Source organism: Phyllobates terribilis, unplaced genomic scaffold (assembly GCF_046119375.1).
Source record: "Phyllobates terribilis strain yellow unplaced genomic scaffold, ASM4611937v1 Scaffold_3__8_contigs__length_932513732, whole genome shotgun sequence".
In the NCBI taxonomy this organism is placed as follows: Eukaryota; Metazoa; Chordata; class Amphibia; order Anura; family Dendrobatidae; genus Phyllobates; species Phyllobates terribilis.
Window position 1 is genome coordinate 41,879,577 of NW_027362763.1, and position 288,358 is coordinate 42,167,934.

Consider the following 288,358-nt stretch of genomic DNA (forward strand, 5'->3'; position numbering starts at 1 on the left):
AGATTAATCGCAGACAGCTACCGTGACAAATCAGTGAGATGTGCGGCAAAATTAAACGCCGCTCTGCTAATTGGTCGCAGCCGGCCACCGCGACCAATCAGCGAGATGGCCGGAAAATTTAAAACCCGCTCTGCTGATTGGTCGCGGACGGCTACAGCGACCAATCAGTGAGATGGGCGGCAAATTTAAACGCCGCTCTGCTGATTGGTCGCGGTCGGCCTCCGCGACCAATCAGAGAGATGGGCGGCAAATTTAAACTCTGCTCTGCTGATTGGTCGCTGTGGCCGGCCGCGACCAATCAGCGAGAAGGACGGCAAATTTAAACGCCGCTATACTGATTAATCGCGACCGGCCACCGCGACCAATCAGCGAGATGGGCGGCAAATTTAAACGCCGCTCTGTTGATTAATCGCGGCCGACCACCGAGACCAATCAGCGAGATGGGCGGCAAACTTAAATGCCGCTGTGCTGATTGGTCGCGGTGGCCGGCCGCAACCAATCAGCGAGATGGGCGGCAAATTTAAACGCCACTCTGCTGATTGGTAACGGCCGGCCACCGTGACCAATCAGCAGAGTGGCGTTTAAATTTGCCGCCCACCTCGCTGATTGGTCGCGGTAGCCGGCCGCGACCAATCAGTATAGCGGCGTTTAAATTTGCCGTCTATCTCGCTGATTGGTCGCGGTAGCCGGCCGCGACCAATCAGTATAGCGGCATTGAAATTTGCCGGCCATCTCACTGATTGGTCACGGCCGGCTACCGCGACCAATCAGTGAGATGGCCGGCAAATTTAAACGCCGCTATACTGATTGGTCGCGGCCGGCTACCGCGACCAATCAGCGAGATGGACAGCAAATTTAAACGCCGCTATACAGATTGGTCGCGGTCGGCTACCGCGACCAATCAGCGAGGTGGGCGGCAAATTTAAACGCCGCTCTGCTGATTGGTCGCGGTGGCCGGTCGCGACCAATCTGCGAGATGGGCGGCAAATTTAAACGCCGCTCTGCTGATAAATCGCGGCCGACCACCGAGACCAATCAGCGAGATGGGCGGCAAACTTAAACGCCGCTGTGCTGATTGGTCGCGGTGGCCGGCCGCGACCAATCAGCGAGATGGGCGGCAAATTTAAACGCCGCTCTGCTGATTGGTGTCGGCCGGCCACCGCGACCAATCAGCGAGATGGGCAGCAAATTTAAACGCCGCTCTGCTGATTGGTCGCGGTGGCCGGCCGCGACCAATCAGCGTGAATGGCGGCAAATTTAAACGCCGCTCTGCTGATTGGTCGCTGTGGCCGGCCGCGACCAATCAGCGATATGGGCGGCAAATTTAAACGCCGCTCTACTGATTGGTCGCGGATGGCCACCGCGACCAATCAGCGATATTAGAGGCAAATTTAATCGCCGCCCTGCTGATTAATCGCGGCCGGCCACCGCGACCAATCAGCGAGATTGGCGCAAAATTTTAACACCACTGTGCTGATTGGTCGCGTCCGGCCACCTCGACCAATCAGCGAGATGGGCGGCAAATTTAAACGCCGCTCTGCTGATTGGTCGCGGACGGCTACCGCGACCAATCAGCGAGATGGGCGGCAAATTTAAATGCCGCTCTGCTGATTGGTCGCAGCCGGCCTCCGCGACCAATGAGCGAGATGGGCGGCAAATTTAAACGCCGCTCTGCTGACTAATCGCGGCCGGCCACCGAGACCAATCAGAGAGATGGACGGCAAATTTAAATGCCGCTCTGCTTATTGGTCGCGGTGGCCGGCCGCGACCAATCAGCGAGATGGCCGGGAAATTTAAACGCCGCTGTGCTGATTGGTGGCGGCCGGCCACAGCGACCAATCAGCGAGATAGGAAGCAAATTTAAACGCCGCTCTGCTGATTGGTCGCGGACGGCTACCGCGACGAATGAGCGAGATGGACGGCAAATTTAAACGCCGCTCTGCTGATTGGTCGCTGTGGATGGACGAGAACAATCAGCGAGATGGCCGGCAAATTTAAACGCCGCTCTGCTGATTGGTCGCGGTGTCCGGCCGCGACCAATGAGCGTGATGGGCGGCAAATTTAAACGCCGCTCTGCTGATTGGTCGCAGCCGGCTACCGCGACCAATCAGCGAGATGGGGGGCAAATTTAAACGCCGCTCTGCTGATTGGTCGCCGCCGGCCACCGCGACCAAGCAGCGAGATGGGTGGCAAATTTAAACGCCGCTATGCTGATTAATTGCGGCCGGCAACCGCGACCAATCAGTTAAATGGGCGGCAAATTTAAACGCCACAGTGCTGATTGGTCGCGGTGGCTGGCCGCGACCGATCAGCGAGATGGGCGGCAAATTTAAACGCCTTTTTGCTGAATGGTCGCGGTGGCCGGCTGCGACCAATCAGCGAGATAGCTGGCAAATTTAAACGCCGCTATGCTGATTAATTGCGGCCGGCAACCGCGATCAATCAGTTAAATGGGCGGCAAATTTAAACGCCACAGTGCTGATTGGTCGCGGTGGCCGGCCGCGACCGATCAGCGAGATGGGCGGCAAATTTAAACGCCGGTTTGCTGAATGGTCGCGGTGGCCGGCTGCAACCAACCAGCAGAGCGGCGTTTAAATTTTGCCGCCCATGTCGCTGATTGGTGGCGGTGGCCGTCCGCGACCAATCAGCGAGATGGGCGGCAAATTTAAACGCCGCTCTGCTGATTGGTCGCGGACGGCTACCGTGACGAATGAGCGAGATGGGCGGCAAATTTAAACGCCGCTCTGCTGATTGCTCGCTGTGGATGGACGAGACCAATCAGCGAGATGGGTGGCAAATTTAAACGCCGCTCTGCTGATTGGTCGCGGACGGCTACCGCGACCAATCAGCGAGATGGGCGGCAAATTTAAATGCCGCTCTGCTGATTGGTCGCAGCCGGCCATCGCGACCAATCAGCGAGATGGGCGGCAAATTTAAACGCCGCTCTGCTGATTAATCGCGGCCGACCACCACGACCAATGAGCTAGATGGGCGGCAAATTTAAACGCCGCTATGCTGATTGGTCGCAGCCGGCCTCCGCGACCAATCAGCGAGATGGCCGGAAAATTTAAATGACATTCTGCTGATTGGTCGCGGTGGCCAGCCGCGACCAATGAGCGAGATGGGCGGCAAATTTAAACGCCGCTCTGCTGATTAATCGCGGCCGGCCACCGAGACCAATCAGCGAGATGGGCGGCAAACTTAAACGCCGCTGTGCTGATTGGTCGCGGTGGCCGGTCGCGACCAATCTGCGATATGGGCGGCAAATTTAAACGCCTCTCTGCTGATAAATCGCGGCCGACCACCGAGACCAATCAGCGAGATGGGCGGCAAACTTAAACGCCGCTGTGCTGATTGGTCGCGGTGGCCGGTCGCGACCAATCTGCGAGATGGGCGGCAAATTTAAACGCCTCTCTGCTGATTAATCGCGGCAGGCCACCGCGACCAATCAGCGAGATTGGCGCAAAATTTTAACACCGCTGTGCTGATTGGTCGAGGTGGCCGGACGTGACCAATCAGCGAGATGGGCATAAAATTTAAACGCCGCTCTGCTGATTGGTCGCTGTGGCTGTCCGAGACCAATCAGCGAGATGGGCGGCAAATTTAAATGCCGCTCTGCTGATTGGTCGCAGCCGGCCTCCGCGACCAATGAGCGAGATGGGCGGCAAATTTAAACGCCGCTCTGCTGATTAATCGCGGCCGGCCACCGAGACCAATCAGCGAGATGGGCGGCAAATTTAAATGCCGCTCTGCTTATTGGTCGAGGTGGCCGGCCGCGACCAATCAGCGAGATGGCCGGCAAATTTAAATGCCGCTCTGCTGATTAATCGCGGCCGGCCACCGAGACCAATCAGCGAGATGGGCGGCAAATTTAAACGCCGCTCTGCTGATTAATCGCGACCAGCCACCGCGACCAATCAGCGAGATGGCCGGCAAATTTTAATGCCGCTCTGCTGATTGGTCGCGTTGGCCGGCCGCGACCAATCAGCGAGATGGGCGGCAAATTTAAACGCCGCTCTGCTGATTAATCGCGACCAGCCACCGCGACCAATCAGCGAGATGGGCGGCAAATTTAAACGCCGATCTGTTGATTATTCGCGGCCGCCAACCGAGACCAATCAGCGAGATGGGCGGGAAACTTAAACGTCGCTGTGCTGATTGGTCGCGGTGGCCGGCCGCGACCAATCAGTGAGATGGCCGGCAAATTTAAACGCCGCTGTGCTGATTGGTGGCGTCCGGCCACCGCGACCAATCAGCGAGGTGGGCGGCAAACTTAAACGCCGCTCTGCTGATAAATCGCGGTCGACCACCGAGACCAATCAGCGAGATGGGCGGCAAATTTAAATGCCGCTCTGCTTATTGGTCGCGGTGGCCGGCCGCGACCAATCAGCGAGATGGCCGGCAAATTTAAACGCCGCTGTGCTGATTGGTGGCGGCCGGCCACAGCGACCAATCAGCGAGATGGGAAGCAAATTTAAACGCCGCTCTGCTAATTGGTCGCGGATGGCTACCGCGACCAATGAGCGAGATGGGCGGCAAATTTAAACGCCACTCTGCTGATTGGTCGCAGCCGGCCATCGCGACAAATCAGCGAGATGGGCGGCAAATTTAAACGCCGCTCTGCTGATTAATCGCGGACGGCCACCGCGACCAAGCAGCAAGATGAGCGGCAAATTTAAACGCCGCTATGCTGATTAATTGCGGCCGGCAACCGCCACCAATCAGTTAAATGGGCGGCAAATTTAAACGCCACAGTGCTGATTGGTCGCGGTGGCCGGCCGCGACCGATCAGCAAGATGGGCGGCAAATTTAAACGCCGGTTTGCTGAATGGTCGCGGTGGCCGGCTGCGACCAATCAGCGAGATAGGTGGCAAATTTAAACACCGCTCTGCTGATTGGTCGCGGTGGCCGGCCGCAAACAATCAGCGAGATGGGCGGCAAATATAAACGCCACTATGCTGATTGGTCGCGGTGGCCGGCCGCTACCAATCAGCGAGATGGCCGGCAAATTTAAACGCCGCTATGCTGATTGGTCGCGGTGGCCGGTCGCGACCAATGAGCGAGATGGGCGGCAAATTGAAACGCCGCTCTGCTGATTAATCGCCGCCGGCCACCGCCACCAATCAGCGAGATGGGCGGCAAAATTTAAACGCCGCTCTGCTGGTTGGTCGCAGCCGGCCACCGCGACCAATCAGCGAGATGGCCGGCAAATTTAAACGCCGCTCTGCTGATTGGTCGCGGTGGCCGGCCGCGACCAATGAGCGAGATGGGTGGCAAATTTAAACGCCGCTCTGCTGATTGGTCGCAGCCGGCTACCGCGACCAATCAGCGAGATGGGCGGCAAATTTAAACGCCGCTCTGCTGATTGGTCGCGGTAGCCGTCCGCGACCCATCAGCAGAGCGGCGTTTAAATTTGCCGCCCATCTCGCTGATTGGTCGCAGCCGGCCACCGCGACCAATCAGCGAGATGGCCGGCAAATTTTAACGCCGCTCTGCTGGTTGGTCACGGTGGCCGGCAGCGACCAATTAGCGAGATGGGCGGCAAATTTAAACACCGCTCTGCTGATTGGTGGCGGCCGTCTACCGCGACCATTCAGCGAAATGGGCGGCAAATTTAAACGCCGCTCAGCTGATTGGTCGCGGATGGCTACCGTGACCAATGAGCGAGATGGGAGGCAAATTTAAACGCCGCTCTGCTCATTAGTCGCGGTCGGCCACCGCGACCAATCAGCGAGATGGGCGGCAAATTTAAACCCCGCTCTGCTGATTGGTCGCTGTGGCTGGCCGAGACCTATCAGCGAGACGGGCGGCAAATTTAAACGCCGCTCTGCTGATTGGTCGCGGAGGCCGGCTGCGACCAATCAGCGAGATGGCCGGCAAATTTAAATGCCGTTCTGCTGATTGGTCGCGGTGGCCGGTCGCGACCAATGAGCGAGATGGGCGGCAAATTTAAACGCCGCTCTGCTGATTAATCGCGGCCGGCCACCGCCACCAATCAGCGAGTTGGGCAGCAAAATATAAACGCAGCTCTGCTGGTTGGTCGCAGCCGGTCACCGAGACCAATCAGCGAGATGGGCGGCAAATTTAAACGCCGCTCTGTTGATTGGTCGCGGTAGCCGGCTGCGACCAATCAGCAGAGCGGCGTTCAAATTTGCCGCCCATCTCGCTCATTGGTCGCGGTAGCCGGCTGCGACCAATCAGCGAGATGGGCGGCAAATTTAAACGCCGCTCTGCTGATTGGTCGTAGCCGGCCACCGCGACCAATCAGCGAGATTCTCGGCAAATTTAAACGCCGCTCTGCTGATTAATCGCGCCCGGCCACCGAGACCAATCAGCGAGATGAGCGGCAAATTTAAATGCCGTTCTGCTGATTGGTCGCGGTGGCCGGCCGCGACCAATGAGCGAGATGGGCGGCAAATTTAAACACCGCTCTGCTGATTAATCGCGGCTGGCCACCGAGACCAATCAGCGAGATGGGCAGCAAATTTAAATGCCGCTCTGCTTATTGGTCGCCGTGGCCGGCCGCGACAAATCAGCGAGATGGCCGGCAAATTTAAACGCCGCTGTGCTGATTGGTGGCGGCCGGCCACCGCGACCAATCAGCGAGGTGGGCAGCAAATTTAAACGCCGCTCTGCTGATTGGTCGCTGTGGCCGGCCGCAACCAATCAGCGTGATGGGCGGCAAATTTAAATGCCGCTCTGCTGATTGGTCACTGTGGCCGGCCGCGACCAATCAGCGAGATGGGCAGCACATTTAAACGCCGCTCTACTGATTGGTCGCGGACGGCCACCGCGACCATTCAGCGATATCAGCGGTAAATTTTAACGCCGCCCTGCTGATTAATCGCGTCCGGCCACCGCGACCAATCAGCGAGATGGGCGGCAAATTTAAACGCCGCTCTGCTGATTGGTCGCAGTCTCCGGCCTCGACCAATCAACGATATAGGCTGTAAATTTAAAATCCGCTCTGCTGAGTCGTCGCGGTGCCAACCACGACCAATCAGTGAAATTGTCGCAAAATTTAAACACCGCTGTGCTGATTGGTTGCGGTGGCCGGCCGTGACCAATCAGCTAGATTGGCGGAAAAATTAAACGCCGCTCTGCTGATTGGTCGCGGTGGCCGGTCGCGACCAATGAGCGAGATGGGCGGCAAATTTAAACGCCGCTCTGCTGATTAATCGCGGCCGGCCACCGCCACCAATCAGCGAGTTGGGCAGCAAAATTTAAACGCCGCTCTGCTGGTTGGTCGCAGCCGGTCACCGAGACCAATCAGCGAGATGGCCGGCAAATTTAAACGCCGCTCTGCTGATTGGTCGTAGCCGGCCACCGCGACCAATCAGCGAGATTCTGGGCAAATTTAAACGCCGCTCTGCTGATTAATCGCGGCCGGCCACCGAGACCAATCAGCGAGATGAGCGGCAAATTAAATGCCGTTCTGCTGATTGGTCGCGGCCGGCCACCGCGACCAATGAGCGAGATGGGTGGCAAATTTAAACGCCGCTCTGCTGATTAATCGCGGCCGGCCACCGAGACCAATCAGCGAGATGGGCGGCAAATTTAAATGCCGCTCTGCTTATTGGTCGCCGTGGCCGGCCGCGACCAATCAGCGAGATGGCCGGCAAATTTAAACGCCGCTGTGCTGATTGGTGGCGGCCGGCCACCGCGACCAATCAGCGAGGTGGGCAGCAAATTTAAACGCCGCTCTGCTGATTGGTCGCTGTGGCCGGCCGCGACCAATCAGCGTGATGGGCGGCAAATTTAAATGCCGCTCTGCTGATTGGTCACTGTGGCCGGCCGCGACCAATCAGCGAGATGGGCGGCACATTTAAACGCCGCTCTACTGATTGGTCGCGGACGTCCACCGCGACCATTCAGCGATATCAGCTGCAAATTTTAACGCCGCCCTGCTGATTAATCGCGTCCGGCCACCGCGACCAATCAGCAAGATGGGCGGCAAATTTAAACGCCGCTCTGCTGATTGGTCGCAGTCTCCGGCCTCGACCAATCAGCGATATAGGCTGTAAATTTAAAAGCCGCTCTGCTGAGTCGTCGCGGTGCCAACCGCGACCAATCAGTGAAATTGTCGCAAAATTTAAACACCGCTGTGCTAATTGGTTGCGGTGGCCGGCCGCGACCAATCAGCTAGATTGGCGGAAAAATTAAACGCCGCTCTGCTGATTGGTCGCGGTGGCCGGCCGCGACCAATGAGCTAGATGGGCGGAAAATATAAACGCCGCTCTGCTGATTAATCGCGGCCGGCCACCGCGACCAATCAGCGAGATGGGCGGCAAATTTAAAGGCCGCTCTGCTGATTGGTCGCAGACGGCTACCGCGTCCAATCAGCGAGATGGGCGGCAAATTTAAACGCCGCGCTGCTGATTAATCGCGGCCGGCCACCGCGAGCAATCAGTGAGTTGGGCAGCAAATTTAAACGCCGCTATGCTGATTGGTGGCGGCTGGCTACCGCGACCATTCAGCGAGATGGGCGGCAAATTTAAACGCCGCTCTGCTGATTGGTCGCTGTGGCCGGCCGCGACCAATCAGCAAGATGGACGGCAAATTCAAACGCCGCTATACTGATTGGTCGCGGCCGGCTACCGCGACCAATCAGTGAGATGGGTGGCAAATTTATATGCCGCTCTGCTGATTGGTCGCAGCCGGCCATCGCGACCAATCAGCTTGATTGGCGGCAAATTTAAACGGCGCTCTGCTGATTAATCGCGGCCGGCCACCGCGACCAATCAGCGAGGTGGGCGGCAAATTTAAACGCCGCTCTACTGATTAATTGTGGCCGGCCACCGCGACCAATCAGTTAAATGGGCGGCAAATTTAAACGCCACTGTGCTGATTGGTCGCCGTGGCCGGCCGCGACCGATCAGCCAGATGGGCGGAAAATTTAAACGCCGGTTTGCTGAATGGTCGCGGTGGCCGACGGCGACCAATCAGCGAGATAGACGACAAATTTAAACGCCGCTCTGCTGATTGGTCGCGGCCGGCCACCGCGACCAATGAGCGAGATGGGCAGCAAATTTAAACGCCGCTCTGCTGATTGGTCGCGGTGGCCGGCTGCAAACAATCAGCGAGATGGGCGGCAAATTTAAACGCCGCTATGCTGATTGGTTGCGGTGGCCGGCCGCTACCAATCAGCGAGATGGGCGGCAAATTTAAACGCAGCTCTGCTGATTGGTCGCGGCCGGCCACCGCAACCAATCAGCGAGATGGCCGGCAAATTTAAACGCCGCTCTGTTGATTGGTCGCGATGGCCGGCCGCGACCAATGAGCGAGATGGGCGGCAAATTTAAACGCCGCTCTGCTGATTAATCGCGGCCGGCCACCGAGACCAATCAGCGAGATGGGCGGCAAATTTAAATGCCGCTCTGCTTATTGGTCGCAGTCTCCGGCCGCGACCAATCAGCGATATAGGCTGTAAATTTAAAAGCCGCTCTGCTGAGTCGTCGCCGTGGCCAACCGCGACCAATCAGTGAAATTGTCGCAAAATTTAAACACCTCTGTGCTGATTGGTCGCGGTGGCCGGCCGTGACCAATGAGCGAGATGGGCAGCAAATTTAAACGCCGCTCTGATGATTGGTCGCGGTAGCCGGCTGCGACCAATCAGCAGAGCGGCGTTCAAATTTGCCGCCCATCTCGCTCATTGGTCGCGGTAGCCGGCTGCGACCAAACAGCGAGATGGGCGGCAAATTTAAACGCCGCTCTGCTGATTGGTCGTAGCCGGCCACCGCGACCAATCAGCGAGATTCTGGGCAAATTTAAACGCCGCTCTGCTGATTAATCGCGGCCGGCCACCGAGACCAATCAGCGAGATGAGCGGCAAATTTAAATGCCGTTCTGCTGATTGGTCACGGCCGGCCACCGCGACCAATGAGCGAGATGGGCGGCAAATTTAAATGCAGCTCTGCTGATTAATCGCGGCCGGCCACCGAGACCAATCAGCGAGATGGGCGGCAAATTTAAATGCCGCTCTGCTTATTGGTCGCCGTGGCCGGCCGCGACCAATCAGCGAGATGGCCGGCAAATTTAAACGCCGCTGTGCTGATTGGTGGCGGCCGGCCACCGCGACCAATCAGCGAGGTGGGCAGCAAATTTAAACGCCGCTCTGCTGATTGGTCGCTGTGGCCGGCCGCGACCAATCAGCGTGATGTGCGGCAAATTTAAATGCCGCTCTGCTGATTGGTCACTTTGGCCGGCCGCGAAGAATCAGCGAGATGGGCGGCACATTTAAACGCCGCTCTACTGATTGGTCGCGGACGGCCACCGCGACCATTCAGCGATATCAGCTGCAAATTTTAACGCCGCCCTGCTGATTAATCGCGTCCGGCCACCGCGACCAATCAGCGAGATGGGCGGCAAATTTAAACGCCGCTCTGCTGATTGGTCGCAGTCTCCGGCCTCGACCAATCAGCGATATAGGCTGTAAATTTAAAAGCCGCTCTGCTGAGTCGTCGCGGTGCCAACCGCGACCAATCAGTGAAATTGTCGCAAAATTTAAACACCGCTGTGCTGATTGGTTGCGGTGGCCGGCCGCGACCAATCAGCTAGATTGGCGGAAAAATTAAACGCCGCTCTGCTGATTGGTCGCGGTGGCCGGCCGCGACCAATGAGCTAGATGGGCGGCAAATTTAAACGCCGCTCTGCTGATTAATCGCGGCCGGCCACCGCGACCAATCAGCGAGATGGGCAGCAAATTTAAAGATCGCTCTGCTGATTGGTCGCGGACGGCTACCGCGTCCAATCAACGAGATGGGCGGCAAATTTAAACGCCGCGCTGCTGATTAATCGCGGCCGGCCACCGCGAGCAATCAGTGAGTTGAGCAGCAAATTTAAACGCCGCTATGCTGATTGGTGGCGGCTGGCTACCGCGACCATTCAGCGAGATGGACGGCAAATTTAAACGCCGCTATACTGATTGGTCGCGGCCGGCTACCGCGACCAATCAGCGAGATGGGTGGCAAATTTAAATGCCGCTCTGCTGATTGGTCGCAGCCGGCCATCGCGACCAATCAGCGAGATTGGCGGCAATTTTAAACGGCGCTCTGCTGATTAATCGCGGCCGGCCACCGCGACCAATCAGCGAGGTGGGCGGCAAATTTAAACGCCGCTCTGCTGATTAATTGCGGCCGGCCACCGCGACCAATCAGTTAAATGGGCGGCAAATTTAAACGCCACTGTGCTGATTGGTCGCCGTGGCCGGCCGCGACCGATCAGCGAGATGGGCGGCAAATTTAAACGCCGGTTTGCTGAATGGTCGCGGTGGCCGACGGCGACCAATCAGCGAGATAGTCGGCAAATTTAAACGCCGCTCTGCTGATTGGTCGCGGCCGGCCACCGCGACCAATGAGCGAGATGGGCGGCAAATTTAAACGCCGCTCTGCTGATTGGTCGCGGTGGCCGGCTGCAAACAATCAGCGAGATGGGCGGCAAATTTAAACGCCGCTATGCTGATTGGTTGCGGTGGCCGGCCGCTACCAATCAGCGAGATGGGCGGCAAATTTAAACGCCGCTCTGCTGATTAATCGCGGCCGGCCACCGAGACCAATCAGCGAGATGGCCGGCAAATTTAAATGACGTTCTGCTGATTGGTCGCGGTGTCCGGCCGCGACCAATGAGCGAGATGGGCGGCAAATTTAAATGCCGCTCTGCTGATTGGTCGCAGCCGGCCATCGCGACCAAGCAGCGAGATGGGCGGCAAATTTAAACGGCGCTCTGCTGATTAATTGCGGCCGGTCACCGCGACCAATCAGTTAAATGGGCGGCAAATTTAAACGCCACTGTGCTGATTAGTCGCGGTGGCCGGCCGCGACCGATCAGCTAGATGGGCGGCAAATTTAAACGACTGTTTCCTGAATGGTCGCGGTGGCCGGCGGCGACCAATCAGCGAGATAGGCGGCAAATTTAAACGCCGCTCTGCTGATTGGTAGCGGCCGGCCACCGCGACCAATCAGCGAGATGGGTGGCAAATTTAAACGCCGCTCTGCTGATTGGTCGCAGTGGCCGGTCGCGACCAATGAGCGAGATGGGCGGAAATTTTAACGCCGCTCTGCTGATTAATCGCGGCCGGCCACCGTCACCAATCAGCGAGATGGGCGGCAAAATTTAAACGCCGCTCTGCTGGTTGGTCGCAGCCGGCCACCGCGACCAATCAGCGAGATGGCCGGCAAATTTAAACGCCGCTCTGCTGATTGGTCGCGTTGGCCGGCCGCGACCAATGAGCGAGATGGGCGGCAAATTTAAACGCCGCTCTGCGGATTGGTCGCGGACGGCTACCACGACCAAACAGTGAGATGGGCGGCAAATGTAAACGCCGCTCTGCTGATTGGTCGTAGCCGGCCACCGCGACCAATCAGCGAGATAGCCGGCAAATTTAAACTCCGCTCTGCTGATTGGTCGCGGTGGCCGGCAGCGACCAATTAGCGAGATGGGCGGCAAATTTAAACACCGCTCTGCTGATTGGTGGCGGCCGGCTGCCGCGACCATTCAGCGAGATGGGCGGCAAATTTAAACGCCGCTCAGCTGATTGGTCGTGGATGGCTACCGTGACCAATGAGCGAGATGGGAGGCAAATTTAAACGCCGCTCTGCTGAATGGTCGCTGTGGCTGGCCGAGACCAATTAGCGAGACGGACGGCAAATTTAAACGCCGCTCTGCTGATTAATCGCGGCCGGCCACCGAGACCAATCAGTGAGATGGCCGGCAAATTTAAACGCCGCTGTGCTGATTGTTGGCGGCCGGCCACCGCGACCAATCAGCGAGATGGGCAGCAAATTTAAACGCCGCTCTGCTGATTGGTCACTGTGGCCGACCGCGACCATTCAGCGATATCAGCGGCAAATTTTAACGCCGCCCTGCTGATTAATCGCGTCCGGCCACCGCGACCCATCAGCGAGATGGGCGGCAAATTTAAACACCGCTGTGCTGATTGGTCGCGGTGGCCGGCCGCGACCAATGAGCGAGATGGGCGGCAAATTTAAACGCCACTCTGCTGATTAATCGCGGACGGCCACCGCGACCAATCAGCGAGATGGGCTGCAAATTTAAACGCCACTCTGCTGATTGGTGGCGGCTGGCTACCGCGACCATTCAGCGAGATGGGCGGCAAATTTAAACGCCGCTATACTGATTGGTCGCGGCCGGCTACCGCGAGCAATCAGCGAGATGGGCGGCAAATTTAAACGCCGCTCTGCTGGTTAATCGCGACCGGCCACCACGACCAATCAGCGAGATGGGCGGCAAATTTAAATGCAGCTGTGCTGACTGGTCTCGGTGGCCGGCCGCGACCAATGAGCGAGACGGGCGGCAAATTTTAACGCCGCTCTGCTGATTAATCGCGGTTGGCCCCCGTGACCAATCAGCGAGATGGGCAGCAAATTTAAACGCCGCTCTGCTGATTGGTCACTGTGGCCGACCGCGACCATTCAGCGATATCAGCGGCAAATTTTAACGCCGCCCTGCTGATTAATCGCGTCCGGCCACCGCGACCCATCAGCGAGATGGGCGGCAAATTTAAACACCGCTGTGCTGATTGGTCGCGGTGGCCGGCCGCGACCAATGAGCGAGATGGGCGGCAAATTTAAACGCCACTCTGCTGATTAATCGCGGACGGCCACCGCGACCAATCAGCGAGATGGGCTGCAAATTTAAACGCCACTCTGCTGATTGGTGGCGGCTGGCTACCGCGACCATTCAGCGAGATGGGCGGCAAATTTAAACGCCGCTATACTGATTGGTCGCGGCCGGCTACCGCGAGCAATCAGCGAGATGGGCGGCAAATTTAAACGCCGCTCTGCTGGTTAATCGCGACCGGCCACCACGACCAATCAGCGAGATGGGCGGCAAATTTAAACGCCCCTCTGCTGATTAATCGCGGCCGGCCACCGCGACCAATGAGCGAGATGGGGGGCAAATTTAATCGCCGCTCTGCTGATTAATCGCGGCCGGCCACCGCGACCAATCAGCGAGATGGGCGGCAAATTTAAATGCAGCTGTGCTGACTGGTCTCGGTGGCCGGCCGCGACCAATGAGCGAGACGGGCGGCAAATTTTAACGCCGCTCTGCTGATTAATCGCGGTTGGCCCCCGTGACCAATCAGCGAGATGGGCGGCAAATTTAAACGCCTCTCTGCTGATTGGTCGCGGTGGCCGGCCTCGACCAAACAGCGATATAGGCTGCAAATTTAAACACCGCTCTGCTGATTGGTCGCGGTGGCCGACCGCGACCAATCGGCGAGATTGGCGCAAAATTTAAACACCACTGTGCTGATTGGTCGCGGTGGCCGGCCGCGACCGATGAGCGAGATGGGCGGCAAATTTAAACGCCGCTCTGCTGATTAATCGCGGCCGGCCACCGCGACCAATCAGCGAGATGGGCGGCAAATTTAAACGCCGCTCTGCTGATTGGTCGCGGTAGCCGGCTGCGACCAATGAGCGAGATGGGCGGCAAATTTAATCGCCGCTCTGCTGATTAATCGCGGCCGGCCACCGCGACCAATCAGCGAGATGGGCGGCAAATTTAAACGCCGCTGTGCTGATTGGTCGCGGTGGCCGGCCGCGACCAATGAGCGAGATGGGCGGCAAATTTAAAAACCGCTCTGCTCATTGGTCCCGGCCGCCGGCCGGCCGAGACCAATCAGCAAGATTGCCGCCAAATTTAAACAACGCTCTGCTGATTGGTCAATTTTATTGCCAAATTTAAACAAGCTCTCCGGTCCTCACTAACACAGTTCGCTGATTGGTCACGGCCGCCACCCGTGACCAATCATCGATATTGCCGCCAAATTTAAAAACCGTTTTGCTGATTAGTCGCGGTTGCCGGCGGCGACCAATCAGTGATTTTGGCGCCAAAATTAAACAACGTTCTGCTGATTTCGCCCGGTCGGCCGCATACATATTCTAGAATACCCGATGCATTAGAATCGGGCCACCATCTAGTAAACATATAAACACTAGAGATGAGCGAGCACTGAAATGCGCGGGTACTCATTACTCGGGTCGAGTAAATCGGAATGCTCGGGTGCTCAACCCAGTAATGAGTACAATGTAAGTCAATGGGAAACTCGAGCATCTTTCCGGTGCCTTTTCCCCCCCGAGGACTGGAGGGGTTTTAAAAATTGGTCAAATAGATGGAAACAGTGCTGAAATGACATGGAAACAGCATAGTGAAGACCCCTGTAATGGTGAACATTGGACATAATTTCAAAAAACATCACAGGAAAAGAAAATGCCTTACCAATAGTGTTGAACAAATTTGTTCGGCATTTCAAATTCGTGTTCGTGTTCGCGGTTCCGACTTGTTTGTGCCAAAAAATCGGCTCCGCCCACAAACATCCCTGATTTGCATCCCCAGTATTTTGCACATGTGCTGGCCCCGCCTTTATCATGGAGGCTTGCTGCATCCTGCAGTACATTGGTAATCTGATCTGGTGTTGGTAAGGCATTATCTTTTACTGTGATGTTTTTTGAAGACCCCTGGAAGCATCGCTAAATCGCAGGTCATTGCTGTGAACAATGTTGTCAGAGAATTACACCATTTTTACGGACTGAAAATAAAACATACAAAAACTAAGCTAAAATGGATTTTCCAGGAAAAAAATGTAAGAAAAATTATTTTCAGGGTAATGATTTATATATAAGACAAAATAAATAACAAAAAAAACAAAAATGCTTCTCCACATCTTGGGCTATGTTCACACGTAGTGTTTTGGCTGCTTTTTTGCACTTTTGCATTGCTTTCAATGGTGAAAAATACACTCACCAGTAGAGATGAGCGTTGTTCGACTCGAACTGTTCGCCAATCTCAAATTCGAGCTGTTTTGGGCGGTGTTCGAGCAGTTCGGCGAACTAGAACAATTTGAAAAAAATTTGGCTGTTCGAGGTTATGTTCGATAACTGTTCATGCACCAAAATCATAACTGGATTTTTTCTCAGTAATGATGAAAATTAATGTTAATACGCAGTTTGAGTGTACAGCGGGGCTGGGGGAGGGGCAGGGGATGGATCTCTGCAGGAATAATGAAGATCTCCATTTTTTTTTTCTCTTTCCCGCATTTACAGTGGGGAGGTGCAATCTGTCAGCCTATCAGCAGAGCACACACAGAGCGAACTGCTTTTTTTCACACAAGCAAGGGCATGTGTCATTGGCAGTGTATGTCACATGTCCTTGCCCTATAATACCCAGCCATTTTCCCCGTCGCCACCATTTTCTCACTGCTGCAGCTGCGTGTTAGACAGCACCGCTGTTGCTGTGTGCGCTATACCTTGTTAATTCAAGCCAATTTTCGCACAAATCTACAGATATCTTGGGAGTAGGGAATAGTTGTGATTGCAGTCCTTTTAAGGACTAGGTTACAGAATTTCCTACGACTATATCAGGCAGGTCTGTGCTCTTAAATAGATAGGTTGGGAGTAAAGACTAATTGTAATTGCAGTCCTTTTCAGGACTAAGTTACATCAGTTCCTATCAGTTTTTGCCAGGCAGGTCTGTGCCAGTGCTGTGTAACTTTTTTTCACAGCATTTGGCTAAATCTAGCAAAGCTAATCCTTTTTGGCCTATTGCAGAGTGTCTTAGTCAGTGGAGTAGAATATCTGTGTTGCAAGCTACACCACCTGTGTATAGAATACCAATTTTTTTACTGCACCTAGTGAAGTAAAACCTTTTGGGCATAGCATCATTCTATTAGTCCATCTATACTGACCTCCATAAGGTAGCAAATTAAAAATAATTTTTAGCTGCATCTAGCTCTGAAAAAATATTTGGGCTTCTAGCAGTGTGTGGGACTTGTTCTATTAGTCCATCTATACTGACCTCCATCAGGTTGCAAATTGAATATAATTTTTTCTGCATCTAGCTCTGAAAAAATATTTGGGCTTCTATTAGTCCATCTGTACTGACCTCCATCAGGTAGCAAATTAAAAATAATTTTTATCTGAATCTAGCTCTGAAAAAATATTTGGGCTTCTAGCAGTGTTAGGGACTTGTTCTATTAGTCCATCTATACTGACCTCCATCAGGTTGCAAATTGAATATTATTTTTTTCTGCCTCTAGCTCTGAAAAAATATTTGGGCGTCTAGCAGTGTGTGGGACTTGTTCTATTAGTCCATCTATACTGACCTCCATCAGGTTGCAAATTGAATATCATTTTTTTCTGCATCTAGCTCTGAAAAAATATTTGGCCTTCTAGCAGTGTGTGGGACTTGGTCTATTAGTCCATCTATACTGACCTCCATCAGGTTGCAAATTAAAAATAATTTTTATCTGCATCTAGCTCTGAAAAAATATTTGGGCTTCTAGCAGTGTGTGGGACTTGGTCTATTAGTCCATCTATACTGACCTCCATCAGGTTGCAAATTGAATATAATTTTTTTCTGCATCTAGCTCTGAAAAAATATTTGGGCTTCTAGCAGTGTGTGGGACTCTGTCTATTAGTCCATCTATACTGACCTCCATCAGGTTGCAAATTGAATCTAATTTTTATCCGCATCTAGCTCTGAAAAAATATTTGGGCTTCTAGCATTGTGTGGGACTTGGTCTATTAGTCCATCTATACTGACCTCGATCAGGTTGCAAATTGAATATAATTTTTTTCTGCATCTATCATAGACAATAGTTTTGGCCTAATACCACAGTTTGGCCTCTCAGCTCTGCTGGGTTCCCATCCATTGTTTTTTTGTGCAAACAACTCCAGAGTTGTGAATTAGTTAACCACTAAAATGAGTGGAAAAAGGCCTGCTGCTGGTGGAAAGGGGAATAGGCTTGTTGGGAAGGGGAAAAAAGGTTGTGTCCGTGGGGTAAGTGTTAAAGCAACAGTAACATCTGCAAAAGAAAGACCATCTTCCAGCCAAACTAAAATGTCTACTTCTTTTAGCGGACAATGTGATAAGATCCCTTTCTTACGGCCACGCCAATCGCTACAAATTCCAGATGAGGCACCAAAACAGCAGGTGCTTCAACGGATATTAAGTGTTCCTTTAAGTGGGCTCTCCTCCACATCAACTTCAACATCACAAATACTCCAGTACTCAGAGGTGTCACCCCAATCGCACTTGCTTCCTCACAGCTCCCAATTCTCCAGCTGCCCGTCTGAGTATGAGGTAGAACAGATGGTTGCGTCTGCTGAGCAGCTTACTCATACTATAGCCTGGGAATCAGAGGTCAGCTCCAGCGCTTCTGTGAATCCAGACGAGGAAATGATCTGCACTGATGCCCAGAATCTTTATGAGTTGGATCCAGGACCAGACGCAGAAGGTTCTGAGCATAATGTAGACTCTCATTCCCAAACTGTAACTCCTGTTGGTGGAGACAATGAGGAAGACGATGATGAGACTCAAATACCTGATTGGAGCGACAACTTTAGTTTTTTTTCAGGGCAGGAACAGGTTGGCTCTGAGGACGACGGGTGTGATAACACACAGGGTTATGATGATGAGGTTGGAGACACCACTTACTGTCAACCCACAGTCAGCCAAGAGATGAGGTCAGCAGAGGAGGTGGAGGAGAATGCTAGTGACGACGAGGTCAGGTTGCGCCTTCCTGGACAGAGACGTAGTACTGGAAGCACGTCAACAACTGCATCCTCAAACACAACTCTGCCTCTCACCACAAGTCGTGGTGGCTCTTCAGGTCGCATGGGTGCTAAGCCTTGCATAGCCAGGGCATTTTTTCAGATCGATAAAGATGACCCAACTCGTGTTATCTGTAACATTTGTCAGCAAAAGCTAAGTAGAGGCCAAAAAATACATTGTTTGAGTACTTCATGCATGAACCGGCACATGGACATGAAGCATAAGCTGCAGTGGGAAGCTCACTGTGCTACAATGCTGCCTAGCCGGCCGGGCCAACCGCCGTCTGCCACATCTTGTGCATCCGCGGCCTCTTCATCCTTTGTGACTGGGGGGACAGCAGTCACACCTGTTTTGGGATGCAGACCTGCCACCTCTTTACCCGTAACAGCCAGGGTGATTGGCAGGTCATCATTTTCTTTGGAGGTGGTAACACCAGCTGGTGTTGAGCGCTGTCCGACATCGATAGCACCACCTTTGGATCAAGGCAACCTAACATGTCCGCCTGCATCTTCCTCACAGACCGGCAGTTTGCCAGGGGCACCCTTATCAACCCCATCTAAGCACAACAGCCAGCCCTCGGTCCCTCAGATGTGGACAAGTAAAAGACCATTTCCTCCTAGCCATGAGAAAGCTAAGAGGTTGAATTTCACCATCTGCAAGCTCTTGGCTACAGAAATGCTGCCTTTCCGCCTGGTGGACACAGATGATTTTCGAGACCTTATGTCCGTCGCAGTGACCCTGTACAAGATGCCCAGTCGGCAAAGAAAGGTGTGCCTGCGCTCCACCAGCATGTCGCACACAACATCACTGCTTCTTTGAGAAACTCAGTGTGTGACAGGGTGCATTTCACCACAGACACTTGGACGAGTAGGCATGGACAGGGGCGTTACATGTCGCTGACTGGGCACTGGGTAACTATGGTGACAGCAGGACAAGGGGCTGCTGTCCAAGTCTTGCCGTCCCCACGAGTTGTGCGTCAATCCTCTTTATCTCAAAGTTCCTCCAATGCTTCTGTCTCCTCAACCTCCTCTCGGTCCTCCACCTGCAACCAAAGCCTGTCTGGTCATGCCACAAGCTTTCTAACTGTGCAGAAGGGATCCTGCACATCTCCTTACTATGCTGGCAGTAGGGCTCAATGTCATCAGGCGGTTTTTACTTTGAAATGTCTGGGAAATGTGAGTCACACAGCTGAGGAGTTGTGGTCAGCTCTGGAGAACCAATTTCATGAATGGTTGTCTCCACTGGACCTGAAAGCAGGGAAGGCCATGTGCGACAATGCTGAAAACCTGGGTGCGGCCCTTCGCCGGGGCAATGTCACACACGTGCCTTGTATGGCTCACGTGTTGAACCTGGTTGTCCAGCAATTGTTAGCCCGCTATCCCGGACTAGATGGCCTTCTGCAGAGGGCACGGTCCCTGTGTGCTCACTTACGCCGTTCGCATCCCACAGCTCAGCGACTTACATCTCTACAGAAGTCGTTGGGCCTGCCACTTCACCGGCTAAAATGCGATGTGCCTACCCAGTGGAATTCAACTCTGCACATGTTGCAACGACTGTGGCAGCACCGACAAGCCCTGGTTCAATACATTCTGACGTATAGCCTGGGCCAACGAGATCCAGAGGTGGGGCAAATCACGCTGGAGGAGTGGTCTCAGATCAGGGACCTATGCACCCTTTTGCACAGTTTTGAAATGGCGACGAAGATGTTTAGTGCTGACGATGCCATTATCAGCATGACTATTCCGGTGATTTACATGCTGGAGCACATGTTAAACAAAATTCGGAGTCAGGTGGTGTCACAAGAGGAGGTGGAAGAAGTAGAGGAGGAGGAGTTGTATGCGGAAGGGCTAACATCTGCAAGGACCAGATGGTCGGCAGCACCAAGGCGGCAGGCATGTGAGGGTGGGGGAGATGGTTTTACCAGGGCGCATGGTAGCAGCCAAACTAGTGAGGAAGGTGCAGGAGCCCAGGAAGAAGTGGAGGACGAACTGATGGAAGACTCATCAGATGAGGGAGACCTTGATCACATTTCTGTTGTGCGAGGTTGGGGGGAGAGGACAGAGGAAGGAAGCATGATTTTTACCTTGCCACCAACACAACAGGGACTTGGTGCTCCTGGATGCACAAGACACATGAGTGCCTTCTTGCTGCACTACCTGCAACATGACCCTCGAATTGTGAGAATTAGAAATAATCCTGACTACTGGGTTGCCACACTGTTAGATCCCCGGTACAAAAGTAAATTTGCAGAAATTATTCCTGCCATAGAAAGGGATGCACACATGCAGGAGTATCAGCAGAGACTGTTGCAGAATCTTACATGTGCTTTTCCACAAAACACCAGTGGTGCACGTAGTGAATCTGACAGTTCCAACTTGCCAACCGTGGGACCGTCGAGTGTTCAGCACTCAAACCATAACAGAAACACAGTATCTGCTGGTAACATCAATTTTGCGGAATAATTTCACCACTTTTTTAGCCCATCCTTTGCAAGGCCACAGGAGACAAGAAGTCTGACACATAGTCAACGCCTAGAGACGATGGTACAGGAGTATCTCCAAGTAAACATTGAAGCCATGACTGTGTCACCAGACCCTTGCTCTTTTTGGGCTTCCAATCTAGATAAATGGCCGGAGCTAGCCACTTACGCCTTGGAGATCTTGTCATGCCCCGCAGCCAGCGTTCTGTCTGAACGTGTGTTCAGCGCTGCTGGTGGTGTGCTGACAGATAAGCGCACGCGGCTCTCCACTGATAATGTAGACAGACTCACGTTCATAAAGATGAACAAATCATGGATCCGAAACAACTTTTCTACCCCTGTGTCATCCTGGGGAGAGTAAAAGCTTGATGATTGGTAAAATCACCTCACGAACCGTTTTAAGCTTTCAAATTACTAATCAAGTTTATCTGTATCTTGGCTGGAAAATAATTTAGGCTTTGTAGCAGTGTGCAGTACTGATTCCATTAGGCCATCTATACTAAGCTCCACCAGATTTAAAATTACTAATCATGTTTATCTGTATCTTGGCTGGAAAATAATTTGGGCTTTGTAGCAGTGTGCAGTACTAATTCTATTAGGCCATCTATACTAAGCTCCACCAGATTTAAAATTACTAATCATGTTTATCTGAATCTTGGCTGGAAAATAATTTGGGCTTTGTAGCAGTGTGCAGCACTGATTCTATTAGGCCATCTATACTAAGCTCCACCAGATTTAAAATTACTAATCATGTTTATCTGTATCTTGGCTGGAAAATAATTTGGGCTTTGTAGCAGTGTGCAGTACTGATTCTATTAGGCCATCTATACTAAGCTCCACCAGATTTAAAATTAATAATAATTTTTAGCTGCATCTAGCCCGGAAAATAATTTTGGGGCTCCGAGATGCGCAAGACACATAAGTGCCTTCTTGCTGCACTACGTGCAACATGACCCTCAGATTGTCAGAATTCGAAGTAATCCTGACTACTGGGTTGCCAGACTCTTAGATCCCCCACACTCTTCGATCAACCTTTTCATTTTAATAAAGACCAAAAAAATGGTCATTTTTGAAATTCTAAGCATTAGCAGGTTATTAGAAACTGAAATCAAACAGTTTTCAACTCAAAACTTTATTCTAGGTGATGTTACATTTGCACATAGGACCACTTGTTCGAAAGGAGCTTCTGAACTCTCTCGTCCATTGAATTTGTCAGGTTTTGGATGGTTTCTGCTTCAATTGTGAACTGCCTCCCGCCATCATAGACACTCCTTTTGATGATGCTCCAGAGGTTCTGAATGGGGTAGAGGTCAGGGGAGCATGGGGGTCACACCATAAGTTTGTCCCCTTTTATGCCCATATCAGCCAGAGATGCAGATGTGTTATGTGCAGCATGAGACAGTGCATTATCATGCATGAAAATGATCTTGCTGTGGAATACACGGTTCTTCTTCTTGAACCATGGCAGGAAGTGCTGTTTGAGAAACTCGACATACATTATGGAGTTCATCTTTACCCCTTCAGGGATACTAAAGGGGCCGACAATCTCTCTCCCCATGATTCCAGCCCAAAACATTACTCCACCTCCTCCTTGTTGGCGCTGTAGCCGTGTTTGCGTGAGGTGTCCATCAACCAGCCATCCTCCACTCCATCCATCTGGACCATCGAGCGTTGCACGGCACTCATCCGTGAAAAAAACAGTTTTGAAATCAGTCTTCATGTAATGTTTGGCCCACTGGAGCCGTTTCTGCTTGTGTGAAGTGGATAGAGGAGGTCGACAGGATGGCGTATGCACAGCTGAAAACCTCTGAAAGACCCTGCATCTTGTTGTTCGGGGGACGTTGGAGGCACCAGCAGCTTCAAAATCTTGTCTGCTGCTATGACAAGGCTTTTTTGCCGCTGCTCTTTTAACCTGACATAGTTGCCAGTAGGAAAGATTCCTCAATTTTCCTTTATCAGCACGCACACGTGTGTACTGTGAATCAGCTACATACTTCTTAATTGTGTGATGATCAGGATGAAGTGTCTTGGCAATGTTGATTGTAGTCTTGCCTTGACCTAAACACTCCACAATTTGTTGCTTCTCAGCAGCCGACACATCCTTTTTTTTCTCATTCTGGCAGAAAATGTAGGCTGCTTAATAATGTGGGACAGCCTTCTTAAGTAGTCATGCCTTTCATTGGACACACCTGCCAAACTAATTAGCACAGGTGTCTGCAATTGCTTACAGTGATATAAAGAGCCCTGACACACATCACCATCAATGAGTTTAACTGACAAACAAAAAAATTCTTCCCTTATCACTCCTATACACTTTTTGCGTAATAATTTGGAACACAGTGTACATGTGCTTTTCCACAAAACACCAGTGGTTCACGTAGTGAATCTTACAGTTCTAACTTGCCAACCGTGGTCTGTATGGAGTTGTTCAATAAAGGGCCCAAAATTAAGATAACATAGACATGAGAGGTCTCTATGAATAGGAATTCCTAAGTATTTGATACCTTGTGAGGGCCAGGCAACGGGAGAGTTGGACTGGATGGAATCCTGTATGGATTTGGGGAGGGAGACATCGAGGGCCTCAGACTTCGCTGCATTGATTTTAAAAGTTGACCATGTAACAAAGTGATCTATTTCAGCCATAACAGCAGGGATGGATATATGTGATTGAGTGATATATACTAGGACATCATCAGCAAATGCAGAGCACTTGTACTCGGTGCCTCCCACCTCAATCCACCTAATATTGGGGTTATGGCGAATTGATGAAAGCAGGTGCTCCGTCACTAGGATGTATAAGAGAGGGGACAGAGGACATCCCTGCCTTGTCCCATTGGTGATTATGAAAGGTGATGAAAATGTTCCATTTATCTTCAGCCTAGGTGACGTATTGCGATACAGGGCTGTGATTTTGCCTATAAAAGGGTCCCCTAGACCCCTAGCCCAAGCTTTTTAAAGGAATAATATATGGCGTGCCAGGAGACTCTATTCAGTGCTTTCTCAGCATCCAACGAGAGTATCTAATTACAAATTTTTAACTGCATCTAGCCCAGGAAATACTTTGTGCCTAGTAGCAGTGTCTGCTAGTCAGCGGATTATCCCAGCTGTTAAGCAAGCTACACCACCTGTAGTTTGGACACTTAATCTTTTCAAAGGAAATGGTTCGGGACCCCGGGATACTCAGTGAAGAGTTTCGGGGAGGCACCCCAAGGCATAGGGGCTGGGACTGGAGGTAGGACGCCTTGCGGTGGACAGCCGAGCTCGATCCTTATAAAAGCTTTTTAACTGCAGCAGCTTTAGTGGACGCTACTGGAGCTGGAATTATGCGGCTGCTGGAATGAGACTTGCCCTCCAATAGATCCTTGCAAAAGGATTTAACGTGTATTCATTCAAATTAGAGAGACAATTTAAATTAAAAAGCTTAGACCTGCCTCCACCTCAGGGGGGCTCGCTCGACCCACCAGCGGACAGGCACCAGTATTGGGAGAGGGGGGCTGGTTGTCAGGGTCCACCGCAGCTCTGGCACAAACCCGGCGACACGGAGGTCGCATGGGCAGGAACGGACTGGCCGTGTCGGCTTCGCACTTTTTTGGTTTTAGAAGGGCATGACATGCCTATACCTGTGTCTCCCCCTCCTTTTACTCCTCCACCTCTTTTCTTTTCACATGACTATATGTACTTATCACTTTTTCATGTGTTGGTTGTGTCTTCTGAGCAGTTTGTCAGCTTTTGGACACCTTTGAAGGTGTTTTCTATGTGTTTCTATGTGTTTTTGTTTGCCTGCCATTGGTTTTAATGGTGTTCGAAGGTGTTCGACGAACAGTTCGACGAACAGTTTGGTGAACATACGGGTGTTCGACGAACCGAACCGAACTCGAACACTATGGGAGTGGCTCAACACTACAGACGATATGACTGTGTGGATAGTACTGTGTGTAGTGCAGGAAAACAGCTCCTCTTCCTCCTCCTCTTCCTCCTTCTCCTCATTATCACCCAATCCACATTGAGATGAGATGAGGCTGTGCTGGGTGTATAGTTGCTTGATCCATCTTATCATGCTCTACCCGCAATGCCTCATCTTTAATTGTGAGCAGCAAGCGTTTAAGGAGACAGTGAAGTGGGATGGTGACACTGTTTATGGTGTCATCGCCGCTCACCATCTTGGTGGAATCCTCAACATTTTGAAGGATGGCACAGATGTCAGACATCCATGCCCACTCATCAGCTGTTATGTGCGGACACTGACCTGAATACTGATGGGCGTGTTGAAGCTGGTTCTCAAAAACTGCCCTCTACTGCTCACAAATCCTTCCCAACATATGCAGCATTGCATTCCAATGCGTGGTGACATCGCACACCAGTCGGTGAGCTGGAAGCTGCCAACGCTGCTGAATCACGGCGGTTAGGTTTTGAGAAACTGCTGAACCACTAGGTTGAGCACATGGGCCAGACCTGGTACGCGTACGAGGTTGCCAAGCCTCAGAGCGGCCATCATGTTTCTACCATTGTCACACACGACCATACCTGGCTATAGGTTCAGAGGTGACAGCCACAGATCTGTCTGCTCTGACAAAGCTGTCAAAACTCTGCAACGGTGTGCATTTTGTCACCTAAGCACATTAGCTTCAGCACGTCTTTTTGCCGCTTGGCCAAGACAGTGCTGCAGTCCTTACAGCTTCTGACTAATGTGGTCATTTCGAATATGGAGGATGAAGAGGAGGAGGAGGTGCAGGAGATGTAGAATGTGGGGGCAACCCTGATTGATCCAGGGCCTGCAATCCTCGGCATCGGGAGGACATGTTCCATCCCTGGGTCCAACTGGGTCCCAGCTTCAACTATATTAAGCAGTGTGCCATCAGTGAGAAGTACCTTACCTACCACAAGCACTTATCCACAGCATTTGAGAAATGTGACTGTTTAGTATTGTGGTCTGTCGGTGGATTTGTATTTGGGCTTGATTTAAAAGGACTGGGGTAGGGACAACTGAATGCTGCACTGGGATAAAGGCATGGATGTAGTTGCTGATGGTGGTGGATGCAAGTGTGCAATGACAGGTGCAGGGCAGGAGACATCTTCACCTGCGCCATGGACAGGGAATTGGCGTGCACGCACAACAGCGGAAAAGGCAGTGGCGTCACATGCAAACACTGTTTCTGGACCCTGGCATTCGGCCCAATTAGTTGGGTGCTTTGCTGTCATGTGACTGAGCTTGCTGATGGTGTTCAGTCTGGTAATTTTGCTGCCTCTGTTGATGCTGGCATGGCAGATGTTTCAAATGGCCTTTGTAGGGTTAACTGGACAGTCTTTAAAAAACGGACAAACTTGGGAAGACTTAACAGTTTGGCAACTTCCCTCGTGTTGGTGTTCTGGGGAGCAGTTGTCCACCTTGTTTCTGTGGCCACCCCACTGCTGGTTCCTGCCTGTTGTGGTGCTACACCTCCCTCCCCCTCTGTACTGCTGTTCTTGTAAAGCACGTCACCTTGCCAGATTGGGTCATTGACTTCAACGTCCACCATCTCGTCTTCCACGTACACACCCTGGGCCTCCTCCTGATTTGCTGGCAATTGTGTCTCATCATCATCATCATCCACCTCTTGCAACAGTAATTACACTTTCCAACCATCACCTTCTTGTGACAGTGGCTGCTCAAATATTTGGCCATGCTACATGAGATCTCCTCTTGCCCCGCTTTAAGCGAGCAAGATGAGAGTCCCGAATCTATAAATGGAAAAGTGAACAGCTCTTCGGAGTGTCCAAGTGTGGGATCAGTTGTCTCCGGACACTCAGTATGGTGGGAGGAAGGAGGATCAAGGTGAGGAATATGTGGTTTAGACTCACAGCTACGGAGACTGTACCGTGTGGAAGACAGGGTGGTGGTGGTGGTGGTCGCAAACTCACTGGAAGCATTATCTGCTATCCAACCAACCACCTTTTCACACTGGTCTGGTTTCAATTTTGGTGTGCTGCAGTCCCCTAGTAATTGAGACAGGAAGGTATTTCGACATGATGTGGGTGTTTGTTGTGCTCCCTTAGCAGGCACAGTTTCATGTTATGCACGGCCTCGGCCTCTGTGTGCACCATCACCATCACGTCCACTTCCCAGTCCCTTGTCACACGCCTTGCCTATTTTAAATAGAGTATAATATTTGGCACCCTCCAAAAAATGCCACAATTATTACCATAGTAATATCGGATCACTTCTGATGACCACGGTTTTAGGCAGTGGCCTATTAGTATGATATTGGTCAGCGACAAAGTGTGAATAATTTGAACAACACACAACTGGCAGACTTTAAATGGAGAATAATATTTGGCACGCTCCAAAAAATGTCACAATTATAACCGCAGTAATATCGGATCACCGGAGATGATGGACAAGTTTCTTTGCTTCCACAATACAGCAATGCAAACAAAATCAAATAAATCTGGCTGTATGCTGCTAACAAGCAAATGGAGCAGTAAAAATGTTGTATTATATAGCTTTCCAAGCAAATAATCAGGAATAAGAGGAAAAAAAATATTAGCCCTGATAACTAGGGCTGTGGATTTCTGTAACATTAGCAGAGCAGACAGAACATGCAATGGACCCTATTCTGCTCATACACTCTCCACAAGCTTTGCCTGTCTAACTCCTGCTATCACCAGGATTAATATGCATCTGGATTAATCCTTAGAAGGACTGTTAGTTGAAATGTATATTGCTCTAGAACACCTAACTAAATAAACCGCCAATTCTCTCTCTAGCTCAGTAGCACCTCTCCCCACTCTGCCTGTCTGAAGGGTAGACTGTGACAAGTATAGGGTCACCGGGTCTGATATAGACACAATGATGCTATTCGGCCAGTCAATCACTGTAATACTACAACCATGGCTGTGGCATTATAGTGAGTTGCAGGTAATCCCCACAGGCAGTCTCTGCCAAACATGCGGAGCGGCGACTCAAGGTCCTACCCGAGCATCCAGAAAGTACTCGGCGAGTGAGATGCTCGGCAAGTACCGAGCAGTTGTGATTACCCTTGCTCATCGCTAGCAATAAAGTGAAGCCTTGACATGTGATAATGTGATCACCAGGTCTCTGGGAGCATAGCATAGCTGCTAGGTCCTAGAAGATCAAGATCAAATCTACCAGTGACGCCTGGTACAATAAGCTGTTAGGTCCTAGCAGATCAAGATCACATCTACCAGTGACGCCTGGTACAATAAGCCATTTTCCCCTGTAATTGGAGCTTTTTTGATTGCTACAGCAATTGGGGGACAGCTAAAAAAATAATTCCTAAGAGAACTTTTATGATCTCTTTGGGGATGTATTATAGCATGCGTTAACAGATTTGTAAGAAAATTTTGGAATGGCAAAATGGGAATAGTTACATAAGTGAGGTGAGGAGATAGGCCAAAGTGTGTTTTTCGGATATACTTAAAACTGTGGGTATTGGGGATTAATTCGAATTGTCCTGGGTAGTGCATTCCAGAGAATTCACAATATATTAGAAGACACCAGCAAAAAAATCTAAGAAAGGTAATAAAATAGTCTCCACAACAACAAAAAAAGATGTTTTTTGTATGAAATACATTTTATTGAATACATTAAAAAACAAAACAAAAAAAAATAATACTGTGTGCACAATTATTAGACAATTTGTATTTTTGACAATTCATTTTATTATTGAACATCTCCAATGGTGTAGATCAATTCAAAAGGGTAATGAACCTGAAACCGGAATATTTTATGAGAACCTGTCAGCACAGTGTTGTAATGAAAAGGAAATACATGACTGTAATGACGCTGCAATACTGATTGCATTGATACCTTTGATGAAGAAACCCATTTTATTGTTCTAATTTAATCACCATTTGAAGTATTCTGCTAATAAGATATTGGTCTATAAATAGATAGATAAATAGATAAAGGATTCCCTTGATAAAGCCGTGTATGCTCTACGCGAAATGCGCGTCGGGAAGCGGTACATATTTATCTGTCATCTTGGGCGTTGTGCTCACTCAGGGTAAGCCATGCAGTTTCTATTTTTCTTGTTTGGACTTCCATGCTCTGATAGGTACACCAACATCAGGTCTTGTTTTTGTACTGCAATTATGGCAATTTAACTTTAAGGACATTGTTCCATACTGCCTATATACCACTTGGTCTTGTTAGCCTTTTATGATGCCTGAGTTCGGTGTTCCACCCAGTCCCTAAACTATGTGATTTGGCATGGTCCCCTGTGTGTTTTACACCCGTGCTGCTACCCCCTATATCCCTCCTACACATGTCTTTTGTATAATCATATGTATTTGACTAATTTGTATGTGCTAATAAAGTTATATTTATCTTTATATATGACCTATAAAACTTTGTGTTTTTGCTCTGTTTATTCCATGTTCTCTGGAGTGGCTTGTTCGCAGTGGCACACACCCGTTTTGGACTTGTGTATGTGTCCACAAGCAATATGTTTATGGGATATTTTGTTATAGCCAACATAACAACCCTGAAAAATTAATAGACACCACATAGTGTGGTGCTAGTAGTGTTGTAGCTGTTTTTATACTGACCCAAAGTCAGAAATTCTAGAGCACCAGTGAGGGTGAATTAAGAGATTAGGCCCTCTAATTTAACAAGTTCTTGGAGAAAGGACTGTGCACAGGTTGTGAGCAAATCAAGTTCTGTTTATTCACACAAAGAATACTATCTCTTATACCATTTACAAGCAATGCAACTCAATGAGACTGGATAATTCTAAACAAAGTATAGAACAGAGAGCAGAAAAGAATGTGCAGAATGTAGAGAAATATAGAGCCGAGAGGATGAAACATTAACCCTTCTATATCAGTAGCAAGTAAGACCACCTAAAATAAATACTAATAGTGCATATAAAATGTCAGATGTTCAGCACTAAGTATCATAGTAACAATAATATTTAAGTGAAAACCAATGAAAAAAATAACACTAGTCATTGCATTAAATATTAAATTTGTAAGTTTTGCTAGAATTTTACCAGAGTGATGCAGAGCAGATATCGCTTATAAATAATTAAATGGACAAATAATTTACAGTATAAAATCCGGTTGCATTTAACAAAAGTGCAAGTGCTTAGAGTTATAGGGTTCATATGGAGACAATGAAAGAATAAACAATAAAATGTATAATGTGTTGCTGGTAATACATGAAGACCACCTTAACACAAACACAGATGGCACATATAGTATAACTTTTTAAGTACCTAGTAGTGAATATCATACTAATCATAATTTTCATGTGAAAAACAACGAAAATATATCACTAGCCATAGTACTGTATATCAAGTTAGTAAGTTTTACCAAGGTTTGCCAGAGCAGTGCAGAAAGGACACCCCTGACGCATGTTTCGCTTAGGCTTCTTCAAAAGTGGTCTAGCGTGACATAGGAGAGGCAGGTATTAAACAGGGTCATCAATCAAACCAAGAAATTACTAAAAAAGTGCAAAGGCAATGTGACATGGTACGCTGATTTCAGGGATGCGGGTGGTCGGGCGCCATTGGAAAAAGGCTTATTTCAGCCGCTGCACTTTTTTTAGTAATTTATTGATTTGATTGATGACCCTGTTTATTACCCCCCTCTCCTATGTCACACTAAACCCCTTTTGAAGAAGCCCACATGAAACATGCGTCAGGGGTGTCCTTTATGCACTCTGGCAAACCTATGGTAGAACTTACTATCCTCATATACAATACTGAGACTTGTATTATTTTTTCAATGTTTTTCACATGAAAATTATGATTAGTATGATAGTCACTAGTAGGTACTTTTACAATTCTATGTGCCATCTGTATTTGTTTTAAAATGGTCTTCATGTATTACCGGCACCACATTATTAGGTTTGCTGCTTATACTTTCATTGTCTCCATATGAACCCAATAACTCTAAGAACTTGCGACAATATCATTATTTATAAGAAATATCCGCTCTACAAATTCTACAAATGGCAAAACCTACAAATTTAATATTTAATGCTGTGGCTAGTGTTCTTTTGTTCACTGCTTTTTACTTGAAAACTATTGTTACTATGATACTGAGTGCTGAATACCTGACATTTTATATGCACTATTAGTATTTGTTTTTAGTTGGTCTTACTTAGTACTAGTACCACACTATGTGATGTATTTTTCATTTTTTCAGGGTTGTTATGTGGACTGTATCATTTTCAGCACTTGCATTTGTTTATATAAATACATTGTTTGGTCATATTGATTATAGAATCATACATATTGTATCTGTACAATGGGACTTTTTCCTTCCTGCAAAACTTATCCCCTGTATTCTAGATCTTTTTTATCATGTTGATTTTGATAGAATAATGATTACCGCATTTTTCAGACACACAATTTTTATCCAAAATTTGGGAGGAAAATGGTGTGTATCTTATAGTCCGAATGACTCTTACCATGGGGGTAGTGGCGGTGGAGTGGGGGTCACAGGAGGCATGGTCACTGCTGCAGGAAGCTGGCAACCCTGATGAGCCGAGATCTCAATGTGCGCATGCGCCACCTTCGATGCCATTTTCCTAAAGTCCACGCCGAGAGATCAAAGTGCACAGCGGGGACTCTGCTCCTGCCTCACACCGCTGATATTTTCCAGAAGCCCACCACCAGGAGATCAATGGTTCCTGTCTCACACCGCCGGGACTCCCCCTCCTCCCATCCCAGGACCCGCAGCATCGCCCCACTCCTGCCGCTAGCTTCCTGCAGCAGTGACTCTGCTCCTGGCAAATTTGAATTTCAAATTTTTGCTCATCTGTAATATCCAACATCCTCCATAATCCGAACCTCCCACTTCTGTAAACAACACTTTTCCTGTGCTGCACCAGTTATCTGGAACGCACTACCCCAGCAAATCTGCTTAATTCCCTAAAGTCCCCAAAACACACCTTTTTTAGTGGGCCTATTACATCATCTCACTTATCCAACTTTTCTCCGTTCTCCCTTACTACATCTTTCCTCAGTATCTAGTTCCTTCTTTCATCAGTTTCCATGCACCCAGTAGCACTTTGTATCTGAGCATATACAGATATGAACCACTGGCTGATGAAGGGTTTATGTGGCTTTATATGAATTCCAATGTTTATTGTAAAGACGGTGGGACCAGTAGCAGACTAAGCATTTATTATTATTATTATTATTATTATTATTTATATACTGCCATTGATCCCATGGCGCTGTACATGAGAAGGGGTTACATACAAAATACAGATAACTCAGTAAAAAAACTAACAATGATAGACTGGTACAGAGGGAAAAGGACCCAGCCCTTACGTGCTTACATTCTACAGGGTGGTGGGGAAGGAGACAGTAGGTTGGGGGTTGCAGTAGCTCCAGTGGTGTTGAGGTGGCAGCAAGGTCATGGCAGGCTGTAAGCTTTCTTGAAAAGATTGGTTTTCAGGTTCCGTCTGAAGGATCTGAATGTGGTGGCTAATCGGACGTGTTGAGGCACAGAATTCCATAGGATGGGGGATATTCGGGAGAAGTCTTGGAGGTGATTGGGTGAGGAACGAATAAGTGTGGAGGAGAGAAGGAGGACCAGAGCTTATGTAAGGGAATATATCGGGAGATTAGTTCAGAGATGTACGGAGGAGAAAGGTTATGGATGGCTTTGTAGGTCATTATTAGTAGTTTGAACTGGATACGCTGGGCAATTGCGAGACCGTGAAAGGATTTGCAAAGGGGGGCAGCAGAGGAGTAGCGAGGTGAGAGATAAACTATTCGCGCAGCTGAGTTAAGGATGTATTGGAGAGGTGAAAGAGTGCTAGCAGGTAGGCCACGGAGGAGGATGTTGCAGTAGTCGAAGCAGAAGATGATAAGGGCATGCACAAGCAGTTAAGAAGATTGCAGATTGAGGAAAGGACGGATTCTGGAAATATTTTTGAGCTGGAGGTGACAGGAGGTGGCGAGAGCTTGGATGTGTGGTTTGAAAGACAGGGCAGAGTAAAGGGTTACTCCAAGGCAGCAGATTGCCGATACAGGGGAAAGCGTGATCTCATTTATTGTGATAGAAAGATCAGGAAGGAAAGATACGGGAGATGGAGAAAAGATGATGAATTCAGTTTTGTCCACATTGAGCTTGAGGAAGAGAAAGGAGATGAAGGAGGATATGGCTGATTGACATGCTGGGATTCTGGACAGCAGAGAGTTGACATCTGGGTCAGAGAGGTAGATCTGACTGTCATCAGCGTACAGATGGTACTGGAAGCCATGGGACTTTATGAGCTGTCCCAAGCAAAGGGTACAGATTGAGAAGAGAAAGGGCCCTAGGATGGAGCCCGGAGAGACTCCAACAGAGAAAGGTCAGGATGAGGAGGTAGTGTGGGCGTGGGAGACACTAAATGTGCATTTGGAAAGGTATGAGGAGATCCAGGATAGTGCAAGGTTTTTGACGCCAAAAAATCTCTTTGTCTTATCTTATCCTGATGAAGAAGTTGGGCAAAACTTCGAAACACGTTGATTTTAACTTGTAATGGAAAATAATTAAATAAAAAGAAATCTATAATCCTTTCTCGGAACCAATAGGTAAATTTTTTCCACGTGGACAGCCGGCAGCGCAGTGAAAACCGTTTGTACTCCACGTCATATAGGATCTGTAGTAGCAGGCAGTGGTCAACTGTGTCAAAGGCAGAGGACAGGTCAAGAAGGAGGCGTATAGAGAATTTTCTGTTAGCTTTGGCTGTAAGTGCGTCATTAGCAATTTTGGTAAGGGTAGTTTTGATGAAATGGTGGGGGCTGAAGTCAAATTGTCGGTTGTCAAAAAGAGATTTAGATGAGAAGTGAGAGGAAAATTTAGCGTGAACGGGTTGTTCAAAGAGTTTGGAGGCAAATTTGAGCAGCGATATGGGGAGGTAGCTAGACAAAGCAGTTGGGTCAAAGGATGGCTTTTTGAGGATCGGCGTGATTGTGGCATGTTTGAAGACAGAGGGGAAGGTACTAGAAGTTAGTGATAGGTTGAGAAGATTGGTTAGGGATGGGATGAGTATGAGGGTGAGGTTGGAGAAGAGGTGGGATGGGATGGGGTCCAGTGCACAAGTGGTGAGGTGTGATTTGGAGAGGAGACGAGTAAGGTCTCCTTCAGTGATGTTGGAAAGGAAAGTTATGGGGGAAGGGCAATGGTCTGGAAAACAAATGGGTTGTGGTGGTCGGACAGTAAAGACTTGTCTTGTTTGTTTAATCTTGTTTTGCAGCCGTAGAGATGATTAAGAGGTAAGGGGGCAAACTTTCACTTCCAAATCAGGTATATTTGTCCATGATGATGAGGTATTGGACTATCAGACTACGTTACCACGATGAGCTTTGGTTCCTTTTTTACTATGCATATTTTTGCTAGTTCAAAACATTACATTTTACAATTCCAGGAAAGTGGATGTCACTGATAAAAATCTGCCATTGTGCTATTTTTGTAGGACCCTCATTCATCTATTTGAATTATATGTCACTTTGTAATGTCTGATTTATGTGTCCTCTACTGTGAAACACTTTGGTGCTGTATAAAGAACTATTCTTGTTATTATTATTTACATTTTTATTCTTTTATTGCTATTGTGTGAAACAGTCAGTATTCCCTTTACTTATCACAGATTAGTACCATCTGTAAACAAAGACATTTTCCTCTCTCCCTCCCAACTAACCACATCAACCTTAATGCATCCAAATCTGATCCAAAAGATTTAGTTATTTGTAAATTAGTGACCAAATCTCATGCAAAGTATAAAACAAATGCTTGAATTAAGTCACCGGTAGCAACATTGACTGTAGACAGATTTATCTTCACATAGGAGCTGAAGGTTCATGATGAGTTCATGACTCCTGGTCATCAAACATGACTACGGAATATTTTGAAATTATTGCTGGATTTTTCTTAATTGCAATTATTTGCATTATGATTGCCTTGGGAATTCTTGTAAATATATTTATTGTTACGACAAATCTAAATTGCTGGAAAAAATCTCAACCTCTTAAGGCTATTGATATGATCATCACCAGCTTGGCCATGGCGAGGATTATACTTCTATCTTCCTATGTTCTGTTTATTATAGACAATCTGCACTATCAGTCAGTGACCACCATGACCGCATTTCCGGAGTATACAATAACTTTTACTCTATCTGTAGAGTTCTGCAGTCTCTGGTGGGGCTCGATGCTTTGTGTCTTCTACTGCGTGAAGATCACAAATGACAACAACAGATTCTTCATTAGAGTCAAGGTGAACATCTCCAAGATGGTCCCCTGGATGCTTCTCCTCTCTGTGGTTCCATCATTGCTGTCCAGCTTGCCTTTTAAGTGGTTTGTGTTTTCTTTTCAGTCTTATAATGGTACAGACGGTCTAATTGGGGTCATCAAAGAAAACTGGTTAAATTACTTTATGATCTGCTTTGCAGGGTCTTTTATGCCATTTCTCATATTCTGTTTTTTCATTGGACTTTTGATTGTGTCACTCCTTAGACACTCCAGAATCATGAGCAGTAGAAGTTCTGGTTTTACTGATGCGCAACGTGACATTCACTTCAGAGTCATTTGGAACATGATCTCTTTCCTCTTGTTTTATGTTCTATATTTTTTAGGTTCTAACTTATGCCCCTTCAGCATAATTTTCAACAAACGACTACTTACTCTTCTTTGCTTTATTCTTTATGTCGCCCTCCCAAGTCTACACTCAATTTCTTTGATTGTTGGCAAATGAGAGCTAAAAACCACCATACTTAATATTCTATGCCGATAATGGATAAGGGATAAAATTCTTAGCGGATGTAATATGAATTTATAATAAAATTAACCAGCAGAATGAATGTTAGACATTTAAAAAAAAGACATAAATACTAATTTAGCTTTACTTAGCTTTTCTTTTGAAGTTGGAGTCTTAGATTTCCATGGAACTATTTGGGGATACATAAAGGTAGCTTAATTGTACCCCAAAGTATTGATTTTTATTGTTATAACTTAAGTTGTTAAGTTATTATTTTTCTTATTGTTATGCTTATCAAAAAAACTAAATTATCAGTGTGATATGGGGCATCATGGCAATTAATAACTATAATTTATTTGCAAAAATAAAATGTATCTGGATAATTGTTGTTTGGCTCCTATATTTTTTACAATTTTCTGTATAATTTTAAAACCTTATTGAGGATTATAGGTGAATCAAATTAAATCAGATCCTTAAATTTTAAAAAAATGATCAAAATCTGATATTTTTAATATTACTTTTGGGAAAAAAAAGGAAAATAGCACATATTACTGGTCTATAGAAGGCTACAAGGTTAAAAATATGCAGTTTTGACAAAAAATCATACCTAGAAGTATTATTTCAGAACTTTACACATCTTTATTGTCACCTAGAATCTGTACAAATCCATTGAGAAATAAACTGAAATCATTTTGATGGAGAAATTAAAAATAACCGAACTAAATAATGTAGCTATGTAAGTCTGAACACCCTCTTATAATTGAGTATTTAGTTGTGTTCAGAATTAACCAATTACAATTACAAGTCAGAAGCCTTTTCCTTACAAATGAGAGCATCCACATTTGTTTATGTTTTGCCAAAACCTCCATCAAGTTGCGCAAAACACATATAGGGGGCATGTTATGTCTGATGAGATCAAGAGAGAACTTTTTGGCCATAATTCCAAAATGTATGTTTTGCACAAAGCCAACACTGTGAATCACTGAAAGAACAACATACCCACAGTGAGGCATAGTGGCGGAAGCTTTGTGCTTTGGGGCTGTTTTTCAACAGCTGTAACTGAGGCTTTAGTAGACATGGAGAGAATTGTGAACAGTACCAAAGAACAGTTCATTTTTCATCAAAACATTCAGGCCTCTGCTATAAATCTGACGATGGAATTTAACTTTTCAGTACATAGCAATCCTAAGCATTTCTCAAAATCAACAAAAGAAATTTGATCGCCTGAAAAAAAATCTAAGATTTGGAATTGCCATCTAGAGTCCAGACTCTAGCCCATAAAGACTGAATATTGTCAGAAATTCAAAAAGTACTTCAATAAAATATTAGTTTAAGGGTGTGCAGACTTATGCAACCACGTTATTTTAGTTATTTATTTTTATTTTCCATCTGCAAAGGTTCTAAACTTATTCATCAAACACTCTGTAATGCACACGCCCGGACTGACTGGCGTGTGCGTGATGAATGATTCGACTGTGCCATGAACCGGAGAGTGCCTGGAGGGGCGTAACTAAGTATCTGCCCGATCCGACCAAGATCGCACAACGGCATATGACGCCACTGCACCAGGGAGGAACCGAGCAGAGGGACCAGGTGCCACTCCAGGTCAGACCCCAGACACGGCTGTTGACCCACACCGGGGAATACAGGAACAGGCAGGCTAGAGTGCAGGCTGGGTAGGGTCCAGTACAGACTGGGAGACGGGTTCAGAGCCGCAGATGCGGTAATCAAGCAGAGCAAAGCAAAACCGCAGACGCGGTAGACAAGGCCGAGCAGAGCGAAACCGCAGACGCGGTAGACAAGGCCGAGCAGAGCGAAACCGCAGACGCGGTAGACAAGGCCGAGCAGAGCAAAAACCGCAGACATGGTGGACAAGGCTGAGCAGAGCAAAACTGCAGACGCGGTGGACAGAGCTGAGCAGAGCAAAACCGCAGACGCGGTAGACAAGGCTGAGCAGAGCGAAACCGCAGACGCGGTATACAAGACTGAGCAGAGCGAAACCGCAGATGCGGTAGACAAGGCTGAACACAGCGAAACCGCAGACGCGGTAGACAAGGCTGAGCAGAGCGAAACCGCAGACGCGGTAGACAATGCTGAGCAGAGCGAAACCGCAGACGCGGTAGACAAGGCTGAGCAGAGCGAAACAACAGATGCGGTAGACAAGGCCGAGCAGAGCAAAAACCGCAGACACGGTAGACAAGGCTGAGTGGAGCAAAACCGCAGACGCGGTGGACAGGGCTGAGCAGAGCAAAACCGCAGACACGGTAGACAAGGCTGAGCAGAGCGAAACCGCAGACGCGGTAGACAAGGATGAGCAGGGCGAAACCGCAGACGCTGTAGACAAGGCTGAGCAGAGCGAAACCGCAGATGCGGTAGACAAGGCTGAGCAGAGCGAAACCGCAGACGCGGTAGACAAGGCTGAGCAGAGCGAAACCGCAGATGCGGCAGACAAGGCTGAGCAGAGCGAAACTGCATACGCGGTAGACAAGGCTGAGCAGAGCGAAACCGCAGACGCGGTAGACAAGGCTGAGCAGAGTGAAACCACAGACGCGGTAGACAAGGCTGAGCAGAGCGAACCGCAGACACGGTAGACAAGGCTGAGCAGAGCGAAACCGCAGAAGCGGCAGACAAGGCTGAGCAGAGCGAAACCGCAGATGCGGTAGACAGGGCTGAGCAGAGCGAAACCGCAGACGCGGTGGACAAGGCCGAGCAGAGCAAAACCGCAGATGCGGTGGACAAGGCCGAGCAGAGCAAAACCGCAGATGCGGTGGACAAGGCTGAGCAGAGCGAAACCGCAGACGCGGTAGACAATGCTGAGCAGAGCGAAACCGCAGACGCGGTAGACAAGGCTGAGCAGAGCGAAACAACAGATGCGGTAGACAAGGCCGAGCAGAGCAAAAACCGCAGACACGGTAGACAAGGCTGAGTGGAGCAAAACCGCAGACGCGGTGGACAGGGCTGAGCAGAGCAAAACCGCAGACACGGTAGACAAGGCTGAGCAGAGCGAAACCGCAGACGCGGTAGACAAGGATGAGCAGGGCGAAACCGCAGACGCTGTAGACAAGGCTGAGCAGAGCGAAACCGCAGATGCGGTAGACAAGGCTGAGCAGAGCGAAACCGCAGACGCGGTAGACAAGGCTGAGCAGAGCGAAACCGCAGATGCGGCAGACAAGGCTGAGCAGAGCGAAACTGCATACGCGGTAGACAAGGCTGAGCAGAGCGAAACCGCAGACGCGGTAGACAAGGCTGAGCAGAGTGAAACCACAGACGCGGTAGACAAGGCTGAGCAGAGCGAACCGCAGACACGGTAGACAAGGCTGAGCAGAGCGAAACCGCAGAAGCGGCAGACAAGGCTGAGCAGAGCGAAACCGCAGATGCGGTAGACAGGGCTGAGCAGAGCGAAACCGTAGACGCGGTGGACAAGGCCGAGCAGAGCAAAACCGCAGATGCGGTGGACAAGGCCGAGCAGAGCAAAACCGCAGACGTGGTGGACAAGGACGAGCAGAGCAAAACCACAGACGTGGTGGACAGGGCTGAGCAGAACAAAACCGCAGACGCGGTGGACAGGGCTGAGCAGAGCAAAACCGCAAGTGCGGTGGACAAGGCTGAGCGGGCAGGAACCGCCAAAGCCGTAAGTAAGACAGGACAGAGATAAATCGCCGAAGCGGTAAACAAAGACAAAGCAAAGGGGACAGGGCTCTGTTCACATGGAACAGACTGGAAAAGAAAGGCAGAACCAGATACACACAAGGTACTTGCAAAGAAGTAGGAAAAGGACTCCAACTCACAAACAGAAGTACAATAACAACGAGTAGAAGTTAGGTGCAGGTTCAGATTCTACAGAAAAAGGGAGCAAACGAACATAAAGACAAAACAGGTAAGAAGCTAGGAGTGTAGCGCCGGCGTCCCTGCCCTCTGCTAGGCAGGGACGCTGTTCCCCTCACCTCTCTGCTCCGTGCCCGGCGTCCTCCTCCCGCTCTGCTGGCAGTGCGCGCTCCTTCCCGGCCACTGTGCTTAGGGCGCGCGTGCGCGCTCTCCCTCCCTCTTAAAGGGGCCGCGCGCGCCGTCCTAAGGAGTCCCCGGCCAATGGCCGGAGGACTTCACCATATATAAGGCACCTCCTCCAAAATGGAGGTGCCCGAGCAATGTTGTTGCACTGTTCACTACTCTGCTTCAGCCCTCAGGTCCCGTTGCCAGTTATCTGCCAGATACCTGCCAGATTCCTGCCAGATTCCTGCCTGATTATCTGCTACCTGCCTGCTAGTCTGAGGTCCGACGGTCTGCCTTACTACTCCTGTCAGTCTGTCTAAGGACCAGCCTGCCCGCTCACCTGGGAGCGCACATCAGCCACCTGCCTGCTTGCCTGAGGTCCGACGGTCTGCCTTCCAACTCCTGTCAGTCTGTCTATGGACCAGCTTGCCCGCTCACCTGGGAGCACACATCTGCTACCTGTCTGCTAGCCTACCTGGAGGCTCCGCCGTCACGTGCTGTGACCACCTGCCTGTCCAGTGACTCCTGCCCGCTCACCTGGGAGCGCTCATCCGCTGCCTGTCTGCTAGCCTACCTGGAGGCTCTGCCGTCACGTGCTGTGACCACCCGCCTGTCCAGAGACTTCTGCCCGCTCACCTGGGAGCGCTCATCTGCCGCCTGTCTGTTGGTCTTCCTGGAGGCTCCGCCGTCACATGCTGTGACCACCCGTTCATCCAGAGACTCTCGCCTGCTCACCTGGGAGCTCACGTCTATCATCAGCCGCCACAGGTCGTACCAACCCTTTACCTAGAGACTGCCCTGGTCACTTGCCGTGACCATCTGCCCGTTCATCCAGAGACTGCCCCGGCCACTTGCCGTGACCATCTTCCCGTTCATTCAGAGACTGCCCCGGTCACTTGCCGTGACCATCAGCCCGTTCATCCAGAGACTGCCCCGGTCACTTGCCGTGACCTCCAGCCCGTTCACTCAGAGACTGTCCCGGTCACCTGCTGTGACTTCCTGCCCGTCTTCCCTGGTCGCCACCCGCTCCCTTACAAGGACCGCCCCCTTGTATAGTAGCTCAGAGGTTCCGCCTCCCAGACCCGTTACAGTTTGCTCGGGCCATGGAACCCGGTGGCACCCAAGCTCCCTCGCTCTCGGACCTGTGTCATGAACTGTCCCGTCAAAGGTCCCAACAGGAGTCCATCCTGGGTCACCTGCGGAATGTCAATACTCGCCTGGACACTCTGACTGCTCCACCAGCAACCTCCGCCAGTGCCATGTCTCGCAATCCGGCAGCTCCGCTGCCCACTAATACCATGTTATCTTACCCCGGACCCCGGCTTTCTGCAACTCCTCGCTTCGGAGGCGACTCCGCCCAGGCTCGGGGCTTCATAAATCAGTGCACCTTGCACTTTGAACTATTGTCTCACCAGTTTAACTCCGACCGGGCCAAAATTGCATTCATCATGTCCCATCTCACCGGAGAGGCCCTGGCCTGGTTAAATCCTCTATGGGAGAGAGGAGACCCCCTGGTATCCAACTTGCCTGCTTTTCTCACGGCTTTCCGGAAAGTCTTCGATGAACCCGGACGGAAGACCTCATCCGCATCATCACTGCTACGCCTCCGTCAGGGAAGTCTCACCGTGGGCCAATATGCCATACGGTTCCGTACCCTTGCCTCGGAGCTGGCCTGGGATAACGACGCTCTGGTATCCGTCTTCTGGGAGGGTCTGTCCGGCCGTATTAAAGATGAACTTGCGGGCGGGACATTCCTACCACTCTCGATGACCTAATAACTCTTGCCACCCGGATTGACCTACGGTTCCAGGAGCGTGCCAAAGAGGTCATCCGTGAGAGGAGGTTACCACGTCTAGCTCCTACTTTTCAGAAACCCGTCACTCCTTCCGTCTCTACCCAGGTACACTCTCCTGAGCCTATGCAGGTCGACCAGACCAAGATGCTCAAAACCCGTCAGGACTTACGCCGTGCCGAGGGGAGCTGCTTCTACTGTGGCAGTAAGGAGCACCGGATCCGTGCCTGCCCGGAGAGGTCGGGAAATGCCTGTGTCTAGGTTCGCTCAGAAAGGTCGACCTAGACAAGAATAAATCCTCTCCATCTCTGCTGTTGTCAGTCTCAATCGTCTGCGGGGAGAACCGTTATTTCGAACTAGCCCAACTTGACTCTGGAGCAGCCGGGAATCTTATTTCACAGTCCCTGGTAGAGAAATACCGCATCCCCACCAAACCTCTGGCTGTACCCTTGTCTGTTGCTGCCGTGGATGGGGGTCTCTTACCACGCCCCATCCAACTCATCATCGAATCCATTACTCTGCAGGTGGGAATGCTGCATTATGAGAGTATCTCCTTTCATGTTCTGCCTGGACTCTCTCTCGCCCTCTTGCTAGGCCTACCTTGGCTCCAGAGACATGCACCCGTGCTTGACTGGCAGACCGGAGAAGTCCTTCGCTGGGGTCAGGACTGCCATAAGACCTGTCTGGTTCCCGTCCATCCCGTCCGTCCTTCTCCTACCCCAGCTAATCTACCTGGACTTCCGATTCCTTATTGGTCTTATGCTGATGTCTTTAATAAAAAGGAGGCAGAGACACTACCCCCTCATAGACCATACGACTGCCCTATCGACCTGTTACCTGGTACTACTCCTCCCCGTGGGCGTATTTATCCATTATCCGCTGCTGAGACCCGGTCGATGTCCGAATATATTGAGGAGAATCTGGCCAGGGGATTCATCCGGAAATCTACCTCCCCGGCGGGAGCAGGCTTCTTTTTCGTCAAAAAGAAGGACGGCTCTCTCCGTCCTTGTATAGACTCTAGAGGCCTTAACCAGATCACGGTGAAGAATAAGTACCCCCTTCCGCTCATTCCGGAGTTATTTGATCGTCTGAGGGGGGCTAGAATCTTCACCAAACTGGACCTCCGTGGGGCGTACAACCTGGTTCGTATCCGTCAGGGGGATGAATGGAAGACGGCATTCAACACCCGGGACGGCCACTATGAATATCTGGTAATGCCCTTTGGTCTCTGTAACGCTCCTGCCGTCTTTCAATAGTTGGTCAATGACATCTTCCGGGACCTTCTCTACTCCTGCGTAGTGGTGTACCTGGACGACATCTTGGTCTTCTCTCCGGATCTCCAGACTCACCGGAGGGACGTTCGTCAGGTCCTGCTCAGGCTCAGGCAGAATCACCTCTTCGCTAAATACGAGAAGTGCCTCTTTGAGCAGACCTCGCTTCCGTTTTTGGGCTACATTATTTCCCAGACCGGCCTACGAATGGATTCAGAGAAACTGTCTGCCATCGAGAAATGGCCTCGACCGGAGGGGTTGAAGGCCATTCAGCGATTCCTGGGCTTCGCCAACTACTACCGCCTCTTCATACCACACTTCTCTTCCCGGACTGCCCCAATTTCCGCACTCACCCGTAAGGGTACTAATCCCAAAGAGTGGCCGCCCGAAGCAGAGGAGGCCTTTCTTTCCCTAAAACAGGCCTTCTCTTCCGCCCCGGTGCTGCATCGCCCAGATGGCAACAAGCAGTTCTTCCTGGAAGTTGACGCCTCCTCCTCTGGAGCCGGAGCGGTACTTACTCAAAAATCATCTTCCGGGAGAATGGTAACTTGTGGCTTCTTCTCCAAACTCTTCTCCTCTTCTGAGCGCAACTATTCCATAGGAGACCGAGAGTTATTGGCCATCAAGCTGGCATTGGAGGAGTGGCGTTACCTACTCGAGGGGGCTCTTCACCCGGTAATAATTTACACTGACCACAAGAACTTGGCTTACCTCCAGCATGCTCAGAGACTTAACCCGCGCCAAGCCCGGTGGTCCTTGTTTTTTGCTCGCTTTGATTTTGTTCTTCATTTTCGCCCGGCTGACAAAAACGTCAAAGCAGACGCCTTGTCCCGATCCTTTCTGGTGTCCGATCTCGAGGAAGAACCTAAACATATCATCGATCCCGCCAGAGTAATGCAGGTGGCTCCCGTGAGTCTAAATCATCTCCCTCCCGGTAAGACGTTTGTTTCAGTACCTGATCGGGAGAAGATCCTACACTGGGGCCATTCGTCAAAACTAGCTGGCCACGCCGGTCAGAAAAAGACCCTCCAGCTTATTGCCCGGCACTACTGGTGGCCTACCCTGCACAAGGACGTAATAGACTTTGTTTCTACCTGTGTGTCCTGCGCCCGCAACAAAGTCCCGACACACCTGCCAGCCGGTCTCCTCCTTCCGCTTCCTGTGCCTGCTGCCCCCTGGCAGCATATTGCTATGGACTTCATAACTGATCTCCCCGTCTCTGCCGGTTGTACGGTCATTTGGGTGGTCGCTGACCGCTTTTCCAAGATGGCTCACTTTATTCCCCTGCCAGGCCTCCCGTCTGCACCCGAGCTGGCTAAAGACTTTATCCGCCACATCTTCCGTCTTCATGGCCTGCCCCTCCACATCGTGTCGGATCGTGGGGTACAGTTCACCTCACGTTTCTGGAGAGCTACTTGTAAACTGCTAGATGTCACCCTGGACTTCTCTTCCGCTTACCACCCACAGTCCAATGGTCAAGTGGAGCGGATCAATCAGAACCTGACCAGTTACCTCCGGCACTTCGTTAATGCCCATCATTCAGACTGGGTGGATCTCCTACCATGGGCCGAGTTCTCTTATAATAATCACCAGAGCGAATCCTCCTCCAAATCCCCGTTTTTTGTAGTCTTCGGTCAGCATCCTCGGATTCCTTTTCCTGTCTCCACCTCTGTGGACAACCCGGCTGCGGAATCTCTCGTTAGCAAATTTTCCTCCATTTGGGAGCGTACCCGATCCGCACTCCTTCAGTCGTCCGAACGGATGAAAAGACACGCTGACAAAAAACGCCTGGATCCTCCACAATTTCGTCCTGGAGATAAAGTCTGGCTCTCATCTAAATATGTCCGACTCAAGATACCTTCTTACAAGTTAGGGCCTCGGTTCATCGGTCCTCTGGAGGTCATCAGTCAGATCAACCCGGTGGCCTATAAATTGAAACTCCCGGCCAACTTACGGATTCCTAACTCCTTCCATGTATCTCTCCTCAAACCTGTGGTTCTTAACTCTTTTTCCAAGTCTACAGGTACACCTCCTGCTCCGGTTTCTGCTGAGGACGAGTTTGAGGTAGAGAACATTCTTGCCACCAAAAGGGTAAGAGGAAAGACCTTTTTTCTAGTAGATTGGAAGGGGTTTGGTCCTGAGGAGAGAACGTGGGAGCCCCGGGAGAACATCCATGCCCCTCTTATCCTTGCTAAATTTCTGTCTGGCCTAAAAAAGGGGGGGCCTAAAGGGGGGGGTACTGTAGCGCCGGCGTCCCTGCCCTCTGCTAGGCAGGGACGCTGTTCCCCTCACCTCTCTGCTCCGTGCCCGGCGTCCTCCTCCCGCTCTGCTGGCAGCGCGCGCTCCTTCCCGGCCACTGTGCTTAGGGCGCGCGCGCGCGCTCTCCCTCCGTCTTAAATGGGCCGCGCGCGCCGTCCTAAGGAGTCCCCGGCCGGAGGACTTCACCATATATAAGGCACCTCCTCCAAAATGGAGGTGCCCGAGCAATGTTGTTGCACTGTTCACTACTCTGCTTCAGCCCTCAGGTCCCGTTGCCAGTTACCTGCCAGATACCTGCCAGATTCCTGCCAGATTCCTGCCTGATTATCTGCTACCTGCCTGCTAGTCTGAGGTCCGACGGTCTGCCTTACTACTCCTGTCAGTCTGTCTAAGGACCAGCCTGCCCGCTCACCTGGGAGCGCACATCAGCCACCTGCCTGCTTGCCTGAGGTCCGACGGTCTGCCTTCCAACTCCTGTCAGTCTGTCTATGGACCAGCTTGCCCGCTCACCTGGGAGCACACATCTGCTACCTGTCTGCTAGCCTACCTGGAGGCTCTGCCGTCACGTGCTGTGACCACCCGCCTGTCCAGAGACTTCTGCCCGCTCACCTGGGAGCGCTCATCTGCCGCCTGTCTGTTGGTCTTCATCCAGAGACTGCCCCGGCCACTTGCCGTGACCATCTGCCCGTTCATTCAGAGACTGCCCCGGTCACTTGCCGTGACCATCAGCCCGTTCATCCAGAGACTGCCCCGGTCACTTGCCGTGACCTCCAGCCCGTTCACTCAGAGACTGTCCTGGTCACCTGCTGTGACTTCCTGCCCGTCTTCCCTGGTCGCCACCCACTCCCTTACAAGGACCGCCCCCTTGTATAGTAGCTCAGAGGTTCCGCCTCCCAGACCCGTTACAAGGAGACATTTCAGACAAGAACAGTTACTGCAACAAAATGCAGGAACGAGCCTAGTTAAAGCCAAGTGCTGGTTCAGACACTGCAGAAAAAGGGAGCAAACGGCATAAAGACAAAACAGGTAGGAAGCTAGGAGACAGTTCAGACAGGAACTGTACTAGAACAAATACAGGAGCGAGTCAGGGTATGCGGCCCCAAGAGGGCGAGACGAACAGGCAAAGAGCGTGTTCACACGAGCCTGGAAATACAGCCTCCAGGAAAGGCAGAAAGACAGCTGGCTAGAGTACACAGACAGGACACAGTTCAGACACGGGAACTGATACCGCAAGGCAGGAAACATAGACAGGACCTGGCACATCAGTGACAAGAAGCCAACTGACAGAACAAGATGCTCAGGCAAGGATTCCAAGGAGAAGCTGGTTTAAATACCAGGTGACAGACAGCAATAGGCTGAGGACACATTAGGGGTGTGACTGCAGCAGCTACAAGAAACAGGAAGTTCAGTGGGCGTCGCCCTAAGCAGCCAGAGCAGAGCAAAGCAGACAGTATGGAAAGAAACCAGAGTGGCAGTCTGGACTGGAAATCAAGTGCGCGCTCTTGCACAGTGGGAGATGGACCACTATGCAAGGACGCCGCCAGGTATGTTACACACTCCATCATTACTCCATTATTAAAAAAGCCCTCTCTTGACCCTTCCTGCACAAACAACTACAGACCAGTCTCCAATCTTCCCTTCATCTCTAAACTCTTGGAGCGCCTGGTCCACTCCCGCCTTACCAGTTACCTCTCCACTCACTCTCTTCTAGACCCATCACAGTCCGGCTTCCGCCTCCTACATTCTACAGAAACTGCACTCATCAAAGTAATCAATGACCTTCCAACAGCAAAACATAATGGCGATCACTCTCTGCTCATTTTTCTTGACCTCTCTGCAGCCTTCGACACCGTTGATTACCACATCCTACTCTCTATTCTCCACTCAATCGGCATAAAAGACACTGCTCTCTCCTGGTTCTCTTCCTACCTATCTGACCGCTCTTTTAGTGTATCATTTGCTGGCTCCACTTCTTCCCCTCTTCCTCTCACTATTGGTGTTACTCAGGGTTCAGTCCTTGGCCCTCTTCTCTTCTCTCTCTACACAGCCCCAATTGGACAGACCATCAGCAAATTTGGCTTTCAGTACCATCTTTATGCTGATGACGCACAACTATACACCTCTTTTCTCTGACTTTACCCCCCACTGTACTACAGAACACCAGTGACTGTGTGGCTGCAGTTTCTAACATCATGTCCGCTCTCTACCTGAAACTCAACCTTTCCAAAACTGAACTTCTTCTACTCCCGCCATCTACTCACCTCTCTAAATCTGACCTCTCTCTCTGTGTGTGGCACCACAATAATGCAGAGCCAGCAGGCGCATTGTCTGGGCGTTGTGTTTGATACCAATCTCTCATTCACCTTCCACATACAATCTCTTGCCCGCTCTTGTCGCTTGCACCTGAAGAACATCTCTAGAATCCACCCCTTTCTCACCTTGGAAACAACAAAAACCCTCTCTTTTGCCCTGATCCACTTCCGCCTTGACTACTGTAACTCTCTATTAATTGGCCTCCCCCTCACTCAACTTTCCCCCCTCCAGTCCATCCTTAATGCTGCAGCCAGGGTCATCTATTTGGCTAACCGTTACTCAGACTCCTCCGCTCTGTGCCAGTCATTGCACTGGCTGCCCATGAATTATAGGATCCAATTTAAATTGCTTGTTCTCAGCCACAAAGCCCTCCACAGTGTGGCACCCCCCTACATCTCTTCCCTCATTTCTGTTTATCGGCCTACCCGTTCTCTACGCTCCGCAAGTGACTTTCGACTAACATCCGCACTAATCCGTACCTCCCACTCCCGGCTCCAAGTCTTCTCCCGAGCTGCACCTATTCTTTGGAATGCTCTACCCCAAGAAATTAGGATGAACCACAACTTACACAGTTTTAGGCGCTCCCTAAAAACACACCTGTTTAAAGCAGCCTATCACCTTCCCTAATCGAAGTCCTTTTATATTCTTATAGCCCATCCCTTATTTCTCCAAACATAAGTCTCCACCGAACCCAATAGCACTACAGATACTGGCTGGTGATGAGCTCAAGCAGCCTTTATCTATCCCTCATCCCCTCAAGATGGCTGGACCATCCTTGTAAATAAGCCATTGTCCGTTGTGTCACCCCCACCTCATTGTAGATTGTAAGCTCTTACGAGCAGGGTTGTCATTATTTTTGCTGTAATTATTGTATTATCTTTAGCTATGTTACTTATGACTGTTGTATATGAACCTGTGAATTGTTAAGCGATGCGAAATATGTTGACGCTATATAAATAAAGACTATTATTATTATTATTATTATTCTTTGATTTCTTTGACAAAAACCTTACATTTTATCAGGGGTATGTGAACTTTTTCTATTCATATGATATGTGTATTCAACCAAACCTCTTCACTCTCTCTCATTATTCTGGCATTTGGTATATATTAAAAATTATGGTATTCCTAATTGACCTAAAACAGGAAAGGTTTATTCTGATTTAATTTCAGATATTGAGAAAAACATACATATGTGTCTTTTTATATAGTGTATGGAAACTTCTAGTTTCAACTATAGCTTACCGGGGAGTTGCAGTGGTGGAGCAGGATCATAGGAAGCAGGGTCTTCCATTCCCTCCATCAGAAACCCGGCAGTGGCAGCAGAAGAGGTGAGATGCTGCGGAGCAAGTGTCTGGCTGTTGGCGGTGATGCAGAGCTGCGTGCTCAGCTTTTCTGGTGGCTGCGGCCATGTTCCTGAAATGATGATTTACAGGAAAATGGCCGCTCAAGCCAGCGCATGAGCAGACATGGAGCTTGGCAGCCATTTTCCTGAGGCCCATGGCTTCAGGAAGACCAGCGCATGCCGCTCTGCCTTACTGCCAACAGCCAGACACCGGCCCTGTAGCATCTCAACTCTGCTGCTGCCGCCGGGTTCCTCAGGGAGGGAACGGAGGGCCCTGATTCCTACCATCTTGCTGCACCACCACCGCAACTCCCACTGCTGGAGCACCCCGGGTCCGCAGCATTCCTCCACTTCCGCTGGCTTCCTGAGGGACCCTGTCTCCTGTGACCACTGCTCCATCGCCCGCCATGTAAGATACCTATTCAGACTATAAGATGGACTCCAAACTATATTTTTCATATTTTCCACCCCACAATTTGGGGTGCGTCTTATGGTCCGGTGCGTCTTATAGTCCAAAAAATACGATAATAATTTTTTATCCCTATTAAGGGTTTCCCTTCACTGTAATATGTTAACCTCTTTCTCTATGCTATTATGCATGAAAAACTGCTACATAGTAATACATCAATCAATTTTATCCTTTCTTAGGAAGTTTGACAATGCTTCAAGCCCTTTCTTGAAAGCCACAATTATGTTTGCCAGTATCTCCTCTTGTGATAAGGCATTTCATAGTTTACTGTAACTGTAAAGAACCCTTTCCCATGTTAACAATTAAATCTCCATTCATCTGTAACTGCACTGGTGGGCATAGCAGCAAGGACATTGCTATGGAGATCCTTGAATTGGAGTGTGTGTGAAAGAAAGGACTTTAAGATTGCTACTTCTTATAGGTGGCACTAGAGTTCTAATTCTTTTCCTTTCTGAAGAAACAATTTGGAAAGAAAGGAGTGATGTGAAAGCAATAAAGCACTGGACTCATGAACTAATTGATATCGCTTCTGAAGAACAAAACTGTGACTGTAACTTTGGAACTTTGATAAAGAATGTTGCTTTTCTGATGAAATTACATTATTTTGTTATAAGGGCACACCTGAGAAACTGGAGGCACATGTTACAGTAGATAACGTGCAATGTGCATAAAAACTGATTTGTGTGACTTGCATCCAAAAATGTATACCTGTGGAGAAGACAGCGCATCCTGTTGTGAAGTTTATCAAAGGCCATCAGCTCAAAAAGATTACCCTGTACAGACTTGGTGCTAGCTACTCCATCTAGCAGTTCCCAGAGGAAGTCCGGTCTTCACCTTTTAACGCCTATTCAAAAATTTATAACACTAAACAACCACAGCCCTCTTGGTGTATGAGTGGATGTCGATCAACATTTTGCATCTGTTCCATCTCACATGGGCCTGCGTCCGGAAGTAAGTTTTTAAGTGAATAGATTTTAAGATTTCATGTAGAGACTTGCAAGGAACGATAACATGGATTGCGAGCTTGTGCATTTTGGCCAACATATCATCTAATACCTAATGTATTGTTTGATCTTTACAAGATGTAGCCAGGCCCAGTAGTGTGGGTAGGGGTTTATGGGTTGCCTGTCTTTTGTGGTGCACTTATATATTGCAGAATAGCCCGCCTCATCTAATAGTATTGGCATCATGATTAGGCTGTAGACAGGATCAGCACTGCCATGGACTAATCAGGGAAAGCAGGGTATTTCTAGAAAATAAGATGTTTCTTTTACTGGAGAGGAGATCATGTGAACAGTGGTTCGAATCGTATGAGCATGGGGAGCATGAGATTATCTTCCCTGAGACTGTAGATGACAGGAGAAGGTCTATTGATGACTAGAACGGCCTGCAATGAGAGACTGGGCCTAGGCTTGTGGCGTACATAATTGGTGGACTCCTGCTGAGGTCATGGTATGCCAACTGCCACTTGGAGTTGGGGCGTCTTACAGAAACCCTGCAGTTTTAAGGAGGGTACTTTTAGGAAACAGGTCACCGTGTCGTTATAACCACATGATATTGTGCATTAACTCAGTTATTCATGGAAGCATATATATTGTATTTGCTTTATGTTAAAACGACTATTTCAACTTAGTATCATATTGATTGCATATCCTATAGTGAGGCGGATGGTCAATCGAGCTAGTTGAGTAGCCCAAAGTTCAGTTTGTAAAAGAGTCAGTGGCTACATGTCTAAGGTTCAGACAGGGCCAGTAAGTTGACAAGCTTTTAAGTGCAGGAGCTCTGGGTATATTGTTTTTAGGGCAGCACTTAGGGAAACAGGGCCATGTCTAAAGGCCCCGTCACACTAAGCGGTATCGCTAGCGAGATCGCTGCTGTGTCACGGTTTTGGTGACTCACCAGCGACCTCACCAGCGATGTCGCTATGTGTGACACTTTGCAGCGATCAGGCCCCTGCTGTGAGGTCGCTGATCGTTGCAAAGTGTCCTGGACCATTTTTTGGTCGTTGCCCTCCCGCTGGTCAGCACGCATCGCTGTGTGTGACCAGCGGGACCAACGATCTGGCTGGTAACCATGGTAAATATCGGGTTACTAGGGGCACACGCGCACCGTAGCAGAGTGGTATCCATGGTAAACAGTGGGTTACTAGGGGCACACGCGCTCTTAGTAACCCGATGTTTACCATAGTTACCAGCCTGCTCCTGCTTAAGCAGCAGGCTGGTAACGGGAGCAGGACATCGTGGAACGATTCTTTCCACAATGTCACTGCTCCCCTCATCGCTGGTGAGCCTGCCTGTTTGACAGCTCACCAGCGATGTATTAGCGATGAAGCAACGATCCCTGACAGGTCGTATCGTTGTCGGGATCGCTGCTGCATCGCTTAGTGTGACGGGGCCTTAAGGCAGGACTTGTTGTAGCTGTTTTGATTCTGACCAAATAGTCAGATATGCCGGATCACAACTGAAGCCGAAGTAAGAGATTAGGCCCTCCAATATAACGGGCGCTCGGAGAAAAAGACTGCACATGGATCGTGATCAAAGCAGTTTCTGTTTATTCACACAAAGGGTACTATCTCTTATACCATTTACAAATTTACAAGCAATGCAACTCAATGCAGCCAGCGTAGCACCCCCCTCCCTTTGTCTAGGTCATGATGACTTTATTCAACTTGTCCCCATAACATGGTTTTAGCAGAATTAGAAGAATGTTGTATATGAGATAAGAAGCATAAGATCCTTGAGCAGAGACTATGAGGCTGGATAATTCTAAACAAAGTATAAGATAGAGAAAAGACAGGAATTTAGAGAATATAGAGAAATGTAGAGCAGAGAGGAAAAACATTAACCCTTCTATATTAACTGTTAGCCACTGGATCGAGAGAGATAAGTGATAAGGCCAAATGGCATGAACGGTTGTGAATGAAAAAGTTGTTATCTTCAGGTATTTTTATTTGTCTTGTCAAATGTGTAAATAAATAATAACCTGCTCTTTTATAATCATTGAGTTTGTGTCCTCTGTGCCACTGCATCTTTATACCTTTCTAAATCACAATTAGAAGATGTGGCGGTAGAGATAGAAGCAGAGTGCGGGTGCTGAGCTCACCTCTCCCACAGCATCTATCACAATGGATCCAGGATATCTTCAGAGGGTGGTGATGATAGAAATTGTAGTATACAACTGCAGAAAAGTGAGTGCAGCCCCTGTGACTATCAGTTTAAAACTCCTCTCAAACGAAACGTCAAAGGAAGTGTGAAGCAAAAAAAACAAAACTTATTTAGGGATTAGCTAAATAAGGAAAAATGTAGGGAATTTTATAACAAAGCTAATTACGAAAGTGATTAAGGCGTAAAGTTTGATATTTAGTAAGGACATTTTAGATACTGAACTAACCCTTTAAGGTGTCTTATTTCTGAGCTGAAGAAAGCCAATATTTTTACTCTCTTGTGTCTTCCATTTAATTTAATAATCTATGTAATTATCTTTGAACCCTTTCTAGCTCTCCTATCTAGATATTATGGCCTGAAACACAACACAAAACTATATAACTTTTGAATGTTTTTGGAATAACTGGTTTTTAGCAAAACACAGCCCTAAACTAAAACCCATATTTGAGATATATCCCAAACATAGAAAAAGTCCAACAATGCAGAGATGATCCGATAACACATAAGGCTCCACTCCACAGTTTTTTACTTTATTACACCACTGGGTTGGTTCTTTAAATGTAAATCACCTGCCCCGTCTCATACTCACCTGCCACCACCTTCATCCTTTTCCTGCGTTGCTCCTGTCAGTCTCTGGCGAAAATTTACCTGCCAGGAGCTTCGGTGTTTCATGAAGCGTGCCGGAGGTCACTTTTCAATACAGCTCTATGAGAGCCTTGTTATGGCTCTCATAGACTTGCATTGAGCTCTTTGTGATGTAACTGCTGACTTCCAGCCAGTCAGTAGTTACTGGACTGGAGCAGCATCGATAAGCAATGAAGCCGCCGGAAGGTGAGCTTAAGAACGAGGCTTACGTGTAAAGCGCCATTCCAGCATTGAAAAAAAACAAAACACTGGAGTGGTGCTTTAACTTTTCCTCTATCGTGGTTAATATAGTGTATCAAATAATACAGAAGCCCATGAACTGGACAAAAAGTTTCTATACTTTTTCATACCTTTTCTCCAGATATTAGATCTTGGTGTATTGAGCAGACTCAAGAGATGATCCCGCTCCATACACAGCAGGTGCAGTATCATACAGCTGACACTATCCTATAATAGTTACAGTACATTCACGTGGCCGTTTATTCAGTCCTAATGCTGTACGTGAAAAAACAGAAAGCTCATGGACAGCACTCATACTGAAGTTATTCAATGAGGCAGTGCAGATGAGCAATTTTTATTTATTGACTGAATCTGCACGTGAAAAAAATCAAAGCGTGCACTAGTATCTTCCATGTGTTGAATGAAACTTGCCCATTCAAGTCTATGGGTGCACAAATAAAATCAGATTCCAAAATGATCCACCATATAGCATCTGATTTCTAAGGATACATTGCAATTCTTTAACATAGGAAACTGTAAATGATCTTATAAACCTTTGATAACTGCTGCTGTATAAAAATGGATTTCACATGGATTGCATACAGATAACAATTGAGATGAAAATCATCCGAGTTTTCTTGAAGAAAGTAAGATGATGGTGATAGTAATTCCCCATTGAAAACACATTAATGCTCGTCTGGGGTGAGTGTGGATGATTGTGGTAGATTTGGAACATCTACCTGTTGAGTGTTCGACCAACAGTTATCTATGATGTGTAAATACTTTAAAGAGAGTTAAAAAGGAGCTGTTGCTTGCTCAAAAAATTGAGTCAAATACCTTGTAAAAATCTCTGGGCTCCCATGATTCTAACACTCTTTTCCTTTTTACACTGCATAACTAAATTGCAGAGACATTAACATTTGAGTATTCTGGAGTGCAGTATGTGAAATCTCTGCTTGTAGTCCACTTGGGTGTGTTTTTAGAGTTTTATCAGGTGGGGTGCATTTTTACCCCTTCTTCCCAGATGATGCCAATTGCAGCTGCAATTGATGCCATCTGGCAAAATGGGGATCTCTCTGGAGGCTGCACTATTTACTTGAGAACTTTATGGTACCTGTGCCCTATTTTTCATGGATCTCTCTGGTGGCTGCACTCTGTATGGGGTCACTCATTAGCAGGGCTCTGATCAGTGTAACAGATGGTTAATTCGGTAAAGGGCTGCTAATAATCATAAGTTACTCTCAGGTTATAGTAAAATGTCTCCTAGCAAGATGAGAAATTTTGCACAAACAAGGAGAATTGGAGATACTAACACAGGAAAAGAAATATGATGTCATTGGCATCACTGAAACTTGGTGGGATGATACACATGAAAACAAGGCTAGAAGGATACAACTTATTTGCAAAAAACAGACTTAATAAATGAGGAGGAGGTGTCACATTGTATATTAGAAAAGTGTATATCTCCACAGAGATTGAAGCTTCAGAGACTGGGAGTTCTGTGGAAATTGATTGGGTAAGAATACAAGGAGAGAACAACGGAAAGGACACCATTGTAGGCATTTACTACAGGCCACCTGGGCAAGCTGAAGATAAGGATGAACTCTTATGCATCAGATGGCCAAGTTATCAAACAAATATAACATAGTGATCATAGGAGATTTCAACAATCCAAATATTTGTTGGGAATCTCTCTCAGGTGAAAGTGACAGATCCAGCAAATTCTTATTCTCTCTTGCTGATAACTTTATCTTCCAACAGGTAGAAGAGAGAACAAGGGGATCTGCTACCTTGGATCTAATCCTCATAAACATGGAGGAAATGGTTGAGGAGGTAAGGGTGGGAACCTGAAACAACATATCCATGGGGCCAGGTGACTTCATCATCCCAATCTGGTTTCCCCAAATGTATCCATGGGCTCTCTGATGGTCAATGGAGCAGATCTGTATCTTTCCAGTCAGGGCCATATACTCTTAGGCTAGAATCATGTAGAATCTAAATTTCTGTCTCTTTGGTTAAAGCCATGCTTCCAAGCTGATGGTCTGAGAGAGTCTCATCTTTGATCCTTGTAAAGTCTCTTTCAATGTTCTTTGCAGCAGGATTGAAAACCCCTTTTTTTATATTTACATATGTGGCTAAGGTCATCAGTAACAGGTCAGAGGTAAAGGTGCAGGGCTCACTCAGGTCTCATTGTTTGAGCTAATGAATTTACATAGTTGGTATAGCAGCTGGCTCTTTAAATCAACATTCAGCTGAATATTAAAAATAGTGGGCACAACTAGTCATCTTTTTAGGGTCCCCCCATTTTAATAACCAGTAAAGGCTAAGCAGACAGCTGTGAGCTGATATTAATAGGCTGGGAAGGTCCATGGTTATTGTCACCTTTCCAGACTAATAAGACCAGCTCACAGCTGTCTGCTTTCACTTAGCTGGTTATTAAAATAAGGAGGCACCACACCATTTGTAAAAGTACAGGAATGTACTTATGCAAAGCACTGATTATATATATCACTAACATATTTCTATCTATCTATTCTATTCTGGTTCAGGCCATGAATTTACTGTGCTTGGCTGATGAAATGTCGAGTTTCCTTTGAGCTGTGTGCATAAAAATTTCTCGCACCCATTAACTTGGCATTGAGGAGTGCGATCTAATTCTCTCAGACAATCGGAACATGCAGCGATTTTTTTTTCTGCCCGATCCGAGCTGAGAAAAAACTCACAGATGAGTACTGGATCATTTAGACTAACAAAACGCCACTATCACATATCTCTGTAGGGTGCAAACCTCCGCAAATAGGAAAGGGTGCAATAGGCTATAGTAGGGACAGAGCACCCTTTTATCACCTTATATATATAGTATTGGATTATGCACTGGTTAATTTTTTTGTATATGCTGTTTATTTACATACTCTCGGATTCGGACTGAACAATTTTAATACACATGTAATTAAGGTTATATTTTAAACAGGGGTTCTTGTATGCTAGTCTGGTCTTTTACTTTTTTTTTGTAAAATCAATATTTAGTAAACTGCACCATCTCATTTAACATTGGTCAGTGTGTAATGTGATATTTTCTCGCATTGTACTCGTCCAATTTATACGCCCGTGTGAGCGAGTCTTTACCTGCATTCTGAAGATGAAGATAGCTGTAATAAGACATTGACAAGGTTGCCAACTTGACTTTTCTTTCTGGACAGCTTATCAAAAAATTGCAGACAGGCAAAATTTTTTAAGGACAAATTAGAAAACCACCCTAAATCATTCTGATTATAAGTGACCCGTTTCTACAGCTCATAGCTATGATCTGAAGACATCATCTGCATTCACTATAAACTGTAAAATTATGATAATTACAGAAAGAAGTAATTTCTATAAGCTTCTTTAGCTTAAAAAAAATTCATGTACTCCTCAGTTTTTTTTACCGCCTGGAAAATTTACCCTGCAATTTCTGGACGGTTGGCAACCTTGGACTCCGGGCGGGGGAGGGTCGACGCATGGTGCAGCCCATGGGCCACTGTTTTCAGTCCTTTGGCTGCTTCAGTCCACGAGCCAATAAGGAACAGCAAGAGAGATGTGGCCGCACTTTGCCCAGATCTGATGTATGTATGTTGTAGAACCATCTACGTACTATAGATTTGAGTTACTGCACAACTTCAGGATTTTTAAAGGCTACTGTGAGGAGAAGGGAGTGATGTTCCTTGTGTGGGGCTGCTTTCTGGAGTCCTGTGCAAGGAAAGAGGTGATGCTGCATAAAGCAGCATGCTAGGGGGCTGCACATGGAGAGTAGTGATGTCACTCATGTGGTGCTGCATGCTGGGTGTCTGTGCGGTGTATGTGTAATGTCACTCATGAGGGACTGCATGTTGGGGCTGTGATGGAAGGGGGTGACGTGACTAATATGCTATTTTCTTTCATCGTCACTTATCTTCAATGTGACTTAATTCTACGTAATGGTTTGTAAAGTTCATTGTAATATATTTGATTTCATAGAATCATAAAACGTTATAGTTGGAAAGGACCTCCAGGGTCATCGAATGCAACTCCCTGCTCAATGCAGGATTCACTAAAGTATCTCAGACATATGTCTGTCCAGTCTCTATTTGAAGACTTCCCTTGAAGGACAACTCACCACCTCTCTTGGCAGCTTGTTCCACTCTCAGCGACTAATCACTCTTCTTAGAATTCACTGGAGATATTCAACTTACCTTCCTCGAGCTTCAAGTTTTGCTTTGCAGTGATGAGCGAACGTGCTCGCCACTACTCGGTACTCGCCCAAGAATCACATTGCTCGGAGCTCGGCGAGTATTTACGGTTTGCTCGGGCAGGAGCTCGGGTCCCCGCCCTGCATGTTTGGCGCTCTTTAGAGATCCAATGAACATGCAGGGATCGCTTGCCACGTACTGTAATGCCGTAGCCATGTTGGTAGTGGGCATTACAGTGATTGGCTGGCCGCACAGCATTATCAGGTCTATATAAGACCTGGCGACGCCATGCTCGTCACAGTCTACCCCGGAAACAGGCAGAGTAGGGAGAGGTGCTGCTGAGTCAGGGAGATATTTGCTTGTTTATAGTTAGTATAGGTATTCCACAACATATATATACAGTGCCTACAAGTAGTATTCAACCCCCTGCAGATTTTGCTGGTTGACACATGCAGAATTAACTTGGCATTGTGACATTTGTACTGTAGATCAGCCTGGAAGTGGGAAATGCACTGCAGCAAATATTGTTTTTGGGTTTTTTTTTTGTTTTTTTTTTAAACGTTAAAAGTTAATTCAGAGTGTCATTTATTATTCAACCCCTCAAACCACAAGAATTCTGTTTGGTCCCCCTAAAGTATTAAGAAGTAGTTCAGGCACCAAGAATAATGAGCTTCACATGTGTGGATTAAAGATCTCTTTTGCCAGCCTTTTCTGACTATTTAAGACCATCCCCAAACTTGTGAACAGCACTCAGACATGGTCAACATGGGAAAGACAAAGGAGCATTCCAAGGCCATCAGAGACAAGATCGTGGAGGGTCACAAGGCTGGCAAGGGGTACAAAACCCTTTCCAAGGAGTTGGGCCTACCTGTCTCCACTGTTGGGAGCATCATCTGTAAGTGGAAGGCTTATGGAACTACTGTTAGCCTTCCACGGCCTGGACAGCCTTTGAAAGTGTCCTCCCGTGCCGAGGCCAGGCTTGTCCGAAGATTCAAGGCTAACCCAAGGACAACAAGGAAGGAGCTCCGGGAAGATCTCATGGCAGTGGGGACATTGGTTTCAGTCAATACCATAAGTAACGTACTCCACCGCAATGGTCTCCGTTCCAGACGAGCCCGTAAGGTACCTTTACTTTCAAAGCGTCATGTCAAGGCTCGTCTACAGTTTGTTCATGATCACTTGGAGGACTCTGAGACAGACTGGTTCAAGGTTCTATGGTCTGATGAGACCAAGATCGAGATCTTTGGTGCCAACCACACACGTGACGTTTGGAGACTGGATGGCACTGCATACGACCCCAAGAATACCATCCCTACAGTCAAGCATGGTGGTGGCAGCATCATGCTGTGGGGCTGTTTCTCAGCCAAGGGGCCTGGCCATCTGGTCCGCATCCATGGGAAGATGGATAGCACGGCCTACCTGGAGATTTTGGCCAAGAACCTCCGCTCCTCCATCAAGGATCTTAAGATGGGTTGTAATTTCATCTTCCAACAAGACAACGACCCAAAGCACACAGCCAAGAAAACCAAGGCCTGGTTCAAGAGGGAAAAAGTCAAGGTGTTGGAGTGGCCTAGTCAGTCTCCTGACCTTAACCCAATTGAAAACTTGTGGAAGGAGCTCAAGAATAAAGTCCACATGAGACACCCAAAGAACCTAGAAAACTTGGAGAAGATCTGCATGGAGGAGTGGGCCAAGATAACTCCTCAGACCTGTGCCGGCCTGATCAGGTCTTATAAAAGACGATTATTAGCTGTAATTGCAAACAAGGGTTATTCCACAAAATATTAAACACAGGGGTTGTATAATAATTGACTCACACTTTTATGTTTAAAATTTATTAAAATTCAACTGAGCAACATAACTTTTTGGTTTGTAAGATTTATGCTTCTGTTCATAAATCCTACTCTCGTTTGCAGTTTGAAGGCTCTAACTTATTTGCATCTTATCAAACCAGCTAATTCTGCAGGGGGTTGAATACTGCTTGTAGGCACTGTATATATATATATATCCAACTGAACTAACAGTCCTTCTGAGGACTAATCCAGCTGCATATATTCAGTGGTGAAAGCAGGAGTTAGGCAGGCAGGCAGTGTATGTGGCAGACTGCAGTGTATATAGCGCAAGAGGGTCCATTGAACGTCCTGTCTGCTGCTGCTGTAATAATTACAGATATTTGTAGACATAGCCCCAGATAACAGGGGCCAGAGCTTTTTTTTTATCTTAATCCTGGTTATTTGCTTAAAAAGAAAAGCAGGCATGGTATATGACAGACTGCAGTGCATGATACAGCACAAGAGGGTCAATTGCATGTTCAACTTCTGACTGATACCGCTGTGACAAACATTTGTAGACATAGCTGCAGGTATCAAGGGCCAGGGCTAATTTTTTTTTTTTATCTTAATCCTGGTTATTTGCTTAAAAAGCAATCAAGAGTACACAATTTTTCTGCTCCATTTGCTTACTAGCACTGCAGAATACAGCCAGATCTTTTCCATATTACAACGATAAAAATCCCGAAATTTGTAGTGAACGTGGAAAATATTAGCCTCTATTTCCATTTTGTTGCAGTGTGTCGGCCAAGCTGTTCACATGAAGATCAAGCTATTCATATGAGGTCGCTGTGAAGAATAGTATTAGTAAACTACAGGCCCGCTTTTTAAAATAGTGATTCTCTGTCAGACGTATCACATATAACTGCGTTCCAAAATCAGCCATTTCTGGCCTCCATTTAAATTTTGTTACAGTGTGCAGTCGAGCTATTCACACGAGGTTGCTATGAAAAATAGTATTAGTAAACTACAGACCCACTTTTTAGAACCTTGGTTCTCTGTCAGACGTATGACATATAACAGTGTTCCAAAATCAGCCATTTATAGTTAATGTGGAAAATATTGTCCTCCATTTATAGTTTGTAGCAGTGTGACAGTGTAGACCATTTTACAGCTCCATTTGCTTGTTCGCAGAATACAGCCAGATTTTTTTAGTTTTATTCACATTACTGTATTGTGGAAGCAGAGGAACTTTTTTCAATGATCAGATGCACGTAATCCACATGACTGCTGTAGTAATACAAACATTTTGTGGAGCATGCCTAATGTTTCACTCCATTTATAGTCAGCCAGCTGTGTTTTATTGAACCAATTGACACTTGGTTGCTGACAGATACCATACAATTAGGCGGCTCCCTGAAACCGTGGCCATCAGACGTTATCCCATATGACTGCCCTAATAATCCAGCAATTTTTCTCAGTATGTCAAATATTACACTCCATTTAAAGTATTGCAGTTGTGGGTTCAAACCTATTCTCAGTTGGCCGCTGACAAATAGCATATCTGTGAACAATGTTGTCAGATTATTAGGCCACTTTTACAGACTGACAAAAAAACCATACAAAAAACAAGATAAAGTGTAAAAAAGGTAAGAAACATTCTTTCCAGGGTGACTGGTAAATAAGGCCAAAGAAATAAACAAAAATAAAGTTATGGACTGTGGAAGGCATTTTTTGTGTGACCAGAATGAACATTCATCTGTAGCTGGTGATGATATCACCTAGCAGCAGCACCTGTTCCTATTGTAAATGCATCTAACAGCATTATCAATAGAGAATAGAATAGATTTAAAAATATTTTGGGCAGCACCAGCAGCACGCAGTATAAGGCAATTATCCCTGGCTGGATCGGTGTAATACGCTATCCATACTGAGATACCTCACCCGTAAAAGAATTTCCAATAGGACAGTTAATATTCTAGAATATAGAATCTATTGTCCTTCCCATTATTAAGGATTGTGTATCCTATACGGTTATTGCATATGCAGCAATTTTAAGGGCTGACAAAGATTAGGACGAACTCCAATACACAATTGAAGAGACATAAAAAAAAACCACAGTAGGATTTTTCTTTAGTATAAAGACCAGACTCGCCAATGTAACCTCAATGTAATCACATTGTTCAGCTCCTGGACTTCCTCCTCCTCCTCTTGTTGGGCCTCCATCTCTGAAATGACCACATAAATCACAAGCTAGAAGCACTGCACCTCGGCCTTAGCCAAGCGTCAACAGGCTGTGCTGAAGATAATATGTGTAATGCACACGCCCGGACTGACTGGCGTGTTTGTGTTTAGTGGTTCCACTGTGCCATGAACCAGAGAGTGCCTGGAGGGGCGTAACTAAGTATCTGCTCGATCAGACCAAGGTCGCACGACAGCATACGACGCCAGTGCACCAGGGAGGAACCGAGCAGAGGGACCAAGGTCTACTCCAGGTCAGACTCCGGACACGGCTGTTGACCCACACCGGGGAATACAGGAACAGGCAGGCTAGAGCGCAGGCTGGGTAGGATCCAGTACAGACTGGGAGACGAGTTCAGAGCCACAGATGCGGTAATCAAACAGAGGAAAGTGAAACCGCAGATGCAGTAGACAAGGCTGAGCAGAGCGAAACCGCAGACGCGGTGGACAAGGCTGAGCAGAGCGAAACCACAGAAGCGGTGGACATGGCTGAGCAGAGCGAAACCGCAGACGCGGTGGACAAGGCCGAGCAGAGCAAAACCGCAGATGCGGTGGACAGGGCTGAGCAGAGCAAAACCGCAAGTGCGGTGGACAAGGCTGAGCAGGCAAGAACCACCGAAGTGGTAAGTAAGACAGGACAGAGATAAATCACCGAAGCGGTAAACAAAGACAAAGCAAAGGGGACAGAGCTCTGTTCACACAGAACAGACTGGAAAAGAAAGGCAGAACCAGATACACACAAGGTACTTGCAAAGAAGTAGCGAAAGGACTCCAACAAACAAACGGAAGTACAATGACAACGAGTAGAAGTTAGGTGCAGGTTCAGACTCTATAGAAAAAGGGAGCAAAGGGACATAAAGACAAAACAGGTAAGAAGCTAGGAGACAGTCCAGACAAAAACAGTTACTGCAACAAAATGCAGGAATGAGCCTAGGTAAAGCCAAGTGCTGGTTCAGACACTGCAGAAAAAAGGGAACAAACAGACATAAAGACAAAACAGGTAAGAAGCTAGGAGACAGTTCAAACAAGAACAGTTACTGCAACAAAATGCAAGAACGAGCCTAGGTAAAGCCAAGTGCTTGTTCAGACACTGCAGAAAAAGGGAACAAATGGACATAAAGACAAAACAGGTAGGAAGCTAGGAGACAGTTCAGACAGGAACTGTACTGCAAGAAATACAGGAACGAGTCTGGGTATGCGGCCCCCAGAGGGCGAGACGAACAGGCTAGGAGCGTGTTCAGACAGGCCTGGAAATACAACCTCCAGGAAGGCAGAGAGACAGCTGGCTAGAGTGCACAGACAGGACACAGATCAGACACGGGAACTGATACCGATAGGCAGGAAACATAGACAGGACCTGGCATGTCAGCGACCAGAAGCCAACTGACAGAACAAGATGCTCAGGCAAGGATTCCAAGGAGGAGCTGGGTTAAATACCAGATGACAGACAGCAATAGGCTGAGGACGCATTAGCGGTGTGTCAGCAGCAGCTACAAGAAACAGGAAGTTTGGCGGGCGTCGCCCTAAGCAGCCAGAGCAGAGCAAAGCAGACAGCATGGAAAGAAGCCAGGGTGGCAGTCTGGACTGGAAATCAAGTGCGCGCTCTTGCACAGTGGGAGATGGACCACTATGCAAGGACGCCGCCAGGTATGTTACAATCTGCTTAATGCTTAGGTGACAAATCGTTAGAGTTGTTGAAAGCTGTAACACAGCAGCTTGATCTGTGGCTCTCACCGCTGAACATACAGACATGCATGGTCGTGTGTGTGAGAATGGGCGGAACCTGGTGACAGAGAAATGACAGCCGGAGTAGATACAGTTTCCCTCTATGCCAGTCCTTTCACCAAGCTAAAGAATATGGTTGTGGTGAAATACAGCTCTCACCGAGAAACAGTGTCAGACTGAAGAACATTGGGCCCACCAGAAAATTTGATTCTGAGGGCCCACCTTTCTCCCACACTCTCGAGCCCCATAGCAGCTGCAAAGTTTGCGCTATTATGAACTCTCCTGATGGAGAAGCCAGGGCCCACTGGAGGTGTCTCCGGTTCTCCTATGGGCCAGTCCAACCCTGCCGAGAAGCAGCCCTGGCTAAGAAAAGTCTGTGGGAAGGTTCCTGGACCCTCTATGGCTGCTTTTTTACTGTGGACTTTCTCCAGCAATCTATAAGATTGCAATCTATAAGATGGATCCTTTCTCTGGCTCCCCATTGGCTGGAGGCTTCAGTACAAAACCATAACCATGACATTCAAAGCCATCCACAACCTGTCTCCTCCACATATCTGTGACCTAGTCTCCCGGTACATACCTGCACGCAACCTCCAATCCTCACAAGATCTCCTTCTCTACTCCCGTCTTATCTCCTTTTCCCACTATTGCATTCAAGATTTTTCCTGTGCATTTCTTCTACTCTTGAATTCTATACCCCAACATATCAGACTCTCGCCTACTGTTGAAACAAACAGTAGGAAGCTGAAGACCAACCTCTTCTGACAAGCCTACAACATGCAGTAATCCTCGCTCCACCATACCGCTGCACGACCAGCTGTATCCTCACCTACTATATCCTCACCCATCACTTATAGACTGTTTGTGCCCCCTCAAGGGCAGGGTACACTCTGCTCTTGTACCAGTCAGTGACCTCTTTTCACATGTAAAGTGCAATGGAATAAATGGTGCTATAATAATAAATAATATTAGTTATAGTGCTTGTATTCTGGGTGAATTGAAGGCACTTTCCTGGTGACTGCCTCTAAATTGATGTGTTTTGGCAGCTTGTGGTCCCGTTTGAAGGTGTTGTGTATGCATTTGGTTTTGGCACCTATTGAATCCAAAGGTGTTCGGCAATGTTCGGCGAATATTCGACAATTACATTGGCGAATATTGCAAAAATGGCGATTGTAATCCGAAACAAATATTGAAATATTCACTCGTCTCTAATCAGAAACACCTTTAAAAAATTATGTGGATGTTGCATCATGGTCACCCTGGTGATATGGTGGTGGTGGAAGATGAGGAGAAGGAGGAGGGCGACATAGAAAAAAACAATTCCTGAAGGGTATACCCATGTCTAGGTGTGAAGGGATGCATGGGAATAGACCCCCCCAAAAAAATAACCACGGGATTTGAGATTATGTTTGATGCTATCATTTGGTGGTATATCACCTACAAAGCACTATTATGGAGTCATAGAAAGATCCAAACCATCAATCATTATAGAAATAACCGTATTTATATTAAGCACAAGACATACATACATATCTATAAAAGAGCTGTGCTCATTAGCGACAGCACAAGAGAATAATTCCTCATCAGTAATAAAACATAGGTCCAGATATAGGCTCACAATCAATGCGACGCAAATCACATACGGAAAAGAGGACACAGATCAAGATCTATATATGCATGACTACATTCCAGGATCACAAATGGAGACTGAAACACTCCCATATGGGGTTGAGTATCAACCTAGGTATGTAAAAAAGTCACAGCATTAGAACTCCACCCATGAACCGGGGAGCGAGTGCTCAAATCACAAGTCCCACCTTAGAATACATGGGCCTTGATCATTTTATAAGAGTCAACCTGTCAGCATTTTCAGTTGACAGACGGATGCGCCTATCAGTTTTATCAGTTACTTTGCATTGGCATCCACTACTATCCATATGCCTTAAGGATATATGTAAACCACACTGCCCAGAATTTTTTACTGGAATTTTTTACTGGTGTTTTTATGGGTGAAGATGATATTTTATAAAAGCTTTTTGTGTGCTGTGTTTAATAAAGTATCTAAACTAATTTATATGATTACTCTATGTGATTTCTATAGACATAACGAAGGAAGATTTAATAGACGCTTCTGACTTACTTGGGTAACTCCTTGCATATAACTTATGGATCTATATATCCAATTTTTCCTAATTTATCAGTTATAATGCCCTCGGTGGCACTTAAAACTATCTCTGACAAAACAATAGCAGCCAGGACCTCCAAGGCATAGAAAGACAGTTCATGCCACGTGTCCAGATTTCATACCCAACAGTTGTAAGACACAGAGACAGAGAGGAATCATAGACGACGCTGGTATGGTCGCCAAGGTAGTCCTTCAGCATCTTCCAAAACTTTTATCTCCTTGTCAAAGTACCTCGTGTATCAGGGCCTGGGTGCTGGGAGGGTATGAGAAAACTGTCCCAGATCTTTGAAAGCGTTCTCCTGCCTCTGCTGAATCTGGTTTGTGTCTCCCTTGCTTGTACAACTTGGTTGTCAAATGAACTGTTTTACTATGACCTCTGCTGCCAGCGTTGTATGATGGGAATTTTTTTTTAGTTATAATTCTTCAACAAGAGCCTGAATCTATTATCTCCAAAAATGAACTCCTTCGGTTTCTTCCCTCTACTATCCTAACTATACCTGACTTTTCAATTTCCTTAAGGTGGTGCCACCATAACTCCCACTCGGCACGCCTGCTGTCTTGGAATCATATTTGAAACACAACTCTCCTTTATTCAACATGGAAAATAACTCTCTCGCTCATATCACTGCACCTTAAAAACATCTCCACAATTCGACCTTTTCTCATCTTTGATACTGCAAAAACTCTTACTGTCGCACTTATTCACTACTGCAACTCTCTTCTAATCGGTCTCCCTCTAAACAAACTGTCTCCTCTCCAATCCCTTCTGAATGCAGCAGCCAGGGTCATATTTCTATCAAGCCGCTTCACCGATGCCTCTACCCTGTGCCAGTAATTGCACTGGTTAGGTTAAACAATCACTACAGAATACAATACAAACTCATCTCTCTCACCCACCAAGCTATCCACAGTTCTGCAACGGCCTATATCTCATCCCTCATTTCTGTGTATCCTAACTAGAGATGAGCGTTGTTCTACTCGAACTGTTCGCCAATCTCAAATTCGAGCTGTTTTGGGCGGTGTTCGAGCCGGTCGGCGAACACGAACAATTTGAGAAAAATTCGGCTGTTCGAGGTTATGTTCGATAACTGTTCGTGCACCAAAATCATAAATGGATTTTTTCTCAGTAATGATGAAAATTTACGTTAATACGCAGTTTGAGTGTACAGCGGGGCGGGGGGAGGGGCAGGGGATGGATCTCTGCAGGAACAATGAAGATCTCCATTTTTTTTTCTCTTTTCGCATTTGCAGTGGGGAGGTGCAATCTGTCAGCCTATCAGCAGCACACACACGGAGCGAAGTGCTTTTTTTCACACAAGCAAGGGCATGTGTGATTGGCAGTGTATGTCACATGTCCTTGCCCTATAAGACCAAGCCATTTTCCCCGTCGCCACCATTTTCTCACTGCTGCAGCTGCGTGTTAGACGGCACCGCTGTTGCTGTGTGCGCTATACCTTGTTAATTTCAAGCCAATTTTCGCACAAATATACAGATAGCTTGGGAGTAGGGAATAATTGTGATTGCAGTCCTTTTAAGGACTAGGTTATAGCATTTCCTACGACTTTTATCAGGCAGGTCTGTGCTCTTAAATAGATAGATTGTGGGAGTAAAGACTAATTGTAATTGGAGTCCTTTTCAGGACTAGGTTACATCAGTTCCTATCAGTTTTTGCCAGGCAGGTCTGTGCCAGTGCTGTGCAAGTTTTTTTCACAGCATTTGGCTGAATCTAGCAAAGCTAATCCTTTTTGGCCTATTGCAGAGTGTGTTAGTCAGTGGAGTAGCCTATCTGTGTTGCAAGATATACCACCTGTGTATAGAATACCAATTTTTTTACTGCACCTAGTGAAGTAAAATCTTTTGGGCATAGCATCATTCTATTAGTTCATCTATACTGACCTCCATCAGGTTGCAAACTGAATATAATTTTTTTCTGCATCTAGCTCTGAAAAAATATTTGGGCTTCTAGCAGTGTGTGGGACTTGGTCTATTAGTCCATCTATACTGACCTCCATCAGGTTGCAAATTAAAAATAATTTTTTTCTTCATTTAGCTCTGAAAAAATATTTGGGCTTCTAGCAGTGTGTGGGACTTGTTCTATTAGTCCTTCTATACTGACCTCCAGCAGGTTGCAAATTGAATATAATTTTTTTCTGCATCTAGCTCTGAAAAAATATTTGGGCTTCTAGCGGTGTGTGGGACTTGGTCTATTAGTCCATCTATACTGACCTCCATCAGGTTGCAAATTAAAAATAATTTTTTTCTGCATCTAGCTCTGAAAAAATATTTGGGCTTCTAGCAGTGTGTGGGACTTGGTCTATTAGTCCATCTATACTGACCTCCATCAGGTTGCAAATTAAAAATAATTTTTTTCTTCATTTATCTCTGAAAAAATATTTGGGCTTCTAGCAGCGTGTGGGACTTGTTCTATTAGTCCATCTATACTGACCTCCATCAGGTTGCAAATTAAAAATAATTTTTTTCTGCATCTAGCTCTGAAAAAATATTTGGGCTTCTAGCAGTGTGTGGGACTTGGTCTATTAGTTCATCTATACTGACCTCCATCAGGTTGCAAATTAAAAATAATTTTTTTCTGCATCTAGCTCTGAAAAAATATTTGGGCTTCTAGCAGTGTGTGGGACTTGGTCTATTAGTCCATCTATACTGACCTCCATCAGGTTGCAAATTGAATAAAAAAATTTTCTGCATCTAGCTCTGAAAAAATATTTGGGCTTCTAGCGGTGTGTGGGACTTGGTCTATTAGTCCATCTATACTGACCTCCATCAGGTTGCAAATTAAAAATAATTTTTTTCTGCATCTAGCTCTGAAAAAATATTTGGGCTTCTAGCAGTGTGTGGGATTTGGTCTATTAGTCCATCTATACTGACCTCCATCAGGTTGCAAATTAAAAATAATTTTTTTCTTCATTTAGCTCTGAAAAAATATTTGGGCTTCTAGCAGTGTGTGGGACTTGTTCTATTAGTCCTTCTATACTGACGTCCAGCAGGTTGCAAATTGAATATAATTTTTTTCTGCATCTAGCTCTGAAAAAATATTTGGGCTTCTAGCGGTGTGTGGGACTTGGTCTATTAGTCCATCTATACTGACCTCCATCAGGTTGCAAATTAAAAATAATTTTTTTCTGCATCTAACCCAGCCAATAGTTTTGGCCTAATACCACAGTTTGGCCACTCAGCTCTGCTCGGTTACCATCCATTGTTTTTTTGTGCAAACAACTCCAGAGTTGTGAATTAGTTAACCACCAAAATGAGTGGAAAAAGGCCTGCTGCTGGTGGAAAGGGGAATAGGCATGTTGGGAAGGGGAAAAAAGGTTGTGTCCGTGGGGTAGGTGCAGAGGAAAGACCATCTTCCAGCCAAACTAAAATGTCTACTTCTTTTAGCGGACAATGTGATAAGATCCCTTTCTTACGGCCACGCCAATCGCTACAAATTCCAGATGAGGCACAAAAACAGCAGGTGCTTCAACGGATATCAAGTGCTCCTTTAAGTGGGCTCTCCTCCACATCAACTTCAACATCACAAATACTCCAGTCCTCAAAGGTGTCACCCAAATCGCACTTGCTTCCTCACAGCTCCCAAATCTCCAGCTGCCCGTCTGAGTATGAGGTAGAACAGATGGTTGAGTCTGCAGAGCTGTTTACTCATACTATAGCCTGGGAATCAGAGGTCGACTCCAGCGCTTCTGTGAATCCAGACGAGGAAATGATCTGCACTGATGCCCAGAATCTTTATGAGTCGGATCCAGGACCAGACGCAGAAGGTTCTGACCATAATGTAGACCCTCATTCCCAAACTGTAACTCCTGTTGGTGGAGACAATGAGGAAGACGATGATAAGACTCAAATACCTGATTGGAGCGACAACTTTAGTTTTTTGTCAGGGCAGGAACAGGTTGGCTCTGAGGACGACGGGTCTGATAACGCACAGGGTGATGATGATGAGGTCGGAGATCCCACTTACTGTCAACCCACAGTCAGCCAAGAGATGAGGTCAGCAGAGGAGGTGGAGGAAGATGCTAGTGACGACGAGGTCAGGTTGCGCCTTCCTGGACAGAGACGTAGTACTGGAAGCACGTCAACAACTGCATCCTCAAACACAACTCTGCCTCTCACCACAAGTCGTGGTGGCTCTTCAGGTCGCATGGGTGCTAAGCCTTGCATAGCCTGGGCATTTTTTCAGATCGATAAAGATGACCCAACTCGTGTTATCTGTAACATTTGTCAGCAAAAGCTAAGTAGAGGCCAAAAAATACATAGTTTGAGTACTTCATGCATGAACCGGCACATGGACATGAAGCATAAGTTGCAGTGGGAAGCTCAGTGTGCTACAATGCGGTCTAGCCGGCCGGGCCAACCACCGTCTGCCATATCTTGTGCATCCGCGGCCTCTTCATCCTCTGTGACTGGGGGGACAGCAGTCACACCTGTTTTGGGGCGCAGACCTGCCACCTCTTTACCCGCAACAGCCAGCGTGATTGGCAGGTCATCATTTTCTTTGGAGGTGGTAACACCAGCTGGTCTTGAGCGCTGTCCGACATCGATAGCACCACCTTTGGATCAAGGCAACCTAACATGTCCGCCTGCATCTTCCTCACAGACCGGCAATTTGCCGGGGACACCCTTATCAACCCCGTCTAAGCACAATAGCCAGCCCTCGGTCCCTCAGATGTGGACAAGTAAAAGACCATTTCCTCCTAGCCATGAGAAAGCTAAGAGGTTGAATTTCACCATCTGCAAGCTCTTGGCTACAGAAATGCTGCCTTTCCGCCTGGTGGACACAGAGGATTTTCGAGACCTTATGTCCGTCGCAGTGCCCCAGTACCAGATGCCCAGTCGGCACTACTTCTCAAAGAAAGGTGTGCCTGCGCTCCACCAGCATGTCGCACACAACATCACCGCTTCTTTGAGAAACTCTGTGTGTGACAGGGTGCATTTCACCACAGACACTTGGACGAGTAGGCATGGACAGGGGCGTTACATGTCGCTGACTGGGCACTGGGTAACTATGGTGACAGCAGGACAAGGGGCTGCTGTCCAAGTCTTGCCGTCCCCACGAGTTGTGCGTCAATCCTCTTTATGTAATTTTTCCTCCACTGCTTCTGCCTCCTCAACCTCCTCTCGGTCTTCCACCTGCACCCAAAGCCTGTCTGGTCATGCCACAAGCTTTCTAACTGCGCAGAAGGGATCCTGCACACCTCCTTACTATGCTGGCAGTAGGGCTCAACGTCATCAGGCGGTTTTTACATTGAAATGTCTGGGAAATGTGAGTCACACAGCTGAGGAGTTGTGGTCAGCTCTGGAGAACCAATTTCATGAATGGTTGTCTCCACTGGACCTGAAACCAGGGAAGGCCGTGTGCGACAATGCTGCAAACCTGGGTGCGGCCCTTCGCCGGGGCAATGTCACACACGTGCCTTGTATGGCTCACGTGTTGATCCTGGTTGTCCAGCAATTTTTAGCCCACTATCCCAGACTAGATGGCCTTCTGCAGAGGGCACGGTCGCTGTGTGCTCACTTCCGCCGTTCGCATCCCGCAGCTCAGCGACTTACATCTCTACAGAAGTCGTTGGGCCTGCCACTTCACCGGCTAAAATGCGATGTGCCTACCCGGTGGAATTCAACTCTGCACATGTTGCAGCGACTGTGGCAGCACCGACAAGCCCTGGTGCAATACGTTCTGACGTATAGCCTGGGCCAACGAGATTCAGAGGTGGGGCAAATCACGCTGGAGGAGTGGTCTCAGATCAGGGACCTATGCACCCTTCTGCACAGTTTTGAAATGGCGACGAAGATGTTTAGTGCTGACGATGCCATTATCAGCATGACTATTCCGGTGATTTACATGCTGGAGCACATGTTAAACAGAATTCGGAGTCAGGTGGTGGCACAAGAGGAGGTGGAGGAAGTAGAGGAGGAGGAGTTGTATGCGGAAGGGCTAACATCTGCAAGGTCCAGACGGTCGGCAGCACCAGGGCGGCAGGCATGTGAGGGTGGGGGAGATGATTTTACCAGGGCGCATGGTAGCAGCCAAACTAGTGAGGAAGGTGCAGGAGCCCAGGAAGAAGTGGAGGACGAACTGATGGAAGACTCATCAGATGAGGGAGACCTTGATCACATTTCTGTTGTGCGAGGTTGGGGGGAGAGGACAGAGGAAGGAAGCATGATTGTTACCTCGCCACCAACACAACAGGGACTTGGTGCTCCTGGATGCGCAACACACATGAGTGCCTTCTTGCTGCACTACCTGCAACATGACCCTCGAATTGTGAGAATTAGAAATAATCCTGACTACTGGGTTGCCACACTGTTAGATCCCCGGTACAAAAGTAAATTTGCAGAAATTATTCCTGCCATAGAAAGGGATGCACGCATGCAGGAGTATCAGCAGAGACTGTTGCAGAATCTTACATGTGCTTTTCCACAAAATACCAGTGGTGCACGTAGTGAATCTCACAGTTCCAACTTGCCAACCGTGGGACCGTCAAGTGTTCAGCACTCAAACCGTAACAGAACCACAGTATCTGCTGGTAACATCAATTTTGCGGAATCATTTCACCACTTTTTTAGCCCATCCTTTGCAAGGCCACAGGAGACAAGAAGTCTGACACATAGTCAACGCCTAGAGACGATGGTACAGGAGTATCTCCAAGTAAACATTGAAGCCACGACTGTGTCACTGGACCCTTGCTCTTTTTGGGCTTCCAATCTGGATAAATGGCCGGAGCTAGCCACTTACGCCTTGGAGATCTTGTCATGCCCCGCAGCCAGCGTTCTGTCTGAACGTGTGTTCAGCGCTGCTGGTGGTGTGCTGACAGATAAGCGCACGCGGCTCTCCACTGATAATGTAGACAGACTCACGTTCATAAAGATGAACAAATCATGGATCCGAAACGACTTTTCTACCCCTGTGTCATCCTGGGGAGAGTAAAAGCTTGATGATTGGTTAAAATCACCCTACCAACCGTTTTAAGCTTTCAAATTACTAATCATGTTTATCTGTATCTTGACTGGAAAATAATTTGGGCTTTGTAGCAGTGTGCAGCACTGATCCTATTAGGCCATCTATAATAAGCTTCACCAGATTTAAAATTAAAAATAATTTTTAGCTGCATCTAGCCCGGAAAATAATTTTGGGGCTCCGAGATGCGCAAGACACATAAGTGCCTTCTTGCTGCACTACCTGCAGCATGACCCTCATATTGTCAGAATTCGAAGTAATCATGACTACTGGGTTGCCACACTCTTAGATCCCCCAAACTTTTCGATCAACCTTTTCATTTTAATAAAGACCAAAAAAATGGTCATTTTTGAAATTATAAGCATTAGCAGGTTGTTAGAAACTGAAATCAAACAGTTTTCAACTCAAAACTTTATTCTAGGTGATGTTACATTTTCACATAGGACCCCTTGTTCGAAAGGAGCTTCTGAACTCTCTCGTCCATTGAATTTGTCAGGTTTTGGATGGTTTCTGCTTCAATTGTTTTGCATGAGGACAGAATACCCTCCCAGAGCTGTTGCTTAGATGTGAACTGCCTCCCGCCATCATAGACACTCCTTTTAATGATGCTCCAAAGGTTCTGAATGGGGTAGAGGTCAGGGGAGCATGGGGGTCACACCATAAGTTTGTCCCCTTTTATGCCCATATCAGCCAGAGATGCAGATGTTTTATGTGCAGCATGAGATGGTGCATTATCATGCAGAAAAATGATCTTGCTGTGAAATACACGGTTCTTCTTCTTGAACCATGGCAGGAAGTGCTGTTTGAGAAAATCCACATACATTATGGAGTTCATCTTTAGCGCCTTCAGGGATCCTAAAGGGGCCGACAATCTCTCTCCCCATGATTCCAGCCCAAAACATTACTCCACCTCCTCCTTGTTGGCGCTGTAGCCGTGTTTGCGTGGGGTGTCCATCAACCAGCCATCCTTCACTCCATTCATCTGGACCATCGAGCGCTGCACGGCACTCATCCGTGAACAAAACAGTTTTGAAATCAGTCTTCATTAGTGTTGAGCCACCCCCGTAGTGTTCGAGTTCGGTTCGGTTCGTCGAACACCCGTGTGTTCGCCGAACTGTTCGTCGAACTGTTCGTCGAACACCTTCGAACACCGTTAAAACCAATGGCAGGCAAACAAAAACACATAGAAACACATAGAAAACACCTTCAAAGGTGTCCAAAAGCTGACAAACTGCTCAGAAGAAATAGCTAACACATGGAAAAGTGACAAGTACATATAGTCATGCGAAAAGAAAAGAGGTGGAGGAGTAAAAGGAGGGGGAGACACAGATATAGGCATGTCATGCCCTTCTAAAATCCAAAAAGTGAGAAGCCGAGACGGCCAGTCCGCTCCTGCCCGTGCCACCTCCGTGTCGCCGGGTTTGTGCCAGAGCCGCGGTGAACCCTGACGGCCAGCCCCCCTCTCCCAATACTGGTGCCTGTCCGCTGGTGGGTCGAGAGAGCCCCCCTGTGGTGGAGGCAGCTCTAAGCTTTTTAATTTAAATTGTCCCTCTAATTTGAATGAATACACTTTAAATCCATTTACAAGGATCTATTGGAGGGCAAGTCTCATGCCAGCAGCCGCGTAATTCCAGCTCCAGTAGCGTCCACTAAAGCTGTTGCAGTTAAAAAGCTTTTATAAGGATCGAGCTCGGCTGTCCACCGCAAGGCATCCTAGTGCCAGTCCCAGCCCCTATGCCTTGGGGTGCCTCCTGATGCTCTTCACTAAGTATCCCGTGGTCCCGAAGCATTTCCTTTGAAAAAATGAAGTGTCCAAACTACAGGTGGTGTAGCTTGCTTAACAGCCGGGATAATCCGCTGACTAGCAGACACTGCTACTAGGCACAAAGTATTTCATGGGCTAGATGCAGTTAAAAATTTGTAAGTAGATACTCTCGTTGGATGCTGAGAAAGCATTCCATAGAGTCTCCTGGCACGCCATATATGATTCTCTTAAAAAGCTTGGGGTAGGGGTCTAGGGGACCCTTTTATAGCCAAAATCACGGCCCTGTATCACAATACGTCACCTAGGCTGAAGATAAATGGAACTGTAGCACCGAGGGCTCGGTTGCTACAGACGTATTGCACCTCACCCAGAGGTGTGATATCTCACTCTCAGATAAGGATGGAGTGTGGATCAGGACCCGACACCTGCATGCATTACACCACATTGCCGTGGGGCAGGGCGACCAATATGCCCCTGAGATGGGCACGACAGTCCCTGTCCCTGGCTGGAGTGGGGGGAGGGAACACTGAGGAAGGGGAACCCTGCAGTGCAGGAGCAGGGAGGAAGCAGTTCCTGGGTGCATTGAGAAGGGAGTATAAAAGGTTTGCACCATCTTAGTTCAGTGCAGAGAAGTCTGAGCAGAAGTGGCAGGGAGCAGGGGCTCTGCATGAGCTCTGCTCCGGAGGCGGGCCTAGTAACAGAGGCCCAGGCCTGCAAGAGGGAGAAGGAAGGAAGAGGAGCGGAGAAGGCTCCAGGAACGAGGAATGAAGGGATCCCAGGGGTGCGGACGGGCGAGTCACCACCGCACGCCCGAATCCACCTGCGTGGAGGGGTCAGGCCAAAGGGGGAGACCGGTCCCCGAACTAGTGGAGGCAGGAAACGACCCTCAGCTAGAAACCGGAGGCTCTGACATTTTATGTGCCGCAGCCCCTTGCTCCACCCGCTAGGAAGGCACCACATAGGGTCAGGGAAACTGGCGCCAAGTTTACCAAGAGGAGGCCCGAGGCAGCCGGACAGAAGTGTTGGTAAGAAAGGCCAGACAAAGGACACACAAAGGGGGTCCTGTGAAGCGCTCCAAAGTTATCTGGGAGTTGTCTGAGCCCCTCACCTGGTGAGCACAGTACGACGTGGGCAGCCGTTACCTGCAGACGTGGTCTGGATAATAAGAACTGTGAGTAAAGGCCCTGAACTGCATCACTGACTCCGTGTCGTTACTGCTGCTGCCCTGCACCATCACCCCCATCCTCCGCATACACTGCCCTGAGGCTATACTCCTCCCGTGGGGAGTTATGCTACGCTCTGCTGCACCCACAACACCAGCCTTAGCGGTCTGCCCTGTAGCGGCGGTTCACTCTGACCGCAATCCACGGGTGGCATAGTCGGACATTTAAACATCAAAACCACATAAATAGTTCCGCCACTGGTTTGACCGCCCTGAGCCACGGAACCGGATAGCCGCCACGAAGACTACAACCACCAGCATCCACCAAAAAGGGTCCAGCTCCGGGTGTCCCAAGGCCCAGGGGGTGCGTCAGAACATTTTCATCACCTTTCACAATCACCAATGGGACAAGGCAGGGATGTCCTCTGTCCCCTCTCTTATACATCCTAGTGACGGAGCACCTGCTCTCATCAATTCGCCATAACCCCAATATTAGGTGGATTGAGGTGGGAGGCACCGAGTACAAGTGCTCTCTATTTGCTGATGATGTCCTAGTATATATCACTCAATCACATATATCCATCCCTGCTGTTATGGCTGAAATAGATCACTTTGTTACATGGTAAAATTTTAAAATCAATGCAGCGAAGTCTGAGGCCCTCGATGTCTCCCTCCCTAAATCCATATAGGATTCCATCCAGTCCAACTTTCCCTTTGCCTGGCCCTCACAGGGTATCAAATACTTAGGAATTCCTATTCATAGAGACCTCTCCCATCTATGTTATCTTAATTTTGGGCCCTTTATTGAACAATTCCATACAGACCACGGTTGGCAAGTTAGAACTGTAAGATTCACTACGTGAACCACTGGTGTTTTGTGGAAAAGCACATGTACACCGCGTTCCAAATTATTATGCAAAAAGTGTTTAGGAGTGATAAGGGAATAATTTGTTTGTTTGTCAGTTAAACTCATTGATGGTGATGTGTGTCAGGGATCTTTATATCACTGTAAGCAATTGCAGACACCTGTGCTAATTAGTTTGGCAGGTGTGTCCAATGAAAGGCAAGACTACTTAAGAAGGCTCTCTCACATTATTAAGCAGCCTACATTTTCTGCCAAAATGGGAAAGAAAAAGGATGTGTCGGCTGCTGAGAAGCAACAAATTGTGGAGTGTTTAGGTCAAGGCATGACTACAATCAACATTGTGCGATGATCAGGATGAAGTGTCTTGGCAATCAAGAAGTATGTAGCTGATTCACAGTACACACGTGTGCGTGCTGATAAGGGCAAATTGAGGACTCTTTCCTACAGGCAATTACGTCAGGTTGAAAGAGCAGCGGCAAAAAAGCCTTGTCATAGCAGCAGACAAGTTTTTGAAGCTGCTTGTGCCTCCAACGTCCCCCGAACAACAAGATGCAGGGTCCTTCAGAGGTTTGCAGCTGTGCATAAGCCATCCTGTCGACCTCCTCTATCCACTTCACACAAGCAGAAACGGCTCCAGTGGGCCAAACATTACATGAAGACTGATTTCAAAACTGTTTTGTTCACGGATGAGTGCCGTGCAGCGCTCGATGGTCCAGATGAATGGAGTGGAGGATGGCTGGTTGATGGACACCCCACGCAAACACGGCTACAGCGCCAACAAGGAGGAGGTGGAGTAATGTTTTGGGCTGGAATCATGGGGAGAGAGATTGTCGGCCCCTTTAGGATCCCTGAAGGCGCTAAAGATGAACTCCATAATGTATGTGGATTTTCTCAAACAGCACTTCCTGCCATGGTTCAAGAAGAAGAACCGTGTATTTCACAGCAAGATCATTTTTCTGCATGATAATGCACCATCTCATGCTGCACATAAAACATCTGCATCTCTGGCTGATATGGGCATAAAAGGGGACAAACTTATGGTGTGACCCCCATGCTCCCCTGACCTCTACCCCATTCAGAACCTTTGGAGCATCATTAAAAGGAGTGTCTATGATGGCGGGAGGCGGTTCACATCTAAGCAACAGCTCTGGGAGGGTATTCTGTCCTCATGCAAAACAATTCAAGCAGAAACCATCCAAAACCTGACAAATTCAATGGACGAGAGAGTTCAGAAGCTCCTTTCGAACAAGGGGTCCTATGTGAAAATGTAACATCACCTAGAATAAAGTTTTGAGTTGAAAACTGTTTGATTTCAGTTTCTAACAACCTGCTAATGCTTATAATTTCAAAAATGACCATTTTTTTGGTCTTTATTAAAATGAAAAGGTTGATCGAAAAGTTTGGGGGATCTAAGAGTGTGGCAACCCAGTAGTCATGATTACTTCGAATTCTGACAATATGAGGGTCATGCTGCAGGTAGTGCAGCAAGAAGGCACTTATGTGTCTTGCGCATCTCGGAGCCCCAAAATTATTTTCCGGGCTAGATGCAGCTAAAAATTATTTTTAATTTTAAATCTGGTGAAGCTTATTATAGATGGCCTAATAGGATCAGTGCTGCACACTGCTACAAAGCCCAAATTATTTTCCAGTCAAGATACAGATAAACATGATTAGTAATTTGAAAGCTTAAAACGGTTGGTAGGGTGATTTTAACCAATCATCAAGCTTTTACTCTCCCCAGGATGACACAGGGGTAGAAAAGTCGTTTCGGATCCATGATTTGTTCATCTTTATGAACGTGAGTCTGTCTACATTATCAGTGGAGAGCCGCGTGCGCTTATCTGTCAGCACACCACCAGCAGCGCTGAACACACGTTCAGACAGAACGCTGGCTGCGGGGCATGACAAGATCTCCAAGGCGTAAGTGGCTAGCTCCGGCCATTTATCCAGATTGGAAGCCCAAAAAGAGCAAGGGTCCAGTGACACAGTCGTGGCTTCAATGTTTACTTGGAGATACTCCTGTACCATCGTCTCTAGGCGTTGACTATGTGTCAGACTTCTTGTCTCCTGTGGCCTTGCAAAGGATGGGCTAAAAAAGTGGTGAAATGATTCCGCAAAATTGATGTTACCAGCAGATACTGTGGTTCTGTTACGGTTTGAGTGCTGAACACTTGACGGTCCCACGGTTGGCAAGTTGGAACTGTGAGATTCACTACGTGCACCACTGGTATTTTGTGGAAAAGCACATGTAAGATTCTGCAACAGTCTCTGCTGATACTCCTGCATGCGTGCATCCCTTTCTATGGCAGGAATAATTTCTGCAAATTTACTTTTGTACCGGGGATCTAACAGTGTGGCAACCCAGTAGTCAGGATTATTTCTAATTCTCACAATTCGAGGGTCATGTTGCAGGTAGTGCAGCAAGAAGGCACTCATGTGTGTTGCGCATCCAGGAGCACCAAGTCCCTGTTGTGTTGGTGGCGAGGTAACAATCATGCTTCCTTCCTCTGTCCTCTCCCCCCAACCTCGCACAACAGAAATGTGATCAAGGTCTCCCTCATCTGATGAGTCTTCCATCAGTTCGTCCTCCACTTCTTCCTGGGCTCCTGCACCTTCCTCACTAGTTTGGCTGCTACCATGCGCCCTGGTAAAATCATCTCCCCCACCCTCACATGCCTGCCGCCCTGGTGCTGCCGACCGTCTGGACCTTGCAGATGTTAGCCCTTCCGCATACAACTCCTCCTCCTCTACTTCCTCCACCTCCTCTTGTGCCACCACCTGACTCCGAATTCTGTTTAACATGTGCTCCAGCATGTAAATCACCGGAATAGTCATGCTGATAATGGCATCGTCAGCACTAAACATCTTCGTCGCCATTTCAAAACTGTGCAGAAGGGTGCATAGGTCCCTGATCTGAGACCACTCCTCCAGCGTGATTTGCCCCACCTCTGAATCTCGTTGGCCCAGGCTATACGTCAGAACGTATTGCACCAGGGCTTGTCGGTGCTGCCACAGTCGCTGCAACATGTGCAGAGTTGAATTCCACCTGGTAGGCACATCGCATTTTAGCCGGTGAAGTGGCAGGCCCAACGACTTCTGTAGAGATGTAAGTCGCTGAGCTGCGGGATGCGAACGGCGGAAGTGAGCACACAGCGACCGTGCCCTCTGCAGAAGGCCATCTAGTCTGGGATAGTGGGCTAAAAATTGCTGGACAACCAGGTTCAACACGTGAGCCATACAAGGCACGTGTGTGACATTGCCCCGGCGAAGGGCCGCACCCAGGTTTGCAGCATTGTCGCACACGGCCTTCCCTGGTTTCAGGTCCAGTGGAGACAACCATTCATGAAATTGGTTCTCCAGAGCTGACCACAACTCCTCAGCTGTGTGACTCACATTTCCCAGACATTTCAATGTAAAAACCGCCTGATGACGTTGAGCCCTACTGCCAGCATAGTAAGGAGGTGTGCAGGATCCCTTCTGCGCAGTTAGAAAGCTTGTGGCATGACCAGACAGGCTTTGGGTGCAGGTGGAAGACTGAGAGGAGGTTGAGGAGGCAGAAGCAGTGGAGGAAAAATGACATAAAGAGGATTGACGCACAACTCGTGGGGACGGCAAGACTTGGACAGCAGCCCCTTGTCCTGCTGTCACCATAGTTACCCAGTGCCCAGTCAGCGACATGTAACGCCCCTGTCCATGCCTACTCGTCCAAGTGTCTGTGGTGAAATGCACCCTGTCACACACAGAGTTTCTCAAAGAAGCGGTGATGTTGTGTGCGACATGCTGGTGGAGCGCAGGCACACCTTTCTTTGAGAAGTAGTGCCGACTGGGCATCTGGTACTGGGGCACTGCGACGGACATAAGGTCTCGAAAATCCTCTGTGTCCACCAGGCGGAAAGGCAGCATTTCTGTAGCCAAGAGCTTGCAGATGGTGAAATTCAACCTCTTAGCTTTCTCATGGCTAGGAGGAAATGATCTTTTACTTGTCCACATCTGAGGGACCGAGGGCTGGCTATTGTGCTTAGACGGGGTTGATAAGGGTGTCCCCGGCAAACTGCCGGTCTGTGAGGAAGATGCAGGCGGACATGTTAGGTTGCCTTGATCCAAAGGTGGTGCTATCGATGTCGGACAGCGCTCAAGACCAGCTGGTGTTACCACCTCCAAAGAAAATGATGACCTGCCAATCACGCTGGCTGTTGCGGGTAAAGAGGTGGCAGGTCTGCGCCCCAAAACAGGTGTGACTGCTGTCCCCCCAGTCACAGAGGATGAAGAGGCCGCGGATGCACAAGATATGGCAGACGGTGGTTGGCCCGGCCGGCTAGACCGCATTGTAGCACACTGAGCTTCCCACTGCAACTTATGCTTCATGTCCATGTGCCGGTTCATGCATGAAGTACTCAAACTATGTATTTTTTGGCCTCTACTTAGCTTTTGCTGACAAATGTTACAGATAACACGAGTTGGGTCATCTTTATCGATCTGAAAAAATGCCCAGGCTATGCAAGGCTTAGCACCCATGCGACCTGAAGAGCCACCACGACTTGTGGTGAGAGGCAGAGTAGTGTTTGAGGATGCAGTTGTTGACGTGCTTCCAGTACTACGTCTCTGTCCAGGAAGGCGCAACCTGACCTCGTCGTCACTAGCATCTTCCTCCACCTCCTCTGCTGACCTCATCTCTTGGCTGACTGTGGGTTGACAGTAAGTGGGATCTCCGACCTCATCATCATCACCCTGTGCGTTATCAGACCCGTCGTCCTCAGAGCCAACCTGTTCCTGCCCTGACAAAAAACTAAAGTTGTCGCTCCAATCAGGTATTTGAGTCTTATCATCGTCTTCCTCATTGTCTCCACCAACAGGAGTTACAGTTTGGGAATGAGGGTCTACATTATGGTCAGAACCTTCTGCGTCTGGTCCTGGATCCGACTCATAAAGATTCTGGGCATCAGTGCAGATCATTTCCTCGTCTGGATTCACAGAAGCGCTGGAGTCGACCTCTGATCCCCAGGCTATAGTATGAGTAAACAGCTCTGCAGACTCAACCATCTGTTCTACCTCATACTCAGACGGGCAGCTGGAGATTTGGGAGCTGTGAGGAAGCAAGTGCGATTTGGGTGACACCTTTGAGGACTGGAGTATTTGTGATGTTGAAGTTGATGTGGAGGAGAGCCCACTTAAAGGAGCACTTGATATCCGTTGAAGCACCTGCTGTTTTTGTGCCTCATCTGGAATTTGTAGCGATTGGCGTGGCCGTAAGAAAGGGATCTTATCACATTGTCCGCTAAAAGAAGTAGACATTTTAGTTTGGCTGGAAGATGGTCTTTCTTCTGCACCTACCCCACGGACACAACCTTTTTTCCCCTTCCCAACACGCCTATTCCCCTTTCCACCAGCAGCAGGCCTTTTTCCACTCATTTTGGTGGTTAACTAATTCACAACTCTGGAGTTGTTTGCACAAAAAAACAATGGATGGTAACCGAGCAGAGCTGAGTGGCCAAACTGTGGTATTAGGCCAAAACTATTGGCTGGGTTAGATGCAGAAAAAAATTATTTTTAATTTGCAACCTGATGGAGGTCAGTATAGATGGACTAATAGACCAAGTCCCACACACCGCTAGAAGCCCAAATATTTTTTCAGAGCTAGATGCAGAAAAAAATTATATTCAATTTGCAACCTGCTGGACGTCAGTATAGAAGGACTAATAGAACAAGTCCCACACACTGCTAGAAGCCCAAATATTTTTTCAGAGCTAAATGAAGAAAAAAATTATTTTTAATTTGCAACCTGATGGAGGTCAGTATAGATGGACTAATAGACCAAGTCCCACACACTGCTAGAAGCCCAAATATTTTTTCAGAGCTAGATGCAGAAAAAAATTATTTTTAATTTGCAACCTGATGGAGGTCAGTATAGATGGACTAATAGACCAAGTCCCACACACCGCTAGAAGCCCAAATATTTTTTCAGAGCTAGATGCAGAAAATTTTTTTATTCAATTTGCAACCTGATGGAGGTCAGTATAGATGGACTAATAGACCAAGTCCCACACACTGCTAGAAGCCCAAATATTTTTTCAGAGCTAGATGCAGAAAAAAATTATTTTTAATTTGCAACCTGATGGAGGTCAGTATAGATGGACTAATAGACCAAGTCCCACACACTGCTAGAAGCCCAAATATTTTTTCAGAGCTAGATGCAGAAAAAAATTATTTTTAATTTGCAACCTGATGGAGGTCAGTATAGATGGACTAATAGACCAAGTCCCATACACTGCTAGAAGCCCAAATATTTTTTCAGAGCTAGATGCAGAAAAAAATTATATTCAATTTGCAACCTGCTGGAGGTCAGTATAGAAGGACTAATAGAACAAGTCCCACACACTGCTAGAAGCCCAAATATTTTTTCAGAGCTAAATGAAGAAAAAAATTATTTTTAATTTGCAACCTGATGGAGGTCAGTATAGATGGACTAATAGACCAAGTCCCACACACTGCTAGAAGCCCAAATATTTTTTCAGAGCTAGATGCAGAAAAAAATTATTTTTAATTTGCAACCTGATGGAGGTCAGTATAGATGGACTAATAGACCAAGTCCCACACACCACTAGAAGCCCAAATATTTTTTCAGAGCTAGATGCAGAAAAAAATTATATTCAATTTGCAACCTGCTGGAGGTCAGTATAGAAGGACTAATAGAACAAGTCCCACACACTGCTAGAAGCCCAAATATTTTTTCAGAGCTAAATGAAGAAAAAAATTATTTTTAATTTGCAACCTGATGGAGGTCAGTATAGATGGACTAATAGAACAAGTCCCACACGCTGCTAGAAGCCCAAATATTTTTTCAGAGATAAATGAAGAAAAAAATTATTTTTAATTTGCAACCTGATGGAGGTCAGTATAGATGGACTAATAGACCAAGTCCCACACACTGCTAGAAGCCCAAATATTTTTTCAGAGCTAGATGCAGAAAAAAATTATTTTTAATTTGCAACCTGATGGAGGTCAGTATAGATGGACTAATAGACCAAGTCCCACACACCGCTAGAAGCCCAAATATTTTTTCAGAGCTAGATGCAGAAAAAAATTATATTCAATTTGCAACCTGCTGGAGGTCAGTATAGAAGGACTAATAGAACAAGTCCCACACACTGCTAGAAGCCCAAATATTTTTTCAGAGCTAAATGAAGAAAAAAATTATTTTTAATTTGCAACCTGATGGAGGTCAGTATAGATGGACTAATAGACCAAGTCCCACACACTGCTAGAAGCCCAAATATTTTTTCGGAGCTAGATGCAGAAAAAAATTATATTCAGTTTGCAACCTGATGGAGGTCAGTATAGATGGACTAATAGAATGATGCTATGCCCAAAAGATTTTACTTCACTAGGTGCAGTAAAAAAATTGGTATTCTATACACAGGTGGTATATCTTGCAACACAGATAGGCTACTCCACTGACTAACACACTCTGCAATAGGCCAAAAAGGATTAGCTTTGCTAGATTCAGCCAAATGCTGTGAAAAAAACTTGCACAGCACTGGCACAGACCTGCCTGGCAAAAACTGATAGGAACTGATGTAACCTAGTCCTGAAAAGGACTCCAATTACAATTAGTCTTTACTCCCACAATCTATCTATTTAAGAGCACAGACCTGCCTGATAAAAGTCGTAGGAAATGCTGTAACCTAGTCCTTAAAAGGACTGCAATCACAACTATTCCCTACTCCCAAGCTATCTGTATATTTGTGCGAAAATTGGCTTGAAATTAACAAGGTATAGCGCACACAGCAACAGCGGTGCCGTCTAACACGCAGCTGCAGCAGTGAGAAAATGGTGGCGACGGGGAAAATGGCTTGGTCTTATAGGACAAGGACATGTGACATACACTGCCAATCACACATGCCCTTGCTTGTGTGAAAAAAAGCACTTCGCTCCGTGTGTGCGCTGCTGATAGGCTGACAGATTGCACCTCCCCACTGCAAATGCGGGAAAGAGAAAAAAAAATGGAGATCTTCATTGTTCCTGCAGAGATCCATCCCCTGCCCCTCCCCCCGCCCCGCTGTACACTCAAACTGCGTATTAACATTAATTTTCATCACTACTGAGAAAAAATCCAGTTATGATTTTGGTGCACGAACAGTTATCGAACATAACCTCGAACAGCCGAATTTTTCTCAAATTGTTCGTGTTCGCCGACCGGCTCGAACACCGCCCAAAACAGCTCGAATTTGAGATTGGCGAACAGTTCGAGTAGAACAACGCTCATCTCTAGTCTTCATGTAATGTTTGGCCCACTGGAGCCGTTTCTGCTTGTGTGAAGTGGATAGAGGAGGTCGACAGGATGGCTTATGCACAGCTGCAAACCTCTGAAGGACCCTGCATCTTGTTGTTCGGGGGACGTTGGAGGCACAAGCAGCTTCAAAAACTTGTCTGCTGCTATGACAAGGCTTTTTTGCCGCTGCTCTTTCAACCTGACGTAATTGCCTGTAGGAAAGAGTCCTCAATTTGCCCTTATCAGCACGCACACGTGTGTACTGTGAATCAGCTACATACTTCTTGATTGCCAAGACACTTCATCCTGATCATCGCACAATGTTGATTGTAGTCATGCCTTGACCTAAACACTCCACAATTTGTTGCTTCTCAGCAGCCGACACATCCTTTTTCTTTCCCATTTTGGCAGAAAATGTAGGCTGCTTAATAATGTGAGAGAGCCTTCTTAAGTAGTCTTGCCTTTCATTGGACACACCTGCCAAACTAATTAGCACAGGTGTCTGCAATTGCTTACAGTGATATAAAGAGCCCTGACACACATCACCATCAATGAGTTTAACTGACAAACAAACAAATTCTTCCCTTATCACTCCTAAACACTTTTTGCATAATAATTTGGAACGCGGTGTACATGTGCTTTTCCACAAAACACCAGTGGTTCACGTAGTGAATCTTACAGTTCTAACTTGCCAACCGTGGTCTGTATGGAATTGTTCAATAAAGGGCCCAAAATTAAGATAACATAGATGGGAGAGGTCTCTATGAATAGGAATTCCTAAGTATTTGATACCCTGTGAGGGCCAGGCAAAGGGAAAGTTGGACTGGATGGAATCCTATATGGATTTAGGGAGGGAGACATCGAGGGCCTCAGACTTCACTGCATTGATTTTAAAATTTTACCATGTAACAAAGTGATCTATTTCAGCCATAACAGCAGGGATGGATATATGTGATTGAGTGATATATACTAGGACATCATCAGCAAATAGAGAGCACTTGTACTCGGTGCCTCCCACCTCAATCCACCTAATATTGGGGTTATGGCGAATTGATGAGAGCAGGTGCTCCGTCACTAGGATGTATAAGAGAGGGGACAGAAGACATCCCTGCCTTGTCCCATTGGTGATTGTGAAAGGTGATGAAAATGTTCTGACGCACCCCCTGGGCCTTGGGACACCCGGAGCCGGACCCTTTTTGGTGGATGCTGGTGGTTGTAGTCTTCGTGGCGGCGATCCGGTTCCGTGGCTCAGGGCGGTCAAACCAGTGGCGGAACTATTTATGTGGTTTTGATGTTTAAATGTCCGACTACGCCACCCGTGGATTGCGGTCAGAGTGAACCGCCGCTACAGGGCAGACGGCTAAGGCTGGTGTTGTGGGTGCAGCAGAGCGTAGCATAACTCCCCACGGGAGGAGTATAGCCTCAGGGCAGTGTATGCGGAGGATGGGGGTGATGGTGCAGGGCAGCAGCAGTAACGACACGGAGTCAGTGATGCAGTTCAGGGCCTTTACTCACAGTTCTTATTATCCAGACCACGTCTGCAGGTAACGGCTGCCCACGTCGTACTGTGCTCACCAGGTGAGGGGCTCAGACAACTCCCAGATAACTTTGGAGCGCTTCACAGGACCCCCTTTGTGTGTCCTTTGTCTGGCCTTTCTTACCAACACTTCTGTCCGGCTGCCTCGGGCCTCCTCTTGGTAAACTTGGCGCCAGTTTCCCTGACCCTATGTGGTGCCTTCCTAGCGGGTGGAGCAAGGGGCTGCGCCACATAAAATGTCAGAGCCTCCGGTTTCTAGCTGAGGGTCGTTTCCTGCCTCCACTAGTTCGGTGACCGGTCTCCCCCTTTGGCCTGACACCTCCACGCAGGTGGATTCGGGCGTGCGGTGGCGACTCGCCCGTCCGCACCCCTGGGATCCCTTCATTCCTCGTTCCTGGAGCCTTCTCCGCTACTCTTCCTTCCTTCTCCCTCTTGCAGGCCTGGGCCTCTGTTACTAGGCCCGCCTCCGGAGCAGAGCTCATGCAGAGCCCCTGCTCCCTGCCACTTCTGCTCAGACTTCTCTGCACTGAACTAAGATGGTGCCCACCTTTTATACTCCCTTCTCAATGCACCCAGGAACTGCTTCCTCCCTGCTCCTGCACTGCAGGGTTCCCCTTCCTCAGTGTTCCCTCCCCCCACTCCAGCCAGGGACAGGGACTGTCGTGCCCATCTCAGGGGCATATTGGTCGCCCTGCCCCACGGCAATGTGGTGTAATGCATGCAGGTGTCGGGTCCTGATCCACACTCCATCCTTATCTGAGAGTGAGATATCACACCTCTGGGTGAGGTGCAATACGTCTGTAGCAACCGAGCCCTCGGTGCTACAGTTCCATTTATCTTCAGCCTAGGTGACGTATTGTGATACAGGGCCGTGATTTTGGCTATAAAAGGGTCCCCTAGACCCCTACCCCAAGCTTTTTAAGAGAATCATATATGGCGTGCCAGGAGACTCTATGGAATGCTTTCTCAGCATCCAACGAGAGTATCTACTTACAAATTTTTAACTGCATCTAGCCCAGGAAATACTTTGTGCCTAGTAGCAGTGTCTGCTAGTCAGCGGATTATCCCGGCTGTTAAGCAAGCTACACCACCTGTAGTTTGGACACTTCATTTTTTCAAAGGAAATGCTTCGGGACCACGGGATACTTAGTGAAGAGCATCAGGAGGCACCCCAAGGCAAAGGGGCTGGGACTGGCACTAGGATGCCTTGCGGTGGACAGCCGAGCTCGATCCTTATAAAAGCTTTTTAACTGCAGCAGCTTTAGTGGACGCTACTGGAGCTGGAATTACGCGGCTGCTGGCATGAGACTTGCCCTCCAATAGATCCTTGTAAATGGATTTAAAGTGTATTCATTCAAATTAGAGGGACAATTTAAATTAAAAAGCTTAGAGCTGCCTCCACCACAGGGGGGCTCTCTCGACCCACCAGCGGACAGGCACCAGTATTGGGAGAGGGGGGCTGGCCGTCAGGGTTCACCGCGGCTCTGGCACAAACCCGGCGACACGGAGGTGGCACGGGCAGGAGCGGACTGGCCGTCTCGGCTTCTCACTTTTTGGATTTTAGAAGGGCATGACATGCCTATATCTGTGTCTCCCCCTCCTTTTACTCCTCCACCTCTTTTCTTTTCGCATGACTATATGTACTTGTCACTTTTCCATGTGTTAGTTGTGTCTTCTGAGCAGTTTGTCAGCTTTTGGACACCTTTGAAGGTGTTTTCTATGTGTTTCTATGTGTTTTTGTTTGCCTGCCATTGGTTTTAACGGTGTTCGAAGGTGTTCGACGAACAGTTCGGCGAACACACGGGTGTTCGACGAACCGAACCGAACTCGAACACTACGGGGGTGGCTCAACACTAATCCTAACCCCTCCCATGCCCTCTGTTCTGCAACTGATCTAAGACTGACATTCTCCTTTATCAGAAACTCACACCTCTGTCTACGAGAATTCTCTCGTGCCATGCCAGTTTTCTGTAATGCCCAAAATGCGTACAAAGCGATTGATCGTCACGGTAAAGGCAGCGGAACATAATGTCGGCCTTGTGTGCCAGACTGCCAACAACCTACACTGTGTGCAGAATTATTAGGCAAGTTGTATTTTAGAGGATTATTTTTATTATTGATCAACAACTATGTTCTCAATCAGCCCAAAAGATGCATAAATATCCAAGCTTAATGTTTTTGGAAGTTGGAGTTGTTGTTTTTTTAGATTTGGCTATCTTAGGAGGATATCTGTTTGTGCAGGTAACGATTACTGTGAAGAATTATTAGGCAACTTAATAAAAACCAAATATAATCCCATCTCACTTGTCTATTTTCACCAGGTAAACCAATATCAGTGCACAAAATTTAGAAATAAACATTTCTGACATGCAAAAACAAAAAACAAAGAAATTAGTGATCAATATAGCCAACTTTCTTTATGATGACACTCAACAGCCTTTCATCCATAGATTCTGTCAGTTGCTTGATCTGTTTTCGATCAACATTGCGTGCAGCAGCCACTACAGCATCCCAGACACTGTTCCGAGAGGTGTACTGTTTTCCCTCCCTGTAGATCTCACATTTTATGATGGACCACAGGTTCTCTATGGGGTTCAGATCAGGTGAACAAGGGGGCCATGTCATTATTTTTTCTTCTTTTAGACCTTTACTGGCCAGCCATACTGTGGAGTAGTTGGATGCATGTGATGGAGCATTGTCCTGCATGAAAATCATGTTTTTCTTGAACGATACCGACTTCTTCCTGTACCACTGCTTGAAGAAGTTGTCTTCCAGGAACTGGCAGTAGGTCTGGGAGTTGAGCTTCACTCCATCCTCAACCCGAAAAGGTCCCACAAGTTCATCTTTGATGACACCAGCCCATACCAGTACCCCACCTCCACCTTGCTGGCGTCTGAGTCGGAGTGGAGCTCTCTGCCCTTTACTGATCTAGCCTCTGGCCCATCCATCTGGCCCATCAAGAGTCACTCTCATTTCATCAGTCCATAAAACCTTTGAAAAATCAGTCTTAAGATATTTCTTGGCCCATTCTTGACATTTTATCTTATGTTTCTTGTTCAAAGGTGTTCTTTTTACTGCCTTCCTTACCTTGGCCATGTCCCTGAGTATCGCACACCTTGTGCTTTTTGATACTCCAGTAACGTTGCAGCTCTGAAATATGGCAATACTGGTGGCGAATGGCATCTTGGCAGCTTCACGCTTGATTTTCCTCAATTCATGGGCAGTTATTTTGCGCCTTTTTTGGCCAACACGCTTCTTGCGACCCTGTTGGCTATTTGCCATGAAACGCTTGATTGTTCGGTGATCACGCTTCAAAAGTTTGGAAATTTCAAGACTGCTGCATCCCTCTGCAAAACATCTCACAGTTTTGGACTTTTCAGAGCCCGTCAAATCTCTCTTCTGACCCATTTTGCCAAAGGAAAGGAAGTTGCCTAATAATTAAGCACACCTTATATAGGGTGTTGATGTCATTAGTCAACACCCCTCCCCATTACAGAGATGCACATCACCAGATTAACTTAATTGTTAGTTGGCTCTCAAGCCTATGCAGCTTGGAGTAGGACAACATGTATAAAAAGTATCATGTGATCAAAATACTCATTTGCTTAATAATTCTGCACACAGTGTAGACTTCCCTGTTCTCACCAAGAGTACGACTGTCTATGTTCTCTTCCTCCTCGGCCTCCTCATTTTCACCCAATCCGCGTTGAGATGAGATGAGGCTGGGCTGGGTATCATCACCCTCTATAGTTCCATGCTCCGCCTGCTATGCCTCCTCTTTAATTGTGAGCTGCGACCGTTTTAGTAGACAGAGAAATGGGATGGTGACATCAATTATGGCGTCATCGCCGCTCACCATCTTGGAGGAGTCCTCAAAGTTTTGGAGGATGGCACAGATGTCAGACATCCATGCCCACTCATCAGATCTTATGTGCGGAGGCTGACCTGAATGCCGACGGACGTGTTGAAGCTGGTACTCAAAAACTGCCCTCTGCTGCTCAAAATCATTCCAAACATCTGCAATGTTTATTTCCAATGAGTAGTCAGATCACACACCAGTCGGTGAGCTGGAAGCTGCAAATGCAGCTGAAGCCCTGCTAGGGCGGCGGAAGCAATAGCTGACTTTCTGAAATGGGCACACACACGTCGTACTTTCACAAACTGCTCTGACAGATCTGGGTAGATTTTAAGAAACTGCAGAACCACTAAGTTGAGCAAATGGGCCAGGTATGATACGTGTGCGAGCTTGCCAGCTTCAGAGCCGCCACCAGGTTCTCTGATACAGCTTTCAACAACTCTGCAATGGTGTGCGGTTTGTCATCTAAGCATACAGTCCTGCTTATTGTTATTGCCACACACAAATTTTAAGTAAATAATATGGAATATGTCCTGAAAAATGAATCCAGTGATGGAAATGGAGGCTGTAGAATGTAAGGGCAACCCTGATTGACCTAGGGCCCCCAATCCTCTGCGTCGGGAGGGCGTGTTCCATCCCAGGGTCCCACTGGGTCCCGTCCTCCACAATATTAACCCAGTGGAATGAGACAGTGAGATCAACCGTCCATGTCCACACCACATTCACTTGTCCACGTGTTTGTGATTAGGCGGTCCTTACCACTTAAGTGCACTGCGGAGAGCTCGGGTAATGTTCTTGGACCCGCGCTTGTGGAAAGCAGAGATGATACTGGGAGAAATAGTGGCGGCTGGGGACCGAGTATGGACACCCTGCCGCCACGGCAATGAGGCTGTGGAAAGTTTCCACCTCCATGAGCTTAAAAGGCAACATTTCAAGTGCAAGTAGTCCAGAAGTGTATCAGTTTAGTATTGCGGCCTGTTTGTGGGTGGCTGGCTGCATACTTGTGCTTGCATTCCAAGTAACAAAAAGCTAAGGAGATGGATGCCCTCATCATGAATAATTTGCTCGTTGTCTAGGAGACCGAGCACAATATTAACCCAGTGATACGTCAGTGAGATGTACCGTCCCTGGCCACATTCACTTGTCCACGTGTCTGTGATTAGGCGGTCCTTCCAACTTTAGTGCACTGGGGAGGGCAGAGGTAATGTACTGGAACCCATGCGTGCAGAAGGCGGAGACGACACCGAGAGAAATAGTGGCGGCTGGGTACAACCGGTCGTCGCTGCCATGAGGTTGTGCTTCCGCCTTCACGACTCTAAAAGGCAGCATTTCAAGTGCAAACAGTCCAGAAATGTGAGAGCTTAGTATTGCGGCCCGTGAGTGGGTGGCTGGCTGCATACTTGCGCTTGCATTCCAAGGACTGTGATAGGGACAACTGAACGCTGCGAAGGGACAAGGATGTGGATGGTGATGGTTGCAAGTTTGCAACAACAGATGAAGGGCAGGAGGCATGTTTGCATACGCCAAGGACAGGGGATTGGCATGTATGCACAACAGCGGAAGAGACAATGGTGTCACCCGCAGAAACTGTTTCTGGCCCTTGGTGTTTGGCCCAGCTAGTCGGGTGCTTTGCTGTCGTGTGCCTGATCATGCTGGTGGTGGTCAGGCTGGTAGTTTTGGTGCTCTTACTGAAGCTGGCCTGGCAGATTTTGCAAATGACCTTTTTTTGGTTATCTGAATAGTCTTTAAAAAAGAACTATACTCGGGGAGGCTTAACAGTTGTACTGGCAACATCCGTCTTGTTGGTGTCCCGGGGGAGCAATTGCCCACCTAGTGTCTGTGCCCATCCCACTGCTTGTTCTTGCCTGTTGTGGTGCTATGCCTCCCTCCTTCTGTGTGCTGCTGTCCTTGCTCTGTATGTCCCCTTGCCAGGTTGGGTCAGTGACTTTATCGTCCACCGCTTCGTCTTCCACTTCCGCACCCTGGTCCTCCTCCTGACTTTCTGTCCATTGTGTCTCATCATTATCCACCTCTTGCGACAGTAATTGCACTTTCCCACTGTTACCTTTGGGTGACCATGGCTGCTCAAATCGCTACATGCAATCTTCTGTTGCCCTGCTCGAAGCTGGCCAGAGTAGAGGCCCAAATCTGTCGATGGAAAAGTGAACAGCTCTTGGGATAACCCTGGACTTTAATCTCTCCTTCAAACCACATATCCAAGCTCTTTCCACTTCCAAGCGGACTGAGGGAGAGGCCAGAATCTATAAATGGAAGGATGAACAAACCAGCTCTTCGGAGTGTCCAAGTGTAGTATCAGTTGTCTCAGGGCACTCGGAATGGTGGGAGGAAGGAGGATCAGGGTGAGGAAGATGCAGACTCCAAGTAAAAAAAATCTCCCGGATCCACACATTTCTCAAACACGAATCTAAAAAAACACAAGTGCACTCCCTCATCATCTTCCACCTTGATGACTGCAACCTCCTGCTCTGTGGCCTCCCTTCTAACACTCACGCATTCCTCTAATCTATCCTAAACTCTGTTGCTCGACTAATCCACCTGTAACCTTGCTATTCCCTGGCCTCTGCTCTTTGTCAATCCCTCTCCCCATTGCCCCGAGACTCCAGTTCAAAACCCTAACCTTGGCATGCAAAGCCATCCACAACCTGTCTCCTCCATACATCTGTGACCTAGTCTTCCGGTACTTACCTGCACAAAACCTCCGATCCTCACAAGATCTCCTTCTCTACTCCCCTTTTATCTCCTCTTCCCACAATCGCATACAAGATTTCTCCCGTGCATTTCTCTGGAACTCTCTACCCCAACATTTCTGACTCTCGCGTACAATTGAAACCTTCAAAAAGCACCTAAAGATCCACCTCTTCCGACATGCATAATACTTGCAGTAACCCTCGCTCCACCATACCACTACATGACCAGCTCTATCCACACCTACTGTATGCTCACCAATCCCTTGTAGACTATGAGCCCTCGCGGGCAGGGTCTTCTCCTCTCCTCACCTGTACCAGTGGCTGTCACATTTTTGTTCAAGATTATTGTAATTGTTTTTGCGATGTATACCCCTTTTTCACATGTAAAGCGCCATGGAATAAATGGCGATAAAGTAATAATAATAATGTGGTCCAGACTCACATCTACTGAGACTGGACCCTGTGGAACACAGGGTCATGTTAGCAAACTGACTGGAAGCTTTATCTGCTATCCAACCAACAACCTTTTCACACTGATCTGGCTTCAATAGTGGTGTTCTGCGGCCCCCTAGAAATTGGGACAGGAAGGTAGTTCGACATGATGTGGGTGTTTGTTGTGCTCCCTCAGCAGGCACAGTTTCATCTTGCCCACGGCCTTTGCGAGCACTATCACCACCACCATAATGTCCACTTCCCTGTACCTTGACACACACCTTGCTCATTTTAAATGGAGTTTAATATTTGTCATGTTGCCAAAAATGTCTGTATTATTACCGCAGTAATATAGGATCACATCTGATTAGATGACCACAGTTTTAGGCAGTGACCTGGAAGTCAGAGATGCTTCCAGGTGTCTTCTTCATGCTGTCTTTTCAGCACTGTATGAAGAAATCTGATTGTGTCTCACACACCACATGGTCAGAAAAGGTAGAAAATGTTAATATTACATTTTCCGGTGAATGCATTTTTCACCATTGAAAGCAATGCAAAAGTGCAAAAATGCATCAAAAACGCTACGTTTGAACATAGCCCAAGGTGTGAGGAGCATTTTTGTTTTTGTATATTTATTTTGCCTTATATACAAGTCATTACCCTGGGAATGATGTTCTTTAACATTTTTCCCAGAAACCATTTTGGTTTCCTTTTTGTATGCTTGATTGTGAGTCCGTAAATGTGGCGTAATACTCTGACAACCTTGTTCACAGCAGTGACCTGAGAGTCAGAAATGCTTCCAGGGGTCTTCCCCATGCTGTTTCCATGTTATTTGAGCACTGTTCCCATCGATGTGAGCAATTTTTAGGCCCTCTGCAGATGGGGGGGCACGGTAAAAATGCTGGAGTTTCCCATAGACTTACATTGGGCTCGTTGCTTGGACCGAGCACCCGAGTATTCCAATTTGCTCGACCCGAGCAACGAGTACCCGAACATTTTAGTGCTTGCTCATCATTACTGGTTTGACAATTGCCTTCAAACAGCTTGATTCAACTACACCCAAAGATCTTCAGACTCGCGGCGACTCTTTACTCTTCCCAGGAAGCACCGAAAATATGCACAGTACCTTTTTCAAGCTTCAATTCCTGGTTTGACGGTTTCCTTCAAGCAGCTCGATCCAACTAGATCCAAAGATCTTCAGACTTGTGGCGACTCTTTACTTTCCCCAGAATGCATCGGAAATTTGCAAATTACCTTTCTCAAGCTTCAATTCCTGTTTTTTTACTTATTTGATTTTACTTGTTTGATTGTTTTAAATCAATTTTCAGAATATAGAACGTAATGGACAACCTCTTTAATGTAATGGGGTCAGATTCATCATTGCTTTTGCACTTACTTTTGACTAGTTGTTGTGATTGTCTGATTCATCATTTGCAACTTTTTGAATAGTACAGCACAAAATACCTCTAAAAAATGTCAAGAAAATAACTTGGTTAAGATAAAATATCTCCTTCTAATTGCCAATCAAATTTCATAGTGCAGCCCAAAATACTTCTCCAAAACCACTACATGCCTCAATGCAGTACAAAATATTTCTCCAGAAGCACTCAAACCACAGTGAAAAACAACATATCACCTAGAAGCACTGGCATACTGTCAATGGACCCCACACCCACACGGCACGGCCGCCCGCCTGCACAGATTGCTGGGGGTGGAGGCGCCTGCTGACGCTCCCTCCCCCATCATCATTGCTCACGATGATGTTTGGAGGGGATGCCAAGTGCGAGCAATGATGATGGAGGAGGGAGCATCTACTGATGCCTCCACCCCCATCATTCTTCCTCGAAGTCTGACTTGTCAGGGCATCGGGCACGATGACATCACTACAGGGAGCATGCTGCTCTGAGATGTCCGGCGTTTGTTTTTATTTTTTTTAATCAGTGACCGCATTAAATCATTGAGTGAATTATATTGTATGGAGGACCATGGGGGTTCATTATATTGTATGGAGGATCATGGGGGCGAATTATAATGTGTGGAGGAAAATGGGGGTGCATTATCCTGTATGGAGGATCATGGGGGGTGCATTATAATTTGTGGAGGACCATGGGGGTGCATTATACTGTATGAAGCATCATGGTGGGCACATTATATTGTGTGGAAGACCATGGGGTGCATTATATTGTATGGAGAATCATGGACAGCGCATTTTATTGTGTGGAGGACCATGGGGTGTGCATTTTATTGTATGCAAAACCATAGAGTGTGCATTATATTGTATGAAGGACCAAAGAGAGAGCATTTTTTGGACCATGGAGGGTGCATTATACTATATGGAGGTTTATAGGGACACATTATGCTGTATGAAAGGCTATGTGGGGCCATTATGATATCTAAGCAATTATTGAGTGTGAAGGTTTGTGTGGGGTCCTTCATACTGTGTGAAGGCCGTTATATTGTTTGGAGGGCTTGTGCGGGCCATTATACTGGCCATTATACTGTACATAGGCCCATTAATGTGCATGGAGAGCTGTGTCAGGGTAACAGTTGGGGGATCATACTGTGTTGGGGTCACTATGCTTTGCCTTGGGAGTTGAGGTGGGGTACAGTAGGGTCATCATACTGTGCATGTGGAGGAATTCACCATGGGGGTATCATACTGTGTTTGACGAGCAGTTTTGTTTGCATAATACATTATGGTGGTAATAAAAAAGGAATCTGGGACTTCAGCAGGAGGAAAATTCCTATATAAAGGCTGGAAAGTTGTGAGATCTGCTCTTCTATGACCCCGACAAATAAATATTTTTTTTTTTTTTTTTTGTGGGGTGGCAATTAGAACTTCTGCTATGTTTCTCCTCATACCACAGTGCAGCACAACAGACTTCCCCATGTGTGCTAGGTATATATCTCAATTTAGGAAAACTTAATATCTAGAAGCACCAAACAAATATCAAAGTGCCGTACAACATAACTCCCAACAGTGCAAAATATCATAATGCCGCATAAAACACTGTAACATCCAAAAAGCATCAAATAAATGCCACAGTGATGCTCAAACTACCTCCCCACAAGTGCCAAACAAATACCGCAGAGCAGCTCAAAATACCTTAGGAAAGAAGCCGAAAAAGATGAAACTATAGATCCAACGCACAGGTATAAAATAAATCCATGGCTAAGAAAGTGAGAGTCGCTATCAGCAACTGTAGAAGAACCAGCAATGGAGATGATCAAGTGTTTTAAAATTATAATTTACAAAGGTTCAACAATTTTTTAATACAAATCTGCAGCAAATCACAATACTACACAGCCTCCAATTCTCCTAAAAAGACAAGTGTAACATTCTCAGGTCTCCTACGACTGTTTAACACCTTTTAGTCTCTATAACACAAGCACCACCTTAGTCCTTTTAAGGTGAACTCATTATTGTAATGGATGTTTAGCCAATAGTAACCAGTAGTCTATTTAGTAACAGCACACTGACATTTTAAGTTTTATTGAATTTAAAAAATGATACAAAAATTGTCTCTTAGTCAATTGTGATCAAGCAAACCGCTCTGTGCAGAACACTTACTCAACCTGACAGTGTAGCTGTCAGAGGTAACATCATCCTGCTATGGCTGAGACAAGTGATGTGCAATGTATTCCATAATCCCTTTGGCTTCGTGCCCATTAATACATTTGCCAAATGCAATGGAGGCCAATTGTAACCTTCATTTATGCTTTTTTTTTTTACAGTACCCCATTCATTGCCATTTCCACTTTTTCTTCCACAATACATTTTGGACTACTAGATTTAACTTTTAACAAACTTTTCAAATTCAATTCTTCAATCAATTCAAGGAATACTAGCTTAGTAGGTACACGTCCAGAAAGCAAAATGTGACAACACACCGCAGTATAAATCTGACATGTACAGTTGTCAATTTGGACTAGTGAAACCATTGTGTAAAAACAGATATATAAAGTTAAAAGTCAAATTTTAAAAGCCAGCTCCTACAACAAGGCATTGAATAGGTGTAGTGATTTCAGATGTAGAGGTAGACAATCATAGTCTGCAATAAAAGGTTTCATTTTAGGGATTTTTCATTTATGTTTTTAAAAAAACTTAATTCCCCCTTAACAAAAGGATCGCTGAAGAAATACCAAAACTCACTACAGTTGCTTGTAACAAGCAAGCACACCATTTCTTATTGACAAATTTCAGATCTTTTCTTTTGTAAAAAAATATTGTGCTGGCTTGCTTCTGCTTTCTGTTGCATTAAAAAGTTTGAAAAGTGTGTAATGTAATTCAAATGCAGCAGGACACATTCCAACTACAGCATGTCACTGATCAACCACTTTGACTCTAGCACTGGTGCTGGTACCTCTTCTATCTCTCTCTCTCCCTTATCAATGCATCTCTGTATTAGTCCTAATCTACTATATTTATCTTCTTAAGTGCTGCGGCTGTGCAATACATTACTGTCTGGAGAAATTGTGCAATGATTTAAGGCTTGGACTTCCTAACTGTGTTGCTGAACTGTGAATTATGACTAGTGTTGAGCCACCCCCGTAGTGTTCGAGTTCGGTTCGGTTCGTCGAACACCCGTGTGTTCGCCGAACTGTTCGTCGAACTGTTCGTCGAACACCTTCGAACACCGTTAAAAACAATGGCAGGCAAACAAAAACACATAGAAACACATAGAAAACACCTTCAAAGGTGTCCAAAAGCTGACAAACTGCTCAGAAGACATAACTAACACATGGAAAAGTGACAAGTACATATAGTCATGCGAAAATAAAAGAGGTGGAGGAGTAAAAGGAGGGGGAGACACAGATATAGGCATGTCATGCCCTTCTAAAATCCAAAAAGTGAGAAGCCGACACGGCCAGTCCGCTCCTGCCCGTGCCACCTCCGTGTCGCCGGGTTTGTGCCAGAGCCGCGGTGAACCCTGACGGCCAGCCCCCCTCTCCCAATACTGGTGCCTGTCCGCTGGTGGGTCGAGCGAGCCCCCCTGTGGTGGAGGCAGCTCTAAGCTTTTTAATTTAAATTGTCTCTCTAATTTGAATGAATACACTTTAAATCCATTTACAAGGATCTATTGGAGGGCAAGTCTCATGCCAGCAGCCGCGTAATTCCAGCTCCAGTAGCGTCCACTAAAGCTGCTGCAGTTAAAAAGCTTTTATAAGGATCGAGCTCGGCTGTCCACCGCAAGGCATCCTAATGCCAGTCCCAGCCCCTATGCCTTGGGGTGCCTCCTGATGCTCTTCACTAAGTATCCCATGGTCCCGAATCATTTCCTTTGAAAAAATTAAGTGTCTAAACTACAGGTGGTGTAGCTTGCTTAACAGACGGGATAATCCGCTGACTAGCAGACACTGCTACTAGGCACAAAGTATTTCCTGGGCTAGATGCAGTTAAAAATTTGTAATTAGATACTCTCGTTGGATGCTGAGAAAGCATTCCATAGAGTCTCCTGGCACGCCATATATGATTCTCTTAAAAAGCTTGGGGTAGGGGTCTAGGGGACCCTTTTATAGCCAAAATCACGGCCCTGTATCGCAATACGTCACCTAGGCTGAAGATAAATGGAACTGTAGCACCCTGAGGGCTCGGTTGCTACAGACGTATTGCACCTCACCCAGAGGTGTGATATCTCACTCTCAGGTAAGGATGGAGTGTGGATCAGGACCCGACACCTGCATGCATTACACCACATTGCCGTGGGGCAGGGCGACCAATATGCACCTGAGATGGGCACGACAGTCCCTGTCCCTGGCTGGAGTGGGGGGAGGGAACACTGAGGAAGGGGAACCCTGTAGTGCAGGAGCAGGGAGGAAGCAGTTCCTGGGTGCATTGAGAAGGGAGTATAAAAGGTGGGCACCATCTTAGTTCAGTGCAGAGAAGTCTGAGCAGAAGTGGCAGGGAGCAGGGGCTCTGCATGAGCTCTGCTCCGGAGGTGGGCCTAGTAACAGAAGCCCAGGCCTGGAAGAGGGAGAAGGAAGGAAGAGGAGCGGAGAAGGCTCCAGGAACGAGGAATGAAGGGATCCCAGGGGTGCGGACGGGCGAGTCGCCACCGCACGCCCGAATCCACCTGCGTGGAGGGGTCAGGCCAAAGGGGGAGACCGGTCCCCGAACTAGTGGAGGCAGGAAACGACCCTCAGCTAGAAACCGGAGGCTCTGACATTTTATGTGGCGCAGCCCCTCGCTACACCCGCTAGGAAGGCACCACATAGGGTCAGGGAAACTGGCGCCAAGTTTACCAAGAGGAGGCCCGAGGCAGCCGGACAGAAGTGTTGGTAAGAAAGGCCAGACAAAGGACACACAAAGGGGGTCCTGTGAAGTGCTCCAAAGTTATCTGGGAGTTGTCTGAGCCCCTCACCTGGTGAGCACAGTACGACGTGGGCAGCCGGTACCTGCAGACGTGGTCTGGATAATAAGAACTGTGAGTAAAGGCCCTGGACTGCATCACTGACTCCGTGTCGTTACTGCTGCTGCCCTGCACCATCACCCCCATCCTCTGCATACACTGCCCTGAGGCTATACTCCTCATGTGGGGAGTTATGCTACGCTCTGCTGCACCCACAACACCAGCCTCAGCGGTCTGCCCTGGAGCGGCGGTTCACTCTGACCGCAATCCACGGGTGGCGTAGTCGGACATTTAAACATCAAAACCACATAAATAGTTCCGCCACTGGTTTGACCGCCCTGAGCCACGGAACCGGGTTGCCGCCACGGAGACTACAACCACCAGCATCCACCAAAAAGGGTCCGGCTCCGGGTGTCCCAAGGCCCAGGGGGCGCGTCAGAACATTTTCATCACCTTTCACAATCACCAATGGGACAAGGCAGGGATGTTCTCTGTCCCCTCTCTTATACATCCTAGTGACGGAGCACCTGCTCTCATCAATTCGCCATAACCCCAATATTAGGTGGATTGAGGTGGGAGGCACCGAGTACAAGTGCTCTCTATTTGCTGATGATGTCCTAGTATATATTACTCAATCACATATATCCATCCCTGCTGTTATGGCTGAAATAGATCACTTTGTTACATGGTCAAATTTTAAAATCAATGCAGCGAAGTCTGAGGCCCTCGATGTCTCCCTCCCCAAATCCATATAGGATTCCATCCAGTCCAACTTTCCCTTTGCCTGTCCCTCACAGGGTATCAAATACTTAGGAATTCCTATTCATAGAGACCTCTCCCATCTATGTTATCTTAATTTTGGGCCCTTTATTGAACAACTCCATACAGACCACGGTTGGCAAGTTAGAACTGTAAGATTCACTACGTGAACCGCTGGTGTTTTGTGGAAAAGCACATGTACACTGCGTTCCAAATTATTATGCAAAAAGTGTTTAGGAGTGATAAGGGAAGAATTTGTTTGTTTGTCAGTTAAACTCATTGATGGTGATGTGTGTCAGGGCTCTTTATATCACTGTAAGCAATTGCAGACACCTGTGCTAATTAGTTTGGCAGGTGTGTCCAATGAAAGGCAAGACTACTTAAGAAGGCTCTCTCACATTATTAAGCAGCCTACATTTTCTGCCAGAATGGGAAAGAAAAAGGATGTGTCGGCTGCTGAGAAGCAACAAATTGTGGAGTGTTTAGGTCAAGGCATGACTACAATCAACATTGTGCGATGATCAGGATGAAGTGTCTTGGCAATCAAGAAGTATGTAGCTGATTCACAGTACACACGTGTGCGTGCTGATAAGGGCAAATTGAGGACTCTTTCCTACAGGCAATTACGTCAGGTTGAAAGAGCAGCGGCCAAAAAGCCTTGTCATAGCAGCAGACAAGTTTTTGAAGCTGCTTGTGCCTCCAACGTCCCCCGAACAACAAGATGCAGGGTCCTTCAGAGGTTTGCAGCTGTGCATACGCCATCCTGTCGACCTCCTCTATCCACTTCACACAAGCAGAAACGGCTCCAGTGGGCCAAACATTACATGAAGACTGATTTCAAAACAGTTTTGTTCATGGATGAGTGCCGTGCAGCGCTCGATGGTCCAGATGGATGGAGTGGAGGATGGCTGGTTGATGGACACCCCACGCAAACACGGCTACAGCGCCAACAAGGAGGAGGTGGAGTAATGTTTTGGGCTGGAATCATGGGGAGAGAGATTGTCGGCCCCTTTAGGATCCCTGAAGGCGCTAAAGATGAACTCCATAATGTATGTGGATTTTCTCAAACAGCACTTCCTGCCATGGTTCAAGAAGAAGAACCGTGTATTTCACAGCAAGATCATTTTTCTGCATGATAATGCACCATCTCATGCTGCACATAAAACATCTGCATCTCTGGCTGATATGGGCATAAAAGGGGACAAACTTATGGTGTGACCCCCATGCTCCCCTGACCTCTACCCCATTCAGAACCTTTGGAGCATCATTAAAAGGAGTGTCTATGATGGCGGGAGGCAGTTCACATCTAAGCAACAGCTCTGGGAGGGTATTCTGTCCTCATGCAAAACAATTGAAGCAGAAACCATCCAAAACCTGACAAATTCAATGGACGAGAGAGTTCAGAAGCTCCTTTCGAACAAGGGGTCCTATGTGAAAATGCAACATCACCTAGAATAAAGTTTTGAGTTGAAAACTGTTTGATTTCAGTTTCTAACAACCTGCTAATGCTTATAATTTCAAAAATGACCATTTTTTTGGTCTTTATTAAAATGAAAAGGTTGATCGAAAAGTTTGGGGGATCTAAGAGTGTGGCAACCCAGTAGTCATGATTACTTCAAATTCTGACAATATGAGGGTCATGCTGCAGGTAGTGCAGCAAGAAGGCACTTATGTGTCTTGCGCATCTCGGAGCCCCAAAATTATTTTCCGGGCTAGATGCAGCTAAAAATTATTTTAAATTTTAAATCTGGTGAAGCTTTAGTATAGATGGCCTAATAGGATCAGTGCTGCACACTGCTACAAAGCCCAAATTATTTTCCAGTCAAGATACAGATAAACATGATTAGTAATTTGAAAGCTTAAAACGGTTGGTAGGGTGATTTTAACCAATCATCAAGCTTTTACTCTGCCCAGGATGACACAGGGGTAGAAAAGTCGTTTCGGATCCATGATTTGTTCATCTTTATGAACGTGAGTCTGTCTACATTATCAGTGGAGAGCCGCGTGCGCTTATCTGTCAGCACACCACCAGCAGCGCTGAACACACGTTCAGACAGAACGCTGGCTGCGGGGCATGACAAGATCTCCAAGGCGTAAGTGGCTAGCTCCGGCCATTTATCCAGATTGGAAGCCCAAAAAGAGCAAGGGTCCAATGACACAGTCGTGGCTTCAATGTTCACTTGGAGATACTCCTGTACCATCGTCTCTAGGCGTTGACTATGTGTCAGACTTCTTGTCTCCTGTGGCCTTGCAAATGATGGGCTAAAAAAGTGGTGAAATGATTCCGCAAAATTGATGTTACCAGCAGATACTGTGGTTCTGTTACGGTTTGAGTGCTGAACACTTGACGGTCCCACGGTTGGCAAGTTGGAACTGTGAGATTCACTACGTGCACCACTGGTATTTTGTGGAAAAGCACATGTAAGATTCTGCAACAGTCTCTGCTGATACTCCTGCATGCGTGCATCCCTTTCTATGGCAGGAATAATTTCTGCAAATTTACTTTTGTACCGGGGATCTAACAGTGAGGCAACCCAGTAGTCAGGATTATTTCTAATTCTCACAATTCGAGGGTCATGTTGCAGGTAGTGCAGCAAGAAGGCACTCATGTGTGTTGCGCATCCAGGAGCACCAAGTCCCTGTTGTGTTGGTGGCGAGGTAACAATCATGCTTCCTTCCTCTGTCCTCTCCCCCCAACCTCGCACAACAGAAATGTGATCAAGGTCTCCCTCATCTGATGAGTCTTCCATCAGTTCGTCCTCCACTTCTTCCTGGGCTCCTGCACCTTCCTCACTAGTTTGGCTGCTACCATGCGCCCTGGTAAAACCATCTCCCCCACCCTCACATGCCTGCCGCCTTGGTGCTGCCGACCGTCTGGACCTTGCAGATGTTAGCCCTTCCGCATACAACTCCTCCTCCTCTACTTCCTCCACCTCCTCTTGTGCCACCACCTGACTCCGAATTCTGTTTAACATGTGCTCCAGCATGTAAATCACCGGAATAGTCATGCTGATAATGGCATCGTTAGCACTAAGCATCTTCGTCGCCATTTCAAAACTGTGCAGAAGGGTGCATAGGTCCCTGATCTGAGACCACTCCTCCAGCGTGATTTGCCCCACCTCTGAATCTCGTTGGCCCAGGCTATACGTCAGAACGTATTGCACCAGGGCTTGTCGGTGCTGCCACAGTCGCTGCAACATGTGCAGAGTTGAATTCCACCGGGTAGGCACATCGCATTTTAGCCGGTGAAGTGGCAGGCCCAACGACTTCTGTAGAGATGTAAGTCGCTGAGCTGCGGGATGCGAACGGCGGAAGTGAGCACACAGCGACCGTGCCCTCTGCAGAAGGCCATCTAGTCTGGGATAGTGGGCTAAAAATTGCTGGACAACCAGGTTCAACACGTGAGCCATACAAGGCACGTGTGTGACATTGCCCCGGCGAAGGGCCGCACCCAGGTTTGCAGCATTGTCGCACACGGCCTTCCCTGGTTTCAGGTCCAGTGGAGACAACCATTCATGAAATTGGTTCTCCAGAGCTGACCACAACTCCTCAGCTGTGTGACTCACATTTCCCAGACATTTCAATGTAAATACCGCCTGATGACGTTGAGCCCTACTGCCAGCATAGTAAGGAGGTGTGCAGGATCCCTTCTGCGCAGTTAGAAAGCTTGTGGCATGACCAGACAGGCTTTGGGTGCAGGTGGAAGACCGAGAGGAGGTTGAGGAGGCAGAAGCAGTGGAGGAACTTTGACATAAAGAGGATTGACGCACAACTCGTGGGGGCGGCAAGACTTGGACAGCAGCCCCTTGTCCTGCTGTCACCATAGTTACCCAGTGCCCAGTCAGCGACATGTAACGCCCCTGTCCATGCCTACTCGTCCAAGTGTCTGTGGTGAAATGTACCCTGTCACACACAGAGTTTCTCAAAGAAGCGGTGATGTTGTGTGCGACATGCTGGTGGAGCGCAGGCACACCTTTCTTTGAGAAGTAGTGCCGACTGGGCATCTGGTACTGGGGCACTGCGACGGACATAAGGTCTCGAAAATCCTCTGTGTCCACCAGGCGGAAAGGCAGCATTTCTGTAGCCAAGAGCTTACAGATGGTGAAATTCAACCTCTTAGCTTTCTCATGGCTAGGAGGAAATGGTCTTTTACTTGTCCACATCTGAGGAACCGAGGGCTGGCTATTGTGCTTAGACGGGGTTGATAAGGGTGTCCCCGGCAAACTGCCGGTCTGTGAGGAAGATGCAGGCAGACATGTTAGGTTGCCTTGATCCAAAGGTGGTGCTATCGATGTCGGACAGCGCTCAACACCAGCTGGTGTTCCCACCTCCAAAGAAAATGATGACCTGCCAATCACGCTGGCTGTTGCGGGTAAAGAGGTGGCAGGTCTGCGCCCCAAAACAGGTGTGACTGCTGTCCCCCCAGTCACAGAGGATGAAGAGGCCGCGGATGCACAAGATATGGCAGACGGTGGTTGGCCCGGCCGGCTAGGCCGCATTGTAGCACACTGAGCTTCCCACTGCACCTTATGCTTCATGTCCATGTGCCGGTTCATGCATGAAGTACTCAAACTATGTATTTTTTGGCCTCTACTTAGCTTTTGCTGACAAATGTTACAGATAACACGAGTTGGGTCATCTTTATCGATCTGAAAAAATGCCCAGGCTATGCAAGGCTTAGCACCCATGCGACCTGAAGAGCCACCACGACTTGTGGTGAGAGGCAGAGTTGTGTTTGAGGATGCAGTTGTTGACGTGCATCCAGTACTACGCCTCTGTCCAGGAAGGCGCAACCTGACCTCGTCGTCACTAGCATCTTCCTCCACCTCCTCTGCTGACCTCATCTCTTGGCTGACTGTGGGTTGAAAGTAAGTGGGATCTCCAACCTCATCATCATCACCCTGTGTGTTATCACACCCGTCGTCCTCAGAGCCAACCTGTTCCTGCCCTGACAAAAAACTAAAGTTGTCGCTCCAATCAGGTATTTGAGTCTTATCATCGTCTTCCTCATTGTCTCCACAAACAGGAGTTACAGTTTGGGAATGAGGGTCTACATTATGGTCAGAACCTTCTGCGTCTGGTCCTGGATCCGACTCAGAAAGATTCTGAGCATCAGTGCAGATCATTTCCTCGTCTGGATTCACAGAAGCGCTGGAGTCGACCACTGATTCCCAGGCTATAGTATGAGTAAACAGCTCTGCAGACTCAACCATCTGTTCTACCTCATACTCAGACGGGCAGCTGGAGATTTGGGAGCTGTGAGGAAGCAAGTGCGATTTGGGTGACACCTTTGAGGACTGGAGTATTTGTGATGTTGAAGTTGATGTGGAGGAGAGCCCACTTAAAGGAGCACTTGATATCCATTAAAGCACCTGCTGTTTTTGTGCCTCATCTGGAATTTGTAGCGATTGGCATGGCCGTAAGAAAGGGATCTTATCACATTGTCCGCTAAAAGAAGTAGACATTTTAGTTTGGCTGGAAGATGGTCTTTCTTCTGCAGATGTTACTGTTGCTTTAACACCTACCCCACGGACACAACCTTTTTTCCCCTTCCCAACACGCCTATTCCCCTTTCCACCAGCAGCAGGCCTTTTTCCACTCATTTTGGTGGTTAACGAATTCACAACTCTGGAGTTGTTTGCACAAAAAAACAATGGATGGTAACCGAGCAGAGCTGAGTGGCCAAACTGTGGTATTAGGCCAAAACTATTGGCTGGGTTAGATGCAGAAAAAAATTATATTCAATTTGCAACCTGATGGAGGTCAGTATAGATGGACTAATACAACAAGTCCCACACACAGCTAGAAGCCCAATATTTTTTCAGAGCTAGATGCAGAAAAAAATTATATTCAGTTTGCAACCTGATGGAGGTCAGTATAGATGGATTAATAGAACAAGACCCACACACAGCTAGAAGCCCAATATTTTTTCAGAGCTAGATGCAGAAAAAAATTATATTCAGTTTGCAACCTGATGGAGGTAAGTATAGATGGATTAATAGAACAAGACCCACACACAGCTAGAAGCCCAATATTTTTTCAGAGGTAGATGCAGAAAAAAATATATTCAGTTTGCAACCTGATGGAGGTCAGTATAGATGGACTAATACAACAAGTCCCACACACAGCTAGAAGCCCAATATTTTTTCAGAGGTAGATGCAGAAAAAAATATATTCAGTTTGCAACCTGATGGAGGTCAGTATAGGTGGACTAATAGAACAAGTCCCACACACTGCTAGAAGGCCAAATATTTTTTCAGAGCTAGATGCAGAAAAAAATTATATTCAGTTTGCAACCTGATGGAGGTCAGTATAGATGGATTAATAGAACAAGACCCACACACAGCTAGAAGCCCAATATTTTTTCAGAGCTAGATGCAGAAAAAAATTATATTCAGTTTGCAACCTGATGGAGGTCAGTATAGATGGATTAATAGAACAAGACCCACACACAGCTAGAATCCCAATATTTTTTCAGAGCTAGATGCAGAAAAAAATTAGATTCAGTTTGCAACCTGATGGAGGTCAGTATAGATGGATTAATAGAATAAGACCCACACACAGCTAGAAGCCCAATATTTTTTCAGAGCTAGATGCAGAAAAAAATTATATTCAGTTTGCAACCTGATGGAGGTCAGTATAGATGGATTAATAGAACAAGACCCACACACAGCTAGAAGCCCAATATTTTTTCAGAGGTAGATGCAGAAAAAAATATATTCAGTTTGCAACCTGATGGAGGTCAGTATAGATGGACTAATACAACAAGTCCCACACACAGCTAGAAGCCCAATATTTTTTCAGAGGTAGATGCAGAAAAAAATATATTCAGTTTGCAACCTGATGGAGGTCAGTATAGGTGGACTAATAGAACAAGTCCCACACACTGCTAGAAGGCCAAATATTTTTTCAGAGCTAGATGCAGAAAAAAATTATATTCAGTTTGCAACCTGATGGAGGTCAGTATAGATGGATTAATAGAACAAGACCCACACACAGCTAGAAGCCCAATATTTTTTCAGAGCCAGATGCAGAAAAAAATTATATTCAGTTTGCAACCTGATGGAGGTCAGTATAGATGGATTAATAGAACAAGATCCACACACAGCTAGAAGCCCAATATTTTTTCAGAGCTAGATGCAGAAAAAAATTATATTCAGTTTGCAACCTGATGGAGGTCAGTATAGAAGGATTAATAGAACAAGACCCACACACTGCTAGAAGCCCAATATTTTTTCAGAGCTAGATGCAGAAAAAAATTAGATTCAGTTTGCAACCTGATGGAGGTCAGTATAGATGGACTAATAGAATGATGCTATGCCCAAAAGATTTTACTTCACTAGGTGCAGTAAAAAAATTGGCATTCTATACACAGGTGGTATATCTTGCAACACAGATAGGCTACTCCACTGACTAACACACTCTGCAATAGGCCAAAAAGGATTAGCTTTGCTAGATTCAGCCAAATGCTGTGAAAAAAACTTGCACAGCACTGGCACAGACCTGCCTGGCAAAAACTGATAGGAACTGATGTAATCTAGTCCTGAAAAGGACTCCAATTACAATTAGTCTTTACTCCCACAACCTATCTATTTAAGAGCACAGACCTGCCTGATAAAAGTCGTAGGAAATGCTGTAACCTAGTCCTTAAAAGGACTGCAATCACAACTATTCCCTACTCCCAAGCTATCTGTATATTTGTGCGAAAATTGGCTTGAAATTAACAAGGTATAGCGCACACAGCAACAGCGGTGCCGTCTAACACGCAGCTGCAGCAGTGAGAAAATGGTGGCGACGGGGAAAATGGCTTGGTCTTATAGGGCAAGGACATGTGACATACACTGCCAATGACACATGCCCTTGCTTGTGTGAAAAAAAGCACTTCGCTCCGTGTGTGCGCTGCTGATAGGCTGACAGATTGCACCTCCCCACTGTAAATGCGGGAAAGAGAAAAAAAAATGGAGATCTTCATTGTTCCTGCAGAGATCCATCCCCTGCCCCTCCCCCCACCCCGCTGTACACTCAAACTGCGTATTAACATTAATTTTCATCATTACTGAGAAAAAATCCAGTTATGATTTTGGTGCACGAACAGTTATCGAACATAACCTCGAACAGCCGAATTTTTCTCAAATTGTTCGTGTTCGCCGAACGGCTCGAACACCGCCCAAAACAGCTCGAATTTGAGATTGGCGAACAGTTCGAGTAGAACAACGCTCATCTCTAATTATGACATTCTCTCACTATTCTAAATAACTCTAAAATGGCTACTACATCCCTTTTCATTGTATTTTTTATATAGGCTATGATAGTCCTTTCTGATTATCTGTGCTATGCCGTGTGATACAACAACAAGGCATTATGGGTAAGCCCACAAAGTCACTCTTGAAGAAATGTGAGCTTTCTATGGCAGATGCACTGTTCTTCAAAGTGTAAATTTTAAGAGGTCTTTTTTTTTTCAGAAATTCACATAAATAAAATCACAAATTGTTTGAGTTCAACTGGACCTGCAAGTTTTATGCAATTCAGCAAGAGTTTGTTTGGCATCAAATCAATTAACTGATTTCTATCCACCATCATGAATACTGGTAAAAGCAGCAGCACTACCAAAACAGATCAAAATTGGCTTCCTCTGCCTCCACCAAGCATATTAGTGAGGAAAACTGGAGGGCATTATGTAATATATGGAACATCATTCATCTCTTTCACAGCAGAAAGATGTTACCTCTAACAGTGACACCATCAGTCTGAGTCAATGTTCTGCACATAACAGCCTGCATGAAAACAAATGAATAAGAGAGATAACATATGGATCATTTTTCATTCTAAAAACCATGAGAAGTATATCATTGCTCTTTGTTATTTAATGGGCTATTGATCACTACCAGTTTCTATCTGTTTCCATGGTAAGTTCACTTTGCCATTACCAAGGCTGTGTTTGTGTTTGTGTTAAAGAGCTTGAAAAGGGTTGGAACAGTCCAAGGAGCCCAAGAGTGGTACACATCTTTTCAGAGCAATTTGAGGTTTCACAGTATTGCAATTTGAGGCGAATCGATTATTCGTGACTAGTGTTGAGCGAGTATGCTCTGTTAACCCTTTCGCCGAGTACTCTCAGGCCGAGCTTCGGGTAGTTACAGCTGTTCGGTGTTATGTTTGAATCGTTCCCGTGTGCATGATTTGCCACTGTTTGACAGTTTTATTACATGGGAGGAATGTCTATTTCTTACACATTCCTCACATGTAATAAAGCTGTCAAACAGTTGCAAATCATGCACACGGGAGCGATTCAAACATATCAACGAGCAGCTTTAAATACTCGGAGCTCGGCCCAAGCATACTCGGACAGAACATACTCGCTCAACACTATTCGTGACTCATATTTTGAGGACATAATAAATTCATCGCAAATTTGAATTTCAAAAGATTTGATCATCTCTACAGAAAAGATATGAGCAGATCAGGCTCATATCTTTTTTTGAATTTGCCTATTCATGCATTTGCTCCTGGGAAATTTAATTTGTGGAGAAGTTATTCATCGTGAATTTAAAATTCCTTATTATGCACTGAAGTCTTGACAGATCCCAGAGCATAGTAAACATTATATGTAAAAAATTTAAAAAAAATTCTTATACTTACCTAACAGGTTATCTCTCCGGTTCCTCTGATTCCTACGTTATCTATCCGGTCACTGTCACATCTTAAGATCGCCACTGCCCATGCTGAAATCCCCAGGCCTCTCAAGCTGAGCCAGGCTTTGATGGAACCCAGGAGAATTTCATAAATACACATATAAGGTCACGCCGTGACATCATTGGGCCAAGATCTTTAGCTCGCTTCAGCAGAACCCTCCTGTCCCTCATTAAAGCCGGAAGTCCCAGCTTAGTGTGAGAGACACAAGGATTTTGTCAAAACTGGAGGCGATATGAAAATGCAGAGAGGATATGATGGATGACGTGGAGGGCCTGGAAAGATGAGCATAAGGGGGTTCAGAAAAATGGCAGCTAGCCGACACCATTTTGCTAAGTTAGTGCAGAAGAGAATGATAAAATATCCGCATATGAAGAATGTGGATTTTTGTAAAATTCAAGTAGAATTCAATTCCACTCAAATTTATTCACTCATCATTGCTAGAGACTATTCATTTCTATAAAACATGGCTTAGTTGAAATACATGATTTTTACATATTTACATAAGAAGCTGATAAAAAATACAAAAATTTATTTAGTATTAACAGAAACATTAGCAAAACAATCTCTATGAAGCATTCGAGAACAATCCATGACTTTTACCTTTTTTAACATAGGTAAACCATGTTAAAATGGTCGTCCACTTCAACTAAAATTGTGTGTACAACAGACTGTATTTGAAGCCAATGAAGCTGAAGAGGATGGAAGCATCAAGTGTTTAATTGTAAATGTTCTGTAATATCAAATGCATAAGTCAGATGATCCCAGGACTGGATGTTCTATGCTATGTCACCGCAGGTCAGAACAGGTGAGGGGAATGGAAAATGCTCATTAGTAAAATTTGAAAATTTGCATTTATTGCTCCAGCAGAGGAATAGATGTCACTGCCAGAGTAATTTACATCAGGAGAAATAAACCACAACAAGCAGAAATAAACCCCTCGCTTATCTATATCTGGTGTCTGATAACTGCTAAGTGCGGCTGATACATTATAGGGTTCAGTATCTACTATAAAGATGGTGTACTCAGATACAGTATCTCCTTAAGGGCTCACTCACAAAAGCATATGTGGAGATCGGAGGTTGTGGGTTGTAATAATCACCTAGGCAAGTTAACATTACAACTATTTTTTATTATGTGCATCCATGGTTTTACAACAACTCCAGGGAAATGGCCAAAATACACAGTTGCCAGTCCACAAGATCCCCTCCCTAGGGTGGTAGATTCACTGCCCTTCTACCAGGCGATACTCACTGTCTCCCAACTTTTGGTTGGCCCGCATGTTTCGCATTTCTAGTCAGTATAGTTTGCTGCCACATTCCACGATCCTCCAGATGACAGATAAAATGATAGAAGCACAGGTATCCAGTAGCAACAGTCCTTAAGAAAGTTCATCAAATCCAGACAACAATTCCCACAACTGTAGCACGTTTATCCAGCCCAGTAGGCAACCAATTTCTAAACTCCATAGGCCATCCATCCATGGGCTCCAGGACCTCAGCCTAGATCCTCTCCCTTTGACATCATTCCACCCACTCCATGACTAAAACATGTGGTTTCTTCCTCCCTCCCTGTTATCAGCCCCCTAAATGGGCAGAAGTGTTCACACCCCCCCTTTAAACATTTGCTTTTAGCTCAAAGAATGAAGAACATTCCAGAAGCCCATCACCTGGGATTGCATGTAAGACCCCTGTGGTGATGGCTCCCCTTGGTCCAAGTTCTCCAAAAAATATGACGTAGTGGTCATGGGAGATTTCAACTATCCAGACATTTGCTGGGAATCTCTCTCAAGTAAATCTAACAGGTCAAGCAAATTCTTATCCTCTCTTGCTGACAACTTTATCTTCCAAAAGGTAGGGGAGAAAACAAGGGGATCTGCTACTTTGGATCTAATCCTTATAAACAGGGAGGAAATGGTAGGGGAGGTAAAGGTGGCTGGGACCCTAGGAGGCAGCGATCATGCTATTATAGAATTTTGGATAACTAGAGGAGGAAGACATGTGAAGACTCAAACTTCAAGGTTAGATTTTAGAAAGGCAGATTTTAAGAGACTCAGAAAGAGAATAGGAGGGATCCAATGGCTGGATGTCCTTAAGGACAAAAATGTCCACGAAGGATGGGAAATTTTTAAAAATGAGATTCTCAAAGCACAATCGTTAACAATCCCGAAAAGTAGGAAGAATGGGAAGCATTTAAGGAAACCAGGATGGATGAACACAGAACTTAAACACATGCTAAAAAGAAAGAAAGAAATGTTTATTAAATGGAAAGAGGGAGGCATATCTAAAGAAGATTATAATGCAGTCTGCAGATCCTGCAGGGCACGTATCAGGTTAGCTAAAGCTGACAATGAATTAAGGCTTGCAAGAGATGTCAAAAGCAATAAAAAAGGATTTTGGGGGTATGTCAAAAGTAAAAGAAAAGTCAAAGATGCTATAGGATTTTTACAGGATTAAAATGGAGAAATGGTAAGAGAGGATGTTGAGAAGGCCGAACTTTTTAATTCCTATTTTGCATCTGTTTTCTCTCAGAAAGAAAATGTAACATCAACTGATCTTCACTGTCCTTTTAAAGGAATAGAGGAATCAAAGTTATCTGTAAACAGAAAGATTGTGAGGGAATATTTAGCTAACATAAATGAGTTCAAGTCTCCAGGTCCAGATGAATTACACCCCAGAGTACTGAAGGAGATCGTAGAAGAAATTTTAGAACCACTCTCCATAATCTTTGAAAATTCTTGGAGAACAGGAGAAGTCCCAGAATACTGGAGAAGAGCAAATGTTGTTCCTATCTTCAAAAAGGGGAAGAAGGTGGACCCAGGGAACTATAGGCCGGTGAGTCTGACTTCTATACCAGGAAAGATCTTTGAACAAATTATTAAACAACATGTATGCAAGTACATGGATAAGAATGAAGTGATTAACCAGAGTCAGCATGGGTTTGTAACTAACAAGTCATGTCAGACTAACTTAATTTCCTTCTATGACAGAATCACTGACTGGGTGGATCAGGGAAATGCTGTAGATATAGTATATCTTGACTTCAGCAAAGCATTTGACAAAGTATCTCACACCATCCTTATTGAAAAAATGACCAAGTATGCAATGGACCAGGCAACTGTTAGGTGGATTCATAACTGGCTTAGTGATCGGACTCAAAGGGTGGTTGTAAATGGCTTCACATCCAGCTGGATGAATGTCTCAAGTGGGGTACCACAGGGCTCCGTCCTGGGACCTGTATTGTTCAACATCTTTATCAATGATTTAGATGAAGGAATTGAGGGTAAACTGATTAAATTTGCTGATGACACAAAGCTAGTAGGGATAGCTAATACTAGAGAAGAGAGAGAGAGGATTCAAAAAGACCTAAATAAACTGGAGCAGTGGGCAGCAACCAACAGAATGGTTTTTAACAGGGAAAAATGCAAAGTACTACATCTGGGCAATAAAAATGAAAAAAGCATATACAGAATGGGAGGAATAGAGCTAAGCAACAGTACATGTGAAAAAGACTTAGGTATACTAATAGATCATAGACTAAACATGAGTCAACAGTGTGATGCAGCAGCAAAAAAGGCAAATACAATTCTGGGATGTATTAACAGAAGCATACAGTCTAGATCACGTGAAGTCATTATCGGTCTTTACTCCTCTTTGGTCAGACCTCATCTGGAATACTGTGTACAGTTTTGGGCACCACATTTTAAAAAAGACATAGACAAACTGGAGCAAGTTCAGAGAAGAGCGACCAGAATGGTGACTGGTCTGCAAACCATGTCCTATGAGGAACGGTTGCAGGATTTGGGAATGTTTAGCTTGCAAAAAAGAAGACTGAGAGGAGACTTAATAGCTGTCTACAAATATGTCAAGGGCTGTCACATTGTAGAAGGATCATCTTTATTCTCATTTGCAGAAGGAAAGACTAGAAGCAATGGGATGAAACTAAATGGGAGGAGACACAGATTAGATATTAGAAAAAACTTTTTGACAGTTAGGGTGATTAATGAGTGGAACAGGCTGCCACCAGAGGTGGTGAGTTCCCCTTCAATGGACGTCTTCAAGCAGAGGCTGGACAGACATCTGTCTGAGATGATCTAGTGAATCCTGCTTTGAGCAGGGGGTTGGACCAGATGACCCAGGAGGTCCCTTCCAACTCAACCATTCTATGATTCTATGATTCTATGATTCTACTAACCCCATCCACACAATGGGCTTTTTGGCTGGGAGAACAATGGCTTGAGGCCTCTTAGATACTGATCAGATTAATGGAATGATTTCTTTACATTTACCTTTAGCAATTTCCTGTCTGGCCTTATGCATGCATAAGATCCAGCCTGCACGTCATCCTCTGCTTACTGTCACTGAATGGAAACATTGATTCCTGAGGCTGAACTAACCAGCAAGTGAATGTTTAATAAAACACAGCAATAAGATTGAGGTAACCAGTGCTCCGTGCTAGAAAAAAAATCTGTATCCCTTAGAGCTGTGGATTCCACTCTACTTCCAAATAGTCTTAAGAAAAATGGCATCTACTCACACGGTATAACATGGCCAAGTGCTATGTGAAGTTTTATTGGATAGCACTCAGCCCAATGTTATACTATGGGACAGTGCAGATTTACGATTTTTTTTCTCATGAATATTCAGCATATGAAAAAGATTGCAGCATGCTGTAAGTGGCTGCGCAAATTGGACCACACGCACCCATTCAAGTCTATGGGTGCATGTAAAACATCTGACATCCATGGACACAATGAAAAATATGGAGAAATTAAGTAATGCGACTCTCTCAGCAGGGAGAATCGGATCACAATAAACTGATACTCAGCTCAAACTCTCGCAGAGTTTTAGCCGAGTGTCATTGCCATATTCGATATGATTCTCTCACATGAGAGAATCAACACTCATGTGACTCTGGCCTTAGTGTCGTGGCAATGAATGGAGAGGTAACGCTCATTCACGGCCAAGACTTGATTACAGCAATGTACTTCATAGTTCACAGTTGTATCAGCCACCATTTGATTTCAACAGGGCATTTCAGAGCATGAGATCTGAGAGAGTCCTAGAGGATGGATCCTACAAGTTCACTGTTATCATCAGCTTTCCTCTTTTGTTACGAGGGGCATTCATTAAAGATTTCCCCTGACCCACTTCTCTTTATCACAGGTTGCTGAAACTTCACATGTGTAATGATATAAGTCTCTATAGGTTACGTATTAATTTGCAACTCAGAACTGATAACGGTCTTGATTTTACAGGTGCTAAAGTGGTGTGAGGTTTGATAATGGACCAGTGGAATACAATGCAGTCAACAAGTTCCTTTACTTAAAAGGCTGCACACCAAAGGAGACTTTCAATGAGATGAAAGAGGTTTATGGTGATGATTCCCCATCATATAAAGTAGTCAGGAACTGGCATCGTCAATTGAAATGTGGTTGGATTTCGGTGCCAACAGCTTAAATTCCAGGTTGACCCCGCTCTGCTATTGATGAATACACCATCGAGCAAGTTGAGGTCGACATTTTGGAAAATCGCTACGTAACCATTCGCCACCTAGCCCAAAATGTCAAGATTAGTGTAGGGTCCGTGGAAAAAATTATCCAAGACCATCTTCACATGCATAGCGTATCTGCTCGCTGGGTTCCACCGCTGATCACATCTTTCCAGAAGCAGGAATAAGTTGAATGCTCACAAACTCTATTTACAATATGCCATGGAAACCAGGAGGACTTTTTCAACAGACTGATCACACAGGATTCAAGCTGGGTCCATCACTATGATCCTGAGACTAAAGTCCAGTCGATGCAATGGAAACATCATGACTCACCGCCTCAAAGAAAGCACGTGCCCAACCCTCGGCAGGCGAGGTCATGCTCACAGTATTTTGGGACTAGCACGGAGTAATATTGATGGCTTTTCTAGCAAAGGGTACCATGATCACTGGGGCATACTATGCTTCACTGCTGCGGAAATTGTGGGAGGCCATCAAAACCAAGAGATGTGGCATGCTCACCAAAGGTGTCCGCCTTCTGCAAGACAATGCACCAGTTCACAACTCACATGTTGCCAAAATGGAAGCATGCTCCTGTGGCTTTGAAATTCTACCGCATCCCCCTTATTCACCCGACCTCGCACCATCGGACTTCCACCTCTATCCAAAAATTACGTTATTTTTGAAGGGCAAGCATTTTACAGATGATGAGACTCTGATTTTCGAAGTCACAATATGGCTTTTGGAGCAACCTGTCAACTTCTACAAGCGAGGTGTTTAGAGTTGCTTAAAGAGATGGGAGAAGTGTGTGTCCCTAGTTGGCACCAAATTAGAGAAGGACTAATAACTGTGCAAGTTTCATTGCTCACAGTCCACAGGAAGTGGGTCAGGGGAAATCTTTAATGAATGCCCCTTGTAACTTGTAAAATATCATAATTAAATATCATGACTTTTCAACCATTATGAAAACCATCAGCTTTTAAAAGTATCATCTGTGGTTTTAACTTGAAAATAGTCCATCAAGAAAGTATCTCATATTATAGAATGTGATTTTCCGTTTTTACGTTTTTGGTTTTTTGCTCCTCTTCTTCCCAGAGCCATAACTTTTTTATTTTTTTCAGCTATATATTCATGTGAAGGCTTGTTTTTTGAAGGACGAGTTGTACTTTTTAATGACACCATTGATTTTACCATATAAAATACTGGAAAATGGGAAAAAATTTCCAAGTGCAATAAAATTGCAAAAAAAGTACAATTACCCAATTGTTTTTTGGGTTTTTTATTTACCATTTTCCTTAAATACTAAAAGTGACCTGCCAATATGATTCTCCAGGTCTTTACGAGTATGCAGATGCCAAACATGTATAGGTTATTTTTTATTTAATTGGTGAAAAAATACAAAGTTGGTAAGAAAAAAAAATGGCACTATTTTCCGAGACCCGTATCGTCTCCATTTTTCAGGATCTGGGCTGGGTGAGGGCTTATTTTTTGCACTCCTAGTTGATGTTTTTATTTATACCATTTCAGGGTATTTAAGATGTTTTGATTGCCCATTATTATATTGTGACAACCAAAAAAAAAAAATTCTGCTTTTTTGATTTTTTTTCTCGTTACGCTATTTACCGTTAGGATTAATTTATTTTATATTTTGATAGATCAGACATTTCTGAATGCAGAAATACCAAGTATGTGTATTTTTTATTGCTTTATTTTGAATGGGGCAAAAGGGAGGTGATTTGAGCTCCTATATTTTTGCATTTTTTTCCTTTATTTTACTTGCTTCAATAGTCCGCTTGGAAGAATTGAAGCTGCGATCTTCCAATCGCCTTTTTGCTACACAAAGCAGGGCTTCACCCTTGCAATGTGTAGCATAAATGCTGATCTCCTATGAAACCTCACAGGAGGTTCTCAATGACAGGCACAAGGGTCTTCTGCAGACCTCCGGCAATCATGACAATCCATTGGCGCCTCACAATCACGTAACAAGAGTGTGTCTTATGATGCGCTTCCAGGTATTGTAAGTTAAATGCTGCTGCCAGTGATTGACAGCGTCTTTTCACATGTTAACAGCAGTAGGTGGATTGTGATTCACCATGTACAGGGTAAGATGTGGGCTCAGCGCCAGAGCTCACATCAAAGGGATGGAGGTGACCTTGAATGTACCTATACGTCCAAGGTCATAAAGGTGTTAGAATTTTTTGAACAAATTTGCGAAACATTATTAAATATGCATATGCTAAATATGTGCCGAAATCATTGCAGATAGAAAAATGTAAGAAAGAAAAATGTTGCCTTTCCACAAAATTCAAGAACCAAGTGTGCCATTTTGATTAGTTTGACAAAAAATGAGAGAATAAGGATTATTTGCTGTAAGAGCTTTGAGATTATGAATTCTTTACAATACGAGCAGTGAGACTATGGAACTTTCTGCCATATGATGTTGTAATGGTTTATTCACTACAAAGTTCAAAAAGGGCCTGGATGCCTGGATTCTTGGTAAATATATTACAGGTTATGAGCATTAGATTCTGTGATGGCACGTTGATCCAGGGCACTAGTCTGATTGTCGTATGTGGAGACGGCAAGGAATATTTCCCCTAATATGGAGCTAATAATATCTACCCCATGGGGTTTTTACTTTCCCCTGAATAAACATGGTAGGCTAGAGGTTGTAGTTGATGGACGTATGTCAACCTTCAACCTAAAAACTGTGAAATTATGAATCATTTTTGTGTGCAAAAGCCATCTAATGCTACACAGCGTTTATTCTTAGTTATGCCAGACATATTATTCAGCATTAGTGATGAGCGAGCACTAAAATGCTCGGGTACTCGTTGCTCGGGTCGAGCACATTGGAATACTCGAGTGCTCGACCCGAGCAACGAGCCCAATGTAAGTCTATGGGAAACTCGAGCATTTTTCAGGCAGCACCCCCGGCGGTCTGCAGAAGGTCAAAAATTGCCCAAATCGATGGGAACAGTGCTCAAATGACATGGGAACAGCATGGACAAGGCCCCTGGAAGCATTTCTGACTCCCAGGTCACTGCTGTCAACAACGTTGTCAGAATATTACGCCACTTTTAAGGACTCACAATAAAACATACAAAAACAAAACCAAAATGGATTTTCCTGGGAAATATGTTAAGTAACATCCTTTCCAGGGTAATGACTGGTATATACAAGTCAAAATAAATAACCAAAATCAAAAATACTCCTCCACACCTTGGGCTATGTTCACACGTAGCGTTTTTGATGCGTTTTTGCACATTTGTATTGCTTTCAACCGTGACAAATGCATTCACTGGGAAATGTCATTTTAACAGTTTACAACCTTATCTGTCCATGTGGTGTGTGACACATCATCAGACACATCATGTTTCATAAAAACCAAGAGACTTGAACTGGAATGTAAATTGGTGTGCATGCAACATGTAAAAGCATGTTCACACATGGCCACTAAGCAGGAAAAAAACAAAGATAGAAATGCAATACACAAATACCCTGCAGTAAATAAATAAATTGCAATAGTGCATGAAAATAATAAAGGGTACTTAGTTAACATAATTTTGATCAAAATAATGCGAAAGCCATCCCGCTACTTCACGGCAACCCTTATGGGACAGTCCTAACTCTAATATTTAAAACCTTACCGTTTGTCAAGTGACGTGCACATGGATAAGGGCAGAGAGACTGAAACAAAACAGTGGACACAGAGACATGGGGAGCAAGATGAATAAGCTTTCCAGCTCAAAGAAAGGGTGGCCACACCCTTATCCTGTTTTATTTATGAAGGAAGGATTGTGAAAGTCATAAACACTATTTTTACAGCCTTACTATTCTTAAAGAGCCAGCAGTCGGCTATGCTTTGTTGTTCACATTATTAAAGAGTGGGTCACCTATACTGCTATTGCGTATGCAGTGACTGCAAGGGCTGCCAAAAATTTTGATGCTACCCAATACCCTTTTGAAGAGACATAGAGGAGCGTCTTAGTAAAAAAATTTTCCCATTATAAAGGAGTGGCTCTACTATAGTGGTAATGCCCATGCTGTGACTGTAAGAACCCCAATCACAATTTAAAGACACATAGAGGTGTGCCTCAGAAACGACATGTTCCCATTAGAAAGAAGAGGGTCTGCTATCCAGTTATAGGGTATGCAGTGAGTCCAACGGCTGCCAAAATTTAGGAAAAAGCCTATTAATAATTTAAAGACATATGGAGCTGGTCTACAGTAATGAGTACGACATGTTTACATTAAAAAGAAGTGTATCTCCTATACTGTTTGCCTATACAGTGAATGCAACTGCTGCCAAAATTTGGAGGCAATTAAATGCCGCTTATAAGAGACGTAGAGGTTGGAGGGCCTCCTGAAAACATTGTTTTCATTATTAGGAAGTGGGTCTCCCATACTGTTTGCCTAAGCAGTGAATGCAACAGCTGGCAAAAATTTGGAGGAACTTCAATGCCCCTTGCAAGAGATGTAGATATGGTGATATGGCAGATATGGTGGTGATATGGAGGAGGAAGTTGAGGATGAAGATGAGGAGAAGGAGGAGGACAAGAGCAAATAGACAAAATCAGGAAGCTTATACCTATGTCTGGGTGTGAAGACAGAGGTGCATGGGAATAGAGTTAGACCTCCTCCAAAAAAACCACTGTATTTGAGTTTATGTTACGCTGCTATCATTCGGTGGTGTCGAGAAGTCTGGCCCAATCCAGCCCTTGTTCATTTTTATAAGAGTCAGCCTGTCAGCATTTTCAGATGACAGGCAGATGCGCTTAGCAGTTATAATTCCACCAGCGGCACTAAAAACCCGCTTTGGCAAAACGCTAGCAGCAGGGCAGGCCAGCACCTTCAAGGCATGGAGAGCCAGTTCATTCCTCATGTCCAGCTTGGATACCCAATAATTAAAAGGCACAGAGGAATCACGGAGGACGTTTGTATGGTCGGCAAGGTACTCCCTCAGCATCATCCCAAACTTTTCCCTCCTTGTGAGAGTGCCCCGCGCCTCAGGGCCTGTGCGATGGGAGGGTCTGAGAAAACTGTACCAGAACTTTGACAGTGTTTCCTTGCATCTGCTGGATTGCATTTGTGTCTCTCTTGCCTGTACTCCTTGGTTGTCCAATGAACTGTGACCTCTGCCGCCAGCATTTTGAGATAGGATTTTTTTCAATAATTCCGCAACAATGGCCTTTTCAGACTACCCATTTTTATTAGGATTGTCTTGCTTGGGAATAAGAGACAGAAAGTTCTCCTTGTAGTGTGGGTCTAGAAGTGACACCAACCACTAATGACTGTCACCCAAAATATGGACAACGGGAGGGTTGCGGGAAAAGCAGCGTAACATAAACTCAGCCATGTGTGCCAGACTGCAAAGAGGCAAGACTTCCGTGTCCTCACCAAGAGGGTGACTGACCATGCTCTCCTCCTCATCCTCCTCCTCTTCCTCCTCCCCCCTGGCTTCAGGCCATCCACGCTGAACAGACGATAGGACAGTTGTGCATGTAGTACCATCTATAGCGCAGGAAACTAGCTCCTGTTCTTCCTCCTCTTCCTCTTCCTCATTGTCACCCAATCCACATTGGGATGAGATGAGGCTGGGCTGTGTAAAATCACCCTGCATGGTTCCTTGTGCCTTCTCTTCGTGGTCCGCCTGCAATGCACCCTCTTTAATTGTGAGAAGAGAGCATTTCATAAGAAAGAGAAGCGGATTGGTGATGCTAATTATGGCGTCATCGCCGCTCATCATCTTGATGGAGTCCTCAAAGTTTTGTACATATGTCTGACATCCATGTCCACTCTTGAGGTCTTATGTATGGAGTCTGAACTGAATTCCGATGGCCTTGTTGATGCTGGTACTCAACAACTGCCCTATTCTGCTCACAAATACTTCCCAACATCTGTGTTATGGTCTGCAACATAGGCTAAGGAAAGATGGGGAGAGCTGTCCCTACAGTAAGACTAAGCTGAGTCCCTACGTTGTAGCGGGCTACCTGTTCCTTGTTAACAGACCCGCCTTCATCCTCGGCTAGTCTGAATGGAGACCTATAGAGAAAGGGAGGGGTCCCTAAAGGAACTAAGGACTGGGACAAAAATGGGACACCTCCTAACAGAAGTTGTTGCAGAGCAAAAGATAAACTGACAAAAAGTACTAGAGGTCTCAGAGGACCAAGCAAATTAGAGAGAGATAGACACAAAAGCACCAAGCTAGAGAGACAGTCAAAACAACACTGAAATCCAGAAAAGCCAGAAGGACGGAGCTGGAATATATAGGCAGCTGGTCATGTGACCGCAAAACACAAGATAGCAAAAACTAACAGGAGGGTTCTAACAGTACCCACTCTTCTATGAGGATCCTCCGGATCCTCCAGGTCCAGGCCTATCAGGAAACCTCCTGTGGAAAGCTCTGACAAGTCTGGGGGCAGAGACATCCTCCGCCCTTACCCAGGAGTTATCCTCGGGACCAAAACCTTTCCAAGCGACGAGATACTGCAATCTCCCTCTATGCCCTCTGGAATTCAGGATACGAGAAATTTCATATTCGCCGTCTTCCACCACCGGAGGAACTGTGACAGTGGCATTCCTATCTGATACATCAGCCTTTTTCAACAAGGAGACATGAAACACAGGATTAATCTTCCAGGAGGTGGGGACCTCCAACCTAACAGCAGACTGGTTAACCACCTGAAGCACCTTAAATGGCCCCACAAACTTCGGACCCAATTTTTTAGAGGGAATCCTCAACCGCAGATTCTTTGAGGACAACCAAACCATGTTACCCACAGTAAACAAAACCTCTTTACGTTTCCTGTTAAAATACTTCTTGGACTTTTTGTTAACCTCTTGAAGGTTACAACGTACATTAGTCCAAACTCTCTCCAAATCACCGGAAAAATTCTCCTACTCCGGCACAGCCGACCCCAATTTGGAGAACGAGCCAAAAGACGGATGTCTCCCAGTACAACAAAAAAAAGGAGATCACCCAGCAGAGGAGGATGTATGGTTGTTAATAGAGATGAGCGGTGTTCGACTCGAACTGTTCGCCAATCTCAAATTCAAGCTGTTTTGGGTGGTGTTCGAGCCGTTCGGCGAACACGAACAATTTGAAAAAAATTTGGCTGTTCGCGGTTATGTTTGATAACTGCTCCTGCACCAAAATAATAACTGGATTTTTTCTCAGTAATGCTGAAAATTTATGTTAATATGCAGTTGGAGTGTACAGCGGGGCGGGGGGAGGGGCAGGGGATGGATCTCTGCAGGAATAATGAAGATCTCCATTTTTTTTCCTCTTTCCCGCATTTACAGTTGGGAGGTGCAATCTGTCAGCCTATCAGCAGCGCACACACGGAGTAAAGTGCTTTTTTTCACACAAGCAAGGGCATGTGTCATTGGCAGTGTATATCACATGTCCTTGCCCTATAAGACCCAGCCATTTTTCCAGTCGCCACCATTTTCTCACTGCTGCAGCTGCATGTTAGATGGCACCGCTGTTGCTGTGTGCGCTATACTTTTAGTGTTAATTTCAAGGCAAATTTCGCACAAATCTACAGATAGCTTGGGAGTAGGGAATAGTTGTGATTGCAGTCCTTTTGAGGACTAGGTTACGTCATTTAATACGACTTTTATCAGGCAGGTCTGTGCTCTTAAATAGATAGGTTGGGAGTAAAGGCTAATTGTAATTGCAGTCCTTTTGAGGGCTAGGTTACATCAGTTCCTATCAGTTTTTGCCAGGCAGGTCTGTGCCAGTGCTGTGCAAGTTTTTTTTCACAGCATTTGGCTAAATCTAGCAAAGCAAATCCTTTTTGGCCTATTGCAGAGTGTGTTAGTCAGTGGAGTAGCCTATCTGTGTTGCTAGCTACACCACCTGTGTATAGAATACACATTTTTTTACTGCACCTAGTGAAGTAAAACCTTTTGGGCATAGCATCATTCTATTTGTCCATATATACTAACCTCCACCAGGTGGCAAATTCAAAATAATTTTTATCTGCATCTAGCTCTGAAAAAATATTTTGGCTTCGGCTTGTAGCAGTGTGTGGGACTTGTTCTATTAGTCCATCTATTCTAACCTCCACCAGGTTGCAAATTAATAATAATTTTTAGCTGCATCTTGCCTGTAAACTAATTTTGGGCATATTAGCAGTGTGTGGTACTCTTTCTACTAGGCCATCTATACTAGACTCCACCAGCTTTCAAATTACTAATAATTTTTAGCTGCATCTTGCCTGGAAAATAATTTTGGGCATAGTAGCAGTGTGTGGTACTCATTGTATTAGGCCATCTATACCAAGCTCCACCAGCTTTGAAATTATTAATAATTTTTAGCTGCATCTAGCACGGAATTTTTTTTTTCTTCCCTATAGTGGTAGCAATAGAAATATGGGGCACGCTCCTGGCTAACAAAAATATACGCTTCATAACAAAAAACACCAGCCTAGCACACTGCATTAATAAGATGGTATCATCGTCTCTCCCGTCAACGCCGGCTAGCATTCCTGTGCCTAAAACACAATGCATGGGTCCGCGCTAGCCATGATGCTGAGGGGTTTAAAGCTGCTGCTAACACTTTATCACAATTCAATTGGCAGATTTTCACAGAGCTCCTCCCCAACGCCCACCCATCGGGCAACAGTTGCCCACCCTCCCTATGGGATCTAGTGGCGAATAGTTGATGCCATTAATCAGAGCGTCAGTTGCCCCGTCGATGTGGCAAGCATACGGTAAGGCATGGGAAGAGTGGACACGACTAGTAGCAGGCAGACGGGTTGACCAATGTGAACAAGCCAGATTACAAGTCACCATAGAATTTCTCCACCAGCTAATGATGAGGGGCATATCAGGGGCGTCAGCGCAGCGGTGTCTGACCAGAGTAGCATTTCACTTCCAACTACTGAATTGGGGAGATTTGACAAAGAGATTCATCATCAGACAATCCATAAAAGGGTGGAAAAGGGGTCAGCCAAGTCAGGAGTGTAGACGTCCCGTCCCGTGTCACTAAAACTGATTTCTCACATCATATCCCTAACACCATTAACATGACACTCACAATTTGAAGCAACACTACTGTCTACTGCATTTGCGATCGCCTTCTTCGGGGCGCTATGCAAAAGCGAATTAGTCCCTCAATCCAAAATTACCACCAGTGGAGGCTTATTACACCATGACGTAGTCATAGCCAATAATGCAATATGTCTACGCATACGCCAATCGAAAACGGTTCCAGCGGGCAGGGGCACTTGGGTACTTCTACAACCCACAAACGGTACACTGAGTCGTGTAACAATAGTAAAAACATATATAACCATCAAATCACAAACTAATTTCTTCCTATCACACATTGATGGAACACCATTATCAAGATACCAATTCCAAGCTATATTTAATAAATGCACAACATCGGCAGGGAACCACCCCAAAGATTACGGGACACACTCATTCCGCATAGGCGCGGCCACGGAAGCAGCAAGAGCAGGACTGTTCAGAGGATAGGGAGATGGCGATCCACGTGTTTGGCGAGATACATAAGACCGGACTTGTTATCCTAACGTGGTTTCTTTCTTTTACAGGTGACGCTAAGCCAACAGTGTGGGTGATAGGCCACTCGTATATATATTGGGCAGAAAAAAGTCTGCCCAGGCTGGAGGAAATTAGAGTTTCATAACACATATTTCAACTGGAGAGGTATTAGAGGCCTGCTATGGCCACAGGAACTAATGGAGGTAAGCAAGGTAGGGAGAGAGGCAAGAGGTCCGGTCATTTTAGTTATACAGGTCCGGGGAAACGACCTAGGTCATCACAAGAGCACATAACTAATGGCAATAATGAAACTAGACACTGAGCGCTTCAGAGAATCTTTCACAAAACTAACTATAGTATGGTCAGAGATTGGGCCGATAGCGGTATGGCAAGGTGCGCGAGACATCACGGCCATCAAACGGACAAGGCGGGTAATAAATATTCGGAGGGCAAAATTTAGAAGAGACAGAGGCGGTGTAGTGATACAACACCGAAAACTGGAAGGAGATAAAGCAGGCCTCATACGGCCCGACGGTGTTCACTTAATGGATATTGGACTGGACATATTCCTGTCAGGACTCCAGGATGGAGTGGAACAAGCGTTAAGAGTGATGGATGGGGGTCAGAGTCCTGCATGCGAGTACTCAGGGTCCTCAGTGGCCTGGAAATTGAAAGGACATGTTGGAGAGTTACACTTGTTGGCCAACTTGTCGGTGTAGAGACCCTGGGCATGCTGCAACAAGCTGAATTATTTTAGAAATAAAATGCCTTTCTAATGGAATGAGTATAAAGAGTTAATAAAGCTGTGACTGATCCTCACCCATCCAGTTGTAAGAGTTACATTATTGTATTGTCAAGGAAAGGGGGGCAGTAGAGGGGCTGAGCGTCTGGGTTTGGTTGGGGGTCCCCACAGTCTGCCTAGGCTAGATGCATTTAAAAATTCTTATTAGATACACAGGTGGTGCAGCTTGCTTCGCAGCTGGGCTTCTACGCCCAAAGTATTGCCGAGGCTAGATGCAGTTAAAAATTCTACGCTGACTAGCAGACACTGAAGCTTTGGAGCAGACCTTTCAGTAAACAGCTCTTCAGACGCAACCATCTGTGTTACCCCAAGCCATAGTGTATGTAGTTTCTTACAGTTAAAAGGTGGGGGAGCGACCCAACCCCCCTGGAATTGACGATGCCAACGTCACGTAAAACACAGCAAGGGGACTCCAAAAAGAGTCTCCATTTTTTCCAAAAATTGTGGCACAGACACCACTTAAGTGGCATCAATTGCCCCAGAGTTGCTTAAAATGGTTGGTGACGTGATTTTACCAAATCCTCAAGCTTTTAGTCTCCCCAGGATGACACAGGGGTAGAAAAGTCCTTGCGGATCCATGATTTGTTCATCTTTATGAACGTGAGTCTGTCTACATTCTCAGTGGACAGCCGCGTGCGCTTATCTGTCAGCACACCACCAGCAGCGCTGAACACACGTTCAGAGAGAATGCTGGCTGCAGGGCATGACAAGATCTCCAAGGCATGAGTGGCGAGCTCCGGCCATTTTTCCAGATTGGAAGCCCAAAATGAGCAAGGGTCCAGTGACACAGTCATAGCTTCGATGTTCACTTGGAGATACTCCTGTACCATCCTCTCTAGGCGTTGACTATGTATCAGACTTCTTGCCTCCTGTGGCCTTGCAAAGGATGGTCTAAAAAAGTGGTGAAACGATTCCACAAAATTGCTGTTACCAGCAGATACTGTGTTACTGTTACGGTTTGAGTGATGAAGACTCGACAGTCCCACGGTTTGCAAGTTAGAACTGTGAGATTCACTACGTGCACCACTGGTGTTTTGTGGAAAAGCACATGTAAGATTCTGCAACAGCCTCTGCTGATACTCCTGCATGCGTGAATCCATTTCTATGGCAGGAATTATTTTGGAAAATTTACTTTTGTACCGGGGATCTAATAGTGTGGCAACCCAGTAGTCGGGATTACTACGAATTCTAACAATCCGAGGGTCATGTTGCAGGTAGTGCAGCAAGAAAGCACTCATGTGTCTTGTGCATCCAGGAGCACCAAGTCCTTGTTGTGTTGGTAGCGAGGTAAGAATCATGCTTCCTTACTCTGCCCTCTCCCCCCAACCTCGCACAACAGAAATGTGATCAAGTTCTCCCTCATCTGATGAGTCTTACATGCCCATCGCCAGTTCGTCCTCCACTTCTTCCTCGGCTCCTGCACCTTCCTCAACAGTCTGGCTGCTACCATGCGCCCTGGTTAATCCCTTTCCCCCACACTCCCATGCCTGCCGCCTTGGTGCTGCCGACCGTCTGGACCTTGGAGATGTTATCCCTTCCGCATACGACTTCTCCTCTACTTCCTCCACCTCCTCTAGTCCCACCACCTGACTCTGAATTCTGTTCAACGTGTGCTCCAGCATGTAAATCACAAGAATAGTCATGCTGATAATGGCATTGTCTTCAGCACTAAACATCTTCGTCGCCATTTCAAAACTGTGCAGAAGGGTGTGTGGCGCCCCTGAGGGTTCAGTCGCCACAGAGATACTGCATCTCACCCAGAGGTGTGGTATCTCACCCTCAGGTAAGGAAGGAGTATGGCTCGGGACCCTAACACCTGCATCCAGCACATACCCGCACTGGGGGTAGGGCGAGATTGCTACTAAGGGAGAGCACAGTCCTAGGTCCCTAGCTGGTGGGAGGGTCCTATGCAGTGGGTGTGGGCGGAGAAAGCAGCTTAGGGGAACACATGACAGGGAGAGTATAAATAGGAAGCCATCTTAGAAAGAGCAAGCCAGTCAGAGGAGGAGAAGTGACAGGAGCAGATGGAGGCCCAGGACTGAAGGAGAGAAGAGAGGAGTGGGAGCAGGAAGGCTCCAGGAACCGAAGGGACCCTAGGGGTACGGGCCGTGCCGAAGGCCACCCGTACGCCCGCTGCTACCAGGAGGTAGAGGGGTCAGGCCAGATAAGGGGAACCGGTCCCTAGACTAGCGGAGAAACAGCAAGGCTCAACTAGAAACCGGAGGCTGCAGCATTTCATGTACTGCAGGCCAAAGTCCACACCAGTCTCACTAAGAAGGTAGCCACATAGGACACAGGGGACGGAATACATGTCGCCCGCCAAGGCTCAAGGATACCGGATAGAAGTGTCACTGGGTGTGAGGTGTAGGGAGAAGGCCAGAGAAAGGACACACAGAAGGGGGTCCTGCTAAGTACTCCGGAGCTATCTGGGGGTGGACTGAGCCCCTCACTGACTACGCACAGCACGACGGGGGAGATTGCTCTGGTACCTGCAATCTGGACTGCAACAACTGTGAGTAAAGATCTTGGGACTGCATCACACGGACTCTGTGTTCATTACTGACTCCCTGCACTACAACCACCATCATCCACCCACACTGCCCTGAAGCTACACTCTTCCTGTGGGGAGTAACAATACCATTGCAGCAAAACCACCAGCTTCAGAGGACTGTTCCGCAGCGGCGGCCCCTTTTGCCACACTCCACAGGTGGCGTAGTCGGACATTATAAAACCCATATATACAAATTACCCTTGGATTGACCGCCCTGGGTCACGGACCAGGTCGCCGCCACAGTGACTACAACCCCCAGCGTCTACAGGCCCGGCTCCGAGAACCCCACGGCCCAGGGGGCGCATCAACTTCATAAGTCCCTGATCTGAGACCATTCCTGCAGCGTGATTTGCCCCACCTCTGGATCTCGGTGGCCCAGGCTATACGTCAGAACGTATTGCACCAGGGCTTGCGGTGCTGCCACAGTCGCTGCAACATGTGCAGAGTTGAATTCCACCTTGTCGGCACATCGCATTTCAGCCGGTGAACTGGCAGGCCCAACGACTTCTATAGAGATGTAAGTCGTTGAGCTGCGGAATGCGAACGGCGGAAGTGAGCACACAGCGACCGTGCCCTCTGCAGAAGGCCATCTAGTCCGGGATAGTGGGCTAAAAATTTCTGGACAACCAGGTTCAACACGTGAGCCTTACAAGGCACGTGTGTGACATTGCCCCGGCGAAGGGCCGCACCCAGGTTTGCAGCATTGTCGCACATGGCCTTCCCTGGTTGCAGGTCCAGTGGAGACAACCATTCATGAAACTGGGTCTCCAGAGCTGACCACAACTTCTCAGCTGTGTGACTCACATTTCCCAGACATTTCAAAGTAAACACCGCCTGATGCCGTTGAGCACTGCTGCCAGCATACTAAGGAGGTGTGCAGGATTCCTTCTGCGCAGTTAGAAAGTGGGTGGCATTACCAGACAGGCTTTGGGTGCAGATGGAGGACCGAGAGGAGGTTGAGGAGGCAGAAGCAGTGGAGGAACTTCTAGATAAAGAGGATTGATGTACAACTCGTGGGGACGGCAAGACTTGGACAGCAGCCCCTTGTTCTGCTGTCACCATAGTTAGCCAGTGCCCAGTCAGCGACATGTAACGCCCCTGTCCATGCCTACTTGCTCAAGTGTCTGTGGTGAAATGCACCCTGTCACACACAGAGTTTCTCAAAGAAGCGGTGATGTTGTGTGCGACATGCTGGTGGAGCGCAGGCACACCTTTCTTTGAGAAGTAGTGCCGACTGGGCATCTGGTACTGGGGCACTGCGACGGACATAAGGTCTCGAAAATCCTCTGTGTACACCAGGCGGAAAGGCAGCATTTCTGTAGCCAACAGCTTGCAGATGGTGAAATTCAACCTCTTAGCTTTGTCATGGCTAGGAGGAAATGGTCTTTTACTTGTCCACATCTGAGGGACCGAGGGCTGGCTGTTGTGCTTAGACAGGGTTGAGTAGGGTGTCCCCGGAAAACTTGCCGGTCTGTGAGGAAGATGCAGGCAGAAAAGTTAGGTTGCCTTGATCCAAAGGTGGTGCTATCAATGTCGGAGAGCGCTCAACACCAGCTGGTGTTTCCACTTCCAAATGAAATGATGACCTGCCATTCACACTGGCTGTTGCGGGTAAAGAGGTTGCAGGTCTGCATCGAAAAACATGTGTGACTGCTGTCCCCCCAGTCACAGAGGATGAAGAGGCCGCGGATGCACAAGATGGGGCAGACGGTGGTTGGCACGGCCCGCTAGGCCGCATTGTAGCACAGTGAGCTTCCCACTGCAACTTATGCTACATATCCATGTGACGGTTCATGCATGAAGTACTCAAACTATGGATTTTTTGGCCTCTACTTAGCTTTTGGTGACAAATATTACAGATAACACGAGTTGGGTCATCCGTATCCATCTGAAAAAATACCCAGGCTATGCAAGGCTTAGAGCCCATGCGACCTGAAGAGCCACTACGACTTGTGGTCAGAGGCAGAGTTTTGGTTGAGGATGCAGTTGTTGACGTGCTTCCAGTACTCTGTCTCTGTCCAGGAAGGCGCAACCTAACCTCGTCGTCAATAGCATCTGTGACGCCCAGCTGCGCTTGGTATCACACATCCTAGAAGAGTGCATTGATGGAATCCTCCACAAGAGGCCCCCATAAACATTCACACATCTCCACCTTCCACCTCAGACCAGCTGAGGGAGCGCGTTAGGGATATAAATAGGGAAGGTGGAGCTAGGCAGTTCAGTTCCTCTGAAGAGTTCCTGCAGTAGAGTAGCCTAAGAGAGGTCAGTCTGCAGTGGAGCTCAGTCTAGTGCAGAGAACTCAGTTAATAGTTCAGCAGTGGAGCACGAGGCTCCTGTTAGCTAGATTCAGGGAGCCCAGTTAGAGGTTAAGGTGTGCCGGCGCCATAAGATCGGTGAAGCGCGGCAAGTTGCCGTTAGTGTGTATAGCCTAGTGAGGGCCCGAGTAGGCCGAAGGCGAGTGGAGAGTTAGTACATAGGGGGCAGAGGAGCATAACCAGCTCACCCCGAAGCATTTACCGGACACCGTATCCGAGCTTACCGGGATCTCTATGACTCAGTAAGGCATAACCGGAATCCCTGGAGAACTACAAGTCCAAGGATCGCTAAGGTGCTGATACATAACAGAGCCAGGAGATGCCTAGGCCCCGCATAATGGGAGCGTGAACTCCAAGACAAGACCCTACCACAAGGTCAGCCAGCTCAGGACAGAGACAAAGTTAGGCCCAGCTCCAGGCAGGTCAGAAACTTACTACGCAGAGGCAAGAAACAGGAGGCCCTACACCCACTCATTGGGGAGGATCCTCATATGCACCCTTCACCCTACAGTGCTCCGGGATGTGCCTGAATTTCCACCAGTAAAAGATATGGGAGTGACTACCGTGTCCGTTCCCGTTCTTGCTCTGACCCAGCTGGGTCTCGCCTGTCCTGCATTCCCCCTGCATACACTTTTCTGAGGCCTAGCTCGACCTGTGGGGAGCTATACCATCGAGCTGCCTTATCACCGGGCTCAGTGGACTACTGTAGCGCTGGTGCTTCTCACCAAATACCACAGGTGGTATCACAAACTCTTATAAAATTAACAATTATCCACCCTTATAAAGACTGACCCCAGGGTACGGGCCCGGGATCCGACCACCGCGACATCCCAAAGGCCAGGCAAAGGCCCGGGTACCGAGTCATCCCCATCCCCTGTGCTAGTCACATCCTCCTCCACCTCCTCTGCTGACCTCATCGACTGGCTGACTGTGGGTTGACAGTAAGTGGGATCTCCAACCTCGTCATCATCACCCTGTGTGTTCTCACACCCGTCGTCCTCAGAGAAAAACTCTTCCTGCCCTGACCGAAAAGTCAAGTTGTCACTCCAATCAGGTATTTGAGTCTCATCATTGTCTTCATCATTGTCTCCACCAACAGGAGTTACAGTTTGGGAACGAGGGTCTACATTATGCTCAGAACCTTCTTCATCTGGTCCTGGATCCGACTCATAAAGATTCTGGGCATCAGTGCAAATTATTTCCTCTTCTGGATTAACAGAAGCTCTGGAGCAGACCTCCGTTTCCCAGGCTATAGTATGAGTAAACAGCTGTGCAGACTCAACCATATGTGTTACCCCATACTCAGACGGGCAGCTGGAGACTTGGAAGCTGTGAGGAAGCAAGTGCGATTGGGGTGACACCTCTGAGGACTGGAGTATTTGTGATGTTGAAGTTGAGGTGGAGGATAGCCCACTTTAAGGAGCACTTGATATCCGTTGAAGCACCTGCTGTTTTTGTGCCTCATCTGGAATTTGTAGCAATGGGCATGTCCGTAAGAAAGGGATCGTATCACATTGTCCACGAAAAGAAGTAGACATCTTAGTTTGGCTGGAAGATGGTCTTCCTTCTGCAGATGTTACTCCCCCCCACCGCGGGGGGGGCTCGACCCACCAGCGGACAGGCACCAGTATTGAGAGAGGGGGGCTGTCCGTCAGGGTCCAGCGCAGCTCTGGCACAAACCAGGCAACACGGAGGTCGCACGGGCAGGAACGGACTGGCCGTGTCGGCTTCGCATTTTTTTGGTTTTAGAAGGGCATGACATGCCTATATCTGTGTCTCCCCCTCCTTTTACTCCTCCACCTCTTTTCTTTTCACATGACTATATGTACTTGTCACTTTTCCATGTGTTAGTTGTGTCTTCTGAGCAGTTTGTCAGCTTTTGGACACCTTTGAAGTGTTTTCTATGTGTTTTCTATGTGTTCCTATGTGTTTTTGTTTGCCTGCCATTGGTATTAACGGTGTTCGAAGGTGTTCAACGAACAGTTCGACGAACAGTTCGGCGAACATACGGGTGTTCGACGAACCGAACCGGACTCGAACACTATGGGGGTGGCTCAACACTAGTTGTTAAGAGCAAATTCTGCGAGTGGCAGAAACTCAGACCACCCCTCTTGATTGTCTGCCACAAAACAACGCAAAAACTGTTCAACATCCTGGTTCCTTCTTTCTGTCTGTCCATTAGACTCAGGATGATACCCAGACGAAAATGACGAATGGACTCCCAACCTGTCACAAAAAGCACGCCAAAAGCGAGTCACAAACTGAGGTCCCCTATCAGAAACAATGTCGGTGGGAACGCCATGGAGCCTGACAATTTCCTTAACAAATGCCTTAGCGAGTGTCTTAGCGCAGGGTAGCTTAATGAATGGAACCAAATGACACATCTTGCTAAAATGATCCACGACCACCCAGATGACCGTGAAACCCTCGGACACAGGAAGGTCAGTAATATAATCCATTGCCAGATGCGTCCAAGGCACACTAGGAACCTCCAGAGGGCAAAGCAACCCCGCAGCAGGGGTATGTGACGCCTTTGACCTAGCACACACCGTACATTGACGCACCCACTTGATGACTTCCTTCTGCCACCCAGGCCACCAAAAACTGCGACTGATAAGTCTCTTAGTCTCAAAAATTCCTGGATGACCTGCCAACCGAGACTCATGATACTCCACAAATAAATCTCTCCTAAAAGGTTCTAGGCACAAACAACCTCCCATGGGGAGTGTTAGAAGGGGCATCCTCTTGGGCTTTCAGAATCCCATCTTCCAAAACGGAGTCCAATGCTGCTACCACAACTCCTTCCTGTAAAAAGCTCTCCTCCTCCTCGGTACCAACCATGGGAGAAAAGCTGCGAGTTAAAGCATCGGCTTTAACATTCTTAGTACCAGGGATGTAAGTAACAGAAAAATTAAACCGAGAAAAAAAAAGTACCCACCTAGCTTGACGGGCATTCAAGCGCTTGGCAGCATCAAGATAGATCAGATTCTTATGATCTGTGAAAACCTGAATAGGAAATTTAGCACCTTCCAAGAAATGATGCCAATGTTCAAACGCGAGTTTAATAGCCAGCAATTCCCAATTACCAACATCTTAATTAAGTTCGGTTTCTGAAAATTTTATCGAAAAAAAAGCACAGGGATGTACTCCATCCTTGTTCTCCTGAGACAAAACTGCACTGACCCCCACCGAAGAAGCATCAACCTCGACCAAAAAAGGCTTGGTCTCATCAGGCTGCATAAGGATAGGGGCAGAACTGAACCTCTCCTTGAGATACACAAAAGCTTCAATGGCCTCAGTAGTCCATTGGGCCGTATTCGCTCCTTTCCTGGTGAGATCGGTCAGCGGCTTAACAACTATAGAAAAATTCTTAATTAATTTCCTGTAATAATTGGCGAAACCCAAAAATCTCTGTATCGATTTCAAACCAATAGGCCTAGGCCATTCCTGCACAGCCTGAACCTTCACAGGGTCCATCTCAAAGCCCTCACTGGAGATAATGTAGCCCAAAAAACTAATTCTCTGCACAGCGAACTCACATTTCTCCAGCTTAGCAAAAAGTGAATTATCACTCAATAACTGCAACACTTCACGTACACTCTGCCAATGGGACTCCAGATCTGGTGAATAAATCAGAAAGTCATCCAAATACACAACCACATTCTTTCCAATCAAAGGTCTCAGGATGTCATTAATAAGGTTCTGAAAAAACACGGGTGCATTGGTAAGATCAAAAGGCATCACCAGATTCTCAAAATGACCTAACGGAGTGTTAAAAGCAGTTTTCCATTCATCACCCTCCTTCATAAGTAACAAATTGTATGCCCCCCGGAGATCAATTTTAGAGAACCACTTGGCCCCCACTAACTGGTTAAACAAGTCAGGAATTAACGGCAATGGGCAAGAATTGCGTACGGTAATCTTATTAATTTCATGAAAGTCCAGACAAGGACGTAAACCCCCGTCCTTTTTTATAACAAAGAAAAATACAACAGCCACAGGAGACTTAGAAGGTCTAATGTGACCAGCAGCCAGGCTCGTCTGTATGTATTCCTCCAAGGCCTTTCTCTCAGGGATAGTCAGATTAAATAAGCGACTCTTGGGAAGAGTAGCTCCAGGAACAAACTCAGTGGTGCAATCATAGTCCCTATGAGGAGGTAAAACCTTCCAAAAATCCTGAATAGGAACAGGTAATTCCCCTTTTTCCACAGCTGCAATGCGACCATTACAACACTTATCATAGCACTTAGGACTCCAAGACTTAATCTCATTAGTAGACCAGTCCAGTAAAGGATTGTGCAGTTTTAACCAAGGCAAACCTAAAATGACTGGAGAGGGTAAATTATTTAATACCACCAAGTCCAAAATTTCTTGGTGAATACCATTGATAGTGAGGGGAAATGCCGCAACCTTGTGAGTAATACATTTCAAAGGAGTGTTATCAATTGCAATCACAGAAATAGGTGATGACAAAGGTTTGGATTCCAATTTAAGTTTTTCCAAAAACCCCTTATCAATCACATTAAGTGTTGAACCACAATCCACAAATACCTGAAATTCAATCAATTCTTCCTGCAATGAGGTACTCCCTGAAAGAAATACTCCCTTAGAGCTCAAACAAGCAATATGGGCGTAACTGACCTTTTTTTTTTCTTTACTTAAACGAAGCTCACAGTTCTTAATCAAATAGTCAGTTTTACCACAATAAAAACACAATCCCTTGGAAAACCTGCAGTCTCTTTCCTGAGAGCGGAGTGACATCGCCTCAACCTCCATCGGTTCTCCGCCATCCGAGCAGACCCTCTGGGGACTAGGAGCTGCCATTGCAGGAATTTTTTCATCATTAACCCTGGCACGCAGTCTCCTGTCCACACGTATAGCTAATTGCATGGCTTCCTGCAAGGTCTCAGGTGCTGGAAATGCAATCAGCTGATCCTTAACCCTTTCACTTAGACCAGCAAGAAAAAAACATTTTAACGCCGAATCATTCCATTTCACTTCTGAGGACCACCTTCTGAAGTGTGTACAATAATTTTCAACATCACCTGACCCCTGCTTCAAACATCTCAGTTCTGTCTCATACAATAGCCCCATAGCAGAAAAAAAATCCTCCACTGACCTAAAACACGGATCATTAGGTTGGAGAGAAAAGGCCCACCCCTATGGTTCCTTGCGCAAAAGTGACATGATAAACCCAATGCGATGTGATTCATTCCCAGAGGACCTCGGTCTCAAACAAAAATATAATAAACAAGCATTTTTAAAGGAAAAAAAATCTTGTTGTTTACCATAAAAAATATCAGGCAGTCCTACTTTGGTTCCACAAAATGCGCTCCAGAGCAGCCACTCACGTGTTGCCGGAGCTCGGACACCTCCAGAGACAATCCCTGCAGGCGTTGAGCCAAATCTTGAACAGAAACCATACTGATCCCCGGATTTCTTTACTTAAAGTTTTTGTTTGGGCTGGACTTACTGTTATGGTCTGCAACATAGGCTAAGAAAAGATGGGGAGAGCTGTCCCTACAGTAAGACTAAGCTGAGTCCCTACGTTGTAGCGGGCTACCTGTTCCTTGTGAACAGACCCGCCTTCATCCTCGGCTAGTCTGAACGGAGACCTATAGAGAAAGGGAGGGGTCCCTAAAGAAACTAAGGACTGGGACAAAAATGGGACACCTCCTAACAGAAGTTGTTGCACAGCAAAAGATAAACTGACAAAAAGTACTAGAGGTCCCAGAGGATCAAGCAAACTAGAGAGAGATAGGCACAAAAGCACCAGGCTAGAGAGACAGTCAAAAACAACACTGAAGTCCAGCAAAGCCAGAAGGGCGGAGCTGGAATATATAGGCAAAAGAATGGTCTATTCTCATCAGATCTATATCCACAGGTGTACACCACCAAAATAGTCATGTAAGATAGGGAAAGGGGATAGTAGGAAAAGTGTAGATATAAAATTTTTTAAAATGCATAAACTTTATTGATTAATTAAAATCCTATAGATGTAAAATTGCTCATGCATCTATAGATGCATATAAGGTAACCACGTACTGATTGAAAAAGTGGAACCCACTAATAGATCTGGCTGGATGTAGTGTAGGGCAAATTTTGGGACACCTCAGTCGAGTCCCTCTAATGTAGGACCGAGGTTATATATATATATATGTGATATCCCCATATATTGGAATAGCCTAAATATGAATGCCAGGTGGAACAATTAAAGTTGAGAAAAATAGTTGCTATAGTAGCAAAATGTACATATATAAGTCTGCCTTAGGGCATTACTATTCACCACCTGACGGACATATATATATATAGGCTTGCATAAATCCAGTTGTTTTAAGTATTGTAACAGTGGGAGATGTCAGACATCAGCACTCACCCTCTGCTCAATCACACAATTGCACAGTGTATGTATTTAGACTGCTTATTAATGAGCCGGCACTGTTCAAAATCATTAGCAGGAGGAGATCACACTGTCAAGTGATCGTCTCCTCTGTTACACTGAGGAGCCGTCCGCTGCCCGGAGCGACTCCTCACATATCAGAGGTTAATGATCACACTGTAATTCAGCCTGTCCAGCTGTACGGTTGATCGCCTGAGTGAGGAGTAGTCTATTATCCCCTGTCTCATTTCCTGCACACACGTGCTCGGCATGCCCAGCACAAACAGCTGATCGCTACAGTGTGGAGCAGTCCGCTGTCTCGTAGCTGCACATGTGTTTGATGTTTTTTTCCTTGCAAGCAAATTAAATGAAGATAATAATACCAAAGAATTTGTGATTGCAATCATTTTCAGGAAGAAACTGAGTATTATCTGACAGAATTGCAGGGGTGCCAATACTTTTGGCCACCACTGTAGGTTAATTGAACAATCTATGTTTGTTAGTTTGGTGAATGTGAAGTGACCGCGGGGAAGGCCGCGCATTGGTATCTATGATCTGGCCAAGCAAGATCCCCACACACAGACTCCATCTTGATAACCGTATCTTTACTCGTATACATTTTTAACACAGCAAAGAAAAAAAAACAATAAATGACAACCGTAAATATGCACAGTAATAACGTGTACTGATAAGCTGACCCTCACTGTCCCTACTCACACGTTACCAGTCCTTTACTCCAGAAGGATGTGTCCCCCGTCGCAGGCCTGTCTGTCTTTGCAGGAGGGCGTCCCAGCCGGAGAAAAAAAACAGGAACAACAAATTACGCTGAAAGGAGGGATACTTCGGCCTCTCGCCAGAGGACCCGCTTACAGTCTCTCTGATCCGGATAGCAGCTTTGGTGGATCCCTTATGTAGTCCACACTCCAGTAGCAGGGAGTGTAATAGCTGTATCCCTCAGCAGTGAAGAAGCTGGGGAAGGCCCCGAGGATATGGTGTCAGGTAAAAGAAATCCCGTTGAGAGTCTCTCCTGCGCCACGCACGAGGGCCTGCACACCGTCCTGGCTCTTTTCACAGCCCACAGCAAACTCTTTTCGCGCTTTTTTCTGCTTCCCACTTTGGTCACGTGACTCTCTAGGGCCGGACACAGGAGGCTCAGTCTTTTTCTCTGTCATCACACCCTGCGCAGGTGCAACCTCTGGCCACAAGGTGGCAACATCATCCTGTGTAATCACTTCTGTAACAGGCTCTATATCAATAATCACAGAACAGCCAGAGCCGGCCAGCTCACTACACGCCCCCCCACTCAAAGGTTGGCAGTCCCTGTCAACGACCGTCTCCAGGGCGGCGATGGCTGTGGATGTGACATGGGGCGGCTGGGAAGAGGGCCACACATATTGGTCTCTGTAGGACTGTCCTGGAGGTACCCCTGCAGTGGTCCTCGTTGTCCGCCTAACGGGTTGGATCCCCTCTCTCCTATCAGTCACCCCACTCTCTTTCCCAGTCAACATGTCAGTAGAGGAGGTAATTGGTTCAAGTGCGTCAGTCGGACGGACAGGGGTAGGCATGCGTTCAGTCTCTACATCCCCGGGGTCAGTGTCTCCGACAGTATTAGTGATATCCATCTCTCTAGGTATCACAGTAGGGGAGTCAGGCTGGGAACGGCAGGGGCGCAACATATTACGGTGCAAAGTTCGGATGCTGCCGCTGCCTTCGCCCTGGACTCGATAGACGGGGCCACCGGGGTACGGCTGTCCAATTACTCGATAGACTTCGGTCTCCCACTTGGGCCGGAGTTTCCCTTGCGGCTTCTTTATTTGGACTAGGACCAGTTGACCTACATTCAGTGGGTCTTCTTGTACCGGAAGTGGGTCAGCGTGCACTTGATCCTGAATTTGTCGGCCTACTAGCCGGTAGACAGTCTCCATTCTCTGGCGGTGTGTTTGTAGCCAGGAAGGATAGGTACCACAGGTATCTTCTTCGGAGCTAGACAGTTGCAACTCATGGATGTCTTTGCCTGGACGGCCAAAGAGAAGGGTGTATGGGGTGTATCCGGTGACGGAATGGACCTGATTATTATAGGCCCACAGCAGTTCCGGGAGGAATCGAGGCCAGTCGGGCTTTTGTCTTCAGCCAAAGTCCGGATCAGTTGTAAGAGGGTCCGGTTAAAGCGTTCACACGCGCCATTCCCTTGTGGATGGTAAGGGGTGGTCCTGGACTTCTTGATTCCATACATCCGTTGGAGTTCTTCAATGACTCGCCCTTCGAAACAAGCCCCCTGATCAGAGTGTAGCCGCTCCGGACACCCGTAGACCCGAATGAATTGCTGACAGATAGCCTGTGCAGCTGATTCAGCAGTCTGATCCCTGGTAGCAACAGCAACAGCGAATTTCGTGAAGTGGTCCACCATCACCAGACAATACTGGTAGCCACTATTCGCCGTTCCGATCAACAGATAGTCCACCATCAACAGCTCGAGGGGCCTCGACGTCTTAATAGTCTGGACGGGGGCACGCTGCTCTGCAGACTTGTGGAATTCACAGGTAAGGCATGCTTGACAGACATTTTCAACCAACTTACGGAGCCCCGGACAAAAAATGAACTGCTGGGTCCACCGGAGGGTCTTGTCTATGCCGAAGTGGCCGTTCCTCCTGTGAGCTTCGCCCACCATCTCATGGGCCAACTGCACCGGGACGACAATCTGCAAACACTCCTCCAGCATATGGGATAAAAGGGCCCTGCGACACAGGACTCCATCTTTCACAATCAGCCGATCCCACTGGGCAAGCAGAGCCAAGGCTCCGGTCGATAGTCGGGCTCGCACTTCGGAGGGCGGTTTCTCTTGTTTATTCACATACTGTTTCAGTAAGACGTGCTCGGGATCTCGATCTTGAAGCTTGGCCCATTCTTGCTGGGACAGGGGAGATCCCACTACGGCTTCAATCACTCCTACAGCATACTGGCGGTTATCTTCTATTTGCTTTGCGAGCCGGGCAAAGTCAGGCATCTCATCTTCCTCCAACTCTTCATCCCGGTCCCCCACTGGCGGGGATGATGTCACTCTAGACAGGCTGTCAGCATTCTGATTCTCGTTCCCCGCTCTGTATTTAATTTTGTACTGGAATCTAGAGAGCCTGGCCATCCAGCGCTGTTCCATTGCCCCTAGTTTGGCATTCTCTAGGTGGGCAAGAGGATTGTTGTCCGTCATGACCAGCACCTCCGCTCCTGTCAGATAGCTGGCAAATTTCTCCGTCATAGCCCAAGTCAGAGCCAAGAGTTCCAAGCGGAAGGAACTGTAGTTGACGGGATTCTTTTCGGTGTCACGGAGAGACCTACTGGCATAGGCTATCACGCGTTCTTTATTATCTTGAACTTGAGAGAGGACCGCCCCTAGACCTTGAAGGCTGGCGTCGGCGTGCAACTGAAACGGTAATGTGTAGTCTGCATATGCCAGAACAGGGGGTGATGTTAGAGCAGCCTTAAGTGCCTGAAAGGATTTTTCTCGGTCAGGCCCCCAACTGATGCGTCGTCCTCTGGGGCTGTTCGCGGTCCCTCGGAGAACCTCATGCAGTGGTTCAGCAAGCCAAGCAAAGTCCTTGACAAACCGACGGTAGTAGCCTGCTAGCCCCAGAAAAGCCCGGACTTCTTTGACGTTAGTTGGCTGCGGCCACTCTTGAACGGCTGCTATCTTCTCCGGAGAGGGCTGGACGCCTTCGGCCGAGATCCGGTGACCCAAGTAGTCGATTTCCTGCTGGAACAGACGGCACTTGCTGGGCTTCAACTTCAAGCCGTGTCGCCTCAAGCGCTGGAACACTTGGCCAAGCTTGTGAAGATGATCTTCAAAGGTGGCGGAGTATACCACGATGCCGTCAAGGTATATCAGCGTAAACTCAAAGTTGAAGTCCCCCAGACAGCGTTCCATTAGTCTGTGAAAGGTCCCCGGTGCGTTATTCAAGCCGAACGGCATCCGGTCGAACTCATACAGGCCCATGGGAAGGATGAAGGCGGTCTTTTCCCTGTCCTTCTCACTCATTGGAACCTGCCAATATCCACTGGCCAGGTCTAGGGACGAAAAATATTTGGCCTTCTTCAGGGCGGTCAGTGACTCTTCGATCCGAGGAAGTGGATATGAGTCCCGGATAGTGCAAGTGTTCAGCCTACGGTGGTCCACGCAAAACCTTAGGGAACCATCTTTCTTTTTGACTATCACCACGGGTGCAGCCCACGGGCTCTGGCTTTCACGTACCACTCCGGCGTGTAGCATAGATTCTAACAGGCTTTTCACCTCCTGGTATTGCTGAGGTGGTATCTGCCGGTACCTCTCGCGGATAGGGGGGCTATCGCCCGTGGGTATCTCGTGCTGGATACTGGTGGTACACCCAAAGTCTGTGTCATGCTTTGCAAAGGAGTCTTGGTGTTCCCGCAGAAGTTCCTCCACTTGAAACACTTCTTGTTCGGTGTACTGAGACGTGTCTAGCTGCACTTTTTCCCGTAGTTTTCGCCCAATGTCTTCATCGTCTACTTGAGCGTTTATGGCTGAGACGGTTACCGTCCAGTCGCCTTCTGTAGACGGGGTGAATTTTAGGGGTCCAATGGGATTCACTTCCGTGGGTAGAGCATAAACCCGGGCAAGTTGAGTGCCGGCTTCAAGGGCTAGGCCTACGTCTGCGGTGTTGTTTAGCCTGACAGGGACTCTCCCGTTCCGCACGACAGCTAGAGTGCGAGCAACTAGTGGGTTTAGCTTACCCCCACTTGGGGTCCTCGGCTCGATCAACACTTCAAGCCCCTCAAGTTGTCGGTGGGTTTTAAGGGGTAAGGAAATGACTGTCTCTTTTTCAGCGTGCAAAGTAATCCGGGTACGGCGTGGCACCGTAATGGCGGCTAGGGGTAGTTGTTCCTCTGCCATTTGTTGAAGTCCAACGGTCCGGATTACGCGCTGGAACGCCAGACGAGTCGGCTTATGTTTGGTGACTTTCTGCCAGTATTTGGGTCCTTTTCTTGTCAACAGCATAAGATCCAGGTCTTTCAAGATGTTCATTCCAACTATCACTGGGGTCTCGGAGCCGAAACCTTCCTTGACGATGACGATCCCTCGTTTCCCTAAGTCCTGTCCGCAGGCCTTTGTGTCCATCCAAGCAACTCCGGTCACTGGAATGGGTAGATTATTATCCACAATAATCTTAATGGTGGTGTCTGGGTCACGAGCAGTTCTTGGTTTGAGGTAATTTTCATAAAACTGTTCAGAGATCGTGGTCACTTGTGACCCGGTGTCCATCAGTCCCTGTACGGCAATTCCTTCCAGGACAACTTCAAGTGTCGGGCTATTCGAGGCAAGAGCACTCCGCCATCGGCTCTGTTTTTCCACACCCCTCTCCTTGGCCTCCCCTGCTGCGCGAGCCTCAGCTGCAGGGGTGTCTAGTTTAACGGCGGCCATTGTGGTGAGGCCCGGCGTGGTAGCTCTGCTTGTGGATATGGCTGGGGTTCAATTCGCTGGTCTGATCGAAATTCCCTTCGCTGGGGTGACTGAGGGTTTGTTCGTTGGTGCGACGGAGGTTGTTGCGGAGGGAAGTGTTGAGGACAACGATTTGCCCTATGGTGAGGATCACCGCATGACCAACACTGTCCCACGGGACGACTAGGCTGTCTTCGCTGGTCTCCCTGTCGGTCTAATGTTAACTGTAATATCTGTCTCTGTAAGTCTGCTACCATCTGTTTCAGGTCTTCCGTGTCACTGTTTGGATTTTTAATGTCAGATATGGATCTGCACGCAGCACCTTGAATCCCCACATCCATGACGGGTCCCCTTGAACGTTCTATGGCTTCCTGTTTGACTTCAGCAAAAGTAAGAGCCGGCATCATCCGGATCAAGTCCTGTAACGTGCGGTTAAGATACTGGTCTCTCAGTCCTATTACAAATTGGTCTCTCAGTACAAGGTCACGAGAAGCCATACCAGCTAGTTGCTCCCCTTTTCCACAGGTTTGTTCAAGGAGTACCTGAAGGGCGTTCGCATATTGGGGAATATCCTCCCATTCATGCTGCATCCGTCTAAAGAACATGTGTCGCAGTGTTCCCTGGTATGTGGTCGGCCCATAGGTGTTCTCCAGCACCCGCACCAAATCATCTACTGTACGCTGGCCCCTGACCGTCTCCAGTCTGACTGTCGTCCATGCCTCCCCCTCTAGCGTCAGTACCGCCATTTCTGCCAAGGTCTTAGGGTCAATATTATACATTTCCCCCAGTATCCAGACTTGTTCCGCCCACTCTGGTACAGGGTAGTTTCGTCCGCCAAATTTCCTGACCTGATTCACAATAGACACCGGCGGGGGTTTCTGACTGTACACATGGCCTGGGTGGGAATCTTGTTGGTCACAGATCCTGCCGACTACGCCAGATGAAGTGACCGCGGGGAAGGCCGCGCATTGGTATCTATGATCTGGCCAAGCAAGATCCCCACACACAGACTCCATCTTGATAACCGTATCTTTACTCGTATACATTTTTAACACAGCAAAGAAAAAAAAACAATAAATGACAACCGTAAATATGCACAGTAATAACGTGTAGTGATAAGCTGACCCTCACTGTCCCTACTCACACGTTACCAGTCCTTTACTCCAGAAGGATGTGTCCCCCGTCGCAGGCCTGTCTGTCTTTGCAGGAGGGCGTCCCAGCCGAAGAAAAAAAACAGGAACAACAAATTACGCTGAAAGGAGGGATACTTCGGCCTCTCGCCAGAGGACCCGCTTACAGTCTCTCTGATCCGGATAGCAGCTTTGGTGGATCCCTTATGTAGTCCACACTCCAGTAGCAGGGAGTGTAATAGCTGTATCCCTCAGCAGTGAAGAAGCTGGGGAAGGCCCCGAGGATATGGTGTCAGGTAAAAGAAATCCCATTGAGAGTCTCTCCTGCGCCACGCACGAGGGCCTGCACACCGTCCTGGCTCTTTTCACAGCCCACAGCAAACTCTTTTCGCGCTTTTTTCTGCTTCCCACTTTGGTCACGTGACTCTCTAGGGCCGGACACAGGAGGCTCAGTCTTTTTCTCTGTCATCACACCCTGCGCAGGTGCAACCTCTGGCCACAAGGTGGCAACATCATCCTGTGTAATCACTTCTGTAACAGGCTCTATATCAATAATCACAGAACAGCCAGAGCCGGCCAGCTCACTACAAATGCCTGCTGACTACATATTGTATCAGTCCTGGCAGCTTCTTGTTCGGCAAACATTGAAGGACAAAATTGTAGGCTAATTGAACACTCGAACAATGAGAGATGAATTCCTCCCACCTTCCCCCAAACCTGTGGAAAAATACCTGAATAAGAGCTGAGAACTATAAAAAGGGTATCAGCTTCTCTTTCCAGAGACTCTAGAGTACAGCAACCAAGGCACCATGGCTCCAACCAGAGGAATATAGATTTGATCCACTGCCCATCACTGAACCCAAGGAAACATATGGAGACCCCAGGTTGGGTCAATCAAGTCACCTGGCCACATACCTCAATGGATTCTGACAGTTTCCTCAGCTTGTTGTTACTTCCTCTGTGCGGGTGCCCACCAAAAGTGGGATGCCACTGGTGGGGGTAGTCGGCCCTAGAATTCCCAAAGTTGCACATGTTCTAATTTCCGGTGAGTCAGTGGAAGGATGAGACTCAGACATATTTCACCATCTTATGTACTTGATGGGACTGTACTTTATGTTATTGACTGTTGGTGGTTCAATAAAGTAACCCCCCACTGTGTTACCTTCACCCTGTGTTGTCTGAGTAGTGTTCTGCCCATGGGGAAAGAGTATGGGTGTTCAGTGGGATGAGCCCTGGTCCATGGCATCCTTCTAAAGGTAACCAGACCAGTGGAAGAGAGCACCGATTGACCCTTGTGTCTACACACGTCAATGTTTACCTTTTATACTGATGATCCCTCTCACTTATGTCCCACCCTGAGGAAGACACAGCAAGAAGAGGGCCCTGTGGAAGAACAGTACATGAGCCATTTGCAGCTCAATAGCTCATCATAATGCACAATTCCACCTTATTTAGGAAGCATGGATGAGTAAAGGTGGTCAAGGCTGAAGGGAGCTAGACTCCCAATGTATACTACAAAAAAAAAAAAAAAATGTCCCACATACCTGCTTTCCTCTCATAGCATATCTGTGCATCTGTACATTAATTTATTATTAAAGGTGTGCGGACTCTTTTTGGCTTGTGTTTTTCATCCTCTTGACTGTCAGGTCTCTCCTTATGAATGTGCATAGAGGATGACCTGTCAGTCAAGATGAACAGGGCAGGGAGGAGCCACCAGGGACCAATCTTGGACTAATTATCCAATGCCACAAAAAATTAGCTAATCAAACAATGGTACCAACTGTTTATGTGTCAATCCCAAATATAAAACCTAAAAGGGCATTATCATGCATGAAAATGATCTTGCTGCGGAATGCACGGTTCTTCTTCTTGAACCATGGCAGGAAGTGCTGTTTGACAAACTCAACATACATCATGGAGTTCATCTTTACCCCTTCAGGGATCCTAAAAGGGCCGACAATCTCTCTCCCCATGATTCCAGCCCCAAACATTACTCCACCTCCTCCTTGTTAGCGCCGTAGCCGTGTTTGCATGGGGTGTCCATCAACCAGCCATCCTCCACTCCATCCATCTGGACCATCGAGATCATTTCATGCATGATAATGCCCCGTCTCATGCTGCACATAACACATCTGCATCTCCGGCTGCTATGGGCATAAAAGGGGACAAACTTATGGTGTGGCACCATGCTCCCCTGACCTCAACCCCATTGAGAACCTCTGGAGCATCATCAAAAGGAGTGTCTATGAAGGCGGGAGGCAGTTCACATCTAAGCATCAGCTCTGGGAGGGTATTCTGTCCTCATGCAAAACAATTGAAGCAGAAACCATCCAAAACCTGACAAATTCAATGGACGAGAGAGTTCAGAAGCTCCTTTCGAACAAGCAGTTCTATGTGCAAATGTAACATCACCTAGAATAAAGTTTTGAGTTGAAAACTGTTTGATTTCAGTTTGTAATAACCTGCTAATGCTTATAATTGCAAAAATGACCATTTGTTTGTTCTTTATTAAAATTAAAAGGTTGAAAACTCTGCTGTGCATAATAATTTGGAACATGCATTTTGAGTGCAGTTTGAGTTTTTTATTTTTTTTTAAATATACTGTTATCATAGGCAGTTTGTACAAAAACCTTTCAATTGTACTCTAATAGTTATTTGACTGGAAAATTACAATGACTGCAATTCATATAGGTAATTTGGGAAAATTTGAGAAAATATTATTTGCATAATAATTTGGAACACAGTGTATGTGTACAGTCCTGACAGAGGCTATTAAATGCATGGTTGGTATGAACCTGAAGTTGAAGATTTTAATATGGGGGAAAACTGAGACGGACAGAGTGTGTTTATGCGATACGCCAGTCTAAAGAAATGTGTTTTTAGGGTTCGCTTGAAACTGTGGGTATTGGGAATTAATCGAACTGTCCTGCGTAGTGCATTCCAAAGAATTGGCGCAGCATTTACATTTATGCTTTTGCTACATTGTATACTCCCTTTTCTCCAGTTTTCATATATATTGGAGTGATTTTCTAAATGGGCCTCAGCGTTTAATCTTGGTGCTGTGGATCCATTATTATGATAAGGGTTTTGTGTATCTATTATGTGTAGAGTACAGACTCACAGGGCTATTAAGTGTATGGAGGGTATGTGAACAGATGCTATGAGGGTCCTGATTTTTAAGAAAAATTTGTATAGTCAAGACGGTGATAGTTACATAAGTGTGATGAAGCAATATGCCTGTATTAATAAATGCATTTTTAGGGCATGCCTAAAACATTGGGTATTGGGAATTAATCAAATTGTCCTGGGTAGTGCATTCCAAAGAATTGGTACAGCCCATGAGAAATCTTGGAGGCTGGAGTGGGAGGTTCGGATTATTGAGGATGTTAATCTGAGGTCATCAATGAAATTGAGGGCATGGGTAGGGTGGTAGACTGAGACGAGGGAGGAGATGTCGGGTGGTGATGAACTGTGGAAAGCATTGTGGGTGAGAGTGATACATTTATATTGAACTCTGTAGTGCATTAAAAACCAGTGCAATTGCTGGCACAGGGTGGAGACATCGGTGTAGCGGCTGGAAAGGAATGTGATCCCTGGCTGCTACATTCAGGACAGATTAGAGGCGAGAGCTTAGTAAGAGAGAGATGGATTTTGTAGAAAGTGGCAATAGTCCAGACAAGAATGAATAGGAGCTACAGTAAGAGTTTTTGCATAGTCAAATGTAAGAAAAGATTGAATTCTAAAGACGTTTTTGAGGTGTAGGTGACAAGAGCGGTGAGTCAAATATGACCCCAAGACAGTGGGCATGCTGATGTATAGTAATGGTAGAACAACACATGGAAATTACAATATTACACATAGGTAGGTTAGTGGAGGGAGGAAACACAAGGAGTTCAGTATTTGACAGATTTTATTTTAGATAGAGGAAGGGCATAATGTTAGAGTTAGATCTCAGGGAGAACAGGCAACAATGATATGAGCTGCACTCAGCACCGCGAGCCTGTCCGGCACTCAGCACTCTGGTATTCCACAGTCAAGCATTGGAGCTATCGAAAAACCCGGTGGCTTGAAGTCAGATAACCTTTCACCAGAGTTGAAAACTTACGAGTCTCCTTGCATCTGCAAGGCCCGGAAACCTGATGAGAAACTTTGAGGTACATTTAAAATGGTTCTCTGGTCAAAACCGATAAGTCTGCAGTCATTCTGCGTGACTGAAGTCTTATGAATCCCCCCAGTGAGTGCACTGTGAGCTGTGGAGATTCATCGGTTTCTGACCGGGGACCGGAGGGTAATTATGAGTTATACATACTGTACCTGTGGGCACAGCCTGGAGAGTGAGTAGCTGTAGTGCAGAACTGTTGAATGCTGGAGTGCTGAGTGCCGGACAGGCGCCTGGTGCTGATGTAACATAGGTACTTTAGATGCAGTGACACAGAAACACAGAGCAGCCAATCCGGGGTTAATGAACAGGGCGGGGGGTTTAAGACCAAGGTCAATCTCCACGCAGGGAGCAACAAGGAAAATATGGGGGGGAAAGCAAGGAAAATAGCAGGTGAAAGTCTATAACTAACAGTTCACAGTCTGACAAGATGTAGCAGAGCCGAACCGGTTGTAAACGTCAGTTTGTACACTTAGCTGACTCTGGCTCCTCACAAGGGAGTCGCCAGTGGATGCAGGTGATGATTTCTTCAGGCTTCCCCGCCCAAACAATGCTTCGGCTTCTGGCGGCAGCGGGCGGTCACCGGTTTAACCCTCTGAGCCACTAGTCCATAACACGGCACCTCACGTGCTTCGGCTCCACAGACCCTGTGTCCCTAGTCTCTATAGTCGGGCTTGACTCCTCCAGTCCACTGCACCCGACTCCTGCTCCCAGTACTCGATCCCAGAGCCTGGACCCTCTCACACTGTTCTCCTGCCCAGGACTCAGCTCTGATTTCCAGCGCAAAACATCCTCATCTCTTCCTCTCTCCAGTCACACCAGGAGTCCCTCGGTCACCTGACTTCCCAGCTCTGTCTCTGGACACACCCCCAACTTCCCAATCACATGACTCCTGTGCTCGCAGCCCCCTCCCCCCTGCAACAGGAGGTAGAGCCCCGGCAGTTCCGGATCCCTTGCTCTGAAAGCACTTACACCCCGGTCTTCCCCCTTACACTGAGTGCAGCTCATATCATTGCCGGCTGTTCTCCCTGAAATCAGCGCAACTAGTTGACAATGATGGGAGCTGTAGTCAGCACCCCAGTGTACATTATGTGTAAAATAAAGAATTAAATTAAAAAAATAGCTTGATCTCCCATCTATTATTCATAACCAGCAGAGGGAAAGACTCCCACTGGGGGCTGATATTACTGGCCAGGGAAAGGGTCCATTAGCCCAAAATGTTCCCCGGCTGTTAACAGCTCAAAGTTGTTTGATTAGCCTTTTTGGTTATTTTACAGGAGGGCCTCAGAAAAAAAAAAATGACATAGGGTCCCCCTGTAAATTATAACCAGCAAAAGATAGCCAGACAGCTGCTGGACTGATATTAATAGCCTTGAAAGGGGCCATTAGGCCCAAATGTTCCCAACTATTAATAAGAGCTCACAGCTGTTTGATTAGCGTTTCTGGTATTGGCAATACAAAGTGAAGATGACATGCAACAAAAACATCCTCTAGGGCCATGGTCAGCTCTGGAGCATATAATGCTGCATGTGCTGTTGGTGGAGAAAGCTCTACAGCACTTGAAAGGTCCAGCCACAGTGGTGGCAAGTCATACATATGGGCTTCTCATGTGTAGGAAATCTGTTCCATGCTGCCAGAAGGCCAATATATTGCATTGTGCAGGTTATGCTGTTGGAAAATAAGCCAGTTACATACTGGCATACATCTAATACTACATCACTTGAATTACTACATCACATGAATTGACATCACCTGTTCATGTGGAGAAATAAAACTGACCAACAAGATGAGTAAGACTCAAGCTGTCCTCCTTCCTCTCCTTGTGACCATCTTTCTAGTAACCAGTCTGTCCCCACAGTTAGTGTCTTATTGTTGTCATAAACCTCATTATCATCATCATTGCATCTTCAGTTCTCCTTTTGTGTGGCCAAGAAACTTGTGCTCAATTGTGTAATTACCATATTTTTCGGACCATAAGACGCACTTTTTCCCCTCAAATTTGGGAGGAAAATATGAGGTGCGTCTTATGGTCCTAACGTTGCGTACCTGCGGTGGTGGTGGAGCAGGATCTCCCTCCTTAAAGGTGGCGGTGGCAGCGGCGGCAGCAAAGGAGAAGGAGGTGAGATGCTGCAGCAGTCTGGCTGGGGGCTGTGGGTGTCTTGCTGGGGGCCAGCACGGGTTGGACTGGATGTGGGCTGTGTTTGGCTGCGGGCCAGGGCGATGAGTGGCTCAGGTTTCTGGTCTTCCTGATGCTGTGATACACAGAAAAATGGCCGCGCAAGGCGGCGCATGCGCTGACTTGTAGCTCGGGCGGCCATTTTCCTGTAGACCACAGCTTCAGGAAGATGGCCGCGCACACCGGAAACCTGCGCCGCTCACCGCCCCGGCTCGCAGGCAGACACTGCCCGCATGCAGTCCAACCCCAGCCAGACACCCGCGGCACCCAGCCAGACACTCGCAGCATCTCACTTCCCCCTCCTTTGCTGCTGCTGCAGCCGCCACCTCCGGTCCCAGTCACCAGGCAGGCCTCGATGACACGCAGCCAGTCCCTGGTCCCAGCCCTCAGGCAGGCACGCCCCTATCGCCAAATACTGGCTCCGGCCCCCAGCCAGGCTCCAGCCATGTACTGGGCCTCAGCCAGGCCTCGGCTTGCAGCCAGGCACCGTCCCCCAGCCAGGCCATCTTTTCTGCTGCAGCCGCCAGGTTCGCGAGGGAGGGAACGGAGGGCCCTGAAATTCTGCTCCACCGCAACTCCCCACTGCTGAAGCACTGGATTCCTGAAGGACCCTGCCTCCTGTGACCCTCGCTCCACCGCCACCCAGGTAAGATACTGTACCTATTAAGACTATAAGATGGACCCCCATCTTATAAAAATATATATTTTTTCTATATTCCACCCCAAAATTTGGGGTGCGTCTTATGGTCTGGTACGTCTTATAGTCCGAAAAATACGGTACATGGAAATCATACACCCATATGTCCAAGATTACCATAATTGAACAGTAGGAAAAAGCTGGCACTCGGAGGTAAGTTTGATGAAACAAAACATTTATTAATGTGGATGCAGTACTTGACATTTTGGTCTTACGTATACCTTTCTCAAACATACATTGTGGGAGTAACACAATAAGAGACAAAAACGTGAGGTCTTACGTTAAATAAAATGAAACAATTACAAGCAAAACACGATCAGGAAATGGTATAATAGAAATATGGGAACAACATAAAAAAGGTCGACAGAAGACTGAAATGTCATGTACTGTACACAGACACTGCCTTGTGGACCACAATAATACATACTTCATCTTGTTTCCACATACTTACCTCCAAGTGCCGTCTTTTTCTACTACTTAATTTATATGGGTTGGGACCCTATCTGAGCGCCGGTATCTACCAGGAGTACCATATTTCTACTATAGCATTGTTATCACCACAATTGATGTAAGACCACCTGTATTGTATTGCCTATTGCAAAAGAATCGTGTGCTCTCAGGCTTAATGGAAAATTCATAGCCGGCAATATTTATTTTACGAAAATGCTCTTCCTACCTGGTTTTGAGAACAAAATGCAACATTTTTTTAACTAAAATATATTTCTATTGAATCAATTTTTCAATACAAGAAAATCACCTTCTTTATAATTTAGGGTGAAATTAAATACTATTGTGGCTGCATCTAAGTTGAATTTTCTAGGCAGCACCCCGATTAGGATTTTTTCCAAATTCAGAAATGTTTGGGTCAGTGGAATTGGCATACTAGCAGGAAAATATATAATCGCTAAAGCATTTGGACAGTGCATGGTTGCCACCTGCATGTGTGATCAGGTCACTATTTCATGCTCCCGGCAGAGTCAATGCTTCTCTGTGTTCGACTCTTGCACAGGGCAGGTTAGTAAGGGAAAAATTATCATAAAGGGCCAAATTTTCTAAAATTCTCAAAAATGCTATTTTCTTTCACAAAATTAACAATTTTACAAATATAGCTGTGCCTCCTGAAAAGCCACATTCAGTCCTACCTAGACTGTGTCTTTTCTTAAGCTCAAGAGCTGTGATCCCATAGAATTCTGGGTAAACAAATTAGACCAAGAAATGAGAGAGGGTGTTCAGCATGGCTGGTGGATTTGTCACACCATGTTATCTGCTACAAAGGTAAAAACCTAATATTTTTAATAACCAGCCATGGATCAGTATAGACTTTCATGCACCATAATCTGTTGCCAATCATTAAATCAGCCGTACAATCTGACTGCCTGCCTGAATCTCCGTTGACTATCATCTACACCATACTTCCACTACCAGTGCTGGTAGACGACACTCTGCTGGGCATGTACTTCCTGGCCATCATGTCATTGAAACAGTAGTACTGCTTCGGTCTTGGTTGCCATTGTTGGTCCTAAACTGCCAAGTATTTTATGACCTGCCACATCCTAACACTATACCATGTGTCTCCGGCCACATCCATTTTACAGCTATGCCAGCCACAGACCTCCTAGCAGCTCACTATGTTTCATAGTGCTAGATTACATTGCTCACGGGTCTGCCACTGCTGACCCTGAACTGCCATGCATCTACCTGCCTTAACTGTCTACTATGCTGCTCCTGCCACAACCACGGCACAGCCACACCAGCCACGCAACTCCTGTCTCCCCACTGTGTTTTATAGTGCTAGACTGTACAACTAATGCTGGGAATTGTATTCTCATGTTTTTGTACCCTCAAGAAAGAGCTCTCTAGGACTTCTTCACGTTTCAAAACAGAGCAACTGTTTTGGCACCATATAAAAGGGGATCATTTTTGAACTGCTTGATAAAAAGCATTTCCAATAATTTTGCAATTACCAAACCAGTTGCAGACCTCAAAAAGAAATATTTTTTCTCAATTCTAGTTGAAAGGGCATTGCTTCTTCACACTCAAAACAGTACTGCATTCCTGTTTTATCTCTCTAATTAAAAGGATAATTTTTGGACAAGTTATCAAAAAGTTGTTGATTTTTCATTCAACACAGTGTAATTCTAATTATACCTCCGAACAAGGATAAATGGTGCACCCAAATGTGTGAAAATTCCACAGTTTCTTCTGTTTGCTCAACCTGTCTATAAACAACAGCAATGCATGCATCTGCACCCCAAATTAGATAATTTTTAGACTATTTATATAATTTAGGAAGCCTAAAAAGTTTGATACTGCACTATGTTGTGAAATTTGATGTTGGTTACCTCTAATTACTGTTTGTTTTTCCTAGCTAGCTAGATGATATTCATTTGAATATTAAAAAGTTTTTTCATTACAGAACCCAAACCATATTCAATAGATTCCAAAGGAGACTCACAATGTTCTACACATATTTTTCAGGCAATTGGTGGATGCTTAATTATGCAATTTGTGCAAATGTATTTGCCACAAATTAAATTTTAGGGAGAAATTTGGCAACACTGGTGAATTTTGATTTCAGAATGTCCACTCATCTCTATAGATAAGCCTTGGTTTGATTTTTCACACTGTGCATGAATCAGATTTGTTCAAGTACTATAGCTATATTATTGTGCAGATTATCCACATGAACATTTGCAATTGAAAACCAGCTGTGTATTTTCTCAAGAAATATAGCTAAAGAAAGGTGTCCAGTTTTTGAAGTTTACCACACAGCATCAACACCAAGTGAAAGGAGCTAAATACAGTAACTTACCTTCCTCATGTTTTTTGATTGTGAGCTGAGAGTAAAAAAGTGTCAGCCATTGCTGCTGTGATGGTGTCCTGTGGGGTGGTAAGGACGATAGCTATGAGGGCTTTGCCTTGCAGCATGAGTGCTGTGAGGCACCTGGTTACCCCCCCTGGTTATGCACTGCCACTTCAGCAGTAAGCATATCGAGCAGAAACTATTAGGTCAGGGACCTACTGAGGGGTTCACAGTGACGTGGTTAATATTAAACTAAGAACTTCATGTTAATTTTTGTACATTTTTGGTTAGCTGAAACATATCAATGTATGATTTTTGGATGTGCGGTCCTTGGATTTTTTCTACTGTTATAGCATACTAGCTATTGAGCCCGTTCTACGCCCGGGTGGCGAGCATTTTTATTGGTATATGGTCTCCCATCCTGGTATTTGTGCTGCCCCCATCCTGAAATTTGTGCTCCCCAATCCTTTTCCCACATCCTGGTAAGTGCTGCCCTCACCCCCAATCCTGGTATGCATGGCACCCCTCACCCCCAATCCTGGTATGCATGGCACCCCTCACCCTCAATCCTGGCATGTATGGTACCCCTCATCCTGGTATGCATGGTACCCCTCATCCCTATCCTGGAATGCATGGCACCCCATTCCTCATCCTGGTATGCATGGTACCCCTCATCCCTATCCTGATATGCATGGCACCCTTCATCCCCAATCCTGGTATGCATGGTACCCCTCATCCCCAATCCTGGTATGAATAGTACCCCTCATCCCCTTTCCTGGTATGCATGGCACCCCTCATCCCCAATCCTGGCATGCATGGCACCCCTCATCCCCAATGCTGGTGTGCATGGCACCCATCATCCTCATTCCTGGTATGCATGGCACCCCTCATCCCCAATCCTGGATTGCATGGCACTCCTCATTCCCAATCCTGGTTTGCATGGCACCCCTCATACCCAATCACGGTATGCATGGCACCCCTCATCCCCAATCCTGGTATGCATGGCACCCCTCATCCCCAATCCTGGTATGCATGGCACCCCTCATCCCCAATCCTGTTATGCATGGCACCCCTCATTTCAAATCTGGTATGCATGGCACCTCTCATCCCCAATGCTGGTATGCATGGCACCCCTCACCCCCTAATCCTGGTATGCATGGCACCTCTCATCCCCAATCCTGGTATGAATGGTCCCCTCACCCCAATCCTGGTATGCATGGTCCCCTCACCCCTCAATCCTGGTATGCATGGTAACCCCTCACCCCTCAATCCTGGTATGCATGGTAACCCCTCATCCCCCAATCCTGGTATGTGTGGCTCCCTCATCCCTGAATCCTGTTATGTGTGGTTCCCACATCCCCCAATCCTGGTATGTGTGGCACCCTCATCCCCAATCCTGGTATATCTGAACCCCCTCATCTCTTTTACGCTGCACACATACAAAAAAATAAACACTTATACTCACCTTTCTTCCTTGTGCTCCAGAGCTGTGGTGTACTGTTCTGCCGGAGGCCAGGTGAGGAGTGTGGCGCCGGAGTACACACGTGCCCATACCGCGCTGTCCGGCGCCATTTTGCTGAAGATTCACTGCAAATGTGTCTTTAGTAAAATGGCGCCGGATAGCGCTATGTGCATGCGTGATTCCGATGCCTTCACTCCTGCCCCGGTCTCCGGCGAGAAGAGAGGCACTGCGGCAATGTTCCTCCAGGTAAGGTTTGTATGTAAGTATGGTGCCGGAGATCGCAGTATGCATTCAGTACCTACGCATACCGCGATCTCCAGCGCCATTGACGCACCCCCTGGGCTGTGGGGTACTCGGTAGCCGGGCCGGTCGGTGCTGGGGGTGTCACAGTAGCAGTGACCAGGTCCGTGACCCATGGCGGTCAATTAAAAGGAAAGGTAGAAGGGGAATAAAGTTTCTATAGATAAAGTTCGTGACACCACGTGTGGTATGCGGCTATATGGGGCCGCCGCTGCAGTGCAGGTCCTCTGGAGCTGGTGGTGACGCTGCAGAGTTAGTTCAGCTCTCCACAGGTAGAGCTTAGCTCCAGGGCAGGATATAGTGATACTATAGTGTAGATGTTGTTGGTGCGGTGTAGTGCAGGTTATGGTGCAGATAATGACCAGTTCACAACTTAATGGCGGTTTCCGCTTATCTTTACTTGCGGTTGTTAAGCAGACTGGCGCACGGGTACTAGCTGGTAGTGGAGGTCCGGGTGGCCTGGAAGCATGTTGGGAATCCACCTCGCCAGGTGAAGTTGTAGGTATTCCCTCTGCGCTAATCTCTTTTGGCCCTGCTGCTGGTAGCTATGCTGCAGCCCTCGTCCCTGAGTAAAACGTCTGTTCCTCACCCGTATGGCAGGCAGCTCAGGCCTTCCTTATGTGTCGCTCCCACGTGGCGGTGCTGGGCCTATGTGCTGCTGAGCCTCCGGGCATCTGATGGGGCCAGGAGACCTGCAGTATCCTGCCCTCTGGTTTCTGCTGCTGGGCCTTCAGTGCCCCACAACCTCGGACTCCGGTGTCCGGTTCTTCTGCGATTCCCTCTGGGGTGAGCTGGCTTACAGCTCCACTCCACAGGTCTTTCCTCGTCGCTGTCCTGTCTTCAACATCTCTCAACTCACTCTAACTAACCCCGCCTCCAGATCCCAGTTGCTAAGGGGAGGAGCTCCCCTTTCTGGTCTGGAGCCAGGAAAGTGTTGTATGCTGGTATTCCTGATTAGGGGACCACTCCTATCTTCCAGGCATGGCATCACCCCCTGTGAGGGAGGCAATGCCACTGTGGCAATCGGACCCCTGGGGTGCCACACCATACACACTCCTCTTACCTGTAACGGCTCCATGCGTTCTTCTGTCTGGAGCCAGACTGCCCAGGCGTGTCGTGCTTGCGCAGTCTATAAAGGCTTTAGACAGAGGGATGCTTGTACGATTGAATTATAGATTGCACACTGATTGAGCAAATGAGAAATCTAAATCAAATATCAATATTTGGTGTGACCACCCTATTCTTTCAAACCTGCATGAATTCTTCTTAAAATCTTTGCCCAGGAGAGACTCTGTTGATGCATTATAACTACCCTGTGTCTTGTTGCATTTTATTAATTGATAATAATAAGCACTTCTATGTTTGAAAGCATTCTAACCATGCAATTAGAGAAAGAGAGATAGAGGTAGAGGTGACCTACTGGTGACTAGTGTTGAGCCACCCCCGTAGTGTTCGAGTTCGGTTCGGTTCGTCGAACACCCGTGTGTTCGCCGAACTGTTCGTCGAACTGTTCGTCGAACACCTTCGAACACCGTTAAAACCAATGGCAGGCAAACAAAAACACATAGAAACACATAGAAAACACCTTCAAAGGTGTCCAAAAGCTGACAAACTGCTCAGAAGACACAACTAACACATGGAAAAGTGACAAGTACATATAGTCATGCGAAAAGAAAAGAGGTGGAGGAGTAAAAGGAGGGGGAGACACAGATATAGGCATGTCATGCCCTTCTAAAATCCAAAAAGTGAGAAGCCGAGACGGCCAGTCCGCTCCTGCCCGTGCCACCTCCGTGTCGCCGGGTTTGTGCCAGAGCCGCGGTGAACCCTGATGGCCAGCCCCCCTCTCCCAATACTGGTGCCTGTCCGCTGGTGGGTCGAGAGAGCCCCCCTGTGGTGGAGGCAGCTCTAAGCTTTTTAATTTAAATTGTCCCTCTAATTTGAATGAATACACTTTAAATCCATTTACAAGGATCTATTGGAGGGCAAGTCTCATGCCAGCAGCCGCGTAATTCCAGCTCCAGTAGCGTCCACTAAAGCTGCTGCAGTTAAAAAGCTTTTATAAGGATCGAGCTCGGCTGTCCACCGCAAGGCATCCTAGAGCCAGTCCCAGCCCCTATGCCTTGGGGTGCCTCCTGATGCTCTTCACTGAGTATCCCGTGGTCCCGAAGCATTTCCTTTGAAAAAATTAAGTGTCCAAACTACAGGTGGTGTAGCTTGCTTAACAGCCGGGATAATCCGCTGACTAGCAGACACTGCTACTAGGCACAAAGTATTTCCTGGGCTAGATGCAGTTAAAATTTGTAAGTAGATACTCTCGTTGGATGCTGAGAAAGCATTCCATAGAGTCTCCTGGCACGCCATATATGATTCTCTTAAAAAGCTTGGGGTAGGGGTCTAGGGGACCCTTTTATAGCCAAAATCACGGCCCTGTATCACAATACGTCACCTAGGCTGAAGATAAATGGAACTGTAGCACCGAGGGCTCGGTTGCTACAGACGTATTGCACCTCACCCAGAGGTGTGATATCTCACTCTCAGATAAGGATGGAGTGTGGATCAGGACCCGACACCTGCATGCATTACACCACATTGCCGTGGGGCAGGGCGACCAATATGCCCCTGAGATGGGCACGACAGTCCCTGTCCCTGGCTGGAGTGGGGGGAGGGAACACTGAGGAAGGGGAACCCTGCAGTGCAGGAGCAGGGAGGAAGCAGTTCCTGGGTGCATTGAGAAGGGAGTATAAAAGGTGGGCACCATCTTAGTTCAGTGCAGAGAAGACTGAGCAGAAGTGGCAGGGAGCAGGGGCTCTGCATGAGCTCTGCTCCGGAGGCGGGCCTAGTAACAGAGGCCCAGGCCTGCAAGAGGGAGAAGGAAGGAAGAGGAGCGGAGAAGGCTCCAGGAACGAGGAATGAAGGGATCCCAGGGGTGCGGATGGGCGAGTCGCCACCGCACGCCCGAATCCACCTGCGTGGAGGGGTCAGGCCAAAGGGGGAGACCGGTCCCCGAACTAGTGGAGGCAGGAAACGACCCTCAGCTAGAAACCGGAGGCTCTGACATTTTATGTGGCGCAGCCCCTTGCTCCACCCGCTAGGAAGGCACCACATAGGGTCAGGGAAACTGGCGCCAAGTTTACCAAGAGGAGGCCCGAGGCAGCCGGACAGAAGTGTAGGTAAGAAAGGCCAGACAAAGGACACACAAAGGGGGTCCTGTGAAGCGCTCCAAAGTTATCTGGGAGTTGTCTGAGCCCCTCACCTGGTGAGCACAGTACGACGTGGGCAGCCGTTACCTGCAGACGTGGTCTGGATAATAAGAACTGTGAGTAAAGGCCCTGAACTGCATCACTGACTCCGTGTCGTTACTGCTGCTGCCCTGCACCAACACCCCCATCCTCCGCATACACTGCCTTGAGGCTATACTCCTCTCGTGGGGAGTTATGCTACGCTCTGCTGCACCCACAACACCAGCCTTAGCGGTCTGCCCTGTAGCGGCGGTTCACTCTGACCGCAATCCACGGGTGGCGTAGTCGGACATTTAAACATCAAAACCACATAAATAGTTCCGCCACTGGTTTGACCGCCCTGAGCCACGGAACCGGATCGCCGCCACGAAGACTACAACCACCAGCATCCACCAAAAAGGGTCCGGCTCCGGGTGTCCCAAGGCCCAGGGGGTGCCTCAGAACATTTTCATCACCTTTCACAATCACCAATGGGACAAGGCAGGGATGTCCTCTGTCCCCTCTCTTATACATCCTAGTGACGGAGCACCTGCACTCATCAATTCGCCATAACCCCAATATTAGGTGGATTGAGGTGGGAGGCACCGAGTACAAGTGCTCTCTATTTGCTGATGATGTCCTAGTATATATCACTCAATCACATATATCCATCCCTGCTGTTATGGCTGAAATAGATCACTTTGTTACATGGTAAAATTTTAAAATCAATGCAGCGAAGTCTGAGGCCCTCGATGTCTCCCTCCCTAAATCCATATAGGATTCCATCCAGTCCAACTTTCCCTTTGCCTGGCCCCCACAGGGTATCAAATACTTAGGAATTCCTATTCATAGAGACCTCTCCCATCTATGTTATCTTAATTTTGGGCCCTTTATTGAACAATTCCATACAGACCACGGTTGGCAAGTTAGAACTGTAAGATTCACTACGTGAACCACTGGTGTTTTGTGGAAAAGCACATGTACACCGCGTTCCAAATTATTATGCAAAAAGTGTTTAGGAGTGATAAGGGAAGAATTTGTTTGTTTGTCAGTTAAACTCATTGATGGTGATGTGTGTCAGGGCTCTTTATATCACTGTAAGCAATTGCAGACACCTGTGCTAATTAGTTTGGCAGGTGTGTCCAATGAAAGGCAAGACTACTTAAGAAGGCTCTCTCACATTATTAAGCAGCCTACATTTTCTGCCAAAATGGGAAAGAAAAAGGATGTGTCGGCTGCTGAGAAGCAACAAATTGTGGAGTGTTTAGGTCAAGGCATGACTACAATCAACATTGTGCGATGATCAGGATGAAGTGTCTTGGCAATCAAGAAGTATGTAGCTGATTCACAGTACACACGTGTGCGTGCTGATAAGGGCAAATTGAGGACTCTTTCCTACAGGCAATTACGTCAGGTTGAAAGAGCAGCGGTAAAAAAGCCTTGTCATAGCAGCAGACAAGTTTTTGAAGCTGCTTGTGCCTCCAACGTCCCCCAAACAACAAGATTCAGGGTCCTTCAGAGGTTTGCAGCTGTGCATACGCCATCCTGTCGACCTCCTCTATCCACTTCACACAAGCAGAAACGGCTCCAGTGGGCCAAACATTACATGAAGACTGATTTCAAAACTGTTTTGTTCACGGATGAGTGCCGTGCAGCGCTCGATGGTCCAGATGAATGGAGTGGAGGATGGCTGGTTGATGGACACCCCGCGCAAACACGGTTACAGCGCCAACAAGGAGGAGGTGGAGTAATGTTTTGGGCTGGAATCATGGGGAGAGAGATTGTCGGCCCCTTTAGGATCCCTGAAGGCGCTAAAGATGAACTCCATAATGTATGTGGATTTTCTCAAACAGCACTTCCTGCCATGGTTCAAGAAGAAGAACCGTGTATTTCACAGCAAGATCATTTTTCTGCATGATAATGCACCATCTCATGCTGCACATAAAACATCTGCATCTCTGGCTGATATGGGCATAAAAGGGGACAAACTTATGGTGTGACCCCCATGCTCCCCTGACCTCTACCCCATTCAGAACCTTTGGAGCATCATTAAAAGGAGTGTCTATGATGGCGGGAGGCAGTTCACATCTAAGCAACAGCTCTGGGAGGGTATTCTGTCCTCATGCAAAACAATTGAAGCAGAAACCATCCAAAACCTGACAAATTCAATGGACGAGAGAGTTCAGAAGCTCCTTTCGAACAAGGGGTCCTATGTGAAAATGTAACATCACCTAGAATAAAGTTTTGAGTTGAAAACTGTTTGATTTCAGTTTCTAACAACCTGCTAATGCTTATAATTTCAAAAATGACCATTTTTTTGGTCTTTATTAAAATGAAAAGGTTGATCGAAAAGTTTGGGGGATCTAAGAGTGTGGCAACCCAGTAGTCATGATTACTTCGAATTCTGACAATATGAGGGTCATGCTGCAGGTAGTGCAGCAAGAAGGCACTTATGTGTCTTGCGCATCTCGGAGCCCCAAAATTATTTTCCGGGCTAGATGCAGCTAAAAATTATTTTTAATTTTAAATCTGGTGAAGCTTATTATAGATGGCCTAATAGGATCAGTGCTGCACACTGCTACAAAGCCCAAATTATTTTCCAGTCAAGATACAGATAAACATGATTAGTAATTTGAAAGCTTAAAACGGTTGGTAAGGTGATTTTAACCAATCATCAAGCTTTTACTCTCCCCAGGATGACACAGGGGTAGAAAAGTCGTTTCGGATCCATGATTTGTTCATCTTTATGAACGTGAGTCTGTCTACATTATCAGTGGAGAGCCCCGTGCGCTTATCTGTCAGCACACCACCAGCAGCGCTGAACACACGTTCAGACAGAACGCTGGCTGCGGGGCATGACAAGATCTCCAAGGCGTAAGTGGCTAGCTCCGGCCATTTATCCAGATTGGAAGCCCAAAAAGAGCAAGGGTCCAGTGACACAGTCGTGGCTTCAATGTTTACTTGGAGATACTCCTGTACCATCGTCTCTAGGCGTTGACTATGTGTCAGACTTCTTGTCTCCTGTGGCCTTGCAAAGGATGGGCTAAAAAAGTGGTGAAATGATTCCACAAAATTGATGTTACCAGCAGATACTGTGGTTCTGTTACGGTTTGAGTGCTGAACACTTGACGGTCCCACGGTTGGCAAGTTGGAACTGTGAGATTCACTACGTGCACCACTGGTATTTTGTGGAAAAGCACATGTAAGATTCTGCAACAGTCTCTGCTGATACTCCTGCATGCGTGCATCCCTTTCTATGGCAGGAATAATTTCTGCAAATTTACTTTTGTACCGGAGATCTAACAGTGTGGCAACCCAGTAGTCAGGATTATTTCTAATTCTCACAATTCGAGGGTCATGTTGCAGGTAGTGCAGCAAGAAGGCACTCATGTGTGTTGCGCATCCAGGAGCACCAAGTCCCTGTTGTGTTGGTGGCGAGGTAACAATCATGCTTCCTTCCTCTGTCCTCTCCCCCCAACCTCGCACAACAGAAATGTGATCAAGGTCTCCCACATCTGATGAGTCTTCCATCAGTTCGTCCTCCACTTCTTCCTGGGCTCCTGCACCTTCCTCACTAGTTTGGCTGCTACCATGCGCCCTGGTAAAATCATCTCCCCCACCCTCACATGCCTGCCACCTTGGTGCTGCCGACCGTCTGGACCTTGCAGATGTTAGCCCTTCCGCATACAACTCCTCCTCCTCTACTTCCTCCACCTCCTCTTGTGCCACCACCTGACTCCGAATTCTGTTTAACATGTGCTCCAGCATGTAAATCACCGGAATAGTCATGCTGATAATGGCATCGTCAGCACTAAACATCTTCGTCGCCATTTCAAAACTGTGCAGAAGGGTGCATAGGTCCCTGATCTGAGACCACTCCTCCAGCGTGATTTGCCCCACCTCTGAATCTCGTTGGCCCAGGCTATACGTCAGAACGTATTGCACCAGGGCTTGTCGGTGCTGCCACAGTCGCTGCAACATGTGCAGAGTTGAATTCCACCGGGTAGGCACATCGCATTTTAGCCGGTGAAGTGGCAGGCCCAACGACTTCTGTAGAGATGTAAGTCGCTGAGCTGCGGGATGCGAACGGCGGAAGTGAGCACACAGCGACCGTGCCCTCTGCAGAAGGCCATCTAGTCTGGGATAGTGGGCTAAAAATTGCTGGACAACCAGGTTCAACACGTGAGCCATACAAGGCACGTGTGTGACATTGCCCCGGCGAAGGGCCGCACCCAGGTTTGCAGCATTGTCGCACACGGCCTTCCCTGGTTTCAGGTCCAGTGGAGACAACCATTCATGAAATTGGTTCTCCAGAGCTGACCACAACTCCTCAGCTGTGTGACTCACATTTCCCAGACATTTCAATGTAAAAACCGCCTGATGACGTTGAGCCCTACTGCCAGCATAGTAAGGAGGTGTGCAGGATCCCTTCTGCGCAGTTAGAAAGCTTGTGGCATGACCAGACAGGCTTTGGGTGCAGGTGGAAGACCGAGAGGAGGTTGAGGAGGCAGAAGCAGTGGAGGAACTTTGACATAAAGAGGATTGACGCACAACTCGTGGGGACGGCAAGACTTGGACAGCAGCCCCTTGTCCTGCTGTCACCATAGTTACCCAGTGCCCAGTCAGCGACATGTAACGCCCCTGTCCATGCCTACTCGTCCAAGTGTCTGTGGTGAAATGCACCCTGTCACACACAGAGTTTCTCAAAGAAGCGGTGATGTTGTGTGCGACATGCTGGTGGAGCGCAGGCACACCTTTCTTTGAGAAGTAGTGCCGACTGGGCATCTGGTACTGGGGCACTGCGACGGACATAAGGTCTCGAAAATCCTCTGTGTCCACCAGGCGGAAAGGCAGCATTTCTGTAGCCAAGAGCTTGCAGATGGTGAAATTCAACCTCTTAGCTTTCTCATGGCTAGGAGGAAATGGTCTTTTACTTGTCCACATCTGAGGGACCGAGGGCTGGCTATTGTGCTTAGACGGGGTTGATAAGGGTGTCCCCGGCAAACTGCCGGTCTGTGAGGAAGATGCAGGCGGACATGTTAGGTTGCCTTGATCCAAAGGTGGTGCTATCGATGTCGGACAGCGCTCAAGACCAGCTGGTGTTACCACCTCCAAAGAAAATGATGACCTGCCAATCACGCTGGCTGTTGCGGGTAAAGAGGTGGCAGGTCTGCGCCCCAAAACAGGTGTGACTGCTGTCCCCCCAGTCACAGAGGATGAAGAGGCCGCGGATGCACAAGATATGGCAGACGGTGGTTGGCCCGGCCGGCTAGGCCGCATTGTAGCACACTGAGCTTCCCACTGCAACTTATGCTTCATGTCCATGTGCCGGTTCATGCATGAAGTACTAAAACTATGTATTTTTTGGCCTCTACTTAGCTTTTGCTGACAAATGTTACAGATAACACGAGTTGGGTCATCTTTATCGATCTGAAAAAATGCCCAGGCTATGCAAGGCTTAGCACCCATGCGACCTGAAGAGCCACCACGACTTGTGGTGAGAGGCAGAGTTGTGTTTGAGGATGCAGTTGTTGACGTGCTTCCAGTACTACGTCTCTGTCCAGGAAGGCGCAACCTGACCACGTGTCACTAGCATCTTCCTCCACCTCCTCTGCTGACCTCATCTCTTGGCTGACTGTGGGTTGACAGTAAGTGGGATCTCCGACCTCATCATCATCACCCTGTGCGTTATCACACCCGTCGTCCTCAGAGCCAACCTGTTCCTGCCCTGACAAAAAACTAAAGTTGTCGCTCCAATCAGGTATTTGAGTCTTATCATCGTCTTCCTCATTGTCTCCACCAACAGGAGTTACAGTTTGGGAATGAAGGTCTACATTATGGTCAGAACCTTCTGCGTCTGGTCCTGGATCCGACTCATAAAGATTCTGGGCATCAGTGCAGATCTTTCCTCGTCTGGATTCACAGAAGCGCTGGAGTCGACCTCTGATTCCCAGGCTATAGTATGAGTAAACAACTCTGCAGACTCAACCATCTGTTCTACCTCATACTCAGACGGGCAGCTGGAGATTTGGGAGCTGTGAGGAAGCAAGTGCGATTTGGGTGACACCTTTGAGGACTGGAGTATTTGTGATGTTGAAGTTGATGTGGAGGAGAGCCCACTTAAAGGAGCACTTGATATCCGTTGAAGCACCTGCTGTTTTTGTGCCTCATCTGGAATTTGTAGCGATTGGCGTGGCCGTAAGAAAGGGATCTTATCACATTGTCCGCTAAAAGAAGTAGACATTTCAGTTTGGCTGGAAGATGGTCTTTCTTCTGCACCTACCCCACGGACACAACCTTTTTTCCCCTTCCCAACACGCCTATTCCCCTTTCCACCAGCAGCAGGCCTTTTTCCACTCATTTTTGTGGTTAACTAATTCACAACTCTGGAGTTGTTTGCACAAAAAAACAATGGATGGTAACCGAGCAGAGCTGAGTGGCCAAACTGTGGTATTAGGCCAAAACTATTGGCTGGGTTAGATGCAGAAAAAAATTATTTTTAATTTGCAACCTGATGGAGGTCAGTAAAGATGGACTAATAGACCAAGTCCCACACACCGCTAGAAGCCCAAATATTTTTTCAGAGCTAGATGCAGAAAAAAATTATTTTTAATTTGCAACCTGATGGAGGTCAGTATAGATGGACTAATAGACCAAGTCCCACACACCGCTAGAAGCCCAAATATTTTTTCAGAGCTAGATGGAGAAAATTTTTTTATTCAATTTGCAACCTGATGGAGGTCAGTATAGATGGACTAATAGACCAAGTTCCACACACTGCTAGAAGCCCAAATATTTTTTCAGAGCTAGATGCAGAAAAAAATTATTTTTAATTTGCAACCTGATGGAGGTCAGTATAGATGGACTAATAGACCAAGTCCCACACACTGCTAGAAGCCCAAATATTTTTTCAGAGCTAGATGCAGAAAATAATTATTTTTAATTTGCAACCTGATGGAGGTCAGTATAGATGGACTAATAGACCAAGTCCCACACACCGCTAGAAGCCCAAATATTTTTTCAGAGCTAGATGCAGAAAAAAATTATATTCAATTTGCAACCTGCTGGAGGTCAGTATAGAAGGACTAATAGAACAAGTCCCACACACTGCTAGAAGCCCAAATATTTTTTCAGAGCTAAATGAAGAAAAAAATTATTTTTAATTTGCAACCTGATGGAGGTCTGTATAGATGGACTAATAGACCAAGTCCCACACACTGCTAGAAGCCCAAATATTTTTTCAGAGCTAGATGCAGAAAAAAATTATTTTTAATTTGCAACCTGATGGAGGTCAGTATAGATGGACTAATAGAACAAGTCCCACACGCTGCTAGAAGCCCAAATATTTTTTCAGAGATAAATGAAGAAAAAAATTATTTTTAATTTGCAACCTGATGGAGGTCAGTATAGATGGACTAATAGACCAAGTCCCACACACTGCTAGAAGCCCAAATATTTTTTCAGAGCTAGATGCAGAAAAAAATTATTTTTAATTTGCAACCTGATGGAGGTCAGTATAGATGGACTAATAGACCAAGTCCCACACACCGCTAGAAGCCCAAATATTTTTTCAGAGCTAGATGCAGAAAAAAATTATATTCAATTTGCAACCTGCTGGAGGTCAGTATAGAAGGACTAATAGAACAAGTCCCACACACTGCTAGAAGCCCAAATATTTTTTCAGAGCTAAATGAAGAAAAAAATTATTTTTAATTTGCAACCTGATGGAGGTCAGTATAGATGGACTAATAGACCAAGTCCCACACACTGCTAGAAGCCCAAATATTTTTTCAGAGCTAGATGCAGAAAAAAATTATATTCAGTTTGCAACCTGATGGAGGTCAGTATAGATGGACTAATAGAATGATGCTATGCCCAAAAGATTTTACTTCACTAGGTGCAGTAAAAAAATTGGTATTCTATACACAGGTGGTATATCTTGCAACACAGATAGGCTACTCCACTGACTAACACACTCTGCAATAGGCCAAAAAGGATTAGCTTTGCTAGATTCAGCCAAATGCTGTGAAAAAAACTTGCACAGCACTGGCACAGACCTGCCTGGCAAAAACTGATAGGAACTGATGTAACCTAGTCCTGAAAAGGACTCCAATTACAATTAGTCTTTACTCCCACAATCTATCTATTTAAGAGCACAGACCTGCCTGATAAAAGTCGTAGGAAATGCTGTAACCTAGTCCTTAAAAGGACTGCAATCACAACTATTCCCTACTCCCAAGCTATCTGTATATTTGTGCGAAAATTGGCTTGAAATTAACAAGGTATAGCGCACACAGCAACAGCGGTGCCGTCTAACACGCAGCTGCAGCAGTGAGAAAATGGTGGCGACGGGGAAAATGGCTTGGTCTTATAGGGCAAGGACATGTGACATACACTGCCAATCACACATGCCCTTGCTTGTGTGAAAAAAAGCACTTCGCTCCGTGTGTGCGCTGCTGATAGGCTGACAGATTGCACCTCCCCACTGCAAATGCGGGAAAGAGAAAAAAAAATGGAGATCTTCATTGTTCCTGCAGAGATCCATCCCCTGCCCCTCCCCCCGCCCCGCTGTACACTCAAACTGCGTATTAACATTAATTTTCATCATTACTGAGAAAAAATCCAGTTATGATTTTGGTGCACGAACAGTTATCGAACATAACCTCGAACAGCCGAATTTTTCTCAAATTGTTCGTGTTCGCCGACCGGCTCGAACAGCGCCCAAAACAGCTCGAATTTGAGATTGGCGAACAGTTCGAGTAGAACAACGCTCATCTCTATTGACAATGTCATCTTTAGAACGAGATGGGAAGAAGCATGTAATGTGTGCTCAAGATCTTTGATTGAGCTACTTATTGGTTTGAACAAGAAAACCTTGGAGACTGTAGAATTAGAAGTAAAATCTAATGAAATTAAATTGAAGGAGTCTCTCCCCACCACTGAACTGGATCTGTTCAAAGTGGATAAACAATTCACGCTATGAGAGAAAGAGGTACAATACAACAAGATGAAAAAATTCCAACGTGATCTCAAATCTCATACTGTGTATCATTGGCGGCAAATCCCTAATGAAAGCTGTTCAGCCCAGACTATATCTTCACATCCCTCTATTACATCTACATACGATGAAATGGAATCCCGTGAAGGGAGGATGAGAAAGGGGAAGCGTAAGATGACTAGCCATCATAGAGTTTTTGATAGAAAAAGATTTACCAACAACTCGAATCCGGAGTCATCCAAACTACAGGTTTTAAATCTATAATATAAATATTTAAACATAATATACGTTTATCACAGGAACAGATTGAAATATTAAGCCTTGGATTGACATTCTCACCTGCTCCATCTTTTGACATCTTTTAAGCAATAAAAGATTTACATCTGTTGTCTCGAAAATTGGCGTTCATGAAAAACCTAGACACGATGGTACGTATATGGACAACAGATGAGTTATAGGCAATTAAGATTTTAGAAGATCTTCTGAAGGAACAAGAATCTACGGCTGAATATAATGAAAGTAAGTTTATCTTTCCCAAGGTTTAAAAATTTCCTCCACTGAACCTTTACCCTAATATAGAACTTTTTGTGAAATTGATCACTGAAGAACTGCTCAAAATCCCGTTTCGTATATGTCAGGATAACCTTCTCAAAGAAAAGCTTTCCAAAAATTAAAGAAACTAAAAGAGGTCATCATAAATCCGGCTGATAAAGGCTGGACCATTGTTGTGTGGCCTATAAACCTTTATGAGAAAGAAGCCTTTAGACAGCTAAGAGATGGATTATGTTATAAAAACTTACTTTTAATCCGACCTCTTCCTTTCAGGATGAACTATATGATCTTGTGGACATCGCCTACCAAGATGGGATTATATCTAAACATACAAAGGATGGTCTATTACCCGTAGCACCAAAATTGGCTTTGTCTTTATCTACTACCTAAGGTAAATAAAAATGCACTGAACCCCCTGGTCATCCTATGGTTTCAGGCAATGATAAGGCTATGTGAACAATTGTGTAAATATCTTGACCATCACTTGAGACCCATGGTGGTCAATTTGCCCTCGTACCAAAAAGATACAAATGACTTTCTGAATAAGATTGACAACATTTGCTTGGAAGATGATATGTGGCTAGTGACAATGGATGTAGAATCTCTCTTGAAATTTGCATTAACACATAATTTTTTCATTTTCAAAGACCATTTTTATGTACAGTTACAAGGAACCGCTATGGGGGCGGCCTTTGTGCCCTCATATGCAAACCTTTTTTTAGGCTTCTGAGAAAGGGAGATCTTCCTTACCAATCCTTCCTCATCAATAGAGGGAGTCCTACTATGGACCGCTTTATTGACGTTATATTCTTTATTTAGCAGGGCTCTGAAATGGAATTGAAGAGGTTCATTGGCTTCTTGTACAATAATCACAAAAATATAAATCTTTCCAGCACGTCCAGTCAGACCACCATTGATTTCCTGGACGTGAGGATTCACAAAGGAAATGGAGGTATTCAGGAAAGAGACAGCGGTCAATTCACTTCTGCATGCAACCTTATCTCATCCATCCCATCTCATAAGGGGAATACCTGTGGGGCAGTTTCTGCTTTTACGCAGAATCTGTTCATCTGAGGAACTTATGGACAGATTTCTTCAACGTGGGTATTCGAGAAAAAGTGTGAAAAATGGCTAGTACAGAGCTTTAAATTCGAAAATGTAGGATCTCCTTCGTCCTAAAAAGAAAAATCTATCTTCTAATAATGAGGTGAGATTCATTTCAACATTTAATAATAAGTGGTATGAAGTCAAACAAGCATTGTTTAAATTTTGGTCCATCCTGAAGATGGGATTTAACATATAGATTATACCAAGAAGTTTTGTGCTGAAGTAAACATATATACCCTCTAAAACCAATGCTTTTATTTTTAGATTATTTAAAACATACCTATGCCTGTGTATATAAAAACAGAATATTTCTATAATTGTCAGAGATTTAATAATGGCACATCTCCCTGAGGAGGATAATTGCTCCAAGATATAGCAAGGACTTATATAGCTCCAATATGCCTCTAAAATGATCCAGCCTGATGCGGAGGTTGCCACCCTAATAACGCTTTTTGGCGCCCCCACTCACCGGTGGCTGTCCCTACCTGTCCCTGTTACACCCTTCGGGGTGAGCTAAACAAGATATAGAAAGGTGACTGCCTAATCTAAACCATAGATATTCCTTGTATACAAATGATAAAAAAGACATAGATAGACAAAGGTCAATTGATAGACTTATCTTTCATTCAAAGCATGCCTCGACGCGTGTCCTCCATCATTAGGTTCATCAGGAGGCCGATACCGGGAATCTATGACACCATCAGCCTTCATGCAAGATACATCGTGCAGCTTCATCATTCCTTGACGGTATCGGCCTCCTGATGAACCTGGATGACAGATAAGTCTATCAATTGACCTTTGTCTATCTATGTATTTCTTATCATTTGTATACTAGGAATATATATGTTTTAGAGTAGGCAGTCACCTTTCTATATCATGTTTATACAGGGGCATAGGTGTGTTTTAAATAATATAAAAATAAAAGTGTTGGTTTTAGAGGGTATATATGTCTACTTCATCCTGAAGATGGACCAGACTCTGTCTGGATGTGTCAACAAATATCCTTCGATCACTTACAAATGGGCTCCTAGTTTAAAGGATCTTTTGGTACACAGCCTTCATAAAGGACCCAAGATTAAAAAAGCCATTGGATCGAAGGGTCCGAAATGTTTTTTTTTCCATGCAGGAATTGCATTGTGTGTCCAAACATGATAAAAAACTACTACATCCAATGATGGTAACAATCGATTCTGTATAACCCAACATATCACTTGTAACATCATTGATGTAATATATTATTGTCCTTGCAAGTTAATATATGTTGGTTTAACATCCAGACAACTCAAAACAAGAATTAGAGAACATGTCAGAGACATCAGCGCAGAAAAGATTGAAGACGCAACGCAACGTAAACCACTTGCTAGACACTTTAAACAGTGTCATAATTGTGACGCCTCTTTACTGAAAGCATTTGTCTTTGACTGCGTTCACATCAGTATACGCAGTGGGGATTAGAAGAAGACCTTGTCTCAGATTGGGACCAAAAGGATTATGAGGATAGGAAGTCTTCGTCCCAATGGACTCAATGAAGTTTTGAGTTTCGGCCCTTTTCTGTGAGTTTTTCTTTTAGATGTCTGTTTGTATTTTTATGTCTTTTTTTAATTCTTTCACTTTTTACCATAGGTCCTTTTGGTGAGGGTTTCTCAATGGAAGGTCATCGGGAGCTCGTGATCTGACGTGACTACATGAAATTGTCATCATCCTAACGACTTTTTATATGGACTCTAATATTCTTAGACTGGAGGAATTTCTGTGTATATATATATATATATGCTACATAGAGTTTATACTATTTTCGGTGCTTTACTATGTATGATGTATATGATCAATATAACATTGTACTGTCACTTTATATTTAGTAATTGCATACGTGGTGTATTGAAGTTATCCTTTATATTGTGGGTTTGGATGCTTTGTGCACTTTGGAGTGCACTGTGCCCTGGATTGTACAATACTTTGTCATAACTTTTATTTATTATTTATTGTTTATGATTTATTAATTGTCATTTATTTTATATTTTATTATTACTATTAGATTTTTTTCATCTTTACTTGGTGTATGATGAATATTAATTATAGTGCATGGTCACCTTTCAATGAATTTTTCATCTTGGGTTTTATGTATTTATATATTTATATTTTTATATGGAGAGAAAAAATATATATTCTTCATATGAGTATATGGATGGAATTATAACTTGATACATTCAATTTATTATTGGCACTGTCACTCTTTTTATACTGCTATAGTTGCAATATGCACTGTCACTTTTTTATCACGTCTGTATTTATTATTACCGTATATACTCGAGTATAAGCCGACCCGAGTATAAGCCGAGGTACCTAATTTTACCACAAAAAACTTGGAAAACTTATTGACTCGAGTATAAGCCTATGGTGGGAAATGCAGCAGCTACTGGTAAATATTCCCATCCTGGTAAGCATGGCCCCCTCATCTCCAATCTTGGTATAAGGGTCATGGAGTAGGTAAGCCAAACCTCTGACTCCTCAATTTCCATGACACCAACTCAGACTCCCTCATACATGGCTCATGTTTAAGTGATAAATTTACTGTAGCACAGATTCATCTCAGCTAAAAGTCTAGACCCTTAGATCAGGAATAGGACAGACATTTATAGGACATTTCATAACTAATTTTCCCAAATTCTTATGAAAAAAATATTCCCTACAAACTGCATTGAACTACTGTACCCAATTTATTATATATTTTAGGAGTTGGAGTCGGTCCATTTTATATCGACTCCACTAAAATGGACACTCCACTGCCCTCTTGGTATGTATGGCCTTCTCATCAACAATATCGGTTTGCATGGCCTCCCTCATCTCCAATCATGGTATGCATGGCCTCCTCATCTCCAATCCTGGTATGTATGTCCCCCTCAACCAAAATCCTGGTATGCATGGCCCCCCTCATCCCCAATCCTGGTATGCATGGCCCCCCTCATCCCTAATTCCGGAATGTATGGCCCCCTAATCTCCAATCCTGGTATGCATGGCCTCCTCATCCCCCAATCCTGGTATGCATGCCCCCCTTATCCCCAATCCTAGAATGTATGGCCCCCTCATCCCCAATCCTGGTAATTATGGCATCCCTCATACCCAGTCCTGGTATGTATTGCCTCCTCATCCCAAATCCTGGTATGTATAGCACCCCTCATCCCCCAATCCTGGTATGTATGGCCTCATCTCTGCACGTGTAAAAAATAAACACTTATACTCGCCCTCCTTTCTCACCTCTGCTCCAGCGCTGCTTCCTGTTTTGCTGCAGCAGCTCATCTTAGCATCTGAACAACGCATGGCGTCACTGCCATGCACTCTCAGACGCTGATGTGAGCTGCCGGCATATTAACTCCTCTCCATGCCGGGACTATGGGGGTGGAGAAGAGCGAATATGCATTCTCTTTAGTATCGGGCACTGTCAGCAGGAGCTGTGGCTCAGCGCTCCTCCGTGCCCGCTACTAAGAATGAATATTCATTCTTCTCCATGCCCATGGGAGTGGAGAAGAGTGAATATTCATTTCCCTTTAGCAGCGGACACATATGGTAGCTGCAGCAGCCGGCGGCTACTGCGTGTTCCCCGCTCCTCTACCGTCGCAACCCCCCCCCGCTATTCACCACCGGAATTTCTATATACTCGAGTATATAGAAAAAATGTGCTGAAAAACTCGGCTTATACTCGAGTATATACGGTAATTTAATTTGCCACTCGACACTTTATATCATTCACTTCTCTCAGCACTAATATATATTGCATTATCTTAAATCATTTTATTTTACTTATTTACATTTTCTCATTGATTCATTAATAAATTCATCAGTGTTTTTTTTTATCGCCTTATATCACGCTCTAATAAATATTTTATGTGTATCACTAGTCATTAGTGTTGAGCGAATTTGTTCGGCGAATGTTCGAAAGTTTCAAATTCGGCACGAATATGGCACATTCGGGCTTCATAATCACAAGGGCGAGCAAATTTTCTTAAAATCAGAAAAGTTTGACGAATTTGCGCGGGACAGCGAACACAGGGCAACCAAGGCGTTTTGAACAGTTTTATTGTAGCATCGGCGTCTCTGCCCCGTACTAGGCAGAGACGCCGTCCCTCTCACCTCCCCACTCCTGGCGCGGCGTCCTCCAGCGCTTCTCTCCCCGCTGCTTCCGGCACGCGCTCCTTCCCCGGTAGTGTGCTTAGGGCGCGCGCGCTCCCCCTCTCTTAAAAGGACCGCGCGCGCCGTCCTAAGGAGTCCCCGGCCAATTGCCGGAGGACCTCCCATATATAAGGCACCTCCTCCAAAATGGAGTTGCCCGAGCAATGTTGTTGCACTGTTCACTACTCTGCTTCAGCCCTCAGGTCCCGTTTCCAGTTTCCTGCCAGTTTGTTGTCTGATTCCTGCCTGTTATCCGCTTACCTGCTTGCTAGCCTGAGGTCCGACGGTCTGCCTTCCGACACCAGTCAGTCTGTCTATGGACCAACTTGCCCGCTCACCTGGGAGCGCTCATCTGCTACCTGCCTGTTAGCCTACCTGGAGGCTCCGCCGTCACGTGCCGTGACCACCTGCCAGTCCAGAGACTCTTGCCCGCTCACCTGGGAGCGCTCACCTGCTACCTGTCTGCTAGCCTACCTGGAGACTCCGCCGTCACGTGCTGTGACCACCTGCCACTCCAGAGACTCTCGCCTGCTCATCTGGGAGCACACATCTGCCATCTGCCTGCTAGCCTGCCTGGAGGCTCAGCCGTCACAGGTCGTACCTACCCTTTACCCAGAGACTGTCCCGGTCACTTGCCGTGACCTCCTGCCCGTTTACCCAGAGACTGTCCCGGTCACTTGCCGTGACCTCCTGCCCGTTCACCCAGAGACTGCCCCGGTCACTTGCTGTGACCTCCTGCCCATTTACCTAGAGACTGTCCCTGTCACTTGCCGTGACTACCTGCCCGTCTTCCCCGGGAGCCACCCGCTTCCTTACAAGGACCACCCCCTTGTATAGTAGCTCAGAGGTTCCACCTCCCAGACCCGTTACAGTTTGCTCGGGCCATGGAACCCGGTGGCCCCCAGATCTCCGATCTGCACCAGGAAGTCTTACGTCAGAAAACTCAGCAGGAGGTGGTATTGTCCTATCTACGGTCCGTTAACTCTCGTCTAGGCGCATTGTGTGACTTGTCTACGTCTTCCTCTGGTTCAGCCGTGCCCATTCCTGCGGTACCGCAATTCAGTCCCTTCATGGTACCCCGACTATGGACCTCGGCTTCTGGCACCTCCACGCTTTGCCGACGAACCCGTATTGAACTGCCGATCCGGTGAAGTACTCCGATGGGGTCCAGACTGCCATAGGACCTGCCTGGTTCCGGTCCGCCCAGCTCGCCCTCCGCCAACTCCAGCTAATTTTCCAGGTCTCCCGGCTCCTTACTGGCCCTATGCGGACGTCTTCGGTAAGAAGGAAGCAGAGACGTTGCCACCCCATAGGCCATATGACTGCCCGATCGACCTGGTACCTGGCACCACTCCTCCCCGTGGGCGTATCTACCCGTTGTCTGCAGCCGAGACCCGGGCCATGTCTGAGTACATTGAAGAGAATCTGGCTAGGGGATTTATCCAGAAATCTACTTCCCCGGCTGGAGCCGGATTCTTCTTTGTCAAAAAGAAAGACGGCTCGCTACGTCCCTGTATTGACTATAGAGGACTCAATCAGGTCACGGTTAAAAATAAATAACCCCTTCCGCTCATCTCTGAGTTATTTGATCGTCTTAGAGGCGCCAGGATCTTCTCCAAGCTGGATCTACGTGGAGCGTATAACCTAGTCCGTATCCGTCAGGGAGACGAGTGGAAAACAGCATTTAATACCCGGGACGGACACTATGAGTACCGAGTGATGCCCTTCGGCCTCTGCAATGCTCCCGCCGTCTTCCAGGAACTGGTCAACGACATCTTCCGTGACCTTCTTTACTCCTGCGTGGTGGTATACCTGGACGACATCTTGGTCTTCTCTCCGGATCTTCCCACACACCGGAGGAATGTTCGTCAGGTCCTGCTTAGGCTCAGGCAGAACCACCTCTATGCTAAATACGAGAAGTGCCTTTTTGAGCAGACCTCTCTTCTAGAGATGAGCGGTGTTCGACTAGAACTGTTCGCCAATCTCAAATTCGAGCTGTTTTGGGCGGTGTTCGAGTTGTTCGACGAACCCGAACGATTTGCAAAAAATTCGGCTGTTCGAGGTTATGTTCGATAACTGTTCGTGCACCAAAAGCGTGTCCTGCATGTCTGGCGCTATTTAGATCACCAATCATGCAGGGATTGTCTGCCACTCACTGTAATGCCACAGCCATGGTGGTTGTGGCATTACAGTGATTGCCCAAATCGATGGGAACAGTGCCAACAGTGAAACATGAAAAGCCGGCAATTCAGCAGCGGCATACACCGGTACCCGACAATTTAGAACCGAAAGAATAGAGCTTCACACATAGATTAGATAGATATAAACATGTCAGTCACACATATAAGAAGTACAGTGAAAGTGCTGCTTACTGTACTTGTCATTTAGTGTAAAGGATTTATCAAAAAAAATAATAGTGTTTTCATGCACCGTCTCTTTAAAAAAGCCGGCCGGCAATTCAGCAGCGGTACCCGACAATTTATAACAGACAGAATAGAGCTTCACACATAGATTAGATAGATAGAAACATGTCAGTCACATATATATGAAGTACAGTGACAGTGTTGATTACTGTACTTGTCATTTAGTGTAAAGGATTTATTTAAAAAAATAATAGTGTTTTCATGCACCGTCTCTTTAAAAAAGCCGGCCGGCAATTCAGCATCTGTACCCGACAATTTAGAATAGAAGGAATAGAGAATCACACATAGATTAGATAGATAGAAACATGTCAGTCACATATATATGAAGTACAGTGACAGTGTTGATTACTGTACTTGTCATTTAGTGTAAAGGATTTATTTAAAAAAATAATAGTGTTTTCATGCACTGTCTCTTTAAAAAAGCCGGCCGGCAATTCAGCATCTGTACCCGACAATTTATAACAGACAGAATAGAGCTTCACACATAGATTAGATAGATAGAAACATGTCAGTCACATTTATATGAAGTACAGTGATAGTGTTGGTTACTGTACTTGTCATTTAGTATTAAAATAAAGGATTTATTATTAAAAAAATTGGCGTGGGGTTCCCCTTAATTTTAGGCTCTAGCGGAGGTTAAGCAGACGACTGGGGCAGATGTTTGAAGCCTGGGAAGGGGGTAATACCCACGGAGCTTCCCAGGCTACTAATATCAGCCCCCAGCTGAATACATAGCCTTTACTAGCTATTAAAATGGGGGACCCCCCCCAAAAAATGATGTGGGGTCCCCCCTAATTTAATAGCTAGCAAAGGCTAGGCAGACAGCTGGGGGCTGATATTAATAGCCCAGGAAGGGAGCCATGAATATTGGCCCCCTCCCAGGCTAGAAACACCAGCCGTCAGCCGCCCCAGAAATGGCGCATTCATAGGATGCGCCAATTCTGGCACTTAGCCTCGCTCTTCCACGCTGCCCTGGTGCGGTGGCAGGGGGTAATAGGGTTGGGGTTGATGTCAGCTTATAATGCCAGCTGACATCAAGCCCAGGTTAGTAATGGAGAGGCGTCTATAAGACACCCCCATTACTAACCCCATAGTCAAAGTTAAAAAAAACACAAACACCCAGAATAAAGTCCTTTAATTGAAATAAAGACACATTCCTTTATTGTTCTAAATTAAACCATACTTACCATCACGCCCATTCCAGCTGAAGCCAACGATCTCCTGCAATAAAAGAAAAATAATAAAGCAACCTCATCCTTACCTTTCCATGGTTCCCACGACAGCTTCAGCTCTGCTACATCGAGATGACAGGCTGGACCGCAGCAGAACGCTGCCATCCAGCCTGTCATCCCGCAGACACTGAGAAGCGCAGGCATGCTTGCGCTCTGCAGTGTCTGGCTGTGACGGCATAAAGATGAGACGAGTTCATGTCCAATGAACTCGGCGCACCTCATGCACGTCACTGACAGCGTGGGAGAATTCTCCTGCACTCAGCACTTCAGCGTGAGAATTCTCCCACGCCAAGCTGGGTGATTGGTCGCGGCCGATATTTAAATTTGGCGCCCAAATCGGTGATTGGTCGCGGGCAGCGCCAGCGACCAATCAGCGATTTTTAACACAAATGTCCGGACCTTTGTAACACCATGCGGATACTGTGGAGAGATCAGCGGCTAGGGTGTGAAGGGAGGACCGGGGAGCGGCGCTGCGGGTCGAGATACTTCTGCTGCGAGTACCCGCTCATGTCCCGGGTTCTCGGAGCGGAAGTATCCAACCAGGCAGCGCCGCTGACATCCATGCGGCTAGGGTGTGAAGGGAGGACCGGGGAGCGGCGCTGACATCCAATTGGTCGCGGCCGCTATTTAAATGTGCCGCACAAATCGGTGATTGGTTGCCGTCTTGACCACGACCAATCACTGATCTTGCCGCCAAAGTTAAACACTACTGTGCTGATTGGTCGCGGACGCTGCCCGCGACCAATCACCGATTTGTGCGCCAAATTTAAATATCAGCCTCATGCACGTCACTGACAGCGTGGGAAAATTCTCCTGCACTCAGCGCGAGAATTCTCCCACGCTGTCAGTGACGTACATGAGGTGAGCCGAGTTCATTGTCGGCTCATCTGGATGCCGTCACAGCCTGACACTGAGGAGCGCAAGCATGCCTGCGCTTCTCAGTGTCTGCGGGATGACAGGCTGGATGGCAGCGTTCTGCTGCGGTCCAGCCTGTCATCTCGATGTAGCAGAGCTGAAGCTGTCGTGGGAACCATGGAAAGGTAAGGATGAGGTTGCTTTATTATTTTTCTTTTATTGCAGGAGATCGTTGGCTTCAGCTGGAATGGGCGTGATGGTAAGTATGGTTTAATTTAGAACAATAAAGAATTGTGTCTTTATTTCAATTAAAGGACTTTATTCTGGGTGTTTGTGTTTTCTTTTAACTTTGACTATGGGGTTAGTAATGGGGGTGTCTTATAGACGCCTCTCCATTACTAACCTGGGCTTGATGTCAGCTGGCATTATAAGCTGACATCAACCCCAGCCCTATTACCCCACTACCACCGCTACAGGGCAGTGGGAAGAGCGAGGCTAAGTGCCAGAATTGGCGCATCCTATGAATGCGCCATTTCTGGGGCGGCTGACGGCTGGTGTTTCTAGCCTGGGAGGAGGCCAATATTCATGGCTCCCTTCCTGGGCTATTAATATCAGCCCCCAGCTGTCTGCCTAGCCTTTGCTAGCTATTAAATAAGGGGGGACCCCACGTCATTTTTTTGGGGGGGGTCCCCCATTTTAATAGCTAGTAAAGGCTATGTATTCAGCTGGGGGCTGATATTAGTAGCCTGGGAAGCTCCGTGGGTATTACCCCCTTCCCAGGCTTCAAACATCTGCCCCAGCCGTCTGCTTAACCTCCGCTAGAGACTAAAATTAAGGGGAACCCCACGCCAATTTTTTTTAATAATAAATCCTTTATTTTAATACTAAATGACAAGTACAGTAAGCAACACTGTCACTGTACTTCATATATATGTGACTGACATGTTTCTATCTATCTAATCTATGTGTGAAGCTCTATTCTGTCTGTTATAAATTGTCGGGTACAGATGCTGAATTGCCGGCCGGCTTTTTTAAAGAGACAGTGCATGAAAACACTATTATTTTTTTTAATAAATCCTTTACACTAAATGACAAGTACAGTAAGCAACACTGTCACTGTACTTCATATATATGTGACTGACATGTTTCTATCTATCTAATCTATGTGTGAGGCTCTATTCCTTCTTGTCTAAATTGTCGGGTACCGGTGTATGCCGCTGCTGAATTGCCGGCCGGCTTTTTTAAAGAAAGCGTCTTCTGAGCAGTTTGTCAGCTTTTGGACACCTTTGAAGGTGTTTTCTATGTGTTTCTATGTGTTTTTGTTTGCCTGCCATTGGTTTTAACGGTGTTCGACGGTGTTCTAAGGTGTTCGACGAACAGTTCGACGAACAGTTCCTCGAACATCCCGGTGTTCGACGAACCGAACCCGAACACTACGGGGGTGGCTCAACACTACTCTCTTCCTTTCCTGGGCTATGTTATCTCCCAGACAGGCCTGCGAATGGATCCCGAGAAGCTCTCTGCTGTCCTTAAGTGGCCCCGTCCGGAGGGCTTGAAGGCGATACAGCGTTTCCTGGGCTTCGCTAATTACTATCGTCTCTTCATTCCTCACTTCTCGTCACGGACTGCGCCCATATCTGCACTCACCCGTAAGGGAGCAAATCCCAAGGTATGGTCATCCGAAGCTGAGGAGGCCTTCCTTTCCCTGAAACAAGCCTTCTCCTCTACCCCTGTGCTGCACCGTCCGGACTGCAACAAACAGTTCTACCTGGAGGTTGATGCCTCCTCCTCTGGAGCCGGAGCGGTGCTCACCCAGAAGTCTTCCTCGGGGAGAATGGTAACCTGCGGCTTTTTCTCTAAAATCTTCTCCTCCTCTGAGCGCAATTACTCCATAGGAGACCGAGAACTGCTTGCCGTTAAATTGGCGCTGGAGGACTGGCGTTACCTGCTTGAAGGGGCTCTATACCCGGTGATCATCTATACGGATCACAAGAACCTGGCATATCTCCAAAATGCCCAGAGACTTAATCCACGTCAGGCCCGGTGGTCTTTGTTCTTTGCCCGCTTCGATTTCATCCTTCATTTCCGCCCGGCGGACAAAAATGTCAAAGCTGATGCCTTGTCCCGATCCTTCCTGTCCTCCGACCAAGAGGAGGAGCCTATGCACATTATCGACCCCTCCAAGGTGATGAGTGAGGCCCCCTTAGATTTGACTCATCTTACACCCGGCAAGACGTTCATGGCGCCTCCAGACCGTGAGAGGGTTCTTCACTGGGGTCATTTTTCTAAACTAGCTGGCCATGCCGGTCAAAAGAAGACCTTCCTAATCATTTCCCGGCATTACTGGTGGTCTACCCTGCGTAAGGATGTGGTAGACTTCGTCTCTGCCTGTTCATCTTGTGGCCGCAACAAAATTCCCAGACACTTATCAGCTGGTCATCTCCTGCCGCTTCCCATACCTGTTGCCCCGTGGCAACACATCGCTATGGACTTCATTACCGATCTTCCTGTCTCTGCCGGGTGTACTGTCATTTGGGTGGTCGCGGACCGCTTCTCTAAAATGGCCCACTTCATTCCCCTGCCTGGTCTTCCGTCTGCACCTGAGCTGGCTAAGGACTTTATTCGCCATATCTTCTGTCTCCATGGCCTACCCCTCCACATCGTGTCGGATCGAGGGGTTCAGTTCACCTCACGCTTCTGGAGAGCCACATGTAAACTGCTGGACGTCAACCTGGACTTATCCGCTTACCACCCTCAGTCCAATGGTCAAGTGGAGCGGATCAATCAGATCCTTACCAGCTACCTCCGGCACTTTGTTAATGCCCACCATTCTGATTGGGTGGACCTCCTTCCTTGGGCCGAGTTCTCTTATAATAACCACGAGAGCGAATCCTCTTCCAAGTCCCCGTTCTTTATTGTCTATGGCCAGCACCCCCGGATTCCGCTTCCTGTCTCCGTTTCTGTGGACAACCCTGCTGCGGAGTCTCTTGTCAGCGAATTTTCTACTATTTGGGAGAGTACCAGGTCCGCTCTTCTTCTGTCCTCTGAGCGGATGAAGAGATATGCTGATAAGAGACGTCTGGATCCGCCTCAATTCCGTCCGGGAGACAAGGTTTGGCTCTCGTCCAAACATGTGCGGCTCAAAGTACCCTCCTTCAAGTTAGGTCCTCGCTTCATCGGTCCCTTCGAAGTCCTCAGGCAAATTAACCCTGTGGCCTACAAATTAAAACTCCCGGCCACCCTACGGATCCCCAACTCCTTCCACATATCTCTCCTCAAACCCGTTGTCTTTAACTGTTTTTCCAATAATCCAGGTGCCCCTCCTGCTCCGGTTTCCGCTGATGACGTCTTTGAGGTAGAGAGTATTCTGGCCTCCAAGAGGGTAAGAGGAAAGACCTTTTTTCTGGTAGATTGGAAGGGGTTTGGTCCTGAGGAGAGAACTTGGGAACCCAGGGAGAACATCAACGCCCTGCTTCTCCTTGAAAAATTTCTTTCTGGCCAAAAAAAGAGGGGGCCTAAAGGGGGGGGGTACTGTAGCATCGGCGTCTCTGCCCCGTACTAGGCAGAGACGCCGTCCCTCTCACCTCCCCGCTCCTGGCGCGGCGTCCTCCAGCGCTTCTCTCCCCTCGGCTTCCGGCACGTGCTCCTTCCCCGGCAGTGTGCTTAGGGCGCGCGCGCGCGCGCTCCCCCTCTCTTAAAGGGACCGCGCGCGCCATCCTAAGGAGTCCCCGGCCAATTGCCGGAGGACCTCCCATATATAAAGCACCTCCTCCAAAATGGAGGTGCCCGAGCAATGTTGTTGCACTGTTCACTACTCTGCTTCAGCCCTCAGGTCCCGTTTCCAGTTTCCTGCCAGTTTGCTGTCTGATTCCTGCCTGTTATCCGCTTACCTGCTTGCTAGCCTGAGGTCCGACGGTCTGCCTTCCGACACCAGTCAGTCTGTCTATGGACCAGCTTGCCCGCTCACCTGGGAGCGCTCATCTGCTACCTGCCTGTTAGCCTACCTGGAGGCTCCGCCGTCACGTGCTGTGACCACCTGCCAGTCCAGAGACTCTTGCCCGCTCACCTGGGAGCGCTCACCTGCTACCTGTCTGCTAGCCTACCTGGAGGCTCCGCCGTCACGTGCTGTGACCACCTGCCACTCCAGAGACTCTCGCCTGCTCATCTGGGAGCACACATCTGCCATCTGCCTGCTAGCCTGCCTGGAGGCTCAGCCGTCACAGGTCGTACCTACCCTTTACCCAGAGACTGTCCCGGTCACTTGCCGTGACCTCCTGCCCGTTTACCCAGAGACTGTCCCGGTCACTTGCCGTGACCTCCTGCCCGTTCACCCAGAGACTGCCCCGGTCACTTGCTGTGACCTCCTGCCCGTTTACCCAGAGACTGTCCCTGTCACTTGCCGTGACTACCTGCCCGTCTTCCCCGGGAGCCACCCGCTTCCTTACAAGGACCGCCCCCTTGTATAGTAGCTCAGAGGTTCCACCTCCCAGACCCGTTACATTTATTAGCATAGTGCAAGTGTATGATGAGGGGTAACATATGCCAGGTGAGTGTGGGGGCTCTGGAGAGCTTAGAACAGGTCAGATCAGCGGCGCACTGTTTTTTGTCTTTTTTCCTGTGGGCGGTAACTTTAACTGAGGAAAGCGCAGCCAGCCAATCATAGCGCAGGAAGCATCTACACTGTCCAGACATAAGGGCTTCTGCAATTGGCTGCAGAATTCACATGTCCTTTCAATATAAAAGGCGGCCATGTTCCCTCAGTGCCATTATATCCATGTCACTGTTGGAGACAGACGCAGCTTAGTGTTCTCCTGTGTAATGAGAGATATTAGCTAAATAGATGGGCGCTTGTGTGGTAGTCAGATAGTGTAGATAATTCCTGGCCTGCAACCGTTGGTGCAGCACATTTTTGGTGTTCTTGTGCAAGTACTGAGATTCTGACATAAACAGAGGGCCCATGCCATACAATAGTGCTGTGCACCGCTGGTATAGAGCTCTGACGCGCCCCCTGGGGCCTTGGGGTACTCGGTAGCTGGGCCGGTCCTTTTTGGGGTAGTCACTGTGGCAGTGACCAGGTCCGAGGCCCAGGGCGGTCAATCGAGTGAAAAGTCAATTGGGGAAATAAATTGTTTGGGGATAAAGTTTGTGACGCCACCCGTTTTATGAGGCTATGTGGGGCCGCCGCTGCGGTGTAGATCCACTGGGGCTGATGGTGACAAAGCAGAGATAGTGCAGCTCTCCACAGGCAGAGCTAAGCTCCAGGGCAGTATATTTTGATTGATGAGGTAGTTGATGCAGGAGTAGTGCAAGGCAGGTGACGGAGCAATTAGTCAAGGACACAGTGGGGTGCAGTCTTCAAGTATTTACTCACAGTTATGAAGATGCTCCAGGTTACAACCATCAAATTATAACCACCCACGTCATCCTGAGTCCTCTGGGGAAGTGATCCAGCCAACTCTCAGATAACTTGGGTGCACTTGAACGGGACCCCTTTCTGTGTACCTCTCCAGGTCGTCTCTCTCTCTGCTCTGTTTCTCGCCCTCCTGCCCTGCGCCTCACACACAGTGTCCCAAGCCAGTGGCCGCGGGCTTTGCTGGGTGACGTCTGGTCTGTCCCCTTTGTCCTACATGGCCACCTTTTCAGCAATTGTATGTGGACCGTGGCTATGGCACATGAAGATATCACAACCTCCGGTTTGCTAGCTGAGCCTTAAAGTACTCCACTAGTCTGGGGCCGGTCCCCTCCTGCGGCCTTGATCTCTCCATGTTCAGCGTGTATCCGAGCGCACGGGTGGCATCCCGCACTCGCCATGCCCCTAGGATCCCTTCTATCTGTGGAGCCCCTCTCACTGCTCCGGTGTTCTCTCCTCACTCTCCTACTAGTCCCCTTTTACTGAGCCCCTTCGCCATCAGGACCTTACTCCTCATGGTCCTCTGAACAACCAAACCCTTCTAGATGTTTCTACCCTTCTTTTATACCGTTCTGTCAGTGCTTCCCTAAACTACTTCCTCCACAAACCTCCTCTACTTAGTTCCCCCTTCCTAACAGGGACCAGGCCTGTGCTCTCCCTTAGGAGCTATCTCGCCCTTCTTTTATGAAGTGGTGTAGTGTTGGATGTGAGTGGGTGGGTCCCGGGTAGTGCTCCCTCCTTACCTGAGAGTGGGGTACCACATCTCTCACTGAGATGCAGTACCTCTGTGGCAACTGGTCCGGCAGGGGCACCACAGTAACATGTCTCAGTATACCTTGAATCTTTTTTTGCACTTGCTAATGTGATCAAGCAAGCGCAGTGCACCTTTTCATTTAGTGGAGTTGAAATTGTGCTCTGCACAGTCTGTAGAGCTTCTTATTGCAGAGCAGAAAATCTGTTTTTTTTTCTGCTGCTATTGTGATATTGAAAGCTGTGTGCACTAACGTTTTTTTTAGTGTCAGATACTATTTTAGTGGAGTTGAACTTCAGATGGTTTTAGAGTAAAAAAAAAAATTTTTTCTCTTGCTACGCCCAGTCCAAAAAATATTTTTTCCTGTGCTAAAAGTCATACAGTGCTATAAGTAGTGTTGAGCCACCCCCGTAGTGTTCGAGTTCGGTTCGGTTCGTCGAACACCCGTGTGTTCGTCGAACTGTTCGTCGAACTGTTCGTCGAACACCTTCGAACACCGTTAAAACCAATGGCAGGCAAACAAAAACACATAGAAACATATAGAAAACACCTTCAAAGGTGTCCAAAAGCTGACAAACTGCTCAGAAGACACAACTAACACATGGAAAAGTGACAAGTACATATAGTCATGTGAAAAGAAAAGAGGTGGAGGAGTAAAAGGAGGGGGAGACACAGATATAGGCATGTCATGGCCTTCTAAAATCCAAAAAGTGAGAAGCCGACGCGTTCAGTCCGCTCCTGCCCGTGCCACCTCCGCGTCGCCGGGTTTGTGCCAGAGCCGCGGTGAACCCTGACGGCCAGCCCCCCTCTCCCAATACTAGTGCCTGTCCGCTGGGGGGTCGAGCGAGCCCCCCTGTGGTGGAGGCAGCTCTAAGCTTTTTAATTTAAATTGTCTCTCTAATTTGAATGAATACACTTTAAATCCATTTACAAGGATCTATTGGAGGGCAAGTCTCATGCCAGCAGCCGCGTAATTCCAGCTCCAGTAGCGTCCACTAAAGCTGCTGCAGTTAAAAAGCTTTTATAAGGATCGAGCTCGGCTGTCCACCGCAAGGCATCCTACTGCCAGTCCCAGCCCCTATGCCTTGGGGTGCCTCCTGATGCTTTTCACTGAGTATCCCGTGGTCCCGAAGCATTTCCTTTGAAAAAATTAAGTGTCCAAACTACAGGTGGTGTAGCTTGCTTAACAGCCGGGATAATCCGCTGACTAGCAGACACTGCTACTAGGCACAAAGTATTTCCTGGGCTAGATGCAGTTAAAAATTTGTAATTAGATACTCTCGTTGGATGCTGAGAAAGCATTCCATAGAGTCTCCTGGCACGCCATATATGATTCTCTTAAAAAGCTTGGGGTAGGGGTCTAGGGGACCCTTTTATAGCCAAAATCACGGCCCTGTATCGCAATACGTCACCTAGGCTGAAGAGAAATGGAACTGTAGCACCCTGAGGGCTCGGTTGCTACAGAGGTATTGCACCTCACCCAGAGGTGTGATATCTCACTCTCAGGTAAGGATGTAGTGTGGATCAGGACCCGACACCTGCATGCATTACACCACATTGCCATGGGGCAGGGCGACCAATATGCCCCTGAGATGGGCACGACAGTCCCTGTCCCTGGCTGGAGTGGGGGGAGGGAACACTGAGGAAGGGGAACCCTGTAGTGCAGGAGCAGGGAGGAAGCAGTTCCTGGGTGCATTGAGAAGGGAGCATAAAAGGTGGGCACCATCTTAGTTCAGTGCAGAGAAGTCTGAGCAGAAGTGGCAGGGAGCAGGGGCTCTGCATGAGCTCTGCTCCGGAGGCAGGCCTAGTAACAGAGGCCCAGGCCTGGAAGAGGGAGAAGGAAGGAAGAGGAGCGGAGAAGGCTCCAGGAACGAGGAACGAAGGGATCCCAGGGATGCGGACGGGCGAGTCGCCACCGCACGCCCGAATCCACCTGTGTGGAGGGGTCAGGCCAAAGGGGGAGATCGGTCCCCGAAACTAGTGGAGGCAGGAAACGACCCTCAGCTAGAAACAGGAGGCTGTGACATTTTATGTGGCGCAGCCCCTCGCTACACCCACTAGGAAGGCACCACATAGGGTCAGGGAAACTGGCGCCAAGTTTACCAAGAGGAGGCCCGAGGCAGCCGGACAGAAGGGTTGGTAAGAAAGGCCAGACAAAGGACACACAAAGGGGGTCCTGTGAAGCGCTCCAAAGTTATCTGGGAGTTGTCTGAGCCCCTCACCTGGTGAGCACAGTACGACGTGGGCAGCCGTTACCTGCAGACGTGGTCTGGATAATAAGAACTGTGAGTAAAGGCCCTGGACTGCATCACTGACTCCGTGTCGTTACTGCTGCTGCCCTGCACCATCACCCCCATCCTCCGCATACACTGCCCTGAGGCTATACTCCTCCCGTGGGGAGTTATGCTACGCTCTGCTGCACCCACAACACCAGCCTCAGCGGTCTGCCCTGGAGCGGCGGTTCACTCTGACCGCAATCCACGGGTGGCGTAGTCGGACATTTAAACATCAAAACCACATAAATAGTTCCGCCACTGGTTTGACCGCCCTGAGCCACGGAACCGGGTCGCCGCCACAGAGACTACAACCACCAGCATCCACCAAAAAGGGTCCGGCTCCGGGTGTCCCAAGGCCCAGGGGGCGCGTCAGAACATTTTCATCACCTTTCACAATCACCATTGGGACAAGGCAGGGATGTTCTCTGTCCCCTCTCTTATACATCCTAGTGACGGAGCACCTGCTCTCATCAATTCGCCATAACCACAATATTAGGTGGATTGAGGTGGGAGGCACCGAGTACAAGTGCTCTCTATTAGCTGATGATGTCCTAGTATATATCACTCAATCACATATATCCATCCATGCTGTTATGGCTGAAATAGATCACTTTGTTACATGGTCAAATTTTAAAATCAGTGCAGCGAAGTCTGAGGCCCTCGATGTCTCCCTCCCCAAATCCATATAGGATTCCATCCAGTCCAACTTTCCCTTTGCCTGGCCCTCACAGGGTATCAAATACTTAGGAATTCCTATTCATAGAGACCTCTCCCATCTTTGTTATCTTAATTTTGGGCCCTTTATTGAACAACTCCATACAGACCACGGTTGGCAAGTTAGAACTGTAAGATTCACTACGTGAACCACTGGTGTTTTGTGGAAAAGCACATGTACACTGTGTTCCAAATTATTATGCAAAAAGTGTTTAGGAGTGATAAGGGAAGAATTTGTTTGTTTGTCAGTTAAACTCATTGATGGTGATGTGTGTCAGGGCTCTTTATATCACTGTAAGCAATTGCAGACACCTGTGCTAATTAGTTTGGCAGGTGTGTCCAATGAAAGGCAAGACTACTTAAGAAGGCTGTCTCACATTATTAAGCAGCCTACATTTTCTGCCAAAATGGGAAAGAAAAAGGATGTGTCGGCTGCTGAGAAGCAACAAATTGTGGAGTGTTTAGGTCAAGGCATGACTACAATCAACATTGTGCGATGATCAGGATGAAGTGTCTTGGCAATCAAGAAGTATGTAGCTGATTCACAGTACACACGTGTGCGTGCTGATAAGGGCAAATTGAGGACTCTTTCCTACAGGCAATTACGTCAGGTTGAAAGAGCAGCGGCAAAAAAGCCTTGTCATAGCAGCAGACAAGTTTTTGAAGGTGCTGGTGCCTCCAACGTCCCCCGAACAACAAGATGCAGGGTCCTTCAGAGGTTTGCAGCTGTGCATACGCCATCCTGTCGACCTCCTCTATCCACTTCACACAAGCAGAAACGGCTCCAGTGGGCCAAACATTACATGAAGACTGATTTCAAAACTGTTTTGTTCACGGATGAGTGCCGTGCAGCGCTCGATGGTCCAGATGGATGGAGTGGAGGATGGCTGGTTGATGGACACCCCACGCAAACACGGCTACAGCGCCAACAAGGAGGAGGTGGAGTAATGTTTTGGGCTGGAATCATGGGGAGAGAGATTGTCGGCCCCTTTAGGATCCCTAAAGGCGCTAAAGATGAACTCCATAATGTATGTGGATTTTCTCAAACAGCACTTCCTGCCATGGTTCAAGAAGAAGAACCGTGTATTTCACAGCAAGATCTTTTTTTTGCATGATAATGCACCATCTCATTCTGCACATAAAACATATGCATCTCTGGCTGATATGGGCATAAAAGGGGACAAACTTATGGTGTGACCCCCATGCTCCCCTGACCTCTACCCCATTCAGAACCTTTGGAGCATCATTAAAAGGAGTGTCTATGATGGCGGGAGGCAGTTCACATCTAAGCAACAGCTCTGGGAGGGTATTCTGTCCTCATGCAAAACAATTGAAGCAGAAACCATCCAAAACCTGACAAATTCAATGGACGAGAGAGTTCAGAAGCTCCTTTCGAACAAGGGGTCCTATGTGAAAATGTAACATCACCTAGAATAAAGTTTTGAGTTGAAAACTGTTTGATTTCAGTTTCTAACAACCTGCTAATGCTTATAATTTCAAAAATGACCATTTTTTTGGTCTTTATTAAAATGAAAAGGTTGATCGAAAAGTTTGGGGGATCTAAGAGTGTGGCAACCCAGTAGTCATGATTACTTCGAATTCTGACAATATGAGGGTCATGCTGCAGGTAGTGCAGCAAGAAGGCACTTATGTGTCTTGCGCATCTCGGAGCCCCAAAATTATTTTCCGGGCTAGATGCAGCTAAAAATTATTATTAATTTTAAATCTGGTGAAGCTTTAGTATAGATGGCCTAATAGGATCAGTGCTGCACACTGCTACAAAGCCCAAATTATTTTCCAGTCAAGATACAGATAAACATGATTAGTAATTTTAAATCTGGTGGAGCTTATTATAGATGGCCTAATAGAATCAGTGCTGCACACTGCTACAAAGCCCAAATTATTTTCCAGCCAAGATACAGATAAACATGATTAGTAATTTGAAAGCTTAAAACGGTTGGTAGGGTGATTTTAACCAATCATCAAGCTTTTACTCTCCCCAGGATGACACAGGGGTAGAAAAGTCGTTTCGGATCCATGATTTGTTCATCTTTATGAACGTGAGTCTGTCTACATTATCAGTGGAGAGCCGCGTGCGCTTATTTGTCAGCACACCACCAGCAGCGCTGAACACACGTTCAGACAGAACGCTGGCTGCGGGGCATGACAAGATTTCCAAGGCGTAAGTGGCTAGCTCCGGCCATTTATCCAGATTGGAAGCCCAAAAAGAGCAAGGGTCCAGTGACACAGTCATGGCTTCAATGTTTACTTGGAGATACTCCTGTACCATCGTCTCTAGGCGTTGACTATGTGTCAGACTTCTTGTCTTCTGTGGCCTTGCAAAGGATGGGCTAAAAAAGTGGTGAAATGATTCCGCAAAATTGATGTTACCAGCAGATACTGTGGTTCTGTTACGGTTTGAGTGCTGAACACTTGACGGTCCCACGGTTGGCAAGTTGGAACTGTGAGATTCACTACGTGCACCACTGGTATTTTGTGGAAAAGCACATGTAAGATTCTGCAACAGTCTCTGCTGATACTCCTGCATGCGTGCATCCCTTTCTATGGCAGGAATAATTTCTGCAAATTTACTTTTGTACCGGGGATCTAACAGTGTGGCAACCCAGTAGTCAGGATTATTTCTAATTCTCACAATTCGAGGGTCATGTTGCAGGTAGTGCAGCAAGAAGGCACTCATGTGTGTTGCGCATCCAGGAGCACCAAGTCCCTGTTGTGTTGGTGGCGAGGTAACAAACATGCTTCCTTCCTCTGTCCTCTCCCCCCAACCTCGCACAATAGAAATGTGATCAAGGTCTCCCTCATCTGATGAGTCTTCCATCAGTTCGTCCTCCACTTCTTCCTGGGCTCCTGCACCTTCCTCACTAGTTTGGCTGCTACCATGCGCCCTGGTAAAACCATCTCCCCCACCCTCACATGCCTGCCGCCTTGGTGCTGCCGACCGTCTGGACCTTGCAGATGTTAGCCCTTCCGCATACAACTCCTCCTCCTCTACTTCCTCCACCTCCTCTTGTGCCACCACCTGACTCCGAATTCTGTTTAACATGTGCTCCAGCATGTAAATCACCGGAATAGTCATGCTGATAATGGCATCGTCAGCACTAAACATCTTCGTCGCCATTTCAAAACTGTGCAGAAGGGTGCATAGGTCCCTGATCTGAGACCACTCCTCCAGCGTGATTTGCCCCACCTCTGGATCTCGTTGGCCCAGGCTATACGTCAGAACTAATTGCACCAGGGCTTGTCGGTGCTGCCACAGTCGCTGCAACATGTGCAGAGTTGAATTCCACCGGGTAGGCACATCGCATTTTAGCCGGTGAAGTGGCAGGCCCAACGACTTCTGTAGAGATGTAAGTCGCAGAGCTGCGGGATGCGAACGGCGGAAGTGAGCACACAGCGGCCGTGCCCACTGCAGAAGGCCATCTAGTCTGGGATAGTGGGCTAAAAATTGCTGGACAACCAGGTTCAACACGTGAGCCATACAAGGCACGTGTGTGACATTGCCCCAGCGAAGGGCTGCACCCAGGTTTGCAGCATTGTCGCACACGGCCTTCCCTGGTTTCAGGTCCAGTGGAGACAACCATTCATGAAATTGGTTCTCCAGAGCTGACCACAACTCCTCAGCTGTGTGACTCACATTTCCCAGACATTTCAATGTAAAAACTGCCTGATGACGTTGAGCCCTACTGCCAGCATAGTAAGGAGGTGTGCAGGATCCCTTCTGCGCAGTTAGAAAGCTTGTGGCATGACCAGACAGGCTTTGGGTGCAGGTGGAAGAACGAGAGGAGGTTGAGGAGGCAGAAGCAGTGGAGGAACTTTGACATAAAGAGGATTGACGCACAACTCGTGGGGACGGCAAGACTTGGACAGCGGCCCCTAGTCCTGCTGTCACCATAGTTACCCAGTGCCCAGTCAGCGACATGTAACGCCCCTGTGCATGCCTACTCGTCCAAGTGTCTGTGGTGAAATGCACCCTGTCACACACAGAGTTTCTCAAAGAAGCGGTGATGTTGTGTGCGACATGCTGGTGGAGCGCAGGCACACCTTTCTTTGAGAAGTAGTGCCGACTGGGCATCTGGTACTGGGGCACTGCGACGGACATAAGGTCTCGAAAATCCTCTGTGTCCACCAGGCGGAAAGGCAGCATTTCTGTAGCCAAGAGCTTGCAGATGGTGAAATTCAACCTCTTAGCTTTCTCATGGCTAGGAGGAAATGGTCTTTTACTTGTCCACATCTGAGGGACCGAGGGCTGGCTATTGTGCTTAGACGGGGTTGATAAGGGTGTCCCCGGCAAACTGCCGGTCTGTGAGGAAGATGCAGGCGGACATGTTAGGTTGCCTTGATCCAAAGGTGGTGCTATCGATGTCGGACAGCGCTCAACACCAGCTGGTGTTACCACCTCCAAAGAAAATGATGACCTGCCAATCACGCTGGCTGTTGCCGGTAAAGAGGTGGCAGGTCTGCGCCCCAAAACAGGTGTGACTGCTGTCCCCCCAGTTACAGAGGATAAAGAGGCCGCGGATGCACAAGATATGGCAGACGGTGGTTGGCCCGGCCGGCTAGGCCGCATTTTAGCACACTGAGCTTCCCACTGCAACTTATGCTTCATGTCCATGTGCCGGTTCATGCATGAAGTACTCAAACTATGTATTTTTTGGCCTCTACTTAGCTTTTGCTGACAAATGTTACAGATAACACGAGTTGGGTCATCTTTATCGATCTGAAAAAATGCCCAGGCTATGCAAGGCTTAGCACCCATGCGACCTGAAGAGCCACCACGACTTGTGGTGAGAGGCAGAGTTGTGTTTGAGGATGCAGTTGTTGACGTGCTTCCAGTACTACGTCTCTGTCCAGGAAGGCGCAAGCTGACCTCATCGTCACTAGCATCTTCCTCCACCTCCTCTGCTGACCTCATCTCTTGGCTGACTGTGGGTTGACAGTAAGTGGGATCTCTAACCTCATCATCATCACCCTGTGCGTTATCACACCCGTCGTCCTCAGAGCCAACCTGTTCCTGCCCTGACAAAAAACTAAAGTTGTCGCTCCAATCAGGTATTTGAGTCTTATCATCGTCTTCCTCATTGTCTCCACCAACAGGAGTTACAGTTTGGGAATGAGGGTCTACATTATGGTCAGAACCTTCTGCGTCTGGTCCTGGATCCGACTCATAAAGATTCTGGGCATCAGTGCAGATCATTTCCTCATCTGGATTCACAGAAGCGCTGGAGTCGACCTCTGATTCCCAGGCTATAGTATGAGTAAACAGCTCTGCAGACTCAACCATTTGTTCTACCTCATACTCAGACGGGCAGCTGGAGATTTGGGAGCTGTGAGGAAGCAAGTGCGATTGGGGAGACACCTTTGAGGACTGGAGTATTTGTGATGTTGAAGTTGATGTGGAGGAGAGCCCACTTAAAGGAGCACTTGATATCCGTTGAAGCACCTGCTGTTTTTGTGCCTCATCTGGAATTTGTAGCGATTGGCGTGGCCGTAAGAAAGGGATCTTATCACATTGTCCGCTAAAAGAAGTAGACATTTTAGTTTGGCTGGAAGATGGTCTTTCTTCTGCAGATGTTACTGTTGCTTTAACACCTACCCCACGGACACAAACTTTTTTCCCCTTCACAACATGCCTATTCCCCTTTCCACCAGCAGCAGGCCTTTTTCCACTCATTTTGGTGGTTAACTATTTCACAACTCTGGAGTTGTTTGCACAAAAAAACAATGGATGGGAACCGAGCAGAGCTGAGTGGCCAAACTGTGGTATTAGGCCAAAACTATTGGCTGGGTTAGATGCAGAAAAAAATTATATTCAATTTGCAACCTGATGGAGGTCAGTATAGATGGACTAATAGAACAAGTCCCACACACAGCTAGAAGCCCAAATATTTTTTCAGAGGTAGATGCAGAAAATTTTTTTATTCAGTTTGCAACCTGATGGAGGTCTGTATAGATGGATTAATAGAACAAGTCCCACACACAGCTACAAGCCCAATATTTTTTCAGAGGTAGATGCAGAAAAAAAATATATTCAGTTTGCAACCTGATGGAGGTCAGTATAGATGGACTAATAGAGAAAGTCCCACACACTGCTAGAAGGCCAAATATTTTTTCAGAGCTAGATGCAGACAAAAAATTATTTTGAATTTGCAACCTGATGGAGGTCAGTATAGGTGGACTAATAGAACAAGTCCCACACACTGCTAGAAGGCCAAATATTTTTTCAGAGTAGATGCAGAAAAAAATTATATTCAGTTTGCAACCTGATGGAGGTCTGTATAGATGGATTAATAGAACAAGTCCCACACACAGCGAGAAGCCCAAATATTTTTTCAGAGGTAGATGCAGATAAAAATTATTTTTAATTTGCAACCTGATGGAGGTCAGTATAGATGGACAAACAGAGAAAGTCCCACACACTGCTAGAAGGCCAAATATTTTTTCAGAGCTAGATGCAGATAAAAATTATTTTTAATTTGCAACCTGATGGAGGTCAGTATAGATGGACTAATAGAACAAGTCCCATACACAGCTAGAAGCCCAAATATTTTTTCAGAGGTACTGTAGATGCAGATAAAAATTATTTTTAATTTGCAACCTGATGTAGGTCAGTATAGATGGACAAATAGAGAAAGTCCCACACACTGCTAGAAGGCCAAATATTTTTTCAGAGCTAGATGCAGATAAAAATTATTTTTAATTTGCAACCTGATGGAGGTCAGTATAGATGGACTAATACAACAAGTCCCACACACAGCTAGAAGCCCAATATTTTTTCAGAGGTAGATGCAGAAAAAAATATATTCAGTTTGCAACCTGATGGAGGTCAGTATAGATGGACTAATAGAGAAAATCCCACACACTGCTAGAAGGCCAAATATTTTTTAGAGCTAGATGCAGATAAAAATTATATTCAATTTGCATCCTGATGGAGGTCAGTATAGATGGACTAATAGAGAAAGTCCCACACACAGCTAGAAGCCCAAATATTTTTTCAGAGGTACTGTAGATGCAGATAAAAATTATTTTTAATTTGCAACCTGATGGAGGTCAGTATAGATGGACTAATAGAGAAAGTCCCACACACTGCTAGAAGGCCAAATATTTTTTCAGAGCTAGATGCAGAAAAAAATTATATTCAGTTTGCAACCTGATGGAGGTCAGTATAGATGGACTAATAGAGAATGTCCCACACACTGCTAGAAGGCCACATATTTTTTCAGAGGTAGATGCAGAAAAAAATATATTCAGTTTGCAACCTGATGGAGGTCTGTATAGATGGATTAATAGAACAAGTCCCACACACAGCTAGAAGCCCAATATTTTTTCAGAGGTAGATGCAGAAAAAAATATATTCAGTTTGCAACCTGATGGAGGTCAGTATAGATGGACTAATACAACAAGTCCCACACACAGCTAGAAGCCCAATATTTTTTCAGAGGTAGATGCAGAAAAAGATATATTCAGTTTGCAACCTGATGGAGGTCTGTATAGATGGATTAATAGAACAAGTCCCACACACAGCTAGAAGCCCAATATTTTTTCAGAGGTAGATGCAGAAAAAAATATATTCAGTTTGCAACCTGATGGAGGTCAGTATAGATGGACTAATACAACAAGTCCCATACACAGCTAGAAGCCCAATATTTTTTCAGAGGTAGATGCAGAAAAAAATATATTCAGTTTGCAACCTGATGGAGGTCTGTATAGATGGATTAATAGAACAAGTCCCACACACAGCTAGAAGCCCAATATTTTTTCAGAGGTAGATGCAGAAAAAAATATATTCAGTTTGCAACCTGATGGAGGTCAGTATAGATGGACTAATACAACAAGTCCCACACACAGCTAGAAGCCCAATATTTTTTCAGAGCTAGATGCAGAAAAAAATTATATTCAATTTGCAACCTGATGGAGGTCAGTATAGATGGACTAATAGAATGATGCTATGCCCAAAAGATTTTACTTCACTAGGTGCAGTAAAAAATTTGGTATTCTATACAGAGGTGGTATATCTTGCAACACAGATAGGCTACTCCACTGACTAACACACTCTGCAATAGGCCAAAAAGGATTAGCTTTGCTAGATTTAGCCAAATGCAGTGAAAAAACTTGCACAGCACTGGCACAGACCTGCCTGGCAAAAACTGATAGGAACTGATGTAACCTAGTCCTGAAAAGGACTCCAGTTACAATTAGTCTTTACTCCCACAATCTATCTATTTAAGAGCACAGACCTGCCTGATAAAAGTCGTAGGAAATGCTGTAACCTAGTCCTTAAAAGGACTGCAATCACAACTATTCCCTACTCCCAAGCTATCTGTAGATTTGTGCGAAAATTGGCTTGAAATTAACAAGGTATATCGCACACAGCAACAGCGGTGCCGTCTAACACGCAGCTGCAGCAGTGTGAAAATGGTGGCGACGGGGAAAATGGCTTGGTCTTATAGGGCAAGGACATGTGACATACACTGCCAATGACACATGCCCTTGCTTGTGTGAAAAAAAGCACTTCGCTCCGTGTGTGCGCTGCTGATAGGCTGACAGATTGCACCTCCCCACTGTAAATGCGGGAAAGAGAAAAAAAAAATGGAGATCTTCATTGTTCCTGCAGAGATCCATCCCCTGCCCCTCCCCCCACCCCGCTGTACACTCAAACTGCGTATTAACATTAATTTTCATCATTACTGAAAAAAAATCCAGTTATGATTTTGGTGCACGAACAGTTATCGAACATAACCTCGAACAGCCGAATTTTTCTCAAATTGTTCGTGTTCGCCGAACGGCTCGAACACCGCCCAAAACAGCTCGAATTTGAGATTGGCGAACAGTTCGAGTAGAACAACGCTCATCTCTAGCTATAAGCCAGCTACTACGATAGTGGCGGTCAAATTCAGCTTGTATTCACAGTCAAACCTATACATATATTATATATTTTTGGTTGGCAGGCAGAGTTCACCAAAGGTTTTTTCTTGTGGCAAAGTTGATCCAGTCTACTAAAAGGCAGATCCTATTTTAGTGGCGTTGAACTTGTCCTGGTTTCACAGTAAAAAAAAAACTTTCTCTTTCTAGGCCCAGTCTAAAAAATATTTTTTCCTGTGCCAAAAGTCATACAGTGCAATAAGCCAGCTACTACGTCAGTGGCGGTCAAAGTCAGCTGCACGCAGAGCTTATGCAGAGTAACCCAAAAATATTTTTTGCTCTGAGTAAAGTGATACAGCTGGCTAGATCTGAGTTTGAAATATTTTGGAGCATATATTCTATGTCATACTGGCCTCATCTACATTAAAAAAAAAAAATTCTTCTGTTCCTAAAGTAATACAGCAGGGGACATCACAGTTTGAAATTATTTGGAGAATATCTTGTAGGTTTTATCAGCCTCATGCACACTAACAAATTTCTTTTGTATGTTAGAAACGTTATACGGCAGACCATATCTTACCTTGTCATTTAGTGTCGCTGAAATTCAGGTGTGTGCTGAGCTATTGCACAGGAAAAAACATATTTTTCTTTAGTTAATTGCATGCTCCTACCACTGTATCTGACCAACATGAATGGGAAAGAGAGAGGGCTTGGTGGAAGGGGGAATAGGCTTGGTGTTCAAGGTGTACGTGGGGTACATGGTAATGTTAGTGAAAGCACTAGTGAACCAACACAAATAGGTCCTATCCAAAGACAACTGACAACTTATGTTAGTGGACGGCCTACTCCACTCCCTTCCTTTGGCAGCTCCACAGCGATATGCCTTGTTGATAAGGCTCAGAAAGAGCAGGTGCTCCAGTGGATAGCAAGTGCTGCTTCAAGTGTCCTCTCCTCTTCTTCCTCCACCTCAACATCACATGCAGTACAGTCGACAGAGGTGGTACCCCAATTACCCATGCTTCCCCCCGCGTCACAACAGTCCAACTGCCCAACTGAATGTAGAGAACCACAGATGGGCGAGTCTGTAGAACTCTTCACCCATTCTACACCATGGGCATCAGAAGTGTACTCCAAACAGTCACAGAGTTAAGGGGAGGAAAGCATCTGACCGATGCCCAAATTTTTTTTAGGTTGGATTCGAGGCAGGACGAAGTAGGGTGCAAGCAGGTTCCTAACCCTTGTCACCAGACCTTAACCGCAGGAAAGGGAGGTGATCCCGATGAGATTCAAATGCCTGAGGCTCATGTGAACTCTACTGTGCTGTCAGGGCAACAAGAGGAGAAGGGTCACTGTGAGGGCGAGGAATGGGATAACACATTGGATGATGATGAGGTTGAAGATCCTGCTTGATATGAGCCCAGAGTCATGCAGCCGAGTAGCTCATCTGAGGAGGTGGAGGAGGAAGACGAGGAGGTTACATTTCACCCTACAGCACAGACACGGAGTAATGCAAGCACGAGGAGCACTAAATCCTTAGCCACAACAGTGGCTGTGGACAGCAGTGATCACGGGTCTGCAGCTCGCAGAGGCAGCAAGAGTTGCCTAGCATGGGCCTTTTTTGTCACTGCAAAGGATGAGCCAACTCACGTTATCTGCAAACTTTGCGATAAAAAACTCAGTAGAGGGAAAAACTGCAATAATTTGACTACTATATGCATGAACGTTCACATGCTCAAACAATGTTCTTTACGCTGGGAATCTTACCGTGCTAAAATGCGGACCAGCGCACCTCAACAACCAGCAGCTTTCCCAGCAAATGCATTCACTGCTTCTTCCTCCTGCTCTGTTACCATGCCAAGTATTGTAAAGCAAGTTTCCCGTCGCAGAAACTCCGGCTCTTTACCCACTCCAGTCAGGCTGAGTGACAGCTCTTCAGCTGTAATGGAAGTGGACACGCCTTCTGTGTTTGTTTTTCTGAGAACACTGCATGTTTCTCAATCCACCGTAACATCTGCACCTCACTCACGCTCCACCAGTTTTTCCGGTTCACCATACTATGCCCTCTCTCAGCACCTTAGCCAGCCCTCATTAGTGAAGATGCAAGAGCCGAGGAATTAATGGAGGAGGAAGAGGTGATGGGCGAGCAGCTGTCAGAGGATGAAGAGGATAATCAGCCCCTCTCATTTGAACGTGGTTGGCAGGAGGGGACGCAGCCCAAAATGCAGCCTGGCTTTGGACCTCCTGGAAGAGCCCGACATATGAGTGCCTTTTTGATGCACTATCTGTAACATGATCCCCGTATAGCTAGGAATCGAAATAATGCTGACTACTCGGTTGCCACTCTGTTAGATCCACGTTATTAGAGTCAATTTTGCCAGATGCAACCCGCCCTGGAAAGGAACCCGCTTTTGTTGGAGTATCGAAACAAGCTTTTAGGCAACCTTAATGCAGGTTTTCCTCAAAATAACAGTGAGGAACACAGTGCGCATCGCAGCTGTAGTCTTTCAACCTCCGGCATGTCAGTTCGTCAATGCCAAGACATTAGCAGCAGCAGCAGTGTAAGTGGCCAGAAGCAATTTCTGGGAGTCAATTCACACATGTTTTGCAGCAGCTCGTGCACCAGCACAGCAGAGTACAAGTCTGACATGTGTTGAACAGCTGGAGAGGATGGTGGAGGAGTATCTAGAGCTTAATATGAATTCCATCAGGGAGGATTTTGACCCTTTTACATTTTGGTCTTCAAAAATGGATGAATGGCCTGAGCTCGCCTCTCATGCCTTGGAGGTTTTATCATGCCCGGCAGCCAGTGTTCTCTCTGAACGTGTCTCCAGTGTTGCTGGTGGTGTCTTGACGGATAAGCGCACCCGGCTGTCCCCTGAAAGTGTAGACCACCTAACTTTCAGCAAGATGAACAAGTCATGCATCTCCAAGGACTTTTGCACCCCAATTGCAGACTGTACAGAGTAGGCGATGTTGTCGGTTTGAGTGTGCTGCATTGATCCCTTGAAATTGCAGTCTGTGATATGGCTTCTGTGTCTGCTCTTGCTGCTGCTGCAGGTTTTAGGCCCTAATTTTGGGAAATTTGGAGAATTCTGATTGTGTCTCCATCCATTGTGTTGGCTGCAGTGGGACACCTTTGGGTCTGCGTTAAACTACTTGTAGTCTGATGACATTGATGCCACTTCGGTGGTGTTCGGCTCTCATTTAGGGCAATGTTAACACTCCTGGTTAGGTCTCCATCTCCTGGGTTGGCTGTACTGGAAGAGGTGTGGGTATTATTTACACTATTTTTATGGTAGTGAAATTGATGCCACTTTGCTGACGTCTGCCACTATTTTTTTTAAATGTGGGGAGTTCTGATTGGGTCTCCATCTATTAGGTTGGCTTTAGTGGAACCTTCCTGCTCTGCAGTTTAAGTTGTGTAAGATTGCGCACCAGTCCTTTCTGCACTCCTGATACAGACTCTGCCTGCTGCACTCTAATATAGACTCTGCCTGCTGCAATCTGATACAGACTCTGCCTGCTGCACTCTGACACAGACTGTGCCTGCTGCACTCCTGATACAGACTCTGCCTGCTGCACTCTGATACAGACTCTGCTTGCTGAACTCCTGATTCAGACTCTATGTGCTGCAATCCTGATACGGACAGTGCCTGCTGCACTCCTGATACGGACAGTGCCTGCTGCACTCCTGATACAGACTCTGCCTGCTGCACTCCTGATACAGACTCTGCCTGCCGCATTCCTGATACAGACTCTGCCTGCTGCACTCCTGATAGACTCTGACTGCTGCACTCCTGATACAGACTCTGCCTGCTGCACTCTGACCGATGCCTACAATTTTTTCAGGTTGGATTCGAGGAAGGACGAAGTAGGGTGCAAGCAGGTTCCTAACCCTTGTCACCAGACCTTAACCGCAGGAAAGGGAGGTGATCCCGATGAGATTCAGATGCCTGAGGCTCATGTGGACTGTACTGTGCTGTCAGGGCAACAAGAGGAGAAGGGTCACTGTGAGGGCGAGGAATGGGATAACACATTGGATGATGATGAGGTTGAAGATCCTGCTTGATATGAACCCAGAGTCATGCAGCCGAGTAGCTCATCTGAGGAGGTGGAGGAGGAAGACGAGGAGGTTACATTTCACCCTACAGCACAGACACGGAGTAATGCAAGCACGAGGAGCACTAAATCCTTAGCCACATCAGTGGCTGTGGACAGCAGTGATCACGGGTCTGCAGCTCGCAGAGGCAGCAAGAGTTGCCTAGCATGGGCCTTTTTTGTCACTGAAAAGGATGAGCCAACTCACGTTATCTGCAAACTTTGCGATAAAAAACTCAGTAGAGGGAAAAACTGCAATAATTTGGCTACTATATGCATGAACGTTCACATGCTCAAACAATGTTCTTTACGCTGGGAATCTTACCGAGCTAAAATGCGGACCAGCGCACCTCAACAACCAGCAGCTTTCCCAGCAAACGCATTCACTGCTTCTTCCTCCTGCTCTGTTACCATGCCAAGTATTGTAAAGCAAGTTTCCCATCGCAGAAACTCCGGCTCTTAACCCACTCCAGTCAGGCTGAGTGACAGCTCTTCAGCTGTAACGGAAGTGGACAAGCCTTCTGTGTTTGTTTTTCTGAGAACACTGCATGTTTCTCAATCCACCGTAACATCTGTACCTCACTCACGCTCCACCAGTTTTTCCGGTTCACCATAGTATGCTCTCTCTCAGCACCTTAGCCAGCTCTCGTTAGTGAAGATGCAAGAGCCGAGGAACTAATGGAGGAGGAAGAGGTGATGGGCGAGCAGCTGTCAGAGGATGAAGAGGATAATCAGCCCCTCTCATTTGAACGTGGTTGGCAGGAGGGGACGCAGCCCAAAATGCAGCCTGGCTTTGGACCTCCTGGAAGAGCCCGACATATGAGTGCCTTTTTGATGCACTATCTGTAACATGATTCCCGTATAGCTAGGAATCGAAATAATGCTGACTACTCGGTTGCCACTCTGTTAGATCCACGTTATTAGAGTCAATTTTGCCAGATGCAACCCGCCCTGGAAAGGAACCCACTTTTGCTGGAGTATCGAAACAAGCTTTTAGGCAACCTTAATGGAGGTTTTCCTCAAAATAACAGTGAGGAACACAGTGCGCATCGCAGCTGTAGTCTTTCAACCTCCGGCACGTCAGTTCGTCAATGCTAAGACATTAGCAGCAGCAGCAGTGTAAGTGGCAGAAGCAATTTCTGGGAGTCAATTCACACATGTTTTGCAGCAGCTCGTGCACCAGCACAGCAGAGTACAAGTCTGACATGTGGTGAACAACTGGAGAGGATGGTGGAGGAGTATCTAGAGCTTAATATGAATTCCATCAGGGAGGATTTTGACCCTTTTACATTTTGGTCTTCAAAAATGGATGAATGGCCTGAGCTCGCCTCTCACGCCTTGGAGGTTTTATCATGCCCGGCAGCCAGTGTTCTCTCTGAACGTGTCTCCAGTGTTGCTGTTGGTGTCTTGACGGATAAGCGCACCCGGCTGTCCCCTGAAAGTGTAGACCACCTAACTTTCAGCAAGATGAACAAGTCATGCATCTCCAAGGACTTTTGCACCCCAATTGCAGACTGTACAGAGTAGGCGATGTTGTCGGTTTGAGTGTGCTGCATTGATCTCTTGAAATTGCAGTCTGTGATATGGCTTCTGTGTCTGCTCTTGCTGCTGCTGCAGGTTTTAGGCCCTAATTTTGGGAAATTTGGAGAATTCTGATTGTGTCTCCATCCATTGTGTTAGCTGCAGTGGGACAGCTTTGGGTCTGCGTTAAGCTACTTGTAGTTTGATGACATTGATGCCACTTCGGTGGTGTTAGGCTCTCATTTAGGGCAATGTTAACACTCCTGGTGAGGTCTCCATCTCCTGGGTTGGCTGTACTGGAAGAGGTGTGGGTATTATTTACACTATTTTTATGGTAGTGAAATTGATGCCACTTTGCTGACGTCTGCCACTATTTTTTTTAAATGTGGGGAGTTCTGATTGGGTCTCCATCTATTGGGTTGGCTTTAGTGGAACCTTCCTGCTCTGCAGTTTAAGTTGTGTAAGATTGCGCACCAGTCCTTTCTGCACTCCTGATACAGACTCTGCCTGCTGCACTCTGATACAGACTCTGCCTGCTGCACTCTGACACAGACTCTGCCTGCTGCACTCCTGATACAGACTCTGCCTGCTGCACTCTGATACAGACTCTGCTTGCTGCACTCCTGATTCAGACTCTATGTGCTGCACTCCTGATATGGACAGTGCCTGCTGCACTCCTGATACAGACTCTGCCTGCCGCTTTCCTGATACAGACTCTGCCTGCTGCACTCCTGATAGACTCTTGACTGCTGCACTCCTGATACAGACTCTGCCTGCTGCACTCTGACCGATGCCCAAATTTTTTGTAGGTTGGATTCGAGGCAGGACGAAGTAGGGTGCAAGCAGGTTCCTAACCCTTGTCACCAGACCTTAACCGCAGGAAAGGGAGGTGATCCCGATGAGATTCAGATGCCTGAGGCTCATGTGGACTGTACTGTGCTGTCAGGGCAACAAGAGGAGATGGGTCACTGTGAGGGCGAGGAATGGGATAACACATTGGATGATGATGAGGTTGAAGATCCTGCTTGATATGAACCCAGAGTCATGCAGCCGAGTAGCTCATCTGAGGAGGTGGAGGAGGAAGACAAGGAGGTTACATTTCACCCTACAGCACAGACACGGAGTAATGCAAGCACGAGGAGCACTAAATCCTTAGCCACATCAGTGGCTGTGGACAGCAGTGATCACGGGTCTGCAGCTCGCAGAGGCAGCAAGAGTTGCCTAGCATGGGCCTTTTATGTCACTGAAAAGGATGAGCCAACTCACGTTATCTGCAAACTTTGCCATAAAAAACTCAGTAGAGGGAAAAACTGCAATAATTTGACTACTATATGCATGAACGTTCACATGCTCAAACAATGTTCTTTACGCTGGGAATCTTACCGTGCTAAAATGCGGACCAGCGCACCTCAACAACCAGCAGCTTTCCCAGCAAACGCATTCACTGCTTCTTCCTCCTGCTCTGTTACCATGCCCAGTATTGTAAAGCAAGTTTCCCATCGCAGAAACTCCGGCTCTTAACCCACTCCAGTCAGGCTGAGTGACAGCTCTTCAGCTGTAACGTAAGTGGACACGCCTTCTGTGTTTGTTTTTCTGAGAACACTGCATGTTTCTCAATCCACCGTAACATCTGCACCTCACTCACTCTCCACCAGTTTTTCCGGTTCACCATACTATGCCCTCTCTCAGCACCTTAGCCAGCCCTCGTTAGTGAAGATGCAAGAGCCGAGGAACTAGTGGAGGAGGAAGAGGTGATGGGCGAGCAGCTGTCAGAGGATGAAGAGGATAATCAGCCCTTCTCATTTGAACGTGGTTGGCAGGAGGGGACGCAGCCCAAAATGCAGCCTGGCTTTGGACCTCCTGGAAGAGCCCGACATATGAGTGCCTTTTTGATGCACTATCTGTAACATGATCCCCGTATAGCTAGGAATCGAAATAATGCTGACTACTTGGTTGCCACTCTGTTAGATCCACGTTATTAGAGTCAATTTTGCCAGATGCAACCCGCCCTGGAAAGGAACCCGCTTTTGTTGGAGTATCGAAACAAGCTTTTTGGCAACCTTAATGGAGGTTTTCCTCAAAATAACAGTGAGGAACACAGTGCGCATCGCAGCTGTAGTCTTTCAACCTCCGGCACGTCAGTTCGTCAATGCCAAGACATTAGCAGCAGCAGCAGTGTAAGTGGCAGAAGCAATTTCTGGGAGTCAATTCACACATGTTTTGCAGCAGCTCGTGCACCAGCACAGAAGAGTACAAGTCTGACATGTGGTGAACAACTGGAGAGGATGGTGGAAGAGTATCTAGAGCTTAATATGAATTCCATCAGGGAGGATTTTGACCCTTTTACATTTTGGTCTTCAAAAATGGATGAATGGCCTGAGCTCGCCTCTCATGCCTTGGAGGTTTTATCATGCCCGGCAGCCAGTGTTCTCTCTGAACGTGTCTCCAGTGTTGCTGTTGGTGTCTTGACGGATAAGCGCACCCGGCTGTCCCCTGAAAGTGTAGACCACCTAACTTTCAGCAAGATGAACAAGTCATGCATCTCCAAGGACTTTTGCACCCCAATTGCAGACTGTACAGAGTAGGCGATGTTGTCGGTTTGAGTGTGCTGCATTGATCTCTTGAAATTGCAGTCTGTGATATGGCTTCTGTGTCTGCTCTTGCTGCTGCTGCAGGTTTTAGGCCCTAATTTTGGGAAATTTGGAGAATTCTGATTGTGTCTCCATCCATTGTGTTGGCTGCAGTGGGACAGCTTTGGGTCGGCGTTAAGCTACTTGTAGTCTGATGACATTGATGCCACTTCGGTGGTGTTCGGCTCTCATTTAGGGCAATGTTAACACTCCTGGTTAGGTCTCCATCTCCTGGGTTGGCTGTACTGGAAGAGGTGTGGGTATTATTTACACTATTTTTATGGTAGTGAAATTGATGCCACTTTGCTGACGTCTGCCACTATTTTTTTTAAATTTGGGGAGTTCTGATTGGGTCTCCATCTATTGGGTTGGCTTTAGTGGAACCTTCCTGCTCTGCAGTTTAAGTTGTGTAAGATTGCGCACGAGTCCTTTCTGCACTCCTGATACAGACTCTGCCTGCTGCACTCTAATATAGACTCTGCCTGCTGCACTCTTGTGACACCCCAGGGGTCTGGTTGCCACAGTGATAGAGATATTACGTCTGAGATCAGGTGGGAGGTCTCTTGGTCAGGAATCCTATGCATGCCACACCTCCTGCCCAGTCCTGGGAGGGGAAGAACTTCCCCTATATAAACCTAGGGCTGAAGCAGGGTTAGTGAGTAGAGAAGAAGTAGAGACAGAGAAAAGAAGCAAATATAGGAACAGAACATCAGGAGCTCTGTGGGAGCAGTGTTACAAGGAGTCAGGGGCTGGCAGCTGCAGAGCTCGCCCTGACTGAGAAGATTTCTTACCGGACCCGGAGTCCGAGGCTGTGGGGACTAATCTCTACCCAGCAGCAGAAACCGACCGGCAGGGGATTGCAGGTCCTCTGGCCCAGAAACCCGAAGGCACGGTCACACGCGTGGGACCAGCACCGCCATCGTGGAGCGGAAGCCATTAGAAGGCCCCGAGTCACCGGCCATACGGGTGAGCACCACACGGTACACTCAGGGACGTGGGCTACTTTTACCCGCCTCTAGCAAGGTAGCCAGAAGAGTACAGTTAGTTGGGAAGGCCTACAACTCCGCCTGGCCAGGGGAGATCCCATCTGCTCAAGGACTGACCAGGCCCCGATTGCTAGCAAGTACTCCGGGAGGGTCTATCTTTGTCACCAGTAAAGACCCTGAACTACACCGCATCGTCTCTGAGTGGTTCCTGCTACCCCCATCATCCACGTCGGCTGCCCTGAGGCCATACCCCTCCCGTTGGGGGTTATACCATCCACGCTGCACCATCCTTCCACCGGCCTCAGCGGTCTGCCCTGCAGCGGCAGCTCCATAGCTGCATTCAACGGGTGGCGTAGTCATCCACCATCTACTGCTAATAGACTGCCACTTAGTCTGACTCCCTGGGCACGGACCGGGTCATCGCCACGAGACTACTACCCCCATCTGACCCGGCTCCGGGTAGGCTCCCGCGTGCGCAACGCAGCGCGACTCAGGCCCAGGGGCGCGTCAACTTTTGGCGTAGTCGGCAGGATTTCGTGCCCGCAACCACCGGGTACTGCGTGCCTGAAAAAGAGACTTTTAAAACTTACCATCTGTGAAGTTTTCCCGCCATCCGGCGCCATCTTCAGCCTTCTTCCCGCCATCCGTGAAGATTCCCGCCGTCCGGCGCCATCTTCAGCCTTCTTCCCGCCATCCGTGAGGTTTTCCCGCCATCCGGCGCCATCTTCAGCCTTCTTCCCGCCATCCGTGGAGTTTTCCCGCCGTTGGCCGCCATCTTGAAGACGCCGCGCGGGAAGAAGAGGGGCGTGGACTCCGAAAGCGCGCGAGAACTGAAGCCCCGCCTCACGTCCGGACGTTGCGTAAGGTCCTGGAAGGAGCCCAGCAGACGCCGACGTCACAGGAGCGCGACGGAAGGTCCTCAACCCTGACGATCCACTGCGGAGCCGCGGCCTACGGAATAGGATCATCGCAAGGTAGGCCACGGTCCACTAGGGGGGAGAAGGATGTCGGATACGGAGGAGAGCTTCACCGCTCCAACCCCCGCCAGCGCCACCGCTGTTGCGGTCATGCCTTTCACCATGCCCTATATCCCGGGGGCAGCCTGGCTACCCCAGTACTCAGGGGAGTCACATACCATGCAGGACTTTAGAGAAAAACTGGATAGCCTCTTCCAGGTGTACCCCCTCACAGAAGAGCAAAAAGTAAGCATCCTGGTGGCCCAATTAACCGGGGCAGCCCAAAGGGAGGTAAAGTCCTGGCCACCTGGGGGGAGGACTGTCGCAGGGATACTAACCCGGCTGAGGGACACCTTTGATACCCGCACCTCAGCCGAGATCAAGCTCAGATTCTACGGGTGCAAACAGCGGTCACATGAGAGTATAAGGGACTATGCATTAAATCTACAAGAAGCCCTGAGAGCCATTAAGCAGACCGACCCTGACGGCGTGGGAGACGAGGACAGGCTGTTAACTGAACAATTTACAGAGGGTTTATATTGCAATGCCCACCGAACCCAGTTGCGGGCAATGGCCTTACAGGACCCTCATCTGGGATTTGCACAGTTCAAGGACAGAGCCATCCGGGTGCTCCGAGAACCGGCACCAGGTGGCGTTGTGACCCACAGACGCCCCACTACCACTTACCACCAGGAGGCGGCGCCCTTGTCGGCAGGGCCTGTGGGAGCTGATGCGCAGGCTTTGAACAATGACTCGGCTCCAGACCTGCACCATCAGGTCCAAGAGCTAGCTAAAAGCGTTGCTGCGCTAACCCGAACTGTGCAGTCTTTACAGGTTTCCACTCCAGGGAAGCTCCAGCTGGCATCCGGACCGGAGGACATCCCGTGGCGTCGACCAAGGAGGACCCCACCGGCCAGAGGAAGACCCAGCGACCGATACAACGAGGACGGATGACCCATCTGCCGCCGCTGTAATCAACCCGGACATATGGCAAGGTACTGTCCTTTAAACTGGCACAACCTAGGGTAGAGGGCCAACCCCTAGGAAAAAGATCATCAGGCCCATCGAACTGGCGTGACAAATATGTGGGAGGACGTCCAGTCTTGCCTGTGGTACTGGATGGCATTCCTATGAGTGCCCTACTGGACACCGGGTCACAGGTCACCACCATCCCGTACGTGCTCTTCAAGCAGTACTGGAATGACTCGGATATTACCCGCTACCCTGACGACGACTTGAGTATCATCGCCAGCAATGGTCAGCCCGTGCCACAGATCGGATTTAAAGAGGTGACCATTAAAATTGGTAGAGTTGAACTGGCAGCACAGGGACTGATCATTGTAGACATTGACAAACACGAGAGTCACCCAAAGATAACTCTAGGAACTAATGTAATTGAAAATTGTCTTGCAGAGGTGATTTTCCTTTTACAGCAGGTTGCCAAGACCGCCAGCTCCGGCGAGCAGCGAGTGCTCCAAAAAGAGATCCGGGCACTGATGCGACGGCAACAGGTGGAACTCTCCGGCGGTGAGATTGGTAGCGTGAGAATGTGTGACCCTTTCCCTATTGCCATGCCCCCAAAAAGTGAAATGATGATTTGGTGCCGGGCAGCTATTGGTCTGAGAGGTAGAGATTACCAGGCAATGGTAGAACCAGTTTACTCAGACAGTAGGCCCACCATCTTGACAGCACGGGGGTGGTTAATGTACCTGCCCCGGTATGCCACGCTAGCCAAATTATATACCATTAACCAAAATGCTATACAATCTGTGGAACCCTTGCCTCCATCTCACCCGGAGGAAGGTAACGGCTCTAAGAAAACAATGGAGAACTGGTGTCAGCAACTACATTTGGGTACTGACTCCACTCCCTCACACCAGAAACAGGGAGTCTATCGGGTGGTTCAAGAGTACGAGAGAGTGTTTAGTAAACACCCGTTAGACTTCGGGCGAGTCAAGGGGGTAGAACACCACATCCCCACGGGAGACCATCCTCCCATAAAAGAGAGGTATTGACCCGTACCCCCTGCACACTACCAACACGCCAAGGGGATGCTTAGAGACATGAAGGAGGCTGGGGTGATCAGGGATAGCTGTAGCCCCTGGGCAGCTCCACTAGTCTTAGTCAAAAAGAAAGACAACACCATGAGGATGTGTGTAGATTACCGGAAAATCAATCGTATCACACACAAGGATGCGTACCCCTTACCAAGGATAGAGGAGTCTTTGGCTGCTTTAAGATCTGCTAACTTCTTCTCTATCTTGGATCTCACTAGTGGGTACTGGCAGGTTCCTGTAGCAGAGGCGGACCGGGAGAAGACCGCATTCACCACCCCGATGGGACTTAGCGAGTTTACCTGTATGCCGTTCGGACTCTGCAACGCACCGGGAACCTTCCAACGATTAATGGAGTGCTGTCTGGGCCACAGAAACTTCGAGACGGTCCTGTTGTACCTGGACGATGTCATCGTATATTCTAAGACTTATGAGGACCACCTGAAACACCTGGCGGAAGTGTTCGAAGCTCTGGCAAGCTACGGCCTAAAGGTGAAACCCTCCAAGTGTCACCTCCTGAAACCAAAGGTGCAGTACCTGGGACACGTGGTGAGCGCTGACGGAGTGGCTCCCGACCCTGATAAGATCACCGCAATTAAGGAATGGCCAAGTCCCTCCACTGTAAAGGAAGTGCGGCAGTTCCTCGGGTTGGTAGGCTACTACCGCAGGTTCATCCCCGGTTTCACCAAAAAGGCAGCTCCTATGCAAGACCTCCTGATAGGCCAGTCCCGGAAGGCCAAGAACCAGAAGCCGCCCTTCAAATGGGAGAAGTTGGAAGAAGAGTCCTTCCGCCAGCTGAAGATGGCCCTCACGGGGGATGAAATACTGGCGTACCTGGATTACAGCCAGCCCTTTATCCTCTACACCGACGCAAGTAACATCGGGCTAGGAGCCGTGCTGTCCCAGATCCAGCAGGGGAAAGAGCGAGTAATCGCTTACGCCAGCCGAAAACTGCGACCCACCGAAAGAAACCCTGAGAATTACAGCTCATTTAAGCTAGAGTTCCTGGCAGTGGTGTGGGCAGTTACCGAACGCTTTAAGCACTACCTCGCTTCTTCCCGGTTCGTCGTGTACACGGATAACAACCCGTTGACACACCTGGACACGGCAAGACTCGGTGCCCTAGAGCAGAGATGGATGGCCCGCCTGTCCAACTACGAGTTCACCATCAAATACCGGGCAGGACGCTCCAATACCAACGCGGACGCCCTGTCCAGGATGCCAAACCTACCGGACATAGGAGAAGATCCAGAGGGACTGGAAGAAGTCGAACTCCCCGCATTTCACCGTCATGGGACTATTGTCACGGGTGTGTTGCCACGAAGATCGTCACGAGTACACAGCCTGACTTCTCGCAGCTGACTTGTTGGTGCTTTGTGTTTTTTCGGCAGTGAAGGAGTTAATTCTCTCTCTCTGGGCTAGCTGAGGTCCAGCCTCGCCCAGCTGCAATCAATGCTTCTTTAGTGAGACTCCTTCATATTCCTGCAGGTCTGTTTGGGAGGTGTCGGTGAAAGCTTTTCATTCAGACTTACAGAGCGGATCGTGGTGTTTGGAGTTGCTGAGATAAGTGTATTTGGAAGTGTTTTTTCCCTTTCCTCGCTTTATCATTTATCTCCTTTCCCGTTGGTGTTCCCTCTGTTGTAGTTGTGTAGAAGTTGTATGCAAGGTGGTTTTGGTTTTTCCCTTGTACTGTCTCGTTCGTCTAAATACTGTGTGTGGGCATATTATTTCTGGTTCCCAATTGTTGTGATCGGGGTCCTTCTCAGGACTAGATTACTGAGGTGCAGGGATCCTCAGGAGGTAGGGGTTACGCTGGCGGCCTGGACCTCTGTACCTTTAACAGTACCTCCAGGTTGAGGGATTAGTCAGGGCCCCAGCTTAGGGTCAGCTTAGGCCCCCTACCTCCAGTATTCTGTGACAGTGTGACATTTTCACCGACCAACTTAGTTTTTCTCCAGCTACCATGGATCCAGTAGCCGGTCTAGCTCGGCAGTTGCAGAGTTTGTCCATGGGGCTGGCGGACGTTAGGTCCAAGGTTTTGCATCCTCTGGAGCAAGCCGGACCAGAACCTAGAGTAGCTCTCCCTGACAGGTTCACTGGGGGGCGGGACAAGTTTTTTGTTTTCCGGGAGGCATGCAAATTGTACTTTCGGCTGCGGCCTCGGTTATCGGGCAGCGAAGAACAAAGGGTGGGAATTGTCATCTCGCTCCTACAAGGGGACCCACAATCTTGGGCGTTCTCTCTTCCCCCAAGCTCCCCGGTTCTCCAGTCAGTGGATAGGTTTTTCGCTGCTCTGGGACTCGTATATGATGACCCAGATCGGATCTCCCTTGCTGAGTCTAAGTTACGTAGGATTCAGCAGGGAGATCGTCCGGCGGAGGAATTCTGTTCGGAGTTCCGTAGGTGGGCCACGGACACCCAGTGGAATGACCCGGCTCTTAGGAGCCAGTTTTGTCATGGTTTATCCGACAAATTACAGGATGTGTTGGCACAGTATGACTCTCCCGCGTCACTGGAAGCCGCTATGGCCCTTGCCATTCGCGTTGACAGACGGCTTCGGGAGAGGTGCGGGATAACTCTACCCCCTGTAATGTCTCCACCTCCTACAAGGTCCCCTCATATGGTGGTTCCCCTGGTCAGTCCGGAGGAGCCTATTCAATTAGGAGGGACATCATTTCGGGGAAGGGGACCGGTGGAGCGCCATAAGACAGGAAGGTGTTTCCTCTGCGGGAAAAAGGGACATTTTATTGGGGGGTGTCCATCCCGTCCCTTGCAGAGTAAAGAGTCGTCGAAAAAACTGTTGATCCCAGGTTGTGTGGTGGACGGCAATCTGGGAGTAGGTATTTCGTCCCTAGGTTCGTCTCAGTTTCTCGTACCGGCGGAGGTGGTGGTGGGTGCGAGAACTGAGAGGATATCTGTTCTTCTGGATAGTGGGGCCGGGGCTAATCTGGTTGATGCTCGGTTTGCCCGGGTTCAAGGTATGCGATTGAGTGAGTTGGCTAAACCCATCCCCATATTCTCGATCGATGCCAGGCCTCTCGGTCAGGGAAGTTTTTTGCAAGCTGTGCATGGCGTAAAACTTCAAGTGGGGGCAATACATAAAGAACTGTTGTCTTGCTACGTGTTGGAGGGTCTTCCCACTCCTATAGTGTTGGGCCTTCCTTGGTTAGCTAAGCATAACCCGGTTATTAATTGGCAAACCAGAGAGATAAGCCAATGGAGTAAATTCTGTAATAAAAACTGCATGAACACGGTCATCGGTGCGGTTACTCCTTGGGTCTTACCTCCATTTCTGGCGGACTTTGAGGATGTATTCTCGGAGAATGGGTGTCAGGAACTACCTCCTCATCGCGAGTATGACTGTTCTGTAAAACTGCTCCCTGAGGCCAAGTTACCTAAAGCTAGGTTGTATAACCTTTCTGGTCCTGAGAGGCAGGCCATGAAGGATTATATTTCTGAAAGTCTGGCTAAGGGGCATATTAGACCTTCATCTTCACCGGTGGCCGCGGGGTTCTTCTTTGTTAAGAAGAAAGATGGAGGCCTACGCCCTTGCCTGGATTTCCGTGAACTTAATCGGATTACGGTCCGAGATCCGTATCCGCTCCCACTTATTCCCGATCTCTTTAATCAGATCGTGGGCGCCAAATGGTTCTCTAAGTTGGATCTCAGGGGGGCGTACAATCTGATTAGGATGAAGGAGGGGGATGAGTGGAAGACGGCTTTTAACACTCCGAAGGGGCATTATGAGAACCTTGTCATGCCATTCGGTCTGACTAATGCCCCGGCGGTGTTTCAACACTTTGTTAATGATATTTTTCGCCACCTGGTGGGACAGTTTGTTGTCATATATCTGGATGATATCTTAATTTACTCGCCGGATCTGGTGTCTCATCAGGAGCACGTTAGACAGGTGTTACAGATCTTGCGGGATAATAAACTGTATGCCAAGTGGGAAAAGTGTGTGTTCGCCGTACAGGAACTCCAGTTTTTAGGCTTCCTGGTTTCAGCGTCCGGTTTTCGTATGGACCCTGGGAAAGTGCGGGCAGTTCTTGAGTGGGATCGGCCGGAGAATCTTAAGGCACTACAACGTTTCCTGGGGTTTGCTAACTATTACCGGAAGTTCATTCGTAATTTCTCGTCCATGGTTAAGCCTCTCACAGACATGACTAAAAAGGGGACGGATTTTTCTAGGTGGTCTGACAAGGCTTGTCAAGCATTCTCCTCCTTGAAAAAATGTTTTGCCTCGGCACCCATACTCATTCAACCTGATGCGTCTCAGCCATTCTTTGTAGAGGTAGACGCTTCCGAGGTAGGGGTGGGAGCAGTATTGTCACAGGGTTCGTCCCCTGGTAAGTGGCATCCGTGCGCCTTTTTCTCTAAAAAATTGTCGTCCGCTGAGAGGAATTACGATGTCGGCAATAGGGAACTCTTGGCCATTAAGTTAGCTTTTGAGGAGTGGCGCCATTTTTTGGAGGGGGCAGTTCATCCGGTCACCGTCATCACCGATCACAAGAACCTGCTATATCTGGAGTCCGCTAAACGTCTGAATCCCAGACAAGCTAGGTGGTCATTGTTTTTTACCAGGTTTAATTTCGTCGTTACATATCGTCCTGGGTCTAAAAATGTAAAGGCGGATGCCTTATCTCGTAGTTTCCCTGGGGCCGGGAATACGGACGACCCGATTCCTATTCTTCAGGAGGGGGTGGTGGTTTCGGCAGTATGCTCTGAGCTGGAGGAGGAGATATTGGAGGCTCAGGGGGACGCCCCTGTTGGACCTCCGGGGAGACTGTTCGTTCCAGATCAGTTGCGACAAAAGGTGATCGAGGCACACCATAACTCAGTTTTTGCAGGACACCCGGGGAGTAAAGCAACTGTGGATCTCCTCTCGCGTCGGTTTTGGTGGCCTAACTTGCATAAAGAGGTGGTAACTTTTGTCGCGTCCTGTGGGGTTTGTGCGCGCTCTAAGACCTCACATACCCGTCCGTCTGGGGCCCTTTTACCTTTGAAGATCCCGGAGCGTCCTTGGACTCATCTGTCTATGGACTTTATTACGGACCTCCCTCCGTCTTCGGGTAAAACGGTCATACTCGTTGTAGTGGACAGGTTCAGCAAGATGGCACATTTTATCGCTCTTCCGGCTCTCCCTAATGCTAAAACTCTTGCGCAGGTGTTCATTGGGGAGATTGTGAGGCTTCACGGGGTACCCTCCGAGGTGGTGTCTGATCGGGGGTCTCAGTTTGTGTCCAAGTTCTGGAAGGCGTTTTGTGCACGGCGGGGGATGCATTTGTCATTCTCGTCGGCTTTTCATCCTCAGACCAATGGTCAGACGGAACGTATGAACCAGAGCTTGGAGACATATCTTCGGTGTTTTGTGTCAGAGAACCAGGAGGACTGGGCTTCTTTCCTACCTCTGGCAGAGTTTGCTCTCAATAATAGGCGGAGCGAGTCCACTGGTAAGTCCCCGTTTTTTGGGGCATATGGTTTTCACCCCCAGTTTTGTACTTTCAGTAGGGGGGGCTCTTCGGGGGTTCCGGAGGAGGAACGATTTTCCTCATCTCTCGCTTCAGTATGGAGAGGGGTGCTGAAGAATCTGAATACTATGGGGAACCGATACAAACGTATGGCTGATAGGAGGAGAGTGTCTGGTCCGGACCTAAGTGTGAACGATCAGGTATGGTTGTCTACCAGGAATATTAAACTTAAGGTTCCCTCCTGGAAACTGGGTCCCAGGTTCATCGGGCCGTACAGAATCAGTTCTATTATTAATCCGGTGGCATTCCGTCTTGACCTCCCCCCTACGTTTAAAATTCACAACGTGTTTCACAGATCATTGCTTAAGAGGTATGTGGCGCCGGTGGTACCGTCACTTTTACCTCCCCCTCCTGTGGTTGTCAATGGTAACTTGGAGTTCCAGGTATCGAGGGTCATTGATTCACGCTTTAATCGCCGGTCCCTTCAGTACTTGGTTCATTGGAAGGGGTATGGTCCTGAGGAGAGGATGTGGGTTCCTGCGTCGGATATTAACGCAGACCGATTAGTTCGGGCCTTCCACACGACTCACCCGAATAAACCTGGCCCTGAGGGTCCGGAGGCCCCTCGTAGAAGGGGGGGTACTGTCACGGGTGTGTTGCCACGAAGATCGTCACGAGTACACAGCCTGACTTCTCGCAGCTGACTTGTTGGTGCTTTGTGTTTTTTCGGCAGTGAAGGAGTTAATTCTCTCTCTCTGGGCTAGCTGAGGTCCAGCCTCGCCCAGCTGCAATCAATGCTTCTTTAGTGAGACTCCTTCATATTCCTGCAGGTCTGTTTGGGAGGTGTCGGTGAAAGCTTTTCATTCAGACTTACAGAGCGGATCGTGGTGTTTGGAGTTGCTGAGATAAGTGTATTTGGAAGTGTTTTTTCCCTTTCCTCGCTTTATCATTTATCTCCTTTCCCGTTGGTGTTCCCTCTGTTGTAGTTGTGTAGAAGTTGTATGCAAGGTGGTTTTGGTTTTTCCCTTGTACTGTCTCGTTCGTCTAAATACTGTGTGTGGGCATATTATTTCTGGTTCCCAATTGTTGTGATCGGGGTCCTTCTCAGGACTAGATTACTGAGGTGCAGGGATCCTCAGGAGGTAGGGGTTACGCTGGCGGCCTGGACCTCTGTACCTTTAACAGTACCTCCAGGTTGAGAGATTAGTCAGGGCCCCAGCTTAGGGTCAGCTTAGGCCCCCTACCTCCAGTATTCTGTGACAGTGTGACAACTATCCAGTATTCCCATCGGGTAAGGAGTAAGCAAGGCGCTACGCTTAACCCCTTACCTCACTACAACTGGGCGGAAACGCAGGACAGTGACCCTGCCGTCCGGCTGGTGAAGGAGATGCTGACTCGGCCAGAGGCTCGCCTTGACCCAGACGCTCCGGAGGAAGCCAAGCAACTGTGGGCAGAAAAGAGTAGACTGTTCCTTTACAAGGGGAAGTTGTGCCGCAGAATGGTTAACTCCCGGACGCATGAACTAATCTGGCAAGTAGTGGTGCCACGAAGAGATGCAGCCATGGTGATGGAGGCATACCACGACGGGGCTGGACACTTCGGATGGAAGAAGCTGGAGTTCCTGCTGCGCGAGCGGTTCCACTGGGTAGGCATGAGGGGAACCATCGAGAGGTGGTGCAGAGACTGTGGCCCTTGCAACCTAAGAAGGAAGGACCGTGCCAGCCAGAAGACTCCCCTGCAGTCCATCGTCACCCGGCAGCCGTTGGAACTGGTAGCCTTGGATCATGTAAAACTGACCCCAAGCAGAAGTGGCTACGTCTACGCACTAACCATCGTGGATCACTACTCCCGGTTCTTGGTTGTCGTCCCCGTCAAGGACTTAACAGCTCGAACAGCAGCTAGAGCCTTCCAGCAGCATTTCTGCCGTCCACACGGGTACCCGGACCAAGTGTTGACAGACCAGGGACCTGCCTTTGAAGCGGAGGTCTTCCAAGAATTCTGCACTCTGTATGGCTGCCGGAAGATAAGGACGACACCCTATCATCCGCAAACTAATGGACTTTGTGAGAAAATGAACCAGGTGGTAATGGATCTTCTAAAAACGTTGCCCCTGGAAGAACGCGGTCTGTGGCCTGAGAAGCTGCCCGATCTGGTGGACCTATACAACCACATTCCGGTAGGTTCCACCAACTGTACCCCGGCTTACCTAATGAGGGCGAGACCTGGTAAGTTACCTGTTGACCTGGAAATGGGAGTCCTGACTAGAGATGAGCGGTGTTCGACTAGAACTGTTCGCCAATCTCAAATTCAAGCTGTTTTGGGCGGTGTTCGAGTTGTTCGACGAACCCGAACGATTTGCAAAAAATTCGGCTGTTCGAGGTTATGTTCGATAACTGTTCGTGCACCAAAAGCGTGTCCTGCATGTCTGGCGCTATTTAGAGCACCAATCATGCAGGGATTGTCTGCCACTCACTGTAATGCCACAGCCATGGTGGTTGTGGCATTACAGTGATTGCCCAAATCGATGGGAACAGTGCCAACAGTGAAACATGAAAAGCCGGCAATTCAGCAGCGGCATACACCTGTACCCGACAATTTAGAACCGAAAGAATAGAGCTTCACACATAGATTAGATAGATATAAACATGTCAGCCACATATATACGAAGTACAGTGAAAGTGCTGCTTACTGTACTTGTCATTTAGCGTAAAGGATTTATCAAAAAAAATAATAGTGTTTTCATGCACCGTCTCTTTAAAAAAGCCGGCCGGCAATTCAGCAGCGGTACCCGACAATTTATAACAGACAGAATAGAGCTTCACACATAGATTAGATAGAGAGAAACATGTCAGCCACATATATACGAAGTACAGTGACAGTGTTGCTTACTGTACTTGTCATTTAGCGTAAAGGATTTATCAAAAAAAATAATAGTGTTTTCATGCACCGTCTCTTTAAAAAAGCCGGCCGGCAATTCAGCATCTGTACCCGACAATTTATAACAGACAGAATAGAGCTTCACACATAGATTAGATAGATAGAAACATGTCAGTCACATATATATGAAGTACAGTGATAGTGTTGGTTACTGTACTTGTCATTTAGTATTAAAATAAAGGATTTATTATTAAAAAAATTGGCGTGGGGTTCCCCTTAATTTTAGGCTCTAGCGGAGGTTAAGCAGACGGCTGGGGCAGATGTTTGAAGCCTGGGAAGGGGGTAATACCCACGGAGCTTCCCAGGCTACTAATATCAGCCCCCAGCTGAATACATAGCCTTTACTAGCTATTAAAATGGGGGACCCCCCAAAAAAAATGACGTGGGGTCCCCCCTAATTTAATAGCTAGCAAAGGCTAGGCAGACAGCTGGGGGCTGATATTAATAGCCCAGGAAGGGAGCCATGAATATTGGCCCCCTCCCAGGCTAGAAACACCAGCCGTCAGCCGCCCCAGAAATGGCGCATTCATAGGATGCGCCAATTCTGGCACTTAGACTCGCTCTTCCACGCTGCCCTGGTGCGGTGGCAGGGGGTAATAGGGTTGGGGTTGATGTCAGCTTATAATGCCAGCTGACATCAAGCCCAGGTTAGTAATGGAGAGGCGTCTATAAGACACCCCCATTACTAACCCCATAGTCAAAGTTAAAAAAAACACAAACACCCAGAATAAAGTCCTTTAATTGAAATAAAGACACAATCCTTTATTGTTCTAAATTAAACCATACTTACCGTCACGCCCATTCCAGCTGAAGCCAACGATCTCCTGCAATAAAAGAAAAATAATAAAGCAACCTCATCCTTACCTTTCCATGGTTCCCACGACAGCTTCAGCTCTGCTACATCGAGATGACAGGCTGGACCGCAGCAGAACGCTGCCATCCAGCCTCTCATCCCGCAGACACTGAGAAGCGCAGGCTTGCTTGCGCTGCTCAGCGTCTCTCTGTGACGACATCCAGATGAGCCGAGTTCATGTCCAATGAACTCGGCTCACCTCATGCACGTCACTGACAGCGTGGGAAAATTCTCACGCTGAAGGGGTGAGTGCAGGAGAATTCTCCCACGCTGTCAGTGACGTGCATAAGGTGAGCTCATGTCCAATGAACTCAGCTCACCTCCTGCACGTCACTGACAGCGTGGGAGAATTCTCCTGCACTCAGCGCTTCAGCGTGAGAATTCTCCCGCTGAAGCGCTGAGTGCAGGAGAATTTTCCCACGCTGTCAGTGACGTGCATAAGGTGAGCTCATGTCCAATGAACTCAGCTCACCTCCTGCACGTCACTGACAGCGTGGGAGAATTCTACTGCACTCAGCGCTTCAGTGTGAGAATTCTCCCACGCTGAAGCGCTGAGTGCAGGAGAATTTTCCCACGCTGTCAGTGACGTGCATGAGGTGAGCCGAGTTCATTGGACATTAACTCGGCTCATCTGGATGCCCTCACAGAGAGACACTGTGGAGCGCAAGCAAGCCTGCGCTTCTCAGTGTCTGCGGGATGACAGGCTGGATGGCAGCGTTCTGCTGCGGTCCAGCCTGTCATCTCGATGTAGCAGAGCTGAAGCTGTCATGGGAACCATGGAAAGGTAAGGATGATGTTGCTTTATTATTTTTCTTTTATTGCAGGAGATCGTTGGCTTCCAGCCTGTCATCCCGCAGACACTGAGAAGCGCAGGCTTGCTTGCGCTGCTCAGCGTCTCTCTGTGACAACATCCAGATGAGCCGAGTTCATGTCCAATGAACTCGGCTCACCTCATGCACGTCACTGACAGCGTGGGAAAATTCTCACGCTGAAGTGCTGAGTGCAGGAGAATTCTCCCACGCTGTCAGTGACGTGCATGAGGTGAGCCGAGTTCATTGGACATGAACTCGGCTCATCTGGATGTCGTCACAGAGAGACGCTGAGCAGCGCAAGCAAGCCTGCGCTTCTCAGTGTCTGCGGGATGACAGGCTGGATGGCAGCGTTCTGCTGCGGTCCAGCCTGTCATCTCGATGTAGCAGAGCTGAAGCTGTCGTGGGAACCATGGAAAGGTAAGGATGAGGTTGCTTTATTATTTTTCTTTTATTGCAGGAGATCGTTGGCTTCAGCTGGAATGGGCGTGATGGTAAGTATGGTTTAATTTAGAACAATAAAGGATTGTGTCTTTATTTCAATTAAAGGACTTTATTCTGGGTGTTTGTGTTTTTTTTAACTTTGACTATGGGGTTAGTAATGGGGGTGTCTTATAGACGCCTCTCCATTACTAACCTGGGCTTGATGTCAGCTGGCATTATAAGCTGACATCAACCCCAACCCTATTACCCCCTGCCACCGCACCAGGGCAGCGTGGAAGAGCGAGGCTAAGTGCCAGAATTGGCGCATCCTATGAATGCGCCATTTCTGGGGCGGCTGACGGCTGGTGTTTCTAGCCTGGGAGGGGGCCAATATTCATGGCTCCCTTCCTGGGCTATTAATATCAGCCCCCAGCTGTCTGCCTAGCCTTTGCTAGCTATTAAATTAGGGGGGACCCCACGTCATTTTTTTGGGGGGGTCCCCCATTTTAATAGCTAGTAAAGGCTATGTATTCAGCTGGGGGCTGATATTAGTAGCCTGGGAAGCTCCGTGGGTATTACCCCCTTCCCAGGCTTCAAACATCTGCCCCAGCCGTCTGCTTAACCTCCGCTAGAGCCTAAAATTAAGGGGACCCCCACGCCAATTTTTTTAATAATAAATCCTTTATTTTAATACTAAATGACAAGTACAGTAACCAACACTATCACTGTACTTCATATATATGTGACTGACATGTTTCTATCTATCTAATCTATGTGTGATGCTCTATCTTTCTGTTCTAAATTGTCGGGTACCGCTGCTGAATTGCCGGCCGGCTTTTTTAAAGAGACAGTGCATGAAAACACTATTATTTTTTTAAATAAATCCTTTACACTAAATGACAAGTACAGTAAGCAACACTATCACTGTACTTATTATATATGTGACTGACATGTTTCTATCTATCTAATCTATGTGTGAAGCTCTATTCTTTCTGTTCTAAATTGTCGGGTACAGATGCTGAATTGCCGGCCGGCTTTTTTAAAGAGACGGTGCATGAAAACACTAATATTTTTTTTAATAAATCCTTTACACTAAATGACAAGTGCAGTAACCAACACTGTCACTGTGCTTCTTATATGTGTGACTGACATGTTTCTATCTATCTAATCTATGTGTGATGCTCTATTCCTTCTTGTCTAAATTGTCGGGTACCGGTGTATGCCGCTGCTGAATTTGCCGGCCGGCTTTTTTAAAGAGAGTGTCTTCTGAGCAGTTTGTCAGCTTTTGGACACCTTTGCAGGTGTTTTCTATGTGTTTCTATGTGTTTTTGTTTGCCTGCCATTGGTTTTAACGGTGTTCGACGGTGTTCTAAGGTGTTCGACGAACAGTTCGACAAACAGTTCCTCGAACATCCCGGTGTTCGACGAACCGAACCGAACCCGAACACTACGGGGGTGGCTCAACACTAGTCCTGACACCCGAGGACACTTCACCAGAAGCAGACTGGGACACAGAGAGGCAGCAGCAGTACCGGAGAGTACAGGAGAGCGTGGAGCGAAGTCTCTGTCAGGCTAGGGAAAGACAAGAGAAAACTTACAACCAGTATGCTCCCGCTGTTCCCCTGGTACCCGGAGAGCAGGTCTTGAAGAGAAAAAGACGGCTCCACAAGTTGGACGACCAGTGGGAGAAGGACCCGTACACCGTACTGCCCTCAAGCCACGACAACCCAAAGGTCTGTACCATCAGTAAAGACGGAGGTGAAACCACAACCATTGTATCCCGGGATCACCTGAAGAAGTGTCCCGAACAACTACGGAACCCTGAAGAGGAACAAGAAGACCCTCGACCCGTAGAGGAAAGGGAAGACATGGTTAGTACTGTGCTCGGAGACTTCCCTCGGTCTTGGACTCAAGTCAATGGCGCAGTTGTGGTACCCGTACTCACCTTCCTCCGACCAGCATCCCAAGCACCTACGGAGCGACAGGTAGAGCTGGAAGAGCAGCCGGTCCAGGAGGCAGAAGACTCCACACAAGCAGAACAGGAGGATCAACCCTCTGCTTATAGTGAGCCTGCCGTACCCCTAGTGAGCCAAGGAGCCGGTAGACAGCTGCCCAGTTTACCCTTGACAGCTCCTACACCCTGTAGTTCAGGGCTAGACAGTCAGCTCCGTAGGTCCACTAGGGCCACTAGAGGCCAGTTACCCGCACGTTGGAGGATTTGAAATGTATAAATTGTTTTATTTGTGGTTACCTGTTTTTCTTGTTGCTTGTGTATAATTATGTGTTTCTAGTTGTTTATAGGAGTCTTTGGTGGATTTACCGGGAATCCTTTGTACATAGTTGGAGCGTAACCCAGGACGGACTAAAGACTGTTAAGGACTCGGGGCAGGACAGACCCCTACCTGGTTACGTCTCCCTGTTTTGGTGAAATGGACACCTTGCTTTCTTCAAAGACTGCACCCGGTTACGGACATGCCGTGACCACCTTTATGTGTTTCTTTATTGTATTGTTATTGTTATATCTTGTTATGTTTTTCTAAAATATGTTTAGTCCCGGAGTACTAAATTTCACTAGGGGGGAATGTGACACCCCAGGGGTCTGGTTGCCACAGTGATAGAGATATTACATCTGAGAGCAGGTGGGAGGTCTCTTGGTCAGGAATCCTATGCATGCCACACCTCCTGCCCAGTCCTGGGAGGGGAAGAACTTCCCCTATATAAACCTAGGGCTGAAGCAGGGTTAGTGAGTAGAGAAGAAGTAGAGACAGAGAAAAGAAGCAAATATAGGAACAGAACATCAGGAGCTCTGTGGGAGCAGTGTTACAAGGAGTCAGGGGCTGGCAGCTGCAGAGCTCGCCCTGACTGAGAAGATTTCTTACCGGACCCGGAGTCCGAGGCTGTGGGGACTAATCTCTACCCAGCAGCAGAAACCGACCGGCAGGGGATTGCAGGTCCTCTGGCCCAGAAACCCGAAGGCATGGTCACACGCGTGGGACCAGCACCGCCATCGTGGAGCGGAAGCCATTAGAAGGCCCCGAGTCACCGGCCATACGGGTGAGCACCACACGGTACACTCAGGGACGTGGGCTACTTTTACCCGCCTCTAGCAAGGTAGCCAGAAGAGTACAGTTAGTTGGGAAGGCCTACAACTCCGCCTGGCCAGGGGAGATCCCATCTGCTCAAGGACTGACCAGGCCCCGATTGCTAGCAAGTACTCCGGGAGGGTCTATCTTTGTCACCAGTAAAGACCCTGAACTACACCGCATCGTCTCTGAGTGGTTCCTGCTACCCCCATCATCCACGTCGGCTGCCCTGAGGCCATACCCCTCCCGTTGGGGGTTATACCATCCACGCTGCACCATCCTTCCACCGGCCTCAGCGGTCTGCCCTGCAGCGGCAGCTCCATAGCTGCATTCAACGGGTGGCGTAGTCATCCACCATCTACTGCTAATAGACTGCCACTTAGTCTGACTCCCTGGGCACGGACCGGGTCATCGCCACGAGACTACTACCCCCATCTGACCCGGCTCCGGGTAGGCTCCCGCGTGCACAACGCAGCACGACTCAGGCCCAGGGGCGCGTCACTCTGATACAGACTCTGCCTGCTGCACTCCTGACACAGACTCTGCCTGCTGCACTCCTGATACAGACTCTGCCTGCTGCACTCTGATACAGACTCTGCCTGCTGCACTCCTGATTCAGACTCTATGTGCTGCACTCCTGATACGGACAGTGCCTGCTGCACTCCTGATACAGACTCTGCCTGCCGCATTCCTGATACAGACTCTGCCTGCTGCACTCTGATATAGACTCTGCCTGCTGCACTCTGATACAGACTCTGATACAGACTCTGCCTGCTGCACTCCTGATAGACTCTGACTGCTGCACTCCTGATACAGACTCTGCCTGCTGCACTCTGATACAGATGACGCGCCCCCTGGGCTGTGGGGTAGTCGGCGCCGGGCTGGTCGTTACTAGGGGAGATGTCACAGTGGCGGTGACCTGGTCCTTGACCCAGGGCGGTCAATCAAAAGGGGGATATTTACAGGGGATTTATAGTTTTTATATATACAGTTCGTGACTCCATCTGTGGCATGCGGCTAAAGGGAGCCGCCGCTGTGGAGCAGGTCCTCTGGAGCTGCTGTAAATGCAGCAGAGTTGGTTTAGCTCTCCACAGGTAAAGCTTAGCTCCAGGGCAGTGTAGATGTTGCTACTATGGTGTAGTGCAGAGGATGGCACAGATAATAATCACAGAGACAGTAAGGTGCAGTCCTCAGGATTTACTCACGGTTTCTTAGACTTTGTTATCAGTACTAGAGTAACTTCCCATGGCGTCCTGTGCTTACTCAGGGATGGGTTCAGCAAACTCCCAGGTCTCTCCGGAGTACATAACGGGACCCCCTTCTGTGTGTTCATTCTGGCCGTCTCCCTGCACCTCACACCCAGTGTCTCAGGCCAGTGGCCGCGGACCTTGCCGGGCGACGTCTTCTCTGTCCCCTGGGTCCTCTATGGCCACCTTTCTGGTGACTAGATGTGGCTTGTGGCTGCAGTACCTGAAATACTGCAGCCTTGGGTTTTCTAGTTGAGGCTTAAAGAACTCTCCTAGTTTAGGGACAGGTCCCCTCTGTGCGACCTGACCCCTCCACCTCCTGGTAGATTCTTGCATACGGGTGGCCTCCAGCACTTCCCGTACCCCTGGGGTCCCTTTCACGTTCCTGGTGCCTTTCTCCTGCTCCTCTCCTCCTCACTCTGTCCTGGGCCTCTCGCTAGGCCCTCCTCCTGAGAAGAGCTCCTAAAGAGCTCCTCCTCCCTCCACTTCTCCGCTGAGCCTGCTCTCATTGGACTCTACCTAGAATGTTCCACCCTCTTTTTATATCACTTCTTCCAATGCTCCCCTGATTTACTTCCGCCACCCACACCCACTACATGGTTCCCCCTACTTTGGTTCCCCCCACTCCAACCAGGGACAGGGCTCAGCAGGAAGCAATGCATCTTGCCCCCCCTGCTGGTCTGGTGTAGTGTAGTGTTGGATGCAGGTGTAAGGGTCCCGGGCAGTACTCCTTCCTTACCTGAAAGTGAGATACCACACCTCTGGGTGAGATGCAGTACCTCTGCGATGACTGAACCCGCAGGGGCGCCACACAGACTCTGCCTGCTGCGCTCCTGATACAGACTCTGCCTGCAGCACTCCTGATACAGACTCTGCCTGCTGCACTCTGATACAGACTCTGCCTGCTGCACTCTGATACATACTCTGCCTACTGCACTTCTGATACAGTCTCTGCTTGCTGCACTCCTGATACAGACACTGCCTGCTGCACTCCTGATACAGACTCTGCCTGCTGAACTCCTGATACAGACTCTGCCTGCTGGACTCTGATACAGTCTCTGCTTGTTGCACTCCTGATACAGACTCAGCCTGCCGCACTCCTGATACAGACTCTGCCTGCTGGACTCTGATACAGACTCTGCCTGCTGCACTCTGATACAGACTCTGCCTGCTGCACTCCAGATACAGATTCTGCCTGCTGCACTGTGATACAGACTCTGCCTGCTGCACTCCTGATACAGACTCTGCTTGCTGCACTCTGATACAGACTCTGCTTGCTGCACTCTGATACAGACTCTGCCTGCTGCACTCTGATACAGACTCTACCTGCTGCACTCTGATACAGACTCTGCCAGCTGCACTCAGATACAGACTCTACCTGATGCACTCCTGATTCAGACTCTGCCTGCTGCACTCTGATACAGACTCTGCCTGCTGCACTCCTGAAACAGACTCTGCCTGCAGCACTCCTGATACAGACTCTGTCTGATTCACTCCTGATACAGACTCCACCTGCTGCACTGTGATACAGACTCTGCCTGCTGCACTCTGATACAGACTCTGCCTGCTGCACTCTGATACAGACTCTGCCTGCAGCACTCCTGATACAGACTCTGTCTGATTCACTCCTGATACAGACTCCACCTTATACACTCCTGATACAGACTCCACCTGCTGCACACCTGATACAGATTCTGCTTGCTGCACTCTGATACAGACTCTGTTTGCTGCACTCTGATACAGACTCTGCCTGCTGCGCCATCTAGTCTGTACTACTGGGTCCAGCTGCTGCGTGTCCATTGGTCTGTCCTAGGGTGGCACCTGGCGTTCATCGGAAGACATGTCTAACCTCATGATCAGAGGCTTTAGTGAACAGTCCGGTGCTCTCTTAGTCACGCCTCTCCAGACTCTGCCTGCTGCACTTCTGTTACAGACTCTACCTGCTGCACTCCTGATACAGACTCTGCCTGCTGCAGTCAGATACAGACTCTGCCTGCTGCACTCCTGATACAGACTCTGCCTGCTGCACTCCTGATGCAGACTCTGCCTGCTGCACTCTGATACAGGCTTTGCCTGCTGCACTCCTGATACAGACTCTGTCTGCTGCACTCAGATACAGACTCTGCCTGCTGCACTTTGATACAGACTCTGCCTGCTGCACTTTGATACAGACTCTGCTTGCTGTGCCATCTAGTCTGTCCTACTGGGTCTAGCTGCTGCGTGTCCGTTGACTGTCCTGGAGTGGCACCTGGCATTCATCGGGAGCCACGTCTAACCTCACCATCACAGGCTCTAGTGAACAGTCTGGTGCTCTCTTAGTCAAGCTCCTCCACGCTCTCCAGGGTCCATGGCACAATGGATCCACAAACCATGTCTGTGACAGTGCGCCCTCGCAGGCAGGGTCCTCTCTCCTATTGTACCATTTGGTGACCCCTTTTGACTGGTAAAGCGCAACTGAATAATTGTCGCTGTCGCAGTAAGAATAATTATAGTACTTGTACTCTGGATCAATTGATGGCTCTTCCCTGGTGTCTACACCTAATTTGATGTGTTTTGGCAGCTTTTGGTCTCGTTTCTAGGTGTTCTCTATGCATTTTTTTGGTCCCCCCATTGACTCTTATGGGATTCAACTTCCTGCTTCTGGCCGGTTGTCCCGGACGATGCGTCCTTGTGCCTCGCCTACGCCATTCTCCATCATGATGCGTCTGATGGATTTGGGCGGATGTGACGTCGGACGCCGGCTCCCGATACTTCCGGTCAGCGGCGTGGTCATTACGAGCACCGCTTCAAGCCGCCGCATTGTGGGACCTATATGTATTCCAGGTTCCGACATCTCCAGTATTACCCCTTCGAGGAAGCGCGCGTCAGGGGTTTTCCAGAGGCAGCCTAAACTGGTTATATATTTGCTACAGCATACCTTTATTTGATATTTGTTCCCAGATTTTCTCCATGCTTTATTTGTCTTTGTGCTTATGAACTCTGTGTATCCATCTTTTCATCATTCTGGGGCACATTTTATATATCCCAGTGGTCATACCTTTTTTTGTAGGATTAGTCCACAGTTTTTCTTGGTTGACTTACATTGGTACATATGATGTGGATATATACATAGAGTATATGTTTTTTCTTCAATGGTCGCATACTGATGATTGATCACATGGATTGGAATAACTAGTGAAGAATACTTGTAGGGCTGTCTTATGTCTGTAATTCTCCTTTTAAATTTTAATTTTATGTTAGCACATTTTAACTATAATAAAGAATAAAAATTGATATTTTTTACTATCTTGGAGTTATTGCTTCAATCTTTATATAGGTTGCCTATAATTGGTCGGACTATATACAGTGGGGAAAATAAGTATTTAGTCAGTTCTCCCATTTAAAAAGATGAGGTCGGACTGTAATTGAGACCTGTAACATACCTGGCGGCGTCCTTGCATAGTGGTCCATCTCCCACTGTGCAAGAGCGCGCACTTGATCTCCAGTCCAGACTGTCACTCTGGCTTCCCTCCATGCTGTCTGTTTGCCTCTGTTTCTGCTGCTTAAGGGCGGCGCCCGTTCACTTCTTGATTCTTGTACCTGCTGCAAACACGCCCCTGATGCGTCCTCAGCCTATTGCTGTCTGTCACCTGGTATTTAACCCAGCTCCTCCCAGGAAACCCTGCCTGAGCATTGTGTTCTGTCAGTTGGCTTCTTGTCACTGATGTGCCAGGTCCAGTCTATGTTTCCTGCCTTGCGGTATCAGTTCCCGTGTCTGAACTGTGTCCTGTCTGAACTATCTTCTTGCCTGTTGTCTTCTGCCTATCCTGGAGGCTGTATTTCCAGGCCAGTGTGAACACGCTCCTAGCCTGTTCTTTCCGCCTTCTAGGGGCCGCATACCTAGACCCTTTCCTGCATCTTGCCTGTTCCTGTCTGAACACGCTTCTAGCCTGTTCGTTCCGCCTTTTGGGGCCGCATACCAAGACCCGCTCCTGTATCTTGCTGCTGTGTCTGATCTTGTCTGAATACTCTCCTAGCCTGTTTCCTGTTTTTCTCTATGTCCGTACCTTCCCTTTTTCTGCAGAATCTGAACTCGTACCTAACTACTGCTTATTGTCACTGTAATTCCGTTTGTGAGTTTGTGGTCCACTCGCTACTTCACTGCAAGTACCCTGTGGGTATCTGGTTCTGCCTTTCCCTTCCTGTCTGTTCCGTGTGAACAGAGCCCTGTCCCCCCTGCTCTGCCTTGTTCACCGCTCCGGTGGTTCTAGCCCGCTCTGACCCTTTGCTCACTGCTCTGGCAGTCTCGCTCTGCTCTGACCCCTTGCTCACTGCTCCGGCAGTCTCGCTCCGCTCTGACCCTTTGCTCTCTGCTCCGGCAGTCTCGCTCCGCTCTGACCCTTTGCTCACTGCTTCGGCAGTCTCGCTCCGCTCTGACCCTTTGCTTACTGCTCCGGCAATCTCGCTCCGCTCTGACCTTTGCTTACTGCTCCGGCAGTCTCGCTCCACTCTGACCCTTTGCTTACTGCTCCGGCAGTCTCGCTCCGCTCTGACCCTTTGCTCACTGCTTCAGCAGTCTCGCTCCGCTCTGACTCCTTGCTCACTTCTCCAGCAGTCTCGCTCCGCTCTGGCTCCTTGCTCACTGCTCCGGCAGTCTCGCTCTGCTCTGACTCCTTGCTCACTGCTCCGGCAGTCTCGCTCTGCTCTGACTCCTTGCTCACTGCTCCGGCAGTCTCGCTCTGCTCTGACTCCTTGCTCACTGCTCCGGCAGTCTCGCTCTGCTCTGACTCCTTGCTCACTGTTCCTGCAGTCTCGCTCTGCTCTGACTCCTTGCTCACTGCTCCGGCAGTCTCGCTCTGCTCTGACTCCTTGCTCACTGTTCCTGCAGTCTCGCTCTGCTCTGACTCCTTGCTCACTGTTCCTGCAGTCTCGCTCTGCTCTGACTCCTTGCTCACTGCTCCGGCAGTCTCGCTCTGCTATGACTCCTTGCTCACTGCTCCGGCAGTCTCGCTCTGCTCTGACTCCTTGCACACTGCTCTGTCAGTCTCGCTCTGCTCTGACTCCTTGCTCATTGCTCCGGCAGTCTCGCTCTGCTCTGACTCCTTGCTCACTGCTCTGTCAGTCTCGCTCTGCTCTAACCCTTTGCTCACTGCTCCAGGCGGCCTTGTCCTGCTTTACTCTCGCTCACCGCTACTGGCTGTCTCATCTTGCTCTGCTCTTGCTCGCCGCTCCGGGCGGTCTCACTCTGCTGTGTTTGTCCACCGCATCTGTGGTTCTGTTCCTGAGTCCCAGTCTGAACTGGGTCCTATCCACTCTGTGCTCCAGCCTGTCGTACCAGCCAGTACCTCCCTGCCTGCATACCAGTCGAGCTCGCCAGCATCCACCCGTCTGCATTCCAGCCATGTCTGCCTATACCCACCAGTCTGTGTGCCAGCCTAAACTGCCTGTACCAGTATTCCCCTGTGTGGGTCAACAGCCGTGTCCGGGGTCTGACCTGGAGTATCACCTGGTCCCTCTGCCCGGTTCCTCCCTGGTGCACTGGCGTTGTATGCCGTCGTGCGACCTTGGTCGGATTGGGCAGATACTTAGTTACGCCCCTCCAGGCACTCTCCGGTTCATGGCACAGTGGAATCACTAAACACGCACACGCCAGTCAGTCCGGGCGTGTGCATTACAACACCATAGGTCGACCTCAACTATGAGAGACAAAACGAGAAACCAAATCCTTAAAATCACATTGTCTGATTTGGAAAGAATTTTTTTTCCTTGTACATGAAAGAATGAATGGGGCCATGTATCATGAGATTTTGAGTGCAAACCTCCTTCCATCAGCAAGGGCATTGATGATGAAACATGGCTGGGTCTTTAAGCATTACAATGATCCCAAGCACACCGCCAGAGCAACGAAGGAGTCATTGCCAACAATGGATATATAACAAAGTATTGAGATGAACTTTTGTAGGTGACCAAATACTTATTTTCCACCAAAATTTGAAAAAAAAAATTACTTTCAAATCAGACAATGTGATCTTCAGGATTTGTTTTCTTGTTTTGTCTCTCATAGTTGAGGTCTACCTATGATGTCCATTACAGGCCTCTCTCATCTTTTTAAGTGGGAGAACTTGAGCAATTGGTGGCTGACTAAATTCTTTTTTTCCCCACTGTAGGTATAAGATGGGAGTGGACCAGGTGTTCCAGGAGTTTAGAGATGAAGGGAGTAGGGAATATTAGAGACAGTTTTGTAGCTAGCAGCACAGTTCTGGTGGTCAAGGGATGTTTTTTTAAGTAATGTGTGTATGCTGGAGTGTTCAAATTAGGAAGAAAAGATACAAAATGAGAGGGAGATATTATATATTTTAGTTAGGCGAGTGGTGACAGCCGGGGAACGGGACTGAAGGAGATGTGAGGGAATAAGGTCACTGCTACAGGTAGTAGGGTGAGAAGATTCATGGAGACTGGTCACTTCTTCTTCTTCTTATGTGACCAATTCAAACACAGAAAGTGAGCTACATAAAGGGCAGAGAAGGGAAGAGAATGCACGATATTACGGGATTAAATTTCCTGTTGGATAAGGTGAATTTTTTTCTTTGAAATAATTAGTCATATTGTCAGTGCTGAGGTCGGTGGTCAGGCCTGCATTTTTGGAATGAGGAAAGAATGAACAGTGTCATAGAGTCGTTTTGGGTTTTTGGGTAGTGCGGTGATGAGGGTGTTGAAGTAAGTTTTTTTGGAGAGATGAAGGGCAGAGTTGTATGTTTTAAGCATAGACTTATAATGGATGAAATCTTTAGCCAGATTGGATTCTGATTTTGCAGGCTTATGGCCTTCACTGGTCCCATAATGATTTACCAAGTTACATTTGGTACATAAGTAAGAAGTAGAGGAAAGATAGAAGGCAATTTAATGGCAGGATTAGACTATGCAGGGTTTGTACCATGTATTAACAGATACAAACGGGGCTGTAGAGCTGTAGACACTTAAACAAAAGGATATTGCATTAAGTCAATAGTGACTATATCCATACCTATCCCTATCACTAGGCCTGGGATCCCCTTATCTCCAATCCAACTAGTGCTAAGGTCGCCATGACTGGGGAGGTGTTACTCTCTCCATTCACTGTTATGAAAGTCCCAGATAGATTTGCAAGTCCCCGGTGGTTATGATATAAATGTATCTTTTTGGAACAACCTCCTTAACATCCTTTCAAAGGGATGCATTGATTTCTGGTTTGTAGTAATAATAATTGACACAGTAATATTGAGATTGTATTTCTCCTTTAATGAATATGAATTTATTTAACTATAAAAAGGCTCAAATGAAATCTTTAATTCTTTCTACTCATATCACATACAGGAGCAATAATTACCATCATTCAAAAAGTAGGTAATACAAATATACATTATAAAGAGATAATTATTAACAGAGGCGTTGGGACGCGAATTTCTAAGATGCGAACTTGAAATAATGTACATATGTGTGCACATAGTAATCAACTTAGAGACGTGTTCTGCGCAGTGACGGATCGCACTTCTCTATCCGGTGTCTGATGGAGGAGTCCATCGTATTGCAACTTCCTCCACAATTTATTTTTTTTAAATAGAAAATTAATGTGTGAAATGAATCATTGTATGTTACATATTCATATAATAATTAATAATAATAATAATAATAACTAGAATACAAAGAACAAGATAAATGGCATCACAAGTACAATCACATGTAAAGATGAGCAATTTTGTAGTGAGTATTCCATAATATACAATATATAATATACAAATTGTTATTTTGCTTATTCGGGAAGAAGGTAGAAAAACAATTGAATATTTCATACGTCTTCTCTTAGGCCCTACAATAATATGTCCCATTGATGCAGTTTTTCACCTGGTTCTGCGCTCATTTCTCTCCGGTCCAGTATCTTCCAGTGTTGATAGGCTGCACGTGGACAAGTGGGGCATGATGCATACGATTGATGTCAGAGCTGAAGAAGAGCAATTGGAGGACCAGATGGGGAGCTACAACTACGGGATGGGTGAGGAGAATGAGAGGTCAATATAGCAGACATTGTTTTTTTCAACAACTTCCTGACACATTTGTATTTAATAGAAGGGAATGAGTAGAATGTGCCCACCCAAACTGAATCAGCCCAAATCGTATTTTGCGACATTCACACAACTCTAATTAAAAGCATGCGCATATTACAATCTATAAATCTATATACTGTATAGACTGATATATACCATATTTTTCGGACTCTAAGACGCACAGGACCATAAGACGCACCCCAGGTTTAAAGGAGGAAAATAGGAAAAAAAACTGTCATCGGGATCAGGCATATAAGGGGTCACAGGTGCGTCTTACAGTCTGAATATAGCTTACCAGGGAGGGGTAAAGCGGGGCCACAGGAGGCAGGAACAGTGTCACATTTACATCATTTGATAGCAGGAGTGGGGCAATGCTGCGGGCACTGGGCTGGGAGGAGGGGTGTCCCTGCTACGCACATTGATCTCTCGGCAGTCTTAGGTAAAATGGCATCAGAGGCGCCACGGCCTACAGCATTGCCCCACTCTTGCCACCACCGGCTTCCTACAGCGGCGACCTAGCTCCACCGCCACTATTCCCCCGGTAAGCTACATTCAGACTATAAGACTTATCCCCAGTTTCCTCCCAAATTTAGGGGAAAAAAAGAGTGCCTTAGATTTGCTAAAAATGTCGTAAGTGAAAAAGTAGGCTACTCATTAACAGTCTGTAATTTTAAAACCAAGGACATAAATCATGTTTGCCAATTTTAGCTGGTTGGCATCCAGAAGATGGGCAGCTTTCTGAAATGGTTGATTGTAGCCATTCAGAGTCCACATTTTTAGTGTTCTCTGCCCCTCTAAACTTAAATCCCCGTCTTCCAATAACATTTGGAAACAAGAAGCCTCCTGAAAGAGCTGATATTCAGGAACTTTTGGAGACATCTGTGAGATTTTCTGAATCCTCAAGGAGTTTGGGAAGCCTCCTTTTGCACTGGGATCCTTTAGGACATGCCAAGGCAGTTGACCAGTATGGTGTATATATTGCAGTGTTAGAGCATGTATTTACCATGACAGTGCAAGAAAAGAAGGCCTAACCTAGAATTACTTCATACTTTATTTAAAGGATGGTGAGAACCTGTGCAGGGATCTGTTCTATGGTATCATACAAGCATAGTATGGAGATTGGAACTAATAAGCATCAAGTCCTCATTATTCAGATGTCTAGGACATGGTGTTGTCAGGTGTCACCCAAGGACTCCACGTTAGTCCTTGTTAAACTCTATGTATACCAGTTATAATAACTTGACTAATGTTTGAGCTCCATTTTTACACCCATTTCGATAGCTATTAAGTGACAGTGACCACATCTCCCGAAAATGACTCCCCTCTACGTAACACACAGTGAACTATGCCAATATACAGCTGAATAAAATATTGCTTGAGATAAGTGGTCTTGTAAATCAGAAATATGGAGTGAATGATGGGAAAACCATTCAGTATTACATGGATCCATAATATTTGAAGCACAAAAAAGTAACAAATGACAAACAAATGACTAATAACGATAAAGACATAACAGAGAAGACAAATAGCCAGAGCTTTTACAGCTCCATAATAGGCTTCCAGACTAAAATGCGTAGAGTTATCGCCATCTCTCATCTTGCGCAAATGATGACATAGGAAATAGATGAGAAGGATTGATGAAGAGCAGTAGATGCCAATTGGAATCACGTTTCCCAGTAGAAATAAAATAATATACTGCACCCTAATCTGAGAAACATTGGAGAAATTTGTCCCATTTCTGGCTCCAACTTCGGTGTCTACAAAGAACTGATATATTAACGTGTAGCCAAAGGAAGCCACCAATGATAAGAAAATCAGAGGAATGATTGCTTGTGAAACAATTCTCTTCAAACGTAAGAATAATCCATGACTGAAGGTAACGACCTTCAGGCAGAAGGTGACGGAGAACAGAGTGGAAAACCAGATGCTGGAATAACTGAAAAAAACAAACAAGATGTCAATAATAGAATGTGTCATTACCCCTTGGTGCAGATAGCCATGTTGGTAAAGTGATAGTACCAAGTCCAGAATTGAAAAGAACTGGAGTAACATCCGAGAGATCCCAAGAGAGACAAGAACTTGATGGCCTGTAGTCATTGGTTTTCCATGAAGGAATTGAATGATGATTGTTATTGCAATGTATGAATGTGTAAGTAATCCCATGAGAAAGAAGACAATTATAATTATGGTCACAGGAGCCATAGTTAGGGGAGCAGGATCTATCATCCAGGTTCATCAAATGGTCACTGTGTTTTGTTGTTTTGATGCTTGATGTGAATGCAAAGTGGAATGCAAATATGTGGAGGAGTCCACTGCATATGAAAAGCATGAACCAGTGATTTTATTTATAGGAGATTGTATTTCTCTTGAATGGAAAGCTACTGTGATAAGAATTCTTATTTACCCCACCTCCCAAAATATTTAGACTCATTCACATCATCCATATCCTTATGTTTCCCTTTAAATCTTGTAAGCTCCTACAGTCAGGATGCTTCCCTTTTGTATCTATTTGTATAGATTGTAAGTAGTGTTGAGCGAGCACTAAAATGCTCGGGTGCTCGAAGCTTGGCCCGAGCTCGCCGTGATACTCGGGTGCTCGACAAAAGCAACGAGCCCAATGTTAGTCTATGGGAGACCCGAGCATTTTTGTGGTGGCACCCCTGGCAGTCTGTAGAAAGCCTAAAAAGTGCCCAAAACGATAGTGACAGTGCTCAAATGACATGGGGTCAGCATGGGGATTGACCCAGAAAGCATTTCTGACCCCCAGGTCACTGCTGTCAACAACGTGGTCAGAGGTATTAAGCCACTTTTATGGGCTCACAATAAAACGTTCAAAAGTGAAACTGAAATGGTTTTCCTGTGAAATATGTTAAGGAACATCCTTTCCAGGGTAAAGACTTGTGTATAAGGTAAAATAAATAACCAAAAACAAAAATACTCCTCCACACTTTGGGCTATGTTCACAAGTAGCATTTTTTATGCGTTTTTGCACTTTTGTATTGCTTTCAACTGTGACAAATGCATTCACCGGGAAATGTAATTTTAACATTTTACAATCTTATCTGGCCATGTGCTGTGTGACACATGCATAAAGTGCTGAAAAGACATGGGAACAGCATGGGGAAGACCCCTGGAAGCATCTACGACACCCAGGTCACTGAGTAAAAGTGTGCTCATCAGAAGTGATCCTTTCCGCATCAGAAGATGCAGACTTGCAACTATCCCCGTGCAAGTCCTTGTCCCAGGGCAGTGTTCAATTGTACCTCCCCCATTCCTTGCAATCCAAGCACAAGTATGCAGGCTGAGACCCACCCACCCCCAGGCTGCAATACCATACTTCTAGCTTGCTTGCACTTGAAATGGGGCCTTTTAGTTGGGAGGAGGCCGAAGCTGGCCACTACCTCATGTCTGCTTCGGCAGCGAGGTATCCATACTCAGTCCCCAGCCGCCCGGCGGCCGGGTGTCCACGCTCGGTCCCCAGCCGCCAGGGGGGCGACCGGGTGTCCATACTAGGTCCCCAGCCGCCCCGCTGCCGGGTGTCCACACACGCTCCCCAGCCGCCTGGGGGCGGCCGGGTGTCCATAAATGGTCCCCAGCCGCCCCCATTTCTCCTTGTAACATCCCCCCACACACTTTTCTTAGCCCGGCCTGCTTTAGGGCAGCATTGGACGAGCCCACCAGAGAACCAGACTCCTCCGGTGGGCCCTTGCTTCTCCATCAGGGGAGTTGAGAGTGCCAAGTTGAGGAGCATGATGATAATGATAGAATTTAGCGTCTGCTTTGTTTTCTTGGAATGCAAGCGTATGTATGTAGTAGCGGCAAGGGCTGAGGTGATCAGCATTTTGGCGCATATCCTACCTCCTCCAAGGATTGCTGGATGTTTTCCTGCTACTATACCAGTTCTATGACTCCCGTTAAAACCATGCTTCAGGTGATGAATGATGGATGAGGTGGTGGCAAAGGAAAGAGCAGGAGGAACAGGGACCATTCACATCAATATCAGGCCAGTCAACCACACATGTCTTGTAGGATATGTTTCTGTACCAAAACGAGCAGTTCGGCTACAAAGTTAAAGGGCATGCAGTGAGTGCAATGCCTACCAAAAATTTTGAGGCACTCCAATGCCCCTTGGAATTGACATGGAGGTCAGAGGGCCTTAACTAAACCGTTTTTTCCATTTATAGCAACTGGGTCTCCTGTGCACTGTTGGCCTAGGCAGTGAATGGAAGGCTTTCCAAAAATTATGAGGTACTGCAATGCCCCTTGAAACTGACGTGGATTACAGCATACTAAAAACCTTCTACCCATTATTGGGGAGTGAGTCTCCCTTAGTGTTCGCCTATGCATTGAAAAGCAAAAGCTCACTAAAATTAGGAGGAAATGCAATGCCCGTTGGAAGAATGGTGGAGGTCGCAGTGGAATAAAAAGACAATATCAATGCCCCTTGGAAAATTGGTGGAGGTCGCAGAAGCTTAACAAGATGGTTTTAATGCCCTTGGAAGAGACGTGGAGGTGGCAGTGGAATTTAAAGACAATATCAATGCCCCTTGAAAATGTGGTGGAGGTCGCAGTAGCTTAACAAGATGGTTTTTATGCCCCTGGGAAAAGTGGTGGAGGTGGCAGTAGCTTAACAAGACGGTTTTAATTCCCCTTGGAAGAATGGTGGAGGTCGCAGTAGCTTAACAAGATGGTTTTAATCCCCTTTGGAAGAGACGTGGAGGTCGCAATAGCTTAACAAGACAGTTTTATTGCCCCTTGGAAAAGTGGTGGAGGTTGCAGTAGCTTAAAAAGATGGTTGCAATGCCCCTTGGAAGAGACGAGGAGGTTGCAGTAGCTTAAAAAGACGGTTTTAATGCCCTTTGGAAAAGTGGTGGAGGTCGCAGCTTCTTAACAAGATGGTTTTAATGCCCCTTGGAAGAATGGTGGAGGTCGCAGTAGCTTAACAAGACGGTTTTATAGCCCCTTGGAAGAGTGGTGAAGGTTGCAGTAGCTTAACAAGATGGTTTTAAAGCCCCTTGGAAAAGTGGTGGAGGTCGCAGTTGCTTAACAAGACGGTTGTAATGCCACTTTTAAGAGATGAGGAGGTCGCAGTAGCTAAACAAGATGGTTTTAATGCCCCTTGGAAAAGTGGTGGAGGTCGCAGATTCTTAACAAGACAGTTTTAATGCCCCTTGGAGAAGTGGAGGAGGTCGCAGTAGCTTAACAAGATGGTTTTAATGCCCCTTGGAAGAGACGTGGAGGCCGCAGTAGCTTAACAAGATGGTTTTAATGCCCCTTGGAAGAGTGGTGGAGGTCACAGTAGCTTAAAAAGACGGTTTAAATGTCCCTTGGAAGATACGTGGAGGTCACAGTGGAATAAAAAGACAATATAATGGCCCCTTGGAAGAGTGGTGGATGTCGAAGTTGCTTAACAAGACAGTTTTAATTCCCCTTGGAATAGTGGTGGAGGTCGCAGTAGCTTAACAAGACAGTTTTAATGCCCTTTGGAGAAGTGGTGGAGGTCGCAATAGCTTAACAAGACAGTTTTAATGCACCTTGGAGGAATGGTGGAGGTCGCAGTAGCTTAACAAGATGGTTTTAATGCCCCTTGGAAGAGACATGGAGGACGCAGTAGCTTAACAAGACGATTTTATTGCCCCTTGGAAGAGTGGTGGAGGTCGCAGTAGCTTAACAAGACAGTTTTAATGCCCCTTAAAAAGTGGTGGAGGTCGCAGTAGCTTAACAAGACGGTTTTAATGCCCCTTGGACAAGTGGTGGAGGTCGCAATAGCTTAACAAGACGGTTTTAAAGCCCCTTGGAAGAGACTTGGAGGTCGCAGTAGCTTTAAAAGACGGTTTTAATGCCCCTTGGAAAAGTGGTGGAGGTCGCAGTAGCTTAACAAGATGGTTGTAATGCTCCTTTTAAGAGATGAGGAGGTCGCAGTAGCTAAACAAGATGGTTTTAATGCCCCTTGGAAAAGTGGTGGAGGTCACAGTTTCTTAACAAGACAGTTTTAATGCCCCTTGGAGAAGTGGAGGAGGTCGCAGTAGCTTAACAAGACGGCTTTAATGCCCCTTGGAAAAGTGGTGGAGGTCGCAGTAGCTTAACAAGACTTTTTTAATGCCCCTTGGAGAAGTGGTGGAGGTCGCAGTAGCTTAACAAGACAGTTTTAATGACCCTTTTAAGAGACGTGGAGGTCGCAGTAGCTTAACAAGATGGTTTTAATGCCCATTGGAAAAATGGTGGAGGTCACAGTAGCTTAACAAGACGGTTTTATTGCCCCTTAGAAGAATGGTGGAGTTTGCAGTAGCTTAACAAGACGGTTTTAATGCCCTTTGGAAGAGACGTGGAGGTTGCAGTAGCTTAAAAAGATGGTTTAAATGCCCCTTGGAAGAGACGTGGAGGTCACAGTTGAATAAAAAGACAATATCAATGCCCCTTGGAAGAGTGGTGGAAGTCGCAGAAGCTTAACAAGATGCTTTTAATGCCCCTTGGAGAAGTGGTGGAGGTCGCAGGAGCTTAACAAGATGATTTTAATGCCCCTTGGAAGAGACGTGGAGGTCGCAGTAGCTTAACAAGATGGTTTTAATGCCCCTTGGAAGAGTGGTGGAGGTCACAGTAGCTTAAAAAGACGGTTTAAATGTCCCTTGGAAGATACGTGGAGGTCACAGTGGAATAAAAAGACAATATAATTGCCCCTTGGAAGAGTGGTGGTCGCAGTAGCTTAACAAGACGGTTTTAATGCCCCTTGGAGAAGTGGTGGAGGTCTCAATAGCTTAACAAGACAGTTTTAATGCCCCTTGGAAGAGAAGTGGAGGTCGCAGTGGCTTAGCAAGATGGTTTTAATGCCCCTTGGAAGAATAGTGGAGGTCGCAGTAGCTTAACAAGACAGTTTTAATGCCCATTGGAAGACTGGTGGAGGTCGCAGTAGCTTAACAAGATGGTTTAAATGCCCCTTGGAAGAGACGTGGAGGTCACAGTGGAATAAAAAGACAATATCAATGCCCCTTTGAAGAGTGGTGGTAGTCGCAGTAGATTGATAAGACGGTTTTCATGCCCCTTGGAGAAGTGGTGGAGGTCGCAGTAGCTTAAGAATACGGTTTTAATGCTCCTTGGAAGAGACGTGGAGGTCGCAGTAGCTTAACAAGATTGTTTTATTGCCCTTTGAAAAAGTGGGGGAGGTCGCAGTAGCTTAACAAGACGGTTTTAATGCCCCTTGGAGAAGTGGTGGAGGTTGCAGTTGCTTAACAAGATGGTTTTAATGTCCCTTGGAAGAACCGTGGAGTTCTCAGTAGCTTAACAAGACGGTTTTAATGCCCCTTGGAAGAGTGTTGGAGTTCGCAGTAGCTTAACAAGACGGTTTAAATGCCACTTGGAAGAGACATGGAGGTCGCAGTAGCTTAACAAGACGGTTTTAGTGCCCCTTGGAAAGTGGTGGAGGTCGCAGTAGCTTAACAAGATGGTTTTAATGCCCTTTGGAAGAGTGGTGGAGGTCACAGTAGCTTAAAAAGACGGTTTAAATGTCCCTTGGAAGATACGTGGAGGTCACAGTGGAATAAAAAGACAATATAATGGCCCCTTGGAAGAGTGGTGGATGTCGAAGTTGCTTAACAAGACAGTTTTAATTCCCCTTGGAATAGTGGTGGAGGTCGCAGTAGCTTAACAAGACAGTTTTAATGCCCTTTGGAGAAGTGGTGGAGGTCGCAATAGCTTAACAAGACAGTTTTAATGCACCTTGGAGGAATGGTGGAGGTCGCAGTAGCTTAACAAGATGGTTTTAATGCCCCTTGGAAGAGACATGGAGGACGCAGTAGCTTAACAAGACGATTTTATTGCCCCTTGGAAGAGTGGTGGAGGTCGCAGTAGCTTAACAAGATGGTTTTAATGCCCCTTGGAAGAGACATGGAGGACGCAGTAGCTTAACAAGACGATTTTATTGCCCCTTAAAAAGTGGTGGAGGTCGCAGTAGCTTAACAAGACGGTTTTATTGCCCCTTGGACAAGTGGTGGAGGTCGCAATAGCTTAACAAGACGGTTTTAAAGCCCCTTGGAAGAGACTTGGAGGTCGCAGTAGCTTTAAAAGACGGCTTTAATGCCCCTTGTAAAAGTGGTGGAGGTCGCAGTTTCTTAACAAGATGGTTTTAATGCCCCTTGGAAGAATGGTGGAGGTCGCAGTAGCTTAACAAGACGATTTTAATGTAACTTTGAAGAGACGTGGAGGTCGCAGTAGCTTAACAAGACGGTTTTATAGCCCCTTGGAAGAGTGGTGAAGGTTGCAGTAGCTTAACAAGATGGTTTTAATGACCCTTGGAAAAGTGGTGGAGGTCGCAGTAGCTTAACAAGATGGTTGTAATGCCCCTTTTAAGAGATGAGGAGGTCGCAGTAGCTAAACAAGATGGTTTTAGTGCCCCTTGGAAAAGTGGTGGAGGTCACAGTTTCTTAACAAGACAGTTTTAATGCCCCTTGGAGAAGTGGAGGAGGTCGCAGTAGCTTAACAAGACGGCTTTAATGCCCCTTGGAAAAGTGGTGGAGTTCGCAGTAGCTTAACAAGACTTTTTTTATGCCCCTTGGAGAAGTGGTGGAGGTCGCAGTAGCTTAACAAGACAGTTTTAATGACCCTTTTAAGAGACGTGGAGGTCGCAGTAGCTTAACAAGATGGTTTTAATGCCCATTGGAAAAATGGTGGAGGTCACAGTAGCTTAACAAGACGGTTTTATTGCCCCTTAGAAGAATGGTGGAGGTTGCAGTAGCTTAACAAGATGGTTTTAATGCGCTTTGGAAGAGACGTGGAGGTCGCAGTAGCTTAAAAAGATGGTTTAAATGCCCCTTGGAAGAGACGTGGAGGTCACAGTTGAATAAAAAGACAATATCAATGCCCCTTGGAAGAGTGGTGGAAGTCGCAGAAGCTTAACAAGATGCTTTTAATGCCCCTTGGAGAAGTGGTGGAGGTCGCAGTAGCTTAACAAGATGGTTTTAATGCCCCTTGGAAGAGACGTGGAGGTCGCAGTAGCTTAACAAGATGGTTTTAATGCCCCTTGGAAGAGTGGTGGAGGTCACAGTAGCTTAAAAAGACGGTTTAAATGTCCCTTGGAAGATACGTGGAGGTCACAGTGGAATAAAAAGACAATATAATTGCCCCTTGGAAGAGTGGTGGTCGCAGTAGCTTAACAAGACGGTTTTAATGCCCCTTGGAGAAGTGGTGGAGGTCTCAATAGCTTAACAAGACAGTTTTAATGCCCCTTGGAAGAGAAGTGGAGGTCGCAGTAGCTTAACAAGATGGTTTTAATGCCCCTTGGAAGAATGGTGGAGGTCGCAGTAGCTTAACAAGACGGTTTTAATGCCCATTGGAAGACTGGTGGAGGTCGCAGTAGCTTAACAAGATGGTTTAAATGCCCCTTGGAAGAGACGTGGAGGTCACAGTGGAATAAAAAGACAATATCAATGCCCCTTTGAAGAGTGGTGGTAGTCGCAGTAGCTTGATAAGACGGTTTTCATGCCCCTTGGAGAAGTGGTGGAGGTCGCAGTAGCTTAAGAATACGGTTTTAATGCCCCTTGGAAGAGACGTGGAGGTCGCAGTAGCTTAACAAGATTGTTTTATTGCCCTTTGAAAAAGTGGGGGAGGTCGCAGTAGCTTAACAAGACGGTTTTAATGCCCCTTGGAGAAGTGGTGGAGGTTTCAGTAGCTTAACAAGATGGTTTTAATGTCCCTTGGAAGAACCGTGGAGTTCTCAGTAGCTTAACAAGACGGTTTTAATGCCCCTTGGAAGAGTGTTGGAGTTCGCAGTAGCTTAACAAGACGGTTTAAATGCCACTTGGAAGAGACATGGAGGTCGCATTAGCTTAACAAGACGGTTTTAGTGCCCCTTGGAAAGTGGTGGAGGTCGCAGTAGCTTAACAAGACGGTTTTAATGCCCTTTGGAAGAGTGGTGGAGGTCACAGTAGCTTAAAAAGACGGTTTAAATGTCCCTTGGAAGATACGTGGAGGTCACAGTGGAATAAAAAGACAATATAATTGCCGCTTGGAAGAGTGGTGGATGTCGAAGTTGCTTAACAAGACCATCTTGTTAAGCTACTGCGACCTCCACCACTATTCCAAGTGGAATTAAAACTGTCTTGTTAAGCTACTGCGACCTCCACCATTCCTCCAAGGAGCATTAAAACTGTCTTGTTAAGCTATTGCGACCTCCACCACTTCTCCAAGGGGCATTAAAACCGTCTTGTTAAGTAAATGCGACCTCCACCACTATTCCAAGGGGAATTAAAACTGTTTTAATGCCCCTTGGAGAAGTGGTGGAGGTCGCAATAGCTTAACAAGACAGTTTTAATGCCCCTTGGCGGAATGGTGGACATCGCAGTAGCTTAACAAGATGGTTTTAATGCCCCTTGGAAGAGACATGGAGGACGCAGTAGCTTAACAAGACGATTTTATTGCCCCTTAGAAGAGTGGTGGAGGTCTCAGTAGCTTAACAAGACAGTTTTAATGCCCCTAAAAAAGTGGTGGAGGTCGCAGTAGCTTAACAAGATGGTTTTAATGCCCCTTGGACAAGTGGTGGAGGTCGCAATAGCTTAACAAGACGGTTTTAAAGCCCCTTGGAAGAGACGTGGAGGTCGCAGTAGCTTAAAAAGACGGTTTTAATGCACCTTGGAAAAGTGGTGGAGGTCGCAGTTTCTTAACAAGATGGTTTTAATGCCCCTTGGAAGAATGGTGGAGGTCGCAGTAGCTTAACAAGACGGTTTTAATGCCCCTTTGAAGAGACGTGGAGGTCGCAGTAGCTTAACAAGACGGTTTTATAGCCCCTTGGAAGAGTGGTGAAGGTTGCAGTAGCTTAACAAGATGGTTTTAATGCCCCTTGGAAAAGTGGTGGAGGTCGCAGTAGCTTAACAAGACGGTTTTTAATGCCCCTTTTAAGAGATGATGAGGTCGTAGTAGCTAAACAAGATGGTTTTAATGCCCCTTGGAAAAGTGGTGGAGGTCGCAGATTCTTAACAAGACAGTTTTAAAGCCCCTTGGAGAAGTGGAGGAGGTCGCAGTAGCTTAACAAGACGGCTTTAATGCCCCTTGGAAAAGTGGTGGAGGTCGCAGTAGCTTAACAAGACTTTTTTAATGCCCCTTGGAGAAGTGGTGGAGGTCGCAATAGCTTAACAAGACAGTTTTAATGCCCCTTGGCGGAATGGTGGACATCGCAGTAGCTTAACAAGATGGTTTTAATGCCCCTTGGAAGAGACATGGAGGACGCAGTAGCTTAACAAGACGATTTTATTGCCCCTTGGAAGAGTGGTGGAGGTCTCAGTAGCTTAACAAGACAGTTTTAATGCCCCTAAAAAAGTGGTGGAGGTCGCAGTAGCTTAACAAGATGGTTTTAATGCCCCTTGGACAAGTGGTGGAGGTCGCAATAGCTTAACAAGACGGTTTTAAAGCCCCTTGGAAGAGACGTGGAGGTCGCAGTAGCTTAAAAAGACGGTTTTAATGCACCTTGGAAAAGTGGTGGAGGTCGCAGTTTCTTAACAAGATGGTTTTAATGCCCCTTGGAAGAATGGTGGAGGTCACAGTAGCTTAACAAGACGGTTTTAATGCCCCTTTGAAGAGACGTGGAGGTCGCAGTAGCTTAACAAGACGGTTTTATAGCCCCTTGGAAGAGTGGTGAAGGTTGCAGTAGCTTAACAAGATGGTTTTAATGCCCCTTGGAAAAGTGGTGGAGGTCGCAGTAGCTTAACAAGACGGTTTTTAATGCCCCTTTTAAGAGATGATGAGGTCGTAGTAGCTAAACAAGATGGTTTTAATGCCCCTTGGAAAAGTGGTGGAGGTCGCAGATTCTTAACAAGACAGTTTTAAAGCCCCTTGGAGAAGTGGAGGAGGTCGCAGTAGCTTAACAAGACGGCTTTAATGCCCCTTGGAAAAGTGGTGGAGGTCGCAGTAGCTTAACAAGACTTTTTTAATGCCCCTTGGAGAAGAGGTGGAGGTCGCAGTAGCTTAACAAGACAGTTTTAATGACCCTTTTAAGAGACGTGGAGGTCGCAGTAGCTTAACAAGACGGTTTTAATGCCCATTGGAAAAATGGTGGAGGTCACAGTAGCTTAACAAGACGGTTTTAATGCCCCCTAGAAGAAAGGTGGAGGTTGCAGTAGCTTAACAAGACGGTTTTAATGCCCTTTGGAAGAGACGTAGAGGTCGCAGTAGCTTAAAAAGATGGTTTAAATGCCCCTTGGAAGAGACGTGGAGGTCACAGTTGAATAAAAAGACAATATCAATGCCCCTTGGAAGAGTGGTGGAAGTCGCAGAAGCTTAACAAGATGGTTTTAATGCCCCTTGGAGAAGTGGTGGAGGTCGCAGTAGCTTAACAAGATGGTTTTAATGCCCCTTGGAAGAGTGGTGGAGGTCACAGTAGCTTAAAAAGACGGTTTAAATGTCCCTTGGAAGATACGTGGAGGTCACTGTGGAATAAAAAGACAATATAATTGCCCTTTGGAAGAGTGGTGGTCGCAGTAGCTTAACAAGACGGTTTTAATGCCCCTTGGAGAAATGGTGGAGGTCGCAATAGCTTAACAAGACAGTTTTAATGCCCCTTGGAAGAGACGTGGAGGTCGCAGTAGCTTAACAAGATGGTTTTAATGCCCCTTGGAAGAATGGTGGAGTTCACAGTAGCTTAGCAAGACGGTTTTAATGCCCCTTGGAGAAGTGGTGGAGGTCACAGTAGCTTATGAATACGGTTTTAATGCCCCTTGGAAGAGACGTGGAGGTCGCAGTAGCTTAACAAGATTGTTTTATTGCCCTTTGAAAAAGTGGGGGAGGTCGCAGTAGCTTAACAAGACGGTTTTAATGCCCCTTGGAGAAGTGGTGGAGGTTGCAGTAGCTTAATAAGATGGTTTTAATGTCCCTTGGAAGAACCGTGGAGTTCTCAGTAGCTTAACAAGACGGTTTTAATGCCCCTTGGAAGAGTGTTGGAGTTCGCTGTAGCTTAACAAGACGGTTTAAATGCCACTTGGAAGAGACATGGAGGTCGCAGTAGCTTAACAAGACGGTTTTAGTGCCCCTTGGAAAGTGGTGGAGGTCGCAGTAGCTTAACAAGACGGTTTTAATGCCCTTTGGAAGAGTGGTGGAGGTCACAGTAGCTTAAAAAGACGGTTTAAATGTCCCTTGGAAGATACGTGGAGGTCAGAGTGGAATAAAAAGACAATATAATTGCCCCTTGGAAGAGTGGTGGATGTCGAAGTTGCTTAACAAGACCATCTTGTTAAGCTACTGCGACCGCCACCACTATTCCAAGTGGAATTAAAACTGTCTTGTTAAGCTACTGCGACCTCCACCATTCCTCCAAGGAGCATTAAAACTGTCTTGTTAAGCTATTGCGACCTCCACCACTTCTCCAAGGGGCATTAAAACCGTCTTGTTAAGTTACTGCGACCTCCACCACTATTCCAAGGGGAATTAAAACTGTTTTAATGCCCCTTGGAGAAGTGGTGGAGGTCGCAATAGCTTAACAAGACAGTTTTAATGCCCCTTGGCGGAATGGTGGTTGTCGCAGTAGCTTAACAAGATAGTTTTAATGCCCCTTGGAAGAGACATGGAGGACGCAGTAGCTTAACAAGACGATTTTATTGCCCCTTGGAAGAGTGGTGGAGGTCGCAGTAGCTTAACAAGACAGTTTTAATGCCCCTAAAAAAGTGTGGAGGTCGCAGTAGCTTAACAAGATGGTTTTAATGCCCCTTGGACAAGTGGTGGAGGTCGCAATAGCTTAACAAGACGGTTTTAAAGCCCCTTGGAAGAGACGTGCAGGTCGCAGTAGCTTAAAAAGACGGTTTTAATGCACCTTGGAAAAGTGGTGGAGATCGCAGTTTCTTAACAAGATGGTTTTAATGCCCCTTGGAAGAATGGTGGAGGTCGCAGTAGCTTAACAAGACGGTTTTAATGCCCCTTTGAAGAGACGTGGAGGTCGCAGTAGCTTAACAAGACGGTTTTATAGCCCCTTGGAAGAGTGGTGAAGGTTGCAGTAGCTTAACAAGATGGTTTTAATGCCCCTTGGAAAAGTGGTGGAGGTCGCAGTAGCTTAACAAGACGGTTTTTAATGCCCCTTTTAAGAGATGATGAGGTCGTAGTAGCTAAACAAGATGGTTTTAATGCCCCTTGGAAAAGTGGTGGAGGTCGCAGATTCTTAACAAGACAGTTTTAAAGCCCCTTGGAGAAGTGGAGGAGGTCGCAGTAGCTTAACAAGACGGCTTTAATGCCCCTTGGAAAAGTGGTGGAGGTCGCAGTAGCTTAACAAGACTTTTTTAATGCCCCTTGGAGAAGTGGTGGAGGTCGCAGTAGCTTAACAAGACAGTTTTAATGACCCTTTTAAGAGACGTGGAGGTCGCAGTAGCTTAACAAGACGGTTTTAATGCCCATTGGAAAAATGGTGGAGGTCACAGTAGCTTAACAAGACGGTTTTAATGCCCCCTAGAAGAAAGGTGGAGGTTGCAGTAGCTTAACAAGACGGTTTTAATGCCCTTTGGAAGAGACGTAGAGGTCGCAGTAGCTTAAAAAGATGGTTTAAATGCCCCTTGGAAGAGACGTGGAGGTCACAGTTGAATAAAAAGACAATATCAATGCCCCTTGGAAGAGTGGTGGAAGTCGCAGAAGCTTAACAAGATGGTTTTAATGCCCCTTGGAGAAGTGGTGGAGGTCGCAGTAGCTTAACAAGATGGTTTTAATGCCCCTTGGAAGAGTGGTGGAGGTCACAGTAGCTTAAAAAGACGGTTTAAATGTCCCTTGGAAGATACGTGGAGGTCACTGTGGAATAAAAAGACAATATAATTGCACTTTGGAAGAGTGGTGGTCGCAGTAGTTTAACAAGACGGTTTTAATGCCCCTTGGAGAAATGGTGGAGGTCGCAATAGCTTAACAAGACAGTTTTAATGCCCCTTGGAAGAGACGTGGAGGTCGCAGTAGCTTAACAAGATGGTTTTAATGCCCCTTGGAAGAATGGTGGAGTTCACAGTAGCTTAGCAAGACGGTTTTAATGCCCCTTGGAAGAATGGTGGAGGTCGCAGTAGCTTAACAAGATGGTTTTAATGCCCCTTGTAAGACTGGTGGAGGTCGCAGTAGCTTAACAAGATGGATTAAATGCCCCTTGGAAGAGACGTGGAGGTCACAGTGGAATAAAAAGACAATATCAATGCCCCTTTGAAGAGTGGTGGTAGTCGCAGTAGCTTGACAAGATGGTTTTCATGCCCCTTGGAGAAGTGGTGGAGGTCACAGTAGCTTAAGAATACGGTTTTAATGCCCCTTGGAATAGACGTGGAGGTCGCAGTAGCATAACAAGATTGTTTTATTGCCCTTTGAAAAAGTGGGGGAGGTCGCAGTAGCTTAATAAGACGGTTTTAATGCCCCTTGGAGAAGTGGTGGAGGTTGCAGTAGCTTAACAAGATGGATTTAATATCCCTTGGAAGAGCCGTGGAGTTCTCAGTAGCTTAACAAGACGGTTTTAATGCCCCTTGGAAGAGTGTTGGAGTTCGCAGTAGCTTAACAAGACGGTTTAAATGCCCCTTGGAAGAGACATGGAGGTCGCAGTAGCTTAACAAGATGGTTTTAGTGCCCCTTGGAAGAGTGGTGGAGGTCGCAGTAGTTTAACAAGACGGTTTTAATGCCCCTTGGAATAGTTGTGGAGGTCGCAGTAGCTTAACAAGATGGTTTAAATGCCCCTTGGAAGAGACGTGGAGGTCACAGTGTAATAAAAAGACAATATCAATGCCCCTTGGAAGAGTTGTGGAAATCGCAGTAGCATAACAAGATGGTTTTAATGCCCCTTGGAGAAGTGGTGGAGGTCGCAGTAGCTTAACAAGATGGTTTTAATGCCCCTTGGAAGAGTGGTGGAGGTCACAGTTGATTAAAAAGACGGTTTAAATGTCCCTTGGAAGAGACGTGGAGGTCACAGTGGAATAAAAAGACAATATAAATGCCCCTTGGAAGAGTGGTGGATGTCGCAGTAGCTTAACAAGGCGGTTTTAATTTCCCATGGAAAAGTGGTGGAGGTCGCAGTAGCTTAACAAGACGGTTTTAATGCCCCTTGGAAGGATGGTGGAAGTCGCCGAAGCTTAACAAGATGGTTTTAATGCCCCTTGGAAGAGACGTGGAGGACGCAGTAGCTTAACAAGACGGTTTTATTGCTCCTTGGAAGACTGGTGGAAGTCGCAGTAGCTTTACAATATGGTTTAAATGCCCCTTGGAAGAGACGTGGAGGTCACAGTGGAATAAAAAGACAATATCAATGCCCCTTGGAAGAGTGGTGGAGGTCGCAGTGGCTTAACCTGACGGTTTTAATGCCCCTTAAAAAAGTGGTGAAGGTCACAGTAGCTTAAGAAGACGATTTTAATGCCCATTGGAGAAGTGGTGGAGGTCGCAATAGCTTGACAAGACAGTTTTAAAGCCCCTTGGAAGAAATGTGGAGGTCACAGTAGCTTAACAAGATGGTTTTAATTCCCCTTGGAAGAAAGGTGGAGGTCACAGTAGCTTAACAAGACGGTTTTAATGCCCCTTGGAAGAATGGTGGAGGTCACAGTAGCTTAACAAGTCGGTTTTAATGCCCCTTGGAAGACTGGTGGAGGTCGCAGTAGCTTAACAAGATGGTTTAAATGCCACTTGGAAGGGACGTGGAGGTCACAGTGGAATAAAAAGACAATATCAATGCCCCTTGGAAAAGTGGTGGAAGTCGCAGTAGCTTAACAAGACAGTTTTAATGCCCCTTGGAGAATTGGTGGAGGTCGCAGTAGCTTAACAAGACAGTTTTAATGCCCCTTGAAAGAGACGTGGAGGTTGCAGTAGCTTAACAAAATGGTTTTAATGCCCTTTTGAAAAGTGGTGGAGGTCGGAGTAGCTTAACAATACGGTTTTAATGCCCCTTGGAGAAGTGGTGGAGGTTGCAGTAGCTTAACAAGACGGTTGTAGTGTCCCTTGTAAGAGCCGTGGAGTTCTCAGTAGCTTAACAAGACGGTTTTAATGCCGCTTGGAAGAGTGGAGTAGTTCGGAGTAGCTTATCAAGATGGTTTAAATGCCCCTTGGAAGAGACATGGAGGTCGCAGTAGCTTAACAAGACGGTTTTAATGCCCCTTGGAAGAGTGGTGGAGATCGCAGCAGCTTAACAAGACGGTTTAAATGCCCCTTTGAAGAGACGTGGAGGTCACAGTGGAATAAAAAGACAATATCAATGACCGTTGGTAGAGTGGTGGAGGTCGCAGTAGCTCAACAAGACGGTTTTAATGCCCCTTGGAGAAGTGTTGGAGTTCGCAGTAGCTTAACAAGACAGTTTTAATGCCCCTAGGAAGAATGGTGGAGGTCGCAGTAGCTTAACAAGACGGTTTTAATACCTCTTGGAAGAGATGTGGAGGTCGCAGTAGCTTAACAAGATGGTTTTAATGCCCCTTCGAAAAATGGTGGAGGTCGCAGTAGCTTAACAAGATGGTTTTAATCCCTCTTGTAAGAGACGTGGAGGTGGCAGTTGCTTAACAAGACAGTTTTAATGCCCCTTGGAAGAAATGTGTACGTTGCAGTAGCTTAACAAGACGGTTTAAATGCCCCTTGGAATAGCCATGCAGTACAGCATCTTAAAAACATTATTCCCATTATTGGGGAGTGGGTCTCCCATAGCCTTTGCCTATGACTTCCAAGCAAAACCTGCCAAAAATTAGGATGGAGGAACTTACAAGGCTGAGGATAATGAGAAGAGCAAAATACAGCTGAAATGAGGCAGCGTATACCCATGTGTGGGTGTGAAGCGGTGCATGGGAATACACCTCCTGAAATAACACAGTGGATTTGACTTTATGTTACTCTGCTGTCATTTGCTGGTGATGAGAAGTCTGGCCCAATCCAGCCCTTATTCATTTTGATAAGGGTCAGCTTGTCAACATTGTCAGATGACAGGCGAGTGCGCTTATCTGTTATAATTCCCCCAGCGGCACTAAAAACATGCTCCGATAACACGCTAGCGGCAGGGCAGGCCAGGACCTCCAAGGTGTACAGAGCTAGTTCATTCCAAGTGTCCAGCTTGGATACCCAATAATTAAAAGGCACAGAGGAATCACGGAGGACACTGGTACGGTCGGCAAAGTACTCCCTCACCATCTTTTGAAACTTTCCACTCCATGTGAGAGTACCCCGCGCCTCAGGGCCTCTAAGCTGGGTGGGTCTCAGAAAACAGTTCAGAATGTTGACAGTGTTCCCCTGTCTCTGCTGGATTGGAGTTGCGTCTCTCTCGCCTGTACCCCTTGGTTGGGCAACGAACTGTGACCTCTGCCGCTAGCGTGTTCAGATGGGATTTTTTTTAACAGTTCTGCATCAAGGGCCTTCTGGTACTGCCCCATTTTTGTAGACCTCTCCACCTCAGGAATAAGAGAGTGAAAGTTCGCCTTGTAGCGGGGGTCTAAAAGTGTCAACAACCAGTAATGACTGTCACCCAACATTTTTACAACGCGAGGGTCACGGTTAAGGCAGCGTAACATAAAGTCAGCCATGCGTGCCAAACTGGTAATGGGCAAGACTTCCGTGTCCTCACCAAGATGATGACTGACATGCTCTTCTCCTCTTCTTCCTCGTCCCTGTACTCAGGCCACCCATGCTGAACCAACGGTATGACAGTTGTACAGGTACTACCGTCTACAGCGCATGATACCAGCTCCTGTTCTTCCTCCTCATCCTCCTCCTCTCCCTCATTGTCCCCCAATGCACGTTGGGATGAGATGAGGCTGGGCTGTGTGTAATCGCCCGCTACGGCTTCTTGATCCATCTCATCATACTCTGGCTGCAATGCCTTCTCCTTAATACTCTGCAGAGAACGTTGCAATAGACAGACAAGTGGGATGCTGACACTAATGATGGCATCATAGCCACTCACCATCTTGGTGGCCTCCTCAAAGTTTGTCAGGATGGTACATATGTCAGACATCCAGGTCCACTCCTGAGGTCTTATGTGTGGAGTCTGACCTGAATATCGACGGCCTTGCTGCAGCTGGTACTCCACAACTGCTCTCTTCTGCACACAAATCTTTTGCAACATGTGGAGCATAGAGTTCCAACGTGTGGGGACATCACACACCAGTCGATGTGTCCGAAGCTGCCAACGCTGCTGCACAACAGCAACGGCGGCGGAAGCTGTAGCCGACTTGCGAAAATGAGCTGACAGGCAGCCTACTTTGACAAGCAGATCTGGCAACTCGGGGTATGATTTAAGAAACCGCTGAACCACGAGGTTAAGCACATGAGCCAGGCATGGTACGTGTGTGATCTCGCCTCGCCTCAGAACCGCCACCAGGTTATGGCCATTGTCACACACGACCATGCCTGGATGTAAGTTCAGCGGTCTCAGCCACAGATCTGCCTGCTCTTTCACAGCTATCCAAAACTCACAACCTGTGTGAGGTTTATCACCTAAGCTTATGAGTTTCAGCACAGCCTGTTGCCGCTTGGCTGAGGCAGTACTTTCGTGCTTCCAGCTCGTCACTGATGTGGTTATATTTGAGATGGAGGCTGAACATGAGGAGGAGGAGGATGATGCGCAGGAGCTGTAAACTGTGGGTGCAACTCTGACTGACATAGGGCCCGCAATCCTCGGTGTGGGGAGGATGTGTTCCGTCCCAAGGTCCGACTGGGTCCCAGCTTCCACTATGTTTTCCCAGTGTGCTATCAGGGAGATGTACCATCCCTGGCCACAAGCACTTGTCCACGTGTCCGTTGTCAGGTGGACTCTCCCAGTAACTGCGTTGTTGAGGGCACGGTAGATGTTTTGGGACACGTGCTTGTGTAGTGCGGGGATGGCACACTGGGCAAAATAGTGTCGGCTGGGGACCGAGTACCGAGGGATGGCCACCGCCATAAGTTTGCGGAAGGATTCTGTCTCCACAAGCCTAAAAGGCAGCATTTCCAACGCAAGCAGTAGTGAAATGTGCGAATTTAGGACTGTGGCCTGTTGGGCATTGGCTGCGAATTTCCGCTTTCGTTCAAAGCTCTGGGATATGGACAATTGAAGGCTTCGGTGGGACGTGGACGTGGCCATTGATGCTGTTTCTTGAGAAACTGCCATAACAGGTGAAGACTCAGAGGAGGGGGCATCTTTGCATGCAATATGGACAGGGGATTGCCTTGCACACACAACAGGGGGTTCTATTACACGCACAACAGCGGAAGAAGCAGTGGTGACACCCGCTGACACTGGTCGTGGACCCTGGGATTCGCCCCACAGAGTCGGGTGCTTTGCTGCCATGTGCCTGATCATGCTGGTGGTGGTCAGGCTGGTAGTTTTGTCACCCCTGCTGATGCTGGCATGGCAGGTGGTACAAATGGCCTTTTTGGGGTTATCAGCAGAGTCTTTAAAAAAATTCCAGACTCTGGAAGACCTACCGGTTGTACTGGCAACGTCCCTCGTGTTGGTGTTACGGGGAACGGTTGCCCGCCTTCTGTCTGTCTCCACCACACTGCTTCTTCCTGCCTGTTGGGGTACTCTGCCTCCCTCCCCCTGTGTGCTGCTGGCCTCGCTATGCATGTCCTCCTGCCACGTTGGGTCAGTTACTAGATCATCCACCACCTCCTCCTCTTCCACTTTCGCACCACGATCCTCCTCCTCACTTACTGGCAATTGTGTGTTGTCATCGTCCACCTCTTGTGACAAATTGACAGTGTTGACTTCCTGTGGCCGTGGCTGTTCAAATATTTGGGCATCGCTACATGGGATCTCCTCTTCCACCACTTCAAGCGGAGCAGGCGAGGGGCACAAATATGGAAATTACCAGTGAACAGCACTTCAGAGTGTCCAAGTGTGGGATCAGTTGCTGTCTGACGACACTCGGCATGGTGGGAGGAAGGAGCATCAGGGTGAGGAGGTATTGCATTACATCCAGATGTGCGATATCTCACTCTCTGGTAAGGATGGAGTGTGGATCAGGACCCCAACACCTGCATGCATTACACCACATTTCCGGGGGACAGGGCGACCGATATGCTCCAAGGAGAGCACGACAGTCCCTGTCCCTGGCTGGAGTGGGGGGAGGGAACACCGAGGAAGGGGGTACCCTGTAGTGCAGGAGCAGGGAGAGAGCAGTTCCTGGGTGCACCTAGAGGGAGGTATAAAGGGTGGGCACCATCTTAGATCAGAAGGGAGTTCAGTACAGACAGAAGAAGAGGGAGCAGGTAGTGGGAGCGTACCTGCGTAGAAGGGTCAGGCAAAGGGGGAGACCGGTCCCCAAAACTAGTGGAGGCGGGGAAATCCCCTCAACTAGAAACCGGAGGCTGCGACATTTCACGTGGCGCAGCCCCTCGCTACATCCGCTAGGATGGCACCATATAGGGTCAAGGAAACTGGTGCCAAGTTTACCAAGAGAAGGCCCGAGGCAGCCGGACAGAAGCGAGGTCAGAGACGGGGTATGGCAGGCCAGAGAAAGGACACACAAAGGGGGACCTGTGAAATGCTCCGGAGATACCTGGGAGTCGGCCGAGCCCCTCACCTGGTGAGCACAGTACGACATGGGCAGCCGTTACCTGCAGAAGTGGTCTGGATAATAAGAACTGTGAGTAAAGACCCTGGACTGCATCACTGACTCTGTGTCGTCACTGCTACTCCTGCACCATCACCCCCAACCTCCGCATACACTGCCCTGAGGCTACACTCCTCCCATGGGGAGTTGTATTACACTCTGCTGCACCCACAACACCAGCCTCAGCGGTCTGCCCTGCAGCGGCGGTTCATCCTGACCGCAATCCACGGATGGCGTAGTCAGACATTAGTATATAGACTGCCATTTAGTTTGACCACCCTGAGCCACGGGACCGGGTCACCGCCACGGTGACTACAACCCCCAGCATCCCAAAAAAGGCCCGGTTCCGGGTTCCCCACACGGCCCAGGGGGCGCGTCAATTTTTGGCGTAGTCGGCAGGATTTCGTGCCCGCCACCAACGGGTACTGCGTGCCTGAAAAGAGAATGTTTCACTGTATTGAAAATGGCGCCCACCCCAGCAGAACGAACGCCATAATATGCGCGCCAAAAGACAACAAGAAGCCACCTCCCATCGTGGGCCATGTCCCAGAATGGCGCCAAAGAAGGAGCCCACCCCCCACAGCCTTGAGTGCGGCAGTAGAGATGACCATCAACGTGGGGGGGCTGCCCCTAAGAGTGATTGTCAGAAGATTGCCCCGGGACCACCCCCAACAGGGGCGGAAAGAGAAGAAAACCAGGGGGTAGGGTGTGGTTTGGATCAGTCTCGGCAGACCACACCCGGAGATGGCGAGCAGCACCGACTCCAGCACCCTGACGGGTGGCTTGCTGCAGGCCATCGCGGCCCCGTACAGCCTCAGGGAGCTCATGGCGCAGCTCCCTGGAGAGGACCCGGAGTTCCTCCGAACGGCGTTGGAGGATTTGGACCGGAGGATGGTCCAGGCGCAGCGAGGAGCTGTAATCGAGTGGAGAGAGGAGATGGCCCGGCGGGTCGCGGCCCAGCAGCACAGGACGCCGCCAACATCGGCCAGCGAGCCAGCCCCTGAGGACGAGGAGCGGAGGCCGGAAGCTGAGAGCAGCGCAGATCTGGAAGCAGGTAAGGGAGACACCCCTGCCACCAGCCCTAATGCCACCAACCTGCCTCTGGACCCTGTCGCGGAGCCAGACGTTCCGGGCATCACTGCACCTCCCCCGCTCCCGCCACTGGCACGCAGGCCCCAAACTGTGAGCCCCGTCGCCGGATCAAGCCCCAGGCCATGCCCCCTGACTCCGGGTGCGGTCAGAAGCGGCCCGCTCCAGGCCCGGTTGCAAGGCCTGACCTCCCCATGCGCCTCCGAACGGCGTGCACCCCCGGTCCCAAAGCCACAACCCCTTGGGACCGACCTGTACAGCCAGCTCGCCGGACCCAATGGAGAGCCGGTCCCTGTACCAGAGGGATGGGTTCACCCCAGTCAGCGGAAGAACCTGTCTGCAGAGGCCGAGACCCCGCTTGCTCCGCTCCTGCCCGTGCCACAGCCAGTCGCCATCCCCCAGCTCCCAGAGGAAGAGGTCCAGATCGAATGGGACCAGACTGGGGAGGATCTGATGAGGTTTGCGCAGGAAACGCGGGTGGCCGCAACCCGCAGGCAGGAGTTCTGTGAGGGGGAAATTAGGCAGCTTGAAAAAGAAGAGCGGGCACGGCGCCAGAAGAGGGAGCAACTGCAGGCCCGGAGCGCGGAGGAGAAAACACGAACCCGCCGAAACCCCCAAGCTGCACGCGGTCCTAAAACTGCTGGGACTGTGGTAAAGTTCCACCAAGAGAAAGGGTGGGGGTTTATTCGGGACTCTACCACAGCCCCAGACCTCTATGTTGACAGGAGGGATGTGGAGGGTCACCTGCCAGCGGGTCACCCGAAGCGGGAGTTGTTCCCGGGAGATCGGGTAACATACACCCGGCACCGAGGCCTGAAAGGGTGGTATGCCCTCAATGTCCAGAGGGTGGAAGAAGAGCAGTACCTTGAGCACTGCTATCCAGAGGACCCGGACGGGTCTGAAGAGTATGACGAGGAGGAAGAGCGTGCACAAGGAGGACGCCGTTATTAAAGGAAAATGTGAGTGCACTGTACATAGTTGCCCGTTAGGGTACAGGAAGAAAAAGTTCACCTCAGACGGGAACTGTTGCCTGACTGTTGCCTGTTTGTTTGTGCTGAAAGTTACCCGAAAAGGGTCTGTGAAAAGTATCCGGCTGAGGACTGGGAGCAGCCAACTTTTGTGAACTATCCGGCCGAGGACTGGGAGCGGTCAACTTTGTAAATAATTGCACTTCCTAAAGTGCCCCCTACTGGTTTTATAAGGAACTACAACAACTGACCTCAGAACAAAACCCTGTTAGAGGTGGCCGAAGACGAGGTCCAGCAGCTGGATCAGCTACGCCCTGCAGCCACCCCAGGGCCTTCGTTGAGGGTTTACGAACGGGTCCCTCATGTTCGTCTGTTACCTGTTTGCAAGTTTGCACCTTATTGAAAAATGGACACCTGGTCGCAAGTTGCACCGCCGCTAGTACAAGAGAGTCCACTTGAAAATGTTTTATATGGAAAGTTTTATATACCGAAATGCTTAGTATAATGCTTTATATGATGTTTGATAAAAGAGTTCCAGTAATATTAAAAGTGCACTTATAATGGTGAAAAGAGAAAATGTTTCCCATAAAGGGAAGTGATGTGCAGTTGACAGTTTAAAAAAAAAAAAAAAAAACTTTTTGCATGTCCTAATTTGTATTGTCTTTTGCTCTGTTCCAGCCCGCGAACGTGCTGTGATTTACCAGGGGGGAATGTAGCACCCTAAGGGCTCGGTTGCTACAGAGGTATTGCATCTCATCCAGATGTGCGATATCTCACTCTCAGGTAAGGATGGAGTGTGGATCAGGACCCCAACACCTGCATGCATTACACCACATTTCCGGGGGGCAGGGCGACCGATATGCTCCAAGGAGAGCACGACAGTCCCTGTCCCTGGCTGGAGTGGGGGGAGGGAACACCGAGGAAGGGGGAACCCTGTAGTGCAGGAGCAGGGAGAAAGCAGTTCCTGGGTGCACCTAGAGGGAGGTATAAAGGGTGGGCACCATCTTAGATCAGAAGGGAGTTCAGTACAGACAGAAGAAGAGGGAGCAGGTGGTGGGAGCAGAGGCTCTGCATGGGCTCTGCTCCGCAGGCAGGCCTAAGAGAGAGGCCGGAGACTGGAGGAATCAGAAGGAAGGAGAAGGAAGGAGAAGGAAGGAAGAGGAGCGGAGGAGGCTCCAGGAACAAGGAAAGAAGGGACCCCAGGGGTGTGGACCGGCGAGTCGCCACCACACGCCCGAATCTACCTGCGTAGAAGTGTCAGGCCGAAGGGGGAGACCGGCTCCCCGAAACTAGTGGAGGCGGGGAACTGCCCTCAGCTAGAAACCAGAGGCTGCGACATTTCACGTGGCGCAGCCCCTCGCTACACCCGCTAGGAAGGAACCATATAGGGTCAGGGAAACTGGCGCCAAGTTTACCAAGAGAAGGCACGAGGCAGCCGGACAGAAGCGAGGTCACTGACGGGGTATGACAGGCCAGAGAAAGGACACACAAAGGGGGTCCTGTGAAACGCTCCAGAGATACCTGGGAGTCGGCTGAGCCCCTCACCTGGTGAGCAAAGTACGACGTGGGCAGCCGTTACCTGCAGAAGTGGTCTGGATAATAAGAACTGTGAGTAAAGACCCTGGACTGCATCACTGACTCTGTGTTGTCACTGCTACTCCTGCACCATCACCCCCATCCTCCGCATACACTGCCCTGAGGCTACACTCCTCCCGCGGGGAGTTGTATTACACTCTGCTGCACCCACAACACCAGCCTCAGCGGTCTGCCCTGCAGCGGCGGTTCATCCTGACCGCAATCCACGGATGGCGTAGTCAGACATTAGTATATAAACTGCCATTTAGTTTGACCACCCTGAGCCACGGGACCGGGTCACCGCCACGGTGACTACAACCCCCAGCATCCCAAAAAAGGCCCGGTTCCGGGTTCCCCACACGGCCCAGGGGGCGCGTCATATGCAGTCGAGACTCACGGCTACTAACACTTGACCATGTGGAAGACAGACCGGAGGTGGTCGTGCCCAGGTAACTGGAAGTATTATCTGCTATCCAATTAATAAACTGTTCACACTGATCAGTTCGCAATACTGGTGTTGTAGTGTGGTTCCCTAGTAATTTGGTCAAGAAGTGGGAGCAAGAAGATGTGGCTGTTGGTTGTGGCACATTTTCACCTTGGCCACGGCCAAGTCCTCTACACGCACCATCACCAGAACGTCCAGTTCCACGTCCCTTGTCACGCGCCTTGCCCATTGTAAATGAAGTAAAATAGCTTACACTCGCACTATCAATGGAAAAAGGGTAATAAAAAGGAGATTAGAACCGTGGAAGAGGAAAACCACAGTTCTATTTCTCTGGCCTACACCAGAATGTTTTAAACAGATATATTTGTGACTGAACAGACAGGGAGACACTATTTTTTTTTTTTTTTTTTTTTACGTAAAACAGGCCAAAAGCTGGATAATACAGAGATTTGAACTGTGGAACTGCAAAACCACAGTTCTAATTTACTGGCATATACCACCCTTTTTTTAATAGCTATATTTGGGGCTGAACAGTCAGCGATACACTCAAAATTTTTTTTTTTTATGTAAAAAAGGCCCAAAAGTGGATAATACAGAGATTTGAACCATGGAACTGCAAAACCACAGTTCTATTTCTCTGGCCTACACCAGACTCTTTTAAACAGATATATTTGTGTCTGAACAATCAGGGAGACACTATTGCTGTTTTTTTTTACGGCAAAAAATGCCAAAAACAGGATAATACAGAGATTTGATCCGTGGATCTGCAAAACCAGAGTTCTAGTTATCTGTCCTACACCAGACTCTTTTAAACAGATATATTGGTGTCTGTACAGTCACAGACACACTCAATTTTTTTTTTTGGGGGGGGGGTGGGAATACCAAACGGTTAATAAGACGCTTATTTGTACAGTCTGACTGAGGGGGAAAAAAAATACAAGATTTAGATGAAGAAAAAAGGATTTTTCCTTGCCCCTGAGACAGGGGGATAAGTCTAGCAATTTGACCAACAGGAGCACACAGGACTGTAATGGAGCGTTTGCTGGTATAACCACCTCACCTCCTATACAGCCTGCCTGCCTGCCTGATATCTGGGATGGATATTAGTCCTGAGAAGGACTGTTTGCTTGATTTGGCAGGCTTTAGAGACCCTACACTACCTATTTCGCAGTATAAATCTCTCCCTAGCTCAGCAGCACTCTCCCTACACTGTCTGATCCGGAGCGACTGTGTCCATGATGGCGGCGCCAGGTTTTAAATACTCGAGTTGACGCTGTGCAGTCAGTCAATCACTGTAATGCCCACAAACAACATGGCTGCGGCATTACAGTGACTGGCTGGCAATCCCTGCATGTTCATTGGCTCTGTAAGGAGCGCCAAACGTGCAGGGCGGAGACCCGAGCTCCCGCCCGAGTAACCCGGAAATGCTCGGTGCTCGCCGAACATCCTGAGTAGTGAGATGCTCGGCTGAGTACCGATCAGTGTCGAGCATGCTCGCTCAACACTAGTTTTTATGCTTTTTATAAAGTATATTATGAAGATCAAGTCTGAAAAATAAATAAAAAAATAATTAAAAAAAAGGAAACCTTATTACCTTATTTGCTTACAAAAAGAAGACTGAGAGGAGACTTAATAGCTGTCTACAAATATCTGAAAGGCTGTCACACTGTAGAAGGATGAGCTTTATTATTATTTGCACATGGAAACACGAGAAGCAAATGAAATGAACCTGAAAGAGAGAAGATACAGATTAGATATTAGATATTAGAAAAATACTTTTTTGACAGTGAGGGTGATTGTGAGGAGCTGCCCATTTAGTAAAGACTTTTCCAGCATGGAGCACCCATTTTCACTGATTTCATTGTTGTGTTTTGATAGAAATTTGCTTGCTGTGTTTTATTACTAATTTGTTTGCTCATTCAGTTCAACCTCAGGTATCAGTGCTTCCATTCAGTGACCTTATCTCAGGGGCATTGAGCCACTGTTCTTTCAGCCAATAGACCCCTTGTGTAGATGAAAAGAGTAGATGCAGAGGAGCCGTCACCACAGGGAGTGTCACATGTAGACCCAGGTGATGGGTTCGATCTTAGAAAATATCTAAAATAAAACACTTAGTTTTAGGGGGAGGGGTGAGCTCTTCTACCCATTCAGGGGGCTAATCCCTGTGAAGGAGAAAAGATGGCACACGTTTAGTGGAATGTCGTTGAAGGTAGAGGATTTAATCTGAGGACCTGGACCATGGATTGATCGATGGCATATTGTAACGGGTCTGGGAGGCGGAACCTCTGAGCTACTATACAAGGGGGCGGTCCTTGTAAGGGAGCGGGTGGCGACCAGGGAAGACGGGCAGGAAGTCACAGCAGGTGACCGGGACAGTCTCTGAGTGAACGGGCTGGAGGTCACGGCAAGTGACCGGGGCAGTCTCTGGATGAACGGGCTGATGGTCACGGCAAGTGACCGGGGCAGTCTCTGAATGAACGGGCAGATGGTCACGGCAAGTGGCCGGGGCAGTCTCTGGATGAACGGGCAGATGGTCACGGCAAGTGACCGGGGCAGTCTCTAGGTAAAGGGTTGGTACGACCTGTGGCGGCTGATGATAGACGTGAGCTCCCAGGTGAGCAGGCGAGAGTCTCTGGATGAACGGGTGGTCACAGCATGTGACGGCGGAGCCTCCAGGAAGACCAACAGACAGGCGGCAGATGAGCGCTCCCAGGTGAGCGGGCAGAAGTCTCTGGACAGGCGGGTGGTCACAGCACGTGACGGCAGAGCCTCCAGGTAGGCTAGCAGACAGGCAGCGGATGAGCGCTCCCAGGTGAGCGGGCAGGAGTCACTGGACAGGCAGGTGGTCACAGCACGTGACGGCGGAGCCTCCAGGTAGGCTAGCAGACAGGTAGCAGATGTGTGCTCCCAGGTGAGCGGGCAAGCTGGTCCATAGACAGACTGACAGGAGTTGGAAGGCAGACCGTCGGACCTCAGGCAAGCAGGCAGGTGGCTGATGTGCGCTCCCAGGTGAGCGGGCAGGCTGGTCCTTAGACAGACTGACAGGAGTAGTAAGGCAGACCGTCGGACCTCAGACTAGCAGGCAGGTAGCAGATAATCAGGCAGGAATCTGGCAGGAATCTGGCAGGTATCTGGCAGATAACTGGCAACGGGACCTGAGGGCTGAAGCAGAGTAGTGAACAGTGCAACAACATTGCTCGGGCACCTCCATTTTGGAGGAGGTGCCTTATATATGGTGAAGTCCTCCGGCCATTGGCCGGGGACTCCTTAGGACGGCGCGCGCGGCCCCTTTAAGAGGGAGGGAGAGCGCGCGCGCCCTAAGCACAGTGGCCGGGAAGGAGCGCACGCTGCCAGCAGAGCGGGAGGAGGACGCCGGGCACGGAGCAGAGAGGTGAGGGGAACAGCGTCCCTGCCTAGCAGAGGGCAGGGACGCCGGCGCTACACATATGGAGTTCAGTACCGACTGGGCTGAATAAACATGCTACAGTTGAGGGATATGTCTTTGGGATTTAAACTTTCTTAAAGGACTGTTGCTACTGGATACCTGTGCTTCCAGTTTTATCTGTCATATGGAGGATTGTGGACTGAGGCAATTGTATTTTGGACCTTTACCTGGAATTGCTGTATTACCTTGGATGTAAGGAATAAAATATTTTTGCATCGTTAACCTGCCTAGGCAATTATTAAAACCCACAATCTCCGATCTTTACAGTGATCAATGAGTGGAACAGGCTGCCACGAGAGGTGATGAGTTCTTATTCAATGGAAGTTTTCAAACAGAGGCTGGACAGACATCTGTCTGAGATGATTTAGTGAATCCTGCATTGAGTGGGGTGTTGGACACGATGACTCTGGAGATCCCTATCAACTCCAACATTTTATGATTCTATGATCCTATTATATTTATCATGGTAATAATGAGGGAATTTATCTAAATGAAATTGAATTCTCATAGAATTTTACAAAAAAAAATTATATTATCCGGAATACAGATTTTTGGAAATTTGCTCTTCATGAATTCAACAATATAGTGCCAGCTGTAGCCATCATTTTGCTCAGCCATACAAGGATGACAAAAGATTAAACAAAAACATTAGTAATAGACGTAATACTCACCTCACTGGTCTGTAGCCTGCCGTGTGGACCCTCCAGCCTTAACTGGACCTCTGTGTTTCTTCTCTTCATCTTCCCTTGTCACGCACATCCTCTTCATCCTGCTGTACTCTATCCCTAGTCTTCTGGTATCAAGGAGGACTCTAACGTTACTGCACGTCTTGGTGTTGTAGCGCATAAAGTGACGACATGATCTGTGTATGCATAGGTGCCAACTAGTCTTCAGGTGTCGCTCCCCATTATATCATGATGTGTGCCAGGATGCAATGACATCAGAGGCCTAGTCGGCTGCAGAAGACTAAAGCAGGTTGAAGAGGATGCGTGCAATTGAGGGAAGTTAAAAAGAATAAGCAGGGAGGGCAGGATGGAAGGTTACTTGGGTGGCGGAACTAGTGAGCGGTGGGACAAATGAGCGATGAAGTGAGTATTATTATTTTAATCCTACATTTATTATGCTTTGTTGCCTTGAGAGACCCCACAGCATAATAAAGAACATTCATTCTGTATCAAATAACTTCAATTCAAAACAAATTTCCCTGTTAACCCCTTTAAAGCCTGTGGCGTATTAGTATGCACCAGGCTGTCACCCCCTGTTCAGCACAGGCTCCGGCGTTGAGCCCACACTGAACCGGGCACATGTCAGCTGATTCTTACAGCTGACATGTGCCCCCAACAGCCACGGGTGGAATTGCGATCCACCCGCGGCTGTTAACATGTTAAATGCCACTGTCTATCTCTGACAGCGGCATTTAACATCGCCGCACCGGAATCGCGTTACCTACCCCGCCCATCGGTAACCCTGTCACGTGATCGTGGGTCACTGATGGGTGGGCATGACAACCCTGGGTCTGCAGCAGACCTCAGTGGTTGTCATGTGCTGATCGCTATGAGCGCCACCTAGTGGTCGGCGCTCATAGCACAGGAGCATTTCTGCTGCATAGAGGTGATCTGCTCATCACCTCTATGTAGCAAAGGCAATCAGACAAGTGCTGCTTCTAGTCTCCTATGGAGACTATAGAAGCATGCAAAAAGTGAAAAAAAAATGTTTTTAAAAATATTAAAAAGATTAAAAAAATATAAAAGTTTAAATCACCCCCCTTTCTCCCCATTCAAAATAAAATAATAAAAAAAAAAAATACATACACATATTATTTGGTATCGAAAATTCGAAATGCTAGAATTACGCTTTTTGGTCACCGCAACATTGCAATAAAATGCAATAACGGGCGATCAAAACATCGGATCTACCCCTAGATGGTAATAATAACAACTTCAGCTCGGCGCACAAAAAATAAGCCCTCACCCGGCCCCAGATCCCGAAAAATGGATACGCTACGGGTCTTGGAAAATGGCGCCTTTTTTTTTTTTTTTTTTATTTAGCAAACTTTGGAATTTTTTTTCACCACTTAAATAAAAAAGAACCTGTACATGTTTGGTATCTTCGAACTCGTAATGACCTGGAGAATAAGAATGGCAGGTCAGTTTTAGCATCCAGTGAACGTGGTAAAAAAATAAAAAAATAAAACATCTGTGGTATTGCACTTTTTTTGCAATTTCACCGCACTTGGAATTTTTTCCCATTTTCCCGCACACGATATGGTAAAACCAGTAATTTCGTTCAAAAGTTCAACTTGTCCTGCAAAAAATAAGCCCTCACGTGGCCATATTGACCAAAAAATAAAAACGCTATGGCTCTGGGAACAAGTGGAGCAAAAAACTAGATGCAAAAACGAAAACTCCCAGGGTCCTTAAGGGGTGTTATTTCCCGAATGAGAAATTTGACACATTCAAATATCTCTAATGTCCACCAGTTATTATTCCAACTGATATTCTACATTAACAGTTATAATAAATGAATGAGCAGTAAAGAAATTAGATTATTTGATTGTTTTTTTCTTCTGTCCATGGATGTGACCATGTGGTTAATGTAGATGATCTGAGATGATGAGACAGAATTTGTATTACAAATGTCATTCAAATCATAATGCAAAACTGATTCTAATGTTTCTTTTTATAGACAAGTTAAAGTATTAATTTCATGAAGCCTTATGTTGTAAATCTGATAAGGGATAATCTGTATTTTCCAGCAAGGATCCAGTTTTCAGGTGTGATAGGGATAAAAAAGAAATGTTTTTAGAAAAATGAATTATAGTTAAAAAGGGATAAATAAAGATGTAAAAAGTTGAATACAAAATGTCTATGAATTTGACAGAGGTGTCTGGCCTGCTCCTAAAGGATACAATATTTAAGTCAGAAGTTTGGCTCACAGTCATGGAGTTTCTGCACATGCCCAAACCAGAGGAACATCAGTAATAATGAAATAATTCATAAGTTGAACATAAACAATTATTTGTTTTCAAGGAAACTATATCACAAAAATCTTTTGAGTCATCTCATTTCTGTGCGTATATCTTATCTATCTTACTACATAAAAAGCTTAATGTTGAGGTGAGTCTGAGAAAAACATCAGCTGCAATGGTAAACAATTAGTTGTAACATCATTGAATAGAAATGTTCTTGAGTCAGAGATTTTAACAGGATCAGCTGAAGGTGATAACTAATAAGGTATTTTTTTTACCACAAATTGATTTGGTTACTTGTTTCTATTATACCTTTTCTCTGATTGTTCCCCACCTGGTTTTGGCTCCCACTCCTGAGAAAAAATACTGACCGAATACTGACCACATACTGGTAGTGGGGCTTTGGCTTAAGGCTGGTGCTACACATCTTCTTATTACTAGATATCTGTCAAGTTTGCCAGGTGTCTCTGCTACATCACAACCAATACAAGTGAATAAGGTCACATTGGAACCCAGAGAGAACTCTGACCATAACAATCAAGTCACAAGTAATGCAAGCACGTTGAATTTTTTGCGACTTTCTTTTTGCAGTCACAGTATCCTCTTGGGCATAATGCAACCCCATTCACTTATACCATGATGTGATGTTGCAGCAACACTTAGCAAAATTTGGTCACGGATAAGTGTCACGGCCAAGGTCAAAGCATAGCTTCAGCATAAAAAACCTGCAATCTAAGGGCTCCATAAGTGTCAGTGATTTTTCTTGTAAGAACAGAAACATACATTTTCATCACTGAATTGGATCAGATATTCATGATTGTTCGATTTTGCCTTTAGAGTTTCATCAATTATTTTTTGCACTTTTTGAGAAGTATTATCAGGCTTCTCATTTCAAACAAACATGGATTTCACACAGATGGTATCCGGATGCTGTCTGATTTTTCCAAAAACCCAAAGACTTGCATTGGTGAGTTTGATCAGCGACTCAGATCAAAATTATACATCTCTCCGCATTTTGGTGTGGACCACTCTGTTAACAAAAATACATGGTCAGCCCCATAGACTATGACTGATACGAGTCTATGAAAGACACGGAGAGAACACAAATGTGAAAAACAGATGCCTTATTGACCCATTGGCCAGGAAACCTGATCAGAGTCAGAATAGAAGGTCCAGTGATCAAATGAATCTGCTGAAATTTGAATTTGACAGTTCGCTAAAATGTAATTGATGCAAATCACATGTTCATTCTGGCCACAATTTTTCTGAGGTTCCATGAAGTGTATAACGCAAAAAAATTGAATTCAGGAGAATCTGATTCTTTTTTTATTTTTTTTTATACCAATATTGAAAATGGCACCATGCTGATAAGATTATCCCTCTATTGCTGCAGACCAGTAAACCCTTGTACTTGCGGTCTCTGTTTTGTACTCTTTTATAGTGGATGAACTCTATTAGTTACATTCAATGGATATTGAATGCACCATAGGTCAAAGTTGTGTCTGGTGCCCAGAGATCACCTTTCTAAATATAAGTAAGATAGACTTTACGAAATGGAAGTGATCCTGCGCTGGTAAGGTTAGGCCGTAATAGGTGAGGTTGGAAGGGGGGTTAGGGGGGAGGGTAAAGTATTCTGATGCAAAGTGTGGTATTAAAAGATATTTTTATTTAGTGTCACATAAAGTATCATATAAAATCAGCATTTCAGGGTGTTATAAAAGATTAAAAAAGGTTTCGTAAAAATATAGATTAGACTGGTTGGTCCTTTATGGTAGAGGTTCTTTGTTGGTTCCTTGTAGTTTTGGCTTGCTTTGTTTCTTAGCCAGTTGTGGTCTGGATGTTTCTGCGGGAAAGGAAGGAGAGGTACAAGGGGTTTTTAGTGGACATATGGTTCCTATGACGATGGGTTAGATGTCCTCCGAGTAGTGGAGGAAGGTGATTTACCTGTTATCAGTCCAGGTGGAAGGCTATGGCGCCGGAGATCGCGGTATGTGTAGACACTGAACGCATACCGCAATCTCCGGCGCCATACTTACATACTTACCTCCTCCGGGGAGGAGTAAGGTGTCGGATTGGCGCATGCGCATAGTGCTATACGGCGCCATTTTACTGAAGACACATTTGCAGTGTCTTCAGCAAAATGGCACCGGACAGCGCGGTGCTCCGGCGTAGCACTCCTCCCCCGGCCTCCGGCAGAACAGGATGCAGTTGCACTGGAGCACAGAGAAGAAAGGTGAGTATAAGTGTTTATTTTTTTTGGATGTGTGTACAGCATGAAAGGGATGCGGGGGCTACACATACCAGGATTGGGGTGAGAGGACCACACATTCCAGGATTGGGGGGGTGAGGTGTACCACATATAAAAATATTGGGGGGGTGAAGTGTACCACACATACCAGGATTAGGGGGGGCTGAGGGGTACCACACATACCAGGATTGCGGGGATGAGGGGTACCACACATACCAGGATTGGGAGGATGAGGGTTACCACACATTCCAGGATTGGGGGGATGAGGGGTACCACACATACCAGGATTGGGGGGATGAGGGGTACCACACATACCAGGATTGGGGGGATGAGGGGTACCACACATACCAGGATTGGGGGGGTGAAGGGTACCACACATACCAGGATTGGGGTAAGGGGTACCACGCATACCAAGATTGGGATGAGGGGTACCATGCATACCAGGATTGGGGGGTGAGGGGACCACGCATACCAAGATTGGGAGGTGAGGGGTACCAGACATAAAAGGATTGGGGGGTGAAGTGTACCAGACAGACCAGGATTGGGGGTGAGGGGTGCCACACATACCGGGATTGGGGATGAGGGGTGCCACGCATACCGGGATTGGGGATGAGGGGTGCCACACATACCGGGATTGGGGATGAGGGGTGCCATGCATACCGGGATTGGGGATGAAGGGTGCCACACATACCGGGATTGGGGATGAGGGGTGCCACGCAAACCAGGAGTGGGGATGAGGGGTGCTATGCATACCGGGATTCAGATGAGGGGGGACATGCATACCAGGATGAGGGATACCATACACACCAGGATAGGGATGAGGGATGGGATGAGGGGTGCCATGCTTACCAGGATTGGGGGGGTGAGGGGTGCCATGCATACCAGGATAGGGATGAGGGGTGTCATGCATACCAGGATTGGGGATGAGGTGTGCCATGCATACCGAGATTGGGGATGAGGGGTGCCATGCATACCGGGATTGGGGATGAGGGGTGCCATGCATACCGGGATTGGGGATGAGGGGTGCCATCCATACCAGGATGAGTGATACCATACATACCAGGATAGGGATGAGGGATGGGGTATCATGCATACCAGGATATGGATGAGGAGTACCACACATACCAAGATTGGGGGTGAGGGGTGTCACGCATACCAGGATTTGGGGGTGAGGGGTGCCATGCAAATCAGGATTGGGGTTGAGGGGTGCCATGCATACCTGGATTGGGAGGTGAGGGGTGCCATGCATACCAGGATTGGGGTTGAGGGGTATCATGCATTCCAGGTTTCTGGGATGAGGAGGCCATACATACCAGAATTGGGATGAGAGGTGCCATGCATACCAGGATAGGGATGAGGGGTGCCATGCATACCAGGATTGGGGGTGAGGGGTGCCATGCATACCAGGATTGGGGGTGAGGGGTGCCATGCATACCAGGATGGGGATGAGGGGTGCTATGCATACCAGTATAGGATGGTGGGGACAGGATGGGGGCAGCACAAATACCAGGAGGGGGGCAGCACATACCATATGCCAATAATAATGCTCGCCACCCAGGCGTAGAATGGGTTCAATCGCTAGTAATGTAGCATCAAAGCATCGTATCTACTCCAAAATGGTATCAATAAAAATGAAATTTCGGCCCGCAAAAAATATGCCCTCTCCCAGCCCCAGAGCCAAAAAAATGAAAATTCTACGGTCTCGTAAAATGGCGCTTATTTTTTTACAAACTTTGGATTTTTTTTTCACCACTTAAATAAAAAAGAACCTATAAATATTTAGTATCTATGAACTTGTAATGACCTGGAGAATAATAATAGCAGGTCAGATTGAGCATTAAGTGAACATGGTAAAAAAACAAAAACATTGTGGAATTGCACTTTTTTTTGCAATTTCACCGCACTTGGAATTTTTTCTTGTTTTCCAGTACATGATATGGTAAAACTAAAGGTGCCGTTCAAAAATACAACTCGTCCTACAAGAAACAAGCCATCACATGGCCATATTGATGGAAAAAAAGTTATGGCTCTGGGAGGAAGAGGAGCGAAAAGCAAAAGCGCAAAATGCAAAAAAAGAAAAACCAAAGGTGGTAAAGGGGTTAAAAGATGATAATAACAAAATAATTATACAGGGCAAAAAAAAGGCTGCGATATTAAACAGGCACTTTTCATCCATGTTCACTAAAGAACTGACTGTTCCAGGGATCATTCAACAAGGCAAAAATCAAAGTTCACCACCCAATATAACTAGGATAACACAAGAAGAATTATGCCTGCATCTGAGAAAATTAAACATTAACAAATCCCACAGCCCAGATGGCATTCATCCATGGATATTGAGGGAATTGAGCTCAATAATTGATTGACCGCTGTATCTCATATCCTTAGACTCTCTTGTAACAGGGGTGGTGCCACAGGGTTGGAGGATGGCTGATGTGGTACTGATTAGTGTTGAGCGAGCACTAAAATGCTCGGGTGCTCGAAGCTCGGGCCGAGCTCGCCGTGATACTCGGGTGCTCGACCCGAGCAACGAGCCCAATGTTAGTCTATGGGAGACTCGAGCATTTTTGCGGTGGCACCCCCAGCAGTCTTTTAAAAGCGTAACAAGTGCCCAAAACGATAGTGACAGTGCTCGAATGACATGGGGACAGCATGGGGATCGCCCCAGGAAGCATTTCTGACCCCCAGTTCACTGCTGTCAACAACGTGGTCAGAGGTATTAAGCCACTTTTACAGGCTCACAATAAAACGAAAGTGAAACTTTTTTCCTGTGAAATATGTTAAGGAACATCCTTTCCAGGGAAAAGACTTGTGTATAAGTTAAAATAAATGACCAAAAACAAAAATACTCCTCCACACCTTCGGCTATGTTCACAAGTAGCACTTTTTATGCGTTTTTGCACTTTTGTATTGCTTTCAACTATGACAAATGCATTCACCGGGAAATGTCATTTTAACATTTTACAACCTTATCTGGCCATGTGCTGTGTGACACATGCATAAAGTGCTGAAAAGACATGGGAACAGCATGGGGAAGACCCCTGGAAGCATCTCTGACTCCCAGGTCACTGTCTAAAAGTGTGCCCATCATAAGTGATCCTTGCCGCATCAGAAGATGCAGACTTGCAACTATCCCCATGCAAGTTCTAGTCCCAGGGCAGTGTTCAATTGTACCTCCCCCATTCCTTGCAATACAAGCGCAAGTATGCAGCCTGCCACCCACCCACCCCCAGTCTGCAATACCATACTGCTTGCTTGCTTGAACTTGAAATTGGGCCTTTTAGGCATGTGGAGGCGGAATCTGGCCACCACGTCATGGCTGTGTTGGCGGCCTGGAATCCATACTCAGTCCCCAGCCGCCCGGCGGCCGGGTGTCCAAACTCAGTCCTCAGCCGCCCCTCGGCCGAGTGTCCACACGGTCCCCAGCCGCTTGGGGGCAGTCGGGTGTCCATAAACGGTCCCCAGCCGCCCCCATTTCTCCTGGGAACATCCCCCCACACACTTTTCTTAGCACGGCCTGCTTTAGGCAGCATTGGACGAGCCCACCAGAGAACCAGACTCCTCCGGTGGGCCCTGACTTCTCCATCGGTGGAGTTGAGAGTGCCAAGGTGAGGAGCATGATGATGATGACAGAAGTTAGCATCTGCTATGTTTTCTTTTAATGCAAGTGTAAGTGTGCAGCCTGCCACCCACCCACCCCCAGACTGCAATTCCATACTGCTAGCTTGCACTTGAAATGAGGCCTTTTAGTTTAGAGGAGGCTGAAGCTGGCCACTACCTCATGGCTGCTTCGGCAGCGAGGTATCCATACTCAGTCCCCAGCCGCCCTTATTTGTCCTGGTGTGCCTTATACATAAGATTAAGCGCGTATACCAAAACATTACCTGTGCCCTCCCCAGTGCATTTAGTGGGAAGGAGAGCCTATTCCGCTGTAGTGTGTGCATGCCAAACCCCTGTTCATGGTACATGCGAAGATGCCTCCCACCTTGCACCTGTTGTTGCAGACTTGCAACTATCCCCATTCAAGTCCTTGTCCCAGGGCAGTGTTCAATTGTACCTCTCCCATTCCTTGCAATGCAAGCGCAAGTATGCAGCCTGCCACCCACCCACCCCCAGGCTGCAATACCATACTGCTTGCTTGCTTGCACTTTAAATTGGGTCTTTTAGGCATGTGGAGGCGGAATCTGGCCACCACGCCATGGCTGTGGTATCCATACTCAGTCCCCAGCCGCCTGGTGGACGGGTGTCCCCGCTTGCTCCCCAGCCTCCAGCGGGTGGCCGGGTGTCCATACTCGGTCCCCAGCCACCCCTATTTGTACCGGTAACCTTTCCCACACTTTTCTTAGCCTGGCCTGCTTTAGGGCAGCATTGGCCGAGCCCACCGGACTATCAGACTCCTCCGGTGGGCCCTGGCTTCTCCATCAGGGGAGTTGAGAGTGCCAAGGTGAGGAGCATGATGAGGATGATAGAAGTTAGCATCTGCTTTGTTTTGTTGTAATGCAAGCGCATGTATATAGTAGCGGCTAGGCCTGAGGAGGTCACCGTTTTGGCGCATATCCTACCTCCTCCGAGGATTGCTGGATGTTTTCCTGCTACTATCCAAGTTCTATGACTCCCGTTAAAACAAAGCTTCAGGTGATAAATGATGGATGAGGTAGTGGCAAAGGAGAAAGAGCAGGAGGAACAGGGACCATTCACATCAATATCAGGCCAGTCAACCAGATATGTCTTGTAGGATATGTTTCTGTAACAAAAGGAGCAGTTCGGCTACACAGTTATAGGGCATACAGTGAGTGCAATGCCTACCAAAAATTTCGAGGCACTCCAATGCCCCTTGGAAATGACTTGGAGGTCAGAGGGCGTTAACTAAACCTTTTTTTCCATTTATAGCAACTGGGTCTCCTGTGCACTGTTGGCCTAAGCAGTGAATGGAAGGCTTTCCAAAAATTATGAGGTACTGCAATGCCCCTTACAAGAGCCATGTGTGGCACCCCAGGGGTCTGGTCACCACAGTAATAGAGATTACGTCGGAGAGCAAGTGGGAGGTTTCCTGGTCAGGATCCCTTAAACATGCAACATCCTCCTGCCCCAGTCCTGGGAGGGGAGAATTCTGCCCTTATAAACTGGATCTGGGGTGGGGTTGAGTGAGTCAGAGAGCAGAGAACAGTCAGAGTCAGAGTGAGAGCAAGGGAAAGTAACAGCAAGGAGCTCTGTAGGAGCTAGGAGCTAAAGACGAGGGGCTGGAAGCTGAGCAGAGCTCGCCCTGGCAGAAGACAATAGGAACCTGACACAGGAGTCCGAAGCTGTGAGGACTTATATATCCAGCAGCAGAAACCAGCCGGCAGGGGATTTCAGGTCCTCTGGCCATAGAAGCCCGGAGGTTCAGTCACAAGCAAGGGACCAGCACCGCCGTCGTGGAGCGGAGGCTAACAGAAGGCCCCAAGTCACCAGCCATACAGGTGAGCACTACACGGTACACTCAGGGACGTGGGCTACTTCTACCCGCTTACAGCAAGGTATCCAGGAAGAGTGCAGACAGACGGGGAGGCCTACAACTCCACCTGGCCAGGGGAACTCCTGCTTGCTCACAGACTGACCAGGCCTCTTATGCTAGCCAGTACTCCCGGGAGGGTCTACCTTATAATCATCAGTAAAGACCCTGAACTGCACTGCAAAGACTCTGAGTCATTCCTGCTGCGCTCGTGCACCATCACCCCCATCATCCACACTCACTGCCCTGAGGCTATACTCCTCCCGAGGGGAGTTATCCCATTTTATGCTGCGCACACAACACCAGCCTCAGCGGTCTGCCTCGCAGCGGTGGTACTCCCTGACCGCAATCCACGGGTGGCGCAGTCGGACAATTAACCTCAAAACCTAAGAAAGATTGCCACTGGTTTGACCAGCCTGAGCCACGGGACCGGGTCACCGCCACGGAGACTACAGACCCCAGAGACCCGGCACCGGGTATCCCACACACGTGTACACACGGCCCAGGGGTCACGTCACATGCAGTACAGCATATTACAAACATAAGTCCCATTATTAGGGAGTGGGTGTCCCATAGTATTTGCTTATGCCTTGCAAGCAAAAGCTGCCAAAAATTAGGACGGAGCAACTTGCAATGCCCCTTACAAGAGCCATGCAGTACAGCATATTACAAACATAAGTCCCATTATTGGGGAGTGGGTCTCCCATAGTATTTGCTTATGCTTTCCCAGCAAAAGCTGCCAAAAATTAGGACGGAGCAACTTGCAATGCACCTTACAAGAGCCATGCAGTACAGCATATTACAAACATAAGTTCCATTATTGGGGAGTGGGCCTCCCATAGTATTTGCTTATGCTTTCCCAGCAAAAGCTGCCAAAAATTAGGATGGAGCAACTTGCAATGCCCCTTACAAGAGCCATGCAGTACAGCATATTACAAACATAAGTCCCATTATTGGGGAGTGGGTGTCCCATAGTATTTGCTTATGCCTTGCAAGCAAAAGCTGCCAAAAATTAGGACGGAGCAACTTGCAATGCCCCTTATAAGAGCCATGCAGTACAGCATATTACAAACATAAGTCCCATTATTGGGGAGTGGGTGTCCCATGGTATTTGCTTATGCTTTCCCAGCAAAAGCTGCCAAAAATTAGGACGGAGGAACTTGCAATGCTGGCACCCTGGTGGTATAGTGGTGGTGGAGGCTGAGGATAAGGAGAAGAAGATTAAACAGCCGAAATGAGGAAGCGTATACCCATGTGTGGGTGTGAAGCGGTGCATGTGAATACACCTCCCGAAATAAAACAGTGGATTTGACTTTATGTTACTCTGCTGTTATTTGGTGGTGATGAGAAGTCTGGCCTAATCCAGCCCTTGTTCATTTTGATAAGGGTCAGCTTGTCAGCATTGTCAGTTGACAGGCGAGTGCGCTTATCAGTTATAATTCCCCCAGCGGCACTAAAAACACGCTCTGATAACACGCTAGCGGCAGGGCAGGCCAGGACCTCCAAGGCGTACAGAGCGAGTTCATTCCAAGTGTCCAGCTTGGATACCCAATAATTAAAAGGCACAGAGGAATCACGGAGGATGCTGGTACGATCGGCAAGGTACTCCCTCACCATCTTTTGAAACTTTCCACTCCTTGTGAGAGTACCCCGCGCCTCAGGGCCTGTAAGCTGGGCGGGTGTCAGAAAACTGTCCCAGAACGTTGAAAGTGTTCCCCTGCCTCTGCTGGATAGGAGTTGCATCTCTCTCGCCTGTACGCCTTGGTTGGGCAACGAACTGTGACCTCTGCCGCTAGCGTGTTCAGATGGGAATTTTTTTAAGAGTTCTGCAGCAAGGGCCTTCTGGTATTGCCCCATTTTTGTAGACCTCTCCACCTCAGGAATAAGAGAGTGAAAGTTCTCCTTGTAGCGGGGGTCTACAAGTGTCACCAACCAGTAATGACTGTCACCCAACATTTTGACAACGCGAGGGTCACCGTTAAGGCAGCGTAACATAAAGTCAGCCATGCGTGCCAGACTGGTAACGGGCAAGATTTCCGTGTCCTCACCAAGATGACGACTGACCATGCTCTCCTCCTCCTCCTCCTCTTCCTTCTCCCCCCTCTCCTCAGGCCACCCACGCTGAACCAACGGTATGACACTTGTACAGGTACTACCGTCTACAACGCATGATAGCAGCTCCTGTTCTTCCTCCTCCTCCTCCTCCTCTCCCTCATTGTCCCCCAATGCACGTTGGGATGAGATGAGGCTGGGCTGTGTGTAATCGCCCGCTACGGCTTCTTGATCCATCTCATCATACTCTGGCTGCAATGCCTCCTCTTTAATTCTCTGCAGAGAGCGTTGCAAAAGACAGACAAGTGGGATCCTGACACTAATGATGGCGTCATCGCCACTCACCATCTTGGTGGCCTCCTCAAAGTTTGTCAGGATGGTACATATGTCAGACATCCAGGTCCACTCCTGAGGTCTTATGTGTGGAGTCTGACCTGAATATCGACGGCCTTGTTGCAGCTGGTACTCCACAACTGCTCTCTTCTGCTCACAAATCCTTTGTAACATGTGGAGGGTAGAGTTCCAACGTGTGGGGAAATCACACACCAGTCGGCTGTTCAAATATTTGGGCATCGCAACATGGGATCTCCTCTTCCACCACTTCAAGCGTATCAAACTGTTTTTTTTAGATACAAATGGCCCAAAAGTGGATAATACAGAGGTTTGTACCGTGGAACTGCAAAACTACACTTGTATTTCTCGGGCCTACACCAGACTATTTTCAACAGATATATTTGTGTCTGAAAAATCAGGGAGACACTATTTTTTTTTTTTTTTTACAGCAAAAAATGCAAAAAGCAGGATAATAGAGATTTTTTACCGTGAAACTGTTAGAACCTTGCTCTTAGGTTTTTTCCTTTGCTGGTCACATGACCTTGTTGGCCTATTTAATCCTGCTCCGCCCTTCTGGCTTTGCTGGACTTCATTGTATAACTACTTTCTAGCTAGCCTGTGCTCTGTATCTAACTCTGTTAGTTTGCTTGGTCTACGGACCTCAGTGTTCTATATATTTTGTTTGTTTGTCTGTCTGCTACTATTTCTGTTAGGAGGTGTCCCATTTTCCTCCCAGTCCTTAGTACTTGTAGGGATTCCTTCCCCACATCTATAGGTCTCTGTACAGACTAGCTTAGGACTTTAGCAGGTCTGATCGCAGGATCAGGTCCCCTGTTACATCGTAGGGATAAAGCTGAGTTCTATCGTAGGGACAGATCTCCTCTCTTTCCTTAGCTCTGGTAGCAGAACATAACAGAAACAGCAAAAGCACACTTCTGTCTCTCTGGCCTACACCAGACTATTTTCAACAGATATATTTGTGTCTGAAAAATCAGGGAGACACTATTATTATTTTTATACAGTAAAAAATGCCAAAAACAGGATAATAGAGATGTTTTACCGTGGAACATCAAAACCACAGTAATAATTTACTGGTGTATACCAGGCTTTTTAAAATATATATATATTTGCGGCTGAACAGTGAGCGACACACTCAAACTGTTTTTTTTAAATACAAATGGCCCAAAAGTGGATAATACAGAGGTTTGTACCGTGGAACTGCAAAACCACACTTGTATTTCTCGGGCCTACACCAGACTATTTTCAACAGATATATTTGTGTCTGAAAAATCAGGGAGACACTATTTTTTTTTTTTTTACAGCAAAAAATGCAAAAAGCAGGATAATAGAGATTTTTTACCGTGGAACAGCAAAAGCACACTTCTGTCTCTCTGGCCTACACCAGACTATTTTCAACAGATATATTTGTGTCTGAAAAATCAGGGAGACACTATTATTATTTTTATACAGCAAAAAATGGCAAAAACAGGATAATAGAGATGTTTTACTGTGGAACATCAAAACCACAGTAATAATTTACTGGTGTATACCAGGCTTTTTAAAATATATATATATTTGCGGCTGAACAGTGAGCGACACACTCAAACTGTTTTTTTTTTAGATACAAATGGCCCATAGAACTGCAAAACCACACTTCTATTTCTCTGGCCTACACCAGACTATTTTCAACGATATATTTGTGTCTGAAAAATCAGAGGCACACTTTTTTTTTGGGGGGGGGGGGGGACACCAAAAGGTTAATAAGATGGGTATTTGTACATTGTGAAGGAGGAAAAAAAAAAGAGGATTTAGATAAAAAAAAAGGATTTTTCCTGGCCCCCGGGACCTGGAGCTAAGTCCAGCAATTTCAGCAACAGGAGCAGCACACAGGACTGTAATGCAGCGTTTGCTGGTATAACCACTGCGTCTCCTATACAGCCTGCCTGCCTGCCTGATATACCTGGGATGGATATTAGTCCTGAGAAGGACTGTTTGTTTGATCTGGCAGCCTTTACAGACCCTACAGTAACTATTTTGCAGGATATATCTCTCCCTAAATCAGCAGCGCTGTCCCTACACTGTCTGATCCGGAGCGACTGTGTCCAAGATGGCGGCGCCCGGTTTTAAATACTCGAGGTGACACTGTGCGGCCAGCCAATCACTGTAATGCCCACAAACAACATGGCTGCGGCATTACAGTGACTGGCTGGCAATCCCTGCATGTTCATTGGCTCTGTAAAGAGCGCCAAACATGCAGGGCGGAGACCCGAGCTCCCGCCCGAGTAACCCGGAAATGCTCGATGCTCGCCGAACATCCCGAGTAGCGTGATGCTCGGGCGAGTACCGAGCAGTGTCGAGCATGTTCGCTCAACACTAGTACTGATATTTAAGAAATGTAAGAAGATGGATCCAGATAACTACCATCCAGTAAATCTGACCTCAGTAGTGTGTAACATAGTTAAGGGCATCATAAGAGATGACCTGCAGAGTTATATAGCAGAGAATAATATAATAAATGATAACCAGCACGGATTCATTAAAGATAGGTCGTGTCTAACCAACATGTTGGGTTTCTATGAGGAGGTAAGTGCAAATCTGGATGTTGGTAATGCGGCTGATGTGATTTATCTGGACTTTTCAAAGGCATTTGATACTGAACCACATAACAGCCTTATACTGAAGCTACAGAAGGAAGGACGTGGGAGAGCTATATGTAGATGGGTAAGGAATTGGCTAAATGACAGGAAACAAAGAGCTGTTGTAAACGGTACATTCTCTAAATGGGATATAGTCAGCAGTGGGGACCACGGGGATCTGTACTGGGAGCAGTGGGGGCCGCAGGGATCTGTACCGGGAGCAGTGGGGACAACAGGGGTCTGTACTTGGAGCAGTGGTGACCACAGGGATCTGTACTGGGAGCAGTGGGGACCATAGGGATTTGTACTCGGAACAGTGGTGACTGCAGGGATCTGTAAAAGGGGCAGTGGGAACCACAGGGATCTGTACTGGGAGCAGTGTGGACCACATGGATCTGTACTGGGTGCAGTGGGGACCACAGGGATCTGTACTGGAGGCAGTGGGGACCACAGGGATCAGTACTTGGAGCAGTGGGGACCACAGGGATCTTTACCAGGAGCAGTGGAGACCGCTGGGATCTGTGACGGGAGCAGTGTGGTCAGCAGGGATCTGTACTGGGAGGAGTGAGGACCGCTGGGATCTGTGATGGGAGCAGTGGGGTCAGCAGGGATCTGTACTGGGAGGAGTGGGGACCGCTGGGATCTGTGATGGGAGCAGTGGGGACCGCAGGGATCTGTACTTGGAGCAGTGGGGACCGCTGGAATCTGTGCCGGGAGCAGTGGGGACCGCAGGGGGCTGTACTGGGAGCAGTGTGGACTGCAGGGATCTGTACTTGGAGCAGTTGGGAGCGCTGAGATTTGTACCGGGAGCAGTGGGGATCGCTGGGATCTGTACCGGGAGCAGTGGGGACTGCAAGAATTTGTGCTGGGAGTAGTGGGAACTGCAGGGATCTGTACTGGGAGAAGTGGGGACCACAGGGATCTATACTGGGAGCAGTGGAGTCCGCAGGGATCTGTATAAGCAGGCCCGACGTCAGCACCCGGCGCACCCGGGCAAGAACCGGGGCCCTGAGCAGGCGGGGGGTCGGGTGCCCCTGCGCTATGGGACCCGTGAGATGAGGAGTGCGGTGTCGGTGCCAGCGCCCGCCACTCCCCCCCGCTTGCTCAGGGCACTGGCAGCCGGCACAATACTTAACTATCCCCGTGCCTCCGCAGCAGCTCCTGGGTCTTCCGTGTCCTCTGACTGTGATGTCTCAGGTCAGAGGGTGCGGTGACATCTTGCCACCGCGCCCTCTGCTGACCTGACACGGGCAGCACAGAGCAGGAACATGGCGGCGCGGGTCGGAGCAGTGGCAGCAGCTGAGAAGTGAGGTGAGTATTTGATTTTTTTTTTCTTTATGTATGGACGCATGGGGGGATGACATCATGCATGAGGCATTATATGGGGGGGGGAATGACATCCTGCATGGGGCATTATATTGGGGGAGAGGTGACATCCTGCATGGGGCATTATATGGGGAGGACAGCCTGAATGGGGCATTATATGGCTCGGGAAGTGACATCCTGCATGGGGAATTATGTGGGGGGGGGCAGCCTGAATGGGGCATTATGTGGGGGGGGACAGCTTGCATGGGGCTTTATGTGGGGGGCACAGCCTGCATGGGGCATTATATGGGGCCAGTATCCTGTATGGAGCATTATATCTGGGCCAGTATTCTGCATGGAGCATTTTACGAGGGTCATTATTCTGTATGGAGCAATATATGAGGCTCATAATACTGTATGGAGGACTATGTTGTGCCCATAATGCTGTATGGAGGACTATACTGTCCGGTCTGCACTGTGCACTGTGAGGATTTGCCGGTTTCTGAGATGTTGTAGAATTTACTATAGATATCACTCATGTAATGAAAGAAGTGAAATCTTTGGCATTGTACTATATATATATATATATATATATATATATATACAGTTATATGAAAAAGTTTGGGCACCCCTATTAATCTTAAGCTTAATGTTTTATAAAAATTGGTGTTTTTGCAACAGCTATTTCAGTTTGATATATGTAATAACTGTTGGACACAGTAATGTTTCTGTCTTGAAATGAGGTTTATTGTACTAACAGAAAATGTGCAATCTGCATTCAAACAAAATTTGACAGGTGCATAAGTATGGGCACCTCACCAGAAAAGTGACATTAATATTTAGTAGATCCTCCTTTTGCAAAAATAACAGCATCTAGTCGCTTCCTGTAGCTTTTAATGATTTCCTGGATCCTGGATGAGGGTATTTTTGACCATTCCTCTTTACAAAACAATTCCAGTTCAGTTAAGTTTGATGGTCGCCGAGCATAGACAGCCCTCTTCAAATGATCCCACAGATGTTCAATGATATTCAGGTCTGGGGACTGGGATGGCCATTCCAGAACATTGTAATTGTTCCTCTGCATGAATGCCTGAGTAGATTTGGAGTGGTGTTTTGGATCATTGTCTTGCTGAAAGATCCATCCCCTGCGTAACTTCAACTTTATCACTGATTCTTGAACATTATTGTCAAGAATCTGCTGATACTGAGTGGAATCCATGCGTCCCTCAACTTTAACAAGATTCCCGGTCCCGCCATTGGCCACACAGCCCCAAAGCATGATGGAACCTCCACCAAATTTTACTGTTGGTAGCAAGTGTTTTTCTTGGAATGCTGTGTTTTTTGCCGCCATGAATAATGCCTTTTTGTATGACCAAACAACTCAATCTTGGTTTCATCAGTCCACAGGACCTTCTTCCAAAAAGAAATTGGCTTCTCCAAATGTGCTTTTGCATACCTCAGCCGACTCTGTTTGTGGTGTGCTTGCAGAAACGGCTTCTTTCGCATCACTCTCCCATACAGCTTCTCCTTGTGCAAAGTGCGTTGTATAGTTGACCGATGCACAGTGACACCATCTGCAGCAAGTTGATGCTGCAGCTCTCTGGAGGTGGTCTGAGGATTGTCCTTGACTGATCTCACCATTCTTCTTCTCTGCCTTTCTGATGTTTTTCTTGGCCTGCCACTTCTGGCCTTAACAAGAACTGTCACTGTGTTCTTCCATTTCCTTACTATGTTCCTCACAGTGGAAACTGACAGGTTAAATCTCTGAGACAGCTTTTTGTATCCTTCCCCTGAACAACTATGTTGAATAATCTTTGTTTTCAGATCATTTGACAGTTGTTTTGAGAAGCCCACTCTTCAGAGGAGATTCAAACAGGAGAACAACTTGCAAGTGGCCACTTTAAGTAGCTTTTCTCATGATTGCATACACCTGGCTATGAAGTTCAAAGCTCAATGAGGTTACAAAACCAAAAAAAGTGCTTTAGTAAGTCAGAAAAAAGTAGGTAGGCGTATTTAAAACAAGAAAATGATAAGGGTGCCCATACTTACGCACCTGTCAAATTTTATTTGAATGCAGATTGCACCTTTTCTGTTAGTACAATAAACCTCATTTCAAGGCAGAAACATTACTGTGTCCAACAGTTATTACATATATGAAACTGAAATAGCTGTTGCAAAAACACCAATTTTTATAAAACATTAAGCTTAAGATTAATAGGGGTGCCCAAACTTTTTCATATAACTGTATATATATATATATATATATATATTTCTCTTCTTTATCTGTGCATCATGAATCGTGGTATGTGTTAAAGGGGCCACTGAGACTCTTTCGCCCAGGGCCCACGAAAACCTGGAGCCGGCCCTGTGTATTAGGACCGATTAATTTTAACCTCTTTATTAATGACCTGGGGGATGGGATTGAGAGGAAAGTGTCAGTCTTTGCTGACGACACCAAACTATGTAGGACATTAAAATCTGACCTTGACATTAAAATATTACAAAACGATCTGGATAAGAGACTGAATGGGCAAAAACTTAGCAAGTGAGATTTAATGTTGATAAATGTAGAGCAATGCATTTAGGATGGAGTAATCATATTGCTGTGTATACATTTAATGTGAGTATACTCGGAACTGCAGAACAGGAGAAGGCCTTGGGTATTATGGTTGCTAGTAAGCTGAGCAGCAGTACTCAATGTCAATTGATTTAGTAATGGCTGACACTATAACAGCTTTTATACAAGGGCTGGATGATTTCCTCATTGTGGGTTATAGTTAAACTAGCTACCCAGGCGAGCATTTTTATTGGTATATGGTCTCCCATGCTGGTATGTGCTGCCTGCATCCTGGTATTTGTGCTGCCCCATCCTGGTATTTGTGCTGCCGCCATCCTGGTATTTGTGCTGTCTCCATCCTGGTATTTGTGCTGCCCACATCCTGGTTTTTGTGCTGCCCACATCCTGGAATTTGTGCCCCCCCATCCTTTTCCCCCATCCTGTTATGTACTGAAACCATCCTATCCTAGTATGCATGGCACCTCTCATCCCTATCCTGGTATGCATGGCACCCCTCACCCCTATCCTGGTATGCATGGCACCCCTCATCCCTATCCTGGTATGCATGGCACCCCTCATCCCCATCCTGCTATGCATGGCACCCTTCACCTCCAATCCTGGTATGCATGGCACCCCTCACCCCCAATTCTGCTATGCATAGCACCCCTCACCCCCAATCCTGGTATGCATGGCACCCCTAATCCCCAATCCTGGTATGCAAGGAACCCCTCATACCCAATCCTGGTATACATGGCCCCAACAGCCTGATCCTGGTATGCAAGGGCCCCTCACACCCCATCTTGGTATGCATGGCACCCTACCCCTCATCCTGGTATGCATGGTACCCCACCCCTCATCCCTATCCTGGTATATATGGTACCCCTCATCCTGGTATGCAAGGTACCCCTCATCCCTATCCTGGTTTGCACGACACCCCATCTCTCATTCTGGTATGCATGGCACCCCTTACCCCTATCCTAGCATGCATGGACCCTTATCGGAATCCTGTTATACATGGCACCCTCATCCACAAACCTAGTATGCATGGCACCCCTCATCCACAATCCTGGTATTCATGGCACCCCTCATACCCAATCCTGGTATGCAAGGCACCCCTCATCCCAACCTGGTATGCATGGCACCCAATCCCTCATTCTGGAATTCATAGCACCCCTCATCCCCAATCCTAGTATGCACGGCACCCCTCATCCCCAATCCTGGCATGCATGGCACCACTCATCCCTAATCCTGATATGCACGGCACCCCTCATCCACAATCCTGGTATGCATGGCACCACTCATTCCCAATCCTGGTATGCATGGCACTATATCCCTCATCCTGGTATGTATGGCACCCCTCATCCCCAATTCTGGTATGCATGGTACCCATCAGCCACAATCCTGGTATGCATGGCACCCCTCATCCCCAATTCTGGTATGCACGGCACCCCTCATCCCCGATCCTTGTATGCATGGCACCCCTCATACCCAATCCTGGTATGCATGGCACTTCTCATCCCCAATCCTGGTATGCATGGCATCCCTCATTCCCAATCCTGGTATGCATGGCACCCTATCCCTCATCCTGGTATGCATGGCACCCCTCATCCCCAATCCTGGTATACATGGCACCCCTCATCCCCAATCCTGGTATGCATGGCACCCCTCATCCCCAAACCTGGTATGCATGGCACCCTTCATCCACAATCCTGGTATGCATGGCACCCCTCATCCCCAATCCTGACATACATGGCTCCGCAGATCCCAATCCTGGTATGTATTGCACCCCATCTCTCATCGTGGTATGCATCGTCCCCTCATCCCAAATTTGGTATACATGTTACCCCTCATCCCAATCCTGGTATGTATGTCACCCTTCATCCCCCAATCCTGATATGTATGGTACCCAATACCTCATCCTGGTATGCATGGCTTCCTCATCCCCCAATCCGGGTATAAATGGCACCTAATCCCTCATCCTGGTATGCATGGCACTCCTCATCCCCTATCCTGGTTTGCATGGCACCCCATCCCTCATCCTGGTATGCATGGCCACCTCATCCACAATCCTGGTATGCATGGCACCCCTCATTCGCAATCCTGGTATGCATGGCACCCCTCATCCCCAATCCTGGCACGCATGGCACCCCTTATCCCCAATCCTGGCATGCATGGCACCCCTCATCCCCAATCCTGGTATGCATGGCACCCATAATTCCAAATCTGGTATACATGACACCCCTCATCACAATACTGGTATGCATGGCACCACATTTCTCATCCTGGTATGCATGGTCCCCTCATCCCAAATTTGGCATACATGGCACCCCTCATCTCAATCCTGTTATGTATTGTACACCTCATACACTAAACCTGGTATGTATGGTACCCAATCCCTCATCCTGGTATGCATGGCTTCCTCATCCCCCAATCCTGGTATGTATGGTACCCAATCCCTCACCCTAGTTTGCATGGCCCCCTCATCCCCAATCCTGGTATGCATGGCACCCCTCATTCCAAATCTGGTGTACATGGCACCCCCATCCCAATACTGGTATGCATGGCACCACATTTCTCATCCTGGTATGCATGGTCCCCTCATCCCAAATTTGGAAACATGGCACCCCTTATCCCAATCCTGGTATGTATGGCACCCCTCATCCCCAATCCTGGTATGCATGGCACCCCTCTTCCCAACCTGGTATGCATGGCACCCAATCCCTCATTCTCATATGCATAGCACCCCTCATCCCCAATCTTAGTATGCACGGCACCCCTCAACCCCAATCCTGTTATGCATGTCACCCCTCATCACTAATCCTGATATGCACGGCACCCCTCATCCCCAATTCTGGTATGCATGGCACCCCTCATTCCCAATCCTGGTATGCATGGCACTATATCCCTCATCCTGGTATGCATGGCACCCCTCATCACCAATCCTTGTATGCATGGCACCCCTCAGCCACAATCCTGGTATGCATGGCACCCCTCATCCCCAATCCTTGTATGCATGGCACCCCTCATCCCCAATCCTGGTATGCATAGCACTCCTCTTCCCCAATCCTGGTATGCATGGCATCCCTCATTCCCAGTCCTGGTATGCATGGCACCCTATCCCTCATCCTGGTATGCATGGCACCCCTCATCCCCAATCCTGGTATGCATGGCATCCCTCATCCCCAATCCTGGTATGCATGGCACCCCTCATCCCCAAACCTGGTATGCATGGCACCCCTCATCCACAATTATGGTATGCATGGCACCCCTCATCCCCAATCCTGGCATACACAGCTCCACAGATCCCAATCCTGGTATGTATTGCACCCCATCTCTCATCGTGGTATGCATGGTCACCTCATCCCAAATTTGGTATATATGGCACCCCTCATCCCAATCCTGGTATGTATGGCACCTTTCATCCTCCAATCATGATATGTATGGTACCCAATCCCTCATCCTGGTATGCATGGCTTCCTCATCCCCCAATCCTGGTATGATTGGCACCCAATCCCTCATCCTGGTATGCATGGCACTCCTCATCCCCAATCCTGGTTTGCATGGCACCCTATCCCTCATCCTGGTATGCATGGCCACCTCATCCCCAATCCTGGTATGCATGGCACCCCTCATCCCCAATCCTTGCATGCATGGCACCCCTTATCCCCAATCCTGGCATGCATGGCACCCCTCGTCCCCAATCCTGGTATGCATGGCACCCATCATTCCAAATCTGGCATACATGGCACCCCTCATACAAATCTTGGTAACCATGACACCACATTTCTCATCCTGGTATGCATGGTCCCCTCATCTCAAATTTGGTATACATGGCACCCCTCATCCCAATCCTGGTATGTATGGTACCCCTCATCCCCTAATCCTGGTATGTATGGTACCCAATCCCTCATCCTGGTATGCATGGCTTCCTCATCCCCCAATCCTGGTATGTATGGTACCCAATCCCTCATCCTAGTTTGCATGGCCCCCTCATCCCCAATCCTGGTATGCATGGCACCCCTCATTCCAAATCTGGTGTACATGGCACCCCTCATTCCAAATCTGGTATACATGGCATCAGCATCACAATACTGGTATGCATGGCACCACATTTCTCTTCCTGGTATGCACGGTCCCATCATCCCAAATTTGGATACATGGCACCCCTCATCCCAATCCTGGTATGTATGGCACCCCTCATCCCCTAAACCTGGTATGTATGGTACCCAATCCCTCATCCTGGTATGCATGGCTTCCTCATCCCTATGCTCATAGGCATGGCACTCCTCATCCCCCAATCCTGGTATACATGGCACCCATCCCTCATCCTATTATGCATGGCCCCCTCATCCCTATCCTGGTATGCATGGCACTCCTGACCCCTAATCTTGGAATGCATAGCACCTCTCATCCCAAATTCTGGTATGCATGGCACCTTTCATCCCCAATCCTGGTATGCTTGGCACCCCTCATCCCCAATCCTGGTATGTATGGTACCCAATCCCTCATCCTGGTATACATGGATTCTTCATCCCCCTATCCTGGTATGCATGGCACTCCATCCCTCATCCTGGTATGTATGTTACCCCTCATCCCTATCCTGGTATGTATGGTACCCCTCATCATGCTATGCATGGCACTCCTTCCCTCATCCTGGTATGCATGGTACCCGGCATCCCTATTCTGGTATGTGTGGTACACCTCATTCCTATCCTGTATGCATGCACTCCTCATCCCCCAATCCTGGTATACATGGTACCCCATGCCTTATCTTGGTATGCATGGCACCCCATCCTTATCCTGGTATGTGTAGCGCCCCTGCGGGTTTAGTTGTTACGGAGGTACTGCATCTCACCCAGAGGTGAGGAATCCCACTCTCAGGTAAGGATGGAGTACTACCCGGGAACCACACATTTGCATCCATTACACTTCAGGAGGTAAGGCGAGATTGCTCCTAAGGGAGAGCACAGTCCCTGGTCCCTAGCTGGAGGGTGGAACCATGTAGTTGGTGTGGTTGGAGAAAGAAGAAAATTAGGGGAGCACTTGAGAAGGAGAGTACAAAATGGGGAACCATCTTGAAAAGACAGATCAGTCTGGGAGGAGAAGTAATGGGAGCAGGAGCTCTGTAGGAGCTCTGCTCAGGAGGAGGAGAGGAGGAAGGAGCTGGCCTAGTTGAGAGGCCCAGGCTTGACTGAGGGAAGAGGATGGGAGCAGAGTAAGGCTCCAGGAGTGAAGGGATCCCAGGGGCACGGGAAGTGCGGATGCCACCCGTGCACCCGAATCTACTAGGACGTGGAGGGATCTGGCCGCAGAGGGGATTGGCCCCTAAACTAGTGGAGAACTACAAGGCTCAGCTAGGAAACCGGAGGCTTCTGCACTTTCAGGGTGTAATTGCTCACAGACGCAGCTAAATCGCCGAAAAGGTAGCCACACAGGATTCAGGGAACTGCAGGTTGCCCGACAAGATCCGAGGTTAACGGCTTGGAACACTGGTTGCCAGGCGCAGGGCAGGAGGGTGAGTGCCAGCGCAGGAAGATGACTGAAGAAGGCACACAGAATGGGGGGTCCTGTTAAGTGCTCTTGAATTACCTGAGGGATTGCTGAACCCCTTCTTGGTGAATGCAGGACGACGTGGGAGGTCACATACTGGTACTGTTGACCTGGAGTCTAACAACTGTGAGTAAACCTTGAAGACTGCACCCCACTGTGTCCTAACATTATTATCTGCACGATCCCCTGCACTACACTGCACAGCAACATCTAACTCATCTATAATCACAACAGCACCGCCCTGGAGCTTAGCTCTACCTGTGGAGAGCTGAACCAACTCTGCTGCATTACCAACAGCTCCAGAGGACCTGCTCCACAGTGGCGTCTCTATATAGCCACATACCAGAGGTGGCGTCATGAACATTAAACTATAAAACCTATAAAACCCCTTTTATTGACCACCCTGGGCACCGAGTACCCCACGGCCCAGGTTGCGCGTCATATTTGGCATCACAAACAGGATATGAACCCACCCGTTATCACCGGGTATTGTGCGCCCAGAAACTGTGTGGTATACTGAATGTGGCGCCCGCCCCAGAAGAACGGGCGCCATTATGTGCGTTATCAAGAACGACAAGAAACCTCCCATCGTTGGCCGGGTCCCAGAATGGCGCCAAAAGCGCAACCCGCCTCATGCGCCTGTGGCCATATACCTAGACTTGTCAATCAGTCTGGGGAAGCCGCCTCCGGGTGTGGCTGACAGCAAGCAGCCATGGGACCGCCCCAGAAAGGGGAGAGGAGAGAAGAAACCTTGGAGACAGGGCGGAGTCTCCAGTAGAGCAGACAGACCGCACCCAGCAGGCAAGATGGACGGAGATCAGCCTCTGACTTCGGGCCATGGCCTGCAGCCAAGTTCGTCACCCCTCACCCTGGAGGGGATATTAACTAATCTGTCCCTGGAGGATGCTGGGTTCCTCCAAGATGAGGTGCAAGAACTGGGCAGAAGGATCGAGGAGGCCCAACAAGCTGCTATCGCCGTCTAGAGAGCCTAGCTCCTGGAGAAGATGCTGACTCGGCAGCAGTCTGCGCTGCATGTGACCGGCAGTGCCCCAGCCCCGGCGAAGCTACTCCCGGACCGGGAGGTGATGGGTGGCACTAGAGAAATCACGGGAGCAGGTAGGAGTGAGGTCTCTGTCCCGGACGCCGCTGGCGCTAGTCCATTGCTGGTCCCCCTGCCGGAACCTCCTTCCCCGGGCGCTCACGACACTGATCTGCTCCTAAGCCCGGTAGCGGAACCTCTTTCCCGAGTGCTGGTGATGCAGACCTGCTCCTGGGCTCCCTGCTAGAGCCACCTGCCCCCACACCAGAATGGGTGTACAGACGCGCAGCCTAGGACGGTTCCGCGGAGGTTGAAAACCAGAGCCTCCCTTTACTGCCCGCTCCTGTGCCCTCGGTTGCACATAGGGAAGATGGGGGCCAATTCCAATGGGATAACCCGGCGGGTGACCTGATTGGTTTTCCCCGAGAGACACAAAAGTAGGGCGCACGTCGAGAGGAGCATTGCCGGCGGGAACTCCTGCAACTGGAGAAGGAGCGGCGCAGCCGGTTGGTGCACTGGGAAAGAATGGAGGCCCATAACATGGAGGAGAAGACCCGGGCCCGCAAAGCCAAGCCAGCCACGCCCAATCCATGGGTAGAAGGGGTCATCGTCAAGTTTGACCTGGATGGAGGATAGGGCTTCATCCGGGAATCACAACTTGGCACAGACCTCTTTGTGAATCGGCGGGACGTGGAGTCCCATTTACAGCAGGGACATCCAGAGCGGGATCTGTACCCTGGTGACCGAGTCACCTATACCCGGCAAAGAGGAGAGTGGGGCTGCTATGCCCTCTATGTACACAGGGTAGTGGAGGAGGACATGCCCTTGCAGTTCGAGGATGATGACCCGGCTGGGCCAGCCTACAGAGAACAGGTGTCTCCCAAGAGGGAGCACCACTATTGAATCCCGTTGTGAAAACTGTACTATAAATAGTTACCCGGAAGGGTACATCCTTGTTAGAGAGAACTGGAAAAAAATTGTGTGTATTACTTAGTTACCCGGTAAGGGTATAAAAACTGACAGGCTGAGGACTGTGAGCAGCCAAAAACTTTTAAACTGTACATAGTTTGCACTTCTTAAGGTGCTTCTTATTGGTTTTATGCAGACCGCAGAACAAAAACCGTTTGGCGTGGCCGAAGACATGGTCTAACGAATGGATCAGCTATGCCCTGCAGCCACGCCCAGGGCCTACGTTGAGGGTTTTCGGACATGGTCCCTCATGTTGCACTTACACCGATGAAATGGACACCTGACTATAGATTTCACTGTAGTTAATTGAAAATGTTTGATATGGGAAAATGTTTTATTAATGTGAAGAGAATTTTATTGAAAGAATGTTTTATAAAGTCTTATAATCTGATATAGTAACATGTAATGTTCAAGAAAATGTGCCTCCCATAAAGGGAAGAAAAAGTTGTGTGATATTCTTATATCTAATGCATTCTAAAATTTTTGTATGTCTAAAATACCTTGTTTTTACTCTGTTCCAGCCCGCGGATGTGCTGTGTTTTACCAGGGGGGTATGTGGCGCCCCTGCAGGTTCAGTCGCCACAGAGGTACTGCATCTCACCCAGAGGTGTGGTATTCCAATCTCAGGTAAGGATGGAGTACTACCCGGGACCCACACATTTGCATCCATTACACTTCAGGAGAGAAGGGCGAGATTGCTCCTAAGGGAGAGCACAGTCCCTGGTCCCTAGCTGGAGGGTGGAACCATGTAGTTGGTGTGAGTGGAGGAAGAAGAAGATTAGGGGAGCACTTAAGAAGGAGAGTACAAAAGGGGGAACCATCTTGAAAGGACAGATCAGTCTGGGAGGAGAAGTAGTGGGAGCAGGAGCTCTGTAGGAGCTCTGCTCAGGAGGAGGAGAGGAGGAAGGAGCTGTTCTAGTTGAGAGGCCCAGGCTTGACTGAGGGAAGAGGATGGGAGCAGAGGAAGGCTCCAGGAATGAAGGGGTCCCAGGGGCACGGGAAGTGCGGATGCCACCCGTGTGGCCGAAATTACCAGGACGTGGAGGGATCAGGCCGCAGAGGGGACGGGCCCCTAAACTTGTGGAGAACTACAAGGCTAACCATGGAAACCGGAGGCTTCTGCACTTTAAGGATGTAGTTGCTCACAGACGCAGCTAAATTGCTGAAAAGGTAGGATTCACATAGGATTCAGGGAACTGCAGGTTGCCCGACAAGATCCGAGGTTACCGGCTTGGGACACAGGTTGCGAGGCGCAGGGCAGGAGGGTGAGAGCCAGCGCACTAAGACGATCAAGGAAAGCACACAGAATGGGGTCCCATTAAGTGCTCTTGAATTACCTCAGGGATTGCTGAACCCTTTCCTTGGTGAACGCAGGACGACGTGGGAGGTCACATACCGGTACTGGTGACCTGGAGTCTAACAACTGTGAGTAAACCTTGAAGACTGCACCCCACTGTGTCCTAGCATTATTATCTGCACCATCCCCTGCACTACACTGCACAGCAATATCTACCTCATCTAAAATCCCCACAGCATCGCCCTGGAGCTTAGCTCTACCTGTGGAG

General features: G+C 47.6%; 1 protein-coding gene across 1 annotated transcript; it reads left to right on the forward strand.

Moving 5' to 3' along the window:
- Positions 1-34,885: 34,885 nt before the first annotated feature.
- On the forward strand, positions 34,886-168,094 carry LOC141258427 (taste receptor type 2 member 40-like). Its single transcript, XM_073673428.1, has 3 exons — positions 34,886-35,558; positions 167,519-167,580; positions 167,978-168,094. The coding sequence occupies exons 1-3, from the start codon at positions 34,886-34,888 to the stop codon at positions 168,092-168,094; spliced, it is 852 nt and encodes a 283-aa protein (XP_073529529.1).
- Positions 168,095-288,358: the final 120,264 nt, after the last annotated feature.

Excerpts from the sequence above, each read along its gene's own strand:
- LOC141258427 (XM_073673428.1), top strand. The coding sequence starts at position 34,886 with ATGACTACGGAATATTTTGAAATTATTGCTGGATTTTTCTTAATTGCA. Across the intron at positions 35,559-167,518 it reads TGGTTTTACTGATGCGCAAC|CAATAAAAGATTTACATCTG; the intron begins GTGACATTCACT and ends ACATCTTTTAAG. Across the intron at positions 167,581-167,977 it reads TGAAAAACCTAGACACGATG|GATGAACTATATGATCTTGT; the intron begins GTACGTATATGG and ends TCTTCCTTTCAG.